The sequence below is a fragment of the Rhinolophus sinicus genome, linkage group LG17, assembly GCF_036562045.2.
Source record: "Rhinolophus sinicus isolate RSC01 linkage group LG17, ASM3656204v1, whole genome shotgun sequence".
NCBI lineage: Eukaryota > Metazoa > Chordata > Mammalia > Chiroptera > Rhinolophidae > Rhinolophus > Rhinolophus sinicus.
The window spans coordinates 9478437-9691217 of NC_133766.1; the positions used below are offsets into that span (position 1 = coordinate 9478437).

Consider the following 212781-nt stretch of genomic DNA (forward strand, 5'->3'; position numbering starts at 1 on the left):
TCCTTCCACGGCAGGAGATTAAAAATAAATCCACCCAAATCCACTGTAGATGAGCACGCCTAAGAACAACTCTGAAGAACATCCATCAAGCTGAGTTCATTTTGGGTTGTTGATTTTTTTTAAGCATAGACTTAGTTATAAGGCCTTTCACAAAGTCTTTGAAAGAATATGATACAGCCAGAAAGAATGTTTGGGTTTTATTAAAGCTAATGAAATCGTGTAATAAGAGTCTCTTTGACCAGAAATGAGATTTAGTTTGGTTCATTCTTATATTTAAATAAGACTCAGAACAAACAAGCACTCACTTAACCTACCAGTTACTGTTTACTTGAAAATATTATGGCAGGAAACTGAAAACAACTCTAACATATAAATTAAAGGGAAAGTAAGAGACTGTACTAGCTTTCCCAGTAAAAACAAAGCTTGGGAACATTTTCTTTTCTGGGATTATTGCAAGATCTGGAACTACTGTTACTTAACTGAGTCAAGACGCTGGTTTCAAAATTTTTGAAGGGCCTTGTGTGTTCCAGAGTAGGCAGGCAAACATAGCCACATGAAAGGTTAACTGGTCCTCGAGTGTTAGTTATTAGCAGAATTTAAATTTTGATTCTAGTCATTTAGACTGCAAAATAGTGGTGAGCTTAAAGGAATACATAATTGGAGTGCTTTGGGATTAAACTTTGTTTTTAATAGACAAGCAGAAAATTTAATAAATATTAGCTGTGTTTTAGATATCAGGTAACAAATATTAAGTTTCCCCTGAAGATATCACCTGGTAGAACTGTTCACAAATATAGTCCAATGATTATTGACTTACTAGGTCTGACAGAGTAGCTGATAAGAAGTCTCCAGACTCTCATGAGTTTCTACACCGTGAGTACTTACAAATTCAGTGTTTTACAGCCTGTTGAAGTGTGTGTGTGGAGGGGGAGGGGATAGGGTACTTGTTCACGAATTAATCTAAAGGAGATAAATGACTATAGGATAAATATCCATTGATGACAATGTACAGGAAAACACAAGCCATTTTTATCCTTTCTCCCAATTAACTTGAGGTCCTCTAATGACGAAGCACTCGATTGCACTGTGACTTCCCTGAGTGATGTGCAGCTTGGTTCCTCTCTCACTTTTTGTTTCTGTTTAACATGCAAATGTGAGTGTGAGATCTTTGGTGTGTTTGCATAAGCTAACTTAAAATGAATTTAAGAACAGTTTTCTGAGGTATTTCTATCGAAATAAATTGCTTAAAAATATAGGTTGTGCGAGGATAATTTATTACCATATTTACATTTTTATCCTTAACTTTGAAAGTGCATTTTATCATGAACTTGGAAATAAATCCTCTAACTTGATTTTTTTCCTTTCTAAAATAGTTGGCATGGTTTCTGGTGGGAAGGAGAAGCTTCTGTCTGCATCAGCTTCAGTTGCTCTTCTCTATCCCAGAACAAGGATAGGGGTGGGGTGGGGGGGGTCAAGGGTTTATTTCCAACTACATCTCCCCACTCTGAGGATGATATATGAGCAGCCCCCAAAGGGGCTCTCTGTGCTAATACTGAATTCCATAGATTCTCAGACATGACTTTTTTCACATTGGACCATTTCTGAAAACAGAATCCCTCTCCCAGCCTGTGGAGCTTTAGATTGGAAGAAGTACAAAAATACCTGTGTCGGGTCTCCTGTAAGTCATTGGCTGGGATGGTTATACGCTACCTAAGAAGTGCACGTGAACTTGTCTCCAGGAGCTTGGGAGACCTCCATACAGGACTGAATGCCCCATGTCAGAACACACCATGACTCCGTTTTCAGCAATTTTGTCACCTCTCTAGTGGCCTTTAAAATTGTTCACTGTCCCTGTACTGGAACCAAAAGAGTGACAGTTCTCTGAAAGGGTCAACCTGTCTTTCTTTACCTCACACAGTGCCACCTTGGTCTCCCATCAGTTTTTCATATGTGGATGCCCAGCTTCCGGGTCCCCTCGTCTGTCTCGTGCATCGTTAGGCCCTGAACCAGTACCACGCTGGCTCCATTACTATGGAGCTGGATAAGTCTTAGTATCCAGTGAGGTAATTACATTGCTCTTCACATTTGCCTTCGCTGTTCTTAACTCTTCCATGTTCCCTGTGATCAGTGTGACAAATTCAGTGAAAACTATTGGTATTTTTATTGGAATTACTTTGAATTTATAGATCAAGTTGAGAATTGACAGTTTTGAAAAGTTCATCCTCTAGTCTGTGAGCCATGAACTATCTCTCCATTTATTTAGGGTTTTAATGTCCCTCGATAATGTTTTACAATTTTCTACTGGTTTCATACATCTTTTATTAACTTACTTCAGGTAAACTAGTTTTTGTTTCTGTGAACATGACTTATTTCTGTTACGTTTCCCAATTGGTTATTACTTGTGTGTAGGAATGCTCTTGATTTATATGTTAATACTTATAACCAACAACCTTATTGAGCTTTCTTACCTAGTTCTAATGGTTTGTTCAGTATGATTCTGTTGTCATATTAGCTGCAAATAGGCGATAGATTGGGAGGAAATATGTGTTTATAAAATGTAGGATTCATGTCAAGAGTATTCAAGGAATTTTTGCAAAACAGTAAGAAAATTTATTCGATAGAAAAATGTGCTAAACGATATGAATAGACAGTTTATAGAAGGAAGCCTATGCAGCTCATCTGTGAAAAGATACTCATCTTCGCGAGTAGAGAAATGCAAAGTAAATCATCAGAGAGCTGTCACATTGTTTCTGTAAAACTGGGGAGAAATAGAGCACCGGATAATACCAGTTACAGCAAGGCCAGGAAAAATGGGAATCCTCAGGCATGCGGGTGAGGCTATAAGAGGTGAAGCCACGTGGAGAGCAACTGGGCAGTCTTAGGGAAATCGTGTGTGTCTCGTGTGTGTCTGTAGAACTTGAGAATGAAGACTTCCAACACCGGATCGCTTTCTAGCAGCACTGCCGTGAGCAGACGACTTAACCTTCCTTCTCAGGTTCCTCATCTCTAAAATGTACACGCTGACAGAACCCACCTCACAGAGCTGTGAGGCCAAACTTTGCTCGGACACCTGAGGCCGCGAGGGCAGGGCTAGCAGGCAGCAAGCATTGCCGGTACACTCTGTAGCCTACGAGTTCTGCTCCTGGACTCCGGTACGGGGAGTGGGATGAGGGGGAGGGGGAATTTTAAGTAGAATGAGAAAGGGGTCTTTGCAAAGTTAAATCATAGTGAACTGAGAACTACATGAAGAAAAGCCACCTAAGAAAGAACCCCCACTTATTGTTGATTATTAAGACCAGTATTTCACCCAGCTGGGTGCTGGTTTGAAATGATGACTTCTGATCACCACCCCAGAGTAGGTAAATCAGAATCTCAGGACGGTGCCTGGTACACACTAAAATTTGAGTTTGATTTGGGCTGACTTGTCCAGAGACCAAGCTTAACTAGAATTGCCGAATTTGCTCTGTTCTTGCCTCATTGTCAAAGCCAAGTTTTTCATCCAGTTTAGGTTCAGAAACTTAGCATCTATATTAAGCTGTTCTGAAAGCAAGACAAGCAAGCTGCGGTTTTGATTGCTAGAAATCGAGATATTTTTGTTAATGTAAAAACAGGACCCTTTTCCATTAGGTGTGGAAGAAAAACCTGGAGATTCACTGAGTGTCTTGCATCTTAAGCAATTAATAATAAACACAGTCAGTCAATTGATGAACCTCTGACAACCAGTAAGTTCTATAGTAGCTATGCTTATGACTCAATGCAGCCTAAATCACACTAACAGATCTTAACCATACAAATACGGGCTTAGAATTTCTATTTTGAAAGATAAATGACTATACTTTGGAGTGTGGTCATATCTCCCTGTGTCTTTGGGATAGACAACATAAGGAGAAGTCTGGGGTACGGCCTGGTGCCTTGAATTGAGACCTTCAGTTCTGTGATACAGCAAAGAAAGTTCTCTGTTACATTCCAGATCATAATTTGCGGCACTTGGGTAACATAAATTCTGTGTGCGTCCTTAGTTTTACTAAACTGAAACTGTTCCCCTCCAAAAGGAAGACTGATTTCGGGTATCATGTGTTTTCTTCTTTAAGAAGAGGTTTCTATTCCATTTTCACATTTTTTCTCCGAGCCAGCTGGTGGCAGGAAGCCTGCATTAAGGGGGCTTCCTAGAGGCCCGTCCTCGTGTCTGACCATGACTGGAGGCTCTGGTACAGTTCAAGCTTATTTTACCTACTGCCTCTGAGCTCACGGAAAGGGGGAAAGGACAGGGAAGGCAATATATCGAAAAATGAGAGTGTTTCATAACAGTGGGGTGTGTGTTTTGAAACGGTAAAGAGGACTTTTCAAGTAACACTAACCTGCAGCAATTTAGAAACCATTAATATGTACTTTTTCCCAGAGGAGGCTTAATTGCCAGCCTCATTTAAATCATGGGAGCAGGATGTCTCCAATAATGTCTAAACCAAATCATCTCTTCCCTTACACTTCTATTTTTACTGTCTAAGCTCTCATGGTAGCCTTTTTTTTTTTTTTTTTTTTTGGTCAGTGTGTGTCTCACTTTTGGATTCCTACTTAATCATTTGCAGTACAATTGTCTTCATGTTTATTTAGATCAGTGGTTCTCAGTCTTAATTGCAATTTCGAATCATCCTGGGAACTTAAAAATCCCAATGCCCGGGGTGCACACCAGGCCAATTATGTAAGAATTGGGGCGGGGTGGAATCCAGGCATGAAAAAATGTTAAAGCTCCCCAGATGAGGTGAATGTGTAGCCAGGACTGCAAACCAGTGTTTAGACTGTTGGTCTCTAAGCACTTACAGAGACTATAGGACAGTGGCTTTCAAACTTGTGAGGGCACCAGAATCCCCTGGAGGGTTTGTTAAAACTGAAGTTGCCAGGTTGCACCCCCACAGTGTCTGATTCAGCGGGTCTGAGGTGGGGCCTAAAAATGCCCATTTCTAATAAGGTCCCAGGTGATTTGGATGCTCTGGTGTGCGGACCACACTGAGAACCCCTGGACGTTAGAAACTGGACCAGAAAGAAGCATCGGAGGAGCTCGTGGGTTGTGAGTGTGCAGCTTTATCCCTGTGACTGTGACCGGGTGCCATCAGGAACCAGATTCTATGTGCTGGGTGATGGGGGGCCAAGGAAAGAGAAGGTATCACCCCCACTCTGAGGAAGTGTGGGGTCTTGCTGAGGAGGCCGAGCTCGGGGCTGGGCGGCAACAAGGTTCCCCAGCTGCTGTGGTGCAGCAGAGGCTGGGATGGGGTCGGGGTCAGGGTCAGGGTGGGGGTCAGCCTTCACCCTCGTTTGGTCTCCGGCCGATCATCCAGCCTTCCTGCAGCTCAGTGCTGACTTCTGCAAGATGGGAGCAATAACTGTTGCAGCTGCTTGCAGCGATGCATTTATATTTTGAAGTAACAGGGAAAAAATGGTTTGAATGACAAGTAGGGCCATTCACTCCACCGTAGTCCTCACCACTCCCTATAGTCTTGTGAGCAATTTGCTCCACTCGTTTTCTTTACCAACCTGGGTGTTAAATGCGATACCCGGAGCTGAGGCTCCCATTTTATGATCAAGAGGGAAACTGGTCCAGAAGCAAACAGTGCCTCGCAGAGCAGCAGGGAACAATGGAAAGAGCTGGTCCTTAGTGACTACCTTGTTCTGCCCTAGGAGACTTCTTCAATATATTAATCGTACTCCCTTTTTTTTTTTTTTAAGAGAAAAAAAGGAAGAGAAGAAAAAAAAGAAATTGAGAAAAGGGAGAGGAGAGAGACAAAGGGATAGAAAAAACGAAGAAGAAAGAAAAAACCAGCAGGCCACCTTTAAGACTTATGTGCACTGGTAAGGAATAATGTAGCTAGAAAAAATACTTTAATAGAGAAATTTCTTTCAAGATTTCTGTTTGTGTCCCCCGATATATTAATTTCTAAAAGTTATTAGATGGTAGTAACAGGCTCAAGAGAAATACTGGTTCCTGGTGTGATTTTTTTAAATTATTATTATTAAAGGGAGGAAACGCAACATCCACAAGCCATAAAGATGTAACCACCCCCCAACCCAGAAACGGGGGTACACTGGCAAGGCCATGGAGCCCTGGCCAGGCTGGGCCCTTGCCCATGGCCAGAATGCCCAGGCAGCCTCTGCCCCTGAGCCCCTTCAGCAGCACTTCTGCTTGAAAGGGAAATTCTGTTCCTTTACTTGGGTAGATGGAACACCGGCTCCTGCTGCTTCCTGCGTCAACGGGGAGGCTCACAGGCCACCTCTTGGGGCCCATTCAGTGTCCATCAGCAGGCCCTCTGCCCCCTCAGGTCCCTGTTCTCCCTTTGTTAACAGAACCAGCTTCAGCGATGCTGAATTCTCATGAAGTCACAACTAGATTGTTTTCCTCCTTGCTTTTGTTTGGATGTGTCTTGAAACAATTAGGCTTTTACTCTCAGACATTTCCATTCTCCCTTACTGGCTCACAGAGGCATCTCACACACCACCCTGGGGCGAAACGTGCTACTCTGGTATCCAATAAACAGCTGCCAAACAAAGCCAAGAGTCTTGCTCGAATCAAATCAAGTTCTCTTTTGTGCTTGTTGTTCTTCCCTGAGCTGTGGAATTGCTGTCAAAAATATAACCCACAGCACGTCTCCGGAGCTGAAGAAAAGCAGCCCCTTGAACCTCTGCCAGTGACTTCCCTGCAACATCGTGCTTATCCATTTGATGGGTAGCAAGTCGGTCTAGGAAGAAGTCTTTTATTGGAATGTGTGTACTTGGGGACATCCAGTAAAAACCACAATGTGCTGAACCCCTGCTCTGTGCCAGGTCCTGACCGAGGGCTCTCACAGTCTCGTGGGAACATGAGAAGAAGCAACAAAGAAGCTGGGAACGACCGAATGCCTGGTGAGTGACCACCTGCATGAGGCAGGCAATGTGTCATCCAGCAGTTGAGGTCAGACAAAGGAGGTCGCTGGGAAGAAAAGACACATTTCCCTGTCCGGGGACAACTGCCTTGCCATCACCGGGTCCCTGCACCTGGAGCCCAAACCCACCCCAGGCAGAGGTGACTAAGCAGCCGGCCTCCTGCCTGCCCTCCTAGTCCTGCCCTGTGTCTCCTCACTGTGTCCCCACAGACACTATTCTACGTTCCCAATGCATTTCACAAAAACTTAGCGATTTGATTCATATAATCACTGACGCCTTGGTTATAACCTTACTCATTTTATACAGAGTATCACATTTATTCCTGTAATAACCTTAGGAGGTAGGGATAATTCTTCCCAAATTACAACAGGAAAAGTCAGAGAGGTTAAGAAATGTGCCTAGTCATTCAGCAAAGGGTGGAGCCAGGATCCAAGCTCTGACTGGCCCGCCCCCACCCCAGGGGCCCCTGGCTCTCAGCTACAACATGCAGTTTTGGTGCCCAGCGCCAGCAGCACAAAAGCTCGGCAAATAATGTGATTTATTATGTGACTCAAAGAAAGAACAACCCAGCAGCTTCCTGTTTTAATGATTCTTGCTAATGACGGCTTCTAGCAGAAGAAATTTACATGCTGTCAACATGCGCTTGTAATTATTTTTTCCCAGTGGCTGTGCCAGGCCAGAGCCTCCCTGTGGGCCTTGCCCTGTGCTGGATCTGGCCCCTGGAGTTTTACAGTCTCCAAATACAAAACCCAGAGCAGTTAGCACCACGTGCACCTGCTGGGCCAGGAAAGGTCTGCATGTCAGAGGGAGAAGCACTGCACTGAGGCCTAGAGAGGCCGGGGGAGGCTGGCTGGAAGAGGGGAGATTTATGTGTGGATAGGAGTTAGGGCCAGAGGGGAACTGAAAGCAAGAAGTGGATGGATGGAGTTGAGGCTGGGAAGAGTTCACGTTGAGAAATGGCAGTACATAAAGTTGGAAAAGTAGGTTGGAGTTGAATTGCCTATGACTCTTAACTGTCCTCTTTGGAGAAAGGTCTGTTCAGGATCTCCGCCCGTTTTTTTCAGTTGGATTGTTTGTGTTTTGGGTGTTAAGTTGTATGAGTTCCTTACATATTATGTATATTAACCTGTTACCTAATGTATCATTGGTGAATATCTTCTCCCATTCAGTAGGTTGTCTTTTCATTTTGTGGATGGTTTCCCTCACTGTGCAAAAACTTTTTAGTTTGATGTGGTCCCATTTGTTTATTTTTTTTCGTTTGGTTCCCTTGCCCAAGGAGACATATCCAAAAAAACAGTGCTGAGTGTGACAGTCGTCTTCTTGCTATGTGTTCATATCATGGGGGTGGGGGAGAGATATCTGGTCTCTCCCTCTTCTTAAAAGGGTACTAATCTCATCACATGGGCCCCACTCTCATGACCTCGATAAACCTCATTCATCTCCCACAGTTTGTTCCTCCAAGTACCATCACGCTGGGAGTTAGGGTTTCAAAATATGAATTTGGGGAGGACACACTTAGTCCAGGACAAATACCCACTGAGTTCTTTCCTACAAGACATTTTCTATTAAGTGGGAAATGGTGGAAAGTGTTCAGTACATGTGAGCTGTTTTGCTGTGGAGTCTAAATGAACGGTGGGACAGAGGTTTGTTTTCTAAGCAGCTTATTAAGTGAGTTTCAAGTAAAGGGTAAAGGAAACTAATATACCCAGATGTTGGAGCATGGTTTTGCTGAGGATGGTCTGGGTCTTTTAAGGCCACAATTAGAGACAAGACCAGACCTTTCCATTCCTCATCTGCTTTTTTGGATTCCAAAGCATTGCCTTTCTCCAAAAAGGAAAATTAAAAACACAAAATCTCAAGTGGTTTGATAGTAATTCATCCCAGCAAATTTTACTTTCCATTAGAAGTCACCAGCTGTCATGGGCTTAGCTTTAAATGGAAATAACTTGCTCGCAGAGAACATTTTTCAGTTGATGTCACTTGCGAGTTTTATTTTCTCCTAATGAGAAATGGATTTGCCTTAGTGTGGCTTTGGTGACAGGACACCCCTGGAGGAGGCCTGATTTGGTGATCTGCCCCTGCCCCCTGGCCCAAGGAAAGCTGATTGCTCCACCAGGAGCTGAGAGGATGACACGGAGGTCAGGAGGGGGTTTTTGGGAGGTGGGGGGTAGATGGCAGTAGCTGTTTTCTTGCAGTGAGGGTCTCACAGTGCTTCTTCCCTTTAAAAGAAAAGATTTTAATTAAAAAATGCTTTCAAGTATCGAGGAAGTTTTGGAGAGAGGAGTGAATATTTTGACATGACTAACGGTTTTAGGGAGGCAGCCCCTCAGCCTGTGCTCAGAGCCTGTGCAGCTGAGGCCAGACCCCTTCCAGAGCTCCTCTCAAAGGAAGCACCTCTGTGGGGCCCCCCACTGCACGCAAGTGCCTAGAGTCCCTCATCTGGCTGCTGGAATAATCTCTTCATGACTCTCAAGAACAACACAAAACAGAAAGAATCTCTAAACTGACACTCCGCAGAGCCTGAGCTGAGTCACGTGCAGTCCTGACTGTGGCACCTGACAGAAGAGCTTGGACACTCAGGAAGGAGCCTCCTGCAGTGAGGCTGGGACAGGCTTCGGAGTCCAGCGGACGGAGTAGGCAGGAGGGTGAGGCCTAGGCCCCCTGGCATGGCCTACTGGGCAGTCCCTGGTGGGGAGGGCCCAGCAGTCATTCCTCAGTCATTGCAGCAGGGCTTCAACCTGCTGCCAATGAACCCAGGGGACTGGAGAAACTAGGAAACCGAGACAGGGAGACACTAGCAACTCCAGCACTGAGCAGGCTCCAAACCTGAGGGCTGCAGGTGCCCACGAGCTGGGTCCTCAGAAGGGGTGGGTGGGCTGTCTTGCTTCACCAGCCCCCACTGTGCACACACACGGGCACCCCCCATAGCACCTCGGGGAGAACTCCCCGTGAACACAGCAGCATTCGAACCTGTGGCTGTTACAAGGGCCATCCCAGCTGAGGCCACACTTCCCCCACATCCCGTCGCCTGCTCACCGTGGGGGCTCAGAAGTGTCCAAGAGTTTCTGAGTAATATTCTTGACAGACACCAAAGTTCTCTCCTCTGGAGCGCGGAGCCCCGGGGTTGCCCCCAGGGAAGACCCCTGGCAGCTTCTGTCTGAGCAGCGGGGCCAGCTCCAGGAACACTAAATTCTGGCCGCACTTCCAGCCAAGGCCTGGTTACTTTAGATTCCCTCTCCTCCCCCTGTCTCTGCAAGCAGAAGCCTGCCAGGGTATTCGTCATGTTTCCGAGCTACCCTGCTGTGTGATTTATGCACAGACAGGGCAGGAGCACAGACTCTAGAGGGGATGAAAGCAAGCTGGGGGTGGGGGTGGGGTGCTGGGTGGTCCTGTCACCCCAAGGGTCACTAAGAAGGTCCCCAGTTTTAGGATCAGCTCTTCGTTCCTCTTAGCTAGGGCTGAGGAACATACAGGCTCCACAGATGTCCGGAGAACAGATATTCTCTCCCTCTCTCTCCCCTCTCCTCCTCTCTCTCTCTCTCTCTCTCTCTCTCTCTCTCTCTCCCCCCGTCTCCTCCCCCCCCTCTCTCCTCTCTCTCCCTCCCTCCCTCTCTCATGGTGAGATACGGCCATAAAAGGAGGGAAGCTTCTTTTGCCCTTTCACTGGGCTTCACCTAAAAGTGCTTTCCGAAAAGTTTCCAGCCTCTCTTTTGGGACATCGCATGTGGTCCCTTTGGCCAAAGAGGAAACGAATAACAGATGAGACTCATGTGGATGAAGAAGCCAAAACCGAACCGTTAATCACCTCAGAATATGTGCTGCTCCCTCCAAAGCCTGGCTGGCTCCCCTCAGAGGATCTTTGGTTGGAACTTTCCCCATGGCTTGGTGGGCAGGGTTTGTTGCTGATACTCAGGAATACATTTGAGGGTCCAACTTGCAAGAAGATAAATGATGGTCATCCAGTGCATTTAATGTGCGTGTTGTGGTGACTTTAAATGGTTGAAATATCGACTGCAGCTCTTGGTTGAACTAATACTTCATGAGACGCCCATAAAAGCTCAAGATGCTGTCATCCAAGATGAATTAAAATGCCTCTTTTTATTCCACTGCATATGAAAACATGAGATCACTGGGATATATTTAGAGTGAGATTTGGCAACCTCTCCATGTTTACAATTCTTGGACTCAGACTCTAGTGTGAATCGGAGGCGCCCTTTTCCCTGCTCACCTCTTTTCTCTAAGAAGGTGAAGGCCAGTTCCCAGAGTTTATAATCCTTTCTTGCTGGTACCTGAACTTAACCTTGCCCTGTGGCCACCAGCTTCCTCAGTACTCAGGAGCAGCTGTGGAGCCCAAGTCTCGAGTCTCGAGGTGTTAGTGTATTGCTCTGACTACTCAAGGGTCTCCTCACCATCTGTCGGTCCCCTGGGTGAAGCAGCGATTGAGTTCCAGCAGAATAGCTAAAAGTGCTGTCCTTTCCTCACCTCTTTGAATCATGATTGGGTCTGCATTAGGCAGAAATCTCAGACGCCTTCTGGTTACTGACTCTTGTTATTGTGTACATATTGGGTTCTTTCTTCAGGAACAGCCTGGAATCAACAGTGGGGGGAGAAGGGGTTGCCTGCGCTCTCCTGTCTTGCACTATCTTGTCTCTAGGGTGTTTCTTCTCCACGCTGGGCTGGCTCTGAGTTAGGGCTGTCCTGGAAGCTTTAAATGACACGGATGCCCACCCCACCCCGCCCCCAGCACTTCTGATCATATTGTTTTAGGGCATAGCTGAGCATTGAAAGATTTTAAAGCAGCATTATCCTCTATTCCTAATTATGTTTTTAAAAATTGTATGTCACAGAAAACATATCTGGAAGAGCATTAACCAATAAGTTAATTGACTATCTCTGTAGCAGAATTAAGAGAATTTTTATTCACTTAGTTTTCTGCATGTCCTAATTTTTTATTTATTTATTTATTTATTTATTTTTTGCAACAGAGCAAATTGCACTGAAGCTGTTTACTGATATAAAGGTAGCTTTCTTACTTAAAGTAGCTTGGGATACCCAAAACAGAACTCATCATCTTCGCTACCCCGATTTCCTCCCACGTCGCCAGTTCTGAAAAGGGCCCTGGGTCCTCACTGGCTGCCCTCAGCCCGCAGCCATCCCAGCCTCCTACTTTCCCTAACTCCAGTCATCCAACTGTTTACCAAGTCTGTCCATTCAGCTTCCCAGTACCTCTTCAGTTTCCCTCCTTCCTGTCCACACAGGCCCCTCCTCTGCTACCCTTGCTTCCCTGTTGATGGAGCTGGCCCCTCACCCCTCTGCTCTGGCGGCTGCCTCAGGGCAGGGGGCGCGCTGCAGCCACAGCGAGCCACCCACACCCCTTCTGATTACAGTTTTCAGTAACGTCCTCTTATTTCCACAGCACCCTCCTGGGCCCTTACATGGCTTCCAAGGCCCTAGTGACCTGCCCTGCCCAGCCCACCTCCAAAGCTCTTCACCCTGCACCCTTCCCACCCACCAGGTACAGCAGCTGCCAGACCCAAAGGTGCCATTGTCTCCCTGACTCAGAGACTCTGCCCGTGGTGCTCCCGGGCTCGGAAAGCCCTTCCTTCCCCATCCTGACTTGTCCCGTGGTAAATTCCTGCGCGTCGTGTTTCTGCTGTGGGGGAGTCTTCTCTTCACCAGCTCCTCGGTCTCCTTCACGCTCCCGTGTGCCTGTGTCTGCCTGGCGCTGGTTATTCTCTTTGTCTGTCTGTCTGTCACTGCTATCTGACTTCCTTAAGGGTTAGGGACGCTTAATTTTGTGCCCCAACACTACTCACATGGCCTAACATTTCCCAGGCATGCAGTTAATGAGTTAAGGAACTAATGGGTAATATAATCCTTTACATTTCTACAACTCTTCATGATTTTTCACAGTACTTTTGTCAGTGTTTGGGGTTGTATTTTATGCCCCAAAATTGTCTTCAAAAGTATCACTGGTGCCATCTGCATTCTAATTCATCCTCTGGGCAAGGTTGGGAGAGAGGAGGGGTGTAGCCCTCCTCATTTGCTGGCGGTGAAAGTGAGGTGTGGAGTGATCAGGAGGGGCCCTGCTGCCCAAAGCCACGCAGCTGGGGCGTGGAAGACCCCGGAGCCCAGACTCTCGGCGTCTGTTCTTCCCCCTCTCCTTGTTTCTGGCCTGGATCCGTAGAGTCTGCACTGAGCAGTTGCCCACAAAGAAATGGAGTTTGTCAGCCATTTAAAATCCTGCCTCCTGCATTTCCAAGTCCTGCTTTCAGACAGTGGGGGAGGGGAAACCAGAAATAGGAAGTGGAAGCGGCAGCTCTGGTGGGTTTAAGATGAGACCTCAAGGGTATGCACTCAGTGTTTTCTAGAGAGGAAGGTTCAGTATGCGAGGACTTCACCTCTCTGGAGGAAATACAGATTCACTAATCCTTTCCACTTTCGGAGCTAGGAGGTAAGGGCTGCCAGAGGATCCTTTCCAGAATGTAATCAGTGGGGGAAGTGCCGAGCCACCTGTCTTCTGACTCACTGGCCAGCAGACCATATCCTGGGACTGCACACAAGGCAATGACCAGAATCGTGGCGCATGGCTCCAGTAATCAAGCCAGGTTTGGGAGAAGTTTCTCTGAGGCAGAATAACACTAAGGGAGCCTGTCTCTGGCACAGCCAGAGTCGTCCTCGCCTGATCCTTGCCGTCAGTCTGACCCAGGGAGTGCTCCTGGGTCCCTCTCCACTCAAGCAGGGCCAGAGGTGCTCTTCACACCGGCACCCCAGAAGAGTGCAGAGGTGGAGCAGGGTGGGGAGGTCATGAGGGTCAGGTGTGGGGAGTACTGCCTCCCCCGCTACCCCCTGCTTCCTACTTAGATTCTCCTACAAGCTGTGGTGTGGACACTGTCCCTGCAAGGAGAAGGAAGTCACATGCCTGAGCTCAACAAACTCTATAAACAGGCACCTACAATGTGCAGACGTTATTCTGAGCCAGCCAGAGGGATAAATTAGACATGGCTCCTTCATCAGGAAAAAAAGCATGTATACATATAGACAAATAACCACGATGCCTGGAAAATGGTGACAAGAGATGCAAATAAGGTGCAGTTGGACTTTAGGAAAGATAATTTCCACATGGAAATTTAGCGAACCACATGGAATTTAAATCGAACCTTGAAGTGAGGGTAAAATTTGGAAAAGAAGGATTGTTGCTTGGGGATGGTGGGAGATGGAGAACTAAAGAGGGTGAAGGTTTTTCAAGTTGCAGTGTCTGTCATTAGGTTGAATCATGTGAGATTGCTGATATTTTACTGGTTTCACCTACAATAACATCCACTTCAAAGGGTTCAACATAATACTTCCCAGATAAGTGGAGGTGGGAAAACACATGTTGAAGACAGAAACTAAGGCAAAACAAATTCCGTATCTGTTGGTAGCTGGTAAACTTTACAGTAAGTGTAAATTTCTGACAAATTTATCATTTTATCTGTACATTCTGATGGGTTGATAGAAATGTTCTAGGGATGGCATTTTTCTATTTTCTCAAAAGGAGGCTGATACTGTAAGGTTTGTCTATTGTCCAGAGACTAGGCCAAGTTAAACTTGAACTTCAGAATCAGACTGAATTTACCAGTTACAGGAAGGCAGTATTGCATCCCCAAGCCTGAAAGATTTGAGTTCAAATTCTGCCTCTCCCGCTTAGGAGCCACGTGACCAGCTTGGTCACTTTCTGAGCCACACTTTTCTCACCTGGAAAATGTTGATAATAGTATTTCCCTTCCTCACAGGATTGTGGAGACGATCACAGCAGTGGTGCCTCCACGTCCCTGAACACAGTCGCTGGCCCACAGGAAGTGGCTAGCAGCTGTTTGCGGGGTTGTAACCTATGTCAAAGCAGAATAAGCACTGAGGGAGGGCACCACGTCCAGTCATGGAGGGAATTCCATCGTTCTGCCTCAGCGCCATGGCTCATTTAGGAGGAGGTGACAGGACTGGGTCCTATTTCAGCACTGATGTTAGTCCCAAGTAGGAGGGGGCAAGAAGACACAGGAGTTATGTGATTCTTGGGTTTCCTAAGCCTGACTGACAATAACAAGGGCTCAACCTGATCCTCTAAAAGCACTTAGTTGCTTTCTTCCCTCAGAGCAAACCTGCAAAGGAATCTCACATGCCCAGGTCCCTCCTGGCAGACACACCTGGCTCAGAAGTGGGTTCTTTTGCGCAAAAGGGCTTCCGCAAGCTACCTAGTCAACCACCCTGGAGCGGTTCCCAGGAAAGCGGTGTGGTGCCGGTGATGGCAGGCTCGCATGGGCACAGAGCGTCAGGAAAAACACATGCTCGGCTTTCCAGGAAAGGAACGCTTGGACCCTTGGAGAAGAATCTAAAACCAGAGCGGTGAGGCAGCTAAAGCACACATGCCAGCCAGAGGGCCCAGGGCGGGAACAGGCACCTGGGCAGGACTTCCGATTGTCGGGGGCGTGGCGTGACTCGGTGCCTGCTTCTCAGCCTTCTACTTCATTCTCAGCAGTCCCCTGCTGGAGAGGAGGACAGTATCCTGCCACCGTCAGGAAGACTGGCTTGTGTATTTTATTTTACAATAATTGTCAAGAAGAATTTTTATGTGACGTTTAGAATTCTGAAGTAAATAGTGTTTGTGACGGGGCACTGCTTTGAGAGCATGAGAAAAGTGCTGGGGACACTCTGCCAGCCCGGTCCCTCGTCACGGTGCTTGGCGACCCACAGCTCCCCTGGCCCGAGGAGCGCAGAGGCCTCCGGGGGGGCTGGTTCTTTTTCGTGCAGATTCCTGAGGCCAACTAAGTTGCATCTGCCCACTTTTCTGTTCATCTTCTACCACCTCTTTTCCCAACAAGAATTGATGGAGCTGAAGGCAGGAGCGAGTTTTAAACACCCCGAGACGGTGTCACCTTTGGGCCTTAAGGGACCCTTTAAAAGCCCCGAGAGCAGCTCTTCTCTCTGCTGCCCTGAACATTTTCCCCGCAGTTTAGATTTCTCATCCAAGTCACCGTCTCCAGACCTGGTGACAAGTCAGTGTGGTCACAGTGTGGCTCTGGCTGGGAGCAGTCAGCAGGAGGCCAAGCCTGGGGCCTGCTGCTGACACCTTGGAGCCGTCCCAGAGGCCTAGGGACCCGTTCATGCTGTGGGATTGGTTTCTCCCACCCTGACCAACCGAGGGGGCAGCAGGCCAAAGCTACTGCCACGTAGAGAAAGCTCCAGCATTCGTGAGGGGTTCTCCATTCCCTGTGTCAGCAGGAGGCTCTGCGCTTACTGTCCTCACCTCACCACCTAACCCCACCCAACCCCATCCCACCTCCCCACCTCACCTAACCCCACCCCACCCCACCCCACCCCACCTCACCATGCAAGGAAGCTCTGTAGAGTTTTCCCTCTAATTTCAAAGATGCCATCACCTTGCACTGGGTCCCACAAAGACTGTTCTTAAAGCACTAAACCTACCCGGGGAGATCACTCTGCAGAAGTTTAGAGAGGGCCCAGCCCCGCACCAGGCTCTCCTGACTCAGAAGTGAGAGAATCCACAGGCCCATCTCAAGGGCCTCAAGCTGTAAGGGAGAGAATGGGAGAGGAGCATGGAGGGGAGGATCCCACAGGATAGACACCTTTTCCTCGTGGATTCATGGTGCTGTAGATGCTGGCAGCAGCTCTGGAATGGAGTCTCCCCATGAGATGACATTGGAGTTGAATTTTGAAAAATGGAAAGGCGCCAGGGGAAAGGGGGCAGCATGGGCAGGTCAGGAGACAAGAATTGTGAATCCTTTGGCATTTCTGGTGTGTGAAAAGCAGGAAGTGACAAGCACTGAGTCTGAAGAGAGGGCAGGAGCCAGGTCAGAAATGGCCCCACATGCATGGCGTGGGGGCATATGGGTAACAGTCGCTGTGGGGAGGCCTGGCGAGTTGCTCGTGTGTAATGTTTGTGCCAGTTTCCATAGGGCAAAAGTCTCCCACTGCAGCAGATTTCAAGCTACCAATGGTTTAATAATGAACTCAACAAAAATTCCTGAAAGTGTAACAATCAGCTTGCAAGCTGGTAAAGGCTGGCTCCAACACACTACTGCATCATGTGTCATATAAAACCCCTACTTTCCCTCCCCCATTTCCTGTCACAGAATTCCTATGCAGGTTTTTTTTTGGGGGGAGGGTCACATTAATTAAGTGACTTCAGGCCACTGCCACAAGGCTATCAGTCTCACCTCTCCCTGCCCACAGCTGTTCCTTCGTTCTACCCTTGATCACTCTACAACACATGGAGTTCAGTCACTTCCTCAAATTCCCCCAAAACCACTCACATACATGCTGTATTTCCCTGAAAATAAGATGTAGCTGGACAATCAGCTTTAATGTGTCTTTTGGAGCAAAAATTAATATAAGACCTGGTCTTATTTTACTATAACATAAGACCCGGTATAATGTAATATAATATAATACAATACAATACCAGGTCTTATATTAATTTTTGCTCCAAAAGACACATTAGAGCTGATTGTCCAGCTAGGTCTTATTTTCGGGGAAACAGCGTACTATATATAGACAACGTATGGAAATTGAGAAGGTTCATGTCACAGCAATTCTAATTGCATCAAATGAAATATTAAATTGCCCCATTAAAAATTTCTTCCTTAGCCATTTCCATGACCCTAGGCTTTGATCTCCTCCCATATTGCTTTGTCCCCTTCTCTCCAACCTTCACTGACTCCCTCTGCCCTTGATACTGTCTCCTAAATCATTTAATCTATCACAGAGAGCAGTTTGGCCCTTTCTAGCCACCCCTCACCCAGGCCTATACTGTTCAGTGTATATTCAGGGCTGTTGATGGTTATTTCAAATCTGAAGGGCCTCAGTATGGAGAAGAACACTAATTACTATTTAATGCCCACTGATTAATCTTACGAATTCATAAAAATCACCATTCCTTAAACTATCAGCATTCCTCTAAATATTCACACACTGCATAGACAATAATTCAAAAAATCCATTGTAAATCACAGTGAGATGCTACTGCACAGCTATTAGAAAGGCCAAAATTCAGAATAATGACAGCACGGACGCCGGCGAGGACATGGAGCAACAGGAACTTTCTTTCATCGCTGGTGGGAATGCAAAGTGGTGCAGCCACTTTCCACAAGAGTTTGGTGGTTTCTTACAAACCTAAACATAATTTTACCATGTGATCCAGCAGTCATGCTCCTTGATATTTACCCAAAGGAACTGAAAACTTATGTCCTCACAAAAAACCTGCCCATGGATGTTTATAGCACCTTCATTCATGATTGCCAAAACTTGGAAGCAACCAAGACGTCTCTCAGTAGGTGATGGATAAATAAACTGTGGTCCATCCAGACAGTAGAATATTTTTCAGCACTAAAAAAGAAATGAGCAATCAAGCCATGAAAAGACATGGAGGAAACTTGACTGCATATCACTAAGTGAAAGGAGCCAAACTGAAAAGGCTTATGTGATACTGTATGATTCCAACTATCTGATATTCTGGAAAAGGCAAAACTATGGAGACAGTAAAAAGATCAATAGTTGTTCGGTGCTAAGTGGAAAGGGAACAATAATTAAATGGAGCACAAAGGATTCGGGAGGCAGTGAAACTGTTCTGTATGATACTGTAATGGTGGATACGTGTCATTACACATTTGTCAAAACAGAGTGGACAACACCCAGAGTGGACCCCAGTGTAAGCAATGGACTTCGGGTGATGATGATGTGTCCTGGAGGTTCATCGATTGTAGCAAATGTACCCTCTGGTGGGGCCATGTGATAAGTGGGGGACGCTGTGCGTGGGGGGGCGAGGGGTCAGAGGAGTAAGGGAACGCTCTATTTTCCACTCAGTTTTGCTGTGAACCTAAAACTGTTCTAAAAAAATAAAGTATTTTTTTAAATTCATGAATTTAGCAAATTGGGATTTTCACAAACATTTGACATTGATTGCGAATTTACACACCCTCCAGACATTTCATTCAATTCACAAATTTAATACAGCAGATCCTCTTAAAACTCTACACATATTAAGTATGCAAAATACCACGATTCCAAAGCTGTTTTAATAGCCTCACATCAAAACCTGTTATAAAGGTGCTAATACTGTGGATTTCACTTGGTTTCTTATCCTGAATTCCACACCTTCTTGGGGTGCCAATTTTGACACCTTCCTAGGATTTCAGTGATTTCACCAAATCCTATTTTTACCTTACTAGGGATTTTAACAATCTTACCAGGCGAAAGAAGAAGAAAAGGAAATACCTCGAAGCCCTGGGGGTGCCAGTTCCGGGTGGCTGAAGAACTGGTTCTGGATCAGGGCGTGAGCCTGTGTTGCAAAGTCCAAGGAGAAGAAATCAAGTACGGAGCTTCCTTTTTATAATTAAACTTGCTGTGTCACTTCTACAAGAGTTTTTCAGTCCATGTCCTTTGGGAAGGTTTTCAGTCTTGCAGCATTGAATTCTCCCCCTAACATGAGATGAATTCACATCTTGCTTGGCCAGCGTTGCCTAATCTGTTGTCATCGTGATGTATTGACCTGATCTGTCAGCATTATTAAAAATGTGCGTCTCCTTGCTGGTGTTGTACCATAACTTCTAGGGGCCATCTTGAAGTTTCATTGCCTAGGGGACCGCTTCTCCCTGGGACCACTGGGGATACAGGGGACCCTGCTCTACTCAGGTGTCCTGGGTGACCCCAGGGCTGAGATGCCCTATCCTGGGACAATGCCTGCTGTTTCCCAGATTGGCTGACGCAGAGTTCCCTGCATTTATTCTTTCCTGCTCTCACAGAGAGAAGGAAGCACATCTCTATCCTTCGTGAACAGATGCAGAATTACTAGAAGAAACAAAAGACCTGTTGATACGAAATGCCCTACTAACTAAAGTCAATACAGATTAACATATCCCATTGTATTCACCCTCCTTTTGATCTACTAACCACTCCTCTGTACACTTTTAAAGTTTTTTGAGTATTGTAATGAATCCACATTCTCTCTCTGGCTCAACCTGTTCTAATTAATCCCCAAATTGTCAAGGCTTGGCCCGGGAGCCCCGTGTTTTGGCTCCCTTGTCCTTGCAGCACTGCCCTTGAGATTCTTGAAAGCATTCCTGCTTTCTGGCAACAACAAGATGTTCCAGACCCATCCTGATTTTTTTTTCCTGTCTCAAGATATGGAATCAGTTGTCCTCCATGGAATCCTCATTCCTGTTAGTGGAGCATTATACTGGAGAGCACAACCTAGGTGAGCATGGGGCGAGGAGGGGATTGGGGGCACGACTGCCACCTTGGTGGTGAACAGACCAAAAAAAACCACACGTGTCGTTAAGTAATATGTTCATATTCCTCTTTCCAGCTCAATGCAATGTGCCTTGTAGTTTCTGTCACGTGTTCTCGTAGTATGACTCTTCAGTGTCCACTAAGCCTTTCTGAACAATGAGCCATAAATTCAGCTCTCACCTTTCCTCCCCACCCCTTCCTGCAAGAGGAAGGGAGCACGACAGAGATTTATATCCCCAGCAACGGGAATCGTGCCACCCCCTGACCCTTAGAAGGGTGTGCTGCCCAAAGTGATTTGGTTTTCAACTGTGTTCTCCATTGTAACCCAGGAGCAGGGGAGCAGGGGACGTGATCAGTGTTGTGTTTTACTAGGTGTATTCGCTGGTAACTGGGTTGAGGATGGTTTTGAGAATGGACAGAATAGAGGTCGGAAGATTGTTGAAGAGTTGGTTGGGAGAGTTCAGAACAAGAGTCTTAAACCAAGGAAGCGACGGGGATTGGGGGTTATTTGGTGTCTGGAAAGAAGAGGGAAGAGTGCGTCCCACGTGTCTGGTTCTTGTCTCTGCGAGGATCGTGGCACCAGCTGCTAAGCGAGAGAGAAAACGAAGTAGAAATAGAGACCTGTGAGAGAGAGTTTGGCTTTGGCCTGTTGAGTTTGAGGTGTTTCCAGATGGAAACGTCCAACAGTGAGTTGGACACATGGGTCAGAATTTCTAACAGGAACCACAGGCAGAGAAAGCCTCCCACGCTAAAGGCAGGTGGTTTGGAGCTGTCTGTTGCCAAGGGATGTTCTCCGGGGCCGTCAGCAGCTCAGGCTGTTGGCTTACACTGCTCAGGAAGACTTGGAGACTCTTCTGTTTTTCTAATTCTCATTTTGTCTGAGTCCTTGCCAGGAATTCCTGATGTTTTTACTTAACACCAGTGTTCCAACCAAAATTAGCAAATAGCCCAAAAGGTTGGGACCCAGAGAAGGGGCTGACCACTTTTCCCCATTGCGAACCCTAGGTGACAAGGTAACGGTGATGGGGACCCAGAATCAAGATGACAGAGTATTTAGAGCAAGCCCTGGCCATTCCAGAAGATGGTCTCTGCCTCCCCAGGTTCTTCTGGTAGATTCTGGAGCCTCTGGAGGAATCACACAGGTGAGGAATAGAGGTGGGCTTTGCAGAGAAAGGACCCTCTCCCACCTCCCAAGCAGCCATGCTGGTGGTGCTTACAGTGGGGCGTGTCTGGCCTGAGTGTCACCTGCCCCCGGGACTCAGCCTTGGCCAAAGCAGTGGCTGGGCCCACACTTGGGACACTGCCTTCTTTCCGGGGACTGCAGGACAGCGCTCGTCTGGGAGTGTTCGAACCGAGACCGGCGCTAGGCAGCCTGTTTTCACTCAGGCTGGCTGGACACAGCAACTTGGATCTCTGTTGTTTACTTAATCTAGTGTTGGATTATTCCCGCCCCCTTTCCTGATTATAAGAAATTGCCAAATGTAATCAACCCCCTCACCCTCATCACTGTTCTCCACCCTGAGCCAGAGAAAGTCAGACCTGGAGAAGGATCGCTCACTCGGCAAGCTAGTCCAGGGCCCTGTTTTCAGTCTCCTCTCACCTTTCCCCAACACGAACCCAGCCTAGCGAGTTCTGTTTCCTCACACACCCCACTCACCCCACACACCCCGGTTCCCATCTCCTCACACACCCACTCACCCCACACACCCCGGTTCCCATCTCCCTGCCTGTGTCGCCTTCCTTTCCCATTTCTTTATACCGATTGGGGGTCTCCCCCATCCTTCGGGGCTGAGCTAGAACTCCATTGCAGCCCACAGTGACGGGTCCCCAGCAACTCTCAAGAACAAAGTAGTGTGTGACTCAGACCCTGCCTCCCAACAGCTTGCACAGATGGAGGCACAACATGTACCTTAAAAATGACAACTACAATTTGGGAGGAGTAAGAAAGCCGCCTGGGTGTTTAGAGGAAAACCCCAAGTACACTTAGCCTTTTACTTTATTTCTTCGCGGGAGTTTTTGCCTGTTACGTCACTGTCACCGTACCTCCACCCCGCCACCCCAGCCCCTTCTTCCTGCCTGGGTTGGAGCATGGGCTAGAGTTGGCCCCAGAGTTTCCAGCTGCTTCCTGAGGTTGTTGGAAAGGACGGTTTTTGCTGTGTAAAGAGAGTTGGGGAGTGATGTAAGTCTGACCCGCTAGCACCCAAAAAGAGTGCACGTCCTTCCTGAGACTCAGGCCCTCCTCTGTGAAACACCTGCCTTGTTCTGTGAGAGGATGAAATAAGGTCATTTACACGGAGCAGCTAGCATCCAGCACGTGGTACTTATGTGACAGATCCGAGCCAGCATTACTGGGTTTAGTACATTCCATCCCTCGCATAGACACAAGTTCTGCATCCATCTGCTCTAAACTAGGAGGGTCCCTCATGGTTTCGTTTCACAAATGTCAGCTGGGAAGAGGGTCAAGGTCTTCAGAGCCAGAGACAGTATAGGAATTGCTAGTGACACCCGTGACTGTCTGCCTCTAGCATGGTGGCCGTCTTGAGCTCGGCTGGTGCAGACACAGCTGAGGCAAAAGTTGATCCATCTCCCTCCACTTTCCCTCCCTCCCTCCAACCCCCCCACCCAGCCCTTCTAGTCCCACTACCACACACAACAGCCCTTGCTTCTCTGCCCCTGCAAAGCAAGTGCATGACAAAGATGATCGTACAACTGTTGGCAAAATAAGCCCTCAATCTTCAATTATTGGGGAACAATTTAACTATGGCACCAAAAAAAAAACTGATAGGAGACTACAGACATTAGAATGGATCAACGTGAGAGTATGGGAACATGTTTATAAGCTAGTTTGAAGCAAAATAAACAGGACACAAAATTGTTTATAAAACACTGATTAGAACTAAGTTAAAAAATGTGTATTTCTCTGAGTAAAGATTGGAAAGAGGCACAGACAAATGAAAATAATTGTGTAAGAAGAGTAGGAAGGATTGCGCACTGGAGTGGTTTTTTCCCTTCAAATTATGTTAGTAATAAAAATGTCTTATAAAATTAAAATGCCGTATAAGTTCATGTCAAACTGATCATAGCTTGTGGTTACCTTCCCCTTGTTATTATTTGGAGCTGAAAGAAGTCTGTTGGGAAGGAGACCTCTTGAATCAAAGAGGCAAGTCCAGGAAGTGAGGTGTTGAGAAGAGCAGTGTGGAGCCAGCTCTCTGCTCCCCTAACACTTGGTATGTCCCCTCACAGGGATGGAGAATTCTGGGCCCCTGGTGGCCATAGAGACCACCACACTTCTGGGCTCCTCCCATGAGCCGGGTACCCAGAGGTCAAGAGGAAAATGAGAGATGGTGGCATGGAGGAGACAGGTAGACCAGGCTCCATCCAGGCTATGGTGTGGGTTACAAGGGCAGGAAGCAAGTCACTGAGGTTTCAAGAGGTAAGGATTTTGACATAGGAAGAAGAGCTCAGAGTGACTTGGGTGTGGCCCATGCTGGAAGGCAGAGTGCTCCAGGAGAGAAAGCATGGACTTTGCATCCTGAGTTTAGATCCCAGCTCCATCACTTACTACTCCAGTGATCTGCAGCAAGCTTGTAATCTCCCCATGCCTTAGTTTCCTCATCTGTGAAATGGGCATTAATAATCCCAACCTCACTTAATTCTCCTGCATACTGAGAGGCCAGGGACATGAAAGCACAGTGCCTGCATATGGTTGGCACTCAGTAAATACTGGTTTTCAGCAGTTGTTTTTGGAGCTGCAGGGAACCCAAGGCTGTCTCTCTCCAAGCCCATGATGCTCCCACTGAACCACATGAATCAGGGCAAGAGGCATAGAAACCCCAGCAGTTCCCAGGAGAGTGCAGGGTGTGTGTGGCTATGGATTTTCACCCCGCACTAGTTCATGTCTTACCATCATCTGTGTCAGCCTCAGTATCACAAGAACCCTAAATCTGTCCCCACAGAGTTGGGTAATGCCTCTCAGAAGGACTTTGCCCTTTGGGTTTGATAAAAGTCAGGGAAGGGGAGCGGTGTCCCCGTGCAAGCTCTGTGATCAAAGTCAAAGGGATCTATTGCAACCTGTCTTGACCAACAAAGGTGCCAATCCACGACCTGAATCGTGAAACGGCTAGAGGCGTCTCCACATGTGCCATGTGTTGGATTGGGACTCAGGACCCTGGAGCTGGATTCATATCCTGGTGCCACTGTGTATCTCATGTCCTCAGGCAAGTACCTCGTCCTCTGAGCTGCAGATTCCTCAGGGGCAGAGTGAGGGCTTTGGGCCTGATGAGAGGCTTTCACACCCATGCGTGGTAGGATCACCTGGAGACCTATGGGAACCAAAGCACAAGATGCCCAGGCACCGGAAAGGCTTGAGGTTGGGCGTGGGCATTGCCTTAAAGTTCCCTAGATCACCTTTTTCCAAAGGAGTTACCTGGGGCATTTTAAAGACTACTGATGGCGTGTGTCCCACACCCGGCGACTCGGACATAGTGAAACAGTTGCTGTGGGGTGAAGTCTGCACATCGGTGCGTGTCAGAGCTCTGTAGGTGACCCTAATGCACGGCAAAAACACACGTCACCTGGAAGCATCTGACAGGAGGCCTGCATTACTCCGGCCCTGCGTCTGCAGCTTTGTCAGACTCTCATTCCTGCTCAGAAAGGGCCCTGGTGGGCTCGGGGACAGGAGTGGCCAGCAATGCCCAGGGCAGTTTCAAAGCTGAGGTCCCTGGGATGGGCAGGTGGCCCCAGGAAAGGTGAGAGCCGGCTGGACACAGGCTGCGACGATGGGCCATGCGCTCCTGGCCATTACGCCTCCAGGAAAACCCACAGACGCGCCGGAGAGAGAAGCGCAAGGGCAGCAAATGCAGCTAATGCTGGAAACTCGGGGTTTGGGTCTCGGTGTGGACACTGGGGGATCCCGGATGAGTCCCTCTCCCTCTCCACTGACTCGTTTTCTTCATACGTGTTTCCCACCATTTATCAAGCCCTCTGCTGGGCCCTGAAAAGATGAATTGGTGTAGGGCCAGGCGGAAAGGGCACAGGAGAGGAGGAGCATTCAGGCAGAGGGGCAGACCAGGCAGGGGCTCGGGCTGTAAAGGGTGGGATGACGGGGGTGCAGGCAGGGGGCAGGCAGGGCCCAGTCTCCCTCGTGAGCGACGCTAAGGAGCTTGGGCCTCATCCTGGTGACCCTTTTTGCCACACATATGATCATCGCAGTCGCAGGACGAACGGTGCTGCTCTCTGCCTCCACCTGCTGTCATGGGATCCCACTTCAAGGTACCATAGTTCTGGGTGTGAGGACAGAGTGCCAGAGGGCAGTCTCCAGGCTCTTGGCCTCACGTGGAAAGGTGCTGGCTCCGGTAGTGGATGGCCATTGGCTGTGATTGGTTGGCCGTTAGCCAATTGGCCACTGATGTAACTGCCGTGGCTGCGTTGGTTGGTTGGTTGGTTGATTGGCAGAGAAGCAGGCGGCAGGTTGCAGATCAGGCGGCTCCTGCTTCCTGTGTCTCCAACCCAGCGGCCAGCGAGGCTATAGTGGTATGACTCCCGTTATCTATGGCTCCATGGGTGTTCCTTTTTGGCCTCACCATGTTCTGCGTTCTCATGCAGGGAGCAGGACTAGAGACCCCTCATGACACTGGGGGTCCTCAGGGGTGTCCCCGTGCAGGCGCTGCGTGCCTGCCCCACTCCTGCTGGGCCTTTCTCCCAGCCCCTGTGGAGGTATCCACTGCCAAGTGCTCTCCAGAGCCCAGCAAGGGCCCCTGGGCCCCTGTGGATGGCGTCTCCGAGCGGTGCCCCCTCACGTGGGCCTCCGCCCGAGCGGCCTGCCCTCCGGGTCTGATGGAGCACTTAGGGAAAGCACTCCGTCCCGGAGTCTGGTGGCCTTCCTGCTAGGGTTCCCCAGAGGTGCCCGAGGCCATCCTAAGCCCTGCCTTTACCCTTTCTTCCTTTAGGACGAGTCCTTCCCAGGAGGCTTCATGGGCCCTTCTAGAAATGGGCCCCAGCAGACCCCCAGCATCCAGAATCCTGGGACCCACACGTGCAGCTGGCACCAGGAGCCTCCCAGACAGGAAGGTAGGCTAGAGAGTGACATCTACTTTCTTTTGTAGAAAAAAAGAAAAAAACATGGAAAACTGAACATTCATTTGTCATCCTTGGGTAGGCTCCACGACAGCCACCTTCAGCTGTTAGTGCTTTGCGATTTACAAGTGTGTTCACCTCCGTTTTCTCGGGAGCTTCACAACTAGCCTGTGAGGCAGGAGTTGGTACCATCTTCATTTCACAAATGAGTGAGTCAAGCTCAGAGAGGTTAGGTGATTTGCCCAGGGTTGCACAGCTAGGACAAAGAATCCCATTCTAACCGCCTTGGCTCCGAAAAACTGGCTCCATCAAGCTGCTGACAGCATTCCTAAAACTATGAAGTGTTACACAATGTCCAGCATTAATGAATATTATCACTTCCACCACATGGAGCTTGGCTTGACGCCCCGGAGCAGCCTGCACTTCAGCCCTGCGGCACCGCACACACTCCTTTCCATTCGTCTGTCCCCATCAGGTGTGGGAAGAGCCATCGTGAGACTCTCATGGCCAGGGCTCCCTGCGAGTCCCCCTCTAGCTTCACAGAAGTCTTTTACTATCTGGCAGCCCTGATCCAAGTGTGTAGACACAGGTCCTGCAGGCTGCCCCCCGCTGCTCCAAAAGCAATGCTCTGGGTATGGGACACATGTGGGACGGATGACGGCAGCCTGTCTGGCGCGTCGTGAGGCTCGGAGGTGACAGGCGCTGGGGGATGCCCCTTAGGCACCTCGGGCTCAGAGCCACTCAGGCTTCTTGGGTATAGCCTTTGCGTTTTCCCCAAGGTTGGCTCTTGCTGGAACATGAATTCCTGTTTCTCAAGTGTTGGGAGAGATGGGGTAATGCAGAAGACAGAGGAGGGTCAGGGAGGAGGGGCTCTGAGGTTTGGGGAAGTCAAATACTCCCTAAGAAACATTTCAAAGCGTAAAAAGCTGAGAAACATATGGATTGCGTTTTCCCAAAGAGTACACATGGACTGAAAAATTAAAGGGAAGGGTGGGCGTGGGTTTTTTTGTTTTGGGATAATTGGGTGTTTTTCCCCAAAAGCATATTTGGGGGAATTTTACTGGCAGCCAAACCGCTTGAAACATCCTGAGATATTAACCAGACATGGAGTCATCTGAGCGGCCTGTCACCCAGCTCGGCAGGTTTGTTAGATGTATGCCCTTCCCTGTTTCTGAACACACGTTCCTGCCTCGCTCACCCCCAGAGACTGCGTATATATATTGGGAAATGATGGTTGCAGGTATTCCCGTTGCCAGCTGGCACCCTTTGGCTGTGGTCTGTAGGGGCTGCTTGCCTGGGCTCATCCACTGGGAGCTCCCGAACGTTGCCTAAAAGTCCAGCAGAGAGCAGTGGGTCTGGCCTTTGTACCTCTCTGTGTTGCAGTTTCCTCATCTGACAAATGGGAATGATAACAACACTTATCTCCTATTTAATTACTGAGAATGACAGGGGTTCAGTCCACACAAAATGCTTAGATCTGTGCCTTGCAAACTTAAGTGTTTGGCTCTCAAAAGATAATAACTGTAGTTGTTATTATATATGCTGTGTATGTCAGTACCTGGAGTGGAGCCCTTTAACTTAGGGCTTTATGATGGCAACAAAAGCATTCACTGCAATTCTTTTGTTTATTCAACAAATATTTATTGAGGGCCTGCTGGTGAGAAGGTGCCATTTTGAGCAAAGACTGGAGGGAGGTCAGGGTGTGAGCCACACACATATTCCAGGTGGAGGGGGCAGCCTGTGCAAAACCCAGAGCCTTGTGTGTTTTTGGAGGAGCAAGAAGGCCGGCTGGGCCTGGGTGGAGTGGAGCAGAGCCGGGGGTGGGGGCAGGCACAGCGGGGCTTCCTAAGGGAGGACTCTGGCGTCCACCCTGACGAGATGGAGAGCTCCTGGAGAGTTCTGACTTAAGATTTAACAGGACGGAGAATGGACTGTGGGAAGCTGCGAGACCAGTTAGGAGCGACCTGACAGCTCAGCCACCCTGTGTGATAAGAACGCACATGACCCACTGTTCCTGGGCACATTTGTTTGCCAGCCCCTGAAATGGCTGACATGTGGGTAGCCCTGCGGGTCTCTGCAAGCTGGGCCTCTATAACCACAGACTTGGGCATTGGGCTCTGGCTGCGGGGTCAGGGTTTCCTCTGTGCTGGTCATGGGGTGGGGGGAGGCAGGGTAGGGAGTGTTGTTAGTTTAAAGCATTTTGAACAGAAGTATCCAATTCTTCTTGCTCTTATGTCCCACCTGGATTTAAATTAGGTGGCCCACCTCCATCCCCCAACAAAAGAAAGCAAAAATTCTCCACTCTCTCCTGACAACTGTACCTCAGCCACAGAGCACAAGGCCTAACAACTTGGTCACGTAATGGCAGTGTGATGACTACATCTTATTTCGGATGAGAAAGGGGCAGGTGGCCTGGGTCCACTGGCCCTCAGGAATGGTCTTCCTGAGGGTGGTGTGGGTGGTAGGAAGGGCTGTGGGCTTCACGTCGGGCCTGGTGTCCCCTTCTGGCTCTGCCACGGGTAGCCGCTGGCCTCCACAGAGCCCTTCCAAGGCACAGTTGCCCTTGAGACTCACAGTAACCCTGTGAAAGACGTAATGCCATTTTTTTCCCCACGCCAATTTCACACACACGGGACTCAGCCCAGAGACACTAAGAGATGTAAGACATACGTGTGAGAGAGGCAAGGTTTGAACCCAGGCTTCCTGACAACAAAGCCCTACCATTGTTTTGTCACATTGCATGGACTCTAACCCCACGTAACCTGTGCTGCTCCTCGCATTGAGCCCTCCCCCTAAATCTGGGCCAGCCCCAGGACTGTTTTGAGCTGTAGTACGTGGGGAAGTTACACTGTGTAACTTCTGAGGCTGGGCCTCAAGAGAGCCATAGCTTCGCATAAGCCTTCAGCATTTGGAACCTCCCCTCTTGAAAACCTGCTGTCATATAAGAAATCCAATTAACCTATGACCACCCCGCTGTGAAGTCCAAGCCCCATAGCGGGAGAGAGGCTACGTGGTGAAGCATGGAGAGACCTTCCAGGCCAGCCAAGCCCCAACCAGCACACGGAGAGAAGAGCCATCCAGCTGAGCCCAGCCTCAATTCCTGCTCCACAGAATCATGGGCAAATAAAAGAGTTACTGTTTTAAGCCACTAAGAGTTGGAGTAGTTTGGGGTAGCAAACAGGTAATCAAAATGGCAAGAGATGAGCAACAGTCAACTTGCTCCATCTTTCCCTCCCTCCCTTCCTTCCCCCCGCAAATGTTTATTAAGCACCCTACCTACTCCATGTCAGGCCCTATGCTAGGTGCTGATACGAAAATGAGCAGGGCAGCCCCTGACCTTGTGGAGGCTCGTAGGTAGTAGGAGAGACCACGTGTAAACACATACAACCTGAAACTGGTCGTGATCATTACAAAGCACAGAAAGGGCACAGGCTCAGGAGCGCTCGACCCCACCTGGAGCTCACAGGTCAGTGAAGACCGCGCAAAGATGGCGCATGAATGAAATCTGAAAGAACGAGTAGGCAGCTCAAATAGGCAAAGGCAGAGGCCCTTTCCAGGCAGAGGAAAGACACAAGTGTAGGACAAAGGCAGGAGGAGGGGTGCGTTGTGCTCCTCCTGGGAGCCAGGCATGTGCTGGGATTCAGCCAGCTGAGCTGTAAGCTGTCTTTGTCCCCGTCCCCAGCTCTGGGCCAGCTTCACTTGCATTGACTGCCTCTTGTGTATCATGCAAATCATTAATTAAAATGCTGAGCAGGTTAAGGCCAGGCGAGAGGCACCCTGTACCTGTCGGTGTCAGTCGGCATGGCCCCTGCCACGCCCCTTGATAGAATTACGCACTTTTCAAGAACTTCTGTTGAACCAGCTACAAGCCCATCTGTATTTGTCAGCTCAGGCTGCCATAACAAAATACCAAAGACTGGGTCGCTAAAGCAAGAGGTTTTGATTTCTCCCTGTTATGGAGGAGACTGGAAGTCCAAGCATGGTTAGTGGGTTCTGGTGAGAACCTTCTTCCTGGTTGACTGCCTTCTCACTGTGTCCTCACATGATAGAGAGAGTTCTGGGGTCTCATCCCATCCTGGGGGCCCCATCCCCCTGACCTCATCATCGAAGCCTAATGATCTCCCAACAGCCCCATCTCCAAATATCACATCGGGACTTAGGGCTTCCACATAGGAATTTGGGGGGGGGGAAACGAACATTCACCCACAACACCGTCTAACCAGGTTATCATTTGGATGACATTTCAGCTTGACCTTGAGGATACAATGAGAGTCTTCATTAAGGTCCATGTTTCAATCCAGAGTATAATATCCCACTAATCCTCTAGTCTGGTGACCCCATAATTAAAGGAAATGAGACCATTTCCTCTGCTAAAAGTTTACAAATTGTGTGTTTAATAATCCTTTCAAAAAGGTTTTGTCAAGGTTCAGATCTGTCGGTTTTGAAACCTACCTCTTTTTCCATATTTAAAAAATTGGTTCAAAATCCCCCAGTCTCCTGGCACCTCCTGCCTTCCCCCAGACTCGTCAGAGGACCAAGCAGAGCTTGGGGATGTTTGCAGATTTTCTCCATGTTCTGGGATGTATCTGAAATAGTTTAAAGGTGCCAGACACTCCCTTCCCTGTGTGACAAGATAATTTCTCGAAATGTTAACGTGGGTGTTTTCTCCTTTTTAAATGTCTTGGTCCCAAGATTGATGACGGTAGCTGAGTCCTTATGTGTTTCCCTCCCATGTGGGAGTTTTGTACAATGAGGCCAAAAATAGAAGTGCCCACTGGCTTGTCTATTTCTGGCATTGGTTGAAGAGATTATGATATATATTTGTAACAGCAACTGAAAGAATAAGGGACAGAATTCTCTGAGGCCAAAAAAAAGTCATCAGTCAGAGTGGGAGGGATCGGGACCAGTCAGTGCTGGCGAAGCGGTCAGACCTGGGTCGATGGCAGCGTGGGACCCTTGGAGAGGCTGGGGGTGCAGATATCAGGATGCCCCATCTCAGCAACGGTTTCCATACCCCACACATGGCATTGAAACAGAGAGAACCTTCAGGGAACCAGGAGGCTATCCGCCACAACCATAATGATCTAGAGCTGTGTGATCTTGGGCAAATTCCTGAATCTCTCTGGGTCTCAGTTTCTTTATCTGTAAATTGGGGGCATTCACATCACTCGTCTCAGGATTGTTATGAGGGTTGAATGAGTTCATACATGTAAATATTTAGAACAGTGCCTGGCGCATAGTGATGATGCTGACAGGATTGGTTGTTCAGAGGTGCAGCCCCTGGATTCTGGGGAATGGAGGAGCCTTAATAATAAATTGAGTTTCCTGCCACGCTGGCAGGGTAGGAACTTGGAGTCAGGTTAAAGTCAATGAAGAAAATAGAGAAATGTGACCTTTCTTGCCCACCTGAATTCCGGAACCAAGATTCTCATCTGTTACTCTCTCTCACTCCAGGTCAGGTTGCAATTTCCTCTTGAAATTCTTTGTTTTCCCCTTTATGGAGCAGATAGCATCTGAGTGAGCTCTGACTTCCACTAACATTTGCCACTTTCCCCAAGCAGGGGGTCTACCCCTTTCTTATTCATCTTTCTTATTCATCTTCCAAACAAAACTGAAAAAAGAAAAAGAAACAGTGACCGACAAAATGCCCTCCCCAAAGATGTTCACATCCTAATCCCCAGAACCCGTGAATGTACGTTACATGGCAGTGAGGATGTAGGCGGAATTAAGGTTGCTAACCAGCTGCCCATGAAATTGGGAGATTATTCTGGATTCTCTGGATGGGCCAATGTAATCACCAGGGTCCTTAAAAGGGAAAGAGGGAGGCAGAAGCAGCCAGAGAGGTGTGACAGGAGAAGGGCTCCACCAGCCATTGCTGGCTTTGAGGATGGAAGGAGAGGGCATGAACCAAGCAATGTGGGAAGCCTCTAGGAAGGTAGAAAGGGCAAGGAAACAGCTGCTCGCCTGGTGCCTCCAGACGGAGTGCAGCCCTGCAACCCCTTGTATTTAGCCTGTGAGAACCACGTCAGACTTCTGATCGTCATGATCACAAGGTTAGGCTTTGTGTTCTTTGAAGCCACTAAATTTGTGGTAATTTGTTACACAGCCATGGGAAACAAATATACAAGCAAACAGCAATCATAATAAACAATAAACAATCAAACAAAACCACTTGTTTTTGCAAAGCTCAGCTTTAGTTTTCCTGACACTCTTCCGAAAGTTTTGTTGCCTTCCTCTTGAGTTTGTCCTTGTTTCTGGCCCCTCGTCTTCCAGGCTCATCAATGTTGTAGCACATGTCAGGATTTCCTTCCTTTTTAAGGCGGAATAATATCCCATTGTGTGTTTGTACCACATTTTGTTTATACATTCATCCACTAATGGACACTTGGGTTGTTTCCACCTTTTAGATATTGTGAATGATATTGCTGCGATCGTGGGTGTGCCAATATCTCTTCAAGTTTTCAGTTCTTTTGGGTATAAACCCAGAAGTGGAATTGCTGGATCATATAGTAATTCTATTGTTCATTTTTTGAGGCACTGCTATACTGTTTTCCATGGTGGCTGCACCATTTCACATTCCCACCAACAGTGGACAAGCGTTCCAGTTTCTCTCCATCGCTTACTATTTTCTGTGTTTCGGGCTTTTGTTTGGAGAGTAGGCATCCCAGGCACTGGGTGTGAGGTGTTACCTCACGTTTGTAAGTGGCTCCTGTCTTAAGCATCTACATTCTGGGTTGGTTTGCTGCGCAGCAGTGGACAACCAGGGCACGGAGTTCACAGCCTGCTGCTTCCCTGGCTGTTTGGCCAGCAGGGACTCTGAGACAGCGCACTCAGCTCCTCAGATCTGCCATCCCTCCTTCCCAATTTCTTGTGCGTGCTCAGCATTAAGTCTAGAGCAGCTGCCCCTGAAGAGAACCTGGGGAAAGTATGTTGAGAATTCCCCCAGCACTGTTTGCAGACGCCTTAGACGCCCCTCCTCCCTTGGCTTCATGTAACCTTGTGGGGTTGGCTCCACAGGTGACCTGTGTAGGAAATACCTGGAACTCTTCCTTCAAGACTAAGGCTGTGGCTGGCCACCCTCACAGACAACTGTGTAAGAGCGTGCCCGACTCCATCTCACATGCCCGAGGCCTTGTTCACACGTGTATCTTTCCACTGCCTTCCACATTCACACGTTCTAGTACAAGGTCACACGTGACCAACACACGTTATGATGAAGCACACTCAAGGCCAGGCAAGGACAGTCCATCGACCTGCCCTGGAGCCCACAGCAAGCCTGAAAGCTGGGAGGAAGGGGGGGGCTCCTCCAGATGGAAATAGAAGTGGGGAAGGTCCTGGGCACTGGGGTCACTTGGGAGGCTGGCACAAATCTTTTTGTTCAGGCCACTTCTCATGCCAATTAAACCAGAATCTCTGCATGTGGGACCCAGGTCTGCGTATTGACTGGTGATTCCTATATGTGCAGCCAAGTGTGAGAACCAGAGACCTTCATCCATCATTGAACGTGGGCCTGCAGTGGAGATACTTTTTTTTTTAATTACAGCAAAATTTGCGTAACACAAAATTAACCATTTTAAAGTGTGCAGCACAGTGGCATCTACTGCGTTCGCTATGTTGTATAACCACCACCTCTATCTCGCTCGAAAACCTTGATGTCACTTCCAAAGGACACCTGTGCATGTTCAGCAGTCACTCCTTCAGCCCCCCGACCACCACTGCTCTGCCTTCTGTTTCTGTGGATTTACCTGAGCAGGGTATTTCATATAAATGGGACCATCCAATATGTTTTGTTTCTGGCTTCTTGCACGTCACGTAGGCTCATCATGGCATGTATCAGAACTCCACTCCTTATGGCTGAGTAATATTCCGTGGTGTGGTTAGACCACATTTGGGTGATCCTTTCATCAGTCGTGGGGCATTTGAGTTGTTCCCGCATTTTAGCTATAGTGAGTAATGCTGCTATGAACATTCATGTACAAGTTTTTGTTTGTTTTTGATTCTTTGGGGTGTGGATCTAAGAGTGGAATTGCTGGGTCATTAGGGTCATTCTATGTTTCACTTTTTGATGAACGGCCAAACTGTCCTCCACAGCAGCTGTACTACTTTACATTTCCACCAGCAACGTCTGAGGGTTCCTATTTCTCCACCTCCTCACCAGCACTGCTATTTTGTCATTTTTCGTTTTCATTATTATTATTGCCATTCTGGTAGGTGTGGCGTGGTAGTTCACTGCGGCTTTAATTTTTGTTTCCCTAGTGACTAATGATACTGGGCATCTTTTCGTGTGCTTGTTGACCCTTTGTATATCTTTTTTGGAGACACGTCTATACAAGACCCAGATATTTCATAGTCCCCAGTCCTCACGACACCGCTGAGAGGAAAGGATTGTCCGTGATTTTATAGATAAAGAAACCAAAGCTAAGACAGGTTAGGTTGCCCCAAATTTAGTCGGTAATGGAAAGCAAGGGCTGCCTGACCCTGAAATTCACACCACACACGCGTCCCAAACGTTCAAATGCACAGATGCTAGTGCCAGAAAAAACTGCAGTCGAAGAGCTACAGGGTGTGGGGATGGACTGAGCTCCAAGAACTAGAACCCCCAAAGAGGTCTTCAGGTGGGAGGCGGTTCCACATGGGTTTGCAGTGACAGAGAGACACACACAGTATAAGAACACCTTGAAGGGGACCCCAGTGGCCAGGCCTGTGTCTGCAGCAGAGAAAGACGCAGATGGTGTGTTCAGCTCGGGGCCACTTGTGTTTTGCGCTCTGGGCTCCCTTGTGTTCCAGGAACTCTCCAAGTTTGGCCACACTCAGCTCCAGCTATGAATTCTGGGACGAACTCAGACAGACCCAGCCTCACCCAGGGTCACACAAATGGAAGCAGTAAATCAACGCCCTACACGGGCAGCCACTGCAGCTGCAGGAAACCTGGAGGTGTGACATGACACTTCTGTTAAATTTCCAGAAAATGGCTTCACATCTCTTGTGTGTATGCGTGCAAGGACTCCAACATGGACATGTTAAGAAACCTACCTCTATCTCTAAGAGGTGCAAAGCGAGATTGGGAGGCGGGGGTGGGGTGGGGGGATGAGATGGAAAGAGTTCTGATGATCTGAGGCTGAGGAGAAATAAGGACCAGAGCTGCCCTTAGGCTTTGGCAAGCAGCCTTCACCTCTGGAAATGATGCTGAAGTATTTAAGCCTCTCTCTCCTAGGGCTTCCTGTTTCCTATTTGGTCTCTGGTTTCTAGGCAACACATGAATACCCCTGAACTCCTGAAATGTACAGGTCTCCAAGTGTCCCTCGGACTCTGAAGCTCACATCTGTAATGACTTTCCCATCTGCCAGGTCTCCCAGGGCAGCCCATCCATTCTACTCTCTCCAGAGGACAATAGCAATTGTGAAGATGCCTGGTGGTTTGCGTGTGTGTGTGTGTGTGTGTGTGTGTGTTCCCCCTTTGTAGGTTTGGTTTCTCCAGTCTAATAACCCCTCCTGCAAACCCCCTTCCAGTTTGGCTGGATCTGGTGGGGGGCGGGGTGGGGGGGCGTTGCAGCAGGAGATTTAGTGTTTGCTGCTTTGATTTTAGTAAAGAACCAAGTCTTGGCAGGAGCCCAGCAGTTAGAAGGAAGGTGGGGGAATTAGCACAGCACTTGACCCGCTATTGCTGTTGTGCTATTGGCGGGGTTTCTCTATCTCACAAAGGAGCACAGGGGCTGCTTCTGCTTCCAGAACTCTGATGGGCTTCGGGGATATGAGAACCCCTCCTTAGATGCATGATGGAGTGGCTTTGGAGTGCAGAGGGCCTGAGTGCAGTATAAAATCGAGGGGCCAGAGCTTTGGGAAATTGCCATTAATTTTTGGCTTTTAGCATAATAATACAGGATATGTGGTTTTCAAAGTTAAATAGTACTTCAAGGCTTATAACAGAAAACAAGAGTCTTCCTCCACTCCTGTCCCCCTCTGAGCCTCAGCTCTAGGGAAACACTTCTATTTCCTTTAGCTATTTTTTTTAAATTACCTCCATATTTTAGAGGCTATTTCTTAACTTCTTTCTCATTTTAGACATTCTTTATTGACTTCCACTGTGAACCATAAGGATTTCTCTCTTATACCCCCCACCCCCCCACACACACACACAAACACACATACATCCACTCTACCATCTCACAGTAAGTTGTGTGGCAATATGTAAAAATCCATAGTATTTGGTATTTGTATTGTGACTACTTAAATACCGGTCCCAGCTGAGTCTTCTGGCACTGAATTCCATTTCCTTTCCTATTCAGCTTCTCCGCTCTGTCCCACCCCATACTGACAACTGCCTTTTGTATTTGCTTTATTCTCTGGGTACCTATCATTATTTTTTTCTCCCAAAGCCCTCTCTCTGTATGTGATCTGACGCCAGGTAATGGACCACTTGTGTTTTTACTCTGAGACATCTGTCCCCAGCTCTCATCCTGCCGCTCCCATCCGAGCCTGAGAGAGCAGGGCTGTCGTCTGGTGCTGCCCTTCTTCACCTTCTGGAGATTCCTTCTCCTGAGTTGCTTACAACGCATCTTACTCTTTCACCTCATTTTGGTGAAGCTCCTGCTCCAGTAGTTTCCTGAGAAAAAGGTCCCTGGGAAATAAATCGGTTAAAAGTCGTGCATGTCCAAAATGCCTTTGGTCTGTCCTCCCAAGATTAAGCATTTGGCTGGAAACAGAACTCGAGGTTGGAAGGCATTTCTCCCATAATTTGGAAGGTATCATTCCTTGAAGGTATAGTTCCCCGCGCTGCTGGTGAGAAACGTCGTCCCCTCTCATTACTGATCCTTGTATGTGACTTTGTTCCTCTGCCTCACAAGCTGATAGGATCACCTCTTTAGTCTTGACGTTCTGACAATTCAAGGTTAACCATCCTGGTGTGGGTCTGTTGTCATTCTTCTCGCTGGTACTCTGTGGGTCCTTTCAAACTGCTGATTTATGGCCTCAGTGCTGAAAATGTTTCTTGCATTAGTTTACTGATTATGCCTTCTTCTCCATTTTCGCTGGTCTCTCCCACTGAAACTCCTTTAGTATATTTGAACTTCTGATTGTCCCTCTCTCTGTCTTTTTCTTCTGTTTTCTGGGGGATTTCCACGAGTTCATTTTTCTATCCCCCCCACTGAACTTATTTTGATGATAATATGTTGAATTTCCAAGAGCTATTTCTTGTTCTCTGGGTGTTTCTTTTTCTTTTCTTTTCTTTTCTTTTTTTTTTTTTTTACTATGTGTATAGATAGCATCCTCTTTTTCATGGATCACGATCTTTCTGATGACCATTGACCATTGTAATTGTTTGTTTTCTTCAGCACCTTACATTATCCTTGTTTCCTGAATTCCTTTTTTTCTGTTCGTTTTTGTTGTCTTATTTTGGTCTCCGTCTTTAATGTTGGGGGTGACTAGTGTGGATTAAAAAAATACATCAGCCACAAAGGCAAAATATGAATAAGCTTCCCTTTAGAAATAAAATCTAATCAAAATATATAAACCACTTTCTTCAAGAAAAAAAATCAGGGTTTGGGTTTTTGTTTTTTGGTTTTGGGGTTGTTTTGTTTTTCTTTTTTTTGTCTGTTTTTTGTTTTGTTTTGTTTTCAGTAAAATGCTCTGCTAGGTAAACTCATCAGTATAAAATTTAAAATCCCAAATCAGATTGCATTTTTTATACACTGTATTTTTGGTTCTTAAAAACTCTTGATACTCAAGGAATAAAAAGTAAGAAACTTCATTTGCATTAAAACTTGTTTGTAATAAAAGAAATGCATAGTGAAAACACCCCCTAGTCTTGAGTTAGTTACCAGATTTGAGAAACCTTATTTAGATCGTTAATTAATCATAAATCTACAGCTATGTGAAAATATGAATGATTTGAAGTTGATGTAAGCCTTTTTTCATAAAAAGCACAGTCTTCAAAACTTAGCACAAACTCCTAGCAGATAAGAATAATTCTGCTAGTTCTCTTATGCTGCAGTAGAGCCGTGGTTGTTTTAGTGTTTTCTGAGCATTTTCCCCAAAACATGAGCACAAGTCACAGTCTGAGTTTGTTTGTGTACTAGTGATTTTCTCCCATTCTGGTGATCCCAAGCTGCTTGTGGGTGGCAGAGTAGGGCCTCGCTGAGTGTGGGGACAGGATGTGGGGCCTGCTGGGCTTCTTGACACAGTGACCAGGTGAGACCCGCTCCTTTTGTTGAGAGGACCCAAGGTTCAGCAGCTGTAAGTCTTTTCTCTTGGGCTGCTCAGTTTTCCCAGAAAAGAATCTTCCCGTCTCCGACCTGGAATGTACCAGCTGGGCCCTGAGATCTCAGGGCACAAATGGGGGAGTTGCACGTAGTGGCCTTGATTTCAGTGTGTGTCTTTCTCTCACATCCTCTGGGCTTGGTGACCTGGGCTCCTGGTCTGTCTGGTCTGTTTCTGCAAAGAAGAGACTTCCTGTCTCCTACAAGCATGAGGGGGGAGGGCTGATTCCCACTGGCCCGACGTTCTCCGTCCCAGCTGTTCTCCCACCTCCTGAAGATGCTGGCATCTCCTATAGCCTCCTGTGCCCAGACAGGCCAGTTCTATTTATTGCATTCCATCTTCTAAACAGTTGTTGACATCTCTTATTTTTGTCCTTGTGAATTTACACCTCTTTTATTTTTTAATAAAATTTCTTAAATGGAGTTTGGGGAGGGAGGAGAGCTACACATAGGTTTGCCATCCATCTTCTTGAACCAAGAGGTCTCGTTTTTCTTTTGTGATGACCAGAGATTATGCCTGTCAGGAGCCAGCTTCTTCCCCAAGTCCATCCCAGCTACTGATTTACTCACTTACCTGTTTATTTCTATCACCAGTATATTTTTAGTGCTCCACCCTGGCCTCACAGCCTGGTGGAATACTCCTGTAATCAGACCAGTTAGAGGCCAGCATGATAAGGCTTGTAACTGACACATGCCAGATTCACACCTGGGTTTTTGAGTCAGACTCAGAGCTCTTGGCCCATGAGAAGCCAAGTTAAAAAATCATATGCAGATGGTCCCCAACTTAGGAGGGCTCGAGTTACAATTTTTTGACTTTATGAGGGTACAAAAGCGTACTTCCAATTTTGAACTTTGACCTTTACCCCGGCTAGCGATACGCGGTGGGAGACTGTGTCATGACGCTGGGCAGCAGGAGCCAGCCAAGGCTCCCAGTCAGCCAGGCTATCGTGATGGTCGTTACCCGGGACCCTACAGTGTATCCATCGTGTGAGATGATTTTGCCCAATTGTAGGCTAATGGATTGTTCCAAGCACATTTCCAGTAGGCTAGGCCAAGGAAGCGATGATGGTCGGTAGGTTAGGTGTGTTAGATGCATTTTCAAGTTAATGATATTTTCAACTTATGGTGGGTTTATTAGGATGTAACCCCATCATAAGCTAAGGAACCTCTGTACTGCCTTCCAAAGCACTGACCTGGGCAGGAAAACGGAAACCTGTTTCTCCCGGCAGGGAGAAGGTGAGCCCTCCCCTCTGCAGGGCTGGGGACACGGGGGAGTCTGGGGCTCAAAGGTAAGAAAACAGTAGGTGTAGGGCCATCTGTCAAGGGTGCTCACCAGTGCAAGGTCACAGGACCACCTCTGAGATCCCTTCTGATTCTCAATTCCTTCATTTAGTGCAACCCACGGACCCAAACGTGTGCCCACAAATAACATGTGCCCACGGCTGAGGTTTACACCTGGAATGGTATCAGGAGACACTGAAATGAAACTTAGATTTCCCCCAGCCAGTGTCTGAGTCCCATGATACAGGATTTGCTCAGTCCCCTAACTCGAAATTTGATCCTCACAGACGCTGGCGTAGTGTTTCCAAGTTCTCCACATATATTGAACATCACCATTGAGGAACAAGAAATCAAAATTCCTGGGAATTCTCAGAAATTCCCCAAATCATGTTATTTTTAAAACACTTTCAATATTCTTCATCCTCTTTACTCATTATTACGTATATCTGGAAATTTTTGTTGACTACGTAAGAAATACTAAGTTTCATGGTATTTACAAAGAACCACTGCCCATGGCAAATACTCAGAACCGGAAAACACCAGCAAACATTGTTGGGTAGTCTTCAAATAACACTACATTCAGAGCATTTAGCAAAGTGAACAGCACTACACAGAATCATGTGTTGAAATTGCCAATGTAGGGATTTATTTTTGCTTTAACTTGCTGTTTCTTGGAATACCATTCATAAGATTTGACAGGATAGACTAAATGTATAAACCCAATCAGTACTTACTTTATTTGCAACAATAACTCAGCACCAGACAGGGCCACAAACACACATTCATAATACTGCAACAGCTATAAGCCAGACTGGTTATATGGTGACCACGTCTCTCCCAATTGTTTCTGTCCCCGTTCCCAAAAAGGTCGACCTTCACCTGCAACTCGGAGTTGTCAGCACTTTCTGATCCTGATTTCTGATCCTGATTTCAGGATCCTTCAAACCAGTCACGTCTCTAGGCTGATTGTTAGGCTTCGATTCTCCCAGGAGAATAATACTGTTTTCCTGTTCTCCTGATTGATTTCTCTCAGCAATCAGGCTTTGAAAACATACTAGTTTCCCGAGAAAGGTCCATAAGAAATTCCTGCATTGAAACATTAGGCTGCAGTTGGCCTTTGCCTGATTTCTGAAGGAAGGATGTTGTTGAAATAGCATTGTAGATGAGAACGTGGGAGAAGGGAGGGAAGGCAGTGGATCTGATGCCAGTGCCTGGTTGCTACCTCTTATGGTCCCTCACATACCCGTAGCCACTCAGGCAAAATGCAGCCTTCATTTTACCCCCAGGGGCCACCTGGGAGCAGTTGGATCCCCCAACCCCATTCTGCTGTTCAAAATCAGCATTCATTAAGCACCAACTGGGTACCAAGAACTATGCTAGGTACCGGGGACATGTAGATAAGTAAGTCACAGCCGCTGCCCTCAGGAGACCTGGTCTCATCCAGGAAACAGCTCGGGAGGGTCTGGTCGGGAGGGCCACGGGGGCGGTGGCAATGAACCCAGCCTCAGCCACCAGCTGCCCTAGGCTCTACCCATTTGGTCAACTCAGAGCTTCAACCCCACCTCCAGGAATAAAAGCCCCGAGATCCCAAATCTGTTTTCCTCAGAAGGAAGATTATTCACTTCAGCCCTGTGGTCACAGGTAAAAGCACAGCGGTGCCATCTGCGTGATTTTGTCTCTCTGGGGCACCCAAGTGGCAGGAAGGTAAAGGTATGTCAGAAGGACCTGTTTTAGTCCCTATGTCTGTGCTTCTAGCTGTCAAATCAGTGGAAAGCTCAGAAGGGCTGTATGTCTGCTGGGAGCAAGGGCAAGGCCTCAGAGAGGCTGAGGCCTGAGACCGGCTCTACCTTCCGTCTGGAAGGGGAAGAAATTCTCCACCAAAAGCAACACACGGTGAGCAGTGAAGAGCAAAGAAGGAAGCCAATTCCTGGAGGAAAGAGGAAGGGAAGAAGGGAGTAAAGTGTGAGGGGTTCCAGCAGGGGTGGGTTTAGCATGAAGCGAATGAAACTTAAGCTTCAGAACCCCTCACTTGCAAGGACCGTTTCCAAGTTCCTGGGAGAAGTTCCTTGAAAATGTGAGATATAGTAGCTAGAATCAGTTAGGACTACAGTCTATTCCCTCTCTGATATCCCTTGGTCTGTCGTATTTCCTTTCATGTTGGGTTGTGCTTGCAGGGGTTGTGGACGTTTTAATGTCTGGCTAAAGGGAAATGGAGTTGAGAGTGCATTTATATGTGTGATTTGCTGTCACTCCCTGGGAGAGTTGCCTAATTTATAGTGCCCTTTCCCCAGTGCAGGACCGGCTTCTAGGACTATCCCTACTGTCCTCTGTTCTGACCAACTGTCACATGAGTGTCTCCTGGTCCCGGAAGTAGGTGGGAAGTGTAAGAGTAACAAGGTGCAAAATGGACAGGATCAGAAGCTAGTTTGTGGAAAATTCTTTCAGTCATTGTAAATTTGTCAAAGGCAGGATTCGGTTCTCACTGGTGTCCAAGTTCTCTTCTGCCAGGAGTTTGTCAGTTTCTCTTGTCAGGAATATAAGTAATGCAGCAGATGCAATTATAAGCGCTCCTTTCTTTTTTTTTCTTTTTTTTTGGGGGGGGGTCTTTGTTGGAATTGACAAAATAGAACGTATGTTCCTGAGGGGCATGACACCCCATCTTCCTAAACTTCAGATTTCCTCCCTGTTCTGGCAGACCTTCCTGCCCACCCCGTGTCGGTTTACGTGAGTGCTTACTGCTTTTAAATTAGTCAGCGTGGAGCCAGCCGGTGCGCGGCATGGGGACAGGGACCTATGGCTGCTCTCATAAAACAGTGTGACTGTGGAAATAATCTGCTGGTCTTCTTCCTCACCAGGGACCAGGGGGGCCTTCTGGCCTAATGCGCCCCATTGCTCCCAGCCTCAGGGAAGGTTTTTCACAATTAGCCAGAACTCTGCGGAAAGACGGCACGGAGTGCTGTGGGGTCCCGCTGCGCCAACCCAAGCATGAAAGGACACTGACCCCATGTGGCCACTTGTGGAGATGCAGCACCAGGAGAGGAAGGGGTGTTAGGCACCCATGTGGTACCCTGGCCCTGTGACCTCAGCTAAATGACCCCTTAGGTCCTCCCTGAGCAGCCCACATCTGTCCCTATTCACAGCACAGGACCTCTGGGGAGGAACCTGGTCTCCGCTCCGCCTGCTGACTGTCCTCCTTTGGTGACCTGTCCCCATCAGCACTCTCCACTCCGTGCTGTTATTGGGCTGTGGCTTCTGGACCATCTGAGCTCAGCATGGGCAAGGGAGTTGCCACAGAGGGTTGGGGGGACCTGGGCTCAAAAAGCAGAAAGGACTTTGACAGGCTGAGGGGAGGAGAGTTCTGTTTCTCACTCATCCTCAGTGTCCCCAACGTGGTGAGTGCTCACTTAACATCGTCACCTTTTTTTCCAGCGCACAGTTCAGGAGTCTTAATTGCATCCATATTGTTATGGAGCCATCAACGTTGATTCTTGCGTGATATTATGTGAATGGAAATGTTAAAAAACAAGTCAACTGAGTACATTTTAAACATCTTATTGACTTTATTCGATTCATGAATCAGGCGTCATCCAATCGAGCAGCTAGAAAGGAGCTCTGAAAGGCTTTGAATAGGAGAAGGGAGCTGGGACAAGGGCTTTATACTAGGCGAAGAAGGCGGGTGGTTATTGCAAAATTCCTTTCCTTTAGGGGCTGGCCGATTGCCTCACTGGTACTCATCAGGTGATTCCTGCCTGGCTGGGAGAACTGAAACTGTAATTAATGTAAGTCTCGGTTTGGTGACATGGGGGGCACAGCATAAGCAACTCCATTTTGGGCCTGTTGTCTTATTTTCAATAGAAGCTTGTGTTTGTTGGCCAAATGAAAGAGGCAGAGTGAGTTTCTTTGTTTGTTTTGTTTTTTGGAGCGGGAAGGGGTGTTTTTTGTTGTGTGCAGTGGGGTGGGAGGGAGTGCTAAAAGGGAAGAGGAGAGAATGGGGCAGTGGAAGGTATGGTGAGATCTGGGCCCCATCTAGTTGAACTAAAGGAGTAAGTCAGGGCTGGAGGTTATAGAGGTCCCGTCTTTGTAGGAGCTGGGGCGTCAGCTCAGCTCATAAACCATTCTCCACTCCCTTTCCTACCCCACCTGCTTGGTCCCAAAGCTGCTTTAGTGCCCCGAGGTCTCATGGTGGCCGTTAGCAGCGGGAGACAGGAGAGGAGCGTGACCTCCGTTGTCTGGCTTGAACAAAGGGGTACGCGGTGATGCTACTCAGACGCATGAGAAATATGGAAGGACGAGCAAGTATGAGGGACACATGATGAGTCACACACGGAGACTGTTCACGAGAGGATCCCCCTTACTGTGTGTGACAGAGAGAGGCTTGGGCAGACGGGAAGAGGGGTTCACCCATTTCCCCTGACAGGGAGCACGCTTCTAGGACTCGTTACCCTAAGAGTCAGGACCAGAGGCTGGAGCTACAGACAGATTCACAAAAGACCGGGAGGGCCCAGAGTCGGGAGAGGCAGAGCAGAGGGGAAGTAGGCAACATCGTGGCAAGTTTAAAACAATAAGAAAGGCAACGGAGTTCTCTGGAGGCACATTTTTGACCTGGAGTCGCGAAACGCACACACTTACGATCTCGTGTTCAGAAGCTGGCTGCCTTCCACTAAGCCATACAGTTCTAAGGACAGGCTCAATGTCTTATTCATTTCTGTATGACAATCTCTAGCACAGTGTTTAACTCAAAGTAGGTGCTAAATCAATGTTTGAAAAAAAAATCACCGATGGAAATGAATGAGCTTGGAATGGTGTTGATGTTTGCTCTGCCCCCAAGCTAGAATGATTCATCGAGCTCCCTCACTTCCATGTTGTTACTGTTATCTGGTGACTGTTTATATCGCATGTAAGAAGTCCCTTGTTCTCTCAAACTTCAGGAAAATGGAAGCCTCCATTGAGAGGGACATTTTCCCTTGATTGTTGTCTGTGGGAAGTCACCCTCAGGCACATCTGGTGTCTCCAGAAAGTCTTCATTGCTAATGGGATTTTGTACTTTTCCTTCTGCCCGCCAGACGCAGACCTTAGAGAAACAGACTATTGCCATCTTCCCATTACGGGGAAATTTAGTCGCATCTAGACCTTGTCTGGTTAGGGTCCTGATTGTAGGTGGGCAGAGCAGACTTGAGCAAAATAAGCAAGGCAGAGAGGGGAGAGCCTGGGGCTAGAAGGAGGACTGAGCATTCCCTGTAAACCTCATCTTGGAGACTTCACTTGTCTGGAATCTATCAAGTGCGGGCATGAGGTCTGCCTCACCAGCTTCTTGGTCTCTCTTCACGGTCCCTCCAGAGGTCTCTGGTCCAGATTTGCTCCCATTCTTCCCAGGACTTCGCTACTGCTTCTCTAGCCCTAAGCCACGTTCTTTCCACTCCACATCCTGGCCTATGGGTTTCAAACTTATGATCAGTGACAGGCTGATGCCCTTTAAACAATGTTCATTCTTTCAGCAAACATGGATTGAGCCCCCAGTCTGTATCAAGCACTGTCATAGGCATTGGGACTATAGCTGTAAACAAGATGAACAAAATTCCTGACTTCATACAGCTTATATTCCAATGACGGGATTGCTACAGTATTGCTAAACAACGAACATGCCCAGAACTTTCTGGAACAGTACGCACTGAGAGTCCCTAAGCCAGGATTGTTTACTCCGACCCCCCTCTCACTGTCCCACAACTTTAAACAGGGAAAGCCTGGCCCACGTGATTCCCTGTAACACTAACCACCACACCAATACCCAACAGTGGAGGATGGCCTTGCTGTGCGCCCAGCGCTGGGCAAGTTGTTCACGTCCACTGCTGCCTTTGGGCCCCTCGGACACACGCTGGAGGACCCAGGTGTTACAGTCATGTCACCGGACCCTCCAAAAAGGTCCTCATTCAATAAAGAGCCTGGCTGGTTGTGAGAACAGTCAGCACTGTGATCCAGGAGGAAAGGCTCCGCCCTCCCATGACCCCAACCTCCCAGTATTGACCACAGGGGCTTGAGAAAAGCCAGGAGTGGACAAGGGGCTTTCAGGATCTTTGAAGTGGGTGGGCCGAGTACACAAAACTGCCCGGGGCCACACGGTGTTTCAGAGAGGACAGCTCCCCTCTTCCTCATTCCCACTCACACCCCGCAAAGCGCCCTTTGTCCCTGGGTGTCCACTTTTTCTCTGAGGTAATCATTGCCTAAGTTTAGAGGTTTCATACAGTCTCCATTCTCCTGCAATGACAGGTCAACACAGATAACCCAGTTTTTAAAATGGACAAAAGATTCAAATAGGTGCTTCCCAAAAGGCATCCAAATAGCCAATAAACATATCAAAGATGCTCAACATCATTAGTCATCAGGGAAACGAGAGTGAACACCACAGTGAGATACCATCATGCCTCCACCAGGACGGCTGAAATGAAAAGGCTTGACAATGCCAAGTCAGGAGGCAGAACCACCTTCTGTGTTGCTGCTGGGGCTGTAAAATGGTCCACCTCTTGGACAATCGGCAGTTTCTATGGATGCTAAACATACGCAGTCATTCTCCTCCTGGGTGCATACCCAACAGAAATGAGTGCTTGTGTCCACAAAAACATAGAAACACACAGACGAGAATATTCCGAGCCGCTTTATTCCTAATAGCCCAGAGCTGGATCCAACCCAGTGTCCATCACAGGACAGTGAGCGAATAAATATTTTGAGGCATAGTCATATATGGCAGCGTCACTCAGCAAGACAAAGAAGCCTGCGATGCTGCAGCACACATCAGCCTGGATGGATTTTACGTAGTGTTGTGTGAGGGGAAGGCACACACAAGATTACAGACTGCACGATCCCACTTCAGTGCGGTTCTAAAACAGGCAACACTGGTCTATGGGAATTGAAGTCAGAGTAGCCATTTCTTTGCGGTATCGTGGGGCATTTACTGGAAGGAGGTGCTGCAAATGGTCTGTATCTTGATCTGATAGTTACATGTGTGTGTGTGTGTGTGTGTGTGTAAAAGATTATCTGGTTGTACACTTAAGATGTTGCACTTAAGATGGCATGTAAGGAGTCCAATACAAATTTAAACCAAAGAAGGAAAAAAGGAAGGGATGGACAAATGAAAGAAATACCAACAAAACTCTGCCCTCTCCAATGCAAAATGGTATAGCCGTTCTGAAAAACAGGCAATTTCTTAACAAGTTAAACCTTCACCTCCCACGTGACCCAACAGTCCACGTTAAGGTATTTATCCTAAAGAAATGAAAACTTATTTCACCCAAAACCTGCAAAGAATGTTTACACCAGCATATTCACAATGGTCAAAAATTGGAAATAACCCAAATGTTTTTCAATAGTGAATAAACTGTTACAGCCTACAATGGAATACTACTCAGCAATGAAAAAGAACGGACTTCTGATCCAAGCAGCAGCACAGGGGTCGGGGGGAGGGAGGATCTCAAATGCATCATATTGAGAGGAAACCCAGTCTCAAAAGTTTACATTCCATTTACATGACATTCTGGGAAAGACAAAAATATAGGAACAGACAACAGAGCAGCAGTTGCCAGAGTTTAGGGAAGGGAGAAAGGTCTGACTACAAAAGGGGCAGCACTATAGAAATCTGTGGGGTATAGGAATTGTTCTGTATCCTGTCTGAGGTGGTGATCACACGAATCTATACATGCATAAAAATGCATAGACTGACACCAAAAAATGTGGCTTTTACTGTATGCAAATTGAAGTATTTTTAATAAAAGCCAAAAAAACCCCAAGACCCAGAACAACACTCTGCCCTGTCCTCCTGGCCCTGGTCACTCCTCTGAGCTCAACTAGGAAGGGCCTATGGCAGAGGCTTTCAAGGACTAGGATGGGGCCCGGCTCAGAGCAGACATTCAGGAGCTTAATTTCCTACCTTACTGTTCTCATGCCTTCGGAATTATCACTGTCCTGTGAAACACCGTTTGCTCATTGTCCATTCCTGTGTGTTTGTTTCTTCATCCTTAGACCTTACCACTCAGAAACAGCTGAGCCACCCCCACCTAAGGGAGAATTTGTTCTCCAAGGTCATGGCCAATGCAGAGTCCCTTTGGGGGACATAGGAAAACTTGTCACCTACTACATCCAGGGCTCCTCCCAGCGGCCGGGGCCAGGCCGTGAGCTGTGAGAATTGTGGGATAGGACCTTCACAGTCAGTTAGCCTTGATTGTGCAGAATGCCCCCCATTCCCCACAAGGTCATGTCCTGTCACCCCTCAGTGCATATACTGCTTTAAGACCCTACTCCAGTGCCACCTCCTCCGTGACACCTCCCCTGACCCCTGCCCTCCTCCTGTCTCCCCAGGAACATTCATCGTCTCAACAAGTAGCGACTACACACCTACTTGCTGGGAATTAGGGCTGTGAATAGACTGGGAGGGACCCTGCCCGGGCGGAGTTAACCTTCTCCTAGGGGCGAGGGCGCAGGGATGGCCGTGGAGGCCTCGCCAAGGAGATACCACTTAAGCAGGGGCCGTAGGGAAGTCTTTCTCCCTCACCTTCCTGAGCTCTTTGCATTCTTTATGGTCTCTGCTAGGAAGGACTGCCAGATGTAGCAAATCAAAATATCTCATGGGGCATACTTACACTAAAAACTATGCTTTGTTCATCTGAAATTCCAGTTGAACTGGCCATCCTGTATTTTATCAGGCAGCCCGACGCCTGGGGTCTCCCTGCCCTGTGAGTTCAGGGAAAGAGGATTTGGGTACCCTCAGAGCCCAGCGGTGTGGCTGGCTCACAGTCGGTACTCGATAAACCAGGAAAGACTGATTCAGTAAATGGATTAATGAGCAGTACTCCTTACCTTGTACAGTCACCCCCCCCCATCCTAGGGGGGTACATTCCAAGACCCCCAGTGGATGCCTGAAACCACAGAGAGTACCTAGCCCTATAGCTATTATGTTGTTTCCTTACATGCATACCTATAATAAAGTTTAATTCACAAATTAGGCACAGTGAGAGATTAACAACAGTAACTAATAACAAAATAAAACAGTTATGACAATATACTCTTTCTCTCTCTCTCATAACCGAAATAGCTACTAAGTGACTAAGAGGTGGGCAGCAAATACCATGTAGTTACGCTGGACAAAGGGGGGATGCGTGTCCTGGGCGGGATGGAGAGGGGCAAGATTTCATCATGCTACTCAAAACAGCGCACAATTTAAAACTTACGAATTGTTTATTTCTGGAATTTTCCATTTAATACTTTCGGACCAGGGTTGACCATGCATGGGTAACTGAAACCATGGATAAGGGGAGGCTGCTATCGTGCATATTTTATTTGCGTAGTGACTCCCCGTAACACAGTAACCTGCTCTGCAGTGGGGGAGTGGGGGATACCACGCTTTGTGCCTAACGCAGGCCTGTGTGTGTGTGTGGGGGGGGGGGGAGGGCTTTAGCTGCCTCCTGCATTCTCCACCAGTGCCCCCCCTACATAAGAAGAAGAATATTATTTTAACTGACAAAATATGTAATATAGAAAACTGATGTTTTCTCAGTCATATGTACATGAATAAGCATCTTTGGAAAACGTTGCTTTATTTACCAGTGTGCCGTGTACAATCTAAGAACTGTTCCATCAGTTCCCTGCCTTACCCTCTTTCAACCAAATAGGCTTCCCCTAAGCCTCTCTCCTGTTGAAATTGTGGAGCTGGCACAACTAGCTGGCGGGTAGGTGTTTGTTATATGAGCCAGCAGCCCGAAAAAAGTCTTGATTCTGGGTGTACCTGTCTATCTCCTCATGGGACTAGTGCCCTGTTCCCAGGCCTGGCTCAAGGCAACAGCTCAGGAAATGCAGGTTGAAAGCCTGACCATCAAGAGTGACAGATCATACCTGACATAAAAGCATTCACCTCAAGTTGCTTCTGTAATGCTAAGGAAGGCCGCTGTGGAAGCGGACCCCATATTGCCCTCTGGAGGTCAGCGATCCTGCCGAGGCCCAGCCTAAGCCTCCGGTTCTTTAAGCCGCAGCCCAGAAAGGGTGTGGTCTGACTGCTCAGCAAGTTCTATGAATAAACCCAGTCTTCACTCACATTCGTGAAAGGAGCACTGTTCCCAGGCCGCCTCAGCCCTGTTGGTTTCAACTTGAGCCTCTTTTGAGTTTTAAGAAAGGACAAGGAAAGGCACTGTATAGACTGCTGTACTTCTGACTTTTTTTTTTCATTACTCCAAACCGTTGGATGTTGAAAACCTTGCATTTACTTGTGAATTGCCAGTCTGTGTTTGTGCATGGAGGAGGGTAAAGACTTGAAGGGTCAAAATTATTTTTATGTTCCTTGTGAAGTTTTTCCAGAACTTAGCTGTCCATTGAGCATCCTATACTGATTTCTGTGTAGGTATGCCATTATTTGGGTGCGTTTTTATAACCGGAGATGCTGAAAGCTGCTCTCCCCCACGGCATGTGCTGAAGTCAGATAAGCCAAGATGGCAACACAGCCCCCACCGGAAGTTAGGGCCCAATTTATCGATGGAAGACGGTCCGGATGAGCTAGGAGACTGAACACAGAAACATTGTTTGCATTAGAGACAGCTCAAAGACACCACATTGTTACCACACTATTTACTTGCAAGCTGGGAAAGCCAACAATAGATGTATTTCGTATATCAAAGGCAAAATTAGGAGTGAAATGTAAGCTAGAGGAGAAAGGAGAGACGGAAAAACTGAAGGCACGTTGAAAATAACGAACTTTGCCTTTTCGTGCTGATTCGCAGGCAGCCAGCTAAGAAGGCAGGCGGGATGTTCGGCCCTCAGCATCGGGATGGGGCATCGAAGAAGATAATTCCAGTAGTTCATGAGTGCTCCAGAGCCCCTGGGTGTGTAAATGTGCCACGTATGTGACAAGCTGCCTGTTGTGTGGGTCTGCGCCACAATCCTTACACAAATTTCTCAGTGGCAAATGAATGCAAACAACCTAAATGCCCGACCAAGGGAAGCCTGCTAAAATGAATTACAGGGTATCCGTATCCGCAGTACAAAATACCAAAGATCTTTTTAAATGTTGTAGCAGTTTAAGGAAACGTTGTAGTAAATGAGAATGTAATAACGTGGGAAGTTATGCCTGCTATACCGTGAAGTTGAAAATAAAAAGTAGATTTTAAAATAATATTTACAGGGAGTTCTGGGTAAAGATGGCAGAATAAACACGTGTGTATGCTTTTTTGGTTCCTCCTCAATCCCTACTAAAACAACAATAAAAGGAGTTTTTCCCTAAATAAGCTCTTTATGAAGATCTTAGCAGTGATATTAACAAACACAGAGTCTCCACAATTATAACAAATAAATGAAAATGTGCTTTAAAGCAAGACTAAAGAAACATAAACCTGGGCTGTAACCAAAGTCTCAAAGGGTGTTTTTTTAAAGGCATACATACACCTGCAAAGACAGGGAGGAAGAAAGAGGAGACAAAAAGGACAAAATTTGGAAGCACATGGACAAAATGTGATCCACATAGGAGAGTCCGCGGAGCTTTCCAGCACTATGTGAAGGCATGCCAGGCACAAGGAGCAAAAAAGTCTACGTGGGAACAAGTCAGCAAGCTCCAAGGAAGGATTTGTTAAAGGAGGTGAAATTGTTAAAATATATGTTTCAGTTTGTAGGGAGGAGATAGAGTCAACTGGCAGAGCTTTTTGGATTGAAATAATAATAATAAACCTGAACAAATGAAACAAAGCAGTCATTAACTCCAAAAAAAAAAAAAAAGGAAAAAAAACGAAACAAAAAGGTAATCGGAAAAGGACTCTATCCATCAGGGCCTAATCAGAAAATAGAAACTAGACAGTAATTTGAAAAGAGAAAGTTGAATGCAAAGAATTAGTAACTGTAACCACGGATTGGCGTAAGGAGAGATTGGCTAATGAAAAGTGAACAGAACTCTCTAGGACATAAAAATAGCAGATACGAGGGCCAGCCACCACCCTTCCAGCTGAGACAGAGCGCCAGGGCTGAGATCCAGATGGCGGGAGAGGGCACAGTCGTGGCTCGCTGAGTGACAGAGAGTCGGGGTGATGCGGCCATGGAGGGACTTGCTGGAAATCTCCAAACTTCTCAAAATCCACCCTCTAGGATGCTAGGGAAAGCCATTTATGGAGCGAGGTCTCCCTGGAAGCCCCAGGAGGGGTGTGGGGGGACGCAGCTGGCCCCTGTGCCCTACAGGACCCTGGCCACCTGCCAGCGGCACACCAGAACCAAGAAGGAAAGACCCCTTCCTCCTTGCATTGCCTCTCCAGCACCCTCCGCTGGCAAATCTTAACATGGTGCCATCCAGCAAAGGAAAACAATCTAAAAGGTCCAATATGATTTTCACAGAGCCAGCAATAAAGGGTGAGTTGGAGCTGAGAGGTCATAAATTAATAACCGGCCCAAAGATCTTAAGATTATCATGAGAAATAAAATGAGGCAATAGATGTGATGCCCTTAGCAGGGCTTGGCAAACAAAACAAGTTCTCATTTCATGGTAGTTACTGTACTGGGTGGTTAGTTGGCTGTCAGCCAAGAAGGCTTTCAGTGTGTTCTTGGGCAGCTAAATGGACTATCAGAGAAAACAATGTCAGTTGTTTTCAGATAATCTTGGAGTCCTTAGAGTTCAACTGTGAGGTACACGTGGCAGTTAACACTGTGGCTGGAATGAAGAGTAAAATGGAGTGGGGAGAGAACGAGATGAGAAAATCCAGCAGCAAATTACTGCCATCGTCGAGGAGATAAATGAGGCAGGTGGCAGTGAGTGGTGGCAGTGGTGATGACAATGGGGGAGCCTCGTGCCACTCCCTAAGGAGACACTAAGGCTCTGAAGACTGGCCTTAGCCATGGCGGTGGGTGACCCACGGGTCAGAAGGTGGATGGCCTTTAAAGGAAAAGTACGTTTCAGAGCAAAGCACCCTCACCTCCCCTCGTAAGCTGCCTTACTTGGGACGCTCGGACTGCATGTAGCAGGGACTCTGACCAGCCATTCATTCCTCAGACACGCTCACAAGTTGGAAGTAGACGGTTCCAGGTTTGGTGAGTTCAATGGCTCAGAAAGGATCCAGGTGGCAAGAATGTGGAGCTGCTGCCATTCTTATGTTGCTGGTATGTGTGTAAATTGGTGCCACCCCTTTTGAGAAGGGGCACTACTGCTAACGCTGAACATAAGCATATCCGGTGACCCAGCGGCAGCTCCACTCCTAGCTAACCCCAAACATTCTTGATGGCACAAGAATGCTCATGGCACCACTAGTTGTAACCGCCTCCCACCCCCACTCCCCCCAAAAATCTGGAAACTACCCACATGTCCATCAAGAATAAAACTCAGTCAATAAATTGTCACATAGCCTCCCAGTGGAATTCTGCTCGGCAGTGAGAATGAATGATCTCTAACTACACATGACATGGGTGCATCTCACAGACATACTGTTGAATGGAAGACACCAGACACAGAAGAGTACTATGCCTTTGGGAAACGACTTATTGGGCAGGGTCCAGTCAGGTTCCATGTATATGAGGTATGAAAGCAGGCAAACTTGTCTGTGATGTTAGGTGTTGGGACAGTCTCTACCTTTGGGGGCAGGTGGTGATCAGAAGGTGCTAGTTACCCAAGGGTGTTCAATCTATGAGATTTCATGGAGCTGCATGTGTGTAATTTTCTACACATGTTATACTTCAGGAGCTTAAAAATGCAAAAAAAAAAAAAAAAAAAAAAAGAAGTACTTTCTAATTTTCCTTTCCGCCTTCTTCAGAGGGTTGGCCTCGTTTTTAGCTTCTACCGCATGGTTGTAAAGCAGCTGCCAGACTGCATACATAACCTTTTCACAGAGGTGCAGCCAAAGGCATTTTCCCTTGTCACTCTCCTTTTACTAAAAAGGACAACCTTTTCCAGAAACCCTCCAGGTGATTTCTTCTCAGGTCCCACCAGCTGTGTGGTGGGTCACGTGTCTGTGTTTCTAGCAGGATGGGAAGCAGGAAAAACACGTTCTGGCACTTCCAGCCCCTACCAGAGGCTGGAAGGAGAAGGAAGGGTGAGAGAGTGCTTACACGGTGGGAAACGGTGTCTACCCCATAGAATCACGCCATGCATACTGCTGAAAGAGTTAACCACTAGCCAGACCCAGAGACAGCTTCTTTCTGATAGGGAGGGCTAGGTGGGGTGAGCAGGTGGTCCCAGCTCCTCAGAGAACCACGTCCAGTAGGTATCAGGAGGCCTGACCGGACTTGGAATCCAGTCTCGAGTTCTGAGTCTACTTGAACGAGCTGGGTTCCTCTGGGCGGGTTACTCAACTCTGGACCTGTTTCTATGTCAGCAACATGAGGAGACTGGCCTAAATCCAAGGTCAGTACATCATTGCATGAGACGTCACTACTTTGAGGTCCTTGAAAGGAGGACATTGATCTGCTTTTGTTGGTGTTCTTGAGGTTGGTTTGCTTCCTTCTGTAAGCACTTCTCGAAAGCAACATTCTCATAAAAATTCTCATAAAATGTTCTCATAAAAATTCTCTACCGTCCTGACAAATTCTCCATTCTCTCCCTCTCTCTCTCTCTCTCTCTCTCTGCCCCCCCTCCATCTCTCCTTCCCTCCCTGTTGGACCTAACTAGGGGGTAATCCATCCTTTACTACCCCCCACAACACACCATGTGAGCATCGAGTAGGTACTAGAAAGGGCCACCAGAATCAAATTTTTTTAATGTAACTAATACTTTCCTTGAACTTATAAAGAAATGGGATTTGCCTGAGAATAACTTACTAACCTACCAACTGGCTTCACTGAATAGGTGTACAAGTATCACCGCTAATGATGGTGTGAGTTTAGTTCAACCACCGATGTATGCCTCCTTACTCAGTGCTCCTAGCAGGGAACGAAGGGACACGTGTGCTCCTTCACTCACTAATCTCTTGTGACTCTCTCCCAGGCGCCTTAGCACCTTGGAACAGCATGAGCTTCCCTACAGCTCCCTTCAGCTTTCTTGATGTAGAATTCACTTCATTCGGTTCAGTAGGATCCATCATTGTGGGTGTATTTTCTTAACAGAAGGAGGGGTCGTATGCTGTGTTTTGCGTTCGAGCAGGCAGGCATCTTGAGAGGATACTCTCCTTATACCTTGGGGATGGCTGTCCCGGGGCTTGACAAATTGTCAGAGACTTGGAAATTCTGAATCAGCTTAAGGAAAATGCTTACTATGATGACAGGACCAAGAACAAAGCCTCCAGGGCTCCCGATTTCCCATGTCTGTGGGACCTGTTCTCCTAAAACTTCTCTTTTGAGTGTTGAGTGTCTACCATGGACCATGTCCATTGTTCGTGCTACTGAAGATGCAGATATGAAGAAGACACTGTCCTCAGCCTCGAAGGGCTTATAACCCAGGGGAAGGGGTCAGATATATCCCCAAAGATGTCAATACAAACCATATTGCAAGAGAGGTACAAACAAAGTACTGAGTCTCAGAAGCCCAGTTAAACACCCACAGTTAGAAAAGTCAGGAAAGGCTTCATGAGCAAGTGGCATTTGAGAGAGATGTAACCTTTTCACAGGTGGAGTTGGAGGGGGAGGTGGGATTTCCAGAGGAAGATTGTCACAACCATGGGGGCAGGGAAAGGGGACGGCCTCATAGAGCAAGCGAGCCCTTTAGGGTGGAGGGTAAGGAATTAGCAGAAAATGGGCCTGGAAAGGTGGACTGGTTGGAAATTCCAAGCAGTGGAGTTGCCATTGAATTCTTGAGGCTGTGGACAAGCCACTGGAGAGTCCTGCAGTGGGATTTCTCTGCTAAGGATGTGTGTGTGCCACCCTTGGCTGGAGGGGGACAGCCAGATTTCTGTTCTGATTTCAACTCGATGCACTTCAACACATCAGTGCAGAGAAGGGACCTGCATGAGGCAGGCATCCCCCAGGGGGAAATAAAGCTGAAGCGAAGTCAGACTGTGTCTTTTCAGAGCCTGGCAGTGTGGGGACAGGGAAGAGAGAGGCAAAGGGGGAGGTCAGACAAGGATATCTAGAACACAAGACATCCCGCGAGTTGTGAAAGAGTTTCATGGAAGTCTCGGCAAAATGCTCAGACCATCCTAGTGGGGCTCTGCCTGACCTTCCATTCTGTTGCTCAGTATTAGACTGGAACCTTCTCCAGGACGAGAACCAGGCCTTCTGGGTCTAGCTCAGTGTCGGGCACTTAGGAGCCGTTCACTGAAGGAGGGAAGGGGGGGGAAGGGAGGGAGGGAGCGAGGGACACCTCTCCCATCGTGTGTCCTCTGCTGAGGACGTCTGTCTTAAGTTCACATAGCACTGCTTGACTTTGGTTCATATTGTCCCTCTCGTCTCCCACCCGTCTATGCTCGCCCCACTCCTCCCTCCCTGGACCTGGATTCTTCCAGCGATCACAGAGTCTGTGCTGCATAATTGAAGCCTCCTGTATTCCTTGCAGCTGTTTCCTGTGTGCTAGTCATGTCACCTCTTTGAAGGCAGAGTCCCCGTCTTACCTGACTGCATCTGCCACACTTCCTAGACTACTCTGATTGTTGATAGGTTGGGAAATAAGGCCCATCCCAGGAGGAGAGGACAGTGACTGACATCCTGGAGTGTCAGGCGCTGTGCTGTGTGTACTTTCCCAAAGAGCCTGGATCATGTGGCCTTGTGAGGAGAAAACTGGAGGACAGAACAATTTTGTCATCCGAAAATCTTCCTCTGATGTCCTTAAAGATGGGAGAGGCAGGGGAATCACTAGGAAACTGAGGCAGCGGGTGGCGCTGGCCCTCTCCTCGGCAGTTACAGTTGGACAGTCCACCCTTGCTGCTCTTGTCAGTTACAGGCAAGAAAGGAGAGTCCTTTGGGGCAAAGCATCTCAGGGGAACTGTTGATTGGCCCTTCAGCTTTATGACCTCCTGATCATAAAGGTTCAGGGAGGTTAGCTGACTGTAGGCCGGGCCAGCCTACCGTCAATTATTTCAATAATAATTGAAATAATCCAATTATTTCTCTAGGATCTCCTGATAGTAAGTGCTCAGTAAATACACACATGAGTAATAACTAACATTATATAATAATTTGCAAGTCCTTTCCACACACATTCCCTCATTTAGTCGTCACAACAACCCTGTGAAATAAGTACCATGATTAACTCTCATTTTCCAGATAAGATACTGTGAGCGGTTAAGTGGCACACCCAGTATCACACAGTCAGTAAGCTCTTTCCATGACACACTGCGGTTTAAATGAACTATACAGGCTGGAAAAGAAGTCAGCTCCATCTTTCCTGCATCACACATCTTATCCCACAGAGCAACGTGCATTACAGTGTTTCAGGGACAGGTAAACTTAAGTCCAAGCTTAGTATAGGGTGAATAAATGAACAGATGTTTTATACAGTGGCTGTTCTGTGTGGAGTCAATGGAAACAGCTTCAGGGGAGGGAGAAACTTTCGTTCAAACCATTTACAGGGAGTCTACTGTGGTCTGGTATTAGAGACCCAGACACGACTGCCCTGTCCTCGTGGGGCTTACAGTCCATCTCAAGAGACAGACATTAAACAACTGATATTGCAGTAAAACTAATCACAATTTTGTTACATGCAACTAAATGTCGCAGGGGGCTCTGCTCTGGTCCGAAGGAGGAGCGATTTGTGCTCACTGTGGGAAGGCTTGCTTCTTCTGCGCAAGGAGATGCATTTAGATAGAAGCAGATATTGAGGGAAATTAAAAGGGCAAAAGGAGGAGAAAAATTGCTTCTGACAAATAGAATTTGACCTGAGGGACCCCTAAATCTCCAGTCCCGCTACCTAGCTGCCTACATACCTAGGGAAATCAGGAAAAAGCGAAGGTGGGAAAGAAGTGAGAGCTCAATTTCTATGGGCGGGGCGGGGCGGGGCTGGGCTGCAGGAAGAAGGTGAGATTAGAGCCCGTGTGGAGAAAGTTAAGTGGGGCCTGACAGGAACGGAAAGGGTTAAGGGGGCGGTCCGGAGCCGAGCCGATAGGCCCGCCCATCGGAGGGCGGGGTCGGTGGGTGGGGCCTCGCGGAACGAGCCCTCGGATTGGTCGTGGGGTAGGCTTTACGCTAGGACGGTACCAACAGACGGGAGACGCGGAGGCGGGGGGGTGGGTGTGGGACAACCGGCTCAGCGCCGGGAGAGGTGGCCAGGGAATGGCTGGGCCAGGGGTGGGCGGGAGCCGTAGCGGCGGCGGCGGCGGCTGCGGCTGGGGGAGGTGAGCGCGGCGTGGGGCGGCCCCTCCCCGGAGGCGGCGGGGGCGGCCGGGGCCCCGCCGCACCGCACGGCGCGGGAGGCCATGGAGTGAGCCTAGAGCCCGGCAGGTGAGTAGCGTGGGGGCGGGGGAGGGTGCGCGACCCTCGCCACCCGCGCGGCGGGCGGGAAAGTGCGGCCGGCACGCGGGCTGGGCGCGGTGCGTGGCCCGCGCCAGGCAGGGACCGCTTTGGGGGCGGGGCGCATCCCTGAGGGGCCGGGGACCGGTGCCCCTAGACGTCCCAAGCGGCCGCGGGCGGGTCCCAGACGGAGAGCGGCCCGGGCCTCGCTGGCTACGAGGCCGGCTCCTGCGGGCGGTCGCGGCTGAAGGGACGCGGCCTCGGCCCGCGCCTCTACGGCCCGCCTGAGGCGCGGGCCTTACCTGGGGACGCCTCGGGCCGTCTAGGGTACTTCTGGTGACCAACCCTCGCTCCTGCATGCGGGCCCCTGAGGCGACTGGCCCCGGTACCGCCCTTGTGGCTCGCTGGGCGCCCTTTGCAGCGGCCCGGGGAGGATCGCGCGCCCGTGGGCCCACCTCGTGGCCCGGAAGCACGAGTGACCGGCAGGCCCCAGGCGGGAGGCGGGGTAACCGTGCCCCGGGGACCGCGGTCTCCTCGGGGCCGTGCCCCCCGCGCTCGCGATCGGGAGCGACTTAAGGAAATGATACGGTATAGTCCAAAGTGGGTTGCGCTGGAGATTTTATTTCCGGGTGTGATGGCCCTGCGATTAAGAGTCGAAACGTTCATTAATAATGAATGCGAGCAGTTGTCAAGCTGCGTCCTTGATTGTGGGATCTGATAAGAGTTTCATTCTAATCAGGCGTCTGCTACCTGCAAGTCTTCTGGTTGGAACAGGAATAGAAACAAGTTGGAGGGGAAGTGGAGGGGACAGGGCATGGTTTGTCGTTACAAAACTGTTAGCCCTTTAAATGATCATATCATCACTTGGATAGCTGAAGAGTTTCTAGTCTGGGAATATGAGAAATGCGACTTGAATCTGGGGTCAGGTATCAGAATCGTCTCCACCCAGCCAGTTTCTCTCTGCAGGTTTGATTTCTCACCTTGAAAAGAAGGAATAGGAATGTGGGAACCTTTAGGTTTTAACTTGCAGGACTTTATAATATGTAATTTAGTCATTGTGATTGCTGTTTACTAATTATTCCTGTTCTCCTTGTGTTGTAAAGTAATGCATAAATTTCATTGGGGTTGATTTTTTTTAAATTGGATTTGAGAACTGTGTGCTTATGTATTATTAATTCAAACGTTCAGTTGAGTTTATGCAGGACCTTTGAGCCAAGCCTTAGAGCACTTAGATGACATATTGTTTTTTATTATCGAGATGCAATCTTTGAGAAACTGAGGTACAGATGATAAAGATGCTAAATTATTTGCCCAGATTCAGAGCCAATCTAACATAGACTTCAAATTAAACTGTTTTGTGTTAAATTAGTAAGTTTTCTGAAGTTTGTGAAGATGATGGACTTTGGACCCTAGAACCATACAGTGGAATCAGTCAACAGGCGGGTCACCCTTCCTCATTTGAAAGTGCTTATCAAAGGATAAAAAAGTATAAGTAAGTAATTCAGACTCAGCTTCACAATCAAGTGCAGTGATAGAAATGGATGGAAATAAAAGATGATCGAGAAATCTTGGCGCTCGCAGCTTTCCTCAGTGTCGCTGGTGAAAATGTGACAGTGATATATTCTGTTTGTTTCTCTGGAACCAGTAGAAAAATAGCTATGATTTGGTTAAAGAATGAAAATTTGAAAACACATGCCCTGCTTTTCTTTCTGGGTACTTTGAATTAGGGAACAAACATCACTCTTTACTGTTTCTATCATCTAATCCTTTATGTCATAGAATTATGTTGAATTGATAATTCCCTGACTTTTAGCGTGTTCTTTTGATTTGCATTGTAGACTTCAACTCTTTCACATAGCCCTAAAGCTGCTTTTTATCTTTTCTGAGTTTTGAATTTCTAAATAAAATTTTTCTTTCTTTACTTACAGGGCAGACTTCAGCTTCTTAGAACACTTTGTGTGACCGTCATTTCAGTGGTGTAAACTCTGAAGCCAGATACTTCAGCTCTTGAATTGATACCATGTTTCCCTGAAAATAAGACCTAGCCGGACCATCAGCTCTAATGATTCTTTTGGAACAATAATTAATATAAGCCCTGGTCTTATTTTAATATGAGATCGGGTCTTATCATATAAGACCTGGTCTTATATTAATTTTTGTTCCAAAAAACGCATTAGAGCTGATGGTCCGGCTAGGTCTTTTTTTCAGGGAAACAGGATAACTTTTTAAAATGGTAACCAAAGTGGTTGTCTCTTAATGATTGCCATAATCACATAATAGAAGCAGGAGATTGCTCTTTGTATTCTGTGGCCATATTTGCAAGCAAGAAAAAGGAGATGGTCTTCTGAAGCTGATGTCAGGTCACGCTGGGGCTAAGTGCCAAGTGGTTTTGGAGATGGAGTGGGGAGCATAGTTGCAATAAGGAAATATGGTTTGTTGTAATAGTGATGATAACAGGTACTTTTTTCTCTGCGCCTAACACACAGTGGATGTGCAGGAAATACTGGGTGGTTGAATGGATGAATGGAAAACAATATGAAGGTAGGGAAATATTCTAATGCATATACTAAATTGTTTAGTTTCTCTTTTTGTGGGGGGGAAAAAAGCCAAGAAAAATGTGTCAGATTCCTGTTGAAAATATGCCGTTGAGATGGGTATCTGTAAAGGGTGTTACTTGCTGGAGCCGCCCTGAGATTTGATTGTGTGATTGTATGGTGCTCTAGCAAACTGCAGCCTGGGAGCAGCCTGTGTTGCTTCCATCAGGTGCAGCTTCCCAGACTTGCTTCTGCAGCCTTCTCTGCCTAGGCTAACTGAGCAGTTCATTGGTAGTCGATATTTTTGCATTAACAGAAGAACTAGAGCTCTTAGTAATGACCATGTCAGTATCATTGACCTTGATGGTCCATCTTCTCGTCCCCTGTGTTGATGGTGGGAGAGGGGCACCTCTCCGAAGTGCTTTAGCAGCTCCTCATTCCACACCTCTCTCTCTTTTCTCTCTTCCTTCCTTGAACTGCCTCTGTATCCCCCAAGGATTAATGGATTCATCAGCACAGACCTGGAGTACAGAACACAAGACCTTACTTTGCAACTGAAACTAGTTTCTGACCAACTAACAATGTCAACGTGACTGGTAGGAGCCATCTAGGAGACAGTATAATGCAACCATCGAACTTGACGATTCTGTCTTTCTTACCCAAAAGCAAAAGAGGAAAGGCCTGGCACTGAACCTGCTGAGTTTTGGGGTGCATCTGTCATCCCAGTATGAGATGAGAAATGGAGGCTGACATAGAAAATAGGTATTAAGCTTTGGTGTGTTTGGGCCTCTGTAATTTCTGGCAAGGTAACAATCCTAATGAGGGGAGGATGTTAATTTTGGTACATTATATTAGGTTGGTGCAAAAGTAATTGTGGTTTTTGAAATTATTTTTAACCTTTTAAACTGCAATTACATTTGCACCAACCTAATAAAAGGAGGTCAGGGAATGTGAAATTATGAATGTGTAACAGAACCAAGTACAGGTGAGGCCATAAGGTCTTAATCATTCATTCCATGTTCTCAAATGCTGACTTTCTGCTTTATGTATATAGCAGTGCGCCATTTATCTACTATTGTTAGGGAACATATTATAGTATTGTGTGCAAAATTCTTATTTTAGCTATACTGTTTGTGGAAAAAATTTTTACAATGTATTACATGCTTTGTTTGCTTTTTAAACAAGATAGTTTAACCTTTGTTTTGTTGACTCAAGGTCATTACCAGCATCCATTACTGACAGAAATCAAGAGGGGCTTTGAGGCCATTGAGATATGTAGGTTGCCTGCCCCCCTGATTTTTGAATTCTTGAATATGCTTTTAACAGCCAATCTGTCTCTTCTTTCAGAGGTGGGAAAGCTGTACTTTTGTCGTTGTTAGTGTCCCTGCCGCCCTCTTTTTAATTAGCAGCTTCTGATCTTCTGTGGAGTAGCAACCCAGATAACTCTGCTTCCTGAATTTGACTGTAACAGCTAAATAGATCTAGTGAGGGTTTACATCTCTTCTCTGTTAATGGTTGATTTGGGCTGACCAAAGTCCTGTCGTTTATTTCTTATTCCTCATCCTTGGTTTAGATGGTGAACTTTGCATTCTGTATAAGTGTATTTGTGTTCCTGTAGTCCTTTGTGTAGAAAAAAGAGAATGATATGGAAGTAAGTACTGGTGTTGGTTCTCGTTTTAGAAAGCATTGCCAGCGATACTGGAAGCTCCAGTTCCAGCCCTGTCTGTGTCGTTCTTGGGCAGTGTCTTGGACCATCTCCAGTCTTCTGTTAGCATTTCCAGATCATCTTTATGCCCAGTCCCAACCAATGCCAGGAACCAGGCTGGCAATAGCATTGCCTTGAAAGCTGGAAGCAGGGTATACAGAAGGCAGCAATTTAAAATTGAGCATATAAAATTGGTATACATAATTGATATTTCCGTGTTTTCTACTGTACTGTATATCTGAATCCATCCATGATAGGACTCTGTTTCCCTGTATCTGTAAAAAGAGACCATCTATAAACCAAAGAGCTGAAAAAATTCTTATAACCATAAAGATCACTCCCCTTGCTCTTCACTCTTTTTATTCACCAAGCACTTAGGGAGCACCTCTCAGGTGCCCTGCTCTGTGCTAGCTTACTTGGGGGCACAAAGAGAGTAAAACATATCCCCTGTCCTTGAAGCACTCAATAATACTCGTATAGTAAAGGAGATAGGCACACCAAAAAAGTGTGTGTGTGTGTGCGCGCGCGCAAAGGGATCGGGCCTAGAGCCACTCAGCTATAATTCAGCACAGACCTGCTTGAGGTGCTACTATTTCTAAAGTGATCTGTGGACTGTCTACTTGACACCCCTAGAACATAAGTTTTAAGAATGTGAAGTGTTATCGTTGCATAAAGTCTATATATCTTTTTAAGAACTGTAGTGAACTGAACAGTAAAGATGGACAATATGAAAATCTGAAGGAAAGTGTTATATTATTTGAAATGTGATACTTCCACACTATATAGGAATTACATTCTACAATACAGCCTTAAATGGTTATACTCGTATACTGACTCTAGAGCAGTGAAATACCTGATACTTGGGAAGGTTCATTATTTCTGGCCCATTTGAGACAGAATGCAAATTCTTAGGCATTTCCAGAGTTTCTAGATCAGGGAACACTGCCTGTGTTGATCTTTTTAGAACAAATCTCGCTAACAGTATGAGCTAAAGATTTTTTTTCTTTTCATTTTTCCAGAAAGAGTTAGAGGGTTGCCCTAAATCAAGGTTTAAATGGGACAGGTTGCAGGATTTGATTTTTTTTTTTCAAAGAAGGCGCACACGTGATTGCCTAGTTCATTTTCACTGTCACACCCATGGAGAAAGGCTTCCTTAATGCTTCATGAATGCTGGTGATGGTTTGAAGTTGGCTTCCTTCACGGGGAACTGTTAGAGGATTTCACCTACAGGATTCCAAATTTACAGACAGGAATAAATGTTTCAGTGGAAGTGAAAACAGGAAAATCGAACACTCAGACCAATTTGGGCTATATGGAAATGAGATTTTCTTTACCTGTAACTTTTAAGTTACTCTTAAGGCTTATCTTCAGAGCTTAAAAACATGCAAAGCTGTCATCTTTACAACACAGAGCTGATTTTCCAAACTGAAGAATATTGTGGAAGGCTTTCTTCCAACCTTTTTTGTGAAACAGAATAAGTTCACTCTTCTCATGTGCCTCACTTACATCGAATGTGGTAGAATTAAACTTTGTGGAGGAGAGAAACGGGTTGGTCACTTTAGTGCCGCAGCCTCCCAGTCTTCTGCTTCCCATGGTACCACTCTGAAGATACCTCTTGCCTACAGTCTTAGCTGCTGCTCTAATTTAGGAAAGGATTTGGTTGAGGGATATAAGACTATTTGAACTCTTAGTGATACAACAGGTGTATTCAGCCCCTGACTCTCTAACCCGGAAGGCTACTGACCAGTGAAGGTTATTTTCTTTGTCACGCTTTCTCCTCTCAGGAAGTCGTCTTTCAGGGTTTGATACGGTAATAACAACGACTAACAAGTGATTACTGTGAATTGTCCAGGCGCTAATTTTAGCACAGTACTTGTAGTAATGTTATTCATTTGTAACAACCCTGTGGGTTAGGTAACAGTGTTCTTACTTCATTTTTCATATGAGGAAACTGAGGCCCAGAGAGGTTTGACGTTCAGCCACTTTCCCAAGTCCCACAGTAAGTGGTAAAGCAGGCAGACATTTAGACCCAGGCATCCAGAATCCAGAGCACACACACTTAATCCCTCTGCTACAGAAGAGTTTATATTTAGAATAAGAAGGTGAATTAAGAAGCCATTTCTTAAGTGGAGAATTAGCAGGGAAAGGAAAATTATATGTAGATTGATTAATGTTATTATTTGATTGTTTTTGTTTTAGTTGAAGATGACAAAGAAGTACAATGTGCGATTGTGGTGAGCAGTTGGTGGCAGTGCAGGGTGGGTGGGTTTTCCGGGGATACTCAGGGTTCATTCAGGTAATAAACACGGTGCCATTTGGTGTTGGAGGTTTTGACTTCCTGGATCGAACGAAGCACAATGCAAAGTGGAAAGGTTTCTGAATGCTCTTGATTTTACTTACAGTAATTGCCACTAACAATCAGGAGAGACTGCATTTATTTCTAGGGGGCAGCTAATAATAATATAGCATAATGCTCTAATGTCCCTGCCAATTAAAAAAACAAAAGGGCGGTATATCGGACTTAGCCCCAGGTGTGTGTTTCTAGTTTTTTTGTATTAAAGGGTTTTCATTTTTGCTTTTATTTATGCTTTGGCTGAAGTACAAAGGTTAGGCTTCATAAACTGGGTATGTGGAGTTGTGTGAGTTTGTGAGTGTGTAAGGTTAGCCTTGATTGCTCTAAAATATGTAAATAGAGTTCAGTAAATGATCCAGTGGAGGCTTTTTTTTTCTTGTATTACCTTTCAAAGTCCTTAATTATGTATCTTCCTAAACATATGCCATTCCTAAAGAAATGGCATATAACTTTCATAATGATTTTATTACTCCATAGAAGGCATTAATAATCATTTACAAATAAGACCTAACAATTTATTGATTCAGTATTTATATTTAGTGGTGAATTTAATCTTTTCCCCTCCCTGAGAGAATTGTTTTTAGTTACATAATCTATTTCCCTATGTCTTCTCCCCCAATATTTTTAATGTCCCAAAATAGTTGATATGGACAGAATAGATGTGAGAAGGTTGGATTTTACAGACTCCCCTAAAATTTAGTGGCTTAAGACAATGATTTGTTATTTCTTATAATTATATAGGTCAGCTGGGCTCAGTTGGTTGGTTCTTCTGCCCACGTGGTATAGGCTGGGGTCACATGTGTGGCTATATTCAGCTGGGACCTCAACTGGAACTGCAGTGCCCTTGGTGGCTTTATTTCTGTGTCTGGGGATCCAGAATAGCTAGGGGCTGACCAGGCCTCTCTCCACATAAGTCTCTCATTTTCAGTAGTCTAGCCCGAGCTGCTTTACACAGGGGCTTGGTCCCAAGTGGAACCTGCGAGGTCTCTTAAGACCGAGGCCCAGAAGTGGCAGCCCAGGCCCGTCCACAAAGCCGGCCCAGATTCAGAGGGAGGAAAATAGGTTCCACCTCTGGGTGGGAGGAAGGAATGCTTGTTGTCTGTCTTTGTAGACAGTCAACCAAAAATGCGTAATTAAATTCAGGTCTTACCTCTTCTTGTACTCACCAAACCTTCAGAGGTTTGCTGAAAACGGCAAGTACTAAAGAAGTTTGTAAATGGGTCCTTGTAATTCCTATTCAGGATGAAGGGCGGGGAGCTCGTGCGAGTAGATATGATCATATGCTAGTTATATAATAAACCCCACGCCCTTTGCCACACGTCTCCTTTGTTAATCACCCTCTGGATGAAATGTTCATACTGAGCATTTTCTGTATGGCACCTTACACTCACAAGGCACGTTACAGTCCATTTATGTGTTAAGAACTTGATTTGACCATTGAATTGGAAACATATAAAAGGGTTATTACTGAAGATTGCGCTTTCAGTTGCTATGAGCAAAGGTTAGAATTTCTCCTCTGTGACTTTAGGAGAAGTAGTCTGAGGTTGTCACTTGATCGGAGGGAGATTCCAGGGGCACTGCTACTAAGGAAGCTTGGAACCTCACTGGGAGCTTGTGGGAGCCCCCAGCAAAGTAGTGGGGTCGGGCCCGTTGTTCTCATGTTCCTCAGCAGCCACATACATTGAATTTTATCACATGATAGTTAAGAGACCTTGCACTGACGTGTTTTTCTGTATATGTTCCTCCAGACAGAGCCAGATTCTTGAACACTGTGGTAACCTCTCTCCTTTATACTAAGGGATTATACTAAGACCTCACTTGTTTCTGTGGAATCTATATCTCTTCTCCCAAAGCAACTTACTAGTCCTAAGATTGCATAAGACATTTATCAAACATGTATGATGTGTGTGTGTGTGTGTGTAGAATGAAAGTAAATGGAGCCTCCATAGCAAGCCTCATTTAGCTGATGGAACTGAGAGAGAAACTAGGGTTCAGTAGGAAATTTCCTTTTAAAGGCCTACCTTCCAGAATGCCAGTCTGGACGTTTATGCCAGCTTTTAGTGTGAAGACTTCTATTTGCACTGCCTCTTTTATATTTAACTTTTTTTGAGTTATGTTATTACCTTGAGTTATTTGTTCTTTGTGATAGGCTCTGTTCCACATAACAGAAACATTAAAATAAATGACCATAATATAACCTCACAGTGTTACACTGTTGGATGCATTTACAGGAGGAGGTGAAGGCATGAAACAGAGCAGTTAGTCTTCTGGGAATGCAAGTGAAGTTTTCATGAATATATACCCAGTGATACTGCTTTCATTTCCTTAGTATCTGAAATGGGAATCTTAGCAAGCCAGGTAGCAGTGTATATATAATATGCTGCTGTCTCAATAAGAAAAGAAGATAACATGGAAACCTTGTGTTGGGCAGCCCCCCCCCCCCCCCCAAGGATGCAGGAGTGAAGTATACCCTCATTAGAGGATGGAATTATTCCGTATCGTGCATCACATACCTTTTTCTGGAATAGGCACCTTAACAAACTCATAGACGTTTTGTAGAAATTTTGCTATAATCTCTACATGGTCCATTTCTTAAATATGTTTGTGCTTGTCCTGTGGTCTGAAGGAGTTGCAGCTTTCCAGCTAAAAGAAAACCTCAGTATCAGTAGCGTCAGTAGAGAAGTAGATTGGCAAACACAAGGATGGCTGATTAAGGATAGCCAGCATTGAGGTGCCAGTTGATACACACTCATTTAGTACTAAATACCAAAGGAGAAGAGCACCAGAGTCTTAAGATACTTGCAGAGCCTCATTTGTGGTAGTTTGTTCGGTTGAGGTGAATAAGGCATCTACCCTTCCTATGCTGGGTGCTGTAGGGAATGTGAAGATAGTCAGGATCACTAAGGAGCCAAGATTGAGGGGAAGTAGGAACTGAATACAGGCAGGTACTGGACAAGGCCGAACGTGGTTACGTACTGGTCTGAAGGGGAGCGGTGTCCATAGAGTGTGAGGACGGACCAGATGGCTTTGGAGACGGCCAGTGGAAGACGGAGCCGCCTTTAAACAGAAGACAGGAAGAAGGGCTAAGAGCAAGAGGAATTTTGAGGGAGTTACAGTGTGAGAAATGACAAGGGCAAAGGTCAGCCACACTTGAGGAGGGGGGTCCAGACCATGTTCATGGTCCGTTTGGTTGAAGCTGAGAAGAGTGACACCGAGCCCCGTACATTGGCTGAAGCCATTTAAGGTAGGGGTGTAATGCCTTTTAAAGGTATCTGTAGAAATCAGAAGAGGTGTGTGATTAGAAAATGGAATTTGCTGCACTGTCTAGTCTGCATCAGAGAACGTGGGGGCCTGGAAGGCAGTTCCTTCAATGATCCAATAGAAGCACTAGATTAGGTTGGTGGTGTGGGAAGGAAGGGCCGTTGTAGGGAACAGGGCCAAATTGTGATCCTGTTGTTCCGGATGTGGTGACTAATCACAAACATGACAACTTGCCTAGCCTCTGCTTTAAACCCGCCCTCACTGCTCATCTCCAGAGGAAAATTATGAAATAATCTAACAGCTGAACTCTTCAGTTCACTTCATAGAAATTTCTATCCTAGTTGAGTGGATGAATTGTTTGCAGCCCTGAATTGGTGAATGTTTTCTTCTGAGGCCTATTCAAAAGGTAATGAGGCTTCAAAACTTAAAAGCACATAAACTCGGATTGCAGAGTTGGAGTTCTGTCTGAATTTTGGAGCTGCTAGAACTTTCTATTGCGTTGGTGATTTAATTAAAAGAAAAAAACCCTCAGTATCCCTAACCTTTATTCTAAATGTTTAGAAGTGATTTGTTTATGTAGCATGAGGGAAGAATTTCTGTTATTCTAAATGAAATGAGCAGCACCATTAGAAAAGTGTGGGTTAACCAGACTTGGGTCCGGCAGAATGTTTTGTAGGAAGGGAAAGGCCGTTCAGCTGCCCCCCGGGTGCGGGAATTGTACCAGGACGGCAGGGAATTGCAGCTGGGGTCCCAGGAAGCCGGTGCTGACAGATTTCCCACTGCGGCCTGAGATACACAGTATTTCAATGAACAAATAATTGAAAAAGTTGTGTGTTTTAGGTCACATTGTGATTAGCAAAATCTCTTCAATCTGCTCTCCCAGCATTGCTCTTACCAGTCATCACAGGAAACTGTTTCACTGAGTTTCACCCCAAACTTGATACCATCACAATTTTATTTTGGATGCACTTGAATTGCCTTTGTTTCAGCTGATAGAGTTCTGTACGCCCTGGGAGATGATGACGATGGAACCAAACAGGTGGCCAGAGATAATTAGAATTAGAATTTGACTCTGACTTTCCACTTCTTCGTGGAAACTAATTGTTTAACAAAGAGTGGTTGGGTCTCACTAAGAATGAACTGCATGTCAGGGGGCTCACCTGCAGGGGTTGCCCGTAGAGCACGCTGTTGCTCTAGTAGACTGTTTTTGGATGTGTTGCAGCTGTTCTTAGGGGAGCAGTCTCCAGTTTGCATGGGAGGGTCTCAGCCTGGAACGTTTGCCCTATCTTGTATTGGTTTTATTTCTTCTGTTAATGGTGTGAGTTGTTCAATGGCTTAAAGAGTGCAACAGCACCCTGTTACCTCGTCGTCTTCGTCTTAGCCCAGTGCTGTGCTATAAGCATAGAGCAGAGCAAGCTGGTGTAGGCTTTTAAATGACCCTGTGGAAAGCAACCTGTCAGCATGCAAATGAGACTGAATTGTGTGCATGTTCTTGACACCCTTGCAGGAATCTTCTATTTGGAATATCGTAGCTTGAGAATTGGTCAGAGTGTGCTCGCTTGGCTGCACGCTCAGTGTCTGTGTTATGCGCCAGACCAGTCCAGACTTCATCGTGTTGCTATAGTACCAGGTTTCATTCGTTTTCTGGTCATGTTTTACTAATAACCAGATGGTATAGGGATATGTTTTCCTTTACTTAATTTATCCAGATTTGATTATCCATGTTTTACAGGGATTTTAATTTTGAAAAATAATTAGTGGGAAGCTGATTAAGTAGAGATACGTGTCTAGGTGTTGTATGTAATTACGTGAGCAGCAGATATGACACGTTCTGGATTGCTGTGTACTTGGCTTCAGAGAAGGAGTTATTATTATTCTCTATTCTCTTTGGCATTTTTAGGAGTTCCTGTCTTACAGTGTGTTATAAAACTTACATTTGGAGACGAGAAGAATTGAAAAGGTTGCAAATATTGGTGGTTTTGGGTGTTCAAAAGTCTTTTATGGATTTTGAAAGGTGAGATGAAAGTTAAGGAGTTATGCAGATCTTAATGTTTTACTTTTGTTGTTTTTTCTCATTGTTTGGTTTTTAGGAGTTTGTAGCCGTTCAAATGGCTCTTAGATGGCTCTGCACCCTGTTCAAACAGGAGTATTTGCTTTTCAATTTTCATTGTACCTGGCTCTTACCTGTTAAGTCCTTCCCCAGACTAGTTCATTTTAAATTAGTAGGTCTCCTCAAGCATGGGCTCAGCAAGGGTAAAAGGATACGTGATGTATCTGAGGTTTGCAAAAGCTTCAGGCGTGGAAGGACGGAATTCCTGACTGAATTTTGCTTTGTGCTTGGGCTTGCAGGAATTGTGGGAGGCGCTTCCGTGAAGAAATGGACCAGCGTGTATGATCATGGGATTTCCTTGCTAACCATCAATCACCACCTGCTTGCTCTCCTTGATAAGGGAGAGAGAGTGGGTCACGGGAAAAGGAAAAGAGGTCAACATGAAGCTAAAGCAGCGAGTTGTGCTGTTAGCAATTCTTCTTGTCATCTTTATCTTCACCAAAGTTTTCCTGATTGACAACTTAGATTCATCAGCTGCCAACCGGGAGGACCAGAGAGCTTTTCACCGAATGATGGCTGGCTTGCGGGTGGAGCTGGCGCCCAAGCTGGACCACACCTTGCAGTCTCCCTGGGAGATTGCAGCCCAGTGGGTGGTTCCCCGGGAGGTGTACCCTGAAGAGACACCAGAGCTGGGGGCAATCATGCATGCCATGGCCACCAAGAAAATCATTAAAGCTGATGTGGGTTACAAAGGGACACAGCTGAAAGCCTTACTGATCCTTGAAGGAGGACAGAAAGTTGTCTTCAAGCCCAAGCGGTAAGTCTTCATCTTGGAAGTTACATGTGCTAGTTGGTTGATGTGTGTGATTTGGGATTTGTATACGAGTGTTCATCTCCTCTTGGTTTTCTCTTCCGTAAAATCAGAGGGGTGGACTCAAAGATCTCTGAAGTCTTTTCCAGCTCTTAATGTTCTGTGAGTCTTTGAGGAGGGGAAATGTATAGGAACATGTTTTGGTACCGTATAAAACTGAACTTTTTATAGTTAGAGCTATCCTTGATTTCTGAATTTACCAAATGTCTACTGTGTGCCAGATTGGACATACAGAATGAATAGGTTGGGAACTAAGCAGTTAAAGTCTGGATAACCACACGTCAGGGATGCTGCAGAGTAGGGCTTAGCGCTGAAGCTGTGATTCTTTCATCTGGGTTTTGTTTTTGTAATTAAAAAACTTTCTTTTTTTAGCAGTTTTTGGTTTACAGAAAAATCAAGGGGAAAGTGCAGAGTTCCTGAATATTCCTTTCCTCCGTTCCCCAGTTTCTCCATTCTTAACATCTTCATTTGGGTAGTACATTTGTTACAGTGGATGAGCCAGTATTAATTTATCAACTAAAGTCCATAGTGCCCGTTAAGGTCCACTCTTTGTGTTGTACATTCTGTGGGCTTTGATAACCACGTAATGACAAGTGTCCACCATTCAGTATCATCCAGAATAGCTTCCCTAAGCATCTCCGTACTGCACCTCTTCCTCTCTCCCCCGAACTCCTTACAACCACCGATCTTTTATTTTTTTTTTACTGTCTCCATCGTTTTGTCTTTTCCAGAATGCTATATAGTTGGAATCATACCTTTTATAGCGTTTTCAGATGGCTTCTCTCACTTAGCAATATGCACTTAAGGTTTCTCTATGTCTTTTTGTGGCTTGATAGTTCATTTCCTTTTGTTGCTGAGTAGTAATCCATTGACTGTATGTTCCACAGTTTGTTTGTTCATTCACCTACTGAAGGACGTCTTGGTTGCCTCTGAGTTTTGGCAGTCTATAAACATTTATGTGCAGGGTTTTGTGTAGATGTAAGTTTTCCCCTCATTTGGGTAAATACAAAGGAGTACACTTGCCGTATCACATGGTGAGAGTATATTTAGCTTTATAAGAAACTGCCTAACCATCTTCCAAAGTAGCTGCACCATTTTACATTCCCACCAGCAACGAAGATTTCCTGTTACTCCACATCCTCACCAGTGTTTTGTGGCCATTCTGATAGGTGTGTAGTGATATCTTGTTTCTTTTCCCACTGTAAGCAGAGAACTGGGCCATTTTAGTTAACCTCGATCCAAAATTCGAACTGGAGAGTGGATTGAATTGTATGTTACTAGGCAGTGACCCCTTTGGACTTCTAAGGATTTATAGAGATAATTCTATAGTATAATTAATTTTTTTAAAGTTTTCTCTGAGTATATGAATTTGAAATAGGTTAACATGGTAATTCATATTCTTTTTGCCAGGAATTAGTTACCAGTGAATTTTTCTCAGAGTTTGTAATTTCTGAAATTTTCTGTGTGCTAACCTTTTTTTTTCATTCCTCAATGGAGCTTTTGAAAAAATTATAACACATACCTGTGGGTCTCCTACTGGAGTGGGAGAAGAAATATGGAGTCAAGATGTACACAATTCAACTGTGACCAGAGCAGTTGGCTTAGCTCCCTTTATTCCCCAACTCTCAGTAGATACCCTGTTTCCTCGAAAATAAGACCACCTAGCCGGACCATCAGCTCTACTGCATCTTTTGGAGCAATATCTTACATTAATTTTTGCTCCAAAAGATGCAGTAGAGCTGATGGTCCGGCTAGGTCTTATTTTCAGGGAAACACGGTAATAGATAGGCAGCCAGAGAACTAATATATTAAGATCCCAGAAATTGAAGTCATCTGCTTTTGTCTGGAACTGGGAAGTTTATGATGGAAGATGTGGAAGTTAGGACAATTAAAAAATGCCATAGGCATTTGGAGAATAGAAAAGTCCAATTGGCAGGTAATGTGGAAAAGTATGGTTATGTGGGCCTTGGGACCTAATTTCCATTGAATGCACACCATTCGCCAGGCATTGCACTAAGTGCCTTTGTATCTGTTAATGCCTGGACCCACATCACAACTGTGGACAGTTACAGTTCTGTCCAGAATAAGAAACTGAGGCTGAGAGAGAGCAGCTAACTTGACAAGGTCACCCTGCAGTAACTACTAGTGGAACGGCGTTTGGATCTGTCGGAGTTTGAGCAGCTGGTGGTGTCCCACACACGTGTAATTCTCTTCAGTTCTTTTGTTTGCCTTCCTATAAGTGTGATGCCATGCCATGCCCATCATCAGAAATCGCTAGTTTAGTTTTGAAATGTGGTCCTTGGACCTCATGGTTTGTAGCCTGAGAGATGAGCAGCAGAAGCAGCGTGACAGGAAGGAGGCAAACTGGAAACAAAACTACGTGTGTATGGAAAGAGATGAGACGTTGGCATTTTGTGTTAAGTAAGAGGATATCCTCTCACAGCCACTGTTCGTACACTGGAGAAGTGGGGGTGAGATGGGACCACAGGAAGTGTCAGAAGCCAGTTAGTCCTGGGAGTGTGTCAGTCCAGGGGCAGTGTGGGTAGGCCTGCGGTGTTGGGACAAGGCCTAAGTCGGGGGAGGAGAGGCCAGCCTGGTGACTAAGGGAGGTGGCAGTAGATAAATGCCCCAACTAACCTTAGTCACTGTTGCTTCATCTCCTATCTCTCACTGCCATTGCAACCTTCCCATTACCTTCCTCTTCCAGACCATCCTGAAAACCACTTTCGTTCTTCCCCCAAATACCTACATGATCACTATGCTGCCTAGGTTTAAAATACCCAGGGACTTCCCATTGCTCACCAGACAAAACCCAGCCTCCGCGTCCTAATGGTCAAGCCCCTCCCTACACCCAGCTCTTTATGTCTGTCACACTGGTCCCCTACTCCCTCACCTGCCCATGTCCACTTCAGCTCCAGGGGACCCTCCTCCCTTGCCCCACACGCTGTCTGGGCCCCTGCACTGGGCGATTGTGCTCTTAGTCACTGCACACGCTAACCTGTGCTGATGACACCTGGCTCTGTCAGGCTCGGGGAGGGGGGTGTGCGTTTAAGTGCTTGTAGAAATTGACTCCGGTTCTGAAACACCCAGCAAATTGCTCTTCTGACCTGGGGGCCGTAGAGGCTATTTAGTCCTAGCGTAAGTGCGAATTAATGTCCTTGGTCCGACACTGATGTCCTTCACCAGAAAGATGGGAGGGATTTATTGGCAGTTACTGTGTGAATTTTGCTGCTGTGTCAGTGACTGAAGATGGATCACTCTCTGCTGAGAGGAGCGTCTGCGTTCTCACTGCCAAGGCGAGACATGCGCCTTCGGTAGCCACTCGTGGGCTCAGCACTGCTGGATCCTGCCTGTCCGGGTCCTCCTCTCACACACGGGAGGCAGACGGAATATGTCGGAACACAGTGACGCTTTTGTTTACAGGTTTTGCTGTACATTATAAAAGTGATTATTTTCCAATATAGCTGTGTCCATCTGGAAGAAAATTGATTGTCACAGGCACAAACTGCAGTTACGATGAGAAAGGAACAAGATGGCAGGGCCTGGGAGTGGGTAGACATGAGTGAGTGGTGTTAGGAAGTGCTGGAAGGAGATCAGCTGGTCCAGCTCTCGTCTTGCACGTGGAGAATGAGATCCAGAGCTGACTGGCCATAATTCACAGCCAGAACGTGAGCTGAGGATTGGGAGCTTTTGACTCCGTGCAGTTCTTGCTTTTTGATTCTTACTCTTTTCCCCATTGCTTCCCTCCCTTCCTCTCCATCCCGCCCCAGAGTCCCTAATTCCTTTAGGGTCTTACATTTCCCTGCAAGCAGCCTTTCGATAGATTGGAAAGCTCTCGGTTTCACTGACAGAAATGGACTGCATATGGTCGGTCACGTAGCTTCGTGTGGCTCCACTGGAGTCCGGAAACATCAAGTATTCAAGGACTGTCCCCCAGCTCTATGGGCAGCCTACAGCTGTGGTGGAGATAGAAGTGTTTGAATAGCGTCAGTTTCTGCTGCAGTCCTATTTAAAAATTGAGACTTCTAAGTTGGAGGTAGCCAGTATAATTCTAGGTAGCCTACGTAATGCTTTGATACTAGAAACAAAAAAATACATTTGAGTATATTGACCATGCTAAGAAGAAACTGGTGTCCAACCAGGTGGTGATGCATGGCTGTCTTCCAGCATAAATGTTTCATCACTTTGCCTTGAAAATGTGTTTTGTGGACATGGTTTCCCTTGCTCTAGTCCAAGGTCATTTATGTTGACCGTCGCTGCCTGCCGTTTCCCACTTCCCCACGGCCTTTTCAGCATTGGAGAGCCAAGTGTCCTTAATGAAGCAGCTCCTCTTCACTTCATTGTCAGCTTATTTCTGTCCTTGTAAAGCCTACTAGGTCTCCTTTTGATTCAGGAAATGCAGGTGAGCAGTAGAGGTCATAGGTGAAATAAGTGTCTTTTTCTTCCCGGTTAACAGGGTTAAGTTGTCTTTCTATGATTAGTAGAAAGAAATATGCCTGTTTTCATTATCTTTTGTTTATGTCGTGCATATGATGTACAATCATCAAATGCAGTTTGAGATGAAGCAGATCTTAGCAGTGTCCTCCCAGGCGAGCCCTAATATTGTAGACAAGGAATCTAAGACCCAGAGAAGAGTTTTGCTCAAGGTTACCCAGGTCAGTAATGACAGCTATGCCTAGCTCTCACTCCAGTCCGGTATTTCTTCCACTACGTCATCATGAACTTAAAGAGAAAGAGAAAATGCTATGCAAACAGCATCTTTTCAAATGCACTTTGCCTACTCATTAAGGCGTATCAGGACTGGTTTTTCCCCCAAGAAATTTAAATTTCTCTTACAAGCCTGGCCATAGCCATTCTGGTAAGCAAACATTTTAATAACACATTTTTCTCCATTTCTTCAGTTCAGTCTAATAAACATTTTAGTAAACATTCATTAAGTACCAACTGTAGGCTTAGCACTGTTTTGGACGTACAAAGATGGTCCTTGCCTTCCAGAAAATTACCTGGTAGTTTTCCTTAAACTCCATCGAAAGTCTTTTAGACGGGTGAAAATAGCATCTTCCGTATTTTTCTCATAGAATGACTGCTGAGGTAGAGAGAATTCTGGTTTCCTTCTCCCCTTGGTCACCACTTCAGCTCCCAGTGATGCGTGCTGATCCACGATGGCTCGGGGTTGACGGAGCAGGTGTTACAGAGCAGAGTCAGGCTGCTCGGGTTTCTCTTGTGCTGTCACCTCTGGTACCGGGGTGATTCACGTCTGCGTCTGTGCCTCCATTCGCTCTGCAGGTACAACCGAGACTACGTGGTAGAAGGGGAGCCGTATGCAGGTTACGATAGACACAACGCAGAGGTAGCAGCCTTCCACTTGGACAGGTACGTGTACTCAGTGGGCTGCGCTCATTTTGTTTCCGTTTAACAGTGTCTCGGAGACGGCCTGTGGACTCTTTCTCAAGGGTGCAACTCTAATAACTTTGCCTTGTCACCTACTTTGGATAGTTGATTGACTGATGCTATTACATTTCTGTGAGTCCCTCATAATTTTGGTGGTCCCAGGGATCCCCAAGTAAATTTCTCAACTCCAGGCTTTTTTACATCGTTTCATTCTGGTATGCCCTCTGTCGTTATCATGAGTAAAGATGTCCTTGGTAAGTAAAATGGCAGCATGAAAACCAGAATTCGAACTCAAATCCCTAAGTTGAACTGGTCATTCCTTGGGCCTGGCAGTAATGTTGTTTCATTTTTGTTTCAAGTAAGTACTAATACTGACTTATCCCTGTGTGATAGAAGCATACAGCATAACATATGTAATGACTTGTGTTGTCCTTCATACGAAACATGCACAGCTTCAATAAACAGAATAATTCCAAAAGAAAAATAGGCATGAATAGTATATTTGGGTGGTACTAGGAAAATTAAGTTAACTAGGAAAATTAATTTTTTTTCAGCAGGGTACTAGTCAGGAACCTTGTATAACCCGAACTGTCTAGTATCCCAGTTGCTTTTCTGATCACCTCTTTTCATGAGGGCATATTGATAGACTTTTAAAGAAATATCACAGTATTTTTTAAATGAATCTCTAAGGAAACCAGAAGAAAATTAAGGTGAGTTTTTTGTCTTTTCCTGAATTAGGAAGGATTTTCTAAGTAAAAAGCAATAATTTAAAAAATCACAAAGAGAAAGCTCAATAGACTCAACCAAATTTAAAAAACAACTCATATGTCTGGAAACATCAAACAAAATTGAAATGTAAACAAACTAGGGGAAAGTACTTGAATCTAATGGAATCTAAGCATTAATAGCCTTAATGTAGTATAAATGTTTATGCAAATCTATACATATGCTGAAACTCTACTAGAAAGTGGTCTGAGGACACAGTTAACGGAATACAAATTACTAATTGCTAATAAATGCGTCAAGAGGAGTTCATCCTCACCAGTAATTGAAAAAATCCAGTTGAAAATGGGGTACTATTTTCTCCTGCTGAAAAGACAAAGATTTTTTTTCTAATAATAAATACTTTATTGGCAGGAATACATTGAGATTCATATGCTGCTTCTGGAATTGTAAATTGGTTCAATCTTTCTTTTAAGAACGCTGGCTTTGTGTGTCAGAAACCTTAATGTTCATACCCTTTGAACCAGCAACTATCTTTTTATGCAACATCTAAGATATTTCTAGGAAGATATTTTGAGGAAGTACCCTAGAGAAGTCAGAAATTCAAAGATACATGTACCACTATTTTAGCTGTAGCATTTCCAGAAGTGAAAAACCGGTAGCAATCTAAACATCTAATGCTATGGGAAATGTTGAATGAATGTTTGTTCACAATCCCATGGATTTTCACTGCCTCTTCAGACCTAGTGGGAAAGAGTTGGGTGAATCATACCTCTCACTTGATGGGACACTAGAATCAATCTTTCTGAGACCTCATTTGGTTCCCTGTTTTCTTCATTTCCAAACCCCTGCCTTTTTCCCCATTGACAGCTACCAGCAGTGCATGAAGATCATTTCCCGTATCCATACCAATATTTTGTATTATCCAACATACTAATTTTTGTTAAACTAATCTATGTAAAGTGGTATCTCATTATTTTATTTTGTATTTCCCCAATTATTAGCAAAATTTAGTATCCTTATCTTTTCACAGCACAACACCTATTTGTTTACTTAGCGTGAGTTGTCTTTGTACAGAAATAATTACTATTGTGTTAATTAAATATAATGTTTATTTAAATATTATGACTTAATTAAATATTATGATTTGTCCTCTGGGGGTCTTGTATGTAGAAGTCCTTCCCTACCTCAAAATCTGAAAGACACTCTACCCAGTGCCCTATCCCATTAGCTCACTGCCACCCGGCCAGGCCCAAGTGCCTGTGGCATGGCTCCTTGGCATTAAGCTGCCTGCCATCTTGGCCTGGCAGTGGTCAGTGGGGAGAAAACATACTTACCATCTTTCTTTCCCATCTGCGGCTCCTGACACTTTCCTGTTCTGGGTTGCTATTTCTCTGTTACATTAGAATTTGACCACCTTCTCTGGCCACAGGAGGTTCTCTCAAGTTTTGTGTTATTTTGACAGAACTGTTGATCTCTTTGCTTTTGTGAGGTTGCATTTAGTACAGTCAGAAGCCCTGACCAGTGGATTATTTATTACATGGCCATTTTTAAAGGCTTTCTAATGACATGGGAAAACGCTCATGATATAGTGATCAGTGAAAAACAGGATATAAAACTGCATGCTGTGTGTATATATACACAAGAGTGAGTGTTTCTGTGTACATGTAAAGGAAAGATGCTCGTAGGCCAAAATGTCAGTGGTTATTTCTAGGCTGTGGAATTATGGGTGATCTTTATTTTCTTCATTATAAAATTTCTGTGTTCTGAATCCTGCCCCTCCAACTTCAGTGAATGTGTATTTTTTAAACAAGAAATTTCATTTTTTTTAAATGATTGTGCTCAACCATAAGGTTGTACTTTTAGACCATTAGAGAGAAATGTCTTCCAATGTATCTGTATTTAATTTGTCATGGTGGTTTTTCCTTTTAGATTTGCTCTGTATAATTTTCTGTCAATGTGCTGTTTTATCCAAAGTTTTGAACCCAAGTAAGGGTTTAGGCCCAGTGTTTTTTAATGCTTTGTTAAAATTTATTTAAAATTTTTATTATGAAAACTTCCTAACAAACAAAAGTAGAGAGAATAATATAATGAACCCATTACCCACTCCCTGGAACAAGCAGTAGATTTGCCTTATCCTTTTTGCTGAAGTGTATATTAAAACAAATTACATACAGCTTGATGTTAAACTCATAAATAACCTCTAAAAAATAGTTACTCACCTATCAACAAGTCCTTTACACATCTAACATGCTTAATCATAATTTTTAAGACTACTATTTAAAATATATCTCCAAAGATTTTTCTCTCCTGTTCTTCATCCTTCCAAACCAGGATTCTGGGTTTCCGCCGAGCCCCCTTGGTGGTTGGCAGATTTGTTAATCTGCGGACAGAAATCAAGCCTGTTGCCACGGAGCAGCTCTTAAGCACCTTCCTAACTGTAGGTAAGGTTATAGATGGGGGTAGTTTCTAAGTGAAATGGGGCATCATTGAAAAAACTGGTTCATGACTTCTAGGAATTGAAGAACTCAGGGGAGAACAGAAGCAAATCAGGCAACTTGCTCTCAGGTTACTGAGGGAAATGGATCGAAAGGTAGATGGCAGGAAATTGAAAGTTTTCCCTAAGGTGTACTTGGTTGTGTCTGTGAGGTAGGAAGTGAGATCAGTTACTGATAGTTTAAGTAGCTGATAACTTTATTTCCTTCTGCTTGATCTTAAGCTAAATATCAAACTCAAATTCTGGCCTAAATCTGTATTGTCTGTATATCATAGGCTTGGTGGTTTTTTTCACATGCATGTACTTTCTTGGGAACTGTATCCTGTCTCCTTACAACTGAGGAAACCTTAAGGCAACTCAGTAAGAGGGTCAGAAATTCCCTTGTAGGGTTGCATTTCGGCCCGGAGATCACCACTGCCGCCTCCTACCCTGCAAGGGTTAGCCCAGAACTCGTGCGTGAACTGGCTACAGTCCCTCTGGCTTCTGCTCTGTTATCTCACTCCGAGGTAAGGGACCTGAGCTCAAATTCTTACTCCTGTTCTTGTGTGCGTAGTGAGAATGGGAAGAATCCAGAGGTGCTGTGGTCCCAGCCTCTTCATGGTGACATTTTCAATGACACAGTGCTCGGCATTATATGACTTGAAACAGACACTGTGAAATGAACTTCACCTTGCTTTGCTGGAGTGAATGGATTTACATTTAAAATGAGGTGAAACTGAATATTGAAAAGACTTGTGACAGATTCATCAGAGTTTAAACTTATAAGGCTGGGCTATGCTGTTCTTAAAAATAACCAAAAGCATGCAGTGGCACTGATTTGTTTCATGTATTTTCTAATCACGTTTGCTTGTTCAGTGTTATGCTCAGGCAAACATGGATTCCTGATGGATGAGAGGAGGCCACGAAGACTAGGCCAGAGTCCCTGCTCTCTAGAGATTCAGAGAGTAACTCTCATACAGTGTGTGAGGTGTGGGAAGGGGAAGGGCCAGAAAAAGGTTTGTAGAGGAGGCTATTAACACGGGGGCTGAGTATTGGAGAATCAGTAGGAGCACCCAGGCCGTAAAGAGGAAAGGGCATTGGGCAGAATGATAGAACTAGTGGGCATGAGACCATCAAGGCCTGAAAGCACACAGGATTGGTGGGTACATCTGGGGAATGAGCTGGATACACCCGCAGCGTAGAGCTGTGTCTTAGTTCAGGCCACTGTAACAAAGTATCGCAAACCGTGGCTGGAACAATAGAGATTCATTTCTCACAGTTCCGGAGGCTAGACGTCCACGATCAGGGTGCTGGTGTCTTTGGGCTCTGGTGAGAGCTCTCTCCCAGGTTTGCAGTCAGCCGCCTTCTTGCAATATCCTCACATGGCAGAGAGAGAGAGGTCCTCGTCCTCTCATGTCTCTCCCTCTGAGGACGCTAAGCTATCATGAGGGCTTCTCCCCAAAGCCCCGCCTCCAAATGCCAACACACCAGGATTAGGACTTCAGCGTGTGAATTCCGGGAGACGCTAACATTCATCCATAGCAGGCAGGGAGAGCTTTGGCTGGAGGTAGGTCTTAAATAATGGGCTGGCCTTAGCACAGTGTTTAAAACATGTACTACTAGGTCCCTTGATAAAATAATAACAAATTCTATGTATCCCTTGCAATTTGACAAAGCACTTTCACACAGTTGCCTTATTTGATCCTCTTGACAAGAGTACAGTAGATAGGGGACATTTAGCCACGTTTCATACCTGAGAAAGAGGCTTAAAAGAGTTAAGTGACTTTCCCAAAGTCACAAAGCTACTATTATAATTGTTAGGATTCAAACCGAGATTTTAAGACTCTAAAATACTTCATTTGCTTATATTCTTTTATATTCATTTATTCAACAAAATTTCATTTCCCTTCTGTGTGTCAGGCTCTGAGCTAGATGCTGAATATACAGAAATCAATGAGACCGTCCTGTCTTCAAGGAGCTTTGTCTCATGAGGGAGCCAGACATGGACAGGGGCCTCTGGGAGTGTGGAGGGGACGGGGATGGCCTCGAAGTCAGGGCCAGGGTGATAGTGAAGGTGATAGGGTGCCCGAGTCTTAAAGGGAGTGCAGCAACCCCGCAGGAAGACGCAGTGGGAAAGCAGACTCCTCACCTCTGGTGCCGGAGGCTCCTGTGGCAGTCCAGAGCAGCCTATGGATCCTTTCTCAAAATACTGTTTTCAAATACATAAGTTATGAAGCCAAAAATATTGAAGTATTTTGTTATTGAAAATTATGAAAAGCAAATTTGTGATGCAGTCACAAGTGCTTCATTATTTAACACATTAAGTAACAAGAACTAGTAGTGATCTTGTAACTACCATAATTTGAGACTGAATGGAAGTGTGCTTTATAATATTTGCCACAGTGCTACTATGGTATGAAAAATCGGTGATTCTTCTGGTGAAAAAGTCAAATAATGCAATACTGCTATGGTTTGCTCCTTACCATAGTAATGAAAGGAAATGCTGTTTCAGGTAGAAGTTAATGAAAATTAAAATGTGGTTTTGTTCGCATCCGGTTCACGGGCTGACTTAACCCTGTCCCATGTGGAGAACAGCGCAGACCAGGGTGATGAGAAGAGACTGTGTAGTTTAGCTGCAGTGAAGGGTGCGTGGGGAGCTGGGGAGTGAGGAAGGCAGTAGTCAGGGCAGTGGCACGAAGGGCCTCGGATGCCATGCTTACAAGTTGAGACTTTCTCCTGAGACACTGGGAGGCCCCTAAAACAGTTTGAACATGGAGAAATCAGGCTTGAATTTTAGAAAACGAATTGCGGCAGCATTGGGAAGGGAGAATTGGGAGATGAGAGCACTTGGGCTATTGTAGTAAATTCATATGCAGTACGAATCAGAAGTAAAGCAAGGACGGGATAGAAAGAGTTAAGAGATAACTCTAGAATGGAGAGAATTTGGTGAACATATTGGATAGAACATTCCAGAAATAAGCAATTCATAAGGTTTGAATTGTGCACCATACAAAATAGCATGATGAAATCTCGCACCATCCTGCTCCATCCAGCCTGGGACGTGACTCACCCCCTTCCTTGCCCGGTGTGTCCACACTGTAGATGCTCCCCACCCTCCCTGCACATGCCCCCTCTCCCTCCTCTGGGTGCTCTGGCCGAGATCTCAGCCCTGACGGAACAGAAGAGGACATTACTTCAAGCGAGTTCAGAAAGATTCTTATTACAGTAATGGACTCCTGGGAGCGAGATTGGATAGAAGGGACAGAGAAAGGGAGACTTACTTTTTCATATATCCTTTTGCACCTTTCAAATTTTTTTTTTTTACACCATGTGCTTTTATTACCTATACAGAAAATAAACAGATGTTTTAAATGTAAGTTCAGAATCTTGGTTTTCACAGTATCTGTTTACTTCTCTCTTCTACATTGTTTGGGGAGAACTTGGAATCTTCCTTTTTTCCTTAAGTGTATTTGGCTCCTTTCTCTCCTCTAGGAAATAACACTTGTTTCTATGGAAAGTGTTATTACTGCCGAGAAACAGAGCCAGCTTGTGCAGATGGAGACACAATGGAGGGTTCTGTCACACTTTGGCTTCCAGATGTGTGGCCTCTGCAGAAACACCGACACCCGTGGGGCAGGACTTACCGCGAGGGCAAACTGGCCAGGTAAATGCTCCGTGAGCCACGACCTGATTCACTCCTGTGCCTGGCTAGGTGCCAGGGGTTCTGTCTGAGACTGAAAAGAACGGTGGGGGGTTGGGCAGATCTGCTAGGCAGGGACTTTGTCTTCTCTGTGTTTACACCGATGGTTCTTGGTAAATAACCCTGGTGATGCCACTTGCCCTCAGGTGGGAGTATGATGAGAGCTACTGTGACGCTGTGAAGAAGACGTCCCCTTACGACTCCGGCCCGCGCCTCTTGGATATCATCGACACCGCGGTCTTTGATTACCTGATTGGCAATGCCGACCGCCATCACTATGAGAGTTTTCAAGATGATGAAGGCGCCAGTATGCTCATCCTTCTCGATAATGCCAAAAGGTAGGACCGGCAGGGCCACGCTGGTCAGGTAGGGGTTTCTGTGTAGACGAGAAGGACGTTTCTAAGGTATCCTGGAAAAACCCAGAACACACTTGACGAAAGGTCCTTCCCATTTCTGCTCAGGGTCTTCGCTGTTGGCACCTATACCTCTGTCTTATTTTGGGTTCTGATTTTTGAAAAATGGAAAAGTGGTTTTTTTCCCATAAGCCAAAGGCTTTTATGATTCTCTTTATAGACAACTGGAAACCAAGGTCATTGATTTATTACTACTCACATTCTTTCTTGACTGTGGTGTTTAGAATCTTGAGAAATACATATTTAATAGAACATGAAATTTGATTACTGTTAAATTTATTCTACCCAAAGGTTCACGCAATTTAAAACATTAATTTTTTGATAGGATGTTTTGCGTTTTTTTTTTTTTTTTTAAGATTTTATTGGGGAAGGGGAACAGGTCTTTATTGGGGAACAGTGTGTACTTCCAGAACTTTTTTTCCAAGTCAAGTTGTTGTCCTTTCAGTCTTAGTTGTGGAGGGCGCAGCTCAGCTCCAGGTCCAGTTGCCGTTGCTAGTTGCAGGGGACACAGCCCACCATGCAGGGGACACAGCCCACCATCCCTTGCGGGAGTCGAACCGGCAACCTTGTGGTTGAGAGGATGCACTCCAACCAACTGAGCCATTCGGGAGCTCAGCGGCAGCTCAGCTCAAGGTGCCGCGTTGAATCTTAGTTGCAGGGGGCGGAGCCCACCGTCTCTTAAAGGACTCGAGATGTTGAACCGGCAACCTTGTGGTTGAGAACCCACTGGCCCATGTGGGAATCCAACCGGCAGCCCTTGGAGTTAGGAGCACGAAGCTCCAACTGCCTGAGCCACAGGGCCAGCCCTGTTTTGCTCTTTTTATAGCAGACTTTTTGCTCTCATGAGATGAAGAGGAGTTGCTTAGTGGTTATATATAAACACAAGTTACTTTTATTTTTAATAAGATGTGTGGACACCACTGTTACCCTAGTTGTGCTTCAGCACCTTGCAGTATCTTGGCAGGAGAAAGGATCCCTGTACATGATTATAGTGGTTTGATGCTATAGTACAGGATGTTAGGAATCCTATGTCTAATTGGTCGTGCCCTGTTTGTTTTTAATTTTAGTGATTTGAGCTGAGGGAGCATGAAATTATCTAGGATCATATTTGGGTTTCTTACAGAATCTGCTTTTGCTTTGCTGCTAAGAAGGGAACTGGTGCTTCCACCGAATTCACTAAGCTTTCATTTCATTTTCAGCTTTGGAAACCCCTCGCTGGATGAGAGAAGCATTCTTGCCCCTCTCTATCAGTGCTGCATGTAAGTTACGCACATCAAACGCATGCGCCTGCATTGCCTTCCTTTCTAGGCGCAGGTCACAGTGCATCAGTTTCCTTGACCTTAAAACTTCCTAATACCTGAGCAGTGCTTTTCATGCTTTTCCAACCCAGAACCCCTCAAGATCCTGAGATGAGGGATCAGGGAAAGGTGGAGACAGGTAACCCAATACTCAGAATTCATTTCGAGTTTTATATGAATAGAAATTTTCAGTCTGTTCAATAATGTATATCCATCTTTGTTTTGATATCAGATTATAGTCCTCCCCCCCCAAAAAAAAAATCTAGTGCCCTCTGTGTCCCTGGTCGCTGCACTGTGTTTACCTTGTGGTATCAAGTCTTGTCATCACCACAGACATTCTGTGGTTTGCATATCTTAATTTGAAGTTGCATAAACCACAAATAACGTTTCCCATAGGTATTTAGTACCTGATTTTTTAAAAAGTCTGTGTTAGAGAACAAAGAAATTAAAAAGTAAATCAAGAAAATGAGATAAAGAATGGGCTCTAAGGAGCTCCTTTTCAGATCATGATTGCTGGTAAGATTTTAAAGTGTGAGCACTGAGTCAGCTGGGATCCACACAGCAGTGCAAGTCCAGGGGCATCACTTCTATTGGTCCACTCCAGACACACTGGGACCATGTAAGACTGCCCCTCCTGGCAGCTGGCCTTCTCTTCTCTCTTCTCTCCTCTCCTCTCCCCTCCCCCCCTCCCCCTCCTCCATTTTTTTTAGTAGCTATAATGTTCTGCAGGAAGTGTTTACCCAGGCAACCCTTAATTATCTTCATTAATATTGGAAAGCTGATACATACAGTCAAAAACCGTATCTTTGAAGGAGGATGTTTTTGTATTGATATCAATCTGGTCCAATCAGGAGAAAGAAAGGATATGATGGGTTAAACAGGAAAGTTTAGTATAAAGAATTAACTGTGATACAAGAGTGACTATAAAATAAAACTAGGGCTGAGAACACCCAAGGAAGGACAAACTTGTAAGGGGACCCCCTCCCCAAGGCTGGGATTTTGACCTCCGTGCAGCAGGTGTAGTTCAGCCCACTGGATGGCAGGTAAGTTTACAGGCAGGAAGGAAGCAGCTCTCCACAGTGCAGGCAGGGGACAGGCGGTCACCCATCCCGAGTGCAGGCGGGGTACAGGTGATCAACCATCTCGAGTACAAGTGGGGTACAGGCGGTCACCCATCCAGAATACAATGGGGTACAGGCAGTCAACCATCCAGAGTGCAAGCAGGGTACTGGCAGTCAGCCACTGGTGTTCATATGGGAGGGACAACTCAGTAGAAACGCTCTTGGCTGTAGGCAGGGCACATTTGTGGGTCTGCAGAGGAACTCGGACACCAGAATGGGGAGGTGGTTTTGGGGGCACTGGTTTCCATGTCAGGAACGCCTCAGGAAGGTTTTCACCAGGCCAAGCCTGCAAGATCACCAGGGCCTGCCCTGGGAATGTGGCCAGGGCAGCGCTCCATTTGGTGGCCTCCCCCACGCTCTGCTGGCCCACTGTGCTGCACCCGGAAGTGGCTGGAGAACCCCTTCCTGAGAAAGCTTAAGAGGAGAGATGCTTAAAGGAAACTTGTCCATTATAGCAGGTCATATATGAGCAGTGAATTTGGAGCTGAGAGGTGCTTAAGTGGTACCTCAGTCACACACGGGAAGCTCTGATCCTCTGGACGTTTGTAGTGTATTAGAATAGCGGAACCACACTGCTTCTGTGCTTGTTTGTCTTGCCCATGCTTTCACCAAAGATCGATCTTTCTAAATAGTTGCAGAACAGGCTGCCTTTTTTAGAGTCCAAGTTTTCTGCATACCTAGTAATTCCCACAGTACCCGCAGGGAGAGCAGTACTTTTCTTCTGAGAAAAACAAAAGGTCCTCTTTAGTTGGTGAAATAATTAAGGAAAATAGGTGGCCTTACAATAAACTTTTCCTATTCATAATATTAATGGTAAAAATTTTTTAATATTCAGAAATAGAAGAAAATTAAAATTACCCATTAAGATGTAAGGATAATTTCTGTTAACATTGTAATGACTTCATTCTAATTGTGTGTGTGTGTGTGTGCGTGTGTGCGCGCGCGTGTGTGCGCGCGCGTGTGTGTGTACACATTTTCTTTTCCCCACAGACTTGGAGTGAAACGGTTTTTTTTGACTCCAACGTTTCCCCCCACCCAACATTATATTACGGACATTTTCCCATGCCACTAAATTTTCTTAACTGTTTTTAATGTCTGTGTGGTATTTCCTTGAGTAGATGAGCCATACTTATTTAACTACCAATTGGTGGACATTCAGATTGGGTCACGTTTTTCCTGTGTAGCACAGTGAACGTGTGTGTAAATCTTTGTATGTATCTCTGATTACCTAGAAAAATTACCAAATATGGTAATGTGACGTACTCGTAATGATTTCTTTAGTCGAGATATTTTACCTAATTATTTCTTTGCTTTTGTTTTCCAAGCAGGCTTTAAACTCTATAGTGAGAGGTTTTAAACTCAATAGTGAGAGGTTTAACGTAACCTGTCCTGAAACTTTTTCTTCCAGCATCCGGGTTTCCACCTGGAACAGGCTGAATTACCTGAAGAACGGCGTGCTGCGCTCTGCCTTAACGTCCGCCATGGCCCATGACCCCCTCGCCCCCGTGCTCTCCGAGCCGCACCTCGACGCCGTGGACCAGCGGCTCCTGGGTGTCCTGGGCACCGTGAAGCAGTGCACTGACCAGTTCGGGGTGGACACTGTGCTGGTGGAAGACAGGATGCCTCTCTCCCACTTGTAATCTCAACACAAAATCAGTGAAACTGCTTTTTACAAAGATAGAGAAACAGCACAATCAATTCCAAATGGTGTGAGACGGACTGGAAATGGCCAGCAGCAAGTTGTGGTGTTGGGGGCAGGGTGGCCTTGGATTTCTGTGGTGTTTTCTGGAGTAGAAACTAAAGCAAAGACTACAAGTTCCGGCCATGGAAATGTTCCTGCTGAATCACCCAGGGACTTCCTTGGCACTGCCCATTCTAGCAGTGGGCATCAGCGTTGGTCAGTCTGAATTCTCATGCCAAGGGACAGACCAGGGTGCGACGTTCGGATTGGTTCTGGAGTGTGTGTTTTGAGTTCATCCTTAAAGTCCTTTTGCCACACCTGTGGATTTTCTGAAAACACTTTGCGATCTCCTGAGTCCTTTTTTACCAGGACTAGTCAAATTGGGAATTTTACTGCCTCCTGAGGAGTGGCAGCAAGTAGAACCTGGCATTCTTTTGAGCTAAAAGAGCATGCTCTGTTGGAGGGGATGTGTTTTCTAAGATAGAAGAAGAAGGAAGGACAAAAGCAGGAAAGATGTCTGGGCTTTTAAGGAATCCGGTGGTAGTGCTTCTGATCATTCTTAGAGGCGGGAAGGAGAGAGACAGATCCACTCGGGAGAACTGGAACTGGGGAGAAGACCGAATTAGTGAAAAGCAGGTTCCCTGTATTCACATTCTTAAGGTGTGTAAGAGTCAGTGTGACTTGTACCTAAGTCAAGTCTGCGTTCTCACAGTTGTGTCAAGATTAACCAAAAAGTTGTCTCTAGAGAACAATTGTTACAACTCAAACACGATTCTCTTATAGAGACTTTTTTTTTTTCCTTTTGCCCAAAGGAGGCAAATCCTTTCCAAATTAACAAAGCAAACTGAAATAATACCTTGAGTAAGAGTTAGGGTGCCTGTGATCTTTGCCATCCTGATTTCTCTTCTGGAATGAATTTCCACCTCTGCCTTTAAGGCATTTGAAGCTGCTGTTCCCAAGAGATTGGCAATCCTGTTTGTGCCTTTCTTGTGAGAAAAGCCAGCTCCTCCTCCAGATGCTAACGCACATCCTGCTGGTGGCTGGACCTGTCTTAAGATTTGAGCCATGCGGAAGACTGGAAACAAAGATTTTAAGCCTTCTGAGCCTTAAAACGAAGGAGGTTGTACCAGGAAGAGCCTTAAGATTTTGACTTATATCAAACCCTAATTTCATCATTTGATCTTGTTCGGAGTTCTGAACCCATGATGTAGTACTGTTCTTATGTCTCACGTTGGCACTCCCAAATTTCAGGTTGCTACAACACAGGCTTAGTTCTGGGCTCTGGCCAAGAGATTTGCCGTGTAAGCAGTTGCAGCAGAGTATCGGACCAGAGGACGACAGGCCTGTGTGCCCACTCCCTGTGCTCCGAGCTGTGTGCTCTCATCCCGCATCTTGTCGGTGCTGTTCCGGTGGGTGCTTCTGTCAGGCAGAGACTAATATTTAAACAGTGTGGTTGAAGACATTCAGTGCCAGCCACTGGAGACCAGTTTTAAGCAACCACCTTTTTAAACACAGTTTAGAAGTTATGCCCCGATGTCCTGGCATTGAGAGATAACTGAGTAACCTGTAAGTACTTTAAAATAGCATGAAATTAGGATACTTTTGTGCTTTGTATATACATTTTGAGATGTACACAAAAATGGGCTCAGTTATAAAAAAAAAATGTATTGAATTTAAGAAGACAGATACTAGCACAGAAGAGTGAAATTGTGTTAAAAGGAGGCATTGATTCCAACTTTAAGCCCACATACTGCGTGTGTCCAGAGATTCACAACTGAGCTGGAGGATACCTTAGTGTCAGGGAGCTGGCTAGCAGGAGACGGGAGGGTGTCAGTGCCTCTCTCCTTGGTAAGTGTTAGTTGAACTAAATTATGGACTCATGTTCTTTCAGACACTTCATTATGCTGTAGTGGAATGAATGAGAACCGTTCTCAAACTGGGAGCTTTATTCGTAATGCTAAAGGCAGAAAATTCTTTTAAGGAAAAGAGCGGGAGAGGAAGCCGCTTTGGAAATGTCTCATCCTTGTTTAAACCATTGCTGAAAATGGATCATTTCATTCTCTTTCCCTATTGTTTTAAAATTCAGGATCTTAAAGGTGTTCAGATCTATAGTGGTTAAAGTTAGAATTATGCTAATAGAGTGGTGTGAGATGGCACTAAGCATATACATTTATGTTCTAAGTCAGGATTGGATTAAGCTGGAAAAGTATGTTTAGGTGAATCTTGCAGAAAATTGACCGTAAATATATAGCCCTAAAATTCACAAATGCTAGATTCGGTCTGAAAAAAGAGGTAGATATCTTTTTAATAGATTTGTAACACTGTCCTCTTTATGATTTATTTATTAGAATCTAGCACTATTACAATCAAACAACTCACTGGAAGGGTTTTTGGTCATTCCGAAGTAGGGTATGCCTAGCTAGTATCTAACAGTTGGTGTGGATACAGCTTAATATTATAAAACTAGGAAAATCAGAACTGGCTGCCATGTCTTGTCCTCTTACTTCTTAAATATGTTAAGTCCAGAGTTTGAGTGGGGAAATACAAGTACAGAGGTTTCATTCTAAAACTGCTTTAATATGAGGCTATATTGTGGGTTTGCCCCAAAATAATTTTCTGTGCAAAACACATTAATAGGCAGCATCTGATTTGCTCAAAGTATTGTTCAGTAATACATTAGTAAGGCAGCTCTCTTTGTTTGCACTCAGGATTAATACGTCAAATGAAATTTAAGAAGGAAATGGGAGAATTTGGGTACATTCATTGCATATTATTTTGGGAAAGATGAATCCTATACATGGCAATTTTTCAATGTCACCTGAGGGCAGCATGTTCTTCCAAAGAAATCCATCTTTTCTGAAAAAGAAGAAGGCTTTTGGCTTCCCCGTCCCATCTACCATATTCCTTCAACCTCCCTTCTTGATGGTCCCTGTATTGTTTGACCAGTAAATGACCACACCTTGATGATGGTAAAACAGCGTCTGTCAATGAGCTGTCTTGGATGAGTGAGCTTGAGTTTCAGGAAACGTGAGTAAAGCTGTATGTATATATATAGTCATATGTATTTTAGCAAGAAAAAACATATTTATTTTGACACAGGGAAACATTGACTTACGTTGCTGAAGAACTTGAAGCTGGCAAAAGGTTCTCAGTGTCCGAGAGTGGACCCTTAGTGACATAAAGACCATTCCTTCAGCAGATGCCTGCTGAGCCCTGGCTACGCACACAAATGAGCCAGGGCTGACTTCGTGCATCCTCTTTACAGGGAAGGCCAGTTTTTCTCCCTCCGATTCCTCAAGTCTGGGTTGAAAAGGTAGGGGCTGGGTACTATACTGCCACAGGTTTTTAAGGAACGAAGGTGTTACAAATACAAAACGTTTTGGGGGGAACTAGGAATAACTTACTGGGAAGCTAATTTATTTGCTTAAAAGACAGGTTTAAAAACCACCACCCTGTTTTGGTCTGCCAAGGATTTCCTCTCAGAGCTGTTGCACAAATAGAGGTTGTGCTTGGCCAGATACCAATCAAGACAGATGTGCACCTAAATTTCTAATGTGTTCCATGGTTTCAATTCTGAAAACAAGATGAATAAAGATTTTAATAAGTATTGATGTACATGTTTTCCTCCTTTTTCCCCCATTTCAGGATATTTCCAGTATTTTCTACCTGTTTTGTTGGGGAACAGAAGATTACATCTTCTGCACCCATTAAACTTCCACAGGGACTGTTTCATGGTATCTGATGAGTAAGGCCCTTATGCTTCCCCACAAGTCTTCAGAAAGCCCATACCAGCTTTTGACCCGACTAGAATTTTCCACAGGATAATTCTTGGGTGCTTTTGTGTATTTACTGTGTTTCCCCGAAAATAAGACCTAGCGGGACACTCAGCTCTAATGTGTCTTTTGGAACAAAAATTAATACAAGACCCAGTCTTATTTTACTATAAGACTGGGTCTATGTAATAATACAGTTTAATATATATAATACCAGGTCTTGTATTAATTTTTGCTCCAAAAGATGCATTAGAGCTGACGGTCCAGCTAGGTCTTTTCTTCAGGGAAACACAGTAGTAGTGACTCCATTCTTGCAGCAGCATTTTTATTTTATTTTAAATTTTTACTGGGGAATATTGGGGAACAGTGTGTTTCTCCAGGGCCCATCAGCTCCAAGTCGTTGTCCTTCAATCTAGGTAGTTGTGGAGGGTGCAGCTCAGCTCCAAGTCCAGTCGCCGTTTTTAATCTTTAGTTGCAGGGGGCGCAGCCCACCATCCCATGTGGGAATTGAACCGGCAACCTTGGTGTGGAGAGCTCGCGCTCTAACGAACTGAGCCAACCAGCCACCCTCTTGCAGCTTCTTTAGAGGTAAAGAATTATGAATCCTGAAGAACTTGTCCGCACAGTATCATCGAGGCACGGAAGAGAAGACCAGGTGCCCTGATTATGGTTGTTAGGACACCCAGATTTTCAACTTTTGAAATGAAACTCTAGCATCATAAACCTCAACTAGACAACTGAGCAGATTCTGAAGACGTTTTTAGTTGACGGGTAGCAAGCACTGTTGTGTGCGCCGGTTTCTGGCATTCATACTTGAATACTGATGGGAGGCTGAAGAACGTTCTCACCTACCACATCCCATCCTTTTCCAGTCTTCATTTGCTTCTCAAGCATATTAGAAAGACCGCTATTAAAGCTTGAAAAAGGCAGCTGGGAGTAGGGGGAAGGGTGTGATTCCATTGGGGACAAATTTTACCCGTGTATTTACCTATAACAACTGATTTTTAGCAGCCTCTGTATTGGGAACTAGACACCAGAGTGGTCATAACCGCTGGTGTAGTACGGGTGGGTTTTGTAAGGTTAGTTGCTATATAAATCCCAGGGGATAACAGTACTAAGTCACAGTTTGTAAAGTATTTGGTCTTCAGCAGACATTTGGGCATTCATTGCGAGCTGTGGTGGATGTCATCCAGATGGTAGTGACTGTCCCTTTCCTCAAAGAGCCTGTAGTCCTAGCAGAAGAGAACTGCTTGTGAAGCACCAAGTGCCTCAGGCATAATGTAAGTTAATTACAGTGGAAATAAGGGGCAGGTAAGAGTCCTGGGGATCTGGAGCGTGAGAGGTAGGCAGGCCCTACACCGAAGCAGCATTTGGCCCAGGCTTGACGTGTGTGGGACCCCTGACTCCAGAAGCAGAGCCTCTGGGCCGGAACTCTGTTGTCAGCACCTGGGTCACCAGAAAAATCGGCGATTGTGCCGTCTCAAGAGCATAGTCTCATCTGCCTGCCGTGATGGCCTCTGCTCTGTGGCATGGATGTTAAAGGAGCTGTGAAACATTCATTTTATGTTTTTAGACTTTGCTTTTTAAAACATGCCAAGTTTACTTGGAGATAAAGACTTCCTTTTTACCCCAAGATTGTCTTCAAGGCAGGTGTGTTCTGACTACTTTCAGCAGGGCGGGGAAAATGTCTCCTGCAAAGATAAGTCCCATTCAGATGACTCAGTGAAGGTGCTGGGTGGCCATTTTCTCTTAGAAAGACTTCGTTACAATGCATATTGTGATGGAGTGTGCTTGGGGCCTGAGATTCTGCATTTCTAACAAGCTCCTGGGCGGTGCCTGTACTGCTGGGCCATGAGCAGCACAGATGGGGACTGTTTGCAAAGGAATGATAGCTGCTTGTCGTTTTCACAGCTGCCGCTAGGTGTCCCCATCATCCAGGACAACTGCTCTTAGAGTTCCAACCAGCAGCCTCCAAGCCCTGAGAATGAAATGTTAACAATTTATTGAAACTTAGAGGCCCCTCTAAAAACTAGTGTTTGGATTCATTGTTTCCATGTGGGACTGACTCTGGTGAAAAAAAAGTTGACTCTTTTAACACGTTGCGTACGACGAGGTTTAAATCCCTCATACCCCTCTGTTCCAGCAGGTTTTTAAAAGAAACTACTTTAAAATGCACTCTTCTCTTTAAAGCGTAAATGCTTCTATGTCATTTATTATTTTTCTATGAAATTTTTTAGGATTTACTCACCTATGATGTTAGTAATCCCTCCTGGTGTGATACTGCAGAAAGCAGCTTCTTTTGTTATTAACGAAACAAATAATTCAATAAAATGTGCAAAGTAAAAAGAGTCAACAGTAAAAACGAGAATTCTCGTTATCCGTCCTTAACGCATGGCTCAGAAAAAAAAAACACGAAGATTCTCGTGATCCGTACGCAACGTGTTAAGGAAAAAAACGTCTTCTTGGAATCAAGTTGATGCCCAGGAATTTTCCAGCTACGTACTTTATTTACCATGAAATGCAAAATCAAAATCAAAATACCTCAGAAATTAGCAGTTAACTCTACATGAAAGTTACAGTAGACAGAATTATTTCCACAGTCTTGAAACTTGGAGTTTTAAAAGAAATAGTGTTAATACTATTTTACCACCATCAATTCACCTGTAAACTTCACTAGTATAAATAAAACCATTCAGGCCTGCTGCTTGCTTTTCAGTGTAACACTTGAGGTCTCCTAACTAAGGTACTCACCTGATTTCTGTAGCTGTGTGACTGAAAGGAGCAGATCTGGTGAGCTGTTGAGGACGGAGCAGAGACCGGGCGGAATGGGTGACGCAGTGTGTGATGCTGAGACATGGCTCGAGGATTCACTCTCCTGTCGGGAGAGCCCAACCTCAAAGCCACCGGAGCCTGTTGTTACCTCGGTTCTTTGTCTTGAAGGAAAGAATTCAGTCAAGAGACAGAGTTTGTGCAGCACAGGACAGCAAGAAGTTTATTAGAGCGAGTACACTCCGACATGGAGTGGCTGACCCAGGAGAGGAAAGCAGCCTCTCCTTACATTGCGTGAGAGTTTTTATGTCTACAGGTAGAATTGTCTCCGCCTCTTCCTCTGCAGTACCTCATTCTCCCCGCTGACGTGCCTCGTTCTCCTTTCTTGCTCCCAAGGTTGTCTGAGCTCAGTACAATGGCCCTGAGAAGCAGGGCGTATATTCTGATAAGCAGGATGGTTTCTCTCTTTCTAGCTTCTAATAATACATCCCTTTGATTAGGGGCATGTGTGAGCCTGGACTCCTGCTGGGCTACTAAGGCCTCAGTGCCTTAGTAGGAGCTGCCGCAAGGGGCTTCCTAACCGGCCTAGGTCTCTTCTTCTGCTCATTTCTGTCTGTCTACCTACCCTATCGAGATGACAACAGTCAAGGCCCATGACTTCCAGACAGCAGTTTCTTCCTAGGACAAGATGGCTCTTAGGTCAGTGGCTTCAGTAACGCATGTGATTTAGAAGAAAATGTACTAAGTTCTGAAACCTGCCAGCCTGGTTGCATGCTCGTGTTAGGAGAAGGGAGCCCTGAGAAAAGGCCAAGTCTTGCCAGTGGTGTCTGAGAAACTGCTGCGGCCGTAAGCACGTGAAAATTGCAAATACGGACAAGAAAGTGCACACGCTACCTCGCCTAACTTTTAAAGATGATTACACTTACATGAAACCTTAGGATTTACCCATGACTCCGTGGGTTTCCAAAACCCAAATCTCTCCAGACTGGAGCCCACCAGCTTCCTCTTGTTTTTGGTGGACTCGAGCTGTGGGAACTGCTGGTGATGTGCTGTCGTTTCGTTTCCCTTCTCAGGGCCTCCCTTCCACTCCGCGGGCCCCGCCTCCTGGTGAGGTGCTGGCCGGGTTTCGTCTGGCAGGTTGGCCGGAAGTTGATCTGCCGACCTGGGCGGGGCACACATGAGTGTCATCCGGCGGCCTCGGGTGGGCCACCAGAGCTTCCGGAAAGTAACAGCCGGGTGATGACAGTGGCCATTTCAAGACTTTACCTCTTTACACCCACAGTCACCCCAGAATAGGCTCCCGCCCGTGGGGTGGGCGGCGCCTGCACTCGGCCTCGGGATGCCCTCCGCGCCAGCCTGGGTTTCGGTTCCGGACAGGTGCCGCCTCGCCTCGGTCACGTGAGGCCTGCGGTTCCCGTGGCAACGCCAATCGTCGGCCAGAAGGGGCCGCGGAGGCGGTGACACTTGCTGGCCCCGGATTTAGAGCCGAGCGACTTAGAACCGGGCGAGGCCGGGCGGCGGGTCAGGCTGCCTGCCCGGCCATGCCTCGCGGCCCGCGGCGTCCACTCTGGCTCCTGCCCCTGCTGCTACTGCCGCTCGCGGGTGCGTTGGGTCGTCGCGGCCCCGCCGGGCCGAGGGAGGCGGCGGAGGAGGCAGGCTCGCGACGGGCCTGGCCGGCCTTCCAGGGTCTGCAGGAGCGGCTGAGGGCGGCTGGCGCCCTCCCCAGACGGTACTGGACGCTCTTCAGCTGCCGCGTGTGGCCCGAGACCTGTGACCAGGACGAGGAGGCCTCCCCGCGGCCCCTGGGTAAGACCCGGCCACACGGCGAGGCGGGGGAGCCCGCGGCGGGATGGGGCGCAGCTTTCAGCTTCTCCTGCTCTGGGCCGTCGTTCTCCCGGCCACCCGGCAGGCGCCTGAACAGCCAGCCAGCTTTACTGCTGCCCAGCCTCTTGGGGACCAGGAAGCCCCATCACTGCCGTCCCCCACCACTGGCGCAGCCCCCTTATGCAGAGGATAGGCCTAGCTGCCCTCCCCCCACGTACCCCGATCTTGACTCCTCCGGACAGCTCATGCCTTCTTAATGGCTTTGAAGAAAGTGCCGGGTTGAACACCCCCCTCCCCACCCCAAGTCCCTTTTCCTGTGCTGCTTATGGAGGCAGCGCTTTGGCCGGGAGTCCCAGACCTGAGTTCTGGTTCCTGCTCTGTCACTTCCACGTTGTGTGGCCAGATGATCCCTGAGGCTCCTAGCAGTTTTTGTCGTAAATCTAGGTCCAGTATGATGGTAATCCTGTACTGGTGCTCTAAACGTCTTTCCTTTAGATCAAAAGATTTCTAATTTCCAGTGAATGGTTTTTTATTTGTTTTTTGTTTTGTGTTGCCAATGCTGGGTATATTCAAATTGACATTTGACAAAAGAATTTAGAAGCCTTTGGGGTTGGCTGTGATCAGATGATTTTGGAAACCAGCGCAAGTAGGAAGAATGATAATCACCAGCTACTGACTGTCTCCGGACTAGACTGCAAACTCGCAGGCAAGGTCTGGGCTTCTTACACCTCTGGTGCAGGTTTGTTGAGTAAATTGAGCCTTTGCTGGAGATACATCTATAGTGAGGCCATCTGCTTCCGCAAAGCTGGTGGTGCCCACTCGTGTCCATTCCCTGGCAAGGTGCAAAGAAGGCCCAGGGCAAAAGCAGTGAGGAGTGGCTCTGGAAGGAGGAGAAGGGACAGGAAGAAAGGTTGTGCTGGGTGGCAGGGAGGCAGTACCGGGCTCCCCCTTCGCCTGGGCTCTGTCTCTGTCTCACAGCTCTTCCTTTTCCAGGCTGGAGCCTCCCCCTGTTGGGCCAGCAGTACCTGGATATCCTGACCACATGGTACTGCAGCTACCGGGACTGCTGTGACAGTGGGGATTGTAGGATCTCCAACGACTTCAAAGGTTGGGCCTTCATAGCCCTAAGGGGCTAGAGATCTGTAGGGAGGGGAGGCAGTTCAGGGGGCAGGGCTAGGGTGCAAGGGGACCTTTCCTCATCCTGCCCACAGCTGGCAGCATCCCCTGCCTCTCTGTATCCACCACGGCTCCCAGTAACCCTATCTCCAAACCCTGTAAACTCAGGGCGGAGAGGAAGGCAGGCCCAGTAGAGGACTTTGTGCACACTAGCTGCCCCTAACAGGTTGTTGAATTAAAATAAATAAAATGAGGGTGTCTCCATAAAACAGGGAGTCCCGAAACTTCCAGCTGGGAGCTACCTCATGGGCCTGGGGGGCGGGGTTCCTCCTCCAGGCAGGACTCCGCCAACTCTTGTGCGGGGTCTTCAGGACCTTCAGAAAAGGTGATTCCATTCTCTCCTTAAGTACAATATTGATTTCTCAAACTCTTCAGAAAATAGCTCTTGGATCCCTTCTGCGGCCAGGCCTCCCCAGTGGCTTGTTCTGAAGCCCATAGATGGATGAGTGACCCCAGCGCAGAGATATTCAGAGGTGCTTGCTCCCTCAGGCTTTACTGGCCCTGGGTGCACCTCTCACTGTGGCCTCCTCTTTGCCGCCCCCTAGGCCTGGAGTCAGACCTGAGTGTGCGCCTGCACGGCCAGCATCTCGCCCAGGAGCTGGTCCTGACCATAGTGAGGGGCTACTTAGAGCTGCCCCAGCCAGACAAGGCCCTGGCTCTGTCGTTCCATGGCTGGTCTGGCACAGGCAAGAACTTCGTGGCACGGATGCTGGCAGAGAACCTGTACCGGGACGGGCTGCGGAGTGCCTGCGTCCAGGTGTTCATCACCATGCTCCACTTCCCTCACCCCCAGTCTGTGCACCTGTACAAGGTGAGGCTGGGCAGCCCAACGAGCAGCCCTCTGTGCTGGGAGGGAGGCCCTGAAGCCAGCCCTTCCTCGCAGGGGTGGGCCCTGGAGCAGCCTGGGGGTCGGGGCTGGGGGACAAGGGGCCGTTTCCACAGAACCTGGAACCCACACAGATGAGGCCCTGACGTGGGGAGGAAAGACTGGTACTCCAGACCACCTGTCCCTGCACTGTCTCCTTAGCAGCTGTACACGAGTCCACACCCTGAGCTTACACAGAACCCATGGGTGAATTTCGTCGTAGAAGTAGTGGAAATGTCCCAAGAAATGTGGAACAGAGGAAGGCAAAAACTTTCTCATCTCCCCACACAGACACAACCAGTTAGCATTTTGTGTACTTCCTTCAAGCTTTATCCCAGTGCTGTTTTATGTCACTGGAATTGTCACAGCAAGTTGCATGGCTTGCTTTTTTTTTTTTAAGAGGCATATCCTATCATGTGATTTCCCACAACTTCCCCAGATCACTTATTATAGGCCAACACGTAGAGGGACAAAAATTGTGCTGCTCTGCTGTTCTGGGTTTCTTCCGTGGAGATGCGTAGTGTTTAAAGCCGGACAACGACCAGAACCCCTCTGTAGCCTGCCAGAGAGGACTGCGTCCGTCTTTCGCTTTCAGCTCCAATATATGGAGTGTGATAACATGGGAAGATTATATAAGCCTCTGAGGACAGAGATTGGCTGAGTCAGCTGGCAGTTTCAGTGTGGCCTGGGAGGGCACGGGCGGAGTGAAGTAAGGGCTGGCGGCTGGCCAGCCAGGGCTTCCCAGAAAGAACTAGCTGGCCTTGGCTGTGGCAAAACTGCTGTGGATCTCAGCTTCCCCAGAGAACTGACATGTACACATACGCATTCTCACAGTCTCTCTCACAGCCCCCGTGTCCTCACACACACACTCAGGTGACAGGGCCTGAAGCCAGAGTTACAGGCTAGAAGTGGACAGTGAGTGTGAGCTCTGCCAAAACCCCCACCCTGGGCCAGGAGCTGGCCTGAGAACCCTGCAAAGCAGCATCTTTTCAACCGAGGGCTACCTGGCCTGGATGGAGAACCCATTACGAGTTGGCTGGGTCCCAGATAGGTCCTCCCCAAGCTTCCCCCCGAGTTCTCAGCCCAGCCTGGGTGCCAGCAGGTGCTCTGCTCCTGGGAGTTCAAGACGGGTCTGGCCACCTCTGGGCACTTGAGCCTGTGTCTACCTGTCACCCCTGTATTAGAGTGGGCCTCCTACTCCCTGGGAGGGTGAGTTGGCTGTTCTAGGGGCTCATCCTGTAGGGGAGGGAGCGGGCTGCAGCCTGTTCCCAAGGGCCCGCAGGCCCTCTCCCTCCCCCAGTCGGCTTTCAACCTCAGGGGGCTGGAGAGTCACCCGGGAAGCTTGTTGGAGACGGCTGCCCTAGCCCCTCCCAGGCAATCCACTGCGGGCGCCTGGGCCCCGCCCCCCCCGGGGCTGGAGGCGGGGCTGGAGGCGGGGCGTGTGCCTCCCAGCATCCCCCGCAGTTAGTTACCCGTGTCTGCAGGACTGGCTGACAGACCAGGTGAGGAAGACGCAGGCGCGCTGCCACCAGACCCTGTTCATTTTTGATGAGGCCGAGAAGCTGCATCCAGAACTGCTGGAGGCCCTGGGGCCACACCTGGAACGCCAGGCCCCCGACCCCCGCAGGGCCGAGTCCCGGAGGACCATCTTTCTTTTTCTCAGGTAAGGCCCGAGGGAAGACGGGACGTCCTCGCGGGGGCTGTTACCTGGCGTGTGAGCTGGCGGCGGAGCGCTCCACGCTCTCCGAGGCTGCAGACCCTTGTCAGCAAGGGAAAGCAACGCAACGGCAGGGAGGAAACGAGCCTGGCTGCCCGCGGTAGCGGGGGCGGGGGCCTCCTGCCCGCATTCTGCCCCCAGGCAGCCGGCGACCAGGTGCCCCTCGTCCAGCCTCCGCCGTGGTTCTGGGGATGGGGACGCTCCCTGCGGACTCTCCAGTGGCGAGGGCCGCTCACCCTCGGGGACTCCCTTCTTAGAAGAGCGTTCAGGTTGTTGGCTTTTGTTGTTGTTTTGTAAATTGAGGTATAATCGACTTTTAACAGTATATTGGGTTCAGGTGCATGACTGACTCTGTATAAACAGGCGTTGGCAACGCCTTTTGGCGTGCGCGTCACAGGTGTGTGTTTTTACAAATTGAAGGTAAGACCCTCCACCAGCAAAAAGACTGGCTCACTTTATTGCGATACTTGCTTTATTACGATGGTCTGGAAACAAAACCACAGTATCGCCGGGGTGTGCCTGTATCGGGAAATGGTCACAATTAGTGTAGTTAACATCCGTCGTCAGACATACGTACAAAACTTTTCTCTTGTCCTGAGAACTTTTAAGATCTGCTGTCATAGCAACTTTCAAATGTGCAAGTCAGTAGTAACTATAGTCCCCAGGCTGTACGTTACCTCCCCAGGACTTAACTCCAGAAACGGGGAGTTTCTACCTTTTCACCTCCTTCACCCATTGCCTCTGGCAACTGCCAGTCTATTGTTTCTATGAACTTGGATTTTTTTTTTGTTTCGATTCCACATATGTGAGATTATGTATTTGTCTTTCTCTGACTTATGTCACTTAGCGTAATGTCCTCAAGGTCCATCCATGTCGTCGCAGATGGCAAGATTTCATTGTTTTTCGTGGCTGACTAGTATTCCATTGTGTATGTACAACGTTTTCTTCATTCATCCGTGGATGGACATCAGGTTGCTTCCATATCTTGACTATTATGAACAAGGCTGCAGTGAACATGGGGTGTAGATATCTTTTCAACTTAGTGTTTCCGTTTTGTTTGGATAAATACCCAGAAGTGGAATTGCTGGGTCGTATGCTCTATTTTTATTTGAGGACCCTCCACGCTGTTTTCCATAGCGGTTGCACCAGTCTACATTCCCACCAGCTGTGCAGGAGGGTTCCCTTTTCTCCACATCCTCACCAGGATGCCAGGATTTGTCTCGTCTTTTTAATAATAGCCATTCTAACAGGTGTGAGGTGATATGGTTGTGCTTTCATTTCCCTGAGGATCAGTGATGCTGAGCGCCTTTTCCTGTGCCTGTTGGCCATCTGTATGTCCTCTTTGGAAAAATGTCTATTCAGGTCCTCTGCCCCTTTTTTAATCAGAATGTTGGGAGTATTTTGCTGTCGAGTTGTATGAGTTCTTTAATATATTTTGGATAGTAACCCTTTACCAAATATATGATTTGCAAATATTGTCTCCCATTCAATAAGTTGTCTCTGCCTTTTGATGGTTTCCTGTTATACAGAAGCTTTTTAGTTTGATGTAGTCCCACTTGTTTTTGTTTGTTGTCTTTGATTTTGGAATTAGATCCAAAAAATCATCTAGACCAATGTCAAGGAGTTTACTGCCTATGTTTTCTTCTAGGAGATTTATGGTTTCAGGTGTTGTGGTCAAGTCTTTAATCCATTTTGAGTTAATTTTTGGGTGTGGTGGAAAATAGAGGTCCAGTTTCATTCTTTTCCACTGGCCAGTTTTCCCAACTGCATTTATTGAAGAGACTGTCTTTTCCCCATTGTATACCAGGGGTGCCAAAAAAAATGTATGCAAGTGGACACTTTGGTCAAGTTGCCAAAGCAGTAGTTCGCTGTAATCAGAAGTAACTGGACGCTGATGGTAACCACTTTGAGCACCTCTTGTAATTACAGAAGTCAAACGTGACTTGTGTACATCTTTTGTTATCAGTATATATTGCAATTTTAATAGTTTTCTTTTATTAAAATGTGTATACATTTTTGTGGTACCGTCTGGATTTTTGGTTCCTTTGTTGTGCGTTAATTGACCATATGTGTGTGGGTTTATTTCTGGATTCTCTATCCCGTTCCATTGCTCTGTGTGTTTGTTTTTACGCCAATACAATGCTGTTTTGATTACTATAGATTTGTAGTATCGTTTGAAATGTAACTTACTGGGAATCCCGTTAGAAGAGCATTAAGTTTTCAAGTCAGCAAATTAGTTGAAAATCAAGTACAAACTACCCTTGAAAATTCTCAAGGTCGAACCAGTCAGAGGGTAGTTCCCCCACAAAGGCCAGCACTGCGTGTTCTGTGCCCAGCCTTGGAAGGTGTGTGTCTTCTCTGACCATGAGGAAGTCACTGGCTTGAAATTCAGGGTAGTGTGTTGAGTGAGCAGCACTGCCTGCCTCCCAAGTGGCAACCCCACCATGCAGGGCTCCGCAGTAACCGCTGCATTATACTTCCTGTTTTGTCCAGCTGTGCGCCCCAGGCTCTGGAAATGGCTTTGAGAAAAGAAAAGTGAACTTAGAGTTCAACTTGTGCAACCCTCTATTTTCAGGGAGGATCCAACTGGCAATGTCCTGGCCAAGGTCTGTTAGAAGTCAGGCCGGGGTCCCTGTTGGCCCACCCTGGAGTGGAAGGCAGACCACTCGCTCCCCCAACCCTCTCCCCCTCCGCAGGCCAGCACATGCTTGTTAGGGGGTTTGCCCAGCTCTAGGGTGTACCCTGTGCGGGTGGAGAACTAGGGGATCTGGTTTTACATCCAGGTTGGAGAGTGTGAAGGAGCCCTGGAGGCCAGATCCTGTTTCACTGAGGACAAGATGGAACCAGTTTAAACACCAGGCGGCGGTTTCGGTGCGTTGATGGCACCACAGGGCTTTGTGAAGGAGGGAATGGGGGCGTCCCGAGGTACTGGGAGGAGAAAAGCAGCAGTTTTCTGATAGGGTTGGCTCTGTATTATTGACCAGCTTGTGTGGCAGCCTGAAGGCAGCTCGTCCTGCCGCAGTGAGCGAGGCGGAGGGCGTGCAGGGGGCTGCAGACACCAGGCCTTCCCACCAAGTGGAAGGCAGCCGGTGACCAGCCCCCGCAGGGGTCCCTGTTGTAAAATGTAAAAATGCGTTGACTTGGTGCAGTTTCTTCCTCTGCTCGGCCTGAGCCTGACCTCCCCTCAACTTGGCTTCGGCCCGGTTCTCTGCACCGGTGCCAGGATTTCCTAATGTGACCCAGGTGACTGCTACCTCTAGACAAATGTTTGCGTTTGTAGTGTCTTGGTTTTGACACCCCCACGTGCCCTTTCCCCCAGTGTCCCAGACTTTGTGCACTGTCCGAGGTCACCGCTGGACCATGAATGGTGGAGGCTGGACCCTGAGGCCTCTGCTGCCCCGGGACGGAGAGGCGTCGCCACACCTGTGCAGGGGATGTGGCCTCAGTGCCGTCCCACCCTCTGAACCCTGAAGGTTTTCAGGAGTCTAGGGAAGACCGCATATTTGAGCCTGTTAAAGAACAAAAGTGCAACTGAGTCAATTTGAAGCTCTACTTGGCTTTATTGAGCGATTCATAAATTGGGCAGCGGCCCATGCAGCAAACAGGTGCCCCGAGCCGCTGTGTAGGAAGGTTTGTAGAGGCAGAAGCTGGGCAGGGCAGGAAGCTATTAGCAAAAGAAAGGGTTGTTTCAGGCAAGGCTACCTTCCCTGAGGCGCACGGGGTCTTCCTGGGGAGGTGGGAGGCAAGGTTTGCCTCAGCTTCCTCTGGGGGAAGGAGAGGGCCTGCGTGGCAGATGACCTCACTGGTACTGACCAGAAAATTCCAGACAACTCCCGGAGAAGGCTGACACTGCAGGTAAGTCAGGTATCACATCCAAGCTCAGTGCCATGGGCTTCGGCACAGTGACTCCATTTTTGGCCTGTGGTTTAACAAGTTTCTAGACTTGATTTCTACAGTGTGTCATGGGGACTCTAGTGTTTGAAAGAAAAGCACAGCTGATTTGAAGTGCTGGTGTGTGCCAGTCACGCGTGTAAGGCCAGCAGTTTCCTCTGGAAGCAATTCCTAAGCCTGCTGTTTGAGGCAAGGGTTAGTGGTTTTGCGGGCCTGGCCTGTGGTGCCGTCTGATGGCAGAGGGGCGGAGGTGGCAGTGAAGCAGGGAATGGACTGTGGGCTAGAGCGCCCCAGAGCTGGGTACCAGAAAACTACCTGCGACTACTTTCACTAAGTAGAGGTGGCTCCAGAAGGCTCACGGGGCAGGACAGGAACTGCAGCGATCAAAGCTATTTTCATCTTCTCACTGAAGCTGCAAAGTGGAGAGGGAGGGAAATGAATGGCTGTTCTCAGAAAAAGGAAGGCCTTGTACTCCAGGGCATAGAAAATGCCTATCGAATGTGTATGTGTTGACCACTGCATCTAAGGTAACCTAAGGAGTGCAGCTTACATTGTCTAGTCCAATCATCTCACTTTACAAGTGAAACTAAGGCCCGGAGAGTAATAACTGATTGAGTCAAGTTTACATCTGTCTTTTAGGAGAGACTTGGTGGTTTGTTATCCGAGTCCTGCAGAGGCTGGAGTCCCCTTCCTTTGGGGTCTTAGGGCTGGTGGGATTACATGTTGGCCCATCCCAGGGAAGGGACAGTCTCTAAAGGTGCCTTCTGTCCCTCAGCAGATGACCTGGGAGGATGGAGAAGGGAAGGGAGGTGTTCCAGGCGGGCACTGTCTGTCTGGAGGTGGGCGCCAGAGTGCAGTCCCTGAGGAGCTGGCATAGGGGAGGGAGAAGGGCCCCGGGTAGGTCTTGGTGGGTGAGATACAGCCCGTAACATGGAGAGATTCAGAAAGAGGTGGAGACACTGTAGACACAGGTGCAGAGATGGCCATTAATTTAATACACATTTTCTGAGCACCTGACATGTGCTAAGAACAGTGGGTAAATAGGCTAAGCATCTGCTCTCAAGAAACTTGGTGTCAGGAGGCTTTCCAGGTAGAAATGGGGAGGTACTGGAGTCCTGGGGCACAGTGACTCCCACTCATCACCCCTTGCCCTGGATGCCAGCCTGTGTCCACCTGCCTTTGCTTGTGGGGAATAGGATGGGGCAATCCATGGGCGGTTCTTACCTCAGCTGATGCCATTGTGGCCACTCGCGTGTGCGCAGATGACGTGCCTGGCGGGTATGGGGCAGCCGTTTCCCTAGGTGCGGGGACGTCTGACGGAGCAGCTGAACTTGAGCAAGAGGGCAGTGGGTCACAGGGCAGGGTGGACAGCTGCCCCAGCCTCCTGCCCCCGCCTGGAGGCAGGCAGGGAAAGAACCACGGGCACACAGGACACACTCAAATGCTACCGTGCTTCCCTGAAAGTAAGAAGCAGAAAATAAGCCCTCGCGTGATTTCTCAGGAGGACATCCCATGAACATAAGCCCTAATGCGTCTTTTGGAGCAAAAATTAATGTTAACACCCAGTCTTATTTTCGGGGAAACACAGTAAAGAGACAGGTGAGTTAATGCAGCTGAGCGTGTCAGAGCTTCGTGAGGACGGACAGAAGGTACTGGACCCCCACTCCCTCCCTCTGTTGGGCCTGAGGAAGCAGCAGGGGCAGAAGCTGGTTTGTTTAAGGAGCTGTCAGGAGGCTGTCGGGCTCAGCTGATGAGAGGAGATGAGAGCAGCGAGGGGAGAGAAGTAGGCACGGGCTGGGGAGGGCCACGGAGGTCGGGCTGTGGCTCCAGGGCGCCACCTCCTCCCTCAGAGTCCCTGCTGCTGGCAGTAAGATTTCTTCTCACCCCTTTGTCCCTCATCTCTTGAACCCAGTCCTGTGCTCCAGACCCCAATTTCAGCTGCCTAATGTCACAATGCCTGAGAAATCACAGCAAGTGCACGACACTGAAACGTGTGTGAACCCAGGCTTTGCTCGTCCCCTTTACTCCCCTTCTGGTAAGGGGCCGGGCAGCTCAGGGCAAACACTGCTTTTCTGTGATGACCTCCTTTCTCTCAGCCATCAGTTACAGGCCCTGTCAATTGCGCCCCGATACTAATTCTTAAATTCTCCTCTCCATCTCCTCTCCAACCATGGACTACTACAGAAAGCTCCCTCCTTTTCTGCAACCCTCCCACGCCTCTGCAGTCCAACGTCTGTGGCCCTCGTCTGATAGGCGCGCCACACCCTACGCTCCCGAGTTTCCTCAGTGGTTCTCTGTGGCCCACAACTGAAATCCGTGTGCACGGCAGACAAAGGCGGCCTCAGCCTCCTTCCATGCCCACCCGCCTCCAGCCCCTGAACCTCACAAGCCCCGAGTCTGTGCCGACACACCCCTCCCTGATTCACGTCCCACGATCATGACGCAGTTGCATTTGCTCAGAAGCCTCGTCCCTGGAACTCAGCTGCTCCCACCCTAGCACCTGCCACACGTACGCCTCTCCTACACGTCACACCATCTGTGCCCCTGCACCTAGCACAGTCTCCGTGTTTGTCAGAAGGGAGCAGGCAGGGAGGGTGGGTGGCGAAGCAGACCCACGTCTTTTCTGTACAGACCTTTGGGTTGTGACAAGATCTCCTGGGGGAGGGGAGGCCCCGGCCCCCCAACCTCCGTTCTTCCAGTCACCAGTCCATGGCTTCAGTGGGGAAGTTGTCCAGTGGAACCTAAATATGAAAGTAACATCTGTGAACAAGCTCCTTCTCTTTCAGTAACCTTGGGGGCAATGTCATCAATGAAGTGGTCCTGAATCTGCTCAAGGCTGGACGGGCCCGGGAAGAAATTCTGATGGAACACGTGGCGCCCCGCCTGCAGGCTGAGATCGTGGCATCCACAGGTAACAGACTCCCAGCCACACAGAAAAGGCGCCTCTGCTGAGCCGCAGGTGGGGTGCTCTGTATGTGGCAGAAGTGGTGCTTAGGAGGCAGACAGGGTACCCAAGACCACAGGGCATACCAGACAGTCATCTCGTCACGTGACGAGGCACAAAAAAAGTACCAAGAAAGCCGAAGTCTTTTTCTGAAAATGTTTTGAAAAAGAGGAGTTTGCCCCACCCGGGCAATACAGGCGGTGGCCTGTGAAGCCTGTGCCTCAGGCTCGGCCCCCTGTCAGAGGTGGGGTCACTCTGCTTCCTGCCATCGAACGAAACCGTACAACTGGCAGTCATCGCCCCCCTCTCTTGCCTCACCTGCGGCACATCCATTGCTAACCACGCGCTCTTTTCCCTGAAAGGAGACACGGCTCCCAGAGTTGTCACACACTTCAGACTCCTCCTGGAGTAGCCTGAGGTCGCACCTTGCCCAGACCTTAGGGTTGGGGACATCTTAAAACTCCAGTTGGGTGCAGCCTTCGGTCAGATTCCCATGTAACTTCGGTCTTCATTTCAGACAGTGGCTTTGGCCACAGCCGCCTTGTGCAGGAAAACCTCATTGACTTCTTTGTCCCCTTCCTGCCGCTGGAGAAACAGCACGTGAGGCTGTGTGCACGGGATGCGTTCCAGAGCCAGGAGCTCCTGTACACAGAAGAGGCCCTGGACGAAGTCGCCAGGATGATGGTGTATGTCCCCAAGGAAGAACAAATCTTCTCTTCTCAGGGATGCAAGTCTATTGCCCAGAGAATTAACTATTTCCTGCCTTGAGGGCTAGCTGGAAACTTCCCAAAGCTGCCTTCCTTCCACTACCAAGACCCTGGCCTGGCTGGCATCCAGCACTAACAGTGTAAAGGAAGCCGGAGCCAGTCCTTGAAATCACTTGGTGCCTTACTTACAGAGCCACACTCCAAAACGTGGGCCAGGCAGGGCTGCACGCAGAGAGAAACCCATCCCCAGTTTTGCCCGCAGACGCTTGAATGTTGGGCCTGAGGCTGCAGGATCCTCTGACAGGGAAGGGAAAATGAAATTCTGCTCACCGGTGGCAGGAGGTACGCCTTGGGGGTGCAGGTGGATTAGCTTGCAAGTTGTCATTCCCAGGGGAAAGCTGGGCAGCTCCTATCTGGGCAGAAGATCAGTGAAGCACCTCAGGCTGAAGAAAGAAGTACACAGAATAATTCTTTTAAAAAAATCATGTCAGTGCAGGTTAAGATTTGTTCTGCTCTGCAGAGTAAACTTTTTTAAAGTTAGGGCCTTGATTATGACCATGTCATAAGTAAACATTAAAATTTTATTTTTCTAAAACCTTCAGCCTCCTTTCTTAATGCGACCTAGCCATCCTGCTCACTCAGCAGAATTCCAAATGCCGGGTAACCGTGAGGACGGGGGGGGCGGCGGGACATACGCTGGCGTTCAGAGCTGCCAGGGTGATCGTCCGGTCTGCCAGGTTACTTCAGTTTGCTTTGCTGGGCTGGACTGTTGGAACCGCTTACTGAAAAGGCCTCTTCCCCAGCATATTGATCACTCTTACATGTGAAAACGTCACTCCCGTGCTGCCAGCTTGAAAGTCGTTTTTGAGGCTTGAATGGCCACATGTAAACACGTACATTGTGCCTCTAGCTCCTGTCTTTTCCTTGCCTTGGTTCTTCCCTTTACCACACTTCTGGAATTGTATTTGTCATCCCCTCAAATGTCCCCTCTTATTTAAAACCCTCCCCACCTCTCATTTTGGCCCTGCTGAAATGGGACACTTGTGTCTCCCCCACTTGGCACCTGATTGCACTCATTTACTCAAGTAACTCCCTCCAAGTTAGGGCGTGTATAGCCCGTGCTGCATCACATACCCAATAAACACTCAAAACGAATTAAAGGATCTTCGTGTCACCATGGGACGAAAGTACACTTGGCCTACTGCACAGTAAGGCCCACTGTCTCAGGCTAGAACATCCCAGAAGGCTACGTGGGCCTCCCACTCCCATGACATACCCAGCTCGACATTAAGAGGGACATTCTATGCTTTACGTCTGAGCCACACAACTGACATCCTTTTAGCCCTGGCCGGCCATGTTTGATGTCATCCAGGGTCTAAACCTCTTACACCCGGGAACCAGGACACAGCAGGACGCAGTGGTTCTGAGCACATCTCTGGAGCCAGCCTGCTCGAGGGCCATGCCAGCCACCTACAATGTGGGGCCACAGGAAAGCTAGCAACCTCGGTTTCCACTTTTGTAGACGTGCTCATAACTGTCCTTACCTCCGAGTTGCTGTGAGGATTGATCTTTATAAAGTGCTCAGACAAGAGCTCTAGCTGTTTAATAATAGTAAAAACCTAGGAAAACTCAGTTTGGCACCATCCTCCGAGGCTGGGCTTTCCCCTCCGTTCTAGTTCTGGGGACTGATAGGCTGAAGTGTGTTTTAGTAACTAGCACCCGAGAACTTGCCGTGCGCCGTGGCCTGTGCTAAGCCCGTCACAGCTGTTATCTCGTGTCATCTTTAACACTGACTTAGGCACCAATTTCATCACCGTTTAACAAATGAGAAAACTGAGCTCTGAGAGGTAAAGTATCTTGTACAAAGTCACAAAGCTCTAGCCAGTGGGTGACGGGGGGTTCGGCCCAAGCAGCCCAGTGCCCCTGCATTCATGACTGGTTCTAAAACACTTTCCAGATTTCCTCAATGGACAATAGCCTCCGGTGTGGAAAAGGTTACAGTAATACAACGAGGGAGAACACGCGGGAGGGTCACTGAAGACTAAAACAAGACGCCCCTGAACTGAACCAAAAATGGGCCTAAGAAAAGGATGGAAAGTGGAACGAGAGGAGGTGTATAAGCTGACGTTTAACAGCCATTCCAACCGGACCTCACACGGTACCACTTCAGTGTATCCTGCGGCTGTGTAATTAAAACATGACTTCTCAAAGCAATGGCTCGTTTTTAGAAAATTGAAGACCAAGTCAAACAAGCATAGGCTGTTTCCTATTATCAATGCTACTTCGGCTCTAAACATTTGTAGAACTTATTTGCAGTTGTCCTCAGAATGGACTTTGAAAGAATTAAGTCTCATTTTACATTAAGCTCACATGGAGGGACAGAGGGACAGATGGACGGACACACGCATAATTACTCACCTTACGTAGCAGCTGGGCTCCAGATGATACCTCCGGCCATTTCCAAAAATGGAATCCATCAAAGGATGAGGGCTCACCCCCACGGAGCACATTGTAAAGAATGCGCCAGCGGGATGATGGCTAAAATCCGCTTCTTTACCTTACGTCTATTTTATATGGAGAGACAAATTCTGCTTACATTCCCTCTAGGTTAAAGGTTTGGGAGAAACACTCCAATCACAAGCCTCCTTTGCCAATAAAATATTGCAACCTTTATTTAAAATAAAACACAAGTTGGCAAGCCTTGTGAGACAACAGGCAGACAGCATTCCCCTTTCAAGGGCCTCATTTATTTACATCAAGTTTAACACTGTTAGCAGTTCACAGTCAGACAACAGGGTGAGAGAATTAAATTAGAAAAACAAAACACCTGAAAATATATTACAATAACAATTAAGAACGAATACCTGACAACACTGTAGTGTGACCACCCATGACTGATGTGTTTGCGGTTAGATCCCATGTTGTCTCACTGTCCCCTCAGCAACACACCCTCTGCACCCACCACACACACCTGTGGGCGTGACCTTTGGTATAAACATTGAATACGTTTTAAAAGATCTGAATCATGTTTTAGAACAAAATTCTGTCAACCACCACACAACAGACAAACTTCCTTTTGCCAAGCAAACAAAACCGGGGTTTCTCCACTGCTCGTCATTCCAGAACCAGATTGCAAAGAAGGAGAAGTGTGGGTTCTACCGGGGAGACGGGGCACTGAGCACGCATGAACAGCTCAGCCAGCCTGCTCAGAGCAAACACACCGATGAGGGCACAGCTTCTGGTCACACAGGCAGAGATCTGACCAACGCCTCTCACGTACGCCCCCCCTTTCCTAGTGAGCACGACGACAGTATGTATGCAACACGGACATAACATGTGCCCTCCATACAGGTCTGAGCTACGAGGGTTTCCAAACATACGCCCTGAAGAACCGAAGCTGATACCTCAGCGCCCTTTCTAGTCCTGAACACTAATTTCTCTGGAGGCCCCTCAGCCTAATCAAGGGGATTGCTCAAGGTCTCAGGAAACGTCTCATCATGGAGTCCCAAGAACAGTGGCTGTAGTGGAAAATGGCTCGTCACAGTGCAGGAAGGCGGGCTGATCTACCAGAAACATCCCTCTTGGCATTCCTGCCACTCAGCACAGGGGCAGTACTTCTGAACCGCCGCACGGTATTTGGGACGCATCACTGAAGACCCTAAAGCACCTCACTGTCTCGCAGTCGCTTCTGAATCAAGGATGCATCTATTTTGCAGACCTGTGTTACTGTGTCGTAACTGCTGAAAATTAAGTATCCTTACACATGAAAATTTTATTAACCAGAAGTCCCGTTCTCCAACTAAAGATTATGGTGCTTAAATACATGATTTAAAACTCCCATCTGAGGCTCAGAAGCAAATCTAAACAAGCTCCAACCATACAAACTCTGTATTTCCTTTCTGAAAGTCTGCTAGCATTTGACAGTTCACTTCCACTGTGTCCAAAAGAATGAACTAGAATGCTCCAAGACCACAAGCCCTGCGTGTACAGCTCAGTAGTGTAAGTGGCACATACAACCCAGAAACATGCTGCTTCCAGTACAAGGATGAGCTAAGAGCCTCACAGAACAGACAGGGTGTGCAGAGGCAGGTCTGAGGACATGGCGGGCTTAGCCTTCCCACGTCAAGGAGACATCCTTTCCCTTAGATGGTCCGCAGGTCTGAAGACCAGTTCACACACCGTCTGGAACCTCGGGCCGAGTTAACAGGGCCTTGCTACTGTGTTCGGGTCGCTCCGCAATGGAGAGGTTAAAGGATATACTCTTTCTAGGAGAGAGAAATGATTTCAAACTTATAATTGTAACAGGAGCAAAGAAGTACGTGCACCTGGAGGGAGGGAAGGGTCCACTTAGAGCATCCTTCCCCCAGCTCACCAAGAGGATGGAGAAAAGTGCGGCAGTTTGCCAGATCTGCACCCCACATGGGGCCATCCCATGAAGTTCATTTCTACCAGTTCCAGTTCAATAACCGTGCACCATCCACTCAGCCGACAACTCCTGAAGCCATGTTCGAAGGCACAAGCCTCCAGCAGTGATGAGCTGCCCAGGCCTCCCCACCCTGGTTAGCACAGGGCGGAGCCTTGCCTGACTTCCTTTGGATTTAGGACACTGAGTCAGAAATGAAGGAAATACCATCTTGCACACATGCTATCTCACGATGGAACAAAAACTTCCGGTGGATGGCACGAAAAGCAGCAGACCCAGAGCAGAAACGCATCTTTTTGGACATTGCAGTAAACGTCACGAAAACCAGGCTGCCGCCGAGAGCAGCCCGTTCCACAGCCCTGAACCGCACCATGCTCCCCTGGTAACACCGGAGGCTGGACAATGGCGGGGAGTCCGGCGGTAACAGCAGGTACGGTACCTGTTACTCCTGGCACCACTGGCCTGCCCAAAAGAGCAAGCCTTTCACGAGAGTTTTAAAAGTCTGGTAGTTGGAACTGAAACTGAAACGCAATCCCAAGGATGTACATACTTCTGCCTGTTAACACGGCGGTTTTCGAACCAGCTCAAGGCCTTCCTGTCCGGCCAGGCTACGGATGGCTGCAGTTTCCCTGGGTGGTCATGTGGAGGGTCCAGGCACCCTTGGGCTGCCCTTCCCTGCTCCTCTCCTGCTGCCACATACCCCAAATTGAAGCAGGCATTTACAAAAGAACTGAGTTACTTGTTTGACAGAAGCTAAGACAGAGAGATGGACAGCTGGAGTCTTAATAAATACCTAAGAAGAAACTTATGTCTAGACACCCACCTGCCTAAAGAGGACTGGTCCTAACAAATGCTTAGGGCAGAGAGATGGACCCCAAATTCAGGTAGAATAAGTTAATGCAAGATGATGAAACCCCAAAATCTCAAGAACAAAACTGTACACAATCCCGTCGGCCCAATGTGGACCCCTGGGGGAGCCCGGCCTGACAATAACCGTGACATCAGTAGCAAAAACGGAAGACGAGGGGAGCCCTCAGAATGCAGTGTAGCTGAAACTCAAAAGTGGCCACCAATGCTATTTACTCTTGGGCATTTATTTCATAAGCTAATAAATAGGTGAGTTACGTTCAGCTACTCTTAGAAAAAAACAAACACGGATGATGAATGTCAAACGCATTTATAACTGACAGGAAATCCTAAGTCATTCCCCAAACGCACTGGTTTTAGGGCCACCCCGTCTCCTCCTCTCACACCCATGCCCCCACCCCACAAAAAGGAATAAAAAACAACCCACGCAGGACATAGGTTAAAAAAGACACTGTCAACACCAACAGGTAATGTGTGTGCTCCCCCGCGTTTAGGATGCTAAACGGCTGAATATGTAGTGGACAAATGTTCAAAACTACAAGGGCCTCGTTCTTCTGGAGTCAAGGTCCCTGGAAGAGCCTGTCTGTTCTGGAGTGAGTGCCCACGGCCACTTTTAATGATTACGATTAAACCAGAAAGTTGGTCCCTAGTTTTCTGAAGTTACTCAGCACTGAGCTACAATTTTAGTAAAACACTCTATCTGCACATACTCTTGTAGCAGTTTCATATTTATAAATGTCACAAATTACATAGGTGACTGTTTATAGATCTGCATTTTCAGGTCCCCCACAGGTAAACACCTGTAAGTCAATCAGCATCTAATCAACTGTTTCATTTCCTAAATAGACATTAATAATACAACCTTATGGTTAATCACGTTTGATACTTTTCTCAAAGTGCTTTCATATGCATTATCTCATAGTCATTAAAATGACATGGAACAAGAAAGTTGCTTTTGTTTTAAGAAAAAGGAATGTAGGACTAGGTGTTTTGAAACTTGGTGTTTCTTTACTACAAAGTGCAGACGCTGTGCTGCTAGGTGTGTCCCAAAGAACGACGCCCTGTACTTTTTGAAATCACTGACTCTTATTGAAGGCCCACTGTGCTAGTGTCACCGTTACGCAACATTCAAGCTCCTGAAGGTCAGGTGCCAGGAGCGTGTGCTTAGGCCGCGTGCAGGCTGCACACTGATTGTCCATCTGAGCCCCTCTGCTGCAGCGTCTCACAGGCAGCAGGAATGGCCAAGACCCCACACCCCAGCCTTGGCTCCGCCCACCCGCCACTGATTAGCTGCTCTGAGATAATGGGCAAGTAACTTAAGCATCCTCTCTTCCAATTCCGTAGGCTGTAAAGAAAAGTGTCCAGCCAGTGCTGGGGGTCGGGAACACCTGGAGGGATTCTTGGAAACACATGGGCTGACACTGCACCCCACTCAGAAGTCTGATCAACGCACCAGATTTTTTGTGGGGCTTTTTGTTTTTAAAAAAAGAAACCACAGGGGATTTGTTTGCACATCCCTGGCTAAGACTCACTGGACTGTTTAATCCTAATCATGGAAGTTAGTATTTATGGAGTGCTCATTACGCCCAGGCACTCAAGCTGAGCATCTTACATAGATGATCATTTAATCCTTACAACAACCCTGAGGTAGTTACTTTTATTATCCCTGTTTTCCAATGAGGAAACTAAGGCTCAGGAAGGTTAAATGACTTGCCTTCTGGACTGGCTTTAGAGTCTGAATTCTTAATCACTATCTATACTGTAACCTCTCAACTCAAAAGCTCCATGACTTTAGTTAAATAAATATGGGCTGTGCCTGAGCAGAGTCAGCCTGTTTTATTAACTGGGCACTATTTTATTAGCCAACTTGCAATTGAATTATAAGAAAATTATAATTTAAACCCAAAATTGCAGCTAGGCAAGGGGCTCCACCATAATGGCCTCAATGTATAGCGGTCATCTGGAAAAACACTGGAAGAATTTCTCAGGGCCAATTTTTTTAAGGCTGTATCTCTGAAAATCACGATGGAAGTCTGTAGGAAAATATACGTATTTTAATTTTACACAAAGCCTTTTAAGAAAATACTTCATGTAAAGCACAATGAAGATGTATTCTACACCAAATACTGCATTTTAAGGTAGAAATCCAAACTGACATCATATTATCTGTACATGAACGGATTCATGCTACGGTAGCCCAAAGGTATGCATTTATGTACAAAACCACTTTAGAAAGTTTTCAACATTTTGTAGAAGGGCTTTTGCTCCTGCTCTCTGTTTTGCTTTTAAACTAGATAAAATCAAACTACATTTTTAGTTTCTAGAAGCAGTTTTCTCTGCTTTGAATTCAAACTTTTAAATTTACATAAGGTAATTTTAAAACTCTGGTCCTTTCCAAGTAGAAGAAGGAAAACCTCACCTGTAATTTTGTAATAAGTTGACAGTGCCTCTTTAACCTGAACCCTGAGCCGTCCACCTCTGACGTTCCAGTTCAGGCACCACGGGGTGGGGTGTGCTCACGCTCTGACAGTACCGAGGAAAAGCAATTCCCTTCATGACCTGATCAAGCACCCACCGTGGGCAGGCAGAGCCCGGTGCTGCCCTGAGTACGACACAGCCCCCACCCTCCAGACTGTGCTCCAGTGAGAACATCAGGGAGCTTAAGTACACTCAGTAGTGTTCCTCCAGGGTTTATTTTCAGAGCTCTCAAGGGTTAAGATCCCTTGCTTAGAGAAAAAAAAGAAAAAGAAAAAAATCCCCTGAAAAACAATTACAATCCCTCAACTTGCATCCCACAACGACAGGGATAAACATAAAAAAGCAGCATAATAATATTCTAAAGTTTTAGCTTTCCCTGCCCCACCCTTAAAAGGCTAATTGCTAAAACGATTTCAAGTTTATGGAAGTGTATGATGAAGGGGAGAAGCAAAAGGGGAGATGGGAGGAGGACCACTGGTTTAAATCCAAGGTAAAGAGGCTGTCTTCCCTTCCAACCACACACTAGCTGCCTGGGCTGCCTCTTCTGTGACAGACAGAGGTCACCCAACCTCTGCAAGGAGCACCCAGCACTGTCTCCTCCCTCATCCTTCTCTTGGCCTGGGGCCTCCTTTCCAGTAGCCAAGATAAGAAAGAAACAAGGTTTCCTTTCTTCCTGGTGAAAACTACACTTCCTCCTTGGTCAAGGAGGCCAAACTGTCCAAAACATAGTTTTTAACTCTTAGTATGCTAGCCCCATTAATATAATCTCAGCAGTTCTAAATGTCACAATCTGCTACTGAGCAAAGAAGAGCGGAAAAAACCATTCGATGTAACACTGCACTAAAGAGCTTTCTCCAGGCAGGCTCTCCAAGGGGTAGCTATGCCCGTATCTGTAAGACACCCATGAGAAGACGTATCGTTACCTTCGTTTACTAGACTAGGAGACGGGGCTGTGGCTTGACTGGATCGATGACAAGAGCCAGGAAGAAAATTCACTGTCCATCAATGTGGAATTCCTATCTTCCTAAGGTAATATTCCTTTGGAAGGAAAGAAATAATGTATTTATTTTTGTGTATTGGGTTCTCCTTGGGAGAAGGGGGTCATCAAGCTTTAAAAACAGAATGAAGTGGTAACTGGAATTAGACTTGATATCGAGAATATCAATATTGATTAGATTCGGCTCCCTGCAATCTTAATTAGCTTCCATTATTATAAATGAGTAGGGAAGGAAAAGGCCTATTTTTCAAAGGCAAAACATATCTGAGGGTTGTCATTAGGTTTCCAGGACCTAATGCTCCCTGGAAATGACATGTTCCTTCACTTATACTTAAAATACGATATTAAAATAAATCAAAGAGATTCCCAATATGATCTTTACAAACAAGCACAATGTTGGTGGGGGTGGGATATGACAGAGGAGAAAAGCATGTGAGGATAATTTGATTCATTTGAAATCCAGAGAAAAAATGCTTCTCCCTACTTTATGCCTAGATTGGGTCTCAGGTGACAAGGGAGGAGAAAGGGACAGAGGAACAACCATGAGGACCAAGCCAGTGTCTCCTCAGTCTCAGACCTCTAGGCCTGGCTATTGGGTTTCAAGAAGAGACCCTTTCTCAGGTATTTTAGTTAAAAAAGAAATACACACCTGCTCACGCCCTTACATAATATGTCATTATGGAGGGGCACTGTATCAGAAAAGGGATCCACTGGGCGAGCCTGTCCATGGCCACTAATGTCAACATCCACGTTGGTTCGTGCCCCAAACGTTGCCAGGAATAATGGAAGGCAGCCTGCCCAGCGAGGGGCAGAGAAGGACCACTGTAGAGACCCCGACGCCTGTGGTTTGCAGACAGGCTGTCCTGCTGGACTGGGAGAAGGGACTTCTGCTGGCTGATGTAAAAGTTTAGGAGGAGGCTGCAATCTCCCTGACTACACTTCCCAGCATTCTTTACTTCCTGCACCGATGCACACACCAGTGGGAAACAAGACAGGTGCATACGGATGAGGCCACATTTCCCAGTTCTCTAATTCTCGCAATTAGATTAGCAGTTCTTACTGCAGCAGTGACCCTGTGGAAGCACGGCTAATGGCTGCTTCCAACAGCCTCGAATGAAACTTCTCTTGGTACATTCCCAGCTTCCCCTTCTGCTGTTCCACCACATTCATTAGGTGAGTTAGAGCCCTAAGCGAGTCCCCGTCTGTGTGGTACGAGGGCCACAGCCAGCCCACGGGCTGGGCAGTCTCATGGCACCGCTGCAGGCAGCCCTGTCTAACACCTTGCGTCATCCTGGGTAAGGATGGGCTGGATTTGGTTCTTCACGGCACGACACACATGTTCCCTGATGTCCAGTGCAGCTTCCACTCCTGTCCACGCCTGCCTTACCCCCACCCAATTCCCCTCTCCTATGAGTTTTGCTTTTTCTGTTTGAGATGAACCTGTAAACGTGAGATCTCAGAGATCTGAGGTACTTCACATAAACACACTCAAGTATCAGTCTTTCATGTTTTGAAAAGAACACAGGAAAACGAGTCCCTTTCCCTCTCCCCCGAGGCTGGCAGTGGCTACCTCTGCACCACGTCCCTGATCTCCTGTACACACGACAGCAAGTTCTGAAGGGCAGGGCTTGCCCCGGGCGCGCCCGCGGCCGCTGAAGATACCTGCAGCTCCTGCAGGCTGAGTTCCAGTCTGCTCACAGCCTCTCGGAAGGCGAATTTGTTGCGAGTCTGAGCGATGCAGTCCACGTAGCCTGAGCAGTAGTCGAGCAGCTGGTGCCCAGTGTCCACCAGCTGGCTGCTGGGCACCGGCTCCGTGATCGCACTGGACAGCAGGTCAGCACATTCGAGCAGGGCCTCCTTGCTGATTCTGTCAGCTGAGATCTTTTCAGCTGCCTGCCTGGTTTTCCGCAGAGCCACTTTCGTACCTGCTGTGCCATTGGCCATTTTGGCAGGCGAGATGGAAGACATGGGCACTTGAGGCACTTGAGGCGCCGGCATCACCGGCCTCCCAGGTTTCCCGCTGGTGGGCACTGGCCCCGGAGCTGCCTTTCTCCCCCCTTCCTGTGTGTCTGCGGCCAGGGCGGCCGGCTCCTCCGTGGGGTCTGAGCACGTGGACGGATGCTGCAGTAGTCTCATCACGGGGGGCGGGGGTGGGGCACACTTTGGTTTTACCCGTCGGGGTCGGTCCTTGTCACCAGAGGATGTGACCTGATGCTCAGATAAGAGCTTGAACTTATTCCCCTGAGAGTCTGTGCCAATGAGCTGCACGTCCGCTGGAGTGTGCTTCAGAGTGGGTGAGATAAGGACGGGCACTTTGTGGTTGTGAGTGGTTGGGGCGACCGCCGTAGCCTTGGCCGGAGAGGACCAGCCGGCCTGCTCGCCATCCTCCGGGACGCCAGCCATGCCAAGGCGGGCCCCACCATTCCTCTCCTTGTTCTTTGGGGCAGCTGCCACTCCAGCCACCCCCACCCCTGGAGAGTCCTTCTCTGTGATGGCTGGATCCCCAGAGGGGGTTCTCAGAGGAAGAGCCGCGGCCCCTCTGGGCAGAAGTTTGGCTTTTGGTCTCTCCCTGGTTGGAGCAGCACCTTCCTCTGATTTTTTGGGGAGTGTGTCATTGGCCCTGTCCACATTCTCTTCTGGCTGAGAAGAGGTGGACACTGTCCTTTCCAGCTGGAGTTTGGACCTCTGGCAGTTCCTGGGAAGGGTCATTGCCATCCTATCCTGCTCTGGAAGCCCTGAGGACATGGAAGATGTAGAGTTTGACCTTGGAAAAGGCTTGGAGGTGTCATCACTGGCTGTGGGTTTACCTGCTCGTAGGCCCAGTGTCTTTTTGATTAAGCGTGGTGTGAAAAAGCCTGTGATACCAGACCAACCCCCACCAGCAGTGCCACTGCCCCCACCCCCACCCCCGTCGTCGTTACACAGGTTCCTCTGTGCAAAGCTCCCCCCATAGCACTTGGGTGGCACCAGATTCGCCTCTTGCTGGGTGGGAGTGAACGAGAACCCCTCGGCCTGCTGGAGAGGTGCAACAGGTGCGAAGTTACCCGTGAGTTCGTATTTCTTGTGGGGCTGATTCTCCATTTCTCGGAAGGAGCTGCTGCGTTTGGGGGGTGTGGGAGCATTTCTCTTTTTCATGAAGGAGCTGAAGAAGCCTCCCTTCCTGTCCCTGGTGAAGCATGTCTCTTTGGCATCTTCCAAGAGGCTGCTGGGTGACTTGTCTCTTTGCTTCCGAGGCAGTGCTGGGGACCCCGTGGGGGCCTGTGCACTTCTAATGAACCCTGATGAGAAACGTGAAAGACAGGAAGTCACTCCATTACACTTGAGTTACTAAGGCTGAATTGTAAGACTTTTGTCAGCATCTACTAAATGTCAGGTGTAAGCAGGACTTAGAAGAAACTAATAAGTACATTACCATTTCATACTGATTAGTGTTCCAAATGTGATCTGGGATATAAAAGGGAAGAAATATCCTGCCGGTTTTCACCTCGACCTTCAGCTTTTCTCTAAAAACTACAGTACGAGCTGGCCCCATCTATCAGGCTCAGTGAGGAAGTGTAAAGATGGTTTGGGACTCAGGAGGTAAGGAAATGGTGTGGGATGCAGGGCTGCGTGCCAGTGCGGAGACAGGACTGCCCACACTGGTAATGCAGAGTGAGGACCAGAGTGGTGAGTAAAACAGATGCCAGCCATACTCTCCGCAGGGAAGACGGGCAGGAAAGTGGGACGCGAAGCACAGTTCTTAACCAAGGCCTGTCTAGGGGCCCATACCTGGTGCGGAACTGGAAGCAGAATTTTCGACGGCATCTTGGGTGCCATCGATATTCTCCTTGTTCTCCACCTGCTTCTTCAGCGTCCGGGTCTTGGAAGGAAGTATAGGTAACCGGGGCAGGTATGGAACGACAGACGAGGAGGAGGCGGCTCTCCCAAGCTCCTCAGCAACCTCTGTGAGGAAGACAAGGGCACTGATAAAAAGAACAGGTTTATGACAGAGGAAAGGAGTTTTCTTTTCAGAAAAGGAAAGAACTGAAGCACAGAGTACTAAAATGTACAATGGAATCACAAAGTATGTACTCTTTTCTGCCTGGCTTCTTTTGCTCAGCAATATGTCTGTGGACTCATGCTGTTGCATGGGGCAGGAGTGTTTTCCTCACTGCTGTGTAGTGGTTCAAGGGTGTGAATATGCCAAAATTCACCCATTCTCCTCTGGGAGAATATTTCAGTTGTTTCCAGTTTGGGGCTGTTGTGTTGCTCGGGACATCCTGCTACATCCTTTGGTTCACAATTGAATGCACTGCCTCCTGGGTACACACCTAGGAGCAGGACTGGTGGGTCACAGGGTACCCATGAACTCAGCTTTGTGGGGTCCTGCCCAGCTATCTCCCCCAGGACTGTCCCAATCTACACTCCCGCTAACATTGTATGCAAGTTGTGATTATTCTGCATGCTTGCCAGAGTTTTACGTTACCAGGGTTTTTGTTCGGTTTTAATTTTTAGCCTTTCTGGGGTAAGTGTTTTGTTTTGTGCTTCTCTGATGAGCAGTGATGCTGAGCGGGCTTCACGTGCTTACCAGCCATCAGTACCAGCCATCAGTCTATCCTCGTTTACCAGGTGCCAGTTCAGAGGCTGAACAAAGCAAACAGATGTCTACAGACACTTTTATTTTTTCGGTTGCACCTTGTACTAAAAAGGAGGGTAGATGCATTCCATTCACTTTCATTTCATGCAAATCAGGCTCCTGAAAAGGTGTTCACCTATTAGCCGCCCTGACTAAACTTTGGTCATAGGTTCTAGGGCTTTTACTGAGGCAAAGACATCCTGTGCTATGCATTTCTAAGCAAAAATAAAGCAAGCAAGATCAACTAAATTGTGACATTTTACAATTATTTTACAACTTTTTTTGGTAATTATTTTTAAAAATTAACATCCCACAAGAATAGGTACATGGCACGTAAGTGAAGCCTGTGCGAGTCCTTTCTGACGCTGCTGGGTGCTGGCAGCTGTGCCCACGGCCACTGGCAGGTTTCTGAGGATAAAGCGATGCTGGGTGGCAGTGGCTGTGGGAAGGAGGGCGAGGGAGGGGGAAGCAGGGACATATGAAGCTACTTGAGTGCGTGGCTGCCACAGACCCGAGGTTGGCACCACCCGCTTTTCCATGGTTTGTTTAGGAGCCAATATGTCCTCTTATTCCTTAAAGTCTGAGGAGGCTTCTTTCACTTATAACGAATAAATACATCCTTTGAGGTAGGGACTGTCAGATCTGTGTCCTCAGAACTAGCATAGTCCTTGCCACAGATTAAATGCTTAATCAAATACGGGTTGAATAATGCTAAATTTCTCATTTAGCAATTCTGAATTGAAATTAGCTTTGAAAACTGGTAAGGGATGATTTTCTAAAAGGATATATAACATTTTCAAAAGAAGGAGAAATATTTAACTAAGCATTCAACAGAACTTAAAAGTTGGAACAAAAGTACCAGAGAAATGACTTCGACACTTTGACTCCACAGGGAAAAAAACACCCAGAAGAAGAGTGCTGGGAGAGGGCAGCTGTGCCCTCAGCAACCTGCAGACATTCCACGTAGCACAGGGCTAGGACGCACACACTTACTATTCAACCTCGGTGTTGGACTGTTCCCTTTCTACTTACCTAGACATCGTAAATCACCAAGGGAAGCAGACAAAAATCAACTTGCCTGACTGCTTCTTCTAACGTTTTTAAACTTAAACTTATGCAGTAAGTTCTGGGTTCAATTATGAAGAAAAGGAAAATTTTGAACAATATGTATAAAATGGAACTATATCCAAGTGTCTAATAGGCAAGTGTAACTAAGAATTTTGTATTTTTGGCTTTCTAGGAATAGTCTCTTTTTATAGCAAGTAGGTTTACTGTCTGACTCTTGCAGATAATTTTAGAGGCATTATACACAAAAGAAACTGTCTATATATGTCCATCCACTTGTTTTTTTAGATAAGAAGGGTTCTCAGTGTTCATATCATAACATGCTCATTCTAAACTCCTTTCCCTGTCAATATTTAAGAATATCATTTTAAAACATTCAACTATATGGATATAATTAACAGCCCAGGAGGCATTTAGATTGGTCATAATTTCTCAATATTATAAAGTACACTGATGCAATATCTTTGTTCATCCTTTTATTTCCGTAGACTCTGTTTCCAGAAATGGAATTTCTGGACATTGCTTTTATGACTTGGTTCTGCCTTTGTAGGTGTAGTTCAGGGCGTTGCAATACTTTTCCTACTCATTTTTTCCTCTTCTCTTCCCAACATAAGTGTTAATGCTTGAAGAACTAATGAACTAATTCTCTTTATGAAAAGACTGAATTTCTAATTAAAATATAATTTCTAATAGTTTTTCTTCCCCTTCTTCTGCCTCCCTCCACCCCGGCCCATTCTGATATAATGAGCCTTGTGCTCCCACCCCCACCCCCAGCTGAGACAGTTGTCGGCCACTCACAGCAGCTCTCACTGGCTGCCGGCCGCTCACGCTGGCCACTCATGGCAGCACACAATAGCCTGTGGCAGCACACAGCAGCCCACAGCAGCCCAGCTCCAGGGAGAGCTGTTGTTCACAATCTTAGCTGTAGAGGGCGCAGCTCACTGGCCCAAATGGGAATCGAACCAGCAACCTCCACGTTAGGAGCCCGGTGCTCCAACCACCTGAGCCACTGGGCCGGCTCCAAAATATAATTTCAACATAAAAAATATGGAGACACAAAGATATTAAAAATAGCAAAAAGAAAAGCAAAACAAGAATAATGAAGGCCAAGAATTAATTCAATATCCTGAAATGGAGTCCCACACTACAAGAGTCTATCATTTTTGAAATGGGATTACCACCACCACCACCACCACCCAGAACAAGCCACCAACAGTGAATCATCACATTTTCACCTTCAGAAATGCTGGAGTCATGGAACATGGTTTCAAAAGCTTGATGTGTTTCAGCAAAGGAGGGCCTGTCGGCAGGGCTCCACTTCCAACCTGTGTCACCAAAGAAGGAAATATGATCAGCTCCTTGCAGGAATTATACATCCAGAGGCACACCCGATGCATCACGATGTGTGCTTGCTAAGCAGAGTTACAGCACGTGCACAATGAGTAGTGAGGCAGCTGCTTCCAGCTTCCAGACGCAGAGGGTAATGGACCCACTTCCTAGGGCGGGTCCTTCTATGCAGCCTCAGTTAGAATCCCCTCTACTGTAGGAATGAAGAGGGGTGGGGCTATAGTTCAGAAAATGGCAAGTTTTCTTCCACTGGAAAAAGAAGTTAAACCTGTCTTCAAACTCACTCTAACCTGGTATATCATCAGCTGTACATATTCAGAAACGTAACAGGATATCAGAAAGAAGTGGCTTAGAGTTTACATTTGACAAAGACAGGGCAGTAAGTAATACCAATGAGAAGTGAGAAACAAGATTTATGCTCAGTGAGAAAACAAGATTTATGCTCAAATACAACTGCAATTTAATTCACGACTCACCTTCCTACTTTTCTCATCTTTAAGAAGTCAGATGCTTTTGCTTATTCATCACAGAGGTTACTTTCTGTATTCTCCCTAGTCTTTAGCAATCGCTTTTGTCTAGCTGAAAACAGTCCTCCCTACCTAAACTCTAAACCCAATTTCCTCATCCTACGAAACATGCAAATGTTTTTTGGAAACTGAGTCAGTATTTGGACACTGGATAACAATTCTTGGGATTCCAATAAGACTCAATGGTGTAGCACACAATACGCCAACTGGCTGATCAGTGATCAGCTCTATGTCATGAGCTTGAATTCAATCTAACAACACTGAGAAGAAAAATGTTTCCAATTTTGCTAATCACCCTAAATTGCTGACTTAAACCTTCAAAATTAAAATATGTGAAAATACTCACATGCTCTCATGAGTTCATAAACCTTAGGGGGACAGCCTTCAGGCTGTTCCATTCGATATCCTTTTTCCAGTAGATCATACACCTGAGACAGGTCAATCCCCGGATATGGCGACATTCCATATGTAGCAATTTCCCACAACAGTACCCCAAAAGCTGTGTAAGGGATGGGAAAAAAAAGGTTAATGTTTCTTCTCTGATTTATTATTTATCTTAGACCATTAGGAACTTATCTTTCAAATTTTGGGTGACATTCAGTTACCCAAAATATATTCTTCTAAGTCTTAGAGCATGACTTATCCTTGCAAGGTACCTTCCACAGGAACGCTTCAAGTATAACCTCAGGATGGTTTTCTTTAAATTTCCCATTTTTTATTTAGATTTCCTTTAGTACAACAAGGGAGAATAAACTAGGATAATATAAGACGTCTGGGGCATAATCAAACTATTCTTAGAACAATCTGTGATCTAGTTAATGAGTTTCACAGTTTTTCAGTCAGCTAATATCAGAGGAGTAAATATAAAAATGGACTCATTAAAATCAGATAAAATTCACGCTAGAAAAAAGAATTTGCTTGACTTTGTCACAGGTTATTTCTGAGTTTGAAATTTCTGGTAAACAGTGACTTAGAATCCTACCACTATTTCTATTGGCCCGCAATCCAAATTTCCAGACCTGTTGAGTCCACTGAGCCTCTACTAAATCCTACTGCTTTTCAGGGCAGTAGAAACAAAATCAGTGACAAGGATAAATTCTAGGGGAAACCTCAGCATGCTTTCTTTGAAAAGAGGATGCTACTCTGTCCCAGTGTTCTGGAAACAAGCAATAAAATCCAATGTAGAAAGCAGGGAGCTCCACAGAGAGAGGATCATTAGAACTCCAGTACAACATAAGAGCAAGACTGTGAGTTCTTTGAAGGCAGAGACTTTTTTACTTTCTTCTTTACACTTCTTTCTATGCTAAGTGCCTGGTACCATGCCTGGCAGATAGCAGGGATTTAATAAATGCTTGCTGAATGACTGAAGAAAGATGCGGGTATAGGCAAAGGATACTGGTCATATAAAAGAGAAGCTCTAAAGAATCAAGAACACTTAGCTTTCCCCACGAGAACATGCCTCGCACTAAGGCTCTCCTGCGTCCCTCGCTATACGAAGAGAAGAGCAAACACAGAAGCAGCGCCTGTGCAGAGTCCCATTCCTACCTCATGGACGTGACATGCCCGGGAGGCTATAAAATCACGCCCCGGCCTCAGCCATGCACCAACGGTAGTGTGGGTGCTGGCTGCTCCCTGGTCCTCCGCCAGCTTACAGGAGGGAAAGCAAGGTTTACAGAAGGGTGCGCCTGCAGACGGAAGAGGCACTAAAAACTAAAAGCACCCTGAATCAGGATGCGTGAGGAAGCATCCCAATAAACGCATTTTGGACTTAAAAAAAAGGAATTAAGAACATTTATGAAGAAAAGAAAGTGACACATGCAGAAAACGTCGCTTCCAACCTTACCCCAGACGTCGGATTTAATGGAGAACGTATTGTAGGCAAGACTCTCCGGAGCGGTCCACTTAATAGGAAACTTGGCTCCGGCGTGAGCGGTATAGGTGTCTCCAGTCATCAATCTGCTTAAGCCAAAGTCAGCCACTTTCACCACATGGTTTTCTCCCACCAGGCAGTTACGAGCTGCAAGATCTCTGTGGGAAAGAGAACCCTAATGTGAGTCCATTCAGGTGCTAAGGAAAATGGTCAGGAATGCTCTACTCTCGGTTCTTTGTGCTACGTGCAGAGTTGAGAAGTGCTGACAGATATGGTAGTATTTTATGATCGCTAACATGCTAGAAAGCCACTAATTATACATCACTAGTCCAGCAGTCATCTAGAGGAAGTTATACGATGCTGGAATAAAGCAGGCTTCAGAAAATGAGTTCCTATTCATAAATAAGTTGACCCTCAAAGAACATAGGGGCTTGAGGCGTCGAACCCCCCTCCCTCCTGCACAGCTGAAAATTCACGTATAACTTGACTCCCCCAAACACTTAACTACTAATAGCTTCCTGTTGACTGGAAGCCTTACAGATAATAAACAATCAATTAATACATACTTTATATGTTATATGTATTAGATACTGTATTCTTACAATAAACTAGTAGAGAAAAATAATACTAAGAAATTCATAAGAAAAAATACATTTACAGTACTATACACATTTATTGAAAAAAATCTGTGTATAAGTGGACCCCCATAGTTGAAACTCATGCTGTTCAAGGGGCAACTGCTCACTGGGGCAGGTGTCAGGTGAGCGACAGACGCTCCTCCACAAGGGTTCAAGTTCTAAGACAGAAAGCTCTTTTTTAAATTAAGCCACTAGATGGAGCAAAAGGCTCTTGGAACAGCAAAGGACCCTCATTAATACTTTAATCAGAGTACACAGTAGGTTTATAAATTTGAAATAACATTGTAACAGGCCCTGTAAAAAGGAAAACGACTTTCCTGAATCATCTGAAAATTTGAGGGAAGGTTCTCACATTCTTCCCTTTATTTGCATGACAAGCAAGGCAGCTTCATGGCTCATCGCAAGCAATCAGATTTTACACACCTATGGATAAAATTCTTCTTCTCTAAATACTCCATTGCAGAAGAGATCTGAGTGGCCATGTAGAGCAGCACAACTGCAGTCACCTCTTCTCGGCTGCATTCTCGGAGATAATCCAGCAAGTTCCCGTAAGGCATGTATTCAGTCACGATGTAAAATGGCGGCTCCAAAGTACACACACCTGAGAGTTCAGGATAAAGCTAGTTTTACTACTCCAAACCACTGAGGCAAGAATCAGCAACAGTATGGGGGATGTAATCAATAACGTTGTAAAGATTATGTGGGGGGAATATAATCAATGTTATAAAGATTATGTGGGGTGCCAGCCTGGCACTGGACTCATCAGGGAGATCGTTTCATGGGTCGTGTAGATACCTGATCATTGTGCTACACACCTGAAGCTTAAGTTGAATATTGAATGTCAACTATAATTTTTTATCTGTATTTATACCTAGTCATGGGATATAAAGTATAGCATAAGGAATTTAGTCAATGGTATTAGTAACAGCTATATACGATCTCAGAGGGGTAACAGATTGGGGGGGTTATCACTTTGTGAGGGGTGTGTCTAACTATTAGATTGCTTTGTACACCTGAAACTTAAAAAAAAAAAAAAAGGAATAAGCAACAGTTTGGAAAGTCTAGTTTGGCCATATCTTTTCCCTCCTTGCCATCAAATTTTCTGGAAATAATATAGCAGGGTTAAGAAGTTGGTTGATAAGGGACTATCTACTTCCATTATATAATCCTGGAAATTCATATTCATCTGCATATTTGCTGTTTGGGCAAAAGCAGAGTTACCTGTTAATTCCATAAGGGGTCAGGACAACTGCCATTTGGAGCGTTCTGCCCACAACTCCCATCCTCAACTGCTGCTAATAACAGTGCCTGCTCAACAGCAACCGCAGCTGTGCCCATGCTGAAGATTATGTGAACCGGCCTGTAATGCTTTGTAACAAGATTACAATTGTTTCCCTAGTCAAAGGTTTCACTGGTCCATGACAGATTCATTGTAATGAACCAACAAGAATCTCCTTTAAACACCCAGAGAAAGCAGCCCTAGTTTAAAAGAGCAAAGGCTACAGACACAGGTTTCTTTGTGGCCTGAACAGGTGAGCTGCCAATCTTTCAGAGCATGGCACTTTCTTGCTGGTAATGGTAAACCGATGGGTGTGGTCACAATTTTTAATCTGCTGCTTTCCAACAGTCCTTTGTTTAATGTCTCTTTGTTTTGTGAAATTAATTTGCAAGTTTTTGGTTTGGACTCATTCTGAGTGACTCTGAACTTTGAATCGGGAGCAATTAGCACAGCTGGGTGGCTCTACACATTGCCATCAATCCAGGCCACTGTTTCGCAGGTGACTGTTAAACACAAAGCCTGCTGTTTAAAATGACAACCATTATGGAAGAAGAGTCACACGTGGAGCTTCTACCACAGTGATTCAAAGAAGGATTTGAAGATAATGGGGTTTGGGGACCAGCATCTCCGAGGAAACCTGTGGCTCGTGCGTTCTGGCGCGCGTCCTCACCTAGCAGCTGTACCAGATTAGGGTGCTTGATTTCCTTCATCACTGCAGCTTCCTTCAGGAACTCCTCCACCTCCATGGTATCTTCCTGGACAGGGGAACAAGTAAGAAAGAAAAAGAGGAAAGGGACAAACCCCGTCTTAATCAGTTGAGTCAACTCACAATCCTAAAACTTCAGCTTTAAAAGGGGGCATCTCCTGAATATTTTAGCATATTACTTCAAGAAATCTGATCATAACCTAATATGCTGTACAGAAGTCCGATTAAGAAAGAAAGATGTCCTTGAATTTACCCAATACATGAAACGAGTAAAAATTAGCAGGCTGAACAAAATTCAGCAGTTATGTCCTATCACAGCCGACACCTGGGAGACTTAGGTGATAGCTCAGTCCTCTGGCAGTTTGCTTCCGTGGAAAGTTCAGCCTTTGAAAGAGGAGGCAGAACAGTTCACTGTTTACATGTCTGTCTCCCTGACAAATTCCTTAAGGAGCAACGCATGTTTGCAAGGCCCGGCATAGTTTCACACTCAGAATATGCTTAATAAATACTTGCTAGAAAGATCTGACGGCTACTCATAGCTGAAGAGCTGCCCTTCCTAGTGGTGAGGCATGCAGGAGACTCTCCAGAGAACATGATGAGCGACAACCCTGGAATTTGATACCAGGATGCTTAAAGAGAGAATGGCACCAGGAAAAAGATTTCTGTGACTGTTAAGAACAAGAAGAAGTGATCTACCCTCATGGAGATGGGGGTAGCAAGAGGCAGGGAGAGAAAGGACAAAACCAGAGAGAGAGCAGGGGAGGGAAGGAGGGGGAGACAGGAGGGGGTGAGGGAGAGGGAGAGGTGTTCTGTCCAGCAGGGGTCGTTGTGAGGAGGCCCGCTCTGCTTTTGTAACTTGTAATTTGCTTCTAACCACCCACTGGACCTCCATCCACAGCCTGCAGAGACAAACCGTCCCCACACGTGGGTCCCGACACGCTGCAGTGAACAGTGGCACGAGGGTTGATCACCACAATTTGCTGATGTGCTTGGCACCCGTGGGTGGAATGTGTTCCAAAGTTAAAGAAGGGCATGCTGACATTCCCAAGCGATTCGGCACAAAAGAAAGAGATGCCTGAAAACTGTAATTCTCAGCAACCCACCTTCAATGTTTTCACAGCGACTGTCAGGCTGTATTTCTTCCAGACGCCAACGTAAACTTCTCCGTACTGACCACCCCCGAGTTTGTGCTTCATGGTAATATCTGTCCGTTCCATTTCCCATTTGTCATGGATGGGGGACACACCGTAAACTGTAGGCTTGTTACACTTGGGTGCAGGGTAGTGTAGCGTTGTCACCAGCCCATCAGCCACTGTGGAGTGATGGTGAACGAGCTCTGCCAAGGTGCTAAAGCGGCTCTCGGCAGTTACGTACACCTGGTGAGGAGAGAAGGAAAGCTAAACCAACTTGAAAAGAGATCAGAAAAATTTTAAAAGCCCGTGATTTCACTGGTCTGAAGATATGCAGCTAGGAGGTTATCTTACTGAGGTAAATGAAAGAATTAAATGCTGATGGCGAGGAAAAACACAGAACGTCAGTTTCATCTTATTTAAGCCACTCTTCCTATGCTTCCTAAGTTAGCTCTAGTCTTGAGAAAAAATTCCAGGATATTTCTCTGGATCATCAAGGTCATTGGTCTTCAAATATTTTCAAGCATGGAGCCCGTGGAACCCAGATATATCAGACAGCTAAAGGGAGAGGCGGTCTGATTAAAGTAGGCAAGAGGCGGAACTTAGCCTCCTGGAAAAGTATTTATGAAATACTCCCTCAGATCTTGCACAGAACATAATTCGAAAACCATTTAATTATTTTGGCAGAGAGGGTCTTCAAATATATAATTTTTATTTAATTAGGATGTGCTGTGGGTGTCTAGGACATTAAAAAAAGAGCCACAAATTTAATTTCAGTGAATTGCTAACAAAATAGTAGTTAATGTGTGATAGGCAACAAGAAATGTAAAGTTAGATAATCCTGGACCTTAATCTCCCAAAGCAGTTTATTTAAAAAAAACACAAAAAAACGAAAAGCTTGTACACAGAAAAGTATGCAATTAATAAGTGGAGAATTGCTGATTTTTACAAACTGAACTCACCCACGGTAACACCTCCCACCCCAAGAATTGCACCCCCAGCACCTCAGACGCTTCCCTTGTGCCTTCCCAGCTACTAACCACGCTGCTGACGTCTAACACCTTAGAATCATACACTATGTATTGTTTTGGGACTGCTTTCTTTCACTCAACTTTTTTTTGTTGTGGTATAATTTACATACCCTAAAATTCACCCTTTTCTAGTGTACAATTCAGTGGCGTTAGCAGGTATGTGCACAAGGCTGTCCACCCACCAGGATGGAACTGCAGAACGTGTCCATCCACCCATAGCCCTGAGCAGTCATTCCCATGCCCTCCTCCCCCTCCCTGGCAATCACTAACCCCCTTCACTCAGCTTTACCTGTGTGAGCTTCACCTACGATGGGCACCGGCAAACTTTTCTGTAGAGGGCCACACAGTAAATATTTTAGGCTTGTGGCCAGAGCACTTTGTCGCAACTACTCAAATTTGCTTAATTATGAGAAAGCAGCCATAGACAACACATAAAAAAAATGGGTGTGGCTGTATTCCAATAAAGTTTTATTTACACACGAGAGCAGGCAGCTGGCGGGCCACAGTTTTTCCTGATGGTGTGAGCAGTATTACTGTGTTCACTTTGTTATTGTATGAGATTCCATTTTATGAATGTACCACAATTTATTAATTCATTCTACTACTGTTAGACAGTGGGTGTTTCCACTCTTTGGCTCTTGTAACTAACGCTGCTGTGAACATTCTTGTACACGCATTCTGCACACATATGCACTCCTTTTTGTTGGGTGTACAACCAGAAGTAGAGCTGCTGGGTCTCTCTTACATTATTATCATCTGATTCTATTTGGTTTTGTCAAGAGACACTCCTGGAAGGTGGTGCAAAAGAGAACGAGAATAATTTACTGTCTTCTTTTGTACCAGCCATTATGTTTTATGGAATTTATTTCATTTAGTCTTCACAACAGTCCAATAGGGTGGGATGGGAAACAGGCTGATGTAAGGTCACAAAATTCAGCAATAAATGCGGGGGCGACACAGCACACCAGGTCCGCTTGCTCCAAAGCCTGTGCTCTTTCCCTACTAAGCACATCACACAGAGGGAAGAATGGAAGAAATGATTTAATCTAAGTTTACTGTACAACAGAATAACTGGCATAACTATGCTTTACAGTTTATAAAGTAAAACAGTTCCATTCTAAAATGGCCGGTCTTTCCAACATGTAAATTGCTAAATGACTGGTTCATCTGTTTATATTACTAATCAACATCCATCTCTGTTTATATTACTAATCAACATCCATCTCAGAAGTCGAAATTCTTACTTTGTGAAACTTCTGGTAGAAATTATTGTATGTTTCAAAGATACAAGGTTTAATTTATAAATTCTACACAGTGTATACAGGTATTGGATGCATATGTGTATATCTGTATATCGATGTTGATTAGAACAGCTAACTTATCCAGCAATTTCCTTCAGTCTTCACCTTCACATCTAGGTCATGTTTTCAATTTCCACTACCATATTCTTTTGAAAAGAACAAGCTCTCAAGCTCTCAACATGCCAAACAGCCCAAACTCACACCAGCGATTGTTGTATTTCCTGTCAGACACGAATGTGAATATAGTTTCTAACTCTGCCCCATGGTGGGAGGCGGCTGTGGGTCTCACCTTGCCGTCCGCGGTGGTATTGATCCTGTAGTGATACACACGCCCCTCGTACCTGAGCGAGATGGAGAGCTGCCCAGGGCTGCTCTCACTTTCTCGCACCAGGAAACTGCCATTGATTAAACTGCTGAGCAGATACTCCGCTGCGCTGCGGGACACAGGCCCGTGGTACCAGGAATGTTTCTCCAGGCTGTTCACTGGGGTTATGTAGTTGCTCGGCACCCAACCTTGGCCATTCTTCGAGCGAACTTCACTCCACTCCCCATTCTGGTTGTAACCCAGGACTCGTAACTTCTCACCTAGCCACGAGAGACAAGATGTTAACATTTTATCCCAGTGTGTTGTTAAACTTTAAACTCGCTGAAAAATGAATCAGGAACTTTTACGCCAAGAAAATGTTTTAAAATAAGGAAAACAAACTTGGCTGTTCATCATATCCTCACTGATCTCTTTAGCTTGTAGCTTAAACAAAAGAAGCATAGTTTTCTGGCATTTACTACTGGTTTTTAAAGTTTTTACACCAACTAAAACATGTCTTCAGGAAACTGCATGTATGGTAGTGAGATGGAATACAAAGATAGAAAGGTTACTACACGGCTGGGAATGACAGTCTCATTCTTCAAAAGAAAAATATAGTTCATTTTTTCCCCAAAAAACCGTTTGTCAAGGAATGTATCTTACATATGGTTCAATACTAACAAATGATTAAGGATTTAGGGATAAGCCATGTGAAATACAACATAACTTCTAAATTTCACTTGGCACCAAGGCAACAAAACCATCCATGTAAACAAAACAAAACAAAATAAACCAAAACAAAAGCGTAGGCCACAGAGCTTTCAGCAATGTTTTCAGAAAAAACCTGTTTGGGGGATGGGAGGTGAGCGGTGAGGACGACCACAACAGTCTTTTCCAGGACTCAGGTTTTACAACAGTTGTATTTTCCCTCCCCTGCCTCATGCAGATTGAATCACTCCCATCCATTCCTCTAAAATGAGTGTGTGGGAAGGAAGCTGAGTCTGATGCTGGAACCCAAAACTCAGATTACTCAGAGTATCTTTGCTCTCCACCTCAGCGTCCTTGACGGCCCCATTCAAGTTGTGAACGTCAGCTTCAGACTCTGCCAGCATCCAACTCGCCCTACGCTGGCTGCACAGACAAAACAGGCAGTGTGAGAGGGATGTCATCAGTGAGAACTGGGAACCTAAAGAATCCTCTTAAGGCTTTAGGCCCCTATCCCCAAGAGATGGATGCAAGCCTTCCCATAGAGTTCACACCCACTTCTCAGTGTCGGAAAGCAGAAAAAAGCCAAATCAATCACAAGCACGGGGCCCGGGAGTTATCAGACAAAGGCTACTGAGGAAAAACAAAATCGTTATTCTGGCAGCCATCTAACTTTTTCCAGTGGTCCACAGAAATGCTGACCAAAGGATAACTTCCCACCGTGCTTCCCCGAAAATAAGACCGGGTCTTATATTAAGGTTTGCTCCAGAAGACGCATTAGGGCTTATGTTCAGGGAATGTCATCCTGAAAAATCATGCTAGGGTTTATTTTCCAGTTAGGGCTTATTTTCGGGGAAACACGGTATCAGCCTCTACTATCTGACCCTGGATATGAGACATTCAATGAGAAAAAGCACAAGAGTATGTACTTACACACATTTTTATACACACACACACACACACACACACACATACACACACACATACATGTATATGTATATAAAATATATATATATACAGATAAGAATGTGGGGGGAGGTGTGGTGGAAATGCACAAATGTGTAAATGCTCCCCAAACACATTTGCAGGGAACAAATCTTAGTGCTGCTAGAAAAACAAAAGTAAACGAGTTGCTCTGTAACTTTTCTCTTTTATTCCACAAGAACTGGAAGAAGTAAAGACTAGTCATTTCCTAAGTATATTATTGTCGCTTCCTTATAAAGAACAGGTATAGTGACAGGTCTTCGCAATTAGGATACAGTCAAACACCCCAGGTTTTTGTTTGTCTGTTTTCCTCTCTTTCTGGCAGTTAGGAGAAGAATTTTCTCCTGGAAGATTTTTGTTTGTTTTTTAAGGAGGGCGCCCCTCACAGTAGCCCATGACCCAGCCACTTTGGTGTTATCAGCACCATGCTCTAACCAGCTGAGCTGACCGGCCGCCCTCTCCTGGCAGTTTTGAGAACCATACAAGCTGAGCAGTGTGGACTGGTAGGGATATAAAGGCCGGCCCCACTGACACAGGAATCCTGGGCGACTTTTGTTTTTGTTTTTTTACTAATTTCGAGACTTTTGTTTTTTAATTCAAGCAAAATGTCATCTTCAAAGAAAAAGGAACTAAAATAAGCACTGTGATTTTTATTTTCAAAATATATTTTCTTGTCTTTAAAATAATAAAATAGCTTTAGCATGACATCATTTTATATGAGTAAGAACCTGGCATTTCATGGGGTATAGGAGAAATCACTGTTGGCCATCTGGTAAGCTGCACACTAGTGGTTCCCATAACTGGTAACTGAGGAATCAACAGACTTTCGCTATCAATGTTTCCTTGGTGACTGAGCTCTCCGGGAAACAACTGCCATGCAAATTATACCTGGGAAAGAATGTCCTGAGTCACCACTTACAAACTCCTCCACTCAAGTTATCAGTAAAGTGTAAGACTGTGTTCTAGCCCAGAGACTACCACAAACATAAAGCGTCTTTGAAGTCCTTTGCTTTATCCTAAAACTCTATGTAAAAATGTCCTTCAATGCATAAATACACACCCCACACATATACAAACACCATCACCATCCAACCCCAAAACTACCCAAAACCTTTAAGCAAACTGACACTAGGAAATCATGCACTTTTTCTATGACTTTGAAACCTCCGGGCACATGCATATATGCCATCATATCCACTCTGGGACATATCTATAATCTAGTTTGAGAAACTCAGTATTAAGGATTTCTGCTTTTGATGAATGTGGCTGGATTTTAAAAACTGATGTATGTAAAATCTTTATTTAAGGGTAACATCCTTGAGTGGAGGCCCATCTTTTTAACTTGGTATATCCACTCCCATTTAATACCTCATTCTGAACCCTACAAATAAAAGGTGTATGTCTGACAAATAATCACTTGAGTTACAATTTTAGTTAAAGATTATCCTGAAACATATTTTTTCCCAGTACAAGGCTTTCATAGGTTCAAATGACAAGAACAAGCTTAGACAAATTAGTGGTCCAAGTCACGTACACAGTGACAATGGCCCATACTATTTCTCTCCCATAAAAGTTCCACATTTTCTGTCCTTGTTCAAAAAACCAAAAATGGATGATTTTCCTTGGTCATGTTCTTAGTGTTCCCTTTTAGAAGAATTTTCTACTGAAACAAACAACTAATCTGAAAGTATTGCTATAATGGAAACCCTTCGTACTATTCCTTCTACTAATCCACATTAACACAAATAAGAGACGAGGTATCCAGGCCAGTGCTACTCAAAGCGGGTCCACAGCAAGATGCAATGCTTGTGTCAGGATCTGAATCACTGGACCACTTTCTTCACACTCCAAGTCTTGCTCCAGAAAAAGAAAACGTCAGCTGAACTAAATAACTGGTACAGAATTCTGAGAATGAGGGAAGTTTATGTGTGTGGGTTTTTCTCAAGTATTTTATCTCATTTTATCTTTAATAGGCTTATGAAGTAGACAAAGTGGCAATATCCCATGCACAGATTTAAAAAAAAAAAAAAAGACAATTATGAACCCAAAGTTTCTGGGCCCAAATCACCTAACTAATTTTAGAGGCAGAATCTAAAACAGACCCCCTTTATTTCCTAACCACTAACGGAAACTGCGAAGTGCGAGGATGTCCCACAGAAACTCACCTTTAGTGATGCTGAGCGTGTTATCACCACTTGCTACAAAATCATAAAGTGCAACGAAGAGGTTGGGATCACTCTCAGTGGCGCCGAGCAAGTTCTCCTTGGAGCTCCACCTGATGGCTTCGTTCAGCGCCTGGGGTTCCACCTCACAGCCGTAGGGGCGGTGCAAGGCTTCTGCAAGACACACAGAGAAAGGAAGTCGGAGTAAGGTCAGCAGTTGGAAATTCATTTGAGTTCAGTACACATCACACAGTCTTTTAGCTGCTGGCATATATCTGACAGATGCTGACACAGACTGACAGCTCCAGGGTATAACATAGTTGTGGAATCGAAGCACGAGCAAATGGCACTGCCTCCTAAATGTGAGAGAAGATCTACTTGTTGAAAATAGAACAAGATAGTCAGAGAAAAACACAAAAGGAGCAGTTACCTGTGATTCATATGCATTCACCAAAATCTAAAATAATAGGAAAAGCAGTTTTCTCAAAATGAAAAACAGAAGTCTCAAAAAAAAAAAAGGCAGTTTGTTTGATAAAACATACAGGATGTTTTGTTTTGGTGGTGATGGTTTTAAGAAGGAACAGTTATTATAAATTTTCCCAACTACCCTCATTCTCTTACTCTTTCCATATAAAATAAATTGTGGAAAAGCTAACAGACTTTTAAGAAATATGTATATATTGTATAAATCCAGACGCTCCATTTACATGTAGAAATAGTGCTTCTAGGAAAAAACATCTTAAAATTACCTGTTAAATAACAGAAAAATGTTTTGCTTTAATGCCAAATATTCTTGGCATTCCAAAATACCTTTGTGTTACCATGCACTGTGTATAACAATGCAATTATTTTAATGAAAAAAAATTGCCCTATTTTCTTTTCTTAGATGGCACATTTTTGTAAAATATCAGTACTTAATTGAAGGCTTTAGAAAATATCATTAGCAATGGACATTTATTGAATTTCTACCGGGTATAATGGTTGAAGCCTTGTCAGACCTGGTTTCTTCCAAAATTTAGTCACACCACACAAACAAGTGACCCCTGTACCATAATTAAATATCATCAGCTTCTTACAGCCCAGGTCAGTTATACAAAACATACACTGGTCTTCCAGTCGTGATGTTCTTGATCACTGGAATTGTTTTTAGCAGCTCCATGCCACTAACTTTAGCCTATGTAATACAACACTTTTCTATTAAGTATGTCTCTCTCCCTCTCCCCTGCACTACTTTTTAACGTTAATTTAAAATTGGTGTTATCATATTTGAAGGAGCAACACCCTCGAATCTGTGGTTTGATTTCTTTTCCAATCCGCTCCATCTCTACTGCAAAGCCTTGGTTCAGGTCCCCAGCGTCTCTCACCTGGACTACCGCCTCCAGTCTTGTCTCCCTCAAAGCCATCCTCCACACAGCTGGCAAAGTGATCTATTCAAAACAAAAATTTGACCATGTCACTCTTCCCAGGGTTCTTCGATAGCTCACCATGCAGCTCAAGCCCCTTTCACAGGCCTGCGAAGGCTTTGGGGAGCAGGGCAACTACTTTTCCAGCTTCACCTCTCCCCACGTCAACCTCCAATTTGAAACTTGAACACACACCGGGATGCTTCTTCCTACCTTTGTTCACACTGTCCTGTCTACCTGGAACGTAATATCATGCCACCCTTTTCCTGACTGGCTGGCTTCTTACTTTGTAACACTCAGCTCCAATATTACCTCCCCTAGGAAGTCTCACATGGGCTCACAGAAGCAGTTCACTTGCTGCATGAAATACCCTCTTTCTTTATCTTTATAATCTCCTCAATTCACGCTGACTTCCCAAACTTCACAAAGTGCTCTGTGGCATAAGAACAGTATCTTTTTTCCAGCGAAAGTTAAATAGGTGTTCAATAACTGTTGACTGAATGAATGACTAAATTACACAAAAATGTAAGTGATGGGAAACGATAAGATGTGTTTTACCTTAAAAATAGCACTAACCAATGTTTTAAAAATGTCTTCGCAACTGTCTACAAGAAATAGACAGAAATTCCTGCTGTAGGTTGGATCTCTTCTAACAGTTTTAGAGTTTATTTCATTCACTTCACCACATTCCTTCCTCCTAAACGGGAACACATCTATAAAATTCCATAGCTAATTAAATTTTATCTTACATTAAGAATACAACAAACCTAACGACATGCCCAAATGTCCTGACGAGTTAATGCGAAACAGATGTGTTGCTTGTTGTTTAAAGGTGGTTATAGTGAATGGGAACAGCTGTATTACGTCCTAAGATGACCAATTAGAACTACAAAACAAACAAAACACCGTATTGTAAGAAATATCCTTTCAACTGGCCACATGTACTATGTTCTTCTTCATTTTAATGAAACATCACCTACTCTAGCAGTATTTCCACTGGGCTATGAAAAGCCAATCCTTTGTTAACGTGAAAAGAGCTGCCAAAAGAAGTACAGAAATTCCCCATATTAGGTTCTATACTAAACATAACGTGATCCACACTGATAAATGTTTCTTGCCAGTGATGGTAGTTAACACGTTACAATGTTTTGTGATCGTTATTGTTTAATGATTATCAAACAGTTCAAGTATACTTCCTTCTTTTTAAATACAAGTTCCCTGTTTGAAATTATAAGAGGAGCAAAAATCAAGCGTAACAATAACTTTTGAACTATCAATGACTAAGGTAGAAACAGTAATCAGACACGGAAGCCAACTCTTAAACCCTATGAGGCCAAAAACTGCAAGTGCCATACGTTTACACCTTACTTTGTGAAACACAGTATATTAAAATTTAAAGTTTATAACACTAATAATTTTAGTGAACATCTACTATACACTAGACATCACGCTGAGCTTCAGACTATAAAGATTATAAACCGCTATGTGGACTTACGATAAAAATACTCCTCTCCATTCTTTCCCCAAATCTCCTTGTCACACCGAAGGCCCCATCACAGTTAATGGCAATTCCATCTTCTTAGTTGCTCAGGACAAAACTTTGCAAGTTTGAGTACAAACTCCTGGCTAGAAGATGAGTAAGTTCTGGGGATCTAATGTACAGCACGATGACTACAGATAATACGGTATGAGAGTCGACCTTACATGTTCTCACCACACACACAAAAGAAATGGCAATTCTGTGATGTGGCGCATGTATTAGCTAAGCCTCTGGTGGTAACCATTCTGCAATATAAAGTGTATCAGAACAACACACTGCAAACGTAAATTTACATAACCTTATATGTCAGTTATATCAATAAAGCTGGGGGCAAAACAACAAAAATCCTTGGAATCATTCATGGCTCCTTTTTTGCTCTCACACACTACATCCAATCCATCAATAAATCCTCTTGACACTTCCTTCAAAATTATATCCAGAATCTATTCGTTTCTCACCCCCCTCACTACTACCACCTGTCATCACCATCGTCCCTCACCTAGATTATTTCACTAGATTCCTGATGTCCACGCTTCTATCCTTGCTCTCTGTCTATTCGCAACACACCAGCCAGTTTTGAAAGCATCAGTTAGCTTGTGTTGCTCCTGTTTGAAACTCTCAGATGGCTACCTACCTGTATGTTAGAGTAAAAGCTCAAGTCCTCACAAGGGCCCACAAGGCCCTTTACAACTTCTTACCCAGTTCATCTTCCTGCTCCCCCTCCCCTAGTTTACCTCGTTCTGCCCTCTGGCCTTCCTGCTGTTACTTCCACAAGGCAGGCACACTTCTGCCTCAGGACCTTTGCCCTGGTTTACCTTCTGCCTAAAACATTCTTCCCTAAGATACCCGCATGACACTTCACTCAGATGTTACCCTCTCCCTACGGCATTCTCTCACTGTCCTATTTTAAAATACATCTATTCCTGACAACACTCCCACATCCCCCATGTCTCCTTTCCCAATTTATTTCCCTCTATAGCTCTCATTACCACAAAATGTATAATTTACTTATTTATTATATTCATGTATATTACCCTAACTCCCACAACTAGAATATCAGTTTTATGAGGACAGGGGTCTCTGTCTGCTTTCTTCACTGATAAATTCCAAGCACCCACAATGCATGTATATGAGGCTCTCAAAAAAGATTTGTTGAACAAATGAATCACGTGGACTGCTGTACTCACAGAGGCTGCTCTGAGAGGACAGAAAAAAAGCTCTGGAGTCAGAAGAGGTTTCAGAGAACAGAAAGCATTTAAATTGGATGAGCAGTAATTCTGCACTGGTGACAGAAGAGTGACAGACTGTCAACGTGCAAGGACGTATCTGTGACATTTAGTGCAGCTGCACTGAAGAGGAACTCCATCAAGCTCAAAGAAGGATTGTCAAAAGCAAGTCAGCTTCTTAAAAACCATGTTATTTGACAAAAGGAGAAAAGAGAGTGAGACCTGGGCACAATTTTAAGTATACTTAAAAGATATATTCAGACCAAACAACACTGTACATTTATTGCTCAAATATACAGAATAATAAATACAGGATAAAAGTAAAATTTTGAGGCCAAAGTACTAAAAGAATCACAACTTGGAAAACAATCCTTTATTCCCCATTCCCCTTCTTCCCATCCCTGGTTTTATGATGTTTTTGGTCAAGTCAAAAGATCTTCTTTCCTTCCTTTCTTTTCTTTCCACTAACTCTTTTGTTCTCACAGAACTAAGGGTCAACTTCCTGTACAATCCGTCTGCACAGACTATCCACTGAAACGCTATCCTACCCACTAGCACAAAACAGAAAATTTTTCAAAGACAAAAAACATCTTAACCTTTTCCTGAGGCCAAGAATGAACATGTATAAAATCATAGAGTTAAAGAACTAAATGGGAGACCAAGCTAAGGAAAAAGGCAAAAAAGACAAAGACAAACAAATCCTATAGGAAGAGCAAGAAAAGGTCATCGAGTTCCCCAGCGGGTCTAGCCTATGCCACCTCCATCATCAGTTTAGAACAGAAACATCTGGATGATTCGGATTGTGCCTGCCCAAATGCACCTGTGTCTGCTGGGAATGTTTTCTTCTTAAACAATGTGAAGTGACTACTATACACTAAGTCCATTAGAGAGCGAGTTGGCCTTTCATTATTACTGTTACAGAGGTAGATCACAGACGTGACGAGACAACAGAAGACTCTGACTTTCACTTATGGAATACAGGACCCAGGGAGCGGAGATACATTATGACTTTTCAGAAAAGGCAGTTTTATTACTTTTTTTCTACCAACACACTTGCAGGATGCAATAAAAACAAGGCTAAACACAGAAACAGCTTGTACAAAGTAAATTATCATGACGAAACAAGTTAAAATCCAAAATAAGACTCAAACTCAAATTCACAGATAATTCCTAAATTTAATGTTTAATTTTATTAAAAACACTTTTCACCAATTAGTCATTCAATAGCTTTTATTACTGTAATTAGAAATTTGTTAGGTAGCAACTGGAAAAATTGTTGTACAAAATTTCTAGCTTAGGCATTTCCAAGTATTTTAAAAAGGCGTATCTTGCCAGAATTCTACTTTACCTGACTGCATATTCTCTAAGAAGTTAATACTTTTTAATACCTTTTAAAAACTACGTAAGGTGGTTGGGCAAACCATTCAACAGTTCTCAAAATACAGCTTAAGTTCTCCATATCAAGCCACATGTATCCTAAACCACAAAATATTACACATGACTCACTTATTCTTTTTTTCAGTAAATACTGTAAAACACCAGGAAAAAAAATACCCACATGAAACTTCCCTGGCCAAGGACGAAGACGGTAAGGTGGTAGATAAGACTAACTTTGGGAATCCCCACGCACACTTGATCACGGTGATTCTCCACCCTCCCCAACTCTCCCCTCTGAATCCTACCTGTCAGGTTGGGCAGAGCAGGTCCCGAGGCTTCACTGCACAGGCAGCGAAGCGACGTGTCCTGATCGCGGCCATAGCTGTTAGGTGGAAGCACAACTGTCCCGAGGACCATTCCGCTGCTCAGGAGCACAAAATTAAACTGCTCTCAGTCAAGAGAAAGTCTTAGAATTCCACTCTGACAAGCAAGATCACATACATGTGACACTGACTCATGTCCTCAGGGGCCAGAGGGAACCAATAGAAGGGTCAGAATGTATAAGCCCCAAACTGGGTGGAGGGTGACCTAAAGGAAGATGTGTAGTAATCAGCGAAGAATGAGTTACAATGGAGTTACATCAAAACCTCTAGGAATATTGTGAAAAAACAAACGGGTAACAAGGAAAATATGTAGGGACCAGTGTATATACTCGTAGATGGGATTTCATTCCTAAGTGGATGATTAAGTGAGACTGCAGAGAAAAATTTCCTTGAAGAAAACCTGTTTACAATAAGACACCACACTTTTAAAATAGAGGAAACGCCTAAGGAGACTCATCTTTCGCATCACTTAAAATAGTCCGAGAAACCACAAATCCAAAGTCAAAGAAATAGTTACAACCTGATTCATAAGCACAGAAGCCAGGAAATGACTGCCTTCACTAACAGTTTGGCTCTACAACTTAATATAGGTTAAAAACATGGCACAATAGTTTTCAACTTTTGAGTGTTAAAACTTTTAAAAGCCAAAGCCTAATATTTGTTTATAGGAACAAAGTTAAATAAAATGTAAGAACCTGAAAATGAGAGAGTATCTTATGAGAATTAAAGTAGTAACAACTACAAATAACTTTAGTGGATAACTTTAGTGGTATAATCTACAAAAATAATACAAGAATGTAGCTGTACAGCTAAGAACACTCAGTGACTCATTGACTCCACAAATGTTTATTAAGCCCCTACACATACCAGCCACTGTGCTAGGTTCCAGGTCAACAAAGGTAACAGGGTAAACGTATAGGATAGCAGGATTAAGCTGAAACTAAATTATAATGTAACCTTAGAGGAAGAATGACTTCAATGTAGGTGATTATTAATCATTTATGACAACAAAGCTTACACTTGCAATGAAATTAACCTTTATCAAGCCAGTACTGCCAACATTATGGGGAAATCAAGAGTTAAATAACTAACGGTCACTTCAGTTAATGACTCAGAATTTCAAATACCAGTTTGAAGTTCTCCTTCCCCAGGTTATACAAAATATAACGGAAAGGAGCGCCATGATCCATGTTCAATACATATCTATAGTCTATACCACGTGTTTACCATTTAATCGTCAATCTGCTATTTAAATTACCAATAATTAATAGTTACATTTTCAAATGCTCCTATAGTGGAACCAGGAGTAAAGAGGGGATGAATACACAAAATGTGGTACATACCTACAATGGAATATCATACATCATGAAGCCACCACCGTGACTTCTATTTCGGCAGAAACAGTTTTACCCACAGTGCTTTGGCACCAGTGCAAATGTCAACACAGGGATGTGTTGAACACAATCAAACTTTGAGAACGGCTGCCACTAGGATATGCACTTAAGTCAGTTTGTTTCATTTTATTTTCAATGTTTAAGTCTTGCTTTTAAAATTTTGTTATTATATAAAATATTTACATGTTCCAAAGGTGAATCTACAGAATGAAGCATACGCCCCTCTACCGTTTACTCCTTCCTTAGAGGTAACCTAAATGTGCACGCTTTCTCTTTACACAGTTTTCACAGAGTAAATGGACACACATTCACATCCCCTCCCCTTTTCTTAAACAGGAGGATACTTCACTCTCCCCACTTTGCTTTCCTCACTTAACACACCCCTGTAAGATCAATCCACAGAAGCACACACACTCGTTCTCCTCCTATGTCCGGCTGCATATTTCACGTCAATCACCACACTCTTAAATGAGGACAGTTCAGAATAAACAGTGAGAATTTTTTTTATTAGGGATTATGAATGTGAAAATGTCTATATAAATTTAAACAGCTCATTCATGAATTTGGAGAACTAATCAGTGCTGTTTCTGTGTTCGACTCCTATTTAGGCAACCAGACATCTCCAGTTATGCTATAAACTTACATACACAAACACAAAGCAACATACACTTTTTGCTAAAGCATGCTGATCTCCCTCTGAATTGCACTGTACAGAACATATTGAACAAGGCTCCCCTAAACAAACAAAAAAAACCCTCAATCGTTCAACATTTCTGTACAAAGCCACATATAGGCAATAATTACATTTCTATTTATAATCTGTGGGTAAGAATAGTTACAATAATGATAGGACATCCAGGAGCACCCTTACATTAAGTACAGCTGGCTGTACTCATGCAGCTCAAAGAAAAAGTAAAAGAAAAACCTACACAACTCCCACAGTAGAAATTAGGCAAAGTTCAGAAAAAGGCAAAGTCATTAAAGGCATAGAAAGAAGGCACAAAACAGCTCTGTGGGAATGAAATCTAAAAGACTACAGTATCTAAGTTAGAAAACTAGGAAAATGAAGACATACACAAAAGTATAATATAAAGAAAATATGAATATTCTTTTGTGATTCTACGCTTTTAATTATCTTAACTATCTAATACTTCTTAAACATTTAACCGAATGAAATGAAAAAGTATGCACAAAAAAACTAATCAACAAAAAAAATGGTAAATGAAAGCCTAGGAAGATTAAACAATAAAATTATTAGTGGTAAGGCATGTTTTCATTTTTCAAATGGTTTGTTTTCAAGTTTACTCTATAAAAGCGATATATGCTCATTATAGAAAATCTGGGAACTATATATGAATAGAAAGACAACAACTACATACATAACACCCACTTCTATATCCCCACTTATTAAATTATTAAAATAACATTGATACCTTTGCATTTGGCTCTTTTAATCTCCATTAGGATTCATTCACTCAGCCAATACTGAGTGGCTACTATGTGCAAAGCACTTTGCTGGGCAGGAGAAAATCAGGTGCTGGCAAAAAATCAAGTCCATAAAAGATACCAGGTTGGGGTGGGGAATTAACTACTTTAAAGAGGGTGACACTTAAGCTAAGGCAAAAGAAGGATCTGAACTGAGAGAATGTAGCAGCTGTAAAAACCCCGAGGTAGGAAAGAACCTGATCTGTGGAGGAAATGAAGAGTGTGGCTGTAAGTGATGAAGTCAGAAGAGGCGCATGAGAAGGTGTTATCAGTGAGTAGACAGTGGCCGGCCAGCCCAAGCACTTAAGGATGTAGGATTCTATTCCAAGTACCACAGCAATCCATTGAACACTCCTAAGCAGGGAGGTCATATGCTCTGACTTTCATTTTGTAAAAGATCGCTCTGGCTACTGGGTGAAAAAAAAAATGGATCAGATGGGGAACAAAATTAGAAACAGGAAAATAAGCAGCAGTTCAGTACCGAGATCGTGTTGGCTTGGAATAGAGGGTGGTGGTGAAGACAAAGAAAAGTGAAAGAATTTTAAAACCTGGTTTGGAGATGGAATTGATAGGCTTGCAGATTACCTGGATATAAGAAGACAGGGAGAAAATAAAAGACGGCTGCCAAATTGCAGGCTTGAGTAAATGGGTAGATGGCCATGTCATTCACTCAAAAGCAATAGCAGTATAAATAAAAAATCCCGCCATAGACAAGTAAATTTAAGGGATATAACTAAACACCTTGATATATAAATCTAGAGCTCAAGAGAAGACCCTGGGCTGCAAACATCGGCATATAGATGGTATTTAAAACCAGGGACAGAAGAATCAGACAGAAGTGCAGGATCATACTTACAAGGGAACAAGGATTTGAATACTACAGATTTCTCATTTGAAACTATGGGGGCTAGAAAAAGGTGAAAAAACATTAAGTGATGAGAGAAAAACTGTCAACCCGAGCCTCTATATCCACAAAAATATATCCTTCAGAAATGAAGGTGAAATAAAAATCTCAATTGAAGGGAAGACTCATTGCCAGCAGACCTGATCTAAAAGAATTTCTCAAGGAAGTTCTTTAGGCAGGAAGAAAAGTGATACCAGAAAGAAACTCTGGAACATCAGTAATAAAGAGAAACAAAAATGGTAAACAGGACAGACTATTCTTCTCCTCTTCAGTTCTTTAAAACATGTTCAAAGCAAAAAGTGTAACGCCCTCTGCAGAGACTCTTAACTGTATGCAGATATAATATGTAACAACTATAACATACAAGGGGGAAAAAGGAAAATTATGATGATGCTTCCATAATTCTCGAGAAATGGCTAAATATTGAATCTATGCAGATTGTGAGAAGCAATATGTATACTGAAATCCTTAGAGCAATCACTAAAAAATCCTATACAAAGAGATACAGCAAAAAACAACAGATAAATTAAAATGGAATACTAAAATACTACATTAACAATCCAAGAGAAGGCAGGAAAGGGGAAACTGAGGAACAAACAGAAAAAATAAAATGGTAGACCAAAATCCAAACATCAACAATTACCTTAAATGAAAACGGTCTAAACACAATTACAAGGCAGATTATCAGAACATATATATAATATGATCCTACTATAGGCTATCTAAAAGAAACTCACTTCAAATACATTCAAGTAGGTTAAAAATAAAAGGATGAAAACAAAATACCACACAGAAACTTGAACATGAACTTTCATAGCATTATTTATAATAGTCCAAAGTGGAAACAAATGAAATGTCCATCAATTAAAGGATGGATAAATAAAATCAGTCAGCAATAAAAAGGAATGAAGCACCAGTATGTGCTGTAACACAGGTGAACCTTGAAAAAAATAATGCCAAGTGAAAGAAGCTAGTCAAAATGAGCACATGCTGTGTGATTCCATTTAGCTGAATGTCTAGAATTTGTAAATCCATAAAGACAGAAAGTAGATTAGTGGTGGCCTAGGGCTGGGGTGTGGGGAGGAATATAGAATGACTGCTAAAGGTTATGGGGTTTCTTTTGGGGTGATAAAATGTTCTAAGGTTAGGCTGTGCTGCTGAAGAATTCTGTGAATATACTAAAACCATGCAAGTGTATACACTTCAAATGGGTGGATTGTATGATATATGGATTTATCGCCATAAAGCATTAAAAATATTATGCTATGTGAAAGAAGCCAGATTAAAAGTCTAAGTCTACACATGGCATGATTCCATTTATATGAAATGTCCAAAAAAGGGCACATATATAGAGACACATTAGTGGTTACCTGGGACTGGGGGAGGAACGCTGACTGACTGACTACCAACTAGTACAAGGGACCTTTTGGGTGAAATGTGCTAAGACTGGATTGTGGTGAGGGTTGCAGAACTACGTACATTTTTCACAAAATCACTGAATTGTACATCTTTTAAAACAAGGTTTATGGAATATAAGCCATAACTTAATAAAGCTGTTTTTAATAAAGCATAAAAGGTAAAAATTGAAATGCAAAACCAGACTTTTGTTCTCTAAAGTAATGAAAAGATAAGCTATAGACAGAAAAAATATTTGCAAATTATGTATCTGACCAAGGATATGTATCCAGAATATATAAAGAACTCTCAAACTCAACTGTATGAAAACAAGCCACCCAACTTAAAAATGGATAAAAATTCTCTTTACCAAAGAGGGTACAGGAATGACAAATAAGATGTCCAACATCAGCAGTCATTAAAGAAATGTCCATTAAAGCCACAGTGAGTTATCACTACATGCCTATCAGAGTGACTAACATAAAAAACTACTAACAATACCAAGTGCTAACCAGGACACAAACCAAATGAACTCTCAGACATACATTGCTGAGTGGAACGCAAAATAGTACAGCCACTCTAGAAAATAATTTGGCAATTTCTTGTAAAATAAAACATACACTTACCATAAGACTCAGCAATCCCACGCCTAAGTATTTATCCTGGAGAAATGAAAAATTATATTCCTACAAAAACCTATATACAAATGTTTATTGCAGCTCTATTCATAACTGCCTCGAACTGGAAACCTAAATATCCTTCAACAGATGAATGGATAAACAAATTGTGGTACGTACATACAATGGAATACTACTCAGCAATAAAAAAGGAATAAACTACTGATACATGCAACTTGGATGGCTCTCAAAAGCATTGTGCCAAGTTTCCCAAAGAAACCAGTATCAAAAGGTTACATTCTCCAAAAGACACCACCATTGTAGCTGCCGGGGGGTTAGGGGTGGGGAAGGTGTGACAAGGGGTTTTTTTGGGGAAAAAACTCTACTCATACATGTGCTTACCAACCAGCCCATTCCATCAAAGAAACTGGAAATTTCCGCCATTTACTCCCAGCAGCAATCACTTCCAGAGTTAATGCACATGACTCAGAGAAGAGTTTTAAAAATGTGTACAGGTCATGCCAGAACTTAGAATGCATCAAAAAATATAACCTTTTCTCTAGTTAACTGGACAGCTTTCATCTCTTCGTTGAACACTCTTATTTAGATTAAAACAAAATAGACTGTCTTTACTTTTGATTTGTCCTCAAAGAAAGGATGAGCAGAACAAAAGTCTTCCCTTAATGTATGGCTCATCTCACAAACATCTCACACACAAAATATATAGAGAGGGTGCCAAAAAAAATGTACACACATTTTAAGAAAGGAAAACTATTAAAATTGTAACACTCAATATATACCAATAACAAAAGATGAACACAAGTCATGTTTGATATCTGCAATTACAAGAGGTGCTCAGAGTGGTTACGACAGTGTCCAGACACTTCTGATTACTGCTTGAGCAACGGTGACCAGTGTCCACTAGCATACATATTTTTGAGTATAAAAATGCATACAAGTGGACACTTCGGTCAGCGTTTTTGGGTATAAAAAAATATACACCAGTGAACATTTTGGTCAATGTTGCTCACGCAGTAGTTCGCTGTAATCAGAAGTGTCTGGAAGCTGAAGGTAACCACTTTGAGCACCTCTTGTAATTGCAGATGTCAAACATGACTTGTGTTCATCTTTTGTTATCAGTACCATGTTTCCCCGAAAATAAGACCTAGCTGGACATCAGCTCTAACGCGTCTTTTAGAGCAAAAATTAATGTAAGACCTGGTCTTATTTTACTATAATACAAGACTGGGTATAATATAACATAATACATCACATAAAACATAATATAATATATATAATACTGGGTCTTACATTAATTTTTGCACCAAAAGATGCATTAGAGCTGATTGTCTGGCTAGGTCTTATTTTTGGGGAAACAGGGTATACATTGAGTGCTACAATTTTAATACAGTTTTCCTTTCTTAAAATGTGTATACATTTTTTTGGCAACCTCTGAGTGTGTGTGTGTGTGTGTGTGTGTGTGTGTGTGTGTGTGTATTCATTAGGCAATAAGGGTTCTCTAACTTTACCCTTTAGGACACCAATCACTGCCCTGCAGATAATTCAGTAACACAGCAACCCTTTCATGTGATGCTAAAAAATCAAAAAAGCTGTTTTTTCATGTTTCAGACGCATGGAGCTAGTTTTCCAATATACATGAAGAGACATGTCTATGTGTATATACTACACTCCCTATACTTGGGTCCCGGCTACAAGCTATTTCCTGCTGGCTGAACTCACATATTTCCAATTGCCTTAACTAAGAGAAAGAAAGAACTTATTCATTACTCTTATTTCAACAACTACTGGCTGTCCAAAGCAATAGAATTCTCTCTACAGCATGAATGTTAAAGGTAATAAGACCATACTTCAAATTACAAAATTGTTTTGGTTTAGTACTCATATTAACACACATTTTTAACAAATAATCTATAAAAATATTCTCCGCATTCAATCTGATTTCATTGCTGAACTTTATTTCTCTCCAGCTTAAAATAAGACTATCACTAAATTACAAAAATTACTGAAAATTTTTAATGATATAAAACTCTATGTTAAAGTTGTTTTTACTAGAAGATCTGTCAGTATCAAATTTTGAATACATAGTCTATAAGTACTATGTGAACACTCTATATTCACATGACTATGTGTACTATGCCTCAATGTAAAGTTCACTATGATCACTGGCTCAATTTATGATGTGGGGCAAAAAATCATAGGCCGGCAAAAATCTCTGCTTTCCCACTACCACGTCTACCACGGTTCCCCGAAAATAAGACCAGGTCTTATATTAATTTTTGCTCCAAAAGACGCATCAGGGCTTATGTTCAGGGGATGTCATCCTGAGAAATCATGCTAGGGCTGATTTTCTGGTTAGAGCTTATTTTCGGGGAAACATGGTACCAATAATGTCTTTCCAGGAATAATGATATTCCACCAAATATCAGGTGAGCGCTATCATAGGAGGGCGAGGGAGGGGAGGAGGAGGGAAGGGAAGGGATACGTTAGAGGTATCCAAAAGATAAAAACACAGAATCCTTCTGGGGTGAGATGTGAAATTCTGCCTCTGGCACTTATGAGCCTTGAACTGTGGGCAATTAATAACTCTGAAAACAACTAAAGCCACCCTATTAACAGCAGGTTGATGAAGACAAAAAGGCTGCCGAGGAGGAACGCACACCAAGCCCTATCTTTAGACATTAACAGTGATGTTTCTGCCTTTTCAAACATCAGGTTGTACTGGGTGAAAGCTGGTTCCAGTTTAATGTGGGTAAAATGCATATTCTAAATACAGATAATCTCTTTAATCCGGAGTCGTGAACCTGATGTCCAAGATTAAATAATTTTCCAATTCATAGAGAAGGCCTATGCTAACCCCTTCCTTCTCCACAAGTAAGGTAATGCATGGTAAAATAGTTACAGAGCACATGAAAATCATCACCTCTTGCCGGTGACGGAGTAGAAAGTAGTCCTAGACAAGATACTGGCTCCAATATACTGACCGATTATTTCATAAATTGGAATTCTGATTAAAAGTCCTGGGTCACTATACTTTTTTATACTTGGCTAACACTAACAGAATTATATTCATCTCTCAAATAATCTGGATTGAATTGATGTAATGTGTTTAAATACAGGCTTCTCTGAAGCTGCCTGTATTGATACAAAATCATTTCTTACACAAGTTCTCTACCTTCTGCATCACGTCTATGTATCAAAACACTTAAATCGAGTATCAGGCTTTTAGAACATGTATCAGTGTATATCTGATTAGCATATTAGGATGTATCTAATTAGTACATATCTAATTCTCCTAATAATCCTGTCAGGTAAATAACTTATCCAAGATCATAGATTTGCTCCAGTGTGACCCAGCAATCCCACTTGTGGGTATTTACGCTGGAGAAACATTCATGGCAGCTCTATTCATAATTGTCCCACACTGGAAACAACCTAAATGTTCTTCAGTAGATGAATGGATAAACAAATTGTGGTACGTCCATACAATGAACTACTACTCAACAACAGAAGAGGAACAGACTACTGACACACACAACTTGGATGAATCTCAAAGGCATTAATGCTGAGTTTCCAATAGAAGCCAGTCTCAAAAGAAGGTTACATACTGTACGGTTCTATTTAAATGACACACTTGAAAAGACAAAACTATAGTGACAGAGGATAGATCAGTGATTGCCAGGGGTTAGCACGCGTGAGGGGAAGATGTGACTAGAGAGAGACTCAAGAACGCTTTTGGGATGATATAATTGTTCTATGATTGTGGGTTTACACAAATCAACACGGGTTAAAATTCACAGACCTGTACAAACAAAAAGGTCAACTTTACTATATGATAATTTAAAAAATAAAGAGAAAAAAGGCAAAAAATGGGGTGAAGCATTTTCTGACCAGTTATATGAATAAAAAGTCATGCCATAAGTATATCATCACAGAACATTAAATTTTAGTAATACCTGTTGAGATAAGAATTTACAGCTTCACTTCAGAATCTAAAATTTCCACATTTATTTTATACATCCTTTGTTTCCCCAAAAATAAGACCTAGTTGGACAATCAGCTCTAATGTGTCTTTTGGAGCAAAAATCAATATAAGACCCGGTCTTATTTTACTATATTAATTATATTAATTTTTGCTCCAAAACATGTATTAGAGCTGATTGTCTGGCTAGGTCTTACTTTCAGGGAAACACGGTAATGAACACATACCCTTCTGTTCATAACTGTGACAGGATTTTAGAGGACACTAAAGGTCCTTCCTGAACACATAAAATGTGTGGAATTCAGCATTCCAAGATTTTTGCGTCTTAGTAGAAACACATCACTGCCCATGTTGTTTGGGCAAAAGATAATGAAATATCTAAGGGATGAAAGGAATGTGCCAACCCTCTTTCCCTCATGGATTTCCCAAAGCCAATGAAGCTAGCACGGGGTACTACGACTTCAATGCAAGCTCAGAGCTGACATTCCTAGGGAGGGACTCACAAATAAACCTAGATCATTCCTAAAGATCTACAATACAATCCTCTGTAATCCAAGCAGTCAGCTGTTTCACCGACACTATGGAAGCATGCAACAACTGCGTACATACACACAGGTTTCTGTGCATGGAATGTATATGAATGTGTCTGCACACATAAAGAAACAAAATAATTCAACCCACAGGAAATTCTAAAATGCCTACCTCCATAATAATTCATCAATGTGCTAACTACTCGAATATTTGTCGAACAGCCACTTGTGCCAAGCCCTGTAACAAGCACCAGGGGTCTACCAGCAAACTGGGAAGATGAAACCTGGCCCTCATGTATCACCTCCAGTTTAAAGACATACAAGTCACTTTTATCAACCATCTGAAGTTGGCTGATGAAGGCATTCCAAGTAAAGGGTGACTAATGACAGCAAACTACACAGTACTGGAAATTGAAACTAAATTAGTACGGTGCCAGGGTTTCTGTTTGTTTTTTGTTTGGAAGGGGTGTGTACATGAAATGAAGCGCTAAGAAAATTAAAGTAGGAGACAAGCAAGGACCAGCTCTCGGAGAACCTTGAATGCCACAGCAAGAATTTCAGACTTGTCTTGTTGACAATTAGAAGCCATTAAAGAGCGGTAACAATTTCAAGAGTGTTTCTTTGAGACAAATATGTATTTTGAATCTACTAGACCACAGGAGAGGGAATAGTTAAACTAAGGAAATAGAAAAATCACACAATATGAATGAGGTAACTAAGATAATAGTGTTTCTCTAGCCACAAGAAAACAACATATTCACTTACTAACTCTTTGCCCAAGGAATTGAAAAACATCCTGCATAATATTAGTAATTGGCATTTGTATTAAACTTTACTATTTACAAATCATTTTTAACATACACTGCTAACATTCACACTGTTTTACAAAATTAAAGATTGAGGACATCTGTTAATTGAAAACCCGCTCTTGTTCTAACATTCAAATTATATATAAATGACAGAGTGTGACCAATGGACTCACTAACTGAAAATAGTTCAACTCAGTTAGTGGCTCCACATCTCTTTCTGACCCTAAATCCACTACCTTAGTTTGGGCCACCTTCATTCTTCATCTGGGTTTTTGCAATGGTCTCCTCACTGGTCTTATTTAACATCAATCTAATATGCATAAACAGCCAAAGATGATGTTTTTCTAGAGCATAAGAAAACCTGATCATATCACTACTGTTTAAAACATTCCAATGACTTCCCCACTGCACAGAAGTTTCCCCTCCCTCACATGGCATAAAAGGTTCTTCTGCAGTGACCTTGCCCTTACTCTCTTTCCCATTCTCTTCTGGCAAACATCTGACCTCTCACCCTATACTTTGCACATACTCAACGCTATAATTTTCCAAACCTTCTTTTACTTTGGCATATATTGTTCCGTCAGCCCCAAATATTTTCTGCCCATTGTCCCCACCCCCACTTTGCCTGGCTATAACTGCTACTGCTTCAGATCTCTATTTAGGTGTCTCATTCTAGTAAATATCCACAGACACAAGATAAAACATCTCACTAGAAGATGCACAGGATGAATTGGATGATTGTTCCCAATTTTTCAGTTTCTCCCTGTTATAGAATTATACCTCTATAATCTTGGCCAAAAGACTCTGCAGTTACCTACCACTAAAATAGGCAAACCCTGCCCCACTGAGGTTGCACTTGGTTATGTGATTTTTCTCTGCCCAATGGTGTGGGCAGTATGCCAATTTTGAATCCAGGCCCTAACAGGCTTTAAGTGTCCCCCCGCCCCCCGCTTATGCTTCCTCTATCTCCATAAGAAAATTATAAGACATGCAGAGCAGACCTATGAGTGTGGAGCCAAATGCAGCTGAACCCAGTCAAGCTCAGCTGGAGATCAACCAAATCCCAGCTGACCCAGAGACTCATGAGGAAAAACAATGTTTTAAATTACTGAGACTTTCAAATTATTTATTATGTAGTTTGTTTGTTTTTTTTTTGAAGCAATAGCTGATATAATGCATTTGTAATAAATTTTACTTTTAATGATAAAAATATTGTTTTGATTATGTACTAATAGGTGCAAAGAATTATGATATGGTATTAGAGTAGCCAACAAAATACAACATTAGGATGAATTCTATGAGGGAAGTAGAACAGAAACACAAATCCAAAGAAAAACAGGAGTAATTTACATCTTTCAGCTGTTAACAAAGAGCCTGTTCATGCACTTTTTAAAATGGATAATGGTTAAGTGATAAATCACTGTGATATTTAGATTCCTGGATACATTTTTTTAAAATGATGTAACAGTTTTATTTTAAAATGTCATTATTTATAACATACCAAAAAGTGCATAATTTGCAATGATTTAACTTGTGATGAAACAGTTTTTAGATGTCACCCAAAACATGTGCAAGAGAGTAGACAGCCATTTTCTTTCTCCTGGGGTAGAGGTCCATGAATTTTAATACATATAATCACCACCTCACTAAAACTAATCAGAACTAGAGCTCAGAATAATTCACAGCAAAGTAAAAAGCAAATTAATTCGCCTTAAAAATAAGACATAATAGGTTATCAGCGTTTTCAAAGAGCAAAGACAAGAAGTAGGTATATGCAACACTTCGAGAAAAGGGAACTCCTTGATCAAGTCTTGTCAGAGGACAGTCACCAAGCCGGCCTTGGTGGATAGGTACCCTCCTGCCCTCCCCTCTTGTGCATCTGTCCTCTTACGTCCGCGTGCTGAACCCCTCACGGTACTCCCACCACTCTGTACGGACACGTACCTGAACGCACATGTCGACTGTCCCAAGTCAGTCTTCTCCTATCTAAAGGGCTGAAGGGATTTTATCTTTGATTGGAGAGTGGTACTAGGGGGAACAGAAGAAGTTGTTTACCGACACAGGAGCTAAGCAAGGCGGTTTACTCCTCCAGACAAAGTCTCTAGAATAATCATGACCTAGAGCCTTAGAATTTAAAGATAATCTGTGGAATTTAAAGATAATCTGATAAGTAACTTCTCTGAAGATGTTAATGTACAAATAATCGTACTGAATCCCACCCCCCAAAGCTTAAAATAATATTTACATCTTAATAGGTTACACAGTTTACAAAAAATTTCCCCAAAGAATTTTAGGCATTAACTAGTAGGCAGAAGGACACGGCTGGTGTTCTGCAGCTCCTGCCATAAAGTCTGTTCTATCCCTACCAGATATACAGATAGGAAGGCTGGGTTTTAACTCTGGCCAAAAAGCAGCAAATCTCTTCTAAAAATACTAAATTAACAGGGTCAGATAAAATGCCATCCAGAATGGGGAACTTTGCATTGTAAAATATGGATCTAAGAAGCCCCACCTGGACATTTAGAAACTATTGAAAATCGTAAGTTATAAAGAAAAAAATTTTAGTCAAAAAAAACAACTTCCATATGCCATCAAGGAATATTTTGAAAGCATGTTCTAGGAAATAACTGATATAATTAGAATAAGATAGCAACAAATTTTAAAGCTACAAAGGCTTTTTAATGGCTTTTTAGAAACAACCCTTTCCTTTGCACAAAACATTATCAAGAGTGAAAGAACCTACAGGTCAACAGAGATTCACAGTATATTTATATATATATAGATACATATATGTATATGTATCTATGTATATATATATACACACACATATATGTATGTGTATATATGTATGTATAAATGTCATGAACTGTATTATTAAATATTATATCAATTATTAAAGTATCATTGTGATAAATAGGTCTGACCTGGATATTATTTCAAACTAATTGAAAAAGTGACATTCGGACACTAACTGGATATGTGACTATATAAAATCAAAACAAATTTTAAAAAGTAACTTACCATGACCCTTAACAGTTTCAAATGTATTTGTACGTCAGCAGTTTTATTAGTTTCCCCTTACAAATTGTGTGCGTGTTCGCATCAAACTTTATATAAGGAAAAAAATTCCCATGTTTTTATATACTGCCCTACGCATATGCCTTAAAAGCAGCTGCAGAACCTTCCTTCCGTTGTAACAGGTTCTCTTCCTTTGTCTCCCTTTGACTTGACCTCCCCATCCCCTGCATGCCCTGGGAACGTATTATTCCCCCTACTTCTACCTTCTCACCTTGCATCAAGGAATAAGCTTACCCTACCCCTATCCCTGCAGACACGTGATGACCCCAAGCCTTTCCGGTACTATAGCTCGTCTTTGATATTCTCACTGAAGTCCCTGCACCTGTGTGTACACCTGAGCATTAGTTTGAAATACTCTGAAATACATACTTGTGTATATATGCCTATTCCTTTGTTCCGTCCATAGTGTAGTGTTAAAACCTTCCAACAACTTTTTTACGCCCCTCCACTTTTCTACTAGTTCTAAGCAAAAAGGAGAAGGTGGAGAAATATAAACGGGAGATTATTATCCCCTGATCTCCTCTTACTGCCTTTACCTTACTCCCTGTGAAATTTTTTAGAGCACTTTTTATCTCAAGAACAAGAGAAAAGATATGAGACAGTTTTTCTGTTTTGTTTTGTTGGGGGAAGAGGGCTTTTTTGTTTTGGTTTGGGTTTTGGTTTGGGCACAGATAGGCAAGATAGAAAACATAAATGGCCACAGTAGGAAGTTATCTTTGGTTTTGGCATCCCTAGAGAAAATAAAGAGGATACTAGACCAGGCTGATAGATGTTCAGCTTGCTCCTTTCCCCTATTCCCTGGACCACCTGAATTGGTCTTCTGCTCCTTGCCCAAACTCAGAAAAGCCACCACCCTTGGAGCTGGTAGAGACCAGACTTCCACTGCCAAGAATGTTTCATGGTAGTAAAAGCCTAGTAAATATTTGGCGGCTAATTTAGAATATTAGAACAGACAAATTTGAAGCTACCTAAGGAAATAAATTAGCTATTTGAGGAGTAGGATGGGGGAAGGGAACTGTTCTCCTTAAATGGATGTACTTAAGGAATAAACATCTAGCTCTTAATTTTAGTCTCCTGGCAGACAGATATCCTAGGCAGTTTTACTACTGTCTGGCATGCCACAATCTTGTAAGTCTAATAAATGGGAATGTGAGCTCATGTCCTAGGCAGTAAGACATAACGGCTGATGAAAGGGCATGGCGAAGCAAATTCATAAAGGAGATTACAGGCTAGACAAATTCTTACCAGTCTCTGCAATCAACAGAGGTTATAAGAAATTGATCAAAAGCAATTATCACTCCTTTTTAACTATATGCATAAAAGAGTTCTTACAGTTCTAAGAGTGTCTCACTTTGGGTACAGGCATATAACTGTGATAGTCAAATGCTATTCAAGAAAACAAAAGTAATAAGGTTGTTGTTAATAGCAGCCAGTTTTAGTTTTTAGTGTTTTTACATTTTCCTATCATCAGAAAAATATAAGCAGTTGTGCATGTTTTAGGAGAACACTGATTTTGATGAGCAAATCTAGGAGTAACTATATCAATAGAAAAATAAGCTTTAACAGCTAGGGGAAGAGATAGACTAGTAAAGAGTGGGTTTCTGTTACTTAGAAGAAAAATAGGATTAAAAACACTGAAAGAGATTTTAAAAACAAAAACAAAAACTGTAAGAGGCCTGAGCCCTGGTTGCAAGCTGGGCTGCTATATGAAGCATCTTGACTATTCCAAAGATGCCCTGAGATCCAACCCAACCCTTCTGGCTTCTGCCAAAGCAGCACAGAAACAGGCAAGTCAAGTTCCAAGAATAGTCATGACATACCACCCCTTCCAACCGGTCATCCTCAGGGAGACTCTCGGTCTTCGGGAGGCTCTTTCCTAGGACTAAAGGCCCAGTTCAGAAGGGCAGATAGCAGTTACCAATGTTTCCTTCCTTATCCACTGAAATCCAAATAAACAGAAGAATAAGGAACCCTGAATTTAACAGAATTCACTTAATGGCAATTGTTTCATGTAATTCACAGGGGTCGTGTGAATAGGCTAAAACTGCTACCTCTTTCACAAATCTCATTTTCAGGGGCTATCTGGAAAACATCAGATGCTAAAATCAACTTTTAAAATAAGTATATAAGGCGGTCCTTTTCTTGCAAAGTTGGGGAACACAGGTTATATAACCAGTTGGAAAGCGGCCTTTTGGTCAGGGAAGAAGAACTCCTCAGAGTTCTTCCTGCTTAGTCATCAGTAGCCAAGGGAAAAATTCCTGCTAAAACTTCTCCTTTGCCCATGATGGCCTATTGGGACATTACAACCTTCGAACAGAATGTCCGTAACACAAGATCTGAGACTTCTTGCCCCCCTACTCATTGTATGTCTAATACATTCTGTTATGTAATTAAGAGCTATGCAAATATACTTGTGCGTGCACACACACGCATGTATCATCAGGGATATAGTTACATGGAATGGAATAAACAAATTTTAGCAATAAAAGGTTCAAGTTCCAACAGGCCAAAATTCTACTCAAAGTAACAACTGTTATTAAAGCTTGTACTGACAAGTTCTTGCTCATATGTCAACTAAATATACTTCTATTTCACAATTTTCATGTTTTGTTATGAAAGCTACTCCTCTTTCAGGTTCTAAATTTGCAGATATCCTTGATTCCTTTCTCCCCTTTATGTCAAGCTTTCATTAAGCATCTAGAGGTAATTATCTTTATGCAAATGGTGCTACACTCTTAGAAATACCTGCTTTCTCGTGTTAACTATTCTACATATAATATATATAACAATATATTATATAACATACTATATATTACAAACATTATGTCATCTATAATTATATATAAATACAATATTTATATATCACTAATGTAGAATCGTGTATAGCAAAACCTTTTTTGACATAAATTGTGCGAAAAATATATTTTGTTCAAGTTACGATTTTTATAGCCATATGGTACAAATTTGTAAAAGTTTGTATTTCAATGTAGATGGACCTGAAAAAGTCTTCGATAAACTAACTTTTATAGAGTGGTTCATATCTAACAAATACGAGTTAGAAAGTATCTGGAGACTCGAATGCACTTGTATCACCAGGTATAGAGAGGTTCTGCCTCCCATATGTATAGTCAAACTGCTCTTTAAAAAAAGAGGACGACGATGAAAACTGCAAATGTAAACATCATTGCCATTCACTGCAATGTCAGTCCCAGAATTTCAGAGATAGGAGAAACGTTATAGATTATCTAATTCGAGCTCCATTTTTAAGGGTGAGGTAACTAAAATACAAAGAGGTTAAGAGACTTAACCAAGATAATCTGGAACTAAAACTAAAGACCTCGTAAGTAGAACCGTCTTCTAAGAATGAATCCCAGTGCATTGCAAGTGGGGATGAAAATGGTGCAACCCCTGTGGAAAATGGTTTGGTGGTTCCTCAAAAAGCTAAACTGAATTATCGTATGACCCAGCAATTCCACTCCCAGGTACATACTCAAAAGAACTGAAAACAGGGATGCAAACAGATACTTACATGCCAATGTTCACTATGGCGTTATTCCCAACAGCCAAAAGGTGGCAACAACCCAAGCGTCCATCAAGAAATGAACAGATAAACAAAATGTGGTCAACTAGACACAAAAAGACAAGTATTGTATGATTCCACTTACATGAATATTAGAATAGGCAAATTCATAGAGGCAGAAAATAGATTCAAGGTTACCAGGGACCATGAAGAGGGAGGAAGGGGGAGTTATTGCTTACTGGTGACATTACATTGTAAATGTATTAATGCCACTGAATCGTACACTTCAAAATAGTTAAATGGCCTATTTTATGTTATACATATTTTATAACAATACCAAAAAAAATGTTTTTTAGAAGAGTACACCCCATAAAAGCTGATTTGCTGCAAGGAGATAGTTCTAACACGAAAGGGCTGGCTTATACTTGGAAAAACAGTGATCAGAGATGTCTTCAATCCCATACCCTAATTTTAATTTTTAAAACATTATTTAAATAAATCTAAATAAATTTGGTTTTTCACACAATTGCTGTTTACATAATAAATTTTTATGGTACTTAGATTCATGCCAAAAAAGCCCCTAGACATTTTTACTATGCTTATCCTTTCCTGGACTATTGTTTCAGTGAACCTAAATGATTTCACAACTAAAATTAGGAACAGAGAGTCAAAACTTACAGTAAAATGATAAAGATCCTGGACTTGAAAAAGGAAGAACATCTAAAATAAAATCTTCTCATAGAAACAAATAATGTATCACCCACTAAGTCATTAATTCTAAGGAATACCAAGATGACACAACTTTTGATGTCAAGAGTATAAAAGAAAAGCAACGGACAGTGGAAGAAACACAAATACATTAGCAAAACTGACATCTTAAGTGGGAACAATTGAATGAGTCACCAATTTCAAATGTGCAAACTCAGATGTACTGATCCAGACGGATGAGGCTTACATAATCTTGTCCAGCTATTTCCCGTGCTCAGGTCATTCCTGCACGCGCAGATGAAGTCTGCAATTCTAATATTCCTACCCAACACCCCAATCCCGTAAGAAGCAATCATATTCTACTAATCATGATTTCCTACATATACTCATCGAAATACTGATTATTTCACAAGTCAAATGTCTGAGCAATTTCCTACCGTGGGCAGGAAAAGAAATGAAATTAAAAAGTCAAGAACACCTGAAACTAATATTGTGTTAGCTATATTTTAATACAAATCTTCGAAAATATCAAAAAAAGAATACTCAACATACAACATTTCCTAATGCAAACATTAGGAAACAGGAACAGCTAGCTACCTTGACGGCTTGTAGTTGGAAGTGCCTGTAAAGACCAGGCCAAGAGATGGGGGGATTCAGATAAGTAAGACACGGCCCCTGGCCCTCAAGAACCTCATATACTATGGGAGACGCAAAAAAGCAAAGCATCTATTATATAAGAAATGTGGCCTAACCTTGTATGTAATTAAAAATAAAAACAATACCAAGCCGTAAAAAAAAACAACAACAAAGAAATGTGGCTTATATGTTTGGTGGCACAGAGCAAGAGTGACGACTAGTATAGACAAAGAGGATTCTTGGCCTGAGTCTTACAGGAAAGTCACACGTTGGCCATGGAATGAAAGTTAGCATGTTAGTGTGTAAAAAAGTACAACTGCAATGTGTATTCATTCTTTCAAGAAATACTTCTGGAACACCTGCTGTGTGCCAGCCGCAGACCAAGTTTAGAGAACTACATGCATTTTAGTATGGCTGGAGCCTAGAGAACATGTATGAGACCGTCAGGCAGCAGATTATGAAAGCGTGGGTTGGACGCTGTGCTAAGGAGTTTAGGCCGCCTCCTGAAGACGGTAAGAAATCAATGAAAGCTGTTCAAGAAGTAACAAGACCAGAGTTGTATACAATCAGAAGCAGGCTTTCCTACACATTCTCTCTGGGGAGCTGGCATGAAGGCTCCAAAGGGAAAGGAAGGAAGAGCTGGTATGACCCACGTTTCACAGGTGCTGCCTGAGGGAACATCAGCTGCTAAGGTCTACCACTTCTCTATTGTCCTGTTCTGTCACAGACCCCACTCTCGTGGAGTAAAAAGATTCAGTAGCAGGTGGAAGATGGAAGAGCAGTAAGAGTGAGAAAAGAAGAGTCCCTCTGGCCAAAGTGTGTGTCATCCACAGGAACTACGCATATTTTAAACAGACTATTATGTGAACAAAATAAAACTACAGAGTATATTAAAACATCTGATGTTAAATTTTACATTTAGTCTATTTTACCACAATTAAAAACAATTTTTTAAAAAAGAAAAAAAAATCTAAAACCTAGGCATACTCTATTTCTATTCCAGCGAATATTAAAAATGGTAATTAGTTCATGTTATATTTAATTGTAATTCCCTCATTCTTCATTCACATGTAAAGAACTGTTCTAAGTCTACCCCCCGCCACAAACTAAATGTGTAAGAACACAAAGAATAAGCATGATAATTAATATCTTATTGGGGGAGCGAGGAGAATCACATCGCAAACGGACATCATCCAATAGCCAGCTATCCTTTCCCGGAGCCTTGCAATGGTGAAAACTGCTACCACAAAGAATGCACGTGGCTTTGGGCAGACACATTCTAACAGCCCAGCTGTCTGTCCAGGCGTGCTGCTGAAAGAATAGCACATTCCTACGTGTCCTGTCCCCCACCCACATCAAGCCCCCTTACAAAAGGGAGTTTAAACAAAACTGTCATGTTTAAGCCTTGTATGTGTGTGTGTGTTTTCAATATGATCAGTTAGGTAACAATAGTTACCTAATAGCATTGAACCCCTCTAGTATCACCCTTACCCCAAAGATAGTCTCTCAGGATTCCTGAAGAGGAAAATAATTTTGTTTGAGAAATATGTGTATTTCTCAAGTCTTGACTTGGGCCATTTAGGTTCAAAGACAGGATGACAAATACAAACTTAAGGAAAATCATCACATATGGTAGAGGAGTGAGTACTGAGAATCAGGGTAATGAGTCTGAGTCGTATGTAGCCAACCTACTAGCTTTATGATCTCGGGGAAACTGTCCAACCTCTCTGAGCTTCCATTTTTCATCTACAAAACATGAATAATGAAACTGACGCTTAGCTAGATTCAGTGACTTAAAACACACCCACACAAAAAATTGTAGTTTTTCAACTTCTACACTGTATTCAGGATTGAGGAGATAAAATTTATAAACCAAAAAGATAAATAAGATATATATTACATTTAACAGTCACTTCCTTAAGAATGCTATTACAAGAAAATTACTGCGTCAAAATTGTTAAGGAAGAGACAGAAAAGCGGTCTCAAAAATAAGAAAATAGTAGACTGTCTAAATTCTTAATCTACTAAAACTACTGGCTTGACTCTAATAATACATACTGATGCTAAATATGACCACTCTTACATTAAATTCATTTACTGTATAACTAACAAACAACCCTCTTTCAGTTCCAGGCATTTTTTTGATTGCTTATTTGTTACATGTTTTTTTTACAGGAAACTATCTACAGGGCAACATTTTACTGTACCTATTAATAACTGCAGCTGATTTTTGTAGTGTGCTTTCTGGTTAAAATCTCCCAAGTAAATGAGGCAGGTACAGGTGTTTCTCCTACAGCAAGTTTTCAAAACTCGAATTAGCTATGACTAATCAAGGAACACAGTTTTTATTACATAAAATGCTACTGGTTAACAAGGAAAACCCTACATGGATGGTGGGTGCTTAAGGAGTGAGGTGTTCTTTCCTTTGCTACTGATGGTTGTGACTTTCCTGTCAATTATTTTTATTTTACAACCAACTGTCAGTATAGCTGGCTATGTTTGCCTGTGATGAGTAGCAAACACTATTTAAGAAAGCAATTTCTTTCACAACTCTTCCACAAAAAGCACATTTTGGTTACAAGCAGCTTTCATTTTTTCTTCCACTTTTGGCTGAAACCATTATATACTATGTTTCCCCGAAAGTAAGACCTATCCGGACAATCAGAGCTAATACATCTTTTGGATTTTTTTACTTATTTTACTATAAGACCAGGTATGGTATGGTATAATATAATATCATATCATATAATATCAATTAAAATAAGACCGGGTCTTATATTAATTTTTGCCACAAAAGACGCATTCAAGCTGACGGTCTGGCGAGGTCCTATTTCCGGGAAAACACGGCATTTTAGTATGCTTCACAGTGTCCATTTTGCTTTCTTTCCCGTATCCATGATTTCATTTTTGATTCAAAGTGTCTCTATTCACTTAGCTAGTAAGACATCAGACACAGAAGGTTTGCTAGCAAATTCAGAAATATTGTTCAGTCACTTAAAAGTTCAAATTTTATTATGTTGACATTTTTATATTCCATTTATTTTCATCACTAACAACCTGCTTGCTTTTAAAGTCCCTTTACGAATTTTGACTTTTAAATACTTTTTAGCATAGTGATACATGCTGGAGACACCAAAGCAGTTTCAAATTTCAAATGTCACCTAGTCCAATTGGAGAGGGAAAAATAGTACCCAAAATTTAATTTGTCAAAACTCTGCAACACAGCCTTTTTGGGAAGGTCTAAGAAAATAATTTATTGCATGCTGTAATATAACTATAAAAGGTAGTGGAGTTTCTTTTCAGAATCTTGTATTTCTTCAAGATGCAAGTGATACTTGGGGGAACTGTGCAAACAAACTTAAATCATTAGAATTTAACCAGAATTCCCAAAGCTACCATTTAAAAATATATTCATTAGAAATACAATTTTATCTCTTACCCTATTCTTCAATAGAAATCAAATCCCACAAAGAAATGATCCCCAAATAAATCTGATAAAGCTCACTCTGTCTAGTACAGTGCTGCATATCCTATGGCTATTTTAGACTCATACTAGTCACTCTGCTTTCACCCTGGCCCCCAAGAGTTTATTCTCCACAAACCAGCCAACTGAACTTTTAAATCTACCCGCCCACCCCGACCACAATAGATTCCCACCCTACTCAGAATAAAATCCTAATTCCTTATCATGCTATACAAGCCTCTAGACTTGGTCCTCAGCAATCCCTTTCATCCCACACATAACTTTTACGTTCTTTCTCCTGTATTACCATCTCCCAGCATTCTCCCCGAGCCCATCCTCGCTAGACTTCTCCACCATTCTGGAAGAATAAATGCCTCTGCTGTAAAAATATTCTCCAGAATTTTGCCCTTGATGATCCTCTCCCTGGAATGCTTTTCTCCTAAAAGCCATTAAGTCTCGCTCCTTCAGATCATGCAATTCTGTGCTGAATGTCACCCTCCCAGAGGCTTTCTCTGACCGTCCTGTTCTAAACAGCACCTCCCCTCTCACTCTGTCCTTTCACCCAGCTTTATTTTTTTCCAGAACTCATCACATGATACAGTAAATAAATAAATACTTAGTGCCCCTCTCCACCCACTACAATGTCATCCCCATGAGGGCACGGAGCTTCATTTGTTCACGGCCATATTCCCAGTGCCAAAAAAGCACCTGGCAGGTGCTCAATAACTGTTAAATAAATGAAATTTTAAATGTCTGACTCTAGAATCCATGCTGTCAACTTAATTATTCATGCATACCAAAGAAGTCCTTTAAATAATAAATGTTAAGAGTGTCTTTAAACTGGGTATATTGATTGCCTCTAGGGAAGCGAACTGGGTGGCTGAAAGGAGAGGTATACAGCAATTAAAGGTATACCGCTTAAATCTTGAACTGTATTAATGTGTTAACACTGTATTACTGCATTAACTTGCTATTAATTTTAACAAAAGTTTAACATTTAAAAGTAATATCGGTGCCTACATAAACTTTCCAGTCAATTCTGCATTTTTAAGATGTGGAACACTAGTGGCAAAAATACGATTTTTCATGTTGTTCTGGGATGTTTTAATAAGATTCCTCAGGAATTTCTCAGCACAAGAAGTTACATGGTTCCTTCTCCAATGTTCCCTTACTCTTGTGTATTAACGAGAATCTCCTATCACGAGGAAGTTGGTACTGTCACCCGTTCCCTCATGTAGGGTAAAAGAGCCATCAAACAGCAAGCATGATCATGCCTTTACTAACTCATTATGGGATCGTGTGCCAAGGACCCTGTCATCAGAAATTTTGTCACCAAAGAGAGCAATACCAAAGAATATCCAGGATGCGCTCTCGTGTCCCCACAACTTGAGCCCTAGCCCTGGTGATCGCACTGGATGGGAAGAAGATTGGGAAGGAAAACAGTGGAAGCATCTATTTAATCACTTTCCGTCATTCTTTCTAATCAAAGCTAATCCCCTATTTAGCAGGAAGTCACTCCCACTTTTCTTGCAAACAGTGCTTCTCTCAACTAACATGAAGGCCACCAGAAGAAGGTCCCTTTCAGAAGAGGAAACCCAGCGTGGTGACAGGAATGAAAGCTTCATGGACCCCTTCTAGACCTAAGGGCCTTCCCAATGCTTTACACTTGTGTTAGCTCACATAGGATAAGAATTATAAAACCAGAATTTGAAAAAATAAGCACTGATTTCTGCCAGCTATAAAGTAATATAGACTAATGCACTTCTTAACTTTCAAATTCAGATAATGCTGTACACTTTTCCAACGCCTGTACATTAAAATATTAGGTATTATACGATAGTATGACAAGCTCAATCTTTCTGTATGAAATAATTTTAACTAGGCACAAATCATTTAAATAATCTCCACTCTTAAAATAAATAAATCAATCACAGGACTTTCCCCCCAAAAGTACTATAGTGTTATGAAAGAGCGAACAATTAATTAATTACTCCCTCAACTGAAATTAGAGTATTCGACAATCAATTGGAACCTGTCATATAAAAATTAAGTTTGGACATAAGCAAAAGCATTATATAGCCTCTCTTTTGTTTCTTTTCTTAAAAAAAAATTTATTGCAAACAAACAAAAAAGTATAAGAGCAAAAGAGTAACTGTGACACTGTGACATTTTGTCTTTCCTCTACAGTCAAAATGTAACAGAAGATGAACCAGTCATATTTCATGTACTGATTAGCCAGTGTACACAATGGGGAACTTAACCATACTCAATAGTTACAGGCTGATTTAAGAAAAATGGTCCATAGGAATACGTACTGTGGCTCTCCTTTTACCACAGGTAGATAACAGCTGGTCTTGGTCAACCCATCCAGATGCAAACTGAAAGAAAGGCCTAATTATTCCAGCACTCTCTAGCTCTTTCCCCATTTTGCTAGACAGACAGAGATAAAACAAAAACTACTATATCAGAATGTCAAATGCAATCCTACACAACACTGTTAGCTCCAGACTATCCTACCAAATTATCGCCCAAACTCTACTTAAAACAAACTCTCAGTGATTCCTATATATACCACCTTTATTTTCAATGGACAAATATACTTGTTCTTATCCCAGACTGCCTGACTCCATTTTCAAAATCATGCTGTCATGATGATATGCAATTTCACCTATCCATTGTACTACTAAATAACAGAAATGAGGTGAATTGACGAGTTAAATCTGAAAAGTCACTTAATCTTTAAGTACCTATGTGGTAGGCATAGAGGAATGAAATACACACTAAACAGAAAACTCGCACAATCATATCACAGACAAAAACCAAAAAATGGGTTCGGAAAAATAAAGAATAAATTTTTTGTTAACCAAAGTGTTTTCCAGAACATTAATGAGTCTGATAATCTTTTCCTAATAAACAGAAGAGCCTAAATTCTTTTCTTGAAACTTTGCTATTTTAAAAACGCAACTCAACTTTTTATACATTTTTCTTGAGAGCATTAAGTAACTGTACTGTGTCTACTTAAATTACTAGAAAGAAATCAAGATATTAAACTCTCTTGAATACCTTTAATAGCAGTATGAATTATCCTCTTTATTATGTGTATCTAAGGTTATATTTCATACTTTCTAAGATAAATGTTTAGAATAATACACATGATATAATGGAGAAAATTGTAACAAACTCAAACCAAGTATCAGCTTTTCAGACCTTCCAACAAAGCACAACCTTACAAAATAAATAAGAACCATTCCTTTCCTGCACTATGAAAGAAAAATAAAAACAGTTTTCTGAATTCAAAGAAATTTGAGGCAACACCACCAGAGAAAGTGGCCAACAAATTACACTATTAATTTCCACACTTTAAAAATGCAGCAAATTCCATGATCTCACTTATATGTGGAGTCTAAAAAGTCAAACTCAGAAACAGAGTAGAACAGCAGTTGTGTCAGAGAGAGGAGGGAATGAGATGTCGATCAAAGGGTACAAAGTGTCAGTTACAGAAGATGAATAAATTATGGGGATCTAATGTCCAGCAAAGTGTTTATAGTTAATAATAATGTACCGTATACTTGAAATTTGCTATTAGTGCAGATCTTAAGTGATCTCACCACACACACACAAAAAAAGAAAAATGGTAACTATATGAGGTGATAAATATGTTAATTAGCTTGACTGGGTATGCATTTCAGTATGTATACATATAGCAAAACATCAAAATGTTCATCTCACAATCTATATACATATCAAAACATCATGTATGTTGTATCAACATACATCAAAATGTAATATACAACGATGTTTTAATTCAATGTATACAATTCCTATTTGTCAATTATACTTTAATAAAACTGAAAAAAATGCAAATTCTTCCACAAGTGAATATTATTGTCAAATTTATAGTCCAAACGTGTTCTAAAAGTCTACATTTTTCATGTAAGCAAAAGGGAAGTAGTAACTTTATTAAATAGGAGATAATTTTTAAACTATAGTGGCAACTGGATTTTCTTCCTAAGTACTGGAGTATCCCCTAGTGGACTGGTGAAGAACAGTTTTTTTGCTCATTAAATTGTCTTTTATCTTAACAAATTCATACCTACAGAGTATGTTTTTCCCCCCATGGTCAAAGCAATATTAACATGGGTTTTTGTAAATTTCATAATTTTCAATTCAATGGGGGCCCTGCAAGACAAATCTGTTTCTTGATAAAATATTATTTACAATGTTCTGAATATAATCTCTTCCAAGAATTGTGTTATAAAAGATGATCATGAGTTTAGAAATTTAAAATCAGCCTTCTTTAACAGTTTCCTAATAATATAACTTAAAGCAAAGGAAGTATGGAAATTAAACCACCTCACTCATCTAAATGTCAATATTCAAATTATGAATATTAAGCAGAGTGCTTTCTAAAGAGCCAGTGGTTACCAAAAAAGAATTTGACAAACTACTGATAGGGCTTGGAAATTATTTTTTTACATACCATATAATTTCTGGTAACATGTGGAACAAGAATGACTAAAAGCAACTTTTAAGGCATCAACATCTTACACAAAATAAGAACTAAACAATGACATTTCATATTTTTGCAAGTAATCAAGCAAAATCTACTGAAGCATACAAAGTATACAAAGCCTTTGCGATCATACTTGAACACACTGAAAATAATGTTGCCATGCTTCCTCCAGCCACATGGTCTTCACCATTCTGTTTCCTCCGTCTGAAACACTCTTCCCCAGTCCTAGCCACTGACCTATTTGATTCCTGCCCATCCTTCAATTCCCAACTCAATCAACACTAACCTCCTTGACTAGGTAAAATCCACTATTATTGTATCTCATAGCACTATGTACCTCATCTTTTGCTGATTTATTTAAGTACTGGCTACTCATATTACAGGGATAGAGAGTCTTACTATCTTTACAGGGTTGTTGTGAAGAAGATTAAGTGAACACGTACAAACCACCTACCGTGTTTCCCCGAAAATAAGACCTCACCAGACCATCAGTTCTAATGTGTCTTTTGGAGCAAAAATTAATATAAGACCTGGTATTATATTATACCCAGTCTTATATTCTACTGTGTTTCCCCCAAAATAAGACCTAGCCAGACAATCAGCTCATCAGCTCTAATGCGTCTTTTGGGGCAAAAATTAATATAAGACCCTGTCTTATTTTACTGTAAGACCAGGTCTTATATAAGACCCGGTATAATATAATAATATAATATTAATATAATACCGTGTCATTCATATATATATATATGTGTATATATATATATACACATATATATATATATATATATTTTTTTAAATATGTTATTGGGGAAGGGGAACAGGACTTTATTGGGGAATAGTGTGTACTTCCAGGACTTTTTTTTTTTTCCAAGTCAAGTTGTTGTCCTTTCAATCTTAGTCATGGAGGGCGCAGCTCAGCTCCAGGTCCAGTTGCTGTTGTTAGTTGCAGGCGGCGCTGCCCACCATCCATTGGAGAGAGTCGAACCGGCAACCTTGTGGTTGAGAGCCCACTGGCCCATGTGGGAATCGAACCAGCAGCCTTCAGAGTTAGGAGCATGGAGCTCTAACCGCCTGAGCCACCGGGACGGCCCCAATACCAGGTCTTATATTAATTTTTGCTCCAAAAGACGCATTAGAGCTGATGGTCCGGCTAGGTCTTTTCTTCGGGGAAACACAGTAAAACAAAGCCAGCCACCATGTACATACTATTAGTACTAGCCCCACTGAACCTGTCAGAGATAAAGTATGCTTCTAACATCTAAGACTATTCCTTTCTTTTATTGTGTTGTCAAAAACCACTTTATTGTCAGCATTAACACAGTACTAGAGTTGTTCTAATCCATTCCTTATCAAATTCTGATACCCCCCCTTCAAGAGGTAAAGCTTAATTCCCCATCCTTTGACTAGAATTAGGGACTCACTTGTAACAAACAGAATAAAATGGAAGTAAAGGTGCGTGACTCGGAGACTAGGTCATAAACACATACTATGGCATTCTGCTCCCTCTCTCGAGCATCACTTGCTCTGGGGAAGCCAGTCGCCATGTTGTGGGGACACTCAGCCAGCCCTGTGGAGTGGCCCATGTGCCAAGGAATGAGGCTCCCACTGGCAGCTGCGGCAGTGAGCGGCCCTGCAGCCCCAGCCAAGCCTTAGATGATCAGAGCTCTAGCTGGCAGCTTGACTGCAACCTCACGACACCCTGAGCCAGAACCACAGAGCTAAGAAATTTCCAGATTTCTGACACTGAGAAATCGTCTGAGATCACAAGCACGTACTGGTTGTTTTAAGGGGCTAAACTTTGGGGTAATGAGGTACTCAGTAACAAATACAACTAATATATTGTGTTTAATATGTTTAAAGAAAAAAAGAGGACGATGATAATAAATGAAGAAATAAAAGACACTATGAAAAAAGATCAACAACTCAACAACAAAACAATAAACCTGATTCAAAAATGAGCAAAGGATTCGAACAAGACATTTCTCCAGAGGTGTATAAATGGCCAACAAGTACACGCAAGGAGGCCCCACCCCACTAATCATTAGGGAAATGCAGCTGGAAACCACAATGAGATCACCACCTCCTACCATCAGGACAGCTACTACCAAAAACATAGAAAACATGTTAACAAGGATATGGTGACCCTGGAACCCCTGTGCACTGATGCTGGGAATGTAAAATTGTGCAGTCACTGTGGAAAACAGTATGGCAGTTCCTCCAAAGATTAAAAACAGAATTACCACATGATTCAAAAAGTTAAAGTTGGGTCTCAAAGAGGTACCGGTACACCTACGTTCCTAGCAGCATTATTCTCGATAGTTAAAAGATGAGAGCAACCCAAGTGGTTCATCAATAGATGAATGAACAAAACGTGGCACATGCATACAGTGGACGAGCATACAGTGGGATATCATTCAGCCTTAAAAAGGGAGGGAATTCTGACAGTTACGGCATGGGTGAAGCTTGAGAACTTAAGTTAAATGACATAAGCAATCACAAAAGGACAAATACTGTGTGGTGCCACCTATCTGAGGTACCCAGAGTACTCAAATCCATAAAGACAGGGAGCAGAATGGTGGTTGCCAGGGGGGGAAGGAGAAATGGGGAGTTATTGTTTACTAGGTACAGTTTAGCAAGATGAAAAGAGGTCTGGAGATGGATGAGGGTGATGGTTACACAATGTGAATGGACTTTATGCCATTGAACTGTACATTTTAAAATGGTTAAAATGGTAAATTTTATCTTATGTGTATATACCACTATTTTTTTTAAAGATCAAACGTTTCAAAGAGAATCAAACAGAACCTGCAGAAATGAAAAATAACTGAAATTATAAATTCAATGGATGGAGTAAACAGCAGATTAGACCAGCTAAAGGACACTCTGAAGAAATACACAAAATGTGGCACAGTGATACAACTGAAAATATGGAAGAGAGGTTAACATGAGGACAAAACAAAAGGCCCAACATATATCTAAACAATGTTCAAGAAGACAAGAGTAGAGAAAATGGGAAGAGGCAATATTTGAAGGTATAATTGCTGAGACTTTTCCAGAACTGCTGAAGTTTAAGAAGCTTCAAAGAATCTCTAGCAGGATAAATAACAAGAAATCCATACCTACTTTGTAGTGAGAATGCAGAATACTAAAGACAAAAAGATTTATGAAACCACCAGATAGAAATGACAGATCATCTCCAGGAAAGATAATTAGCCTGACAGCTAACTTCTCAATAGCAATAATGGAACCCAGGGAATAATCTATTGTAAAGGCTGAACACTAAATCAGATACACTTCAACGCTGAACACTTGAACCTATGACTGTGAGGGCCCTTCCACCACCCAGGAAAGAAAATCAACTCTCATCATCATATTATAGTGAACTAATTCTTAGCTTGATGTGCATATCCAAATGGTTATTTTTTCTCCAGAATAAGTATACCTGCTTGTTTCAGGAGGAGGATACATTTTCTTGTAAAATGTTCTACAGGTGATTTTGATACATAATCCTGGTTAAGGAGAAGAAAAGGTATAGAGGGAGGGACTATAACGAGACAAAATATTAACAATTGTGGAATCTAGGAAAAGAGTAAATGAGAGTTCTTAATGTTTTTCTTAAAACTGTTCTATAACCTTGAAATTTTCAACATTATAACGTTATTAAAAAAAACCATACGCATGACAGAATTATACAATATTTTTAATGTGCCACTATCTTTCCAAAAATTAATTCAAAAAGTTCTACGTAATAGGATATCATGCCTTTAAATGAGTCCAAATTGTCCCATTGTTACTTGAAAGTATCATGATGAGAGAATAGAGGTTGGATGTGTTTAATCAGTTACTGAAACTCACTAACATGCAAGTGTCAACTATTTCATGACAACCTCACCATAAAGGTATAGAAGACATTCATCAAGTGTCCATGCCTCCCCCTAGCCCCTTCTTGACTTTGTACTTATGATACTCTTAGTTCTTAAAATAAACTATGTAAAGTTCCACTGGGTGATTTTGGAGATAAATTTAAAATTCCATTTTCTAAAACGTACTGGTTTTTCTCTTCTCGCTAACCTTCCTATGCAACCTCATGTAGGACCAATAAGGGAAAGAGAAACAAAGTTTTCCTTCTCTCTTCTTTCCCCTTTAAACTTCTCCTCTCTCTCTACATCTTGACCAGCAGAAGAATACTAACAATGTGTGAGTCAGTAGGTGCAAGGCACAGTGGTAGAAGCTTCACATAAATTACCTTATTTAATACTCAAACCACCTTATACAGCAGGCATTATCATCCTTATTTTATAATAAGGTATAAGTTCAAACGATCACACAGAGAATAAACCAGAACTCCAACCCAAACCTGCCGAGTTCCCACAGCTGTGTACTTTCTACAGCATGGTGCTTGGAGTCACATGTGTTGTCTCACTCTCCGTTCTCCTTTCAGGATAGTGTATTTCTATAAAGTACAGACCCTTAGGTGATAGCCTGACGTCGAGATTCAGTTTCACAAAAATAGAAACTTAGAAGTTTCTCAGTCACAAATTAAGAAGTTTTTGTCTCTCCAACAGACTCCAAACTAACTTTTAGTTTCACTTGTTCTTTCTACTACCCAATTTAGATAAAACTGAAACCAAAATATCACACCTGCCTATTGGATGTTTCCATGTAGAGGCTTTCAATTAGCACTGTGGATCCCAGTTGTCAATTTATCTGACCCCCTGTTGTGTTGGGGTGTCCTCACACCATCCCCAGGTTCAGTGCTTCCCGAGGGGTACTCAGAGGACTCAGCAGAGTTGTACTCATAGTAATGATCTATGAAAGCAAAAGGATACAAAGCAAAATCAATAAAGGGAAAAGGTACACGGGGCAAAGTCCAGAGGAAACCAGGTGCAAGCTTCCAAGAGTCCTCTCCCAGGGGAGTCACCTAGGACACATTTAACTTCTCCAGCAAGGAGTTATAACAACATGTATGAGGTGTGATCACAAAATACGTGAATGTTTAAATTTAAACAATGTATTACAGTAAAAGACACACTACCATTAACCCACCTCACAATACTCCCCCTCGCTTTGAACACACTTATCCCATCATTCTTGCCACTTTCTGAGCTATTCTGGAAGTCCTCTTTCATGAGTGTCTAGTTGTGCTGCTGTGGCTGCCTTGATATCCTGAATCGTTTTGACTTTGGGGAAGAGCTAGAAGTCACATGGTACCAGATTGGGTCAATAAGGTGGATGAGGACAGGCTGTAATGTTTTATTTCAGAGAAATTGCTGTACCAGAAGTGATGTGTGACGTGGAGTGTTGTCATGATGATGATTTACCGCACACTTTAAAACACATCTTCTTTCTCTCAACCGTAGCTCACACCCAACTGACTGCACCGAACAAGTTGAAACTTGTCATGCACTGTCACTAAGGTTCCACACACCACTTCCTGTATTGAAGATCCCTGCCTTTCTGCTGGATGGCACTCGGCAGAAGCATTCACCATATTTTTTTATCGTATAAAATTCTGTCTAGAGGATAAGCTCATTAAAGATTCAGTACCCAAGGTTTTTCTTGGAGGCTAGTCACACAGATACCCAATGCCTACCAAAATTCCAGATTCCCAGGAGGAAAGCAGGTGTTCAGAATAAGCTATGCGGTTTGTACAGTTTGGACATGGTGAGCCAGCTACTCTTTTTAGTTCTGGGAATGGTGGGAACCCTCCTAAAATCCAAGTTCCCAGATACCAGCCAAGGACCAACTTTGTAAGAAGGCCATTCTATAAGGATTTCAATCTCAAGCTTCCAATGGTAACTCTTTTCTGCACGACTGAGATGTTTCCTTTGGAAATAACATATTTGGTTTTGTTTTGTTTTTGGCATTCCCTGTTTTCTGTCCAAAATGTGCCCCCATTTCCTGTCATTTTAAGTAAAATTTCCTTTCCTGGGGTTTATGTTTATTTGTAATGTATCAGCTCTTTATGCCCAACTTTTAAAACTCTTTTACAAGCCACAAATACACTAGATACGCGAAGGAATGATTAAATTCTGTATCTTTCCTTAAGTAGAATACCTGTGAAAAAAAGTCCTTTTAAGATTTAAAGATGGTAAAAATTTAATCTTAGCACCCTGGGATAAATGTCATTTGATGCAATTTAATAGATCTTACTGATCATCCATACTGTAACCGAATCAATACCTGTTAACACTTTTTAAAGAAAAAAGTGGGCCTCAGTACCATTAGATCTCTACGTATTACCAGTTAATACACACTTTTACAAATTGGCTGCTAACACTGTGGGAGTGCTATTCTTCTATAAATCACCACCTAAAAACTAGACAGTAAACCCACGCTTCCTTCTTCTTGAAAGAAATTAAACTCATGACATTTTAAAAGGAATAGAATATAACCTTGCTGTCCTCCTCCACACTTTTATTTTCAAGAGTTAATGCCTCCAACTAAGTATGTTCTGTTCAAAGGGTCATATAAAAAGTTAACATCACAAGAAAATTTCAGTTCAGTTTTTTTTTTAAGAGGATTTTAAATAGATGTATACAAATAAATACTTTCAGTTTTTGGTTATATCAGCAAATTAAGCCATGCTGGACTCTAAATGAATTAGTGATTGATCTGTACCCTGAAATAAATGCTGAAAGGTCTTCTTCCTTTTTTCCTGCAATCTCTTCCATTAATGTATGTCCTGTCCTTAGATAAACTTATTATGAGCTCAGCAGAAAGAATATGCACAGCTTTCAAAGAACTTAATCTAATTGAGGAAACAGGAATAACAACAAAAATTACAAGACTAAAGTATAAGTGTTAAACAGTGTGAGAAATGCAAAAGTTGTAAAAAGAGGCCCCCCAAAAGCCCCTTTCTCCCTTAAAATTTACAAGGTTCAAAACATGTAAAGTGAAAAAAGATAGTCAACAAAAAATTGCATGTTTGCTTTGTATACACTTTGGTTAACAATACAAAGCACATGCATGAAAGAGGGCTTAAAAGGATGCACATCTCAACTTTAATGATTGTTGACTCCAAATAGAAAGGTAGGTTTTTGGGTTTGTTTTACTTTTTGCTTATGTTCTTTTTTCCCATAATGAAATATTCTGTTTTTATAATAAGGACAATTTTTTTCCCTTTTCCTTTAAAGAAATGAAGGAAAAGAGTAGTAAACAAATGGCTTTTTTCTCTTTTTTGTAGTTTAAAGCAAGATTTTTGTGTTTAATAAACATTTTACACTTGGACAAACAATAATATAAAATACAAACATTTGACACTTGGCCATTCTTCTGTTGGCTTTGCAAGCTGTCCTCTTAAAACTCAGTGGTCAAAAATAAATAAAACTAAATACTCCAGAAAAGATCTTCAAGTTAGAAAGCAGGTAATATGCACCATCACCCTCCCTATTAGTACAGACTGTCCCCTCACGGAGGTTCTCCTCTCAAGGTGACTTTCTTAGATCATTCCTCTTTCTATTATTTTCCCAAAGACCATCCTCCTCAAAGTAAACAACTTTTTTCCTATGTTCATTGCAAAGAACTACATGTGTATTATTGTTAGAAAGCTATCCACAGAAGCCCATGCATTCAGAGGGGCACCATGATATACTGGAAAGCACAGTGGGTTAGTCCTATGTTACGTTTCACCTCTGGCTGTGCCACTGATTATATACTATTTAATTTAGTATGAATAGGAGATAAAGGATTCTTTAGTGGCAGGTTATCTTAAGATATTTCTCTTTACACAACAGTGTAAAAAAAAATTCAAACACCACAGACAGTAGAGTTACAAGTGGAAATTCCCTTTATAGCGCCACTCCCATCACCCACTAAGGGGCCTAAGAAAACAATAGGATGCTTTTTAAATAAAATTCTAATAGGATGCTAATACAATGATAACTTATCTGTTCATTCACTGCTGTCTGCACTAAGAGGAACTTCCTCTGAATCTAACAGACTGAGTATCACTCAGATTCTAGAGTTTGAGCTCAATATGGTTACTACATAGAAATTTGGGTTTCCTTTCTAAGGGGGTGGGGGTTTAGTGTGTTACATATAACACAAAAAGAAAGAGCGACCCAGTATTTAGCGACCACCAGTGCAAACTATGGTAGTCATTACTGCTCTCCATCAAATATTTCTAGCTGCCCTCCCAGGCACACACGAAACTCCACCTTCTCATCGTCTTGACGTGATGTAGGCCATATGGCTGTTCTGGGCCAATGAAATATAAAAGGAAGAGACGTATGTCTCTTCTGGCTTTTAAAGTTTCCACTAGTACTTGACTCACCATTCTCTTCCCTCTGCAATTGCAACTGCCCCACATTCTAGAATGATGGTGGCAGACTGTCAGCCTGGCTCTATGGGTGACAAAAGATGGGCATAGCCCCTCCCCACCTCCCGCACACCAAGCCCCCACCCCCAATACACACACACACACACACACACACACACACAGAACATGTAGGGTGAATGACAGACTTTTGATGTGTTAATCCACTAAAATTGGGGTGGGGGGAGCTGCTGTTATCAGCCCATAACTTAGTCTATCCTAACTAGACAGACCAACTGATTCTAAAGTTAATATTAAAAATTAAGCAATCAAGAATGTTCTGAAAAAGAAGAGCAATTAAAGAACTAGCCCTCCTGAACAGCAACAAGAATAGAAATCTAAGATATAGCACTAAGTACACGTCAAGCACTGTCCTAAGCACTTAACTCACGCGTTCACTCCTCATCCCAACCCTGTTAATAGGTATCATTATTATCTCCATCCTACACGAACGGACACAATCACAGGGCTGCTGAGTAACCTGCCCGAGGTCACACAGCTCAGGAAGTGGTTAGGACAAGACTCAGAGCAAGGCAGTTTCGCACAGAAGTCTGTAATATTCCTAACCACCGTGCTACACTGCACATTACAAAAGTACAGTAATTAAAACAGTGTGATACTGGCACATAATTAGGCAAATCAACAAACAGAACAGAAAATCCAGAAATAGAATCAAATGCACAGAGGATTTTAGCTACAAAAAGGTAGATAAAAGATAGTTTAGTCAATAAAGGGTGATTTGGAATTCCCTATATCCTGTCAGCAATTCCAATGTAAGGCATTTAGCTTATATCTATGCTAGCACATGTTTAAAATGATACATATAAGGTTTTTTACTGCCACTGTTTGAAAACAACCTAATATATAATTCATCCATACAATGAAATGCTACACATTCATTCTCTAAAAACCAAAAAGCAAGATCTTCATTTACTAACGGAGAAGAATCTCCAAGATAAATAAAGTGAGGAGAAAAAAAAAAAAGCAAGGTGCAAAGCAATGTATATAATATGTTTCCATTGGTCTTAAAAAAAAAAAAAAAAGAGTGGGGATAGACATGCATAGACATGCATATACACACAAGTATATAGTACATCTCTAGACATATACACAAGAAACTGGATTTGGATTGCCAAAATTAAGTGGCCAGGGGAAAGGAGGTGGCAGAAACACTTCTGTACCATTTGAATTTTGAACCATGTAAAGGTATTGACCATTCATTAAATAAACAAAGGATCTAAGTTTTAAATCATTCAGCAGCAGGAATAAGTACCAAAGAAATATACTGAGAATTGTCATGATAAGAGAAGCTGAGCAGCCATCAGACTCCATATATAAGCTGAAATGGAGAAAGCCGGCTGAAAGAAAGGAAAACAGATGTACAGAGCAAAAAAGATGCCAAAACCTTGCAGCTCCTGAAAGAGAAAGATGGAGTATGCAGCCTTAAGGGCTTATCAGCCCCCGTTTCCATGAGACCCAGATGTACAATGATTTCTACCCATGGCGTGTTACGATCACCAGTGTACCCACATATAACACTCCCTTCCACCACCTTCTGGAGTTAGCCATATATATATATGGCTATATACACATATACACACACACACACATACATACAGAGAGAGAGAGAGAGAGAGAGAGAGAGAGAGAGAGAGGGTTTTTTTCTTAAGAGCCCTACAACTAGCTTTTCTATCTATATGAACGAGAAGGTATTTTAGGATGATTTCAAAGTTTCCTTTACAAAAGAAGAAATATTATAATTCACCTAAGTGCTAGAAATATACAATCAGAATGCTGATAACTATACCAAAAACAAAAAACTATACATTATACTTACCTATACATCCAGAAATATCGAACTCTGGTAATTAAATCTAGGCACAGAACAAGCCTAAAAACAATATACCACTTTGTATTAAGGTCTCAAAATTATCTCAATCTCAATATTGTCATAATTGTTTCTTAAATGCATTTAAAACTTTTGAAACTTAAGTATATACACCAATAAAAATGTTAGAAAAACAACCATAAAAAATAATAATAGCTACCACTTTTTGAGTACTTACCAATTACCATGCACACTTCTTGGAATTTTACATGTAATGATTATTTAATTCTCACAACGCTATGAGGTAGGTCCTATTAGTATGACAATTTTAGATGAGGAAAAAGACACATAAAAAATAAATACCTTGCCCAGGAGTACATTATTTCTAAGGTCTCTTAGGGCTCTAAATTTCATACCTATGTCAAGATACTCAAATCATCAACTCAGTCCAGGATCTAAACCGACAGAGTCTAAACTAACACCAGAGACCATGCTATTCACAGCATGCTTATAAATGGTTGCAGCTCTGACTGATGTTATAATTGAAAGCACTCAACTAGAAAACCCAAATGCTTCAAGAATTGCAAGTGTAAAAAATTTGTTTACATCAAGATCAGGCAGCAAACACAATGTCACTCCTGGTAGATCAGGAATCTCATAAATACGGTTTTTTCCAAAAATTATTTTCCTGGCAATAATAATTACCTAGCTTTCTTTTATTACTATTTCTTTTAAATTCAATTTGAAAAAATATGTGAGAAAAGCACAAACACAGTACATGAAGGCTAGTCTCAAAATGAACAAAAACCAGTGATATTTATTAATCTTTAACAAAGTGAACTGTACATGTTATGTTTTGTTTTTGCTTGTATTGCATCCTCATGAAGGCTTTGGGAAGACAGGGGAGCATCAGAGCAGGATATCTCCCCACAGGTGCAGCAGGGAATTGGAAAACCACTAAACAAAGTCAAACTCCGCTTCCCACTGGCTGTGTGGCCTTAAGGTAGGAGACAATCTCTGAGCTAAACGTCTTCATCTGTACACCCAGGAAGGACAGCTCCCAGGCTTGTTTCCAGGATTAAATGAGATAGAAGAATAAAGTGCACAGCTCACAAGCACCCGATGTTACGCTCGTATTACAGCATAATGGTAAAGGGCACAACTTTCAGTTAGACGTGTCTTATTTTGAGACCCATTTTCATCATTTCGTACCCAAGGATTTAATAAGACAACACTTGTAGCATTGAGTTTGGCACATAAATGCTGAGCAAATATTATTATATAAATAATATTACCAAAAGCAAAAAATAGGCATCAACAAAAGACAACTGGAAACAGAACCCAGGAAACTCTGCGACCAAGCTGTGTGTCCATGACTAACTTTTCATCTCTCTCTAAGCATTAGTTTATCTGTAAATCAAGTGCATTAGAATACATGATTTTTAAGGTCTCTTCCAGCTCTAAATTTTTATACCTATGTCTGTCTGGCTACCAAAATCATAAATTTTATCTTAAAACATCTCTCTCTCTCTCTCCCCCCCCCCCCCCCGGGAAAGAAAAAACAAATCAGCAGAAGACAGAGAAATTCAGAGATTCAGAGAAATGGCCACAACTGCCAAGCTCTACAACTCCAGCAGAAGATTCTAATCAGAAAATGTTAATGCCCCAATATTTTAAATGCAAAAAAATTATTTTAAAAAGAAAACCTAACAATAATGAAAAAGTGTTAAATTTATAGTCGCTACCAAACACTGAAAATACTTATCAGGCATTTTGCGTCCCTGCCTGTCTCACAGGACTCTCCTGAGCAGGCCTTCTCCCACAGAAGCCAAACACATTCTAAGTCAGGAGTTCTCAACCGGGGCTGGGTGATACTACCTGCAGGGGGATTTTGGCAATATCTGGAAACCTTTTTTGGTTATCACAAGAAGAAGGTGAATGCTACCGGCATTCAATTGGTAGGGACCAAAGAGGCCGCCAAACATCCCGCAATGCACAGGACAGCCCCACAGCAATCATTCAGCCCAAAATGCCAATATTACAAAGGTTAAGAAACCCTGTGACAGGTGATCGGACCACTCAACACAGTGACTCTCTCTGGAATTTGGAACTGAGACTAAGAAATGAGTTTACTATAGACCGTCCCCTGATTAGAGCAGACATTTTTTAAAAAATTGGAAAGTGGGATATGAATTGAATGCCTGAGAGAGAAGAATAAAGTGAGCAAACAGAAGCCAAAACAAGAGACAAAACAAATACTGCCTGAGTTTCTAGCAGCCCTCCACTTCTGGTTTCTGGGCCAGCCTCGCTGCACCAACTACTGATGGAGCCCTGTGACTCTGAATGATCAACATTAGGAATATAGTCACCAGACTTAATTTAATATCTTAACATCCCCCTCAGTGCAGAAACATAAGTTAATCGGTAACTGTATGCTTTCTTGTAGACACTAACCACTTATAGTGACATTCCTTTATGCAAAGTGTGGAGAAATAATTTCTCTAGTTGCCCTATTAAAATATACCAGTGAAGAATTTCTCTTAAGATACTACAGTATACGTATCTCTGTGTGTATACATGTGTACATTTATGTTAGGTATACTTTAGAAATATGTACCATATATACTTTAGGTATTTTATAGAAAGTACATGGACAAAACGCGTGGCTACGGCTAATCACAAGGGCCAGAATTCATTAAGAAACAAGGACAGGTGATGTCTCCCCTACAACCCACTCTACCCCCACCGTGCCTCCTTCGACCAAATGCCTTACAGTACATTATGTATCACACAAATGTGATCAGGACGAACAGTCATAATAGTGTAAACACTCTTCCAAAATAATCTCATTTTAAAAAGCTCTCTAGGAATCTCAGGTTTTAAGAAAGTAAGAATGTTGGTAGAAAGTTAGTACTGCAGAAATCATGATTACCTACCTAGAAAGAGAATTAAAGGAAGAATTACTAGGGGCAATAGGAGTACCGTAAGGCAGCCAGACCCAAGATTGACACAGAAAAATCACTCGTCTTCCTAAATGCTAGCAATAAGCAACTGGGGTATGTAATGCAGAAAGATTACACTTACAATTACAAAAATTATACAATGCCAACAAATAAGCCGGTCAACAAATGTCGAAAAATAATATGAAGAAAATGAAAACTCTTTTACTTAAGGACATAAAAGAGGACTGAGACTGGCAAAGGGACCCCATGTTCTCAGATGTAGGGACACAATAATGCAATGATGTCAATTCACCCCAAATTAACCTATAAGTCAATACATTAACTATCAAAATCCCATCAAGATTTCTAAATCTTAACAACCTGATCCTAAGGACCTTTAGAAGATATAATGTGCAGTAACATCCAAATAAATTTTGAAAAAGAACACAATGGGGACCTACCCAGATAAACATATATACTTTAAGCTTATCATTATTATAATTAAAATGTTAACGAGGTGCAAGAACAGATAAAGATGAATGGAACCATGGAGAGTTTTTAAAAGATCTGTGTACATATGAATTTAACACATGAGAAATATGGCTCTTCAAAGCAGTGGGAATTGATGAGCTATTCACTAATTAGTACAACAGAAAAGCATTAAGGGGCTTCCAACTTCAAATAAATTATATATGTATATACATAAAATAAAAATTTCAGATAGGTTCAAGTTGGTAATATGAAAAAATACAAAACAGAACTTTTTTAATCGTGTAAACAAATATTCATCAATAAGGAAATTACTAATATCTAAACAGAATGGTTAACATATACATTTAGAGCATAAAATACTATAAAGCTGTTGAAAGAATGAGAAATCTACACATACTGGCACAAAAAGGTCTTCCAGACATTAAAAACTAAAAACGAATATGGGAGGAAAAAAATTCATATAGCATAATGCCATTTATGAAATGATAATATAAACACACTAATACATATGGTAAATACATAGAAAGTTCTGGGAAAATACACATCGAACCATGAACAGTAGTTTCCTCTAATTAGGGAATATGGGTCATGGGTAGGAATATCAAAGGGGACCTTTATGTCTAGTCTATAAGGTTCTATAATGGGTTTTTGGGTGTTGTTGTTTTTTACATTGAGATACCTCTTCATATATTTTTAGACAATTAAAAAATGCAAATTTAAAAAATAAAAGAAAGCTACTATAACAAAAAGGTTCATGTTTCAACCTTTCTTTCCTATAAGAAACAGATGGCTGATACCAATTGTGCTTGTTAGTACTGCTAGTTTTAGGAAAATGTTTTCTTAGTAATTATCTGGAACCACAAAATACTAAGTGGCAATCTTTAGTCCTAACTCAGTATTGTTACTTCAATTTGCTGGAATTAGCAGAGCGAGAGGAACATGTTAACAAAATTGTATGTGTACACACTGTATATTACATTAAGCCACAGAACATTTTCTTTGACCTTGACCACATCAAGTGAAAAGGTTCTAAACACTCCCTTCTCCTAGGAAAGCAAACCAGGGAATATAAATTGCCTGGGCCGGCTGAGCTTTGTGTTCTGCTGGATCAAAAGCCAATCCTGGCAGAGTTCACTGCGGAGGAGCCGGCAGTACCACCACCACAGACTCAGCACATTTCTAGCACCCAGAAAGAATAGTTCTCATTTTTTTAAGCAACCAAAATTAAATTTGGCACAGCATTAGATTTAATGTGTATTAATCGATACACTTATTTGAGTCAAAGTTCAATCGAAAACAAATTGAGAATTTTTTCTAATTATAATTAGTATAATGAGCACAAATTTACAGATGAAAATTATATACTCAAACCAAAAAGGCAGAGATTAGTAACCAAGAGTTACTGTACAATATATCACGCTGCCACTCTCACAGACACACAACACAAGGCCAGTTTTTTTAGCTGTCTCATGAGCATGCTCACCAACATCTATTTAAGCAGCATCATTCTTTCGGACAGTCGTTCTATCTAAATTCTACCTAAAAATTCTCTGAGACATTAATATAGGTAATTACTGTAGAATAAATGAATAAAGAACATAAAAAATACTCTGGAGAGTTAAGATAATTTTTTTTTTTAATTCTGCTATCTTACCTAAAAAGGAAAAAAAAGGTCTGTATAAGTTGCATATTGCAATAATAAAATGAAATATATCACTTTAAGTGGCAAGACAGATTCCAACACAAGATCATTGGAGTACTTCATTTTTAACATTAGCATTCTATAAGTTAATGCCCCCCCAAAAAAAATTATTTATGTTTAGTCTCAAAACACATTAGAATATAAGCTCCTACATCTGGATATTCTATACATCTGGATGTACATCTGGATATGGAGAAAAAATAGCTACCTACACAGTTTTATCAAGTAAAACTATTACTAATCAGACCTGGTCATTTAAAATGTTTTTAATTGCTAATAACTATTACAGAAATATATAAAAGGACATAAAGTAAATAAGAAAAATTGTTTCCCAATCACAATTATTCTGCAATTACTCACTCCTACTATGTGGCAGGAACTATATTTGAAGGATACAGGTAAAGAAATCAATTCTTACAACCTAGTATCTTAGAATCCAAGAGTCATTTACACAAATATTTATGCAATTGGTACCCAATATCATCAGTCAGTGGTTTTCTAAAGACCCTCTACCAGGATCGTCCGATAAATCAACTACAAATTAGAGAGTATATACTATAGCTAATATTTTATACTCTTCCACCCTTATAGAGAAACGTACATTCATCTTCTTATAGTAGTCCAATATACTATCCCTGATATCTGTTAAATCTTCTAAAAAGCAAACAGAAGGAGAGCTATAATCTACAACAGAGGAGGGAAAATATAAAAGCCTTTACATAAATATTAGTAACACTCAGCCTAGAGCTTAAGACAGTAGTTCAATGTTACCATGTGATTCCAAATAGTATTGAGTGCCCACTGCTCCCTTCGTTAGACCACAACATCTAAGTCTGAATACACAGAGTGTACAGATCTATCCCTGGCCTACCATTCTGAAAACTAGGTCAAAAAGCCTGAAAATCTTTGCACACACTCACGCACATACGTACTTACACATACCCCCAAAAGGTAACTAGGCACCATCATTTACCAAACAACACAATCATTTGGCATCCCAACTTCTCTGGTCTCTAATCTTTTTCAATTTGGGCAAGTAGGGTTTGATGGGGTTTAAACGAAAAAAGGGGTGTTAAGTACTTAGAACATGCCTGACCCACAGCACTCAATAGGTGGCAATTATTTCTTCCTTCTTCCAAGAACTGAGGCCTACCCTAAGTCTGTCGGCAGAACCCTAGGTGCCTTACTTCCCTTTCCCCTGATATTCAAGATTCTCTCAAAAGTATCTCTCAACAGACCTTCAATATATGAACCTTTAGAGATAAAAAGAAATGTTGAGGCCAAAGTGAAAAGTTACCCTCCTTCCTGCCACCAAAAGGTGACATAAGACAAGGGACACTTGCATGGGAACACTACCCTTGGGACAAATGGACTTTTGAACCTGTTTTAACACATTGCATACGGCGGGGTTTAAATCCCTCGTGAAGATTCTCGTGATCCGTACGCAACGTGTTAAGAAGATAGTTAATACATATGTTTTCTGACACAACTGACAGTCTTTGAATTACCTTTGATTTATTACTCTTCTTAATCTCATGTGACCAGTGGTTCTCAAAGTGTGGCCCCCAACCAACTGCATCAGCACACCTGGAAATTTGTCAGAAATGCAAATGTTTGAATCCCACCTGAAACAGAAACTCTGGGGTGGGACCCAGCAATCTGTTTTAACGCACTCTCCACACTAAAGTTTGAGAACAGCTGTTCTCTATGCTTTGTTGAAGTGCCTATAGTGAAACTCCAAATTTATCTACCCCAGAAGAAATCTGTTAAGGATGATGTGGTTAACATTCTGAAGTATTTTGAAATCTCATATCCATAGTACGAGAAAAAACCCATTTAACTCAAAATCAAGAATATAAAATTTCTAGGGCGGCCGGATGGCTCAGTTGGTTAGAGCGCGAGCTCTGAACAGGGTTGCCGGTTTGATTCCCACATGGGCCAGTGAGCTGCGCCCTCCACAACTAGATTGAAGGACGACTTGGAGCTGATGGGCCCTGGACAAACACAGTGTTCCCCAATAAAAATTAAAAAAAAAAAGAGAGAATATAAAATTTCTACTAAAATAAGCTTTTAACAAGAAACTTTATAACCAAAGTTAAAAATAATACAGGGAGGCACAAAAAGGTCTAAAGGATGTCAGATGAAGGAGATTACAATATAAAAAGTCATTAAATATTAACTGACAACAAATGTGCCAGATTAGAATGAAATCTCTACCTAAACTTTAGTTATTTGCATTGGCCTGTATTTCAGTTTCAGCCTCTCTGAAGGAAGAAAAAACATCCATATGGAGACAGTGAAAAAGAACCACGGACTGACTGTGTGTCCTCTAACTGCCACCCAGCCCCTAAGACAAATTATCATCAGAGAATATTCACCTTCAGGCTGAATGTGATTTCAGACTCCCACGATTTCCCTACCTTTTTGTTGCTTTCTAGAAGTCCTTTAATAATCAAGTCACTTGAGAGGAAAACAGAGTCTTAGAGAAAGCGGAGACTTAACATGTAAAGGCTATGACAATTCTACACTTTATCATGCCATCATGTTGACAATAGCAATGTTTTAGATAGTTCACAAAACATCTTGAGGTAAATAACAACAAAAGTGCTATTTATTGAGTACTTACTGCCTGGCACTTTCGTTAGGAGCCTTACATAATTTTATTATTTAATTCAGCCATCTGCTGAGGTGGGCGTTGTACACCATTGACTAATGTCAGATACTAGGCAGGATTTAAATCCAACTCTATCTAATTTGAAAACTCATGTTCCCTAAAGCTCTACACTACGCCAAGATTTGGAGGAAAAGGCTTGGGTTTCAGTTCCAGAACTTAACACGTTGCCCTCATACCCCTCTGTTCTGGCAGGTTTTTAAAAGAAACTACTTTAAAATGCACTCTTCTCTTTAAAGCGTAAATGCTTCTATGTCATTTATTATTTTACTATGGAATTTTTTAGGATTTACTCACCTATGATGTCAGTAATCCCTCCTGGTGTGATACTGCAGAAAGCAGCTTCCTTTGTGCAGTGGGACACGGCAAAAATCGCATATGTACCGAGTTTCACTTCTCACTTTTTTTGATGTGCACACTTTACACACCCGTGTGTGATATTTTTTCTTTCCTCTTCCCACTATGGGCTCCAGATGATGCGTGGCCAAATCTCCCGAGAGCCTGGCCGGATTGTCTTCCTTGGGGGCCCGCTGCATAGGCACTTTCACAGCTGGTTCCCTATCGCCACTCATCTCACCTCCCTGTCTTGGCCTCTCACTGCTCTCTGCCCAATCTTTTGAAATTCTCATTATCCGTCCTGAACGCATGGCTCAGAAAAAACGAAGATTCTCGTGATCCGTAAGCAACGTGTTAACAGCTATGTGACCTTGGGAAGTCATTTAATTCTCTTAACCCTTCATCTATAAAACAGGAGGATTAATACCTGCCCCCATCTGTTTCAGAGCTGCAGTAAAAGACCACATGAGATAAAGGCATTAAAAGGTCTTCATAAACTATTAAAAAAAAACAACCTACACAAATATAAATTTATCATCACTCCCGATTTTGATAAAGAAAATGAATAGGAGAAACAAAACAGAATGGAGGCTGGAAGGGACAAGATGCTGGTTTTTCTTTTGTTTGGCTTTTGTTTTCTTTTTAAAGTATGCTGAAGACCCTAAGGAGAAACTTCAGACTTCGTAATTTACCTAAGACCTACTGTCAACTGGGCTGTGATAACAGCATCTGTATCACAACTTCTGTACTTCCGCTAAAAGTACAGAAACAGCTATATACCTGTAACTTATGTAGACTTGAGGTTAATAAAAATCTAACAGCTGATTTCTTAAAAGTTTAGTTCTCATAAGAATCAGTGACCACGATACTAGGTCATCATAATTACAATTCCCTTGCAACAGCCTTCCTGTTCTTTTCTACAGCATCATTTCCAACCTGGGGTGCCTACATCTTTCATTCTGCAAAGACTAAAACACGAACTATTGATCCAAAAATAAATAAATCAGATCACTCAAAGTGATGAGTTTAAAAGAAACTTTCTATTATTCAAAACTTCACAATTTAAAGTTAACTTCTAATGGTATTTTCAGCAAATGAGAGAAGTTGGAGTGAAATCACTCAACTGTTGAGAGGTATGTCAGATATTAACAATAAAGGTATTTAACCTAGATTACTAGTTAGAAACAGGTTCAATGGCAGAGTTAAGAAAAGTCACAAAGTACTTACCCCTTTCATACTAAAAACAGCCCAATTATTTTTATTTCTTCTAAATTACATTCACAAAAATTACTTTTAGCAAGACAAATTATTTAACAACTTACCCATATATTAACAAAAAAATACCATTCTCATTTTCAATGATACCCTTTCTACAGAAGAAAAATCATGGCCTCTGATAAACCATTTCTATAACACATGTACATTTTTACTGATGAACTACATACAATATTTGATCTACATTTAAACCTACATGTAAACTCAACAGCCTGTCAGACCTAACTTTCATATATGAAATTATATCCTAAAACCTCAATACTGAAACTCAAAACAGCAATCGGTACACTAGAATTTGTGTGTAAATGTCAAATGATGTAAGTCCACGGAGGAGCTTCTGAATCTAATTCATTTGTTCATTCAATTGAGAATCTACCACATCTTTCTCTCTAAGCAGTGGTTCTTAAGGAGGGGCAATTTTGCTTCCCCCTGCCCAGCGGGGACATTTAGCAATGCCTGGAAACATTTCTGGTAACTGGGGTGGGGGGTTGTTGCCATAGAGGGATGCTACTGGTATCTCGTGGGTAGAGGCCAGGGATGCTGCTAAACATATTACAAAGCAAAGGGCAGCCCCCCCCCCCCGCCCCAACAAATTATCCATCCCAAAATGTCATACTGCCAAGGTTGAGCAACTCTGATCAAAAAGTTCATAAACACCCATCTGTCTACAAACAGTACTCACTTCACCTCCATTTCCTATATTATTTGCTAATTCCATTCTTTTCATACTAGCCTTTGGCAACAAACTTACCCTGTTCCCATCCTTCCATCAGCTTCTAACTTCCAAACTTGTCAATAGCATAATCATATCAGCCAATTTCAAAACATTACAGTCCTAGACTGATCCCTATTTTTAATCATCGTAGTAACACGTACGAATGTTTAGCTCTTAACTATGTGCCAGGCACTACTCCAAGTGCCTCGCGTATATTATTAACTTATTAAATCTAGATACTATTATTACTACTTTTATTATTCCCATTTTACAAGTGTGGAATCCAAGACACAAAAAACAGCTTGGCAAAGGTCACAGAGATAATAAGCAGCTGAGCTAGGTTTCAAATCCAGGTAGAATGGCTCCAGAGTTCATGCCCTTAATAAGTACTCCAATCTCTCTTCTGTCACCCTCTACATCAAATCATGAAGTCCTTTAAGTTCCACGAGGACAGGGACTCCCTTATATTCACAGCAACATCCCCAGAGCCCAGTACATAATAGGTGCTCAAAACACTTTTATTTGCTAAATGAGTGAACTATGTCTCAAACGTACCCCTATTTCCACTGCCTCCACTCAAGGCCAGTCTTTCAGCATTTCATACCTGGGTTTGTTGCTGTATCCTATAAACTAGCTGATCAAGTAAACTGTCAATAAACTCTTCTGCCACATTTTCCATAAGCCAGGCCCATCCATCGTATTCAAAGTTTTCTTCCTACCACTTCTCAATTAAAATCAAAATCTTAAGAGTGAGAAGGTACCTTAGAGATTATCTAGTCCAGATTTTACAGATAAACAAACCCAAAGATGGTGACTAAGTCACCCAACCAGGTGAAGCGAAGACCAGAATTTGATTCTTGGCAATTTTTGCTCTACGAGTAACTCCTGGGGGATTTACTTCACTCCTGACAGATGAATCCTCTCTATCCCATCAACAAATAATGTTCATTCTTACTGCCCATGCTCAAGTTGTTTCTCCTGCCCAGTCTGCCTTCTTTTCTTGCTCCATAGATCCAAATCCTATCTATCCTTCGAAACCTCTTCCTATTCCATTCTTCATGACCTCCTCCTTCTCTGAAAATCTTATGTCCTGAATAAGGTGCTAGAGGAACAGGATCACTGTAGCCTTCTGGGCCAAATTAAACGCACACTAACACTTTCCACAAAGCAAAGCTACTTGGATGATTTCTTCCCTGAAAACTGTTCACTACTCACCCACTCTTTCCTCCTGTGTTTTAGGAAGTGATTTCAATAAAGATTAAGTCATATAGCGCCTTCATAAAATGTTCATATACCTGGAAGAGAAGCTCACTCACCTCTTTAACAGAAGTGTAATTCCTGAATAGCCCCAAATCACTTAATACCTCCAACAAGAAACAACTCAGCTTCTTCACCAAGTCCAAACTCAGAACTCTCTGATACAACCCCCCAGTAGACACAGCTCCTTTGCATTACTTCCTCCAAACTCCGTTTCTTCCTCCTCTTCCCTACACTGTGCAGTATAGAATACCCTGTCTCTTTTACCCTTTATTATTTTCGAGATGTCTCTTCATACAGAAATGCCTCTCCAACCTCAACTATCCAATCCTTTAGACAGAATTCACATCTCTCTCTTCTATCTTTAGGCCTTAGGATATCTCAACCCCAAGAAGGTCAATTTTGTTTTTCCCCCTTCTCCACTCTTTCTTCCCCAAGAAAAGCGGTCTCAAACGTGACGTGGATGCAGCTCAGAGGAAGTGCAAGGATCCACTGGGCTGCAGGAAAAGATATAAGTGTACTATCAAAAGAGTTTGGAGACAACTATTCTAAAATTACCTTGATAATGCAGCCAAACTAATAGGTTCCAGACTACAGAGAGGCGCACGGATGTATATACATGCACACACAGAAAGAAGAAAAACTCCTGTTCCTATCCAGAGTCCTAACCATGCCCACCAACCTCTAACCCCTACCAGCCATCTCAGAATTGTGTCCGACTAGATCTAGAGAGAACAGCGAATGATTTGGCAAAGCCCTTCATTTCCAGTTTGGGGGGGAAAAAAAAAAATCAAGAGTGCTGACACTGCTCATCGCCTGACTTACAAATATACTTTATACGCCACTGCCTCCTGAGATTCAGTTCCTAGTTCCCAATCCCTTGAGGCAAACTCACGTTCCCCTCGCTACCGACCGATTTCGACTATCACCTCCTAGACTGAACTCACACCTCCCTTCATCCTTCCCTCTCCGGGCGATTCTATCCACCGTCCTCCTCAAGCCGCACAGTCCGGTCCCAGGGTAGAGGACAGTCCATCCACCGTCCCTAAGACCACTTCTCCTTCCTTCTCCGCCCCCGGGAGCTGCCAGCCAGGCTGGAGACGGTAGGGGGGAGGGGTGAGACTCGCCTCCCGTGACTGGCCCAGATGGCAGCCGATTCCGCCCCCACTCTCGGGCACCCTTCCCCTGCTCGACCCCCTAGGTCTGCCTGTCTGCCTCCCGGCCCGCCGCGACCCCACCCCCGGTCTCCCCGACACCCTCGTGCCGGCTCCCGGACACACTCACCATGCTGGGTGAAGATATTGAAGCCGGCCTCCGTGGTGCGCCCCGCCAGGTCCCGCCTGCGGCCGGAGGGCCTGGCTGCACTGCTGCCCCGCAGCCCGCGGGGTTGCGCCTGCTGGAGCCCCGGAGCCTCCCCGACGCGGCCCACCTGCTGCCCCATCCCTGTGCTCGCGTACTCCCGCGCCCCCGCCGACCCCCGGTCACATTCCTCCTCTGCTCCGGCTTCGGGCTCCTGGCGCTGCTCCGGCTTCCCCCTCCCAGTCCAGGCCCCGGCCCTGACCGGCGCGGCCACCCGTGGCTCCGCACCCGCACTCCTCACAGCAGCCGCCGCGCTGCCTCTCGGCGACTCACAGATCCTCCTTTTCCCTCCCCCTCCCGCGGCTCCGCGCCCCCAACGCCGCCGCCGCCATCTTTAAACCACCGAGCACTGGGAGAGCGTGGGACAGAGCGTCTCCCGCCCCCCACCCGACCAGTCACCTCCGCTATCGGGGGGAGGGCTTCCCGGCGGCCCCGCCCCCCGGCCCCGCCCCGCGCGCACCGCCCCCGCCTCCACGCGGGGTGGGGCCCCCAGTGCCCACCTCGTTGGCACGTCCACCCCTGCGTCGGGTCTTTCGGCCCCGCGGTCCCTTCCGGGCACTTCGGCCTCCCACGTTTGAATCCGCCTTAGCCGCTCCCTCCCACGTTCGGCTCCACACGCTACCGCCTTTTGGGGTGGGTGGATCCAAAGCCCTCCCTGTCCCACCTCCATCTGTCAAATCAATCAGTCCAGCAAGGCGCTCCAGGTGCACAGCTTATTAGCAGCCACAGCTGGGACAGAAAAGGACAAGACATGGTGCTCGCCATCCAGGTGAGGAGCCCTAAAACGCTGAGGAGAATCCCTTTAAACACCGTTTTCAGCAGCAGGCCTACAGTCAAAATTATACAAAATACGCATGAAGATCGTAGAGAGGTACATCATTATTTCACTGTTGATTTTTTTGAAGTTATTTCATGATGTTAAATTGCACTCGCCTCAGTTGTCCGCACTCTACAGACTCACTAGAGAAGCCGATGTGGCCCCCTTCCTCGGATTACATTACCATGAATTCCTCTTGAACTCTTTTACCATCTAACCACATGTGTGTTTCTGTTACCCTTACATGCTTGACAGTAAAGCTAATCTTCCTACTGGCATGCTTTATATACCGTGCACGGGGTCAGGTCTTCTGACGACAAAGGAGCAGGGAGGAAATTTAACTTTGTTAAAGATGAGAACTTACTCATCTTTAACAATTAGTCTAAGGAGAGTAACTCAAGCAGTAAAGTGTTTTAATACATGCACACACAAACATATATGTGCAAATATTCACTTATCCCCTGTCATGCCGGGTGTTATGCAGGGTCTCTGAGCCCGCTCCCCACATAGGAATGCAGGATATGGTGAGGCTAAAAAGGAACACCAATGGAGCCATAGATAGGGGAGTCATACCATTATAGTCTCTCTGGTGGCTGGGTTGGCGACACAGGAAATAGGATCCACACGATCTGCAACCCGCCGTCCGCTTCTCTGCCAACTGACCAACCCCACTTGCTAGCTGCAATCCGCCGTGCTAACTGCAATCCGCGCTTGCTAGCCCAGCCACCATTCGCTGCCACGGCAGTTATATTAGTGGCCAATGGCTCACTGGTTACAGCTGACAGCCAAATAGCCACAGCTGATGGCCATCCGGTCACAGTTGGTGGCCATTTACTACCCAAGCCAGCACCTTTCCAGGTGAGGCCGAGAGCCTGGAAACTACACTCCTGGCTCTGTCCCCACATCCCCCCACTACACATTGTTGCATCTGAATATTGGTCCAACTTTTTATTCTTAGAGAATTGAATAGTTATCCTCCTGCTATTCCTTTGGCTTTCCTATTTCCTTCATAAGAAGTATCAGTTATTGGAGGTGCTACACTGAAAATTTGCTTAAAATTAGAGAGGATGAGTGCCATTGCAAAGAAGCAACAAAACAACCACTGGGAAGATAGGTTTAGGGGGGAAAAGTAGGTGCAGCTTTCCTTCACAAGTCTCTCATAGAAGCAGGCTGACCTTAGTTGAGCCATCCACTGACATTGATACTCACTACTATAAGAGCACTATGAAATTATTCCATTGTCATCTAGGGTACGGCCAGAAATAACTGAAATTGACCCCCAAAATGAGAACAGAAACACTGTGCTTGAGCACTAGATAGAATATGAATTTTCCACTTGGATCCAAGTTTTCCTGTGTTTAAAATTTTTTTTTGTCTTTCTTTTAATTCCCAAACTGTTTGAAACTACCGGGAAAAAAAATTGTTCACAAGGGATAAAGGTGGTCATAGAGCCAGAATTTGGTTTGTTGTTTGATTTTTATTATCTGAGAGAATTTCAGTTTGGGGATAACAGCCTGGCTTCTCTGCTAATTCATGCATGGTATATAACAGATGAATATAGTATAGTGCAATGGTTAGGGGCAGGGACGGGACTCTGAAGCCAGACTGCTTGAGTTCAAAAGTGGTCTCTGATACTTCTTTGCTATTTGCTCTTCGGCAAATACTTAACCTTTTTTGTGCATCACTTCCTCATCTGTGGTGATGATAATAACAATAGTACCTACCATATAGGGCTGTTGTGAGAATTAAGTTGGTGAACATATGTATAAAGCACTTAAAACAGTATTTGGCATATAAGTGTCATGTAAGCACTTAGTACAAAAAAGGTAATGTTTTCAGAAGTCCATCAGCTTTTCCAAGCCTAATTTCTTCAAGTGGTATATACTTAGATCATGGAACAAATTCTACAGTATTTATTCAGGTAAGCCCCCCCCCCACCTTGCATTTAACTAAAAATAAAAATACCAATCAACCAATAAACACATGCAGAATCATATATCACCTTATTGGTCATTCCCACGTAGTTATCACCAGCTATCTACTCACATGAACGATTACATAAGACCTTTATTTTGCATATGAAGATTCCTCTACCACTGATTCTTAAGATCTTATCTAGGCTAAAGCAAATATCCTGTAAGTGGAGACTTAGGATACATGCATTTTCTTGTAGATGTTTTCCATTCTTTTATTTTCAAAGTGAAATGGAAACTTTCAGAATGGGGGGGGGGCGGTGACAGGGCGGTGACAGACTAGGGAGAAACCGAGTTAATTAGGTGTGGAAAAGTATTTCATCTCAGTATAACCAAGCCAAATATGACTTGCCTGAGAGTTATATTTACACATTGAAGACAATCCAAAATAGTACCATCTAAACTGAATTGAAGGCAGCTAGCTGTGAGCTCCTGGCAGGAGCAGAAACCAGGTGAAAAAAATGTACCGGGGAGCTCCCAGAAGCACAGACAGCCTCACCTGAGTGTCGGCCAGGGACTGGCATGGAAGATCAGACACATCACCAATAGCAACAAGGCATACTGAAGACACAGATGCTCCTCATCCTGTGGAGCAACACCACTATTTCCAGAAGCAAGGCGTTTGTGAGCCAAGCTTCACTGATCCCTATCTCTACCAGCCTGCATTTCCAGGCTACCACCGCATTCTTCCGTTATCTCCTATATCTAGTTCTTTCTCTACAGCTGTATGGACACAGTGTTCTGTTTAGACTCAGGTCATCTCTCTGCTGGAGTCTCCTGCTACTATCCTTTTCTTCCTAGGTTCCAAAACTTTAGCACCAAGCAGTTCACTAAAACAAAAATATGTCTTCCTTTCATTGATTTGACCGTGCTCCCCTCCCCTTCATTAGGTACCATGTCTGAGTTTTTCACCTAATGCTTCAGGATTACGTTCCAGGACACCCTGGGTTATAATTGCTTAATTTCATCTCCTGTTCCTCAAACGACAGCCCCCTTACGACAGGCATATGTTTTATCCAATTAGACTATTTCTGGAATGTCTTCTTTTTTCGCTGACTTTTGCAATAATTATATTCTCCCCACTATGACTCCCAAGTGATTCCCCTTACGATATTTAGGATTCTACTCAGATCCTACCTCCTTCATAAGAAAATCTCAGACGTATCCATAGAGATGTAACAGTTTCCCTGGACTCTGTTCAGTCCATACCTAAAACAAGCACTGGTGGTAACAATTCTTTGCCTATAAATACTATTACCTTCCTCTACCTCCCCCAAATGTGTTTAATTTTGACACATGGCTGAGTATCATAGGGTTGAAAAGAACTTTAGTGTTCATCTGGGTTAATCTCCTGGAATTCTCTCAATAATAACGCCAGCAAGGGAGTCCATTTATTTTGAAACGTTCTAATTGTTGAAAAGTTCTCCCTAAAGATAAACTGGCACATGCCTCCATGGAACTTCCACTTTTTTCACCCCTGGTCCTAGTTCTACCTAATACGTAGCTACACAGAACAAATCTAACCTTTCTTCTATACAGTAGCCCTTCAAATATCTGAGAGCTGTCATGTTTCCCTAAATCTTTTCTTTTACTTGTATACATGCATTGTCTTTATAGTTATGTTTATCTGTTTATATTATCTACATGGGATAAAAATGTTTATGTAGATATAATAAGTTGGAAGAAAAAATGTCATTTTATATGTAGCATTTTTTTCTAGCTTTATTGAGATATAATTGACATATAACATTAAGTTTAAGGTTTATATGTTGATCTGATAAAATGATTTTCACCATATCCTTAGCTAATACCTCCATCATGTCAAATAATTACCATTTCTTTTTTGTGGTGAGAACATTTAAGATGTACTCTCTTAGCAACTTTCAAGTATATAACACAATATTATCAGTTATAATCCCCAAGCTATACATTAGATTCCCAGAACTCATTCATCTTATAACTGGAAGTTTGTACCCTTTGACTGACATCTCCTCATTTCCCTCAGCCCCCCAGTCCCTGCTAACCACCATTCTAGTCTCTGTTCCTGTGAGTCTGTCTTTTTTAGGTTCCACATATAAGTGATATCATTTAGTACTTGTCTTTCTCTGTCTGCCTTATTTCACTTAGCATAATGTCGCAAGGTGAATTTATGTTATCTCAAATGGCAGTATTTCCTCCTCTTTCGTGGCTGAATAATATTCCATTGTATATACGTACCACATCTTCTTTATCCATTCTTTTTAAGCTGTTTGTGCATGCAGTACTTTGAATTTTGTTAATGTGTCATTTGTCTCTGCATTGTTATCGTATTAAATCTTTTAAGGCCTATAGAGTGCCTAATGCAGTTCCACTTATAGATCAAGACTTTAAAAGTTTTTTTGGATGACAGTCAGGAGAGGGAGGGTGACTCTTATCAGGCTGGGATAGAATAAGTCATTCTCTTTGGAGATAAGGAGATGGATTAAATGACCTTTTGTTGTTCCTTCTAACCCCCAAGCATCTGTGATTCAATATTTCTTCAATTAAAAATTTTTATAAATTATTAAGAAGCTATTTCAAACAATTGGCAAAGTGCTATATAAATGTTACCCATAGCAATAATAACATATATTCATTTTAAGTTTATAAATTAGTGCTCCTTTTCTATACTAATAATGAAATAGCCAACTGAACGAGCCGTTTAACCTGTAGCCTATTACTAATTAGTCTTCCTTTTCTGTAGTAATAATGAAATAGCCAAGTGAACAAGCCATTTAACCTGTAGCCTATTACTAGCTATAATTTAGTGGAAATGGGCCTGGTTTAGAATTTCTGTGAAATGGGTTGTTTCAATTATCTGTTGCGGCATAACAAACCATCCCAAAACCTAGTGGCTTAAAAATAACAGTGATTTATTACTTCTTGCAATTCTGTGGCTTGCTGGACAGTTCTTCTGATCTCACCTAGGCTCATTCATGTAACAGCATTGAGGGAGCGCGTCAGCTGAGCAGGAAGGTTCATACTAGCCTCATTCACATATCTGGCATTTGGTGCTGCTGTCAGCTGGGTCTTGGTTCTCCTCCATATGGCCTCTTGTTATGGGCTGAATCGCGTCCTACCCCCCCATTCGTATGTTCACACACACACACACACACACACACACATACACAGAAGACCATGTGAAGACAACCATCTATAAACCAAGGAGAGGTCTCAGAAGAAACCAACTCTGCCAACACCTTGATTGCAGACTTCAGCTCAGGAACTTTGAGAAAATAAATTTCCGTTGTTTTAAGCCACCCTCTGTGTGGTCCTTTGTTATGGAGGCCCTAGCAAACTAATACACCTGCCATTCTCCAATAGGGTAGATTAGTTTGCTAGGGCTGCCATAGCAATGTACCACAGAGAGGGCAACCGAGAACAACAGAAATTTCTTCACTCACAGCGTGGAGCGTGGAACTCCAAGATCATGGTGTCAGCTGGGTTGATTCCTTCTGACAGCTGTGAGGAAGAACCCGATCTCTGCCTCTCTCCTAGCTTCTGGTGGTGTGCTGGTAATGTTTTGGTTCCCTCGTGTGTAGATGCATCACTGCTCCCTCTGCCTTCCTCTTCACATGGCGTTCTCCCAGTGTGTGTATCCGCATCTAAATTTCCCCCTTTTTCTAAGGACATCATTCGTACTGGATTAGGGCCCACCTTGTGGCCTGACTTTCACCTGATTACCTCTGTAAAGACCCTATTTCCAAATAAGGTCATATTGTGAAGTACTGGGTGTTAAGACTTCAACATATGAATTTGGGGCAACAAATGCCGCCCATAAAACTGAGCTTTCTTATAGCATGGTGGTCTCGGGATTAGAACAGGGCAAGAGCAGGAGCTGCAAGACCTCTTGAGGCCTAAGATCCAAAATTCTCACAACATCACTTCCACCACATTCTATTCATCAGAGCAAGTCTCAAGGCCAGCCCAAATTTAAAGGGTGGAGAAGTAGACCCGACTTCTTAATAGGAGGGGCAGCAAAATATTATGGCCATGTTTTCAGTCTTCCACAGGGTCTTATCCCTTTTTTTTTAATGAGAATTAACTAGGAATCTGGCCTTGGGCTAATCATAGAATGATAGATTCTTAAAATCAGAAGGGACCCAGGCCTATCTTATTCTCACTACTGAGTACATTTCTCTGCTTCCATTTATCTTCCAGCCGCCCTACTCTTTCCATTCCATGGGCTGTCCTAGGTGAATTCATCAAGCCTCTGTGTCTGTGCTTATGCTGTTTCCTCTGCCTTGAAAGCCAGCACCCTCTTCTTTTATTCCCATCTTTTTATTGAAGCGTAATGTTCATATAGAAAAGTGTGTGTCTGCTACTTGATGAATTTCACAAATGAAACGCATCTGTGTCATCAGCACCCAGGTCCAAAGGCAGAATATTACCAGCACCCCAGAAACCCTCTCCATGCGCCCTTACACTGTCTACCCACTTCCTTCTCAATCCACAAATGTAACAACTATCCTGACTTTAATAGCATATGTTAATTTTTGTATGTTTTTGTACTTTGCATAATGGAATCGTACAGTATGAAATCTTTTGTGTCTGCTTTCTTTCCCCCAATATTATGTGTGTAAGATTCATTTATATTATTGTTTATAGTTGTGGATCACTTATATTTTTATGGCTGTATAGTACTACGTTGTATGAGGATATGTTATACCTTATTCATCCATTCTACTACTGATGAACACGAGGATAGTATTCATTTGGGGCTATTATAAGTAATGCTACGGTATTATGAATAGCCTAGTACATGTCTTCTGGGGACCATAGATAAGCATTTTCTCAGATATTTACCTAGCATATAGGGTATGTGATGTTTGGCTTTAGTAGATACTATCTAATAGTTTTCCAAGTGGTTTTACCAATTCAAACTCCCACAAGTGGTGTAAGTGAGTTTTGGTCGCTCCAAATCCTCACTAACACTAGATATTTTCCATCTTTTAAAATTTTAATGCATTTCACACTTCTTTTACTGACGAACTCCTATTTGTCTTTTTCAGACTCAGCTTAGGAGTCACCTCCAAGAAGCCTTAACTAACAGGTAGGATAAGGTGTCCCTTCTCTGGACCCACATTAACCCTTGTCTCTACCCTAGTCTTTAGCAGTTATCTGTTTAGAGGTGTTGAGGTTACTGTGAAGAAGGACAAATGGGCCCATGTGTAAATTGGAACATATCTTTGGTGAACAATTTAGCAGTACCTATCAATATATATACTTAGTATGCATACACAGTATATCAATTCATACATTCTTTTACCTAGTAATTTCTACAAATTACTTTTACATGTATACAAAAATACATGTTCAAATATGGTCAGAATGTTGTTTTTCATAGTGAAAAATTGAAAGCAAACTAACTGTCCCCCACTATAGGAATAGTTAATATATACTAAGCACTGGATAAAAAAAAAAAAGAATGAAATAGGTATATATGTAAGGGCCTAAGAATATCTCCAAAGTATACAGAAAAAAAAATAGTCAAAGAACATGAAAGCTTCTCTGGATGGATATTAGGGGATAGTTCCCAGAAGAAGAAAGTGGGGAGGGGGAGCTACCATCTTGTTTGGGCAAACTTCAGCATTTGCTACGATGTTTATGCCTTCCTTCTGAAAATTCATCTCTTTGCGAGAGTGTCTGATATTTTAGGATTTGCTGCCAGTGCTGGAGCCACCATCCTTCCCAGTTTGCTGGGGACTGTTCTTGCTTTAGCACTGAAAATCCCAAATGGGAAACCCCTTACCAGGATGTTAAAAGTCCCAGTTTCTGCCCTTGCGCAGTAGGTTGGGGGAAAGGTGCAAAAGCCATGTGACAGCCCACAAACATAGAGGCTGAGAGCAACACTGTTTTTAGTGTTAACTGGCTCCAACACAAATGATCTACTTGCTGTAGTTGCTGGTTGCTGTTTTTTTCCTCTGAAGCTGATGTCGACAGTCTTGATTTTGGGTTCACAGTAACACATCATCCAGTGGAGTGACACAATTTAAGTGGGCAATTTCAGTGCCTTGTACCAATCCGGTTGGGGCTTTGCCTGCGAATGAACTGTTGTGCTTTGTATCAAGATAGTGCTAGTTTAATTTTTAATGTTGTGAATATTGTGACCGTATTTTCTAAGAACTCAGCTAGAAAAAGAACAATTACAATACCTACACCAGCATGACCTACACATCACTGAAAAAAATAAAAAGCTAAACAACGGTGCTATTTTAATGAGAGGTAGATAGAAGGACCCATATAACAGGATTAAAGGAGTAAAAACCCAAACAGAGCATACTGCACAATTTGCAGAAGAGAATTTGGGATTGAACATGGTGCAGGGAAGTGAGTACTGACACTGAGAATCTCATGTATCCAGGATAAGAAAGGCAAGTACTTCTAAATCAGTCAAAAGTTTTCCATCTCCCCCAAAGACATTCATACTCAGCCTAAAACCGTTTGCTGCTGAATTCACTTGGGCATACCAAACCAGCTAATATGGATTAACATGATTATCTTTTTTCTTCACTGTTCTATGAAACTGAGTGAAGTTATATTTTCTAATTCAGAGGTTGCAGCTCCGAGGTCTCGATGGCAAACAAAAGGGAAAATTTTGATACCAGATATGTTGGCCCCTTACAGAGGAGAGCTGATTCTTACAGGTCCTTCCAACAATAGTGCTTTCTATACTATATTCAGAGACTTCTCAGATCACAGGAACAACAAACGTTCTCCCTGCCTCCTAGGAATTCTGATTTTTCAAAAAGGGGGTTTCAAGCCATCCTCCTGATTTGAAGATTTTAAGGAAGCCGCAGAATAACATAACATGAAAGATTGTTTATATGTTGTCCAAATATAAACTGCACGTTGGTCATCTATCCACGTATTCAGCAGACAATATCCATGTAAATGTCAGCAAATTCCATTCAGTCTATAATCTTCTTACCAAAGAAAATGAAAAAAGTCTTACCTGCTAAATAGCCTGCAATTGCATACCTTATACATAACACTGCTAAAGAAAGGGGAGGGGAGGATTTGTTTACCTGTGATATTGAGGCTTTTATAATAAAAGCAGTGATTTTTCAGTTCTCTTAAAACATGCAGAAGCACTGAATGAGATATTTGACTTCGTAGAAATGCAAAGAGATACTGTCCTTAGACATATGCCTAAGATGGCATATGTCATCTTAGATGTCATCTTCAAGATGGCCGTCATTGTTGCCTGCCCTAGAAAAGATGGTGGCCTGCTGTAACATCATATTCTCTTTTTTTTTTTTAACTTTTTGAATTTTTATTTTAAACTGTTACTGCATTTCCTTAATATTTTTTATTAGTTGCAGGTGCACAAAACAATGTACTAGGTTAGACATCTATCATTTATATCCCTCACACTGTGTCAACCCCCCTCCCCCATCCACTACCCCTCTGACATCGCATACAGCCATTACATTTCCACTGTCTCTATTCCTAATGTTGTACTCCGCTTTTTGTAACTATATACATAATATACATATATATACATATACATATATATACACATACACACACACACACATATATATATATAAACTTGTAGTTGACATTCATTATTGTTCAGCTTCAGGTGTACAGTGTAGTGATCAGGCATCTACATCATCCCTGAGGTGGTCTCCCTAACGAGACAAGTGTCCATCGGATACCCTACAAAATCTTTACAACATTACATTCCCCAAATTAACTTTCGTAACCCCATGGCAATCTTGTGGTTACTGACTGTGCTTTCTAATCCCCTCACATTTCCCCTTATCCCCACCCCCCTCCCATCTAGCAACCCTCAGTTTTTCCTCTATGTCTCTGAGACTGTTTCTGATCAGTTCATTCATTTATTCATTTTATTTTCAAAGTATGGGATACAACAAAAAATGTCCATTTCTAATTCACAAACAACAAACAAGTCACCAGGAAAGGACAGCCAAGTTAAACAAGACTTTCTCACTTTTGCTATTACTAGAACTGTAACTTATTTGGAATCCAATGCCAGTCTCACAAATTCAAATTACCTCTGTACTTTAAAACCGGTTTCCCTAAGGAAGAGAAGTTTAACTTGGGATGGCATCCAATGTGTGTCAGAGTGTGTGGTCCACCTCCCTCCTCCTTGAATCTGGGCTGGTCCTGTGGTTTGCTTTGACAGATGGATATGGCAGAATTGACTTTGTGATTGAGGCTAGGCCACACCACACCTTGCCTCATCTACCCTCAGCACCTGGAATGACCCCTCTTGAAATGCAACTGAAAGATGTTAAAACCAGGAAGGGTCAACTATAAAACTTGGAAAAATAGGATGGAAAAATTGATCATCAGTTTCACACTTATTTCCTTAAGTAATTAATACAACTAGCATAATAATCTAAGTTAATATATAATCTCAAAGCGAAATATAAGATACAAATGAAGAAATTGATAAGGAAATAGTATTCCTAAGAAGTTAGGCAAGTTAGACGGCAAGGAAAAAGGAACTATTACTGAATTCCGATCATTTTATTTTATTGATACGATTACATATTTAAAAATTAGAATCATTTCAAATGTTTCTGACATGTGAATTAGCTTGATTGTGGTAATCATTTCATAATGTGTATGTATCAAAACGTCATGTATACCTTAGATATATACAATTTTTATTTGTCAGTTATATCCCAATACAGCTGTAAAAACAACTTATGCCATAATTGGCATAAATTCTCCTAAGTAATGTGGAACTATGCGACCTTTGGGTATCAATTTCACTCGGACTCAGTTCCTTTCACTGTAAATGAGGGATGGGTTAGGTAAGTAGAAGACATATACTGTCGGAAAGTTTAACTACCACCCTGAGCATCATTACCAAAAAGTGCCTTTCCAAGTGTGAGAAGGGGAAATACATGATCATCAGCTTTAGGAAAAAGAAGACACATCAGCTGAGGATCTAGAAACTGATGGCATGGCCCTGCCCATGGACCACTGGCCGTCTTGGTACCCAGAAGGCGTCGTGTGTAACTTGAAGACCATTATTCTAGATAATGTAATAAAATAGGGAATGGAATGGTATAAATATCAGGACACTGATTATTTGTAGTTAGGATTGTATATGAAGAAAATCTAACGTGCTCAGTTAAAGAGTTTTAGAATTGATACAACAAGCTAAAATGGCTAGATATATGTACAGACATGCACAGTAGCTTTCCTTTACAGAAGTAATAACAAATTAGAAACAGAGTTGTAGAGAAATAAATAAATGCATGAAATAAGTGGATCAGAAATGTGTTAAATGGGAAATATGTATAAAACTATAATAAAGAATATAAATAATAAGTAGAGTTCTTCCTGAGGAGGAAGACTTAATACTATAAAATATTAGCTTCTTTCTAAAACATGGATTTATCACATGGTAATCAAAACCCCTTTGATATAAAACAAACACCTTTTTTATATCAAATTAATAATACATATGTTATGTATATAGCTGTCATATATAGTCACAGTTTCTATACGAACATATAGTTTATACACACACATATTTGGGGATGTCTCATATAGCTGTATTCCAGTTTGGCTCTTGAAAAAGTTGCTCACCCCAGCATTGGCCATTCATTCACTAAATATTTATTAAGCTCTTACTGTGTGCCAGATACTGTGGGGGGGGGGGGACGGGGCTAAAGTTACAGCTGTAAAAAGGCGAACAAAATTCCCTTCTCAAGAAAACTGGAGCATAATGGGGCATTCAGTTAAGACAACAGGCATTATAATATACTGTGTGATACGTGGGAAGGCAGGGGAAATGACCTAAGAGCACAAAGGATGGGAATGGGAGGATAACTATGAGTCAGCCAGGGCAGGCTGGGGGTGGGGTGGGGAAAGGGCAGAAGGAAGCATCCTCCAGGCGCTGAGTAAGGCCAGTGAAAGCATGGCACCGCGGGGAGCTGTGAACTTTTATATCACTTTTTGTTCTAGCATCAGCAAATATCTGTGAGTGTTTGCGTGTGACCTATGAGAGAGACACAAAGAGCAGCGGGTCATCATGTGAGTGATGACAACATGGTGGGAACGTAAGACGTAAAACGTTGAATTTCAACATAGGAACAAAACAGCACCAGACCCGTCACAACTGTTGAGGTACAAATTCAGTTAACATTTTAAGTGACTTAGCTCAATGCCTTTATATTCTAATTGGTTTATTTTTAAAAGAATTTGAATGTGCAGAAAAGTTGAAAGAACAGTGTAATGAGTATCCATATTCTTCTCCATGTATCTTCACCAACTATCGGTACCTTGCCACACCTGCCTCGTCTCTCTCCATATGTATGCACACACTTCCCTTTTGCCAAAACATCTGAAACTAGGTTTCAGACACCTCCTGCATTACCCTTAAATATGTCAGCCCACATCTCCTAAGAACAGAAACATTCTCCTACTCAAACACGACAGCCAAACTATACCTAAGAAAATCAGCTCAATCACAAAAACCAACCTTCAGTCAACCCTCAAATTTCCACCACTGTCCCCAAAATGTCTTTCATAACTGTTCCCCCACCTATCACATTTAAAAGTTCTCCTGTACCCTGAGCCTGGAAAATACCCTGTCACCTCTTTAAGTCTCTTTCCTCCTCTTAACGATTAGCTATCCATTAATATTGACTCTACTTGGACTTACTGGATCTGTGATTTAGGATTTAGGATTGGATCTGTGAAGAAAACAATTTGGAAACCATTTCAGGTCAGGCTGCCTTATCACAAGTAACCTCTAGATGTCCTCCTTGGACAGAGGAAACCTGTAGCTAGTTGGTACCGAGAACTTCTCCAGAGCAATCATTGTAGAGATACGTGCCCCTTTTTCTCCAGTCGATATAAAGTGTCTAATGAATGCCTCAGAATTCTAAACAGAACACGAATAAGCTCATTGAATGTGGTTCTACACACATTTGCCACACATGAACAAGGTTTCAAGTTGGGAGCGTGTGAGAATAAGAAATACATGGACAGGGCAAAAATAGACCAGTGTTAAGCATTCATAGACATGTTTCTCCTACTTCTGTCCCTTTTAAAAAGGATCTTTTCATTGCCCAATATCTTGTGCCTTTGTTATACTCCTCAGTTAAATGTGTAGAGAAACAATGGAATGAGCCTAAATAAAAAAGAAGCCGTAGGAGAGATGCCTGCCACGAGTGATGCAGGAGGTGAGAAGGGGGACCCAGGAAGGGTGTGAGTTTCCAAAAAGAGAGAGAGAAGAGTAATTTAGGAGTAGCTGCTATGATGAGTGGGACTATGGGGGGAAATTTGTAGGGAATTGTAAGGTATCCTGCTGTGTGTTGGGTGGTGTGATTCTATATTTATATCTGTCCTCAGATTTCTTCCAGTTAGAAATAATAAGTTATTTACTGCATACTAATTACTGTGCATCAGGCATGCGCTAAGCGCTTTTCTCATATAATCCTAATGCAACACGTTTCTCATCTAATCCTGATAACAGACCTGTGAGCTATTATTACCCCATTTTAGTATCTCCAAGATGATACTTGGAGAACTTAAGCATGTCGTCCATGGTCATGTAGTTAGTACACGGCAGAGCCAGCACCGCCAGAATTCTGGTCTTGTCTGAGACCAGGGCCTGTGTTCTTCTGTGTTCTGCTATAACGTCAATCATTTGTCACTGTCATGTGCACTCTGGCAGCATATGCAAATGCATAAAGTGGCCGCGTAGTCCACGTCCAGGTTGTGGGTCTCTGCTTGCCAAAATTCTGTGTGTCTTGGGAGTTGCTACTGTGACTGCCGTGTCCTCAAGTCCTTAACTCTGCAGGGTTTTAAAGTCCTTGCATGTTCTCAGAAGGTACTCATTCCTGTCACCACTTCTTTATTCATATAACGCAGCCAGTATACTTCTCTCTCTCTCTCTCTCTCTCTCTCTCTCTCTCTCTCTCTCTCTCTCTCTCTCTTCACCCACACATGCACCCCAGGCCCACCATTGCAAACCAGTGTTCTGAATGAGTCCTAATAAAATAAAGAGAAGAAGAAATACTTATCTTCCCTTTTCCTGAACTCTCACTATACATTATTCACACCAAAATTAACATTTCACCTCGCATTATAAAGTTGACGTGCATCTCATATCCTCGAAAAGGCCTAAAAATGCGGGTCCCAGCTCCTCCTCCCTCTCTTTAGTGAACTGAGCCCTAGAAAGTTACCTTGGTCACCTTTGTCCATTGACCCTGGAAAGTGACTCCCTCTTCAGCAATCACACATCCAAAAAAGGAGGTGTGCAGAGACCCTGGGAGGCAATGAGGGCATCTGGCTTCAAGGTCAGTAGGTCACTTATCGGGGGAAGATAGTGTAACTAGGACTTTGGTGTTGGGATTGAAAATAAAAAGTTGCCTGACCTGTTGAGCCGCGGAGCACTGTTGTGAGAGTACAGGCTCTGAGTCACAAGCCCACACTGACGAAGGTGACCAAACATCTCAGGTTGCCTGAGGCTGGAAGGTTCCCTAGGGTGAGGGACCTTCTGTGCTAAACCTAGGATAGTCCCAGGAAGTCCAGGACCAGCCCATCACCTTCACGGACACAGTGTTCCCGTGGTGTCTGGCCTGTGAGGTGATGGGTCTGGGAGAACAAAGCACCAATAGGATCCCTTTGAAAAGCAACCTCAGACCAGCTTATCACTGAGCGAAGGGGACCATCCTCCCTCAAGGCTTACCTTGGCCTGTGCCAAGATCAGGGTCAGGAGTGTACCAGTATCTTCTGTCAGTAGAGTTAGGCAGTGGTCAGCGCTATCACGTTATATCAGTGAGAAATAATAGAGACAGTAAACTGATCAACTTTAGGGGCTGGCCGGCCGCTTGGATGTTCCATTAGTGAACACCAGCTGTTCCCTTAAATCAGCTGTTGTCAAACTTCAGTGTTTGTCAGCATCACCTGAAGGGCTTCTTGCGCCCCACCCCCAGAATTTCCGATTCAATCGATCTGGGGCGGAAACTGAAAATTCAGATTCCCAAGAAGTGGCCAGGTGATGCTGATGCTGCTGGTTTGCACCCACACTTTGAGAGCCCCTCCAAATCTCAGTGGTTTAACATAATCTTTATCCACCCGACAGTCCAAAATATGTGTTTGTGGCTAGGTGGTTCTCTTAGGCAGCTCTTCTCAGAAGGGCGATTCACGTCCCCAAGTTCCATCACGTGGTTCGGCCATCTTCAATACGTGGTTCCCAAGGTTGCTCTGGGGATCCTCACCTTCCAATCATCCAAAAGGGGGGGATGAACCTGAAGGGTCACTCCTGGGAGGTTTTTATGGACCAGGCCTAGAAGTTACTATATTACGCAGACACGTGGCTACACTTAACCGCAGGGGAGGCGAGGAAATGTAGTCTGGTTATATGCCCAGGAAGAAGAAAACATGGGTTTGGTTTCTGCCACAGTCCACTCTTCTTGTCGTCAAATATCCATTCCACCCTTTTTGCCAAACAGCATGCAGACCTCTTTCTCCGCCGAGAGAAACAACTCAATGTCTCTTCCAGTCATTGCTCCAAGCTCAAAATCCAGGATCTCTGGCTGACACAGTCTTCTCCATTGGGTCTGGATCTGGCTCCCCGTGGTCTAATGACTTTCCAGTTAGGAAGACAAGTGTTCTGTAAAATGTCATTTCCCCCTCCCCTATACATAAGGGTGGAGCAAGGACATACTATCCACAATAAAACAGACAAACACTCCCATTCAGGAGACAGAGTAACTTAGCAATTGTGGAAAACAGCTGGGCAGGCATTGTGAAGACCTCTCTCTTCGGGTGGGAGAAGTTCCTTGATTAGACCGTGGTCCTACCCTTTGGGAAGATTTCCTGCCACCCTCCCTTTTTTTCTGTAGCCCCTGGCTCCCCTTCTGAGACGCTCTCTCTCTCTCTCTTTTTTTTAATCCTTCATGGCCACATTTGAAGTAGACATTGGAGAGCATGCCATCTTTGGGGCTTTCATAGCGTGCTTCCTGCCCACGCAAATTTAGAGGCTTGAGGGTTGTTTTTTAAGTTTTCTGGATAGGCAAAAGCTATTTTTAGACTAGACTTGTGGTTTCCTTATCAATATAATTCCCTCAAAAACTTAGATGTGTTTGATTTATTTGCTTTCAGAAAGACTCGGGTACCGGTAACTACTCCCAGAGTTATTTTTCTAGACCTAGGGTTGTCGGGTAAAACATTGGGTGGAGTGTATTGTTATTTGCTAAATTTGTCAACCGTATCTAGATCCAGTTCTCCAAGCTGTCTTACTTCTTTGCTTCTTTACTCCATGGTTTGCTCTTTCACCTAAAAGGTGGTTACCTCCAGGCTTAGCAGAGAAGGGAACATCCTTAATCCAATTGCCACACAGCTATCATTGTGTTTACTTAGCAACCTTACTGAGCCTTGGTCGCTGAAGGTGTTTTCTACCTTATCCCTTAATATTTGGGGTGTAGAAGTGGTAGGATTTTCCAGCCCTATAAACTCATGATCTCTGGGTTTTCTTCATCCTCTTTGATCACTGCTTGAATTGAGTCCAGTTCTATTCTAGCCTAGATTTGCTTCTCTCAATAATAATAACTTGCTGGGTGGCTGGTTAGCTCAGTTGGTTAAATCATGGTACTAATAATAATAACTATTCTTTTCAGGAGAATACTTTTTTATTATTAGTGTCAGGTGTACAAAACAACATAGTGATTAGACATTTACACACCTCACAAAGTGGTAAGACCAACAAGTTTACTACCCATCTGACACCGTACATAGCTGTTACAATACTATTGACTATATTCCTTATACTGTATTTCACATTCTGTGACTATATATTTTTTAAAATTATAGCTGACATTCAATATTATTTTATATTAGTTTCAGTTGTACACCATAGTGCTTAGGCATTTATATAATATATGAAGTGAATCCCTGCTAAGTCTAGAACTCATCTGACACCATTCGTAGCTTTTATAATATTATTGACTATATTCCCCATGCTGTATTTCACATCCCAGTGACTATTTTATAACTACCAATTTATACTTTCTAATCCCCTCAACTTTTTCACCCAGCCCCCCCAAACCCCCTCCCATCCAGCAACCATCAGTTTGTTCTCTGTATCTATGAGTCTGTTTCTGTTTTGTTTGTTCATTTATTCTGTTCTTTAGATTCCACATATAAGTGAGATCATATGGTATTTGTCTTTCTCAGTCTAGTGTATTTCACTTAGCTGTAATATCCTCTAGGTCCATCCATATTGTTACAAATGGTAAGATTTCATTATTTTTTGTGGCAGAGTAACATTCCATTGTATAAATGTACCACAATTTCTTTATCCAATCGTCTATTGATGGGCATTTTGGTTGTTTCGATATCTTCGGTATTGTGAATAGTGCTGCAGTAAACATAAAGGTGCATATTTCTTTTTGAATTAGTGTTTTGGGTTTTTTTGGATAGATACCCAGGAGTGGGGTTTTGTGACCTAGGGGTTCTATAACCTGGATGGTATGTTAAATCACATTCTCTGGAAGCAGGCCCTGAATAAAACATTAATGTGTAATTGGCAAGAGTTTAAGTGCTAATGGGTTTGAGGTTGAATTTACTGCTCTCAGCAAGTTATTATTATTATGCCAAAAAAACAAACAATCCAATTAAAAAATGGACAGAGGACCTGAATAGACATTTCTCCAAAGAAGACATACAGATGGCCAATAGACATATGAAAAGATGCTCAATGTCACAAGTCATCAGAGAAATGCAAATAAAAACCACAATGAGATGTCACTTCACACCTGTCAGAATGGCTATCATCAATAAATCAACAAACAAGTGTTGGAGAGAATGTGGAGAAAAGGGAACCCTGGTGCACTGTTGGTAGGATTGCAAATTGGTGCAGCCACTATAGAAAACAGTGTGGAGTTTCCTCAAAAAATTAAAAAATAGAACTACCTTATAACCCAGCAATTCCACTCCTGGGACATTTCATCTTTATCAAATATTTTGTCAGTACACAATAGGCCTCTATTTCCCTAGGTTTGGATATCTAGTTCTTTATTTCCCACTACTGATCCACTAAGCTGACGTCATAAATTTTAGGTTTTTGGTATGGCAACTGCTAGAGAGTGAATGTTTGCCCCCCACCCCCACCAATTCATATGTTGAGACCTAATCTGCAATGAAATGGTATTTGGCGGTGGGCCTTTCAGAGGTGATTAGGTCATGAAAGGGGAGCCCTCAGGAATGGGATTAATGCCCTTATAAACGGGACCCCAGAGAAATCCCTTATCCCTTCCACTATGTGAAGACAGCAAGAAAGATGGTCATCAATGAACCAGGAAGCAGGTCCTCACCAGACGCTGAATCTGCTGGTGCCTTGGTCTTGGACTTCCCAGCCTCCAGAGCTGTGAAATAGACATTTCTGTTGTTTATAAGCTACCCAATCTGTAGTATTCTCTTACAGCAGCTGGACAGACTGAGAACCCCCCTTCAAGATACTAATGTCTGTATTGGCTAAGGTAAATCTATCTGCTATAATAAATACACCCCTAATTGCAATGGATTAACACAATCAAAATTTATTTCTTACTTAAATAACAGTTCATGCAGTATTCATGGTACATGGCTCTCCTGTGTGATTCTCCTGGTCACCTCCCACTCAAGTGGAGGTCTAGGTACCCAGGTTCCTTCTATGTAGTCCCTAGCCACATAGGGAAAAAAAGAGCAAGGAGTTTGTGCGGGCTAGAACTCAGTCACACGACCCCACCTAACTACAAGAGAAGCTAGGAGATACAGTACACCTTTACGCCCAGGGAAAAGAAAAGGGTTTGATATAGGGTTCCCAGATAAAATATAGGATACCCAGTTAAATTTAAATTTCAGATGAACAACAAGTACTTTTTAAATATGTGTCTGCCCCATGTAATATCTGGGCAGCCTGTATTTTTATATGCTAAATCTAGCAATCCTAGTTTGGTGATCAGCAAACAGTGTCTGTCACAGAAAGGATGTCAGGCTGACCCATTTGAACTGCGTAAGGCCTTGAGTTAACTGAAATCTCAGAAGGAGAAGGGAGTCTGAAGAGGGAGAATCTGGAATTCCTGATAAGTGAGACTGGGACTAGGGCAATTCATTTGGGAAGATAAAAAGATGGGGAAATATTTCTATCATGTGTGCATGGGGGCGATGTTACATTACCAGGGGCCTTATCCCAGGATATTTATGAATTCTTATCTAGCCCATACTTATTGACTAATTGAAACTCCTCAAGTGGGAAGTATTTGATATTTTTTAGACAATGGGTATGTTGCTGCTGACAGGCTAGAGGACATGGGTGGGTGTAGATACTTAAATGTCTGTTAATGTGGGGATAGAGTGGTCTCTGGTGAACTTGAGCTTGAAAGGATTCTACGTTGATGCTTTAAAACCAGGCAGACATAGAGAGGCTGGCAGAATATGCAGGAGAGAAGATGTGATAATATTAATTTTTTCTTTGAGATCCCCATTCCTGGAGAGTTTTGTGTAAGGTAGATATACAGAAGGTACTTTCTAAAGTTCCTCACTCAGACTCGAACATTTCTAAAGATAGCAGCACTCTTCTTGAAGCATGGACTGTGGCAAGACTTGGTGTACAAGAAACTCTCGTTACCCCAAGCCTGGACAAGCCATTCATGACATGCCCTACGTATTATGTTGCAATAGTCTATGGGAAAGGCCATTCAACCTGTGAGGAAATGATTTCTAGAATCTGAGGATATTATCTGGTATGACCTTTCCACCCCCAGGAAAGAAACAAATAAACTTTTAATTAGGACAAATGACCGAAGTCCTACAAAAGAGGCAGATACAAGAAGGGGACAACTAGGTATAAATATAGTGCTCCAGTGGTGGTGTCCTAATAGTTATTGATGATCCCTGGGTAGAAAATGCCTTTCATGAATGTGGTAAAGTGTTTGTAGGTCCTTAAAACTATTTGGGCAAAATAGTTTTTCCATTTTTAAAAAGTATGGTCATTTATACTTCTGTGAGTTTTGAGTCATTTAAATACCACTAAAATCAAGATATGGAACAGTTCTATCTCCCAAAAAAACTTCCCTGTCCCTTTGTAATCAACCCCTCCCCCCATCGCAGTCCATGGTATCCACTGATCTGTTTTCTGTCCCTACAAGTATTGCCTGTTCCAGAATGTCACATAAATCATATAGTGTGTAACTGAGAGTCTACTGGTTTCACTTTAGGATAATGCTTTTGGGATTCACCCATCACCCATGTTATTGCATGTATTATCTGGGATCATGAAAGTTTACAAGAAAAAAAATTTTTGAGAATATAGAGAATCATCAG

The 212781-nt window shown here is 43.6% G+C and overlaps 3 protein-coding genes and 1 long non-coding RNA gene across 14 annotated transcripts; 2 read left to right on the forward strand and 2 right to left on the reverse strand.

Annotated features, from left to right (window-relative positions):
• Positions 1-57954: 57954 nt before the first annotated feature.
• FAM20B (FAM20B glycosaminoglycan xylosylkinase) lies at positions 57955-91304 on the forward strand. Of its 4 annotated transcripts, none has more exons than XM_019731030.2 (8): positions 57955-58111; positions 70323-70840; positions 76181-76267; positions 79343-79452; positions 82977-83148; positions 83331-83522; positions 84797-84856; positions 87425-91304. In XM_019731030.2, exons 2-8 carry the CDS (start codon positions 70464-70466, stop codon positions 87654-87656), a joined length of 1230 nt encoding a protein of 409 aa, XP_019586589.1. In that variant the 5' UTR covers positions 57955-58111; positions 70323-70463; the 3' UTR covers positions 87657-91304. The 4 variants fall into 4 exon arrangements, with proteins under 4 accessions (XP_019586589.1, XP_074178392.1, XP_074178391.1 ...); XM_074322291.1 differs by lacking the exon at positions 57955-58111 and adding an exon at positions 58532-58708; XM_074322290.1 differs by lacking the exon at positions 57955-58111 and adding an exon at positions 62531-62553.
• Positions 91305-92268: 964 nt separating this feature from the next.
• On the reverse strand, positions 92269-95368 carry LOC141569365 (uncharacterized). The gene is made up of 3 exons (XR_012492913.1): positions 95166-95368; positions 94222-94403; positions 92269-93448 (listed from the first exon to the last, which is right to left on the reverse strand). It is a non-coding gene; the product is annotated as an uncharacterized LOC141569365 (long non-coding RNA).
• Positions 95369-95455: 87 nt separating this feature from the next.
• Positions 95456-109457, forward strand: TOR3A (torsin family 3 member A). 3 transcript variants are annotated; one of them, XM_019731225.2, is made up of 6 exons: positions 95456-96045; positions 97057-97170; positions 97785-98050; positions 99589-99767; positions 106499-106623; positions 107174-107958. In XM_019731225.2, exons 1-6 carry the CDS (start codon positions 95781-95783, stop codon positions 107422-107424), a joined length of 1200 nt encoding a protein of 399 aa, XP_019586784.2. In that variant the 5' UTR covers positions 95456-95780; the 3' UTR covers positions 107425-107958. The 3 variants fall into 3 exon arrangements, with proteins under 3 accessions (XP_019586784.2, XP_074178394.1, XP_074178393.1); XM_074322293.1 differs by lacking the exon at positions 107174-107958 and adding an exon at positions 109321-109457 and having other exon boundaries at positions 95598-96045; XM_074322292.1 differs by lacking the exon at positions 107174-107958 and adding an exon at positions 107019-107138 and having other exon boundaries at positions 95598-96045.
• On the reverse strand, positions 103358-192025 carry ABL2 (ABL proto-oncogene 2, non-receptor tyrosine kinase). Of its 6 annotated transcripts, XR_012492912.1 has the most exons (15): positions 191593-192025; positions 137157-137219; positions 135796-135966; positions 131927-132222; positions 129279-129551; positions 128140-128224; positions 126614-126791; positions 125526-125710; positions 124029-124181; positions 123044-123133; positions 119897-120070; positions 117791-119406; positions 116055-116169; positions 106346-109927; positions 103358-105169 (listed from the first exon to the last, which is right to left on the reverse strand). XR_012492912.1 is itself a non-coding variant. In XM_019730271.2 (13 exons), the coding sequence occupies exons 1-13, from the start codon at positions 191747-191749 to the stop codon at positions 116134-116136; spliced, it is 3477 nt and encodes a 1158-aa protein (XP_019585830.1). In that variant the 5' UTR covers positions 191750-192025; the 3' UTR covers positions 110007-116133. The 6 variants fall into 6 exon arrangements, 5 of the variants coding, with proteins under 5 accessions (XP_019585830.1, XP_074178390.1, XP_019585624.1 ...); XM_019730271.2 differs by lacking the exons at positions 103358-105169; positions 106346-109927 and having other exon boundaries at positions 110007-116169; XM_074322289.1 differs by lacking the exons at positions 103358-105169; positions 106346-109927 and adding an exon at positions 141644-141759 and having other exon boundaries at positions 110007-119406; positions 191593-191720.
• Positions 192026-212781: the final 20756 nt, after the last annotated feature.

Excerpts from the sequence above, each read along its gene's own strand:
- FAM20B (XM_019731030.2), top strand. The coding sequence starts at position 70,464 with ATGAAGCTAAAGCAGCGAGTTGTGCTGTTAGCAATTCTTCTTGTCATC. Across the intron at positions 70,841-76,180 it reads GTTGTCTTCAAGCCCAAGCG|GTACAACCGAGACTACGTGG; the intron begins GTAAGTCTTCAT and ends TTCGCTCTGCAG. Across the intron at positions 76,268-79,342 it reads GCAGCCTTCCACTTGGACAG|GATTCTGGGTTTCCGCCGAG; the intron begins GTACGTGTACTC and ends CTTCCAAACCAG.
- TOR3A (XM_019731225.2), top strand. The coding sequence starts at position 95,781 with ATGCCTCGCGGCCCGCGGCGTCCACTCTGGCTCCTGCCCCTGCTGCTA. Across the intron at positions 97,171-97,784 it reads GATCTCCAACGACTTCAAAG|GCCTGGAGTCAGACCTGAGT; the intron begins GTTGGGCCTTCA and ends GCCGCCCCCTAG. Across the intron at positions 99,768-106,498 it reads ACCATCTTTCTTTTTCTCAG|TAACCTTGGGGGCAATGTCA; the intron begins GTAAGGCCCGAG and ends CTTCTCTTTCAG.
- ABL2 (XM_019730065.2), bottom strand. The coding sequence starts at position 191,749 with ATGGGGCAGCAGGTGGGCCGCGTCGGGGAGGCTCCGGGGCTCCAGCAG. Across the intron at positions 128,225-129,278 it reads TCGCTGTGAAAACATTGAAG|GAAGATACCATGGAGGTGGA; the intron begins GTGGGTTGCTGA and ends TCCCCTGTCCAG. Across the intron at positions 125,711-126,613 it reads AAGAAGAATTTTATCCATAG|AGATCTTGCAGCTCGTAACT; the intron begins GTGTGTAAAATC and ends TCTTTCCCACAG.